The sequence below is a fragment of the Mustela putorius genome, unplaced genomic scaffold (assembly GCF_011764305.1).
Source record: "Mustela putorius furo isolate JIRA1106 unplaced genomic scaffold, ASM1176430v1.1 tig00537248_pilon_pilon_pilon, whole genome shotgun sequence".
NCBI classification, from domain to species: domain Eukaryota; kingdom Metazoa; phylum Chordata; class Mammalia; order Carnivora; family Mustelidae; genus Mustela; species Mustela putorius.
In genome coordinates this window covers 14128878-14361691 of record NW_025422387.1, presented here as the reverse complement: position 1 = coordinate 14361691, position 232814 = coordinate 14128878, and the positions used below count along the sequence as shown (strand labels likewise).

The 232814-nt window shown below is 42.5% G+C and overlaps 3 protein-coding genes and 1 long non-coding RNA gene across 4 annotated transcripts; 1 reads left to right on the top strand and 3 right to left on the bottom strand.

The window, feature by feature from the left end:
• Positions 1-19558: 19558 nt before the first annotated feature.
• On the top strand, positions 19559-165284 carry SPPL3 (signal peptide peptidase like 3). The gene is made up of 11 exons (XM_045073671.1): positions 19559-20085; positions 114089-114166; positions 140431-140519; positions 147246-147365; positions 148103-148181; positions 149566-149678; positions 158679-158785; positions 160577-160740; positions 161505-161704; positions 162649-162758; positions 163434-165284. Exons 1-11 carry the CDS (start codon positions 20063-20065, stop codon positions 163503-163505), a joined length of 1155 nt encoding a protein of 384 aa, XP_044929606.1. The 5' UTR covers positions 19559-20062; the 3' UTR covers positions 163506-165284.
• Positions 165285-165454: 170 nt separating this feature from the next.
• On the bottom strand, positions 165455-204553 carry LOC106005865. Its single transcript, XR_001179564.2, has 3 exons — positions 204031-204553; positions 168510-168705; positions 165455-167318 (listed from the first exon to the last, which is right to left on the bottom strand). It is a non-coding gene; the product is annotated as an uncharacterized LOC106005865 (long non-coding RNA).
• Positions 204554-205140: 587 nt separating this feature from the next.
• ACADS (acyl-CoA dehydrogenase short chain) lies at positions 205141-216070 on the bottom strand. The gene is made up of 10 exons (XM_004753379.3): positions 215933-216070; positions 214610-214773; positions 208096-208245; positions 207762-207873; positions 207199-207350; positions 206705-206875; positions 206497-206634; positions 206256-206351; positions 206010-206066; positions 205141-205874 (listed from the first exon to the last, which is right to left on the bottom strand). The coding sequence occupies exons 1-10, from the start codon at positions 215976-215978 to the stop codon at positions 205722-205724; spliced, it is 1239 nt and encodes a 412-aa protein (XP_004753436.1). The 5' UTR covers positions 215979-216070; the 3' UTR covers positions 205141-205721.
• A 1778-nt stretch (positions 216071-217848) lies between these two features.
• On the bottom strand, positions 217849-229703 carry UNC119B (unc-119 lipid binding chaperone B). The gene is made up of 5 exons (XM_004753378.3): positions 229409-229703; positions 226967-227080; positions 224378-224489; positions 224072-224244; positions 217849-221637 (listed from the first exon to the last, which is right to left on the bottom strand). Exons 1-5 carry the CDS (start codon positions 229650-229652, stop codon positions 221525-221527), a joined length of 756 nt encoding a protein of 251 aa, XP_004753435.1. The 5' UTR covers positions 229653-229703; the 3' UTR covers positions 217849-221524.
• Between the last annotated feature and the right edge of the window lie 3111 nt (positions 229704-232814).

Genomic DNA, 232814 nt, shown 5'->3' with positions numbered 1-232814 from the left:
CTTGAGATTTCTCTGACTTCTGCGACCTCGGTGTAAGGCATGAAGAAAGCCAGTCCACGGGCACCCCGGTGGCTCAGTCGGTTAACCATCTGCCTTCAGCTCGGGTCATGATCCAAGTGGGATCCTTGGATTGAGCCCCAGGTCGGGCACCTGCTCAGCGGGGAGCCTGCTTCTCCCTCTCCTCCTGCTGCTACCCTGCTTGTGCTCTCTTGCTCTATCTGTCAAATAAATAAAGTATTTAAAAGGAAGCATGCAGGCAAGCAAGCCAGGTCCCGAACTACTGGCTGTATGTGAATCTATGAAATCAAGCGAGGAAGAAGCGGTCTAGGTAAGCAAGGCCAGCCGACCACCGAAAAATAGGTATTCCCCTTTCTTGGGCATTTAGGTTGTTTCCCATCGCTTGGTATCATAAACGCTGCAGCAAGGAACACCCTTTACCAAATATTTGTTTAGACTATCCCAGGGTGCCCGGTGGATAACGAGGATAAGGTAGAGGCTGAGACAGACGCGGCTTGTGCCCTTGGAGAACTTAAGATCAAGTGAGGCAGAGATCATTGACAGTCCACAAACAAGTGAAGGACATAAGGGCACAAAGGGAAGAGCTTGGGGAGAGCAGATGGGGTGCCCAGTTACAGGGTCAGTGCCAAAGGGGAGTTGGGGAAGAGCATCGCCTTCTTCTCCATCATTTCCATCAGCAGAAGCAGCGAGGGGACATATCTGGTACTGACATGGACAATTTTTCAACCTCAGGTGAAATGTGATTATCTTAGGCTTAGTCTGACTCCCGTGCACTGAGCCCCAGTGAAAGACTGAGCGAAGCAGGCTAGGGCAGGGGAGGGGCAGGATAAAATCTAGCCTCGGCTGGGAGCTACCTGTAGCTGGGGCAGAGAGGGAGGTGGTCTGGAGTGTTAGTTGCCCCATAGTTTGGCCCCTCACTGAGGCCAGAGGACCTGTCTTCTGTGTCTTTCTATCTGCTGTTGCCTACACACTGCTGGGTGGGGGAGCACTAGAAGCTGTCAGAACCTTCTACCAAGGCAGGACCCCTTAGATGAAAGCAGTTCTCTGGAGAAAGAAGTTGCAACACTCCTGGAGGTTCGACAGTAGATGCTGGGGAAAAAGGATCTGGACAGGGTACCAAGAGCATCTTCTACAGCTCCCTAAACGCAGCTTCAAGACAACCCCCTCAGCCTTCCCTTCTAAACCCCCTCGCCCCACCTGCTCATGGGAAGGTTACAGAAGGCTTCTCTGCAAATATGAATGATTCTCGCTGGAGAGCTGAGGGATAGTGATGAGTTTGCAGACCAGAGGGAGGAAGGAGAAGGAAGAAGGCTCCCAGCAAAGGGCCAGCAATTGCAGAGGCTTGAGCTTGGGAGGGAGCGTAGCTCATGTGAGGAACTGAGACATGGCCAGTGATGGGGAAGGACAGACAACTGTGGCTGACCGAAGGGGCCGCTGGGCTGGAGGCGGGAAAGAGAGCACACTGGGTCTTCAGCTTTGTCTTCAGGATCAGGGGACCCACTGGAAGTTTAAAAGCGAAGGAATGGCACCACCTGACACCCGTTTTCAAAGGGGTCTCTGGCTGAAGTGAGAACAGACCCTTGGGAGCCAAGGGCAGAAGCATGGACTCTGGTGAGGTTACTGGCCTGGTTCAGGCAAGAAGTAATGGTATCCGGGTGCCTGGGGGCTGAGTCAGTTAAGCGTCTAACTCTTGATTTCAGTTCAGGTCATGGTCTCAGGGTGGTAAGATCGGGCTCTGCATGAGAGAGTTCTCCAGAGCTTGCTCCAGAGTATCTCTCTCCCCCTCTCCCTCTGCCCCACCCCTTACCCTCTAATAAATAAATTCATTCATTCATTTAAAAACGTAATGGTGTCCACACAAAAACTATACAAACGTGCATTGTAGCATTGTTCATAAAGGCCTCAAACTGGAAATAACACGAACGTCCATCCCCTGGTGAATGGATAAAGAAATTGTGGTCTCACCATATGATGGCATATTTGGCCATTGAAAACAATGAAGTACTGGGGTGCCTGGGTGGCTCAGTCGGTGAAGCATCTGCCTTTGGCTCTGGTCGTGATCTCAGAGTCCTGGGATTGAGTCCCACCTGGGACTCCCTGCTGAGCAGGGAGCCTGCTTCTCCCTCTGCCCCTCCCCCACCCCTCTTATGCACACAGTCTCAAAAAAATAAACTTTTTTTTAAAAAGGAAAACAATGAAGTACTGATACTTGCTAAGACGTGAATGAACCTTGAAAACATTAAACTAAGTGAGAGAAGCCGGACACGAAAAGACCACGTACTGCATGTTCATGAAATATCCAGAATGGGCAGAGCTTAGATCAGAGATTAACCAGGGCTGGGGCAGGGAGGAACTGGTCGGGGGTGGGAGGGGTCTCACTGCTAATGGATGAGGGGTTCTTTTTGGCGTGACAAGAATAATTTGAATATTAGATTGTGGTGATATGGCACAAGTTGGTGACCATACTGAAATCCACTTTATTTATTTATTTTTTTAAAGATTTTATTTAACAGACAGAGATCACAAGTAGGCGGAGAGGCAGACAGAGAGAGAGAGGAGGAAGCAGGTTCCCTGCTGAGCAGAGAGCCCGATGTGGGGCTCGATCCCAGGACCCTGGGATCATGACCTGAGCCGAAGGCAGAGGCTTTAACCCACTGAGCCACCCAGGCGCCCCTGAAATCCACTTTAAAAAGGTACATTTTTAAAAAAGACTTTATCCATTTATTTGACAGAGCACATAAGCAGGGGGAGCAGCAGGCAGAGGGAGAAACAGACTCCCTGCTGAGTGAGAAGCCAGATGCAGGACTAGATCCCAGGAACTGGGACCATGACCTGAGTTGAAGGCAGATACTTAAACAACAGAGCCACCCAGGGAGCCCTGGGATGTGTTTCCAAGATGGGTCCCTACAGGAGACAGAATGGGGCAGAGAGTGGCTCTGTAGAAGTCCATGATCCCCTTAATGGTAATCCTGGGAGGAAAGCAGCCCACAGCAGGTGTGGCCAGCTTGCCTCCGCTGCATGGCTTCTTGGCTTCCTGTCCCTCTGCAATGAGCTAGCTCTCCTGGGCCCCTGGATGGACTGGGGAGATGAGTCTCTAAGGCTCTGAGCTGCCTTCCCAGCGTTTCTCAGCTCATTGTAATCCAAGTGCATGGTCACAAGCTTGATGCTACACTGACAACTGTCAGAGTCCACCAGCCTCCCTCTCCGCGTGGCTTCAGAGTCCCCAGGTAAAAACCTGAACCCAGCCGGCCAAGCCCAGCTCTTAAACAACAGGGCCCTGCCTTAGAGGAGGGATTTTCCTCCAACACCTCACCTCCATGCCTCTGCTCCCCGAGCCCAGCATTGTCCCCAGTTCACCTCCCAAATCGTTCCAGCCTCTTTTCTCCCCTAAGTTCGCATTCTGCCCCTGCCACCTTCTAGCTCTGACCTTGGGCAAATGACATGCTCCCTGAATCTCAGTGTCTTCATCTGTATAATGAGGATTCAGTGAGATCTTATGGCACATGAAGTGTTCAGCTCAGGACTTGGCACAGAGCAATGCCCAATAATTGTTAAATATGGCTTTTAAATTTTCAAATTTAATTTTAAAATTAAATTTCAAATTTAATTTTAAAAATTAAAATTTTTTAAATTTTTAAATTTTATTAGATAATGTATATACACTGTATAACATATTCATTCCAAAAACATTTATGGAGGGCCTCCTGGGTACCAGGCCCTGTTATGGTTGCTGGGGATATAGTGGGGACTAAAACAGACCCAGGTGCTGCTTTTGTACCTTACAGAAAGAGAAGACACACACACACACACACACACACACACACAAAACCCTGACACTTTTCATCTCTCAGGTGGAAAAAATATAAAGCAAGAAAGAGGCAAGGGAGCACAGAGTAGATACAATTTTGAGTAGTCTAACTATAAAACCTCATTGAGGAGGTAACTTTTGAGCGAAACCCTGAAATATGTTATAAAAGTTAATCACAAAATAAACATTATCTGTGAATTCACTCCCTAATTTATGAGCTATAATATGATCACTCCAGAAGCTATGTTTTTTGTTCTGTTGGTTTTGTTTTAAGATTTTATTTATTTGACAGAGAGAGAGAGTATAAGCGGGGGGAGCAGCAGACAGAAGAAGAGGGAGAAGCAGACTCTCTGCTGTGCAGGGAACCCAATGCAGGGTTTGATCCCCGGGTCCCGGGATCACATGAGCCAAAGACAGATGCTTAATCAACTGAGCCACCCGGGTGCCCCTCTGTGTGTGGCTTGGAGCAAGTCACTGTCCTGTTTGGTGCCTCAGTTTCTCCATTCTGAAAATGAAAGACCAGAGGCTCTTCAAGAGCCTTTCCAGCTTAGATATGAGTCAGACAGTGTGTGTGTGTGTGTGTATGTGTGTGTGTGTTCCCAGAATCAGAACCTTGTACCTGTGTTTGGGGCAGGGGCTGGGGGCGGGGGGTGGTCCACCTTCTGGATCAAATATCAGATTTTGTATGGAATGAAAGTATCAAATATTTGTTCTCACTGAACTGGACCATTTGGCTGGAACCTCTGGAAGCACAGGCTGAGGGTTGCCTACGAGAAGAGATGATGTGGACTTCATCTGGCCCCTAGCGCTCAGTGGTGGTTGCGGGCTATTAGGTGTGGTCTCAGCCATCTACCTCCCCTGGGTTTCTGCCAATTCCCTGCTTCTATTTCCCTAAGCTTCCAGATATCCTTCCAACAAGTTCTTACCTGCCTAAGTTACGCAGAATTGGATTCTATTGTTGGCAGCTGATGAGCTCAGACCTTCAAGTGGTCCTGTGTTACAACCATGTGTCTTCTTCTTCCTTTTTTTTTTTTTCTTTAACTATGTGTTTTTCTTCAAGTGTGGCATGCCTTTTGGATGTATATATCTTATGTCTTCCCTTCCCAGACAGAGGGCTATCTGGAGGACTGGAAGAGTACAAAACTCAAAACAGCTGGTCTATAGACACGGGATCCTTTCCAAGATTGTGGAGCATCTTCCAATTCACAGGGCCAAATTGTCTTCCTGATAACAGCCAGCAAGTGGAAATGCTTTGTTTGTAAATTTCACATAAAAGTTTCCAATTTCCAGATTTTTTTGAAGAATCAGATCTGGCCAAACTGACCTGTAGCATGGGTAACATTTTGTTGGAGATGAGTCACACCTACTGCCTTTAGTTGGGGTGTGGCTTCTCCAGTTATCCACAGTCGTTACCTCTCCCTGTCGTCTTACCCCTGTACTGCTTCACAAATTCATTTAAATGATCTGTTTGGGTCCAGGAGGCACTTGAGTTTGTACCCTTTGTTTAGGTGAGTGGAATGTTGTGATTCATGCCTTGTTTTCCTTGAGCGTGCCTCTTAAGGCCACAGTTGGGGCTAGGACATGGCAGGATGAGATGAGCATGGAATCAGTTGCTAGATATGTAACCCTAGAAAGTCACTCTCAGACCCTCAGTCTCCTCAACTCTGAAATGGAAATCGTGCACAACAATGTAGAAAAAATGAGGTTGAGTGCAGTGGGATCACTAAAAGTTTGTGGAAGAGTTGGTGTATCCTGAGATCTTACATTTGGAAGGGTCCAGCAGGCTGCTTGGCATATAGTGGGTGTTTAGGAAGTGTGCCTTCTCTTTGCCCAGCTTCTTGACTGCTGGGTTCATGGGTAGGGATGTTCTGGCCAAGAGTGAGCAAAACAGTCAGGCCATGGTACCCTCCAGAGGGGCCCCATGGGCTAGAAATAGACTGGGTCCCAAACAGCATGGAGTATGTGATGAGGGATGGGCATGAAACCTCCTGGAATATGGCCAGGTCCCCCCACCCCCACCCCCGTTTTGCACGACACCATGTGCTTCATGGAAAAGGACCAACACCTGACCAGGTGTCTGAACCTGGATTCAGATAGGGTCAGAACAGCCCAACTGTGCTGGCAGGGGGCAGGCATGACACATGGAGCTTGAGAGAGAAAATCGCAGGAGGAAGGCACCAGACTGAGGGGGCCTGACAGAGGGCTAGGCTGCGAGACTGGCAAGATTGGCGGGAACAACTTGGCGAAGGAGACCCACATCCAAGCCAGGACTTCCTGCTGGCCTGGCTCTGGTGGGGGGCAGCAGGTGCTCAGAGCACCAAGGCCATAGGTGGAGGCATGGCTGTGACCGAGGCCTGCCGTATTCATGGCTCACCCGCAGCTCTGCAGCACCTGGGCCGTGCCCAGCTCCATTCCAGGCGGATGTCCGGGGGGGAGCAGCCCTCGGGAGCTTCAGGGCAGCAGGGAGATAAGCAGGTGCAGCGTGTGGGTCAAAGTGAATCCAAGGTGAAGAAGAGAATGCGATGTCCTGGAGTGGCTTGGGCAGGAGCTGAGTGAGGACGGCAGATGTGGTCATTTGTGTCACCATATGATGAGCTCCCAGGTCTTGCCCTGTTGGGGCCCTTGTCCCACCTCAGAAGTTTGGTCCACTGAAGGCTTGCCCAGGAGGGCAGACAGCTCTGTAGCCTCTCAGCAAGCCAACCCCGGAGGTCTCACATGACAATGAGGCCAAGTGGGTGGGTGTCCTCTGAACCACTGGCAGGGTTTGGGACATGCTCCTCCTTGCCGGGGTGCACCCAGAGTCCAGGGCTGGGGCGTCACCTCTGAGTCACCTCAGGTGGGGCTAGGAGCCACCTGCTACACTCCCCCACCCCCACACTGCCCTGGCTCCAGGACTCTGGGAGAGGATCTGACTGGAGAAGCTCACAGAAATTGGGGCTGTTGATCACTGGGGCAGCAAGCAGCCCTACCCCCCAACTCCCACCCCCCCAGCCCCCACCCCACACCCTTGCCCCACAGCGGCCATGATGAAATTTAAGGTTCCTTTCCACCTCTTCCTGTGGGAAAGGGGTATGGTTCTTGAGAACTCGATGTCAGCATTTCTTAGGGGACTGCCTGGGGATTGTGCTGCTGTCTGAAACGGTTGCTCTAAGAGGAGGCCAGCCAGCAGCCGGCCCCACCAACAATCACCAGTCTTCGCTCCTTCTTCCACAGACGTGCCTCCTTCAAAATCCAGCTGGTTTTTCCCTTTGCACCAACATCTCAGTTGAGATCCAGACCTTCCCTTCTGCTTCCTGGGAAGCTGCATTTCCCTGGGTTCAAAGCCCGGCCTCGCTGTCCATTTCTTACGTGTCTGCCCTTTGAGCATTCCTTTACCTTCTCTGCATTTCGGCTTCCTCTGAGGTAGAATTGAGACAGTCTAGCCTCACAGGGTTGTCGTCATATTTTTCATGAATTAAGAGATATAAAGCACTTTGAACAGTACCTGGCACATAGTACCACTCAGTAAATAGTAATTTTCCCATTATCATGATTAAATATTTACCCAGTGTCTGTTCTGCTGGGCATCGGGGTTCTGTGCTGAGGAAAGCAGACACCTTATGTAGATAAAGTACAGTAATGTGCAGTATTGGGATGCCTGGGGAGCTCAGTTGGTTAAGGGTCCGACTCTTGATTTCAGCTCAGGTCATGATCTCAGGGTCGTGGGATCAGCTCCCGTGTCAGACTCTGTGCTCAGAAGCATGGAATCTGCTTGAGGTCCTCTGTCTCCCTCTGCCCCTCCCCCACCTCAAATGAATAAATAGATAAAATCTTAACAACACCAAAAAAAAAAAAAAAAAAAAAGGGCACAGCATCTGGCATATAGAGGATCCCCAGTAAACAGGGCGGTCCTCCTCCCTTCCTTCTTAGGAACCAGCCCTGGGGACCCAGCTGGTCCCCAGTGTTCCCTGAAAACCACAGACCTGACATGCGATGGAGGTTGAAAGGAATGCTTTGGCCGGCAGAAGAGCCCCAGGGGTGTGCCTGGAACTAGTCACCTTGGGGTGTGCCATGTGCCACACAGGAAAGGTTTCTCTGGGGAGGAGCCTTACAGAGATGTTTGCTGGATGGGGCAAGCTTCGGGGCGATGGCTGCGTCCTCTCTCATGACCCCCCCCCACTGCTCAGCCAGTGCCTAGAAATAGGGTGTTAGAAGCTCACCTTCCTCGGAACTTCTTGGTCAGGCCTATGCTCCCCTTTGGACGCTCTGACTCAAGCCTGACTCTCAGGAGCCCAGGTGGTTAGTTTCAGCCATTTAAGTCTGGTTTTGCGATTTTAACCCTCTAGTCTGGTATTTGAGGTTGTCATTCAGGGCTTCGCTGAGGTGTGACCTGTAAGGTCCAGCTCACAGGCAAGCGGGGACACAGCCGGATGCTGAGGGCATTTTAGTCACTTCTAAGAAGTTCTTCAAGGTCTGAGCTCAATTTAAAATGCTTCCTACTCTAAGGCAGGGGGAGCTGGGGTGGGGATGGCTGAGTTGAGAGAACAGAGGTTGTGCTAACTTTTGGGAAGGGGGATTTTATTTTTTTTATTATTATTTTTTAAAGATTTTATTTATTTCCTTGACAGAGATCCCAAGTAGGCAGAGAGGCAGGCAGAGAGAGAGGAGGAAGCAGGCTCCCTGCTGAGCAGAGAGCCCAATGCGGGACTCGATCCCAGGACCCTGGGATCATGACCTGAGCCGAAGGCAGAGGCTTTAACCACTGAGATACCCAGGCACCCCGGGAAGGGGGATTTTAAAAAACCTTAGAGGACGTAGGTGTAGTTTAACTCTAGAAACTGGGTTTAGGTAAGAGACAGAACAGAGTTCATGCAAGCAGAAGAGCTAAGAGAGGATGTGTTCATCGTAATAACAGCTACTATCGATTGAGAGCTTACTTGGTGTTAGGTCCTCTGTGAAATGTTTCGGCCAAATTAGCTCACGTATTCCTTACAACAGCCCCGTGAAGTTTGTGCTTTATATAGATATATTTTAAGATATTTATTTATTTATTTATTTGAGAGCGTGCAAATGAGCAGCGGGGAGGAGCACAGACAGGGAGAGGGACAAGCAGACTCCCCTGCTGAAAGGGGAGCCCAATGCGGTTCTGGATCCCAGGACCCCGGGGATCACAACCTGAACCAATGGCAGATGCTCAACCGACTAAGCCACCCAGGCGCCCCAGAGTTGGTGCTATTGCGATCTGCATTTAAGATCAAAGAAAGCAGGAGGCTCAGAGAGGTGGGGCCACCTGCCCAAGCCTGCACAGGTGACAAGTGACAGAGCGGGGATGGGAATCTAAGCAGGGTCCCCACCTAAGTGAAGCGTGATGGAAAAATAAGAATCCTGAGCTATAGGAGACAGAAGAATACTGGTGGCAGGTACTTTGCCTTTCCCAGATGGGTTTTTAACCCCAACTGGGTATTAGAATCATGAAGAAGCTGTATAAAATGTAAGCTTCAAGTCTCTACTGCTAGTACCTCTCCAGCAGATGGGGTCTACCATCTCTATTGTTCATGGCTTCTCAAATGATTCTGACACTGTGGGTTGAAAACTGCTGCCCCAGCCTGAATAGGGGTTTTCAGGGATCTCACTTCTTTCCATCCTTGAATATTTTCCAATGGGCTCTAGACTGGGATCCAAACCACCTTAAAGACATATAGGAAAGGTTGTGATTTGGAGCAAGGACTGGGTTATGTCATCTGATTTCACTCAAACCTTGGCTGTGCCATGAACTAGCTATGTGACCTTGGGCAACACACTTTACTTTTCAAAGCCTTGCTTTCCTTATTATACTGACCTTGGCGTGGTGCTCTGAGGAATAAAGGGAGGGGGTGGTAATAGCAGATTGGGATTGGGTTGGTCAGAATAACCCTCCCTCATAAAATCTGAACAAAATATATACCAGAAACTTCTGGTTATTTGAAGGCACTGTAGCACATCCCACGGCAGCCAGAAATGTGAGAGAGCCAACAACACATGAAAGATAGAAGCTACAGGTTGAAATTTGTATTGTTGTAGTCTCTCGTCTGAGGCACTCTCTAACCTGTGTGGGAGGTAGGCATGGGTAGAGAGCTGTGGTCTTACTGATTTGAGGTGTCAGGAGTACAGAGTTCCATGCAAAGTGTTGAAAAATCAAGGTGAGTGGAGGGGGGGGATCCCAAAAAAACCTAGACTGTAACGGAGCTGAGTCCCAAACTCTGTCTAAATCCTTGGGTTTCCACTGGACTATCCACATTCCGAAGAGGCTCCAAGGATCTCAGGGAAACCAACAGCCAGAAGCTGAAAGAACTGAGTGGAAAGCTCGGGGACCACCCTCTACATGGATGCAAAATTTGGAGTTTTGAGTCCAGCCAGATGAGTTGCCTGCTAAAACAAAGTTCAACAGTCTTGAGAGGAAGAAGACAGACTCCAAGGTCTCTGCAATGGGTCACTGACAATGGCCAGCACACAAAAACCAAGTAAGCTGTAAGCAGACATATGAAGAAACAGAAAACTGACTTATACCCCAAACTCATCCTCGAAGAGAAAAGTGACAATCCAGATATTGGACTTAACATTGAGGATTTAAAAGCAGCTGATAGGGCACCTGGGTGGCTCAGTGGGTTAAAGCCTCTGCCTTCGGCTCAGGTCATGATCCCAAGGTCCTGGGATGGAGTCCCATATTGGGCTCTCTGCTCAGCAAGGAGCCTGTTTCCCTTCCTCTCTCTCTGCCTGCCTCTCTGCCTACTTGTGATCTCTTTCTGTCAAATAAATAAATAAAATCTTTTTAAAAAATAAAAAAATAAAAGCTGCTGGTAAATATTTTCAAGGTCTTAAAGGAAAATAAAGTCACAGTGAAGAAACAGATGAAGCTCCTCAGCAGAGAAATTGAAACTATGGAAAAGAACCAAATGGAAATCTGAGAACTAAAATGTATGATAACTGATGTGAAAAAATTAACTTGATAGGTTCAATAGCAGCATGAGGATGACAAAAGAGTGAATTTCAAGATCAACAGAAATTACCCATTCTGGGATGCCTGGGTGGCTCAGTTGGTTAAGCATCTGCCTTCCACTCAGTCATGATCCCAGAGTGCTGGAATCGAGTCCCGCATCAGGCTCCTTACTCAGTGGGGAGCCTGCTTCTCCCTCTTTCTCTGCTCACCACTCACCCTGCTTGTGCTCTCTCTCTCTCTCTCTGACAAATAAATAAATAAAATATATTTTTTAAAAGATCTTATTTGCTTATTTGACACACACACACACAGAGATCACAAGTAGAGAGACAGACAGAGAGGGGGAAAACAGGCTCCCTGCTGAGCAGAGAGCTGATGTGGGGCTCGATCCCAGGACCCTGAGATCACGACTTGAGCTGAAGGCAGAGGCTTAACCCACTGAGCCACCCAGGCGCCCCAATAAATAAAATCTTAAACAAAAGAAAGAAAGGAATAAATAAATAAATAAATAAATTACCCATTCTGGAGAAGATATTTGCAAATGACATATCAGATAAAGGACTAGTATCCCAGATCTATAAAGAACTTATCAAACTCAACACCCAAGGAACAAATAATCCAATCAATGGGCAGAAGATATGAACAGGCATTTCTGCAAAGAAGACACCCAGATGGCCAACAGACACATGAAAAAGGGGTCAACATCACTTGGCATCAGGGGAAATACAAATGAAAAACCACAGTGAGATACTACCTCATACCAGTCAGAATGGCTAAAATTATTAGGAAATGACAGATGTTGGTGAGGATGTGGAGTAAGGGGAATCCTCCTACACTGTTGTTGGAAATCAAGCTGGTGTAGCTACTCTGGAAAACAGCGTGGAGTTTCCACAAAAAGTTGAAAATAGAGCTACCCTACAACCCAGCAGTCTCATTACTGGGTATTTACCCTAAAGAGACAAATGTCGTGATCTGAAGGGGCACATGCACCCCAGTGTTTATAGCAGCAATGTCCACAATAGCCAAACTATGGAGGGAACCTAGATGTCCATCAACAGATGAGCAGATGAAAGGGTAAAGACGGCGAGATATATATATATATATATATATACATATATATAACAGAATACTATGCAGCCATCAAAAACGAAATCTTGCCATTTGTAACGACATGGATGGAACTAGAGGGTATTATGCTAAGTGAAATAAGTCAATCAAAGAAAGACAATTATCATATGATCTCCCTGATATGAGGAATTTGAGAAACAGGACAGAGGTCATAGGAAAAGAGAGGAAAAAACAGAACAAGATGAGACTAGGGAGGGAGACAAAGCATAAGAGACTCTTAATCTCAGCAAACAAACTGCAGGTTGCTGGAGGGGAGAAGGGTGGCTGAGTGATGGACATGGGGGAGAGTATGTGCTATGGTGAGCACTGTGAATTGTGTAAGATAGATGAATCACAGAACTGTACCCCTGAAACAAATAACACATTATATGTTAATAATAATAATAATAAAAAGAAATTACCCATTCTGACGACCAGCGAGAAAAAGAAAACTGAAAAAAATTAGACAGTTTCATGAGCCTGTGGGACAACACTGAAAGATCAATTAACCATACATAATTCAGTTTTCAGGAAAAAAGAGGAAGAATGGGGCATAAGAATATTTGAAGAAGTATTTGCTGATGATTTCTCAAAATTTAATCAAGAAAAATTTACAGGTTCAAAAAGCTCAGTGAAGTCCAAACAAGATAAATACAAAGAAAACCATGTGCAGCACAGCATAGGTAAGTCACCAAAACCCCAAGAGAATGTGAACTATCTTGAAAACAGCTAGAGAAAAGTGACACGTCATAAGGGCAGGATCTGTGATACAGATGACAACTGACTTCTCATTGCAAATAATACAGCCTGGAATCTAATGGTCAACACCTTTAAAGTGCTGGGAAACAAAACAAAACAAAGCAAACCCCCTCTCATACCAGAATTTTTGTAAATATTTTATTTATTAGAGAGAGAGAGAGAAAGCACAAATGGGGAGAGAGACAGAGTGATGGGAAGAGAGAGAGACTCTCAAGCAGACTCCACATTGAGTGCAGAGCCCTGAAATCAAAAGTTGGACACTCCATGGACCGAGCTACCCAGGTACCCCAATGCTGTACATTCTTTGTCATACTTCGTCTGCTGTAAGGTGTCTGTTTCCTTCAGCACTGAATCCCCAATGACCATCAGAATAGACGCTAGGATTGTGCCTCTCAAACTTTATTTTATTTTTTAAAAAGATTTTATTTATTTACTTGGCAGAGAGAGTGAGAGCGCGCGTGTGCAAGCAAGGGGAGAGACAGAGGGAGAAGCAGACTCCATGCTGAGCAGGGAGCCTGATGCGGGGCTTGATCAAGGATTCTGGGATCATGACCTGAGCCAAAGGTAGATGCTTAACTGACTGAGCCAACCAGACACCCCCAAGACATATTCCTTTTTTTTTTTTTTTAAGATTATTTATTTATTTATTTTACAGACAGAGATCACAAGTAGGCAGAGAGGCAGGCAGAGAGAAAGAGAGGAGGAAGCAGGCTCTCGGCGGAGCAGACAGCCCGATGCGGGGCTCGATCCCAGGACCCGCCTGGGACCACGACCTGAGCTGAAGGCAGAGGCATAACCCACTGAGCCACCCAGGCGCCCCCCCAAGACATATTCTTTAAAAATAAAGCTACACGTAGGTCGAAAGGTGGGAAAAGATACAAAATAAAAACAGAAATCCTAAGATAGTTTTAATGATTGTATTAATATGAGATAAAGTAGACTTCAAAGCAAAGACTGTAACAGAGATATTTCACAATGATAGAAGAGACACTTCAACAGGAAGATAGGACAACTTTAAGTGTGTGTTAACCTAATCACAGAGATTCAGATATGCAAAGCAGAAATGGATAGGATTAAAGGGAGAAGTAAACAAACTCGTAATTATAATTACAGATTTTATTTTATTTTATTTATTTTTTAAATATATATTTATTTGAGAGAGAGAGAACATGAGCAAGAGGGGCAGAGGGAGCCCAAAACTGAGCCCCAAACTCAATGTGGGGCTCAATCTCACAACCCTGAGATCATGACCTGAGCTGAAACCAAGAGTTGGACGCTTAACTGACTGAGCCACCCAGGCACCCCTTAATCAGAAATTTTAATACTTCTCAAAGATTGATATGAAAAACCAATTACTAGACCAAAAAAAAAAAAAAAAACCTAGTAAGGACATTATCAGCTACCTTGATTTAATTGACACTTACAGGATATTGCACCTCAAATAATAGAATACAAACTCTTTTCAAGTGCACATAGAATATTCATCAAAATAAGCTCTAGCCTGAGTTATAAACAAGTTTTAACCCATTTCAGAAGGTTAAAATCTCATGGAATATATTCGTTGACCACAGTAGAATTAAATTAGAAATCAGCAGCAATAAGATACCTGGGAAAGCCCCCAAATATTTGGAAATTAAACAACACACCTCTAAAAAATTCATGATATTCTGAAATAAGTTGAAAACATATGTCCACACAAAAACTTGCACGCAGATATTTATAACTGCTTTAAGCACACTTGCCCAAACCTGGAAGCATCCAAAATGTCCTTTAGTAGGTGAGTAGATAAACAAACACAGGTACATTGATACAATGGAATATTAGTGATAAAATGAATTTTGAAGGGGCGCCTGGGAGGCTCAGTGGGTTAAGCCTCTGCCTTCAGCTCAGGTCATGATCTCAGGATCCTGGGATCGAGTCCCACATTGGGCTCTCTGCTCGGCAGGGAGCCTGCTTCCCTCTCTCTCTGCCTGCCTCTCTGCCTACTTGTGATCTCTCTTGCTATGTCAAGTAAATAAATAAAATCTTTTTTTTTTAAGATTTTATTTATTTATTCGACAGACAGAGATCACTTGTGATCTCTCTTGCTATGTCAAGTAAATAAATAAAATCTTTTTTTTTTTAAAGATTTTATTTATTTATTCGACAGACAGAGATCACAAGTAGGCAGAGAGGCAGGCAGAGAGAGAGAGGAGGAGGAGGAAGCAGGCTCCCTGCCAAGCAGAGATCCCGATGTGGGGCTCGATCCCAGGACTCTGGGATCATGACCTGAGCCGAAGGCAGAGGCTTTAACCCACTGAGCCACCCAGGCGCCCCAAAATAAATAAAATCTTTAAAAAAAAACTTTGAAGCCTCCAAAAGACATGGAGGAACCTTAAAAGTATATTGCTGAGTGAAAAAAGTCAATCTGAAAAGGCAATATGATGCCAACTATAGGGCCTTCTGGAAAAGGTTAAACTCACAGGGACCGTAAAAAGCTACCAAGGGTTTGGAGGGAGGGAGGGAGGGATGAGTAGGGGAAGCACACCGGATTTTCAGGGCAGGGAAACTATTCTATTCTGTATGACACTATAATTGTGGATATGTATCATTATATCTCTGTCAAAACCCACAGAATTGTACAATACAAAAAGTGAAACCTTGGGGCACCTGGCTGACTCAGAGCATGTAACTCTTGATCTCAGGGTTGTGAGTTTGAGTCCCATGTTGGGTATAGAGATTATTCTTTAAAAAGATTTTAAGAAACTGAAGCCTAATGTGAACTATGGATTTTAGTTAATAATGACATACCATTACTGGCCCATTCACTGTAATAAATGTGCCACACTAATACAAGATATAAATAATGAGGGAAACTGTGTGTTGAGGGGGGAGGGAGTATGTGGGAAGCCTTGTAAATTTTTCTTTAAACCTAAAACTGCTCTAAAAAAATGAAAAAAAATTTAAAAGACCCATGGTCAAAGGAATGTGGCTCACCACATTCCTTTTTTTTTTTTTAATATTTTTTAAGATTTTACTTATTTATTTGATGGACAGAGATCACAAGTAGGCAGAGAGACAGGCAGGGGGTGGGGAAGCAGGCTCCCTGCTGAGCAGAGAGCCGGATGTGGGACTCGATCCCAGGACCCTGTGGAGCTCCATCCCAGGACTCTGGGATCATGACCTGAGCTGAAGGCAGAGGCTTCAACCCACTGAGCCACCCAGGCGCCCCAAGTTCACCACATTCCTAAACCTATACTTCCGATCTTCTGTCTTCTTCCCATTGTGTCTCTAATAGAGATTTATCTGCCTTGAAGGATTCTCATTCTCAGTCAGGAAGTGGGTTTCCGGGGACAGGAGGGTATGCTAAATATGGACGAGATCATGGAGAGAATCATGGGAATATCAGGCGAAACCAGTTGTCCTGTTTCGAAACCGGGTTTGCCCTCTTGCTCACTCCAACATTCATTCATTTCACAGTGTTTGAGCTTCTACTCTGAGCTGACTTCTGTGCTGGGAACTGACGGTGTAACTGGCAAGACGCCATAGCTCCTTCTCTCAAGGCATCCCAATCCAGAGGGAGAGAATGACAAGTAAACAAGCCATGACAGGGAGAGTTTGCTGTGTTAAGTAGTACATGTACATTGCATACATGTACATTCAGGGATCTGGGGGGAATCCTGGGGAAGAGTCTTTAAGGTTGCCTAGGTTTGGTCAAGTTAGACTTCCCTCCTAGAGGAGGTGACATAGAAGCCAAGCCTCAAAATGAGGGGCAGCAGTTAAGAAGGAATGGAAATGCCTCCTGGGCTTGATCAGAGATCTGGAAACAAAAAGGATCAGAGTCCATTGGGAAGCTACAGGCTGGTCACTGTGGAATGTAAATAGACAGTGTGTGTACGTGTGCACACCAGTGTGTGTGGAGGGGAGCAGGGGGGCTGAGAGAAGTGGAGGATAGAGATGAAAATGGGCTGGCGAGGCAGGCAGGGACCAGTCAGACCCAAGCCTTTGGCCCTCTTAGTAGTGCCTACTAAGCCCAGGCAGACCCGAAAAGCCTGCTCCCAAGAGTCTGTGCCCAAGGCAGATGACGCGTCTTGGGGAGACTCACCAAGTCTCTTTTGAACACATTTGGTAGAAGAAGCAATCCTATAATTACTGTGGCCATAATTAGAGGAACTTCCATCGCTTCTTTCAACAAACATTGCATAAAATGTGGCTCTCTCACCTTCAGGGCAGGGGTGGGGTGTGGTGGGGTGGGGAAGAAGTCAGGCATCCCTCATGGGGGAGGCCAACGCCTGCATCTTTCTCCTGCCAAGGACACCTGACTACCCTGCTGCGGCCCAGAGGTGCCATAGATACACCTGGGACAGCTCCAGCTTGGAGCTGAGTGTTGCTGGCCGGGGGACGAGAGTCACTCCCGAGTTCCCCAGGCTGAACAGACTATAACCTTTATTTCAGTCTGGCCTTTAGGCCTGCAGAGAGCCCACCCAGGACCTGGATGTGCCTTCTACATCTTGGCCACTTTAGCCTGAGAAGCTCAAGCCACTAGTCTCTGGGCTCACGTTTCATCTTCCTAGGACCACATACACAGGGTCTCTGTGGCATGGACATGCTCCTAGGCCGTTACATGTTTCTTATACAATCTACATTCACATGTATACCCAAGAGACATCTTGAGGGCCTCTGGTTTAGATGGAGAGAAGAAAACGTTTCTTCTCATTTCTGACCCCATACCTTCACTTCAACCGCTTCTCCCTCCTTTCTTCTACCATATATTTCTCAGTGCAAAGAATGGTCCCATTGCTTCTGGGACGGCCTAGACTTTCTTCCCTCAGTGCCCCGTGGCCCATCCACCCGATACCAACAACTTTTCACTTGGCTTTGCTGTTAGTGACTCACTGGGAGTGAAATCCAAGCGAATTGCCTGAAGGCTCTATGTCTCTTTTTGTCTCATTAGTGACATGTCTGGTCTGTTTTGTTCTTAGCCTTCCAGACAAAAAGCTTCTGCACCTCTCAAAGCCACTTGTACCTATGGTTTCTGACCTTTCCCATGGGGCCTGGAGCCTCACTCATGCTCCTTTGAGACTCAGGATGACTGTGGGTCACATTTAAGGGGATAGCTGCTGTTCTGTAAAAACACCTGGCAAATCTGTAAGAGCTAAACAAACAGCAAGAATTTAGGCTCTCTGCCTTCCTATTTCCCTGTGATATCCCTACATCCAGTGGTGTTTATGGCTGGACAGATATTTGCAGGTTGGTATCTTTCTGCCAATGGTCAGAGGAAGGACCTGGTATTTTCTTGGGACCCTGCCTTCAACCCTCTTTGGGACTTTGATCTTATCAGTTGGGTGTTTCCCAGGCCTCTCTGGTGGAACTTCAGGAAACATGCTGAACCTGACTGGTCCTGGCACCTGGCAGTAGGGGAAGGAGGAAGAAGGAGAGATTCCTCCTGAAGGAAAAGTGTACTTGGCTTTCTCATTAATGGGTTCCCCTTGGGCAACAGGCAAGCAGCAGATGTATGGGCAATGGCCAACTGATCCATTTGGAGATAGATTCAGGGTGTGGTGTTCCCTGTAAGCCTGGGCAGGTCCTGGGAAACAGGAGCAGGGCTAGATCTGCTAGCTGAAATTGGGCCTGAAATTGGGCAAGCAGCGTGGAACTTGAATATGCTGATTTCCCGTGTGCGAGCTCTGCTCCCAGTGGAGACTGGGTCTGGGGAGCTAGTGTGTCTGTTGCTCAAGCATGCTTCTCAAACATGGAGCTGCACTGATCATTTTCACTCATGAACACAGTAGCCAGCAAGGAGGCTTGGCTTGGCCCTTGAGAATCTCACTTCAGAGCAACTTAACAGTCCCTTCTCTCGATACTTGCCAGCACAAACCGTCTATCCCACTCCTGGATCCAAGGTCACTCCAGGCCTTCATATCTTTGGGCCTTGCCTCATGCCATTCTCTCTTCGTAGAATGTCTTTCCTCCTAGGAGACCACTAGAGTGGTCTTGGAGAAGCATCCCCCAATGCCCAGAGGCTCAATACGTCTCTCTCTCCTCTGTTCTCCTATGCCCCAGACTCACTCTGCTGGTCTCCGGTCTAGCCCTATTACGTTTACTTCGTGCCTGCCTCCAGTCATGCCCATGGGTAGTTCCCTGAGCTTTTTGCTCCTGCATGACCGGCTCCTTCTTATCCTTCAGGGTCAGCTCAAATATCATCTCCTCAACTAGGCCTTCCTTGACCATTCATACACATTCTGCCCCATTATCTGGGAGTTATCAACTTCGTGAAACTTAGCATCTGAAATTATCTTCATCTATATGTTGGCCTGGACTATGTCTCTTCCTCTAGAATGTAAGGTCCTGGAGGGCAGAGATACAGCAGAATCAATTGATAAGTGGTTTGTGCCCAATAAATATCTGTTGATTGATTAAATGAAGGCAGGTATGGGGTATTCGAGTTGTCACCCTGAGGCCCTGGCACAGAGCCTGGCGCAATAAAGGTTGGCTGCTTGGAACGTTTGCTAGACGAATGAATGAACCAAGGAACAAACGAACCAAGGGATGCAGCGATCTGATTACTGACTGACAGGTTGACTGACAGTTGGGGGACGCTTGGCCCGCACACTGTTGATTGACGACTGACAGCTGAGTGGCAGCCAGCGGACCCGCATCGGTGCTCCTGATTGGCTGGTTGCTTCAGCCCCTGAAAGGGGAAGGGGAAGGGGAAGGGGCCTCAGGCTACTGCTCGGCGTGCGGAGGAGGCGGCACCAAGCGGCGGAAGGCGGCCCAACCGCCAGAAGCTGTGCGAGCAACAGTCGCCTCGAACCAGCAAACCGACGTCTCGCGCAAGGGCCCGGCGCGAGGGGCGGGGCGAGAGCGTCACGTGAGCGTGTTTTGGGCACGTGACCCGCGCGGGGCCAAAGCTGGCCCCCGCCCCCTCCTCTCCTCCTCTCAGCGGGTGTGAGCCGAGCGGCCTCGCCTCACCGCCTAGCGCCCCCCTCAGCCGCCGCCGCCTCCGCCCGCCGGCCATGTCCCCCGGCCGCCGCCGCCGCCGCTTCAGCGCGGCGCTCCGGTGGCCCAGCGCGCAGTGAGCGCGGGGCCCTCTCGCTGCTCGCCCGCCCCGGGGCCCCCTTGTTCTCAGCGCCGCCGCCGCCGCCGCCATGTTGGGTTTAGAGCCGCAGCGGAGCCGCCGCCGCCGCCGCGGGTGAGGGAGGCCGAGAGCGGAGCCCGCCCCGCCCCGGGGCCCAGGGCGCGGGGCCGCCTCGGAACCCGGCCTCTCCCCGCCAGACGCCTTCCCGGCCCGCCCGCCGTGCAAGCCAGCGACCGAGCGCCGGGCCGCGGCCGCGCCTTCCGCTCCCGGCCGGAGCGAGCCCGCCGCCCGTTCGTTCCCGCGCCGCCGCCGCCGGGCCCGGCCAGAGCCTGCAGCGGAGCCCACGAGAGTCAGCGCCATGGCGGAGCAGACCTACTCGTGGTGAGTGCGGGGCTTGGGAGGCTGGGGCGCGGCGCAGGTGGGGGTCGGGGCGCCGGCACGGCCGGCGGGGGGTGGGGGAGAGGAGGAGGAGGAACAGGTGCGCGTTGGGGGGGCGCGGGTTGGGGGTGCACGCCCCCCTCGTCCCCACCAGAGGGGGCGGCTGGCCCTAGTGGCGGGCGGTCAGCGCCCGGGGACCCAGAGTCCAAGACAGGGGATGCAGGCGGCGGCGGCCGCGGCGGATGTCATCTGGTCATGGGCGGAGCAGGTGATGGAGAAGGGGAGCATGACCCCAAAGGTGGGAAGCCCACGGATGGGAAGTTGAATCCTGTGGGCACCCCGGAACTAACTTGAGGGGGTGGCTTCTGGGCAGGAGGGTTGAAGGGGTGGGTAGAGGCGGGTCGGGACAAGGGTGGGCCACCGGGTTGCGAGGAAGCTGGTGGGGAAAACAGGTGATAAGAGTCTGAACTTGGAAGTTGTGAGGGAGGAGGAGCCGTCTAACTGGGGGCCGCTGCTTATTAGCGCCGGGCTGGCTGAGTGAAGGGAGAGTTGGTAAGGTGGGCAGAAGCTCGGGTGTAACCGAAGGAAAACTGCGGAAGGAGTGTCTTGGGAACCATGGAGGGGAGTCCCTCGTGAAGAGGTTGGAAGGGGATCCTGTTTGGATAACCACGTTCTGGAAAGGAAGTCGTTGGTGGCAGTGAGGCATGAGTAGAATCTTTGTGAGGATTGGTACTCTCTTCTTCAGAATTTAAAGTGGCCTGCTGCCCTGGTTCAAGTATGGAAATGGAAGATCTACTAGTTATGTCCATTTTTATGGGACTTCTAAAGTTATTAAATAGATTGTTAAGGATTGAGAAGTGTATTCTGCGGCTTATGGAGTGAGAGCTTACCTATCCTGAGAAGGGAGTGCAATGTTTGGGGAGAGGGGACTGAGAGGCCTCCCTTTAGCATGTGGAGGTGGAATAATTGCAGGAGGGGTTGAAGGATGATGATAGTTTCCTTGAAGAGTGGAAATCGGACAGTGGGGAGGAAGTAATAACCGGAGGTTAAGGAAAGAAGAAATGGAATGATAAGTGTGGGATGGGAAACCTGGTTGCAATCTAGAGAGATTGTTTGAAGATGGTTTAACTCTTCCAAGCAAACGTGATTTGGGACGGAATTGTACTGCTTTCCCTTGTTAGAAAAAACACAATTGGGAAGAGCATGGCTTTCGGAGTTGGAAGACTTTGTTTGGAAGTCCTGTTCATCACTGACTTGCTTTGTAACTGGGCAGGAGAGTAAGTTCTCTGTTCCCCTTCCCTTACCTATTAGATAGGGAATTGCCTTTTTCATAGGTGGTAAAGATTAAATGAATAACTTTACAAAGCACACGGCAAACTGTAAAGTGTTGTATTTTATTACATTATAGCTAGGGAAACAGCAAAGAAATGGGTAATACATGAAAATGAAGAATGGTTTTAGGTAGAGGGCTTTAACGGAGTAGATGTTTTGTGGTGGTTGAGGTTGTGATAGATAAGTCAGGAACTCATTGTGTCTTCACATAGGGAAAGAGGGTTAGTGATGGAAGATGATAATTCAGAAGGGAATGTCAGTGCTCAAAAAGAAGATAACAGAGTCTGCAAAAAGTAACACTAAAAGAAGAATTAAAACATTGGTGAACAGTTGTGACTGCAAATGTATTTTTAAAAGTGTTAACTAATTGGATAGTTTTGAGCAGCAGTGAGCTGTCTCTCTTTAGCAGGTACTAATGGAACACAAGATCACAGTTTGAGCTTTCTTATGGACCAAATTAAGTCCCATAACTAACTTAACTAACTCATCTTGAGCTCTTAACACTGACTGGCCCAGCTGAGAGTTCTGATGGCTGCCCTTCTGCTTTTATTGTGCCATACAGTGACTGGATGGTTGAAGGGGTAAACACAGGGGCCAAGAAGTGGGGAAAATGAACATGTTTTGCTAGATATTTTGGCCACACACTATATGATGTTGGACAGCTCTACTAGTTAAGGGGAGACTACTTTGTGAAGTTTGGTATTTTATAATATTTATCCTTCTGAAATACTTCAAATCTTAGCTGCTTTTGCTTTATAGGCAAAGAAGCCTCTTGAAATCAGAATGGTTATTAGCCTGCCACCTTTGGCAAGTTTTGAGATGGTGAAAGTTTTTACAGCATCTTGAGAGAGGGAGGTGTTTGAGGAGGGAGGATTGGGAAACCAAAGAGCATTCTAGGTTCTGATAGTTACCATAGGTAATTATCCATGTAAGGTACACGTTTAATTCTCACCAGTCCCTGAGGTAGGTGACCATTCTGTTTTATGGAGGAGGAAGCTTAGGCTGAGGAGACCAAATGGATTTGTCTGAGATACTTCACCTGTGATGCTTTATTTCATTTGACACAAATTCCCACATCATTGTTTTCATTCTCCTTGTAATATAAGTGTGGAAAAGGTATTCCAAAAGTACTTGTGAACTGAGTTTTGGATTATCTCTCGTTTTGCAGTATCTTTGTCACTGTTCCTAGAAGTTGATTTTTTTTTTTAAACAGACTTGTACTTCACTCATTTGTATGTGGCCTTTAGGAAAATCAACCTTGTGGGGGCTATTGTGGTAGTATAGATTTGTCTGAGGATGAAGTCAGTGAAGAATGTAGAAAGTAGATGTTAGAAGAATGAAAATAGGTTCCTTAGGCTTTTCTTTTCTTTTTAAAGATTTTGTTTTTAGAATCTCTACACTTAAATGGGGCTCCAACACAATCCTAAGATCAAGAGTCAAAAGTTCCACTTATTGAGCCAGCCACGTGCCCCAGGATTGTCATATAATGATATGTAAATTATAAAGCAAAATTGGCCATGCGGTGGTGATTGTTGAAGCTTAGTGATGAGTACTTGGAGGTTTATTGCCATGTTTACATTTTTTATAATAAAAAGTTAATTTATGAAAACTAATACATGTTGTTCATGCAGTTTTCTGGTTTCTCGTGCTTGCTTTTTGTGTTGAGAAGCCAGAATGGGTGTGCTGAATTAAGAATATGAAGATTATGACCTGATGAATGAGGGGGCACAAGCCTCTCAGGTAGTTGGCAGGTAGTTTTCTCAGCATCTGAGCTCCCACTTTGGGGAAGGGAAATCCAGGGGGTCATTGCAGTTGTAGATGCAGTTTCAGTACACCCATACAGTGGAAGTACAGTAGCCCCCGTTATCTGTGGGGTTTACATGCCGGGATCCCAGTGGATGCCAGAGGTTGAGGGTAGTATAGAACCCTATATGTACTGTGTTTTCTCTATATGTACATGCCTGTGGTAAAGTTCAAGTTATAATTTAGGCCTTGTAAGAGATTAATAACAAATAATAAAACAACTACAACAATACACTGTGATAAAAGTTATGTGAACGTGGCCTCAAAATACCTTATTGTACTGTATTCACCCTTGTAACATACGACCTGATAAAATGCTTATGTGATGAGATGAAGTGAGATGAATGACATAGGCACTGTGACATAGCATTAGGCTACTATCAACCCAAGGACAATACGTAAGGAGGAGAATCATCTGCTTCTAGACTGGTTGATCCTGGTAACTGAAGTGGTGAGGCTCAGTGAGCCAGGGAAAGGGCAGTCCTCTGTCCCAGGTCACAAACAGGAGATACAGAATAGGGTAGCAAACACCTATTACTTATAAGATGATGGAGGTGGAAGTCAGTAATTGGGGGTCTTACTTCTAGAGGTTATTTTTAAAGGTGCCCTGGGGAAAAGCAAAGCAGAGACTTGTGGGCCTCCTAAACTCAAATCGTTATCTAAATGTCCAGACTCTGGGTGTTATTACAGATAATCATACTGTAAAATGGCTGGGCACCAACTCTGAAAAACAAAATTCTTGTCTTTGAAAGTTGTTTTCCTCATCACGCTTTCTTCCAGCAAATTCTTTCAAAATCCCATTACCCAAGGTTCACCTGAAATTCCACATAGCTGAGAAGTATTTTCTGAACACCCCAACTGAAAGTGATCTCTTTGTTTTGGATACTTGTAGTCTGCATCTTTCCTTCTTTTACTTGTGTGAGTACCTAGCTTCTTCATTAGATTGTAAACTCCTTGAGGGAAAGGACACGGTTATGCTAGCTACCCTTTGTCCTCCCATATACTTAGCACATTGTCTTGCCCGTAGCTTCTACTTAAAACACGCTAACTGAATATGATAGGTTTAGACGGTGGTTCTTCCTTTGTTGAAAGAATATTTTAAGTGTAAGGGAAAAACTACAGATAGATAAGTATTTATTAAAATCCTTGTACTTATAAAAGAGAGCTTTTGGTAACTTAGTTTCCTGGTGTCACAGTGCTGTAAGAATGAGTAATGCCATCCTTAATAAAGTTTTAAATAAAAGCTATTGACAGATGGAATTAAAATAATTGGTAGTAACACCACAGTCTTTATCACCATGTACCCACAAGATTCATCTTGTGTTCTTTTTACTTGTATACTGAGGAAGAAAAAGAACTCATGTGAAAACACAAATAGAAGGTGCAAACTAGATTTTTATTAATTTGAGAAAAACACCTTGCTCAATATATATTTGTGAGCTTTATTTTAGCAAAAGTTCTGTGGAAAACAGGAACTTGTCTCTCTCTCTCTCTTTTTTTTAAAGGAACTTCTCTCTTGATGGAGTCAGTGCAGTACTTCAGTCTTGGTGGTAAAAATGATTTACATTAGGATTAATATTGGTGTGGAAAGAAAAGGAAATAAGTACATGTTAACTTCGTCGAGATGAATTTTGTTACCAGAGTAGTATCATAATATTTTATTGTGTGTTTTCTGAGTGTTAGCTTTAAAGAATTGCTAAGTAAGGAAACTGAGGCTCAAGGAATTTAAGTAACTTGCCAAATAACATGTAAATGGTGAAAGGGCTCAAAGTCAAGACTGTTTAATGTGAAGATTCTGTCACTGAATCTGTCAACTTCATTTCCACAATCACTCCTCTAAGCCAGCCCAACTTTTGCTTGAGTTCCCTGTTAGCCTCCTCTCTGGGTCTCCCTTTCCCCATTCTCCACATGATGGCCATTCTCCTCAGTGGACTTTTTTTTTTTTTTTTTTTTAAGATCTTATTTATTTATTTGAGAGGGAGAGAGAGTGAGAGAGAGCATGAGAGGGGAGAAGGTCAGAGGGAGAAACAGACTCCCCATGGTGCTAGGAGCCCAAAGCAGGACTTGATCCCGGGACTCCAGGATTCTGACCTGAGCCGAAGGCAGTTGCTTAACCAGCGGAGCCACTCAGGCATCTCTGAGTGGTCTTCTGACAGTTTAACTTAGATTGTGCCTGTCCTCTGCTTAAAACTCTTCAGTGTTCATACTTGGAATAAAATCCAGGTTTCTCAGTGTGCTCATCATGGTCTCATCTTGTGTGTCTCTAAGGGTTGACAGACAATAAACAAATTAAAAGTTGCACAGTGACACAGAATCTTTCTATTTGGGTACTCTCTTGAGTGCCTGGCATGTAGTGGGTAGCTGGTAAATATTTATTGAACAAATGAGTGAGAACGCTTCCCCCTGGGCTAAGTATCCTAACATCTACTCTGAGGATTGCATTATATTGAGGTAATATACTGTGATGATAATGGGCTTTACCCTGCTGGGTATTTGCAAATAGTGCTACACCTGAGAATGAGAAATAACACAGATCTCTAGAACTTGATGGAAGTCACTTCCCTGCAATTACTGTTGTGTATTATCATTGTATCTCTTGATGAACATATCTGTTCTTTGTATCTTGTGATCTTTGCATCTTCTGCAAGTTTTTAACCTACTGAGCCACCCAGGGGCCCCCTTATGCAGGTTTTTCAGAGAGAAACTATTTAGTTGAAAATGTGTGTCTTGCTACTGGGTATTTACCCCAAAGATACAGATGTAGTGAAAAGAAGGGCCATGTGTACCCCAATCTTTATAGCAGCAATGGCCATGGTCGCCAAACTGTGGAAAGAACCAAGATGCCCTTCAACGGTTGAATGGATAAGGAAGATGTGGTCCATATACACTATGGAGTATTATGCCTCCATCAGAAAGGACGAATACCCAACTTTTGTAGCAACATGGATGAGATTGGAAGAGATTATGCTAAGTGAAATAAGTCAAGCAGAGAGTCAGTTATCATATGGTTTCACTTATTTGTGGAGCTTCAACAAATAGCATGGAGGACAAGGGGGGATGGAGAGGAGAAGTGAGTTGAGGGAAATTGGAAGCGGAGGTGAACCATGAGAGACTATGGACTCTGAAAAACAATCTGAGGGTTTTGAAGGGGCCGGGGGGTGGGAGGTTGGGGGAACCAGGTGGTGGGTATTAGAGAGGGTACGGATTGCATGGAGCACTGGGTGTGGTGCAAAAACAATCAATACTGTTAATGCTGAAAAGAAATTAAAAAAAAGAAAGAAAGAAAATGTGTGTCTTGGGATGCCTGGGTGGCTCAGTCGGTTAAGCCACTGCCTTCAGTCCGGGTGGTGATCCCAGGGTCCTGGGATCAAGTCCCACATCGGGCTCCTTGCTATGCAGGGAGCCTGCTTCTCTCTCTGCCTCTGCCTGCCACTCTGCCTGCTTGTTCTCTCTCTTCTCTCTCTCTCTGACAAATAAATAAATAAATAAAATCTGTAAAAAAAAGAAAAGAAAATGGGTGTCTAGCATTATAGACTTCAGATTTGCTCACTTTAAAAACATGTTTTGCTTATAGTTAAGGTGGTATAATAATGGTTTGGTGATGCGTGATTCAGACTGAAATTAACCAAAACTAAGACCAGAAATTTGTACTGAAATCATTTCCCTCAGGGTTTCTTATGAAGCCTGGGGATGGGGGAGAGGGAAGCTGGAGAGTCTGTAACCATATCAGCTTTTAATTTCCCAAATGGTGTTATGAGTTAAAATGCCTAATGTCCATGCATTTCTTAGAACAGATTTCTATGTGACCATTTATTTTAGAGATGACAAATGCCACGAATTGAGGCATTAACGGAGCTCTGTGTAACTGTATTTTACTTCAACATTAGTAACTTAGTTTTTATCATTCTCCTGTTTCACCAAATCATCTCTTAGAAAATCAGGGGATGTTCTAAGAGGAGGGTGTCTAACCAAATACTCTTGGCTACATTTGGCATCTGAGCCTTATGTGATTGCTGTCCCCAGCAGTAGAGCCATAAGTATGACTTGATTTGTTAAATTTTAGAATATATTTTCTGGAGTTTAATGGTTGCTTCTTGGGAGTTAAAGGAAATAGTGGTTTTATATGTTGTATGTATAAATCAATAAATTTTTACAACTTCGCAACAAGTTTCTGTAATATTTTCCAATCCTCACTTAAAATGTTAGAGGTAGAATGCTCTTCTTCTGTAATTTTAATCTCTTAGGTGTCTAGATGGGCTTCAGGTACCAAATTCAGTTTTATAGGGAAAATCTACAGTTAGTCCCCAGGATCCTCACAATGAATTCTTACCTCCCAGATTTTATTAATAGGTCTCACTAGGGCCACAGCTTAAAACAGACCCATGCATTAGCTGTGATTAGACTAGATTGAGCACCTTTGAAAAGTTAGGTTAGAAAATATTTTTAAGGTATTAGGCCAATTAATATATATAAGCCTAGTAGAGACCTAATAGAAAATCCCATTTCTTGGTTTTTAGGTGTCACCCTAATTTGGTAAGGAGACTTGAGAATCTCTATTTTGGAGTTCTGGTATGGATAGTGAAGAACCGCTAAGGGATAAAAACCCAGAGTGTGCTAAAGTAGAGATGTGCTCTACTTGGTTTTTCTGTGTTTGTGAATTATATTGAATATAATTGGTTGCTCAAGAAGTATTCAGTTCTGCCAATTCCCCTGGTTAAATTTTTGTTTGAAATCAAAATTCTAAAATACGAGGATCTAATTCCGTTCTGGTTTCTTTGAATTGGGAAATTTTTTCTTTGAGGGTGATTTTTATCTCTGATGAACTGTGATCCTAGTCTTGTCTTTGAGTCACAGTATTGTATTCTGTACAGTGGTTATGCCTGTCCTACTCCGAAGAGTTGTTGCAAGGATTCAGTGAGATAATACATGTGCAAATGCTTTGTAAGTTACTAAGTGAAATATAAAAACAAGGTATTTGTGCTCTACATTGTTAGATCCAGAGAGGTTCCAAGTACAGAATTCCTCACTACAGAAATGATTTTTCTCGTTTCATAATATAACCAGTCTTTAAACTTTGAGATGTCCATTCTGAGAATTCTTTTGAGGATATCCAAATAATGCCATATATAAAAAGAAGGAGAATAGTTTGCATATTGTCATTGATTAATATAGTTGCCTTTGAAATGTGCTATAAGGCCATCTTCTTTTAGTCACATTTCCAAAAAGAAAAAAGAAAAATGGTGAATTGAATAAAACAGAGAAAAATAAGTTTTTTCATGTAAGTTTTATTTTGATCTTAAAGGCAATTTCCTTCATAATATACTCAGATGAGGGAAGAGGACAATGATGTAGATAATCATAGTCTTTCCCTGGTTTTCTTTGGAATGCACAGGATACTTATACCCTAAAATGCCCAAGGACGGGCTCTTAGCAGTCTCTTACCTGTTTCCTTACTCCACACTACTTATTCAAGGCACACCCACTTGCCCCTCATCTGAGGGCCTCAGACTTTGGGACATGTGCAGCAAAGTTTTAATTGTTTGTTCAATTTGGCTATACAGACATTTTGACTGAAGTATAGTGCTTGACTTTGTTGTTTTCTTGTCTTAATTTTTGCCCAAGTTGTCTAGCTTTCCAAACTTGTAAATCTTGGGGCTTTGTCGGACAGCCTTAACTTTTTTAAACCTTTGACTGTATGCTCTGCTGACTTACAAACTCCCCCAATTTACATTTATTTCTCAAAAGTGCTTGCAAAAATACTGTTAGAGGTAAAGGTTAGTTTTAGGCACACTTGGGGTGGCTCAGTCATCAGGGTCCTGGGATGAAGGCCCTGTGTTTGGCTCTCGGCTCAGCAGGGAGTCTGCTTCTTCCTTTCTCTCCCTCTGCATGCTCTCACCCTCTCTCAAATAAAATCTTTAAAAAAATGAGTTTCAGAGATTGAATTCTCTTACCTCTGCATTGATTAGTGCAAGTGCCAGTACCTTAAAAGTATTAAGGTCAGATATCTTAAAAATATTTTCAAATGTAAGTTTTATAAGGACTCAAGTCTAGGCTTTTACAGAAATGCCACCTGGGACCACTGTGAGGCTAGTGAAAGTTAAAGATTTGAGATGGGGTCAGTTAACCAAGACGGAGAGAGTAGTTCTGAGGGCAGAATGGAGGCTTGGAAGTTGAGGCTTGGGAAACCTCACAGTTGAGAAATGGGAGGAAGAAGAGGAGTAAGAGGAAGCTCCATCAGAAGTAGGATAATTCGCAAAGCTCAACAGTGATGAAAGAAAAGGCATGGAGCATTTTGAGGGACAAGAGTGTAAAAGGCTACAGGGTTCAAAGAGAATGAAGAAAAAACAGGCTGTTGAATTTGCAAAGGAAGTCATTAGTGAAAGTGCACTAATAAAGATCAGAGTAGTGAGGGTGAAAGGCAGATTAGGTCAGGGTAATGAAGAAATAAAAGCATCCTTTGGGTATGGGCCATTTGTTGGCAAGATAAGATGAGAAAGACATAAGGAAAGAAGATAGGATGCTTGATATAGAGAGGGCCATAGTCTTGTGGTTTTCTTTTTTTTTCCTTTTCTTTCTTTCTTTTTTTTTTTTTTTTTTTTTTTTTTTTTTTTTTTTTTTTTTTTTTTTTTGGTAAGGGGAGAGAATTGTGCATTTGAAGCTAGAGAGGAGGAGAAACTGATCTTGGAAAGACTTTTCTGTTTTTAACTGTAGTTTAAATTTAGAGATTTTTATTTGTTTATTTTAATCACGGATTTCCATTAGGAGTTTTGAAGGGAACTTAATGGGGAATGTGTATACATTTACTCTTTGCTTCTCTGGTGTTTGTCTTTGTATTGCCACTAGTTCAGCTTATATTGCTTTTGAAGGTCGTTTCCTGTTTTGTGTGTGTGTGTTTAACTGTATCAGTGTAAAATCCAACCTCTTTGGTCTGACTTTCGAAACAGTCTTGCCTTGTAACCCTACTTCCCTGTATTTTCTTTAAAATGAAAATGCTTGTTATTTCTGCCAAACTGGGTTACTCATCATTTCCCCTTTTATTTAAGATGACTCCTATACCTGGTTAGTCTTTCTCCCAAGTCTCTAAATATGTAAGTCCAAAGCATCTTTCAAGGTACTGTTGAAATGCTGTCCTCTTGTTACAGAACCTTCTGATTCGCCCAGGAGAAATATTCTTCTGATGCCTGTAGTTCTTTTTCTGATCCTGTGATGTGGCAGCCCTTTTATGATTTTTCTGACCTTGTATTGAATATATTTATGTGGCTGTCTTCCCACCCTGCATGAATTCTGTAAGCATAGGATTTTAGGTGTAAGGATCTACACATAGTAGAAGCTGTGATTTCCCCCCTTTTTTTTTTTTTTTTTTAGATTTTATTTATTTTGACAGAACGAGACACAGCAAGAGAGGGATCACAAGCAGGGGGAGTGGGAGAATCAGGCTTCCCACCTAGCAGGGAGCTTGAAGTGGAGCTCAAACCCAGGACCGGATCATGACCTGAGCCGAGGGCAGATGACTGAGCCACCTAGGCGCCCCATAGATTTTCCTTTTTTTAAAGATTGGATATTTTGGAGGTGAAATTTACCAGGTGCTGGATTTAGAATAGACAGGACACACAGAAGAGAGAATACTTACCTAACATTTCACAACTCTTGGAAGAAAATACTAAAGTAAAATTGTTACTGTTAAGTTGGGTCAAGGGTTGTGGCTGGATTTTGCCTAACTTACTAATATCCACACAGCACCTTGAGAAGAGAAAGTGGCTCAGCCCCTGAACGGAACACGTGAGGAAGACATTTACAGAGGACCACAGGCTCTTTAGAGTCACCATCTTTACTTATCTCATCTTCTTCAACTTGACCACAGACCAACTGCTACCAACTTAGTAATACTTTTATCTCCCAAACAGGCACTTTGTGACATATATTATTTTTTTTTAAAGGGGAAAAGCTCTGCCTTTTTTGTGCCGGGGGCGGGGGGAGGCTGGATGGTTAGGGAAAAGTTTCAATCTTGTGCTCAAATGAAATATTTTGCAGGAAATTTCCTTTAAGGTATGAGAAGAAATAAGCAATATGGAAAGTAACTTCTGAGCAATTTAACATTTTCTGTCTCTCTTGCTACAATTTCAGAAATTCATACTCCTATATTTAAGCTTTTGTTTTAAGGAGCTAAAAATATTTTAAAAATAGAAACTTATTTTGCCTTCATTTTTCCCCCCATTTCTAAGTCTATTTTCTCTTTTAAATCATTTCTTTTCTCTTGTTTAATAATTATAATTTAGAAAGGGCAATTAAAAAAAAATCTCTTGGCCTAGTGCATGCATATTTTGAATTTCATAGCTGCAGCAGTGCCTCAGTCTTAGTTCAGAATTAAATCAACTGGTCATCTGAATAGACATGAAACAGAAGTTTGGGGGATTAGAAGTTTGTTTTTGTTTTGTATCTTTGCTTGTTGTGCAATGGTGAAAATTGCAGACCTAAAGGTGATATATTAGAGCAGACTTAGAACAAAAGAGAGTAACAGGTAGAAGTGGGAGAGAGCAGTGAATAGCAGAGGTGATTGGACAGTAGAAGCAAGGTTAAGGTTAGAGACTCAGCATCAGGAAGCTCAGATAGTGAGAGCAAATGGAAAAGATAGCCAGCTCCTAGAATAGGAAAGTCAATGAGAGTCATCATGTGGCAGAGATGCAAATGGCCTGCAAATCCAGCTTTGTGCTTCAGGGTAGACTTACCAACTTGCCATATGGAGACCTTGGAGACATTCTTAACCCTCATCAAACAAGTCAGTAAGTCTTGTTGATTTTATACATATAAAATTAAAAAAAATTATTTGTTTCTTTTTGAAGTATTGAGGACATGACTACATTTTGTTTGTGTGTTTATTTTCAGTGATTTGACCCATAGTTTATTTAAATATTATTCCAGGGCACCTGGGTGGCTCAGTCAATCAAGTGACTCTTGATTTTGACTATGGTCGTGGTCTCAGGGTCGGATTCCTCACTGGGCATGGAGCCTGCTTAAGATTCTCTTTCTCTCCCTCTGTCCCTCTTCCCCATCTGAAAAAAAAGTTTTTAAAAAAATTGAAAAGATTTTAAATACCTGATAGAGCATACAAGTGGGGGAAGCGGGAGGGAGAGAAGCAGATGCTGCTGAGCAGGGAGCCAAGTGTGGTGCTCCATCAGTCCCAGGACCCTGAGATCATGACCTGAGCTGAAGACAGGCACTTAACCAACTGAGCCACCCAGGTGCCCGCCCCCAATTTTTTTCAAATAAATAAATATTTTGTATTTGATTTTTTAAAAAATAACCCTTAAAAAAGTAAAATTAGTAAGATGGGAAAGTATGTTGCTCTCAACTTTCAGTTTAAGCAAGGGGACAAGCATCAAATATCATTTGAGGTCAGTAGCTCACTGTTTATGCTAAGTAATTTAAAGTATCATTGTGCAGAATGTTAGGCCAGATCTGCCTTGATCATCACTGTTTAATTTATGGAACCTCTTCAAAATACAGTGGGAGTATTGGTTACTGTATTGGCTAGCTGTTGCTATCTTAATGCTGTATAACAAATTATCCCCACATTTAGTGGCTTAAAATAGCTGTCTGCACGTTGGCTGGTCAACTTCAGATCTGTATGTCAGCTGGGTAGCTCTGTTTCATGTGTATTTATTTTGAGGCCTAGACTGAATGGGCAGCAGCACCTAGGGGAAGTTCTTCTCATGACAGTTGACAGAAGCATAGGAAGGCAGGTGGAAATCTACAAGACTTCTTGAGGCTCACACTCAGAACTGGAATACATGACATTTCTGGGTCTTTCTTTCAACCAAGGCAAGTCATATGGGGGAAACCAAAGACAAGGAGCCACAAAATTAAGCCTTGCCCATTTGTGGGAGTAGCTGCAGAATCACAGGGCTAAGGAGTAGATTGCAGGAGGAGTGAGGAATCAGGGCCAGTAATGCAGTCAACCACAAGTGAAGTTCCCTCTTTGCTTTGGTATGACTAGTTGTCAAATATTTTCATTCAATTCTAAAATGAAGTGTAGTCCGATTTCATATAGGTCCCTTCTGTAGCATTCAGGTTTTGACTTTAATGTTTTATTTTATTTTCCGTTAATGTTTTCTATCTTTAAGAAAGCTTTTTTGAGATATAAGTCACATAACATACAATTCACTCTTTTAAAGTGTATAATTTAGTGGTCTTTGGTACTTTCACAGAGTTATGCAGCCATCGCCACAATCAATTTTAGAATTTTTTTTTTCATCTCAAGTGAAACTCTGTACCTATTAGCAAGTACTCTCTTTCCCCTGTTTCTCTCCAGCCCCTGGTAGCCAGTAATGTACTCTTGGTTTCTATGGATTTGCCTATTTCATATAAATGGAATAATTCGATAAAGAATTATTCGATAATTCGATAAATAATTCGATAAAGAAGTCTTTTGACTTCCTTCACTCAGTCTCCTGTCTTCAAGGTTCATCCATGTGGCATGTATTAGTGCTTCATTCCTTTCCATTGGCAGATATATTCCATTGCATGGATATACCACATTCTACTTATCTGTTCTCAGGTGATGGTTTCCCTTTTTTTTTTTTTTTTGCTATTATGAATAATGTTACTATGAACATTTGTGTTTGTACAGATGTATGTATGTTTACATTTCTCTTGGGTAAATATCTAGGAGTGGAATTGCTGGCTCATAGGGTTTCTCTGTGTTTAACATTTTGAGGAACTGCTGATTGTTGTCCAAAACATCTGTACCATTTTACATTCCTAACTGTAATGTGTGAGGGTTCTAATTTCTCCACCTCCTTACCAACACTTGTCATTGTTCGTGTTTTTTATTATAGCCAGTCTAATGAGTGTGAAGTAGTTTTTACTTCTGTAATGTTTATATTGAAGGGTTTATAGAGGATGAAAGCAATGGTTACAAATTAAATCTGTTTGTAAAATAAGTAAATAAAAAATAAAATGTTAAATCTCTTTGTACTTAACAGTGTGGTACTAAAGTCACGCTTCAGTTTTAGTTACCTAAAAAATCTAGCATTAGGGAAAAAATTTTTTTTGTCTCACACATTTTTCTTCAGACTACTCCTTTATTTTACATGCTAGAATCATTTAGGATGAAATTAACCTCAGATGATTGTTACATGAGTTCTTAATTTTTGGGTAAGTGAATGCCCAGATTACTCTGGCAACCTGCTGCATCCCAGTCGTCTTGGGACTATGACTGGTTTAATGACTGAAGTTGTTGGGTTGTTTTTGAGGAGGGGTGCGGGGAGTCCTCCATATCTATTCTTTGCCAGGAAGATAATCACTAGAGGAGTTAGTTGTAAAATATGACCTTTTGGGGCTTAGCACTGTCTGATAGAAATACAATATAAAGCACCTATGTCATTCATAGTATTCTAGTAGCTTAAAAAGTAAAAGAAACACATGAAATTAATTTTAATAATATAGTTGATTTAATCCAGTGTATCAAATATTTGTATCATTGATTATATGTAATCAATACAAAAATTATTAACAAGATATTTTACATTTTTTAATACAAAGTCTTCTCAGTTCAGGCTAGCTACATTTCACAAGCTCTGTAGCTACATGTGGCTAGCAGCTGCCATATTGAACAGCACCATCCTGGAGGTCTAAGAGCTTATGATCTGAATTTCTTCTCACAAGCATAATGATCCGTATCTTCAGGAAAAACAGATGAGTGCTTGATCAGCCTGTATTTCTGATTCTTCAGTTTTATATTGTTACTGCATTTTCTCTTTTTTTAAAACATGGGAGAGAGTCTTCAGAGGGGTATAGAGACAAGCTCCTTACAGCGCAGATTTTTGGCTGTGAGTAGAGATTTGTTAGCAGGAGGAAGAAAAAAGTGGTCTCCCTCATCATTAAGGATGCACCAGGTTCTATAGTTCTTAGCAAATAAAAGAACTACTGCTATTTGGTTGTTATTCTGATTATTCTTAGATAGTCAGAGTCTCTTTTGGCCTGTTCTTGTACTGTCTGACCACATAGCTCACTTGGTTAGACAAAATAAAGCTGTAGATTTGATCTCTGTAATTAATGACTGACTTTATGCCTGCTGGGGCTTCACTATATTAACTAAGGCAGAATAAACAGGATTCTCTGTTCCATGAGTTTACACTGTTTTTCGAGACTGCTGGCATTTGCTGGATCTAGTGCCAGCAAATGTAATTAAAACTTTAAGAGGAGATTTCAGAATGGGCCATTCATTGTATAGAAGGCATGTCTTAGAGGGACTGAATTTTGTCAGGTGTCTTAATAATTGAGCGCCTTCACCCATAACTTACATTTTCTAGTTTGCCTCAGTGCCTCCCACTTTATGTTGCTGTACCCTGAATCTCTACATCACTAGTTTTATATGATTTACCTAGCCCTTGGAGGCAATTGAGTGGTGACCCCTTGATGTCTGTGACCAGTTCTAGGTCATTGCCACAAAGGTGGGTTAGGGATAAGGAGATAGCTGATCAGTGCTCCAGTGACAGTAGATCAAAAAAAAGTCGTATCTTAAGAGCACATGCAACGTTAGACACAAAAAGTTTCCCCATACTTGACTATTGCATTAAGTATTGCTGACTACTGGATGTCTTAAGGTTCTAACAAATGTTCCATTGGCCATGGTTCTGGTTTTTCTGAGCATTTACATGCAGTTATTCTAAATGGAATTCACTTGCTTTTATATTGTAGTCTGAATGGTTTTCTGATGGAGAGAACAATGTCACTATCTAATTGACATGATATATCCTATTGCATTCATTTTTGAATTCTTTTGAACTCTTTTCTGAACTTTTGAACTCTTGATATTTGTGATCGTGTGGACCCAGGGCCCATTTGTTGGGTTCATGGACTTGAATTTGAATTTTAAGTCCTTATGAGTTGTAGGTCCTCAGTGCACAATTGTGGAATTAAAGAATACCATGAGTGGTACTTTCTTTGGTCAACAGTTTACTGGGTGGCTATGTCAAATTTTTGATACACGTTATGATTTTGATAATCTCCAAATATTTTAGTTTGACACTTGTTTATTCATTTTTGAAATGTGCTTGAAAGCTTTAGCTTTATTAAGAGAAAAGTAATGTTTTTTAGTTTAGAATTTGAAATGCTTTGATTTATTGCTATTATGAAATATTCCTTTAACAGCTATTTTACTTGTTCTTAACTGAGTGCACAGCCTCCAGTGTCTAAGCTCCAAGTCGGTTGGCCCAGTGGGGACAGAATTGGAAGCCTTACTTCTCTGGTTCTGTGTACTAAACAATTCTACTCTTTTGGTGATAAAAGCCAATTTAAAGCTTTTCTGATGGCAAAAAAAAAGACCTGATGTGAAGTTTTTTTTTGTTGTTGTTTTTAAGATTTTATGTTTATTTGACAGAGAGCACAAGCAGGCAGAGCAGAGCAGCAGGCAGAAGGAGAGGGAAAGCAGGCTCCACTGAGTAGTGAGCCCGATGTGGGGCCTGATCTCAGAACCCTGGGATTATGACCTGAGCTGAAGACAGCCACGTAACTGGCCAAGCCACCCAGGTGCCCCATGAAATTCTTTGTATTTATCTGTTTATCCCTCTTAGTGTGACTCTTCACTCTGTGGCAGAAATATTTGTGTTTGATTATGGGACACTGCTTGATATAAGGGTATGTTACATAATCCTAATACATGTTTTTGTGTTGCCTTTCTAAAAGAAAAAAGAAAAAAATCTGATTTCTGAAATGTCTCTGGCTACAAGAGTATCAGATAAGAGATTATAGAACCCTAATACATATATTATTGGTGCAGTTTTGGAAAATGCAGATGAACAGGAGAAGAAAAGAAAACCGCATATTCCTCTTCCATGTCCTCATTAAATTTGTTGCATATTTTTCAGGTCTTTTTTTTTCTTTTAAGATTTCATTTATTTGTCAGAGAATGGGGGAGAGAGCACAAGCAGGGGGAGCGGCAGGCAGAGGGAGAAGCAGGCTCCTCACTGACCAAGGAGCCCAATGCTGAAATCAGTCCCAGAACCCTGGGATCATAACCTGAGCCAAAGGCAGATGCTTAACTGACTGAGCCACCCAGGCATCCATTTTGCAGGTCTTTTAAAAATACATATGCTCGTGACTATTGTTTAATTACACACAAGTTCATAAAAAAATCGGACATCTCAGGTAATAAAAAAAATTGTCATTACCTAAAATTTAACTTACCTAGGAAATTCATGGAAAAATTTCATGCAACTCTTCTGGGTGTTGTAGGAATTATAGATCATTTTTTATACAAAAAGGGGAATCAGTTCATAGTGTATTTTCCTTCTTACATCATATGGGATACCTACTCTGTGTATATAAGTTATGAGACGAAATAAGCATTCATGAACCTCACTAACCACCTAAAGAACTACAGGATTACCAGTACTCTCTTGAAGCTCCTGTATACTCCTTGGTTCCTCCTCCTACCTGTTCTCCCTCTACTGCTGTCATGAATTCTGTATTTAGCATTCCCTTGCTTTTTAAAAAAATGGGTTTTACATTTACTGTTTATTAATGTTTTACTGTGTACAACATGTTTGTTTTTACTTTTTTTTTTTTTACAGTTAAGTGTGGTAAAGATAAAATATGTGGTCTTATACCTTGCTTTTTACAATCAATATTGTTTTCAAGTTGTGTCCTACTTATTGCACTCATTTTCATGAATGTATAATGTTCTACCCTGTGAATTATACCATAATTCATATATTTTCCTGTTATTATGGATATTTAGGTTTCTAGGTTGGAGCTGTTTCAAAGAGTTCTGTGATGTGTTCATGTTTATATATATAGTATATATTCCTGGGGTTTATGTTTTAAGAGTTTTCCTAGGGTTTATACCTGTTGCTAGAATCTCTTTTTGGTGAGTGCTTTTGTGTCATAAGAAATCCTTTTCTGGCCCAAGGTCATATAGGAGAAGGTATTCTCCTATATTATAATTGGAGTGGGTTAGTGTTAACACTTTGCCTTTCATGTACAAGTTTTTAATCTAAAGTCTAGATTAAATTTAGAATTTAGCCTAAATTAACATGAATTTAGGTAAGAATTAAGACATGTGTAATTGTTGGGACGCCTGGGTGGCTCAGTTGGTTGGATGACTGCCTTCGGCTCAGGTCATGATCCCGGAGTCCTGGGATCGCGTCCCGCATCGGGCTCCCAGCTCTGCGGGAAGTTTGCTTCTCTCTCTGACCTTCTCCTCGCTCATGTTCTCTCTCACTGTCTCTCTCTCAAATAAATAAATAAAATCTTTAAAAAAAAAAAAAGACATGTGTAATTCTTAGTTAAACATAGGATAATAGGATTATTGATTATATTATTGTATCCTATTAGTAGAACATAATAGGAATCCAATTGTCCCAGCTCTATTGAACAGTCCCTTCTTTTCTCACTGATCTCTGATGTCATCTCTGAGACTTTTTGGTGTGCTTTGTGTGTTTAAGTAATTTCGTTGGTAAATAATATTTTGTTATTAAATGACAAATGGTATTTTGTTATCCGCCTTTTTTCTGTTTAAAATTCCTTGAACATCTCTTCATACCATTAAATATTATAGATTAGTTTTTAGTGTATGTGCAGTAGACCACTATATTCAACGCCCCCCCCCTTTTTAAAGATTTTATTTATTTATTTGACACACAGAGAGATCACAAGTAGGCAAAGAGGCAGGCAGAGAGAGAGAGAAGGGGAAGCAGGCTCCCTGCTGAGCAGAGAGCCCAATGCGGGGCTCTATCCCAGGACCCTGGTATCATGACCTGAGCCGAAGGCAGAGGCTTTAACCCACTGAGCCACCCAGATGCCCTTATTCAACCCCTTTTTATTTAGTCGTGTTCATTCCTTCTCCTCCAGTCTCCCTCTCCAGTAAAATTTATAATTAGTTTTCTCTCCATTCTTCTAGAAATGTATGCACATGTATAATCCTATGAAATCCTTTTTTAAAAAATTGTGGTAGCATATAGAAAATACAACATTTTCCATTTTAACCATTTCCAGAACTTTTTCATCTTACGAATTGGAAGCTCCATATCCATTAAACACTAATTCATTCTGACTTCTCCCTTTCTTGACAGCCACCATTCTCCTCTCTCAGTGAATTTGACTACTGTAAATATCTCATATAAATAGAATCATACTATTTCTCCTTTTGTGACTGGCTTATTTCACTTAGCATAATATCGTCAAGTTCCATCCAGGTTGTAGCATGAGTCAGAATTTCCTTCCTTTTTGAGGCTAAGTAACACTCAATTCTGTGTATATACCACATTCTTTTTATCCACTCATCTATCAGTTGGCTGTTGTATTATTGAATAATGCTGTTATGAACATGGTTATACAAATACCTCTTCAAGTCCCTGCTTTCAAATCTTTTGAATATATAATTGGAAGTGGGACTGCAGATAATGCAATAATTATTTAATTTTTTGAGGAACCGTCACAGTGTATTCCATGGTAGCTACACCATTTTATATTCTCACCAGCAGGGTTCCAGGCATAGGGTTCCAGTTTCTCCACATCCTCTCTACTACCACTTGTCATTTTCTGTTTTTTTTTGTGTTTGTTTTGTTTTGTTTTGTTTGGATAATTGCAATCATCCTAATGGTGTGGTATCATTGTGCTTTTGATTTATATTTTCCTAATAATGAATGATGTTGAACATCTTTTCATGTATTTTTTGGCTATTTGTATATATTTGAAGAAATGTTTCTTTAAGTCCTTTGCCTATTCTTTATTCAGGTTGTTTGATTTTTGTTGTTGAGTTGTAGGAGTTCTTTATATATTCTGGATGTCTTTATATATTCTGGATGTCTTATTAGTCATATGATTTTTTTTCATTCCCTAGGTTGCCTTTTCATTTTGTTAATAGTTTCCTCTGGTACGCAAAAGTTTTTAATTTTGATGAAGTATCAATTTATTTTTTCTTTCATTGCGTGTGTTTTTGGTGTCATATCCAGGAAATCATGGCCAAATCCCAGGTCATGAAGCTTTTCTTCTGTGTTTTCTTCTTTGAGTTTTATTGTGTTGGCTCTTATGTTTAGGACTTTGATCTATTTGGGATCCATTTTTGTGTATGATAAGCATTTGATTTCATTCTTTTGTTTAATCCCTTTTTAATGAAGTGATGGTGTGTTCTATACACCATGATGCCTGTGTCTTGCCTTTTTCACTTAGTAATGTATCTCAACCCTACTCACTCGTTTCTTTTTTGTTCTGTCTAGTATTGAGTTGAACAGTGTAAGTCAGTATATAGGAGAGCTTCTGGGTATGGCTGCCTTAAGTAACAGTTAAATGAAAAGAAAATCAAATAGGAATGTTAAACCCAGGAATGAAAACTCAAAGGAAAAGACAAAAGCAAGGAAGGGATAAAGAGAGGGAGATAAGGGAATAAGTTCATTAATTTTTACTCTCTGGAAGACAAATTGCAATTTTGTGGAAAGTTATTGGTTTATTTATTCCTAATACTGTGTGTATGTAATTTATCTTTAAATCAGTCCTCTGAAGTATAGGTATTGCTTCCCCCACTACAATTTTACAGTTGAAAAACTGATTACTCACTCAAGATTATATAGTTAATGAATGGCAGAGCTAGAGTTTGAACACAGATAATTTTTAACTCCAAACCCTAGGCTCTTTGCCACTAATGGTTCTCTGAGAATAAAGGGAACCTTTAACCAAGTAAGCTTGAGAAAGGCTGCATGTTAAATCCTTCTCTTGGAAATTCATAGTCTGAACTAGTGTATTTTGAGGTCTGACAAGTCAGGTGGTAATAAAGAAACCTGTTTAATTTTGTTTTAAATATTAAAAGACACTTGCTCAGGGAAAGAGTTTGCTTGGCATCTTAATACCTAGAACAGTTCTCCATTAACACTATTTTGGGAAGTGCTGCTCTCAAGGTTGTGTTTTCTTTCTTGTATCAAATCTCATCAAAGGCTAAGGACAGGAAATTAAATCCTAACTTGGTGAAGAAAAGAAACACCCTATAGAACTATGTAACACAGACAGGCATGTCGTAGTTTGGAGAGTGAGAGTCAGCTTATATCCTAATATCTGTGAGGTGACTCAGATGGACAGCTAGCTGCTTTTCCAGAGGCAAATAACATGTGATTGCAACTTCTAGCTTTATTTCAGTGTGTATGATATAGTAAAATTGTAATACAATAGAAGAATTTAAGACATTTATTTAGAAATATTTAAGAACAGATATTTGACCTGCAGTACTTCTTACATGTGAGATTTCTGTTAAGGATTCTATCTTGGTCATGAATTGTTCATTTTAGCTGTACCACAGAGCTAGGACTTAGGAAATGAAAGATTGTCTCTATTATGAGTGTGCCATTTAAACATTGAACAGAGGGATGCCGGGGTGGCTCAGTTGATTAAGTGTCTGTCTTTGGCTCAGGTCACGATCCCGTGGTCCTGGGATTAGGTCCCATGTCTGGCTCCTTGCTCGGTGGGGAGCCTGCTTCTCCCTCTGCCTGCTCTGCCTGCAGCTCTCCATGCTTCTGCTCTCTCTCTCTGACAAATAAACAAATAAAATCCCCCCCAAAACAAAACAAAACATTGAACAGAAATTAGTGTCAGTGATTGTCAGCAAATGAATGAATCAGCAGCCTATTTGCATTTATTTTGCAAGAGAAAGTCATTTTTTAGTTTCCTTAAGCATTGCTTTAGTATAACATAGGGCTAATCTTATTTTCATGATTTAACAGATGCTCCTTGATTTTTCACTCATTTATTTTTCCAAGTGCTCAGGTTGTACCACATTCTTGTTAGTGTTCTGATTGGAGGTACATTATATTTGTTTATTTTTAACTTGGACAGAATTGTCGTCTTCATGTTATGGTATATGTTCTATAACCAAGTTTTCTCCCTTTAAAGTTTAGTTTTTTTATATGTTCAGGACACCAGTTACTAAGTATTTTATACTTTTTGTTGCTCTTTTAATGGAGAGAGTTCCCCATTCTTTTTCTAGCTGGTTACTGATGCTGTATAGGGTTACATTGATCTTTGCAGACTCACTTTATACCCAACAACTGTAGTAGACAAATTATTCTGCTGATTCTTTGCTTAAATTTTATGCAGACTGAAGTAGTGATACCTATATTTCAGTAATTTTTGTAATTCTTTCGTTTTATTTGTACCTTAAAAAAATACTCTGGAGTAAAAAAAAATTATTCTGGAGTAAAGAATATGTAATATATGCTATTATAAATAACTGAATAAGGCACTTCTTCATCTTTTAAGTGGAAGGCCACTAATGTTTAACCATCAAATTTGTGGTGTGGATTGTTTTAATTATATTGAGTAACAAGTATTTTATTGCTTTTTATAAAAAGGAATGGGATTGAGTTTTATAAAATATGTAGAGTCTATTGCTATCATCACATTTTGCTTAAATGTTTGTACACTATCAATAATTTTACTTACTGGGCGCCTGGGTGGCTTAGTGGGTTAAGCCGCTGCCTTCGGCTCAGTTCATGATCTCAGGGTCCTGAGATTGAGTCCCGCATCCGGCTCTCTGCTTGGCGGGGAGCCTGCTTCCCTCTCTCTCCCTCTCTCTGCTGCCTCTCTGTCTACTTGTGATCTCTCTCTGTCAAATAAATAAATAAAATCTTTAAAAAAAATAATTTTACTTACTTAAAAAAACAGTGTTTGTATTTGTGGGACAAAACCTATTCAGTAGTTTCTAAAATCTCTTGAGGTATTGTTTAATTGCTTGAATTTTATTTCATATTTCTCACATCATTATTCATAAATAAGATTGTCTTGTAGTTTTCTATTTTAATTTTATGTTTTTTTTTGTTTTGTTTTGATTTTTTAATATCTTGTTAGAGAGCAAGCAATTGAGCACAGGGGAGAGCAGCAGGCAGAGGGCGAAGCAGGCTGCCTGCTTAGCAGGGAGCCTGATATGGGACTGGATCCCAGGACCCTGACACCATGACCCGAGCGCAGAGGCTTAACCCTCTGAGCCACCGAGTCGCCCCTTATTCCATGTAATTTTAAAAATTTCTTTCTGAGATATAATTGTCTGCAGTAAAATTCACCTATTTTATGTGTATAATTCTCTGAGTTTATGACCATACTCTTGTTGGATCTCCAGCACAATCAAAATACATTTCTTCCCAGCTCTCCAAGTAATCCTTTATGCCTCTCTCTCATTTCTAGGCCCTTAGCAATCACTGATTTGTTTGTCGTTGTTTTTGTTTTTGCTTGGAATTTCAAATAATGAATCATATAGCATACAGTCAATTCTAGCTTCTTTCACTTAGAAAAATGTTTTTGAGATCACCTGTGTTGTTGGGTGTATCAGAAGTTTTTGTTCTTTTTATTGCTGGACAGTAGTCCTTTGTATAGGTGTATCACCGTTTGTTTACTATTCACCATTTGTTGGGTACTATTTCTTGTTTGGGAGCTATTATAAATAAAACTGCTATGAATACTTAAGTATTTTCACAGTTCATGTTGCAGCTGGTAGTTTTGTCTTCTCATTTCTGCTAGGTTGTATCATTTGTTGGTATAATATTTTCTATTCTGATAATATTCTTATTTTGATAATCTTTCTTAATTTTTAACAATATTCTTTCTGGGGGCACCTGGGTGGCTCAGTGGGTTAAGCCTCTGCCTTCGGCCTAGGTCATGATCTCAGGGTCCTGGGATCAAGCCCCGCATCAGGCTCTCTGCTCAGTGGGGAGAGAGGCAGGCAGAGAGAGGAGGAAGCAGTCACCCTGCTGAGGAGAGAGCCTGACTCGGGGCTCCATCCCAGGACCCTAGGATCATGGCCTGAACCGAAGGCAAAGGCTTAACCCGCTGAGCCACCCAGGTGCCCTTGTTTTTTATATTTAAACTGTTTCTTATAGATAGCATATGGTTGGGGCTTGCTTTTTTATGCAGTTTGACAACATTTGTCTTTTAATTGAAGTAGACTGTTTATATTTTCTTTAATTATATACTTGTATTAAACATAAATTCAAGACCCCAAAATTAGGAGTTGCACGTTCTACTCACTGAGCTAGCCAGGCACCCCCATATTTTCCTTCTTGCTATTTGTTTTCTATTTGTTCCATGTGTTCTTTCTCCTTTCCTATATTTCCTCTTTTTTTTTTTTAAACATTTGAGAATTTTTATGATTCCATTTTAGCTTTTTTTGCTTTACTTGGTTTATGTCTTTGTTTTATATTTTTAGTGGTTGATATAGGGCTTATAGTATACATCTTTAATTTCTTACTAACTGTGTTGCAATAATGTTATACCACTTCACCTATAATTTACAGGATTTACGATGGCATACTTTAATTTTTCCTGTCCCAGTTACTTTCATGGCATAAGAAGTTATCAGTAACTTAGTGCCTAAAAACTATATACACTGTTAATTTTACAAACCTATTCTGATGGTGAGGTATTTGAATGGGGTATAGTGGGGACGATCCAATGATGTGACCTCTGCAGAAGGAGCTCAAAGCTGGGGGACTGGGATTATCTGAAGATTTTGCTCATTCACATGTTGAGTGGTTGAGGCTGGCTGAGACCTTAGCTTATTAGTCTGTTGGCTAGAACTCATATACATGAGCTCTTTATGTGGCCTATTTTTTTTTTAAAGTCTGGTAGTTGGGTTCCAAAGGCAAGTATCCTAACAAAAACCAGACAAATAGAAATTATTTTGCCTTTTATGATCTAGCCTTGATCTTGAGTCATGCAGTGTTTCTCTTGCTGTATTCTCTGGTGGAGGCAGTTACAAAGATTTGCCCAGGTTCAAGGAGAGGGAACATAGATGTCCCCCCAGCCCCCAATCACACATACCCTATCACCATCTTATTGGAGGAATATCAGTGTCACATTGGAAACAGATCATATGGGTTGAGATGGGAGGCGATCTTTGGAAAATGCAGTCCAATATGCTCTCACATATCTCTGTTCCTCTGTTATCGGACATTTTAATTTTTTGTATGTTGTAAACACCACAATGTGTTACTTTGTTTTATTTTATTTATTTATTTATTTTTAAAGATTTTATTTATTTATTTGACAGAGAGAGAGAGCTCACAAGTAGGCAGAGAGGCAGGCAGAGAGAGGAGGAAGCAGTCTCCCTGCCGAGCAGAGAGTCCAATGCAGGCCTTGATCCCAGACCCTGGGATCACGACCTGAGCCAAAGGCAGAGGCTTTAACCCACTGAGCTACCCCAGGTGGCCCTGTTATTTTGTTTTAAACATGCCTTTTATATTTATGCACATACTTACAATTTGTTTCACTCTTTATTCCTTTTTATAGATCCAAATTTATATCTGATAGTATTTTTTTAAATTTTTTTATAAACATATAATATATTTTTATACCCAGAGGTACAGGTCTGTGAATCGCCAGGTTTACACACTTCACAGCACTCACCATAGCACATACCCTCCCCAGTGTCCATACCCCACCCCCATTCTCCCAACCCCCTTTCCCCATATCTGATAGTATTCTAATGTGAAGAACTTCCTTTAACATTTGTTGTAGAAGGGGTCTGCACCTGATGAATCCTCTCAGCTTTTATTTGTCTAAAAGATTTATTTTGTCTTTGTGTTTAAAAACACTTCACTGGGTATAGAATTTTATGTTGACAAAATTTTTTTCTGTAGCGCTTTAGGATCTTACACTTTTTTCTGTCCTTTGTGATTTCTAGTAAGTCTGCTTTCATTTTCATCTGTGCTCTTATTTGAATAGTGTGGCCTTTTCCCCTGGATGCTGCTCAAAGTTTTCCTTATCATTTTTTCTTTTAAGCAGTTTGATGTACTTCAGTGTTTTTTCCCCTTTGTTTCTTCTGTATGAGACTTGGGTTTCTGGCTCTCTTACAGTTTTTACCAAGTGTGTCAGATTTTCAGCTATTACTTCTTCAAGGTTTTTTGTTTGTTTGTTTTTCTGCTCTCCCTTCAGTTTTTCTGGACTCTAGTTATCTGTGTTTGAACACTTGATAGTGCCCAACAGCTTACTGAGGCTCTGTTCTCTTTTTATTTCCCCAATCTTTTTCTCTATGGATAGTCTCTATTTGCTGTCTTCCACTTCACTAATATTATCTTCTGCAGTGTCTCATCTCTTTTCCCAGTCAAGGTAGAGTGTGTGAGGCAGCGCGTATGTGCACACACACACACACACAAGTGGTGCAGGGAGAGGCAGAAGGAGAGAGAGAGAATTTTAAGCAGACTTTGTGCTGAGTGTGGAGCCTGACTCCACGCTCAGTCCCATGACCCTGAGATCATGACTTGAGCCAAAATCAAGAGTTGGCCAGCCGTCCAACCAGTCAAGACACCAAGGTGCCCTGTATTTTTCATTTTAGATAGTATCTTCTTTAAAACCTCTACAAGTTCCATTGGGTCTTTTTTTTTAATCTATTTCTTTTCTTTCCACTTCACATACATCTGAACCAGATTTATAATACAATATCTTTGTATTTTAAATCCATAATGTCCCATTTGTCTTTAATTCCATTTATGGTTCTGTTTCAGTTGATTTTGATTAACTTTCCTGGATGTGGATCATAGTTTTCCTCTTTCCTTTGTATGGCTGAACATTGTGAATTTTACATTTTACATTTCTGGGTACTGAATTTTGCTGTATTCCTTTAAAACATGTCAGACTTTGTTGTATACATAGTTAAGTAATTTTTAGGCCAGTTTGATCTTTGTGAAGCTTTGAAGGCTTATATGGCTGGTCACAGCAGTCTTTCTCCTTAGACTTTAGCCCCATGTTGGAGTGTGATCCTTCTAGTGACTCTGAGTTTCTCCATTTTGACTAATTGGATCACAGATGATTCCCAGCCCTGTGTGAGCTCTGAGAATTGTTGGACTGATTGCTTTTTGGTAATTTGTTCCTTGCTCTTGAGGAGAAGGTTTCTGAGATCAAAAGGAACTCCTTTATAGATCATTAGATCTCTACATGCATGCAGCTAGTTGCTTTTCAGCCCTTCATTCCTCAAATTCTGACTGCAAATTCTCAGCTTCCCCCTACTCTGTTTTTCTCTTCAATACAGTCAGACCTCTGAATCCTATTTCAAATTTCTGTCCCTGCAGTGAAGCCTAGTAATTGCCTCCAGGCAGTAAAGTTTGGTCAGTCATGGACTTTACTTTCTTTGCTTCCTTTTTCTCAAGGATCACAGTCTGTGCTGCTGTTTGTCCAATGTCTAAAAACTGCTATTTCATGTATTTTGTCAGGTTTTCTAGTTGTTTACAAGAGTAGGCCAATTCCTGTAGTAGTTACCACTTCATGTTCAGAATTAGAAGTCTTCCTGTTTAAATTGCATTTGTACTTTCAACGTTTTATCTGTTTCATTGGACAACAAATTTTTTTTTAAGATTTTATTTATTCATTTGAGAGAAAGAGAGCATGAGCAGAGGGAGGATCAGAGGGAGAGAGGGAGAAGCTGGCTCCCCACTGAGCAGGAAGCCCAAGGTAGGGCTTGATCACAACCTGAGCCAAAGGCAGATGCTTAACTGATTGAACCACCCAGGTGCCCCTCATTGGCCAACAAATTCCGTGTCAATTCTACTTTCTAATTTTTCAGCCCCCCCCCATTGCATTGTTAAAATTGGTTTAGATATACAAATACATAAATATATAATAAAATATATTAACTGTATGTAACATAATGTAAATTAAAATGTACCATTTTAACTATAAGTGTACAGTTTGTGGCATTAAGTACATTCACATTGTTGTACAACCATCACATCGTTCATCTCCAGAACTTTTTCATTTTCTCAGACTCAAATTCAGTGCCCATTGAACACTTAACTCCCCATTGCACCCTCTCCCCAGGACTTGGCAACCACCATTTTACTTTCTGACTACTCTTATTTTAAATGGAGTCATACAGTGTTTCTCTGTATGTGACTGACTTATTTTACTTAGCATGGTGTCTTCAAGATTCATCCATGTTGTAGCATGTGTCAGAATTTTCTTCCTTTGTGAGGCTGAACATTTTATTGTATGGCTGTATCACATTTTGCATATCCATTTGTCTGTTGATAGATGTGGGTTATTTCTGCCTTTTGCTAATGCTGCTATGAACATGGCTTTACAGATACCTGTTGGACTCTGGTTTCGGTTGTTTTGGGTATATACCTAGGCCTTACTAATTTTTATGGACACATGCCTGAGAGAGTATTGAGACATTCAGGAACAGTTCCTGGTAGTGAGTAGATTGCTAATCCAGTAAAATCCAGTTTTTAAATATTCCTATTTTTGGATTCTCAGCTGTCTATTTGAAATCACTACATTTGAAATTCTTTTTGTTCCGGAAGATATATGTTTCCATTCTGGTATTTGCATCATGTTTGAGTACATATATATGTGATATGCTTAGATGTAGTATTTGTTTCTGTTTTTATAACTACTTCTATGTGAATCACTAAAGTGAGTTGTAGCTACAGAATAATACTGTGTAGTAGCAAAAATTCTAATTTAAGAAGTAAATAGTAGCATGCCAATGATTTTTAAATACCTAGCCTAGTTACTTAGCTCAGTAGTTCTCAGGTAGGATAGTGCTGTTGGCGGGGTGGGCAGGCATTTTTGGTTGTCACCACACTAGAGGTTGTTGTAGGTGACAGTGAGCTAAGTTTGCTAGATGTCTTACATTGTGCAGGATAGTGCTGTATAGTGAATAACGGTTCTGTCTCTTAGGAGGTTAGAATCTCCTCTGATGACCTCAGTCTAAAATATTCTACATACATATACAAGACATTTTTACGTGATGTTAATATATACTGCAGTCAATGAATGCAGTTGGTATGTACATCAGGGACTGAGTACATAGAGGTTTACAAAGAATTGTTTACCGTTTTGGAAAAATGGTTCACAGTGGTACCTCTTAGAGTATTTTGGTCACCATTTCATATACCTGATTGAGTTAGCATTTGTAGGTGTCAAGTTCATGGTGATTCATAGTATTGATGCAGACATTTTACTAGATCATATCTTCTGGTGTAGTGATGCTCAAGTTTTTACATGTTAGCGTTTTATGAGTCAGTTTCCTTTTCTCTTTCCTTCATATTATAGTTAGGGCATTGTATTTTTTTTTTTTTTTTAAGTTATGTGGCTAGGTAAGTTTTCAATATAATTTCAGGGTTTAGTAAAGGAACTGTTAAAAAGTTCATTGTAAATGGGAGGTTTTGAGTCTGGTAAGCTTGAAGGCCCTGAATTGATTGAATAGCAGAGAGGACTGAGCTGCAGAGTCCCTGTGGCACACACACACACCTTTAAGATTCCTGTAGTATTTCTATGAAAAGTTATCATTAATATTGCCTTACAGATACGTGTGAAAATACTCTTTTATCAGTATTCTTTGGAAGTTACCAATATCTCATGAATGGACATACCATTGGTACTTTGAGAAACAATGCCGTGTATCTTGTCTTTTACATATTGACCTTATTTTTTTCAGTTACTGTTTTTGTTGTAAATTCTTTATATGTAGTTTTTTACTCCAAGCCTCTTTTTGTTTTGTTTTAAATTATATTTACTGAGGCATAACTGACATACAACATAGTAGTTTCAGGTGTACTCCAAGGTGCTTTTTATTGTAGTTCAGTACTAAACTTTACCCTTCAGTCTGTCCTTTTTGAACAATTTGTTATTGAATTTGGGCTTTAATTCATTGCGATGAGACTTTTTATAAGGAAATCTGATCCTTTACATTTATCACTTTAATTTTCCTTTTTTAACTTTAATTTTCTTATATATAAATTATCTGATACTATAAGCCCAACTGTGGAATGAATGTTTTTTAACACTTTTAAACATTTTTGATGTGCCTTTGCAGTCCTTAATGGCGAGTGAAGTTTGCGATTTACTGGTGGATAACTTTGTACTGCAGTTGTCACTGGCTGCTTATATGTCAGTTTAGCCATGTGTAAAGGTGTCTTTTCACTCACTTGCCACCTCAGTTATTTGCACTGGCAACATTACACATGGCTGAATTTTAAGTTAAATTTAGGTTAGAACTTGTGTATTCAACGGGAATGTGATACAAAGATTTTTTTATGTACAGGAAGCAACCTGTACAAGGACAGATGATACAGTTAAAAGAGATAAAGTTGTTAACACATCTTAGAGTTTGAAAGGTAAGGAAGTTGAGTATGACGAAAGGTAAGGAGGTTGAGTGTGACGATTCATGATTTGTGGTGGATTATAACCCGAGTGCTGACATCTTTTATTTTTTTTTTAAGATTTTATTTATTTGACAGAGATCACAAGTAGGCAGAGAAGCAGGCAGAGAGAGAGGAGGAAGCAGCCTCCCTGCTGAGCAGAGAGCCCAAAGTGGGGCTTGATCCCAGAACCCTGGGATCATGACCTGAGCCAAAGGCAGAGGCTTTAACCCACTGAGCCACCCAGGTGCCCCAAGTGCTGACATCTTTAAAAATCCTAATTTTTAAACAGAAATTGCTCAACATCTTGCGGTCTAGTTAAGAAAAAATGAAACAGTATAACCACGTACAAAATTTAGTAGTATACTAAAAAGTATAACCACGTACAAAATTTAGAAGATTCCCTGATATTTCTTTGTTTGCCTCAAAGTTATGTGTTCTGAGGTTGTGAAAGAGAATGCAATTAGTTTTTAAAAAGTGACATGTTAATCTGATAAGACAGGACTGCTGATGGCCAGAAGTTCAGAAAAATTGTTAAATTTTGAATTTGAAGAAAGTTTCAGTTCAAACTTCGATCAGCTTTTGAAGAGGAAAGTCGTATGTAATTGTTTTGAGAAATGTGTTGCCATGATTTCACAGTGGATGGCCCCTTAGAATGGAAGAAATGAGTTATTTCTCCCTTTTAAATCTTTCCTGTTTTCAAACATGCTTTTTTCAAGATAGATTATGCCTTACCATTCAGTTTATTCAGAAACTGACTTTATATTATCAACCTTTTATTTATTTACTTATTTTTAAAAGATTTTATTTATTTTAGAGAGAAAGCGTGCATGTGAGCGGGGAGGGGCAAAGGGAAGGAAGAGGAGAGGGAGAAAAAAACTGAACTAGACTCTTCACTGAGCTTAGAGCCTGATGTGGGGTTTGAGCCCATGACCTCAAGATCCTGACCTGAGCTGATCTCAAGAGTCTCTTGCTCAACTGACTGAACCATCCAGGTGCCCCATGTGTCAGCCTTTTAATAGTTACATTTGTAATTAATTTCATGCTTTTCAGAGAATAAAATATATAAATTGTGTGACTATAGGTAGGATCTAAATTCCTCAATTACAGTGTTTCTTCTAAAGTATGTTTCCTGCCCTCACATGATCATAAGAATCCCTAACATGTTGCTGCATAGGATTCCCAGGCTTCTTCCTTGAAGTTTCTGGTCTACTAAGTCTGTGGTAGAGCCCAGGAATCTAGATTTGTAGGCACCCTAGGTGATTCTTCAGGATAGTTTGGGAACTGCTAGAGAGCCTAGGCTCATTCCTGGGAGTGCTGCCTAATTTTGACTGCTATACAAAATTTTCTTTGCTACAATTTAGGATACATCTGTTCTAGTTAAAGAGATATTTTGACTATTACTGATATTTTGCAAGTACTTCTTTTGTATCAGGCCCCATGCTAAACACTGAATGGGTTGAATCCTCACAACTCTTAGACGTATAGGTACTATTATTCTCATTTTGTAAATAAGGGTAAATAATTTGTATAAGGTCTTTGCTAGTAAGTGATAGACCCAGGATTGGAACCCAGACAAACAGACTTAAAGCCAGTGCTCTTAACCACACTATATTGGCTGTTGCAAGTCAGATGCTGAGCTAAGCTGGTTGTGCAGTACGTTGTAGAATAATGTACAGTTCACTGTGTGTACAAGGTGAAAGACATAGTAGAACATAGGTTGAAAGTCCAGCAGAGTGTTGTCTTCTAAATATGTGAGAGTCCGAGGGGAAAACAGTAACCAAACCTGAAAGATCACAAAAGGATCAGTTAGATAACTATTAATGATAGAGATTAACAGTTTTCAACATGTGGTATCTGTACTCCTGGAAACCCTGAAACCCTTTCATGGGGTCCTCAGGGTCAAACGTTTTATAACATTATTGAGAAATTCTGACTTTTTCTGTGTGCTAGTAACATTTGTACTGCTGGTACAGCTGCACTGGTAGATAAAGTGTTGGTGCCTAAGCACAAAACAGGGCATTGGCACCAGATTGTCTAGTAGCCATTTTACTCTTCACTGCCGTATATTCAATAGTTAAAAAAAAATAAAGGTCCATTTCATTAAGGAATGCCCTTATTGAAGTAAAAAATAGAGTAAAAGAGTATGTGTCCTTTGATTTGTCTGTATAAGGTAATGGGGAGTATATAGATGGCACTTCTGCATATTTATATACCAAGGTGGTTTTAAGGAAAAACACTTGGAGGATTAGAGTTGCATACTGATCTAGCAGATTTCTTCATGGAACACTGTATTTATTTATTTACTTGAGAGAGAGGAGAGCCCGCACACATGTGGGGGAGGGGCAGAGGAAGAGGAACAAATAGACTGGCTGAGTGCAGAACCAACATGGCCAGTCCCACAACCCTCAGTTCATGACCTGAGCTGAAATCAGGAGTCAGTTGCCTAACTAACTGAGCCACCCATTTTTACTTGAAAGATTAATTGAAAGAAAAATTATAGTTATTCTGATTTGGGTATTTAGCAGACATTTTCTCAAAAATGAAAAGTCGGAAGTAGGAGGTTCTGGGTGACTTTGGATGTCATTCATCCTTACCATAGGGACTACTTAGTGCCAGACCTTGCAGATTTGATCTTTTCTCCTTCTGGACCTGAGTCCTCTACTGCAGCCATGTTATGTCAGATCCTAAGGCATCCAAGCTTTTATGTCAGTGGGTTAGGAAGAATAACCCAGAATCCTGGAACAAACTGGATGTTGGTGATTAAAGCAAGTTCTACTCAGTGAATGTTGATTATAGCAAGCTGAAGAAAGGAGTCCAAACTTCTAAATGAAATGTTTCACTATATAAAGCTGCCTTGAATGAAGCCATCTGCACAGTTTTCCACTTATCTAGGAAATATTTCTTCTCTAAATGTGAAATCATGTTGGTGTATTGTGTTGGGGTTTACACGAATTAATAAATCTATGAAACTTGCAGTGGGGGAGTAATGAAAGAACTGAGTGGAGAGGGGTGCGCCTGGGTGGCTCAGTTGGTTGAGCGTCTGACTCTTGATTTTGGCTCAGGTTATGATTTCAGAGTCTTGAGATCAAGCCCCATGTTGGGCTCAGCACTGACTGAGAGTCTGCTTCAGAGTCTCCCTCTGCCCCTTCCCCCCATGCACGTGCATTTTCTCTTTCTAAAATAAATAAAATCTTAAAAAGAAAAAACTGATAGTATTTGTTGCCGATGGTAAAATTTGAGCTTCCCAGTATTTAAAGGCTTTTCTGAAGAGATCGGTGGTAATGTTAAGAAATAAGAATTTTTGATATTGAATAAGGAAATGTGTTAATGTTTTGAAGAGCTCTGTAACTCAGTGAAATAATAATTGCTGACTAAAGATCCAAAGTGCAACGTAGACCGGTAGATTTTAATGTAACATTGATGTGGTTTCAGGTTCCATATTGTGTGTTATCTTTAAGAAACTACCATCTTTTGAGCTTTGTTTCAGTACTGAAGAAGAATATCCATAATTTTCTGAAAAGCTATTTACAAACTCCCTTTTTAAACTACAGATTCGTGTGAGGCTATATTTTTCTTATATATTTCATCCAAAGCAAATTATTGCAACAGATTAATTGCTGAAGTAGATGTGAGAATGCAGCCAACTTCAGACGTTAAAGATATTTGCAAAAATGTAAAAACAGTGCCACTATTCTAACTTAAGAAAAACCTATGTTTCATTAATATGTGATTTATGTGCATATGTATTGGGCTTATTATTGTTTTAAAATATTTTTAATGTTCTCAGTTTTAATTCTAAAATACATATCTGTATATATAATGTACATAACAAAAGCCTTTTGGGTCCCCAGTAGAGTCCTAAAATAAAAAAAGATGGCGAACAGCTTCTATAGACACTGTGGGATTATTTTACAGTACAGTATTTTAATTATTGTTGACTTGTTTATTGTTGTTTTAAAGTCTTAATTCCTTCAAGTGTGTGCCCAAAATTCTAGAATTGAAACCATGTGGAAAACATGAAAATGTCGAGAACCACCACCCAAAGCCATATTCTTAATCCTTTCACAGTTCTCTTTTATCCCAACTCTCTTTTAGGCTTCCTTACCTTCTTTTTAGTATCTCAAACTCTTGGGTATCAAGGATCCAGAGCATATTTTGAAAGGTACTTTCTGCTCTTCCCTTCTTCCCTTCTGCATCTGTTATACTTATTGCTCTTGTAATCTAGTTATTGACCCTCAGTTTGAGAGATTTTTCTTGAGAGATATTAAAGATATCTTTAAAGTTTTATGGCTTTATTTCAGATAGTTGGAAGTCTGAATGCTGGTGGGGTTTTTATTCTTTGTTACATATATTGAGGAAATCTTGGTCTGGTGAGAAAGCCTGAATAATAGGGATCAGGAAATCTGGATTGTGGTCTTGAATCCACTTTTAACCAGTTACGAAATTTCTTGTTCCCTTGGTTTCATCATCTGTGAAAGGCAGATACGAATCACCCCCCCCCCCCACCGTTAGATCTTATTCAGCAAATAGTTGACTTTTTAAAATGTGCTTAGTAGAAGAGATACAAAGAAAAATCAGCATGAATTCTGCTCTCAAGTAACTTAGGGTCTAGTAGGAAAAGTAATGTAATTTTTACCTTGCATTTTGGCTATTTATAGATGCATCTTATTTTAATCATTAGAATATAACTTTTTTTAAAGGCAAACCTATTTTTACACCCTCAGTAATGGATACCACCAACAGAGCTTTGTACCTATTAGGTACAGAAACTATTAGATAACACAAATAATAAGGGACAGGAGAAATCTATTGGGAAATTGGATTGTTTATTATATGTTATGATTTTAAGGATGTGGGTTTTTTGTTTTAATCTACTGGAGATTTGGTTGTATGCTAAGTGTAAAAGCAGACTGTATCCTCCCCTGCCACATAAATCAGGATTCAATCCTTTGCTCTGATGCGTGTAAATGAAGGCATCTTACTTATGTAGTATCACCACAAGACTGTAGTTTACTGTAATAAAGCAAGGATCCACCATAGCCTGGTTAACTAAAAATGTGACTACTGGCATAGCTAAATGAAATCTAGATTACATTGATAACAGTCTCTTCAGGATTGGATTCTAAAATTCTTACTCTTTTCCCCTTCCTGTCTTTGGTAAAACCTTTCCAAGGTTTTTGTCCTTTGAGAGAATTTTATGCTTTGTCTCCTTCTTCCTCCTATTTTTTTTCAATGTTATATAGTACAGGAATCAGTGAATATGGCCTATAGGCCAAATCTGACCCACCAACTGTATGTGTAAATAAAGTTTTATTGTAACACAGCCATACCCCTTTATTTTCATATCATCTATGACTGCTTTCATGCTGTAATGGTAGAGGTTAATCATTGGAGCAGAGACCCTATGGTTTGCAATCTAAAGTATTTACTGTCTAGCCCTTTTAAGGAAAAGCATGTTGGATTCTGCTTCTCGCGCTATTGCTGATAAAGTGCCAGTTTCTCATTCCTCCCTGCCCCCAATTTGTCATGAGCACATATTTTGGTAAAATACACTAAAATAAATTATCAGGAAAAAAAAGTAATAAAAGCTTACAAAATGCGCACCCCCAATTTCATTATTAGAGGGAACAGACATAAAATTACCAAATTCCTTTAAAGGTTTCGAAATAATTTATTCTGTTTTTGTACTTGAAGTAGGTCAGTTACCAGTAGTTTTTGAACCAGCACCAACGCTGAATCACATTTTGAATAGCCCTGTTCTAGGGACACCTGGGTGGCTCAGTTGGTTGAGTGTCTGCCTTCCACTCAGATCATGATCCCAGGGTCTTGGGATTGAGTACCTCATCAAGCACCTTGCTTGGTGGGGAACCTGCTTCTCCCTCTCACCCATGTTCCCCCTACTTGTGCTGTCTCTCTGACAATAAAATCTTAAAAAAAAAAAAAAAATGAATAGCCCTGTTCTAATAATCAGTCTATTATTTAAGGACTTTTGCATTTATATAATTTATTCAGTTTGTTTAATAATTATAAAAGTATTTGTGTAACTTACTTGGCATAGTATGCTAAAGATATATCCGGAAAATGATGTGTTTTCCACAGGTGAGCCAAGTCTTTCCTGGGTAATTTTATGTGTTCTTTTTCTTTTCTTTTCTTTTCTTTTTTTTTTTTAAAGATTTTATTTATTTATTTGACAGAGATCACAAGTAGGCAGAGAGTCAGGTGGGGTGGGGGCAGGGAAGCAGGCTCTTGATGCAGGGCTCAATCCCAGGACCCTGGGATCACGACCTGAGCCGAAGGCAGAGGCTTTAACCCACTGAGCTACCCAGGCACCCCTGTGTATTCTTCATCAGCTTGAAGACTTTGCTTAGTGACTGAGTAGACCCTTTTTTTTTTTTTTAAGATTTTATTCATGCATCTGACAGATACAGCACAAGCAGGCAGAGGGAGAGGGAGAAGCAGGTTCTCCTGTGAGCAAGGAGCCCAACACAGGGCTCGATCCCAGGACCCAGGGATCATGACCCAACCAACTGAGCCACCCAGGCACTGTCTGAGTAGACTTTTTGACTCTGTGTTTTATATTGTATTTGAACTTAGTATAGCTTCCTTATTAATGGGGACAATATGTCTAGAGATATAAGTGTTCAAAAAGAATTTTTTTAAATTAGTGGTTTTTCTTTTCTTTTTCTTTTTAATTTTTTATTTGTCAGGGAAAGAGGGAACAAGTGGAGGGGAGAGGCAGGCAGAGGGAGAAACAGACTTCCTGCCAAGCAATGAGCCTGATATAGCTCTCGATCCCAGGACCCTTAGGATCATGATCTGAGCTGAAGGCAGCCACTTGACTAACTGAGAGACCCAGGCATCCCAAATTAGTAGTTTTTATAGGATTTTTGTTTCAGGTGGTACTTTTTCAGGAGGTCAAAATAAACCATATATACCCAGACACACTACTATATATGGTACACATGTGTGTGTATATATAACACAAATAACTTCAGTTACTGCTTGAAAACATTTGGATTCAGTAACCTTTACCTTATTTAGGAAGAGATGTAAGCACTTAATTTTATATTTTGCTTATAATAAGCACTCTAAGTTTTCTTTATAGATAAAACCTCCCCATTAGAAATTTTTCTTACCGTGCCTCCTAGAAACATGATGAGACTAAAATAAAAAATGAAAGCATAACTTTTTATTTTAAGGACCCTAAATAGAGTGACTAAGTAAAGGAAACCCTAATAGATTATAAAAAGAAACTGGTTCATAAAAAGTTAAGCGATGTACTGTATGACCCTACAGTTTTATTCCCACTAGTTTGGCTGCCTATAAATTCTTGGCTCACATTTGGTTTTTTCTGTTGTCTTCTGCCATATTGTATTACTGTCCAGGACTAAAGATATTCTGATAGTTCTTACAAGTGATTTGGTCTTTTTGCCTGGATGCCAGAGTTTTTGCTGGCTGTTTTTCAAAATCTAGTCATTTACTAGAGTGTCCTAGTAGTGGTCATTAGGGCTTAATAGATTCGATATATAGTTTTTTTTGTTTTGTTTTAAAATTTTATTTATTTATCAGAGAGGGGGGGGGAGAGAGCGAGCACAGGCAGACAGAATGGCAGGCAGAGGCAGAGGGAGAAGCAGGCTCCCCGCTGAGCAAGGAGCCCGATGTGGGACTCGATCCCAGGATGCTGGGATCATGACCTGAGCCGAAGGCAGCTGCTTAACCAACTGAGCCACCCAGGCGTCCCAGTTTGTTTTTTTATTTCATAAAATTTTTCTCAAATTATGTTTCAGTATTTTTTATGTTCCATTCCTTTGCTTTTGTTTTGTTTTTTTTTTCATTATGTTATTATGTCATTTACTTAAAATTTTAAAGCTGATTTTGAAATATTTTGTTAGAATTTTCATAAAAACATGTTTTTCTAGTATGCTTTCATTGCCTTTAAGGATGGTATCTGCCTCCTCCCCCACTCAACCCCTTTAAAAAAGATTTATTTATTTATTTGACAGAGAGAGAGACGGGGGGAGAGGGAATATAAGCAGGGGAAGCAGGAGAGGGAGAAACAGGCCTCCCTCCCACGGAGCAGGGAGCCTGACGAGATGCTGGGCTCCTGACCTGAACAGAAGGCAGACGCTTAATGACTGAGCCACCCAGGTGCCCCACCCTTTTCTTTGAGTAACTTTGAGATACAACCCCTGTGCTTTCCCTTGCTCATTTGTAAGTGAAATTAATTTCCTGAACTATTAGAAAAAATAAAGAGTCATGAAAACTTTTCTAGCTTCATGATTCTAGCTCCCTATTCCGAATTTTCTGGTTGGGGGCACAGAGGTAAGCTTGTACTTGCACAGAGGTAAGCTTGTACTTGTACTTTCCTGGCCCTTACTCCTCCCGTTGTTTATCCTGACCACCTTACTCCTCCCATTGTTTATCCTGGCCACCGTCTTCCTTTCCCTCTCTTGTCTCTTTGATGCTTAACAAGGCTTTGTCCTGAAAGGGAGCTTTAGATGGGCTAGCTTTGAGTTTGTAGGGCCAGAGTACTCCATCCCCTTCAGACCTCCACAGTCTCCTTGAAGCTACCCATAAGTTGGAATGTATAAAATTCCTTTTATTTTCAACTGCTGTTCTCAGTTGTCAGGCTGCACTTTCCATATAGTGCGTGTCATCTCTTTTGGGGTTCTCCTGATTTCAGGTTCGTCAGATATCTTGTTGCTTCCCTCTGCTGCTTCTCAAATGAATGGCAGTTGCACGTGGGTCTTTATCAGGCAGTAGTTGGCCCCTACCTGCTTGTATATTGGGTTTCGTAAGCACACCTTATTTCTTAGTTTTGTTGTAAATGTAGATTTTCAGTTTTGCTAACCAGATTGCTCAGTTTGTTTTTATGGGAGAATTCAGGAGGAGTCAAAAACAACTATGCCCTTGCTGCTGCCATTATTCTAGAATCCTGTCCTGTAATGAAATATTTTTAAAATACTTTTTTGAGCAGAAGGGTAGCAAAATTGAAAATGATAGTATTTTGGTTTTGCTTTTTATGTCAGATATGCGTGTCTTTTAACACAATATAGCGGGGAAAAGCTCTGGTGTGATATGCTATCTTGATTCATTAGGAGTACCAAACAGATTTAAATTATTTCACTTTGGAAGCATGATTTAATCTGTTTATATGATTAGCAGAATTCATGTTTAAGGGACTGTTCTTTGGTTTGAGAACGGTTAGGTAACTTAAGTACTGTGTATTTTGTAATTCATACAAAGCAGTAGAGAGAGAGAGATACATGGAGGAGAAATTAAGTTAGAAAAATACTCTGTTTTTACCAATACCTTAATAATTATACCTTAAATTCATCATTGGATGGTAGTGTACAGGTGGTTAGTTTACTGTTGACCATATTTGTTTGTTTCTTCATAGTCTGTCCTTAATACATGTTAACAAAATGATTTTTAGCAAAGTACTTATGACCCATTATTTAGGATATAATTGTTTGGAGGTGCAAATTTGGAATTGACATCAATGTCTGATCATTATATATTTTTTCACTGCTGTATGGAGAGAGACAGTTTACTTCCTCCACTTTTTCATTCTTTTATGAATTGCTGTATCTTCAGTATCATTAACAATAGTCCTGACCTAACTGACATAACAAAAACTTACTGAATTCATATTGTCAGGATTTTTTATCTGTTGTGCTTATTGCAATATCTCTAGTCAGTACTTAGGAAATATCTGAATAAATGAAAATATCTAAAATACCTAAGTAAATAGATGAAAATATTATCTCCATAATAGAGGTTGGGCAGCTCAGTGATAGTACCAGGGGCCCATATTCTTTCCATTCTTCTGCTCTCCTCTCCAGTGTATCTGCCTTATCTGTAGGCTTGCTGCTCTCCTGTTTGCAAGATGGCTGCAACATTTCCTAGACATCACTTCCTCGAGACCACATCTAGTGGCAGAAGAATCTTTTCTCCCTGTGTATGGGGGCGGAAGGTGTTTGGATTTTGCTTTGTTTTGTTTTAGATCAGGGAAGACCTTTTCCTCTGATCTCATTGGCCAGAATTGTATCATAAGCCTAAGCCAGATCACTGTCAAGGGGACTGGAATCTCCAGAATTTGCTTAGACCTGTGCTGTCCAATAAAGTAGACTCTAGCCACATGTGGTTATTTAAATTTAAATTCACTAAAATTAAGTAGAATTATAGATTCAGTGGCACTCACCGTGTTTCACTTATTGGCCAGGGCAGATACAGAATGTTTCATCATCACAGAAAGTTCTGTTGGACCGCGTGGGCTTAGGTTAACATGATTTATCCTCTGGGCCTTTTAGAATTACATTCACTCTTAAAACTGGAATTCTCTCTGTGACCTTCCAGCCTTCCAGGGACATCTGCATAATGAATATGTACAGTATCTGACAGTGATTCCACCCTGGTGTGGCTCTTGGGCTACAGGTACACCTCTACTCCCTTTGCAGGGTGATGTATTTCCTCCGTGTGTGAAAAAGAGTAAGATTTTTCTGCCTGAAAGAGAACCTCACACATTTTTTGAAGCAAATGTTGTTTCCACTCGAGACCAGTAACTTTATTTGAAAATAAAGCTTGGAGTCAAAATGCTGAGTAGCAGAGAGCTATGATTTACTGGACAAAAACTGATTTTTATACATTTGTCGATTTTTTTTAAAAATAAAGATTTTATTTATTTATTCCAGACACAGTGAGAGAGGGAACACAAGCAGGGGGAATGGGAGAGGGAGAAGTAGGCTGCCTGCTGAGTTATTTATAGATTTGGGATAGGAGCACTTTATCTGATATGTCATTTGCAAATATCTTCTCCACTCTTCTCCATTTTCTTTTGGTTTTGTCGACTGTTATCTTGATGAAGTCCTAGTAGTTCATTTTTGCTTTAGTTTCCCTTACGTTTGAAGACGTGTCTAGGAAGAAGTTGCTGCAGCCAAGGTAGAAGAGGTAGTACTATGCTGAATAGCAGTGACGAGAGTGGAACATCCCTGGTGTATTTTGACCTTAGGGAAAAAGCTCTCAGTTTTTCTCCATTGAGAATGATATTTGCCTATGGGCTTTTCATAGATGGTTTTTATGATATTGAGATATGTTCCCTCTACACTGTGAAGAGTTTTAATCAAGAAGGGGTGCTGAAAAGCATTCCTTTTTTTAATCAAAAAGGAATGCAAGAAAAATGTGTTTTCTGCATCAGTTGAGAGTATCATATGGTTCTTGTCCTTTCTTTTATTAATGTGGCTTGTCATATTGATTGATTAGAGGATGTTGAAACGCCCTTGCAGCCCAGGAATAAATCCGACTTGGTCGGGGTGAATAGTCCTCTTAATGTACTATTGGATCCTGTTGACTAGTATGTTGGTGAGAATTTTGGCATCCATGTTCATCAGAGATGTTGGTCTGTAATTCTCCTTTTTTGTGGGATCTTTGGTTTGGGGATCAAGGTAATGTTGATCTCATAGAGTTTCCTTTCCTTCCATTTCTAGTTTTTGAAACAGCTTCAGAAGTATAGGTATTAATCTTCAAATGTTTGGTAGAATTCCCCTGCCTTGCCCCCACCTGTGTTCACTCCCTCTCTCTCTCTCAAATAAATAAATACAGTTTTAAAAAAATAAAATGAAAAAGAGTAAAGGAAATTTAGTTTTTCATTATTGATAAACTTTGCAAAGTTCTGTAATTTAATGATACTTAGACTTTGGGGCATTCACGCTGACTTATTTTTTTTAAGAGGAGGGAGGGGCATAGAAGAAATCTTTTTTTTTTTTTAATTTTTTCAATTTATTTATTTTCAGAAAAACAGTATTCATTATTTTTTCACCACACCCAGTGCTCCATGCAATCCGTGCCCTCTACAATACCCACCACCTGGTACCCCAACCTCCCACACCCCCGCCACTTCAAACCCCTCAGATTGTTTTTCAGAGTCCATAGTCTCTCATGATTAACCTCCCCTTCCAATTTACCCAACTCCCTTCTCCTCTCTAACACCCCTTGTCCTCCATGATATTTGTTATGCTCCACAAATAAGTGAAACCATATGATAATTGACCCTCTCTGCTTGACTTATTTCACTCAGCATACTCTCTTCCAGTCCCATCCATGTTGCTACAAAAGTTGGGTATTCGTCCTTTCTGATGGAGGCATAATACTCCATAGTGTATATGCACCACATCTTCCTTATTTATTTGTCCGTTGAAGGGCATCTTGGTTCTTTCCATAGTTTGGCGACCGGGGCCATTGCTGCTATAAACATTGGAGTACAGATGGCCCTTCTTTTCACGACATCTGTATCTTTGGGGTAAATACCCAGGAGTGCAATTGCAGGGTCATAGGGAAGCTCCATTTTTAATTTCTTGAGGAATCTCCACACTGTTCTCCAAAGAGGCTGCACCAACTTGCATTCCCACCAGCAGTGTAATAGGGTTCCCCTTTCTCCACATCCTCTCCAACACATGTTGTTTCCTGTCTTGCTAATTTTGGCCATTCTAACTGGTGTAAGGTGATATCTCAATGTGGTTTTAATTTGAATCTCCCTGAGGGCTAATGATGATGAACATCTTTTCATGTGTCTGATAGCCATTTGTATGTCTTGATTGGAGAAGTGTCTGTTCATATCTTCTTCCCATTTTTTGATATATTTGCCTGTTTCGTGTGCGTTGAGTTTGAGGAGTTCATTATAGATCCTGGATATCAACCTTTTGTCTGTACTGTCATTTGCACATATCTTCTCCCATTCCGTGGGTTGCCTCTTTGTTGTTTTTTTTTTTTTTTTAAGATTTTATTTATTTATTTGACAGAGAGATCACAAGTAGGCAGAGAGGCAGGCAGAGAGAGAGAGGAGGAAGCAGGCTTCCTGCTGAGCAGAGAGGCCTCTTTGTTTTTTTGACTGTTTCCTTTGCTGCGCAGAAGCTTTTGATTTTGTTGAAGTCCCAAAAGTCATAGAAAAAATCTTAAGCAGGTTCCAAGCCCAGTGCAGAGCCAGGTGCGGGGCTTGATCTCACAATCCTGAGATTATGACCTGTGCCAAAATCCAGAGTCTAGATGCTTAACTAACTGAGCCGCCAGGGCACCCCCAGGCTGACTAATTTTACTTTATTTTTAAAGATTTTATTTATTTGAGAGAGAGAACAGGAGTGGGAAGAGGAGCATAGGGAGAGGGAGACTGCTGGGCATTTGAACTCCCTCCTGGAGCCAGATGCAGGGGCTCAATTACAGGACCCTGGAATCATGACCAAAGGCAGACACTTAACTGAGTCATTCAGGCGTCCCCAGGCTAACTAATTTTAGACTGAACCAGTTAACTGCCTTTCTGTTTGTTTGTTTAGTATTGGGATGCTTTCTTGCCTTAATAAAATATGCTAACACAATTTGACATTTAGTTGATTAAGGATTTGATAACACCTCTTACTCCTGTTTGTCATTTACTGTTTTACTGATTTTAAATGTTGGTGTTGTAAAAGACAGGTGAGCAACACAGCACATCTCCCCTTGATTAACAAACAAAACCAAACCAAAAAAACCTGCTGCCTCCTTGCATACTTCTCCATTTTATGTCCGCAGGACTAGATTTACTTCTATCTATTCGAGTGTAATTTAACAAACACCACCAAAACCTACTTGTTTCTTCATTCTGAAGCAGTTGAGGGATGAACAAATATTCTGAAGTCTTTACAAATGTAATAACCTCCCATTGGATGTGGAAAATTATTCTCATGCTTGATGGTGAACCCTGGGGCTTTTCTGAGCTTTCGTTTCCTCTGCCCGCCGCCCGGCTGGCTACTGCGTGTATGTATTGTCTCACTGCGCAGAGCAGTCAGTAAAGGGTAAATTGATAACTTGCACAGACCATGAGGAGCTCAATTTGAGTTGGCTCAGTTTTCTTGTTTGGGAAAGTACTGACTGTCACTGTGTTTTGTTTCCCCCTGGGTGTTTTTGTTGTTGTTTGTGGTGGGTTTTTGTGGTTATTTTGCAGTTTCAAATGTAGTTTTGTTTCCTCACCAGCTTTCATAATTACTAGCTTTTCTGGTGCCATGAATATCTGAATTTTATCTAAAACAGCATTTCTTTTAAAGTATGGTCCTTGTACTAGCAGCATCTGCATCACCAGGGAACTTTTTAAAAATGTAAATTCTTGACTCTGCCCCAGGTCTACTGAACCAGAAACTTGGGGGAGTGAGGCCCAATTGTCTGTGTTTTAATAAATCTTTCAGGTGGTTTTAATGTACCCTCAGGTTTGAGATCTCTCTCTGATCTAGAAGATCCATGGATTTGCATCATTTGGATCAAGCTCTGAAACTTTCTCTCCATGTGCTTTGATCTGCTTCTCTTCCTAACAGTCTTAAAATGATACCACAAAAATAAGGAAATAAGATAATTTATGTTGAGAGTTTTTTACTTTACTAATATTGTGTACATTTTTTAAAGATTTTACTTTACTAATATTGTGTACATTTTTTAAAGATTTTATTTATTTATTTGACAGAGAGAGATCACAAGTAGGCAGAGAGAGGGGGAAGCAGGCTCCCTGCTGAGCAGAGAGCCCAATGTGGGGCTCGATCCGAGGACCCTAAGACCATGACCTGAGCTGAAGGCAGAGGCTTTAACCCACTGAGCCACCCAGGCACCCCTATTGTGTACATTTTTAAAGTTTGTGAATTTTTGACGTTTGGTATCAGGTGTTCTTGTGATATCTTAATGAGTAAGTAAATTCATTTGGGCAGATAAAAATGTTAGTGGATCTTACTTGTCTTAACACAGAAGTTCTCTGCTTTTAGATGCAGCATACTCCTGGAGAATTATAAATAAAAGTCCTTACTATATACAGATACTTTCTTTGAGCTGCTCGCGTGTTCTCTCAGGAGAATATGATGAGCAGATATGGTGGTGATAAGGAATGTATTTTTAGTAGAAAATGTCAAATGGGATGCCTGGTGACTCAGTTGGTTAGGCAACTAACCTAACCTTCGGCTCAGGTCATGATCTCCTGGGATTGATCCTTGCATGGAGCTCCCTGCTCAGCAGGGAGTCTGCTTCTCCCTCTGACTCTCCCCCACTTGTGCTCTCTCTCTCTCTCTCAAAATCTTAAAAAAAATAAAGAAGAAAATGTCAAATTGGCATGCCAGTATGTATAGTAACAGACAGGGAGCTCTCTATATTGTCTTAGCCCATTATCCAGAAATACAGCTATCATTTTTCATACCAAATAGCATATCCCCATAGGTCCAAATAATTTACCTGTATGCTGTGGCGTGCCTCAGCAAAATCATATGGGCATCACAGGATATTTTTAATTTTCCAGGAAACACAGTAACATCTGTCAGACATCATGCAAATTGCTGGTGTAATGTAGTTCGCAATTCAACATTAAATCACTGCATTCCTTTATATAGGATGTTGTATTTTTGCAAAACTGGGATTTTGACCATTGCTGTAACCAAGCAAGTACTGTATTATGAAAATCAGTGTGAAGCAGGAAATAAGGGAGGCAATTTCCAATCTGATTCTAAGACTCAGAACTTGAGAAGTTGAGAGTACCCGAAAGGTGCTAAGTTGTTAGGACATACTTAGTATACTTGGAGCTAACAGAACTATTTGGCATTTCTTTTGGCCCAGTGGACACCATAAGATAATGACCAAGGTTATAAGGGAACAATGACCTGAAGAAGTGAGGGAACATCTGGTGTGAATTAAGTTTTCTTTGATAAATTGCTGTTTGGACTTCAGGTATGGTAAAAAGTTGTACAAGAAAACAAGAGGAAGAAAGTGAGATGATTGTAAACAGCACAGTCTAGGAGAAGGCAGTATGTGGTGATGTGTGTGGTCTTCAGGACCATATACTCTTGTTTTCAGTCCTGGTTTTTTGGCTAACTATATGACTGAGTGAGAAATTGACTTTTCTAGACCTGCCTTAATATTCATAAAATAGGAATGATTAACATCGCATAAGATTTAAGTGAGACATTCTAGGTTAAGTATGCTTTATAGAACTTAAAATCTCTAGACAGGTTGAGGGTAGGCTCAGTAATGTTTCCTCAGAGATGTCCATATTCTAATTCCTGTTACCCTAAATATGGTAAAATAGACTTTGCAGATGTAATTAAGTTAAGGATCTTGAGAGGGGGAAGTTATCCTGGATTATCCAGGTGGGTCCTTAAAAGAAGGCAGGAGATCCAAGTGAATAGTAGTAGAGTTGATGGTAGAAGCAAGAGGAGGGGGTGATGTAATTAAGGGGGCATGAGCCAGAGTACAGGAGGGCCTCTAGAAGCTGAAAAAGGCAAGGAGACTAATTACCCCTCAGAGCCTCCAGAAGGAACCAGCCCTGCCAACATCTTAATTTTTAGTCCTGTGGGACTCACTGCAGATTTATGACCTCCAGAATGATAATAAATTTGTGTTGTTTTAAGTCACTGAGTTTGTGGTAATTTGTTATAGGAACAATAGAAAATGAATACAGGGTGTTACTGAACAGGGGACAGTTTCTTTAAGAAACCATTAGACCAGTATCAGAAGACTCATTTTTTATCATACCATGAAGTCTGGAATAGCAGCATGTGGCTTCTCTACACTGTGACATAAACTTCCACCATGTGTATATGTTGAGATTTCCTTTGGCCTTAACACTCAGATGGCTCTAGAGACTAAGAAATTAGATTTGATAGGGATGGTGGGGAGGATTTCTAAACCTCTGGAACATCTAAAATAAGAGCATCTCCAGAAGACTTAATGCAATGGAAAGGGTTCCAGGAACGGGAGCTTCCTTGGCAGCTGTCTGTCCTTTACTGATCATCCATCCTGATGAGTTTGGTGCAGCAAGTTATTTTAGAGAAGTTTCTCCAAGCCTAATGGTAATTTAAGTTTGCACACTGGCGGGTAGTATTTCAGAGCCTCTCTAAAGTGCAAAGTTGGGGTTTTTCATAACCCACTGATTGAGCTCTGAGGGAAGCATCTGACCGGTGTCTGCTTGTATGTATCTGTTACACTGTTAAGAATGGTTATTTTCACTGAGTTTTTGTCAACAACTTTTCAGTCATAGATTTTTAGATAAAATTTGTTCACACTAGATATGGATTTATAAAGCAGTAGCTGTCATAAAGAAGTGGTACGTTTTGAGGACATGAAAACTTTAAGGGGATGGTATGTGTGAGAAAATTTAGAGCCTATAACCCAGAGTTGTTTTCAGGAGTCTAAGCTAACTAGGGTTTTCCTAGTCCCAAAAGGTATAGACCTTATGTATCATTTGCTAGTCAAGCTAGTTCACAGCTTAACTAGAATGCCTGTACAAGCCAGACATTTTCTTGGACATAGTCTCAGTGCCATATGGAAATATCATACAGAATATGTTAGTCTCTGGTTTTTGACCAGTTTTTGGATTTTTAAAGTGAAAGTCATAATTTTACTTGTATTTGCTACATATTGGTAATTTAACTGCCTTAAATCTTTTTTCTTTTTTTTCAAGCTCTATTTATTTTAGAGAGCATGTGCATGAGGGGGAGGGATATAGGGAGGGGGAAACTCAACCAGACTCCCTGCTGAGCGGGGAGCCTGACATAGGACTTGATCCCACTACCCTGAGATCATGACCTGAGCCAAAATCAAGACCTATAACTGACTGAACCATCCAGGTGCACACTGGCCCCAGATCTTTTAAGCAGTTGCTAGGGTAAACAGATCACCCATTTCCACTGAGTCTGTGGTGGCTCACTAATCATTAGTAGCTACCTAAACAGTAGCTTAGGAAACTGCCCTGCCAATTGGATATAGCTTTGTAGAAGTTGGTACTAATTACATGAAACTATTTTTTACCTTAGAAGACTGGCTTAGATGGTTTGATACACCGTAAAGCTTTTTAGAGTTATGATCCCATTTCTGGTAACTTTGTTGGAGGGAAGTGAGTATGAGAGATACAGGGTTTTTTTTTGGGGGGGGTTGTTTGTTTGTTTGTTTTTAAGATTTTATTTATTTATTTGACAGGTAGAGATCACAGGTAGGCAGAGAAGCAGGCTCTCTGCTGAGCCCGATGTGGGGCTCGATCCCAGGACCCTGGGATCATGACCCGAACGAAGGCAGAGGCTTTAGCCCAAGGAGCCACCCAGGTACCCCGTATGAGAGGTATATATGTAAGTTTAGCTTTAGTTTTACTTTATTGATGTAAAAATGTTTACACGGTAACCAAGTTCGTATTATGCCCTGAGCCCCAGAAGGTGGTTAAAAAAATAGGATGTCATACAAATCATCTATAGCTTGCTCATTTTTTGATTACTGGTGTTATTTATCATATAGAGGTAATAAAGAGTAGTTTCTGCACCAGTTTGTTTAGAATTTTATCCTTACTGTTTGCTTACTTTCTTTACTATTCCTTATACTTTAGATGTAATTAGATATGTTAGAAGAACAGTAATTTTAAAGCACGTGTAAGAAATCTAGCGTTTAAAAAAAAAAGAAATCTAGCCTTTTCCTTTGGAATCTTCTTAGTATGACTTTGGAAATGAAACAATCAGAAAGTAGTTATGAAAGCTATACATTTGTCTTCCTTTAATCTTAAATATATAGATTAATTTTACAAGTCCATGCAAAATATGTTGGATGATTAAAGTAATAAACAATTCTGATACTTGTAAAGGAGGCTTACTTGGTGGGGTAGGGAGACAAGTAAATTAGTTAAAATAAACTCTTGCCATTCTCTTAATGGTACCAATGTTCTAAGTCATTGAGACTGGACGAGAAATAGTGCTGGTGTGTCACCTGCCTTGGGCGAAGCTTCCCATGTTGAAGGACTTTAATTTGAGCTTAGTTCTGTGATTTTGAGAATCATTATAGACCCACACACATCCCTGTAGTCTTCAACTTCATTCTAAGACTTTAAGATCTAGAGCTGATCCTAAATGGCTGTGGTTTGGCCTGCTTTCTCAGACCTTTTCCTTGAGATTTATATCTTGATCCTGGTATATTAGAAAGTAGCCTCTGGAGAAAACAAGGTTAGACACTGCAAGTACAACTTTGTTTACGGTGCCAAGTAGAGCAGGCTTGAGATTCTCTATCAAGGCCTTGCTAGTAATGTTCTTTTACCAGGTTCTTGCTGCTCTATTCATCAAGAGGTGGTAGATAGTCTAGGTCTGAAGCTACTCTTGGACACATGTAAAAACACCTTCTAACTCACTCCAGTGTTCATGGGTAAGACTAGTTTTGAAGTTTCTCGTGGTTCCCCCCTACACCGTGTTTGGGATGGGGGGCATGCATAATGCTTTCTCTTTTCTGTCATCAGACATTCAGCAGTCTATAAAAAATCACTCTCAGGCGCCTGGGTGGCTCAGTTGGTTAAGCGTCTGCCTTTGGCTTAGGTCATGATCCCAAGCCCCCTGTTGGGCTCTCCCTCAGTGGGAAGTCTGCTTCTCCCTCTGTCTCTCTCTGTTGTCCTACTCTCCATTCTCTGTCTTTCTCTCTCTCAAATAAATAAAGCCTTAAAAAAATATATATATCACTCTCTATCAAACCAGAGCTATCCCCTTTATCTCAACAGTTAAAAGGAATACATTTTGTGTTTACTGTGGCAATTTCAAAGCAAGGGCACACACCCAAGGTTTATGGTATGTAGTTACAGGAGAAGAGGAAGACCAGTGCCCTGCTGTGGAACATGAGTTATGAATATCAGCACTACTTTTTTGTTAGATTAAAAGCCGATTCAAATGGCTGCCTTAAAAAATAAACCTAATGGATATTTCTGTTAGGCTAACTAAATTTGTCTTTTTCTTTCTTTATTTCCTTTCTCTCTAGTTAGCATGGAAATCAGTGTTATATCTTCTTTTGGTTTCTTTTGTTTCTGGAGTCTCCCTTTCTCCTTTTTTCCATCTGTTTGCTTCTGTGCATAGTGAAGCTCAGGGCTCTCTGTGCAGGCATTGAGTAGCTTAAGTTATGAGTAACTTACGTTACTTATTTGTGTCAGAATCCTATTTCACTTCTTCCTGAGCCTGAAGAGAAATCTTAGAAAAGTCCATTGAGATTTAAGTTTTAAACACACTAAATTACTCCACAAGCTTAACCACAGAGTTTGCTTTCACAATATAAACACCCAGAAGAGGGCCTGAAGGAAGCCTCCACACTTCTACCCTTGTGAACTCCCTTGGATTTTCTGTCCTGCCCTCTATCTGGCAAACAAAAGTATGGAATCCATTCCAAGAGCTACTGTAGAACTGGCTTAGAAACTTTATAAATGGCTCAATGAAATGCTCAAAACTCTACTAATTCTATTCCGTTTTACCAGCTTTCCCCAAACCATTTTTTAACTTAAAAAAAAAAGGTTATTTTTCTTGAAAACTTTGTGATTGTATTCTTAAGACATTCTGTTTGCCTTCCTGCCAAGTTTTTAAAACTCCTAATTTTAAGACTTCTCTTTCTCATCTTAAATTATATATACTAAATAAGCAAAAAACATCTCTGACTCACTATTTTACTCTCCAGAGTCTTTATAGGATAAAACATGTTCGGGCTTTTAAATTCTAAGGCAACTATTTTAAATTGAAAGAGCAGCTATACACCAGAGACTGTGGGTTGTTTCATCAGTTTAAAATAGTAACATTTCATTGCCTTCAATACAATTAAAAATCTACTTGAAGAGCTCAACATAATATCTTCAAAAAAAATCAAATGACATACTAAACAAATGTGTCATACTATGTATGTGTTTGAAATGAATTTGTGAAATGAGATTATTTTATCAGTCCTCTCATAGTGTTCCTACTTTCCAATTATTCAGTCATTTGAAATATTTACTGTGCTCTATTTATGTCAGGCACTGTTTTAGGTGCTGGGGGTTTACTAGAACAAGGTGTCAAGCCCCTGCTCTAGTCTAGCTGTAGGGAGCAGTAAACAAGGAAGATACCAATAATGAATTCTAAGCACAGAATTAATATAGAATGATACAGTGATGGGATGACTGAAATTGGGTAGGCAGGAAATAACTGCCTGAGAAGGTGACATTTAAGCTGATGTCTGAATAGTAAGAGTCAGCTATGCAAAGATCAGAGGAAACATATTCTAAGCAGAAGGATTAGTCCTAAAGTGGACATGAGTTGAGTATTCAGAAACAGAAAGGTGGCCAGTGAGGCTGAATCGTAGTGTTTGTATTGGTAAGGCATGGGGTGTGGGGCACTGAGTTGGGGTGATTCAGGAAAAAGAATAAGATTTTGGTCAGATGGGTATATAGGAGCTTGGATTTTATCCCTGTGGTGAATGCCACTGGGGGATTTTTAAACACAGGCGCAACAGTACTGTTTAGACATGAAGAGAGAGAGAGAGAGAGTGTGTGTGTGTGTGTTGGGGGGGGGGGGAAGAGATGGAAGTAAGGAAGACCAGTTAAGACTGTTGCTGTGGTTCAGGGTAGAAATTGAGTTGAGCCAGAATGCTTATAATGGAGATGGAGGTGAAAGGATTTGGGGATATGTTTCGGGGGTATGATTGATTTACTTGTGTTGTAGATTTTAACTTGAGTACCCAGAGGGTGATGCCTTTACTGATGTAGTAAAAACTGGGGAAGAGAAGCTTTTTGAGAAAAGCCAAGAGTTTCTGTTTTGTCCATTTAAGATTTTTTAAAAAGATTTTATTTATTTATTTGACAGAGATCACAAGTAGGCAGAGAGGCAGGCGCAGAGAGAGGAGGAAGCAGGCTCCCTGCTGAGCAGAGAGCCCGATGCGGCGCTCGATCCCAGGACCCTGGGATCATGACCTGAGCCGAAGGCAGAGGCTTAACCCACTGAGCCACCCAGGCGCCCCGTCCATTTAAGATTTTTTTAAAAGACTTTATTTTATTCATTTGAGAAACAGAAAGCATGAGTTGGGGGAGGGGCAGAGAGAAAAGGACAAGCAGACTCTCCTCTGAATGTGGCTGGATCCTACCACCCTGAATTCATGAGTCAGTTGCTTAACCGACTGAGCCACCCAGGTGCCTCTTGTTCATTTGAAGTTTAAGATACCTGTTATTAGCCAACTGGAGATCTTAAATTAGCAACTGAATAAATGACTCTGGAGTTGCAGGACACGGACAAATGGAGAGGTATTAAGTAGTAGAGAGCAGGTGTTTCAAACCACCGGACTTGTAAAATGGAGGAAATTGTGTAGATTGAGAAGAAGAGGAGAGCTAGTACCCTGGGGACCCCAGAAGAAAGCCAGCAAAAGTGACTGAGGAGGAACAACCACTGTGGTGGAGGGAAACCAGTGATTTGTGGCAACAAAACTGAAAGTTGAAAGTTTCAAGAAGGAGGAGTAGAAACTGCCAAACACTCCTGAGGGTCAAGTTATATAAGAACTACAGGGATGCTGGCTTTGAGAGCCATCCATGATCTTCATCAGAACATTCTCAGTGGAGTTGATACGAATGAATGTCAGGGGAGAATAGAAGCAAGGAAGGAGACAGTTATTGACAACTTTCAGATTACAAAGGATTATGTCAAGAATAGATAGAACAGGAAATAATGTTTTGTAAGAGTGAACTGGGATAACAGACATATTTTGTTCCTAATGCAAATCTACAGAAATGTCACTATATAATTTATAGGTACCTCTCTCCCCGTGGACCCAGACATGCATTAGTAGAACTGTAATCCATCACCATAAGAACGCTATTGAATGTGGCATAGACCATGTTGAGAACCTTACTTACTAGTTTGAGGATGTAATTCAATATATTTCAAGTTAGGAACAGTGCGTAGTGCATAGTTGATTGGTATGTGGATGTGTGTGTATGTTGTATTGCCTCCTCCAGCTTCCAAATCACTGGTCAGCAAGCTCTTCTGTATTTAAAACAAAAACTAAAGCAAACAAACAAAAAACCTCCTTGGTGTTTTTTTTCCAGTAACTGAATGTTTGCTAGAACTCTCTCTTCAGCACTATATTTTCCCCTTTCACTATTTTTGAAAAATAATTTGTTCAGGAACATTTTTATAGGAACATTTTATAAGCTATTGGTAAGGTTCCTTTCTCCCTTCCCCCACCATCTGTAGCTTCTTGGGGGTGTATTTTAATGTTCTGCCACTATCCTAGCCTGAGGAACACGAGTTTCTGACATTTTGTTTGTACATGTGTATAACTTTTTTATGGTGCCTGTTGGCATTATTATTTGTATCAGTCAACTAGATCATTGGGATCTTTATGACTTATTTCTCTCTTCTTACTCTACCTAAAAAGTACTAGCTTCCTGTCTGTGAGTGTGACCCATCATTTCAAAAATTGAGCTCTTCATTTCATCACAGGTGGTAGCTGTGCTTTATTTTTTGTTTGTACTGTAATAGTCCAGCAGAAGAGACCTAGACAGTATGTGTTGGTGACCAGAATTAATTGAACCTGCAGATCCTTAGAGTTACTATTTCATATGATAAGATAATATTGGGGCATGATAGAAGCTTAGGACATAAAACAGTTAACTCATATTTTGCCATAAATGTCTAATAGTACTGTGCACATTTCAACGTACAAACCAATAGTTATATGACTCAGGTTCTTGATTAGTAGTAAAAATAGAAAGGTAGATATATTTTAAGATTTTACTGATTTGAGAGAGAGATCACGAGCAAGAGAGTACAAGCAGTGGGAGCAGCAGAGGGAGAGGGAGAAGCAGACTTTTCCACTGAGCAGGGAGCCTGATGTAGGGCTCCATCTCAGGACCCTGAGATCATGACCAAAGGCAGCCACTTAACCGACTGAGTCACCCAGACACCTGGTGAAAGCAGAAAACAGAAAGGTATTTACGTTGATGCTTATTTTGCTTTGAAGAAAGAAGTTGTATTGCTGGGTATTGCTGGGTAGTCAAATACTGAGACTCTCTGACTAAAGGACAGTTCGGTTATCACTCCCTGTCTGACCTTTCACTTTTCAGACTCAGAAGCTGAATAGATTTGGACAACAAGGGATACTTGTTTTGTAACATTGGGCTAATTGTATAAAGCAGAGGCTGGGACTTACCCAATTAACACATTTTGTTTCATATTCCAGAACTTCTGACTTACACAGTCAAGTAATTTAACTTAATTCACATGAATGTGCAAGCTAGGCGGTGTCTCTTTTTTACTCTTTTAAGGAAAGTATGTAACTTGGCTCTTTATTTCTCATCCTTTTACAACACGAATGTCTCAGGAATCTGTAACAACGTAAACTGAGTTGGAGGAAGGAGACACCCTCCTGTATAAGTAATAAGTAATCTGTTCTCTTCACTTGAAAATGCATAGCAGAGGGGCACCTGGCTGGTTTAGTGGGTTAAAGCCTCTGCCTTAGGCTCAGGTCATGATCCCAGGGTCCTGGGATCGAGCACCCCATTGGGCTCTCTGCTCAGCAGGGAGCCTGCTTGCTCCTCTCTCTCTGCCTGCCTACTTGTGATCTCTGTCAAATAAATAAATAAAATCTTTTAAAAAAAAATGCATAGCAGAGAAAATCAATGAATAATAAAGATTTGAACAGTTCAAAGCTTTTATTCTTTTTTAATACCAATTTTATTGAGATATAATTCACATACTGTAAAATTCAACCTTTCCTATCTACTTCACTGTTTTTAGTTGCATAGCCATCATCATCTCATTTTCATTCCCCCCATGAGAGATCCATGGGTCCTAGCTGTCACTTTCCATTTCCTTATCCCCTACCCCAACCTTAAGCCACTAACCTGCTTTTTACTGATTCATCTCTTCTGCTGTGTCATAAGGCGACTCCTACAAAATGTGGCCTGTGTGTCTGACTTTTCTCCCTTAGCATAATGTTTTCAAGGTTCATCCATGTTGTAGCGCATATCAGTGCTTCATTTCCTTTTTATGGCCCCAAATAGTCCTTTGCATGGATTATACCAGTTTGTTTATCCATTCCTCAGGGGTGAATATTGAATTGTTTCCACTTTTGAGTTATTATGAATAATGCTGATATAGGAGTATCTGTGTACATGTTTGTGTGTGTGAACATGTTTTCAGTTTTCTTGAGTATGTACCAAAGAATGGAATTTCTCCATTTTGCAGTCTATTTTATTGTTTCTTAAATAATTGTTATTTACAGTTGTTTCTTAAATAACAATCACTGTTGACTAGCCCAGTGAATGGAATGTGATAGATGTACTTACATACTGAAAAAATAATTTATCCACTGAGCTAAGCATATTCTTATGCTGTTTTCCACCTTTGGTTATTTAAAGACAAAGACTCCTTCATTTATTATGAGTTGAGGAAAATTGATTGGGTTTTTTGAGTCTGCCTTTCTTGGAATGATGGCTATGCACTTTGGTAATACCTTTAATTCTAATTTCACATTTGCTTCCTGATTACTCTAAAAATTTTTGCTAGTTGAATATTTGGTTAACTAGGAATGAGGCTTCTTTAGTGCAGTGACTGAAAAGTCCAGGTAGTCCTGCCTTGGGGCCTTCCACTCTTAAGATGAGTTCCCTGATGGCTTTAACAGAAGTCCCAGTTGAATAGTATGTCCATGATTGATCTGCCTTGGGTAGTGTGCTCTTCTTTGGTCAGGATTTGGGTTAAACTAGAACTGGGAATGAGTACACTCCAGGTTAGGGTTCTGTTAGGGAAAGAAGAATGTGTGTTTGAGATGTACCCAACAAGGGCCCATTACACAGTCACATTTCTCTTTCTGTAGAGCAGATAAGGGAAAAATAAATTCACATCTCACTGCCGTTGAGCCTGAACCTGATAACCTACCAAATTCAGGAAACCCATCTTTCCTCAAGAGATCAACAACCCTTTTCTAGACTTTCCTGGAGATCTGTGATGTCTGAACCTCTTTATTCTTGAGTATTTGTTTTGATAAAGCGTTTTATAACTTGTTAGATAAAAATGGTTCCTTCTCTTTTAAGTAGTATGTGTGGGCTTTATTCATAAATCACTGGGTCTGAGTTTTAATACTAAAGAGACACCTGCCATGGTGAAGAATGTTTTATTTTTGCTCAGTGATAGTCTTGCTTAGTATTAAGAGTTGGGTTTTTAGTGACCAGTGCAACTTGAATTTAAACAGCATCCCTATATGACTCTTCCAGCTCATTCTTTTTTTTTTTTTTTTAATTTTTATTTATTCATTTGAGAGACAAACAGAGGTACAGACAGAGAGAGCCAAGCTGAGGGAGAGGGAGAGAGAGAAGCAGACTCCTTGCTGTGCTGGGAGTCCTCCCAGGAACTGGAGATCATGACCTGAGCTGAAGGCAGATGCTTAACCATCTGAGCTACCCAAGTGCCCCTAGCTTATTCTAATAACTAACAGGGCAAGGCAGTATATGGGGTGGCTTAAATATTCTTTTCTGGGCATCAGTGACAAGAATGCAGATAAGCATTCTGTGTATAATACAAATTTTATTCAGTTTAATAACTTTCCTTGTATAGCTTTTTTTTCTTTTTTCTTTTTTTTTGGATGCTGCATAACCCCAAAATCTCAGTGAATTACAGCCAACATTTATTTTTGTTCATATGGGTTTTTGAGTTGGTGCATTTCCTCTATAGGCTTTGCTTATCTAGGCCAGGCTCAGTTTCTATTTCACAAGTTTTTGAAAATAGTTTGAAAAAACTATTTCACAAGTTTTTGTTCTGGGGCCTGGGCTGAGAGGCATTGGCTATCTGGGTACAGGGCTACATGTTTTTGTCATATAGGCTCACAGGAATATGAGAAGGGTGAGTAGAAACATGCAGTGTCTCTTAAGGCTTTATCTGGGAATTAGCACACTGATACTTCCTCCCAGTTTTATTAGCCAAAGTAAATTATATGGCCAAGCCCAAAATTAATGGGGTCAGGAAATACGCAGCTCCCACAGTGGGAGGCATTGTAAAGTCACGCAGCAGGGAACATGGGTGTATAATTCTAACCAGGGGTTGAATAAAGTATTGGGAATGATAATCTACTTAGCTATAGGTATTATCCCAGAAATAATGGTGCATGAAACTACCTGACAAAAGCAGACTTCTTAGAGTGAGTAAATTCAGATTATGTAAGAGTATAATTGGGTACATTTTAATCTGATTAAAACCATAAATGTTCTAACTAAAATTAATGATATTTTATTTACTGCTACCTCTCAGAAAGCAACCTTGGTTGGTACTATGCTCAATCCTCATCTCAGGGTCTGAAGACACTTGCTAAATTGCTTAATGATTGTTAGTACTGGCCTTTTGTATTAATAGTAAGAAGGGTTGAAATCCTTGTTTGTGGTCAGTCTTAAATTACTAACCAACTCTTATTATTCCCATACTTTAGAATTTAGCAAACTACTAATCAGTCAATTTATATATCAGCTGTTGCAAGGATCTCATAACAGCTAGAACATAGAATTAGTGAAAAGGTGAGGCATCTAAAATTATATTTAGAGGGACACCTGGGTGGCTCAGTTGGTTAAGCACTTGCCTCTGGGTCAGGTCATGATCCCAGAATCCTAGGATTGAGTCCCCAAATCAGGCTTCCTGCTTGGCGGGGAGCCTGGTTCTCCCTCTCTTTGCCTGCCGCTCTGCCTACTTGTGTTCTTGCTCTGTCAAAATAAATAGATAGATAAATAAAAATAATCAAAAACAAAAAAATAAAATAAAGTTACATTTAGAAACATTTAGGTCATCTAAGGAACATTTCAGGAACACTGTATACATTCTCCTAGACAGAATTGTTGGTTTGTGTTTGTCATTTTGAAAGTTTCCAATGCTGGTAGAAAAGTGATTTTGTAGACTTTGAGCAATGTAGGTTTTAATGGGTAGGATGGTGTTTTTCCTACTCGTTTATATACGGAACTCTTTCACAAAAAAAGGATATTTTCAAAAACTAAGATTCCTGAGGGGTATGTTTTGGAAAACACTGTTATAGTCTTTATTTATTAGCTGAGATTAATTTAACTATATGTTATTTAAAAACTCAAGATAATGGCGGCTTATACGTGAACTGTAGAAAGCAAAATTATTTTGTGTTTCGAAATGTAGTTAAATATATATTTGGACTTTAAAAGAGCTCAGATTTTAATGTAATGTGTTTCAGCTCATCTGAGACTGTGGATTTAAAATGGACCATTATTGGGGCATATGGATGGCTCTTTCAGCTAAGCGTCTACCTTTGGCTCAGATCATGATACAGGGGTCCCGTTGTCTGTTCTCTGCTCAGTGGGAAGTCTGCTTCTCTCTCTCCCTCTGTCCATCACCCCAACTCGTGCTCTCTCTCTCTCAGGCTTTCTCGCTCTCAATTAATAAATAAAATCTTAAAAATGAACCATATGTTTGCACTACTAAAGAAAAAAATGCTGTCAACTGTAAAATAACAGTCCAATTTCAGAGATGTTAAGACATGGAAAAGGGTGCTTGTTAACAGTATTAACCTTTTTCATGTTTGGTTTTCTCTCCCCGCCCCCCCCCCCCCATTTCTAACTAGCCTGTTGAAGGAATAACTGTTGCATGCAGTTGAGAAATGTTTGGTCAGATGCAGATGAAATTAGGCAAAAATAATGCACCATACTAATAATAGTACTTGTTAGCATCAGTTATATATCCAGTTACTGTTTTCTTATAAAACTAAGCTAACAAGTTACATTAAAATATTACCACTCTGTATCAGTTATTTTTTGCTATGTACTTAAATATTTTTAGTTGACATTTTTATTGAGGTAATTGGATTCCTATGCAGTTGTAAAAAAAAAAAAAATGCAGAGAGATCCCATGTATCCTTTGCCTATTTTTCCCCAGTGGTAAATTTTGCAAAACTTTAGTATTACTGCCAGGATTCTGGCATTGATCTAACCCACTGATCTTATTCGGATTTCACCAGTTTTACTTGCGTGTATGTGTGTGTGTGTGTTAGGTCTGAACAATTTTAACATTTGTGTATGTTTGTATATCCACCAGAGTCAAGGTGCTGAGTAGGACTAACACTAAAAGTACCCTTCATATTGCTCTTTTGTAACCATACCCACCTCCCTCTCAGTGCTGACATGCCACTCTCACTTCCATCCCTAACCCCTGGTAATTACTGTCTTTTAATTTTGTCTTTTCAGAAATATTTGCTCATGATTGCATGGATCTGCCTTTGGAGCAGGGTTCAGTTGGGATGGTTTGTCTTTGCTCCACAGAGTATCCACTGGACTCTACTAGCACTGAAGAATCCAAGATGGTCTTGGTCACTTGCCTGCAGTCTTGATACTGGCTTTCAGTTTGGGTATCTAAGTGTTTCTCATGACCTTTCTCATGTAGCCTTCTCTCCTACGGGCCCTTTTCCCACATGGCTCCTTGTTTCTAGCAGTAGAGTTGGGACTTCCTTACATGTGAGCTCAGGGCTCTAAGAAAGCAAAAATTGGAAGCTGCGAGGTCTCTCTCAGTCTAAGTCCATAACTGGCACAACTTCACTTCTATAAGCAGCCTGTTGGTTGGAGCAATCACGAGGATAGCCCAGGTTCAAGGGGAGGGGAAACAGGTGCTGTCTTTTGGTGGGAGGAGCAGCAGGTGTGTGCAGGGATTGTTGCTCAGCTTTGCATATAGTCTCTCATTTTAAAACTTGAATTCCATAAAAAGTACAAAGAATATAAAATTCGTAGTTTTCTGCTGTTAATGCCTGTTTCAAATAGAACAGTTCCTTTGGAGGGCAAGTTGCCAGAGTTCAAGTTATCTACCAAATCTAAGGATTCCCAAGGGGCCTGTGGTATTTACAGAACAAGTGGTTGCTTGAAGTGGCTGTTAAGGTGTTAGAAATGGTTCACCTCTCTTTTATTTTCCCAGGCTAGCTGTTTTCTTGGAATCTTAGAATAGCAGGGGCTTATATACATACTTCAGATTTCTGCAATGCTAACTTTGAGAGACCGTACAGATATCTTTCTTTTTATTAAACTTTTTAGGTAAGGCATAACGGTATTTTTTTTAAGATACTTTGACTTAATAGAAAAGGTCTTTTAAATAGGGAATAAAGTTGTAGAAGGAGACACTCATTTCAGCCAAGAATTTCATTTTCTCAAGATTTTTTGGACTGTGAAATGTTACTTACTCTGAGAGGGTTCATTTTGCTGTGAGAGTGGCAGTAGAGTGGGTCAAGGGTTAGGTCCTGGACTTGGTTGGAAGAATCATTGTTTATTTATTACACTGTAAGGAATAAGTATTCTTAGAATTTCTAGAATAACCGGTAACTAAAGAGCTGTTGCCCAGTGAGGGCCACATGCTTAGAAAGTCTTTAGTGAATCATGAGGGTGTATAGTTGTGATTTCAAATATAGAAATGAATTTTTCAACTCTGAGTTGTAGACCAGTGTGTTATTTGATTGTTTCCTTTCTGATTTCTTTTGAGTGATAACTGACTCTACAGACATTTACTATACACTCTATATTGGGGCACTTTGTTAGACATCATTAAAGGAAAGTTGGAACAGGGCAAATAAGATGCACACAAATATCTGATATATAATACCAAGGTGATAACATAGAAGTTCAAAACAAGTAGAGAACATTACCGGCAACAGGCTGAGCTGCCGGAATTTTCACCCCTGTGAAACCAATTACTCTTTGAGTAATCTAAAGTATTATAATTCTGAAATGTCTGCCTTAATGATTAGTTAGTGGTTTATCGTTTCTTTCTTTTTTTAAAAAAGATTTTCTTTAGAGAGAGAGAGAGACAGACAGATATGTGCATTTATGAATAGGGGGAGCGGCAGGAAAGGGAGAGGGAAAATCCCAAGCAGACTCTTCATGGAGCTCAGAGCCTTGATGCTGGGCCCAATCTTGTGACTGAACTGAAACCAAGTCAGCCACTCAACCAACTGAGCCACTCAGACACCCCAAGTTTATACTTTCTTATAAGATGTATCAGATTCCATGTGATGTTCTGATGTTCTGAAAGATTTATTGTAATTTTGGCATGTTTTACCCACTGTGCGTACGCAGTTATGGACACCAGTTTTAATATTTGTTGATAAAACAACAAATTACATTCATTAATGAAATACAGAAAAGGAAACAAAAGTTTTTTTTATTTTTGGTTAAACTAGAATAGTTTAAGACTTTCATTTAGTGCTTCTCAGATACTAGGGGTGAGAATGGCATAGCTGATTCCTGTTTACTCTGCTAGAAAAGGAGAATGAATTAAAAATTACAGAAGGTAGTTTTACCTAGACAGTGAGAAGGAAAGGCCTTCCTTTGTTTTAGTAGACATTGCTAACTTCTTTGGTGACATCCATGTCCTCTTTTGCTTCCTACCTCCTGAATGTTAGTTAGGTGTTGACATGGAAGCTGCTCATGGTCCATCTGTCTGTCTTCCCAGCAGTCTCTCAAAGAGTACTTCAGAGGGCAGAATCACTGTCCCCACCCCCCCCAACCCCTTTCAGAGACAGCCATGCAGCCTTCATGGACCATTGAGCCCTCTCCTCACCCTGCTGTCCCCTGTTAACCATGGCACAGTTGGTTTCAGACTGTGTAGCATACATGATTGGGCTGAAGAGATCAGGGAGCTACGAGGAGTAAGAATGAACTGAATGATTGTCATACTGGCTTGGTTGTCTGTTAAGAACTGAAGACTTTTGAAACATTACCTGTGGGATATTTCCTTTGTTTCTGCTTTACAGATTGTGGTTAAAACCAGTTCTAACTGAAGTTATTAGCTAGGCAGCATTTATAGGCCAAATATTATCGTTTCAGGAAATGGTGATAAGTAATCATGTGAGATAAATGCTGTCTATTTTATTAGGATTAAAGGAGAATGTAAGTGAAAGTGTCTAATCCTTGACATATGTTTATTTTGAGTCTTCAAAGAGTCAACACTATGCAAATTTACCAGCAGTTGGGGGTGGGGGGCGGGTGTGGGGGGGGTGTGGGTGTTAGGGTGAAATCTCAATCCTGAGTGCTAACCCCACATTTGGAGCTCACTGCAGTTACGTAAAATACAAGTGGATCTCACCATTGAAATGTTCCTCTATCACTTGAAACTCAGTGTATAAAAAATAGCACTCGGGGCGCCTGGGAGGCTCAGTGGGTTAAGCCGCTGTCTTCGGCTCAGGTCACGATCCCAGGGTCCTGGGATCGAGTTCCGCGTCGGGCTCTCTGCTCAGTGGGGAGCCTGCTTCCCTATCTCTCTCTCTCTGTCTGCCTCTCCATCTACTTGTAATTTGTCTCTGTCAAATTAATAAATAAAATCTTAAAAAAAAAAAAAACAGCACTCCTTTCCCTGTCCCTACTCACATGCATCTGTTTCTCCTCCTTTGCTGCATATTTTTATCACTGTATTACCATCCTCTCATTTACCCAGCCTCATTCGCATTTCACTGTTGTTTCACCATACCATGTCAGCTGCCAGACCCTGCTGTCTGTTTTACCTTTTAAAATGTTTTCTGGTGTCAGCCTTGATTCAGGTGTTCTCCTAGAATATTAAAATCACTCTTCCTCTATGCTCTCTGCTGCTGTCACAGCCCAACTTAACCTGTCTGGCCAATCTTATTTTCTAAGGTTTCCTCTCAGGGCCCCATGCTCCATGTGAAGTACTGAACACCCCCCACACTTCCATCCCATCCACACTTCCTTGTCATCATGTCATTATTCTTGTTGTACCCTTTGCTTCTGAATGTTCTTCTCTCTGCTGGATTCCACATATCCAGATCCTACTTATCCTTTAAGAACATTTCAAATATTACCTCTTCAGAAGAGGATAATTTGATGTCTGTATTTGGAAGTAGTTTCTTTCTTGTCTCCGGTAGCTATCTTTTCCTTTTTTTGTTATTTAATTATCCCTGGCTTATTTAGAGTTATTTGTGTGCATTTTTATCTCCCCACTTAGATTGTAATCTGGAGGTCAGGAGCCGTGAGTTATCACCATATTCCTATAGTGCTGATGTGGTGCCTAAAGTAATCTCTCATACTTTGGAAGGGCTCCGTAAAACATCTGTCCAATACACTATTTTAAAATAGTGTCTTCCTGTGCATTTAGATATCTGATACTAAACTACAGTGTAAAACAAGGTGCCTGTATAGTGTAGGGAGCTCTCAATTGCTGTGAGGACAACCTCGAGTTCCCTCGAGGATTATTACAAGGATTTCCAAGCAAAATAAAAAGTATTTTCATTTCCATAAATGTGATATTTTCAAATAACCTGTTTTCTTTAAGAGCAGGCACACCTGTATTTTTCTTCCTCCTCCTCCTCTTCTTCTTCTTCTTCTTTTTTTTTTTAATGTCAAAGCCAGAAAATAACAGTATAAGGCAAAAACCACTTTTTCTAATCCTTTGGGGACTAATTAAATGTCATACTCTTTAGTATAATGCCAAAATATTGGTCATTCAAACCAAATTTTAGGTACTTGGTGCTTGCTTACTTCTAAGGTTAACATATATCTTTGTTTTTATAAATGTTACCTTGAATACGAACTTTACATGAATAAAATAGGAGTAAAGATAATGGTAACTTTGTCACAGGGTTATTTTGAGTATTAAATGGGCTAATTTATTTAAAGCACTTAGCACAGCACCCCACGCATATTAAATTGTCAGTAAACCCAAGCAGCTGTAATTACCATCAGGAATTTACAATTTGAGATTTTGCTTGGTAATGGTGTAAAGGCAAGTGCTGCTGCTGGTTTTTATGTTTTGAACTCTGTGGAGTAGTTTCCTAGTAATTAGATTAGCTCTAAATGTTATGTCAGCTGAGAATTTTGGTTTCTAGGTGACAGTAGTGTAGTAGGAAACAGGACTGGCTCTCCCTTCAGAGAAAAAAACTTTCATTGGGAATCCGTGGTGGCTTTTTTTGTTTTGTTATCAGGTTCTTTCTTCCCACCTTTCAGATTAAAATGATAGTCAGTGAGGGGCACCTGGGTGGGTCAGTCAGGTTAAGCATCTGACTCTTGATTTTGTTGAGGTCATGGTTTCTGGATGGTGAGTTGGGCCCCATATAGGACTCTATGTTCAGCAGGGAGTCTGCTTGAAATTCTCACTCCATCTCCCTCTTCCTGTACTCCCCCCCCCCCCGCCCCGTAAATAAATCTTAAAAATTAAAATGATAGTGTAAAGGAGAGAATAGGGAGCCTCTGAAAGGATCAGGACCTACAGAACTTTAGAGGAACTGACTCACTGAAGAGATGGGAGAAACAAGAAGCAGTTTTTTCTTTGTTTTTGTGTTTCAAGCATACCGTTTACTAGTGGAAATGTTGAACTCTATAATAGGAAGAGAATGCTGTATCAGAGATACAGGTGATTCTGACATGAATCCCCAAAGTATCCAACCTCTCCCTTGCATAAACAGTGGGGCAAACAGTGGGCATAATAATTGAAGTATAGAAATAGTGATGTGGGGGTGCCTGGGTGGCTCAGTATGTTAAGCCGCTGCCTTCGGCTCGGGTCATGATCTCAGGGTCCTGGGATCGAGCCCCACATCAGGCTCTCTGCTCAGCAGGGAGCCAGCTTCCTCCTCTCTCTGCCTGCCTCTCTGCCTGCTTGTCATCTCTCTCTGTCAAATAAATAAATAAATAAATAAATAAATAAATAAATCTTTAAAAAAAGAAAGAAAGAAATAGTGACATGAGAGAATTTCTGTTAGAGGGTTTGTGAGACCTGAGTAAATAGGAGCCATGGACAGTGGACACATTTTTGCCTTTGATTTAAGAAGAGTATGCTTCGCTTGGAAATGATTGCTGGTAGTACCATTAAGCTACCATGAGCAGAATATATGATGACTAGGCTTCCTTCTAAGGTCACAACCAAGTCTACATGGTAGGACTTCGGACTGAAATGGAGGAATACAGGGGCATATACAAAAAACACATAAACATGTTTGTTACCCATGAGATGGGTAACATTATCTGTCTTTGATAGCAGACTGGAGCTTAGAAGTGAACTCCTGATCAAACTCCATCCCTCCTCCCCCCACCCTTGTTCCCATTGTAGTCATCCAGTGTCAGTTGATGGTGGCTTCATGTTTCCAGTTGCTCGGGCCAACCATGGTAGACATCCTTGGTTTCTGATTCTCTTCATGCTCCATTTTCAGTCTGTCAGGAAATCCTATAGACTTTTCTTCAAAATAAAACTAGATAAGATCACTTCTTACACTACCATGACTTTCATTTGGTGCCAGCCACTGTCTATTGTTGTTTGCCTGGATTAACACAGTAGTCTATTTTCTCTCCTCCTACCTTAACCCATAATATCTGTTCTTACTATTATCAGCCAGTCATTCCCTTTTTTGTCCAATTTTTTAAAAAGTCACATTTCTTAAGATATACTTTACAAACAGTAAAAATTAACTTTTTTAAGCATAGAGTTTATGAATTTTGATACCACAGAATCTTGTACCAGCCACCATAATCAAATAGAGGGAACACAAGTTAGATTTCTACCTCAGTCTGTGCCTTCCAAATTTCTAATTGCTCAAATAAATGCCTGTTTGCAGAAGGAAAGAAAAGAGGGAGGAGGGAAAGAGAACATTTCCATTGCCCCAGAAAGTTCCCTCATGCTCTTTTGTAATCATTGTCATTAGTCCCCTCATCTGATCCCTGGTCCCTGGCAACAGGTCTCTTTCCTCTCTTTTTAGTTTTATGTTTTTCTGGAATGTCTTATAAATAAGATGAGGTTTTGCAGTCTTTTGAGTCTGGCTTCCTTGCCTTAGCATAAGGAGATTCATCCACATGTATCTATTAGTAGTCTGTATCTTTTTATTTCTAAGTAGTACTCTGCTATGTAAAAGTTCCGTAATTTTCTCTTCCCTAGTTGATGGACATTTAGATTATTTCCAGGTTTGGCAGTTCTGGGTAAAGCTGCTGAAAAGATTCATTCACATTGAAGATTTTCTGTGGATATATGTTTTCATTTCTCTTGAGTCCTAGGGTAACTTGTTTCATTTTATATGAAGCCCAAACTGTTGCTAAAATGACTGCTATTTTGCATCCCCACTGGCATTGTTTACAGTTTCCAGTAGTAGCTCAGCTTCCTTCTCAAAAGTTACAGTCACTTTTTGTTTTTTAATTTGAACCATTCTGATAGGTACCTAGTTGTATCTTTTTTTTTTTTTTTTTTTTAATTTGACAGAGAGAGAGAGATCACAAGTAGGCAGAGAGGCAGGCGGGGCCGGGGCAGGGGGCAGTGAAGCAGGCTCCCCGCTGAGCGGACAGCCCAACCCAGGGCTAGATCCCAGGACCCTGAGATCATGACCCTAGCCGAAGGCAGAGGCTCAATCCACTGAGCGACCCAGGTGCCCCAACATAGTTGTATCTTGATATAAGTTTTAATTTTCATTTCCGTAACGATTAGTGGTGGTTGAGCATCTCTTTATGTATTTATTTGCCAACTGTATCTCTTATTGGTGAATTATCTGTTCAGATCTTTTACTTATTTTTTATACTGGGCTATCTGTTTTCTTACCGAGTTGGGAATGTCATTTGTGTATTTGGTTAGCAGTTCTTTATCTGATAACTATTTGCGAATTTTCTCCCATAGCTTGTCTTTTTATCTTCTCCACAGTGTCTTTTGAAGAGCAGAAGTTTTTATTTTATTTTATTTTTTTGGTAAAGATTTTATGTATTTATTTGAGAGAGAGAACAGGCAGGGGGAATGGCAGAGGCGAAGGGAGAAATAGGCTCCCTCGATCCCAGGACTCTAGGATCACCATCTGAGCCACCCAGGTGCCCCCAGAAATTTTTTATTTTTATAAAGTCCAATTTACCCATTTTTCTTTTATGATTAGTGTGTTTTATGTCTTAAGAAGCCTTTACCTAACCCAGTGTCACAAAGGTTTTTCTCCTCTCTTTTCGTCTAGAAGCTTTGTGGATTTCAATTTTACATTTAAGTTTATGGCTCATTTTGAGGTAATTTTTGAATCTAATATGAGGTTTTTGTCAGTTTGCATTTGAATGTCCAGTTGTTCAAACACTGTTGAAAAAGACTATTCCTTCCCACTTGGCATCTGTGTCAAAAATCAGTTATGTGACCATAACTTTTTGGATTTCTGGAATCTCTCTGTTTTGTTCCATAGAACAGTATATATATTCTTCATCAGTTATCATGGTATGAATACTGTAGTTTTGTAGTAAGTCTTGAAATCAGTTCATGTTAGTCTTCCAACTTTTTCCCCCCAAATTGTTTTGGCTGTTCTAATTCCTTTGCCTCCCTAAAAATTGGAATTAGCTTATTGATATCTATAGAAATCTTCTGGTTTTCAATTTCATTGATTTCTGCTCCATACTATTTCTTCTTCTACTTGCTTTGAGTTTAATTTGCCTTTTTTTTTTTTCCTGGTTTCCTAAGGTAGAAGCTAGATCATTGTTCTTTCCTAAGGTAGAAGTTAGATCACTGATTTTTAAACATTTTTTCTTTTCCTGTATAATGATTTAATGCTGTAGATTTCCCTCTGTGAGCTGCCTTAGCTGCGTTTCACATAGTTTAGTATGTTTTGTTTTCATCTTCCATCAGTTCAAGATATTTTCTAATATCCCATGTGATCTCTTATTTTGATCTATGGATTCTTTAAAAGTGTGTTGTTTAATTTCCAGATATTTGGGGATTTCACAGATTTTCTGTGGGTGATTTCTAATTTAATCCCATTGTAGTTAGAGAATATACCGTGTATGATCTCAGTTCTTTTAAATGTTTCTTTTTTTTTTTAATTTATTTATTTGACAGAGAGAGAGATCACAGGTAGACAGACAGGCAGTCAGAGAGAGAGGAGGGAAGCAGGCTCCCCGCTGAGCAGAGAGCCCTATGTGGGGCTCGATCCCAGGACCCTGGGATCATGACCCGAGCTGAAGGCAGAGGCTTTAACCTGCTCAGCCACCCAGGTGCCCCCTTTTAAATGTTTTTATGGCCTAGCATGTAGCTTATCCTTGAAAATAGTCCATGTGTGCTGTGTTTATTGTTAGCACTTAAAAGGTGTGTTTTGATCCATCGTACACAATTTAATGATCTGGGCTGTGGTTGGGGAATAAGCAAAGTTGGGGAGGAAGATTCTGCAGTGGTTTAGAGCATGACCTCTGAATCTAGAGTCAGATTGCCTGGGTTGGCTTGCTAGCTCTTCTCCCTCTTTAGGGGTAAGGTAGTTCATCTCTCTGCACTTCCCATCCCTTCATCTCTAGAGCTGGTAATCTAATTGTCTTCTTCAGAGGGATGTAGTACAGGTAAAATGAGTTGGATGTTAACAGCTTGTACAATGTCTTACAATATAAGACACCCCCCCCAAATAGTAGCTCTTGGAATTGTTACTATTATTATGTGATAGCATTGTAATTTCTTGGTCTCACAGAACTTTTTTTTTTTTTTTAAGATTTTATTTATTTGTGAGAGAGAACAAGCGAGTGTGCAAATGAGAGGAGAGAGGTCAGCAGGAGAAGCAGACTCCCTGCAGAGCAGGGAGCCCGATGCAGGACTCATCCTGGGACTCCAGGATCATGACCTGAGCTGAAGGCAGTCGCTTAACCAACTGAGCCACCTCACAGGACTTTCAGATAGGGCCTGGTTTGGTTGCTTGGATACTTTTTAAAGAATTACTACTCCCCTTTTAAAGGTTCTTCTCGTGTTAATTATTTATGGGAAGACAGATAACACTTGTTTGGGGGTTTGTGTCATGTATGCAGAAAATGGAAAGTTTGGAAAATCTATATAACCCAACCTTTTAAAACATCACAATTGAAACAAGAATGTGACTCTTAGTCAACAGTTGCCTCTGAAAATATCCTCATACGTAGCAGAAATCTCCAATTACAGAATTGAGTCCCATTATCATTATAGCTACCAACTAAAAATAGTCTTTTCTCAGTGTGACTTTTAAATATTGACATTTGTCTTATGAATATCTCATTTTTGTTTAAGATTAATCAGAAAATTCATAAGTAAAATCACCTATGGCTTCTTGTTCTTGTTTCTGTTTCTAATAGTATATTTTTATTGCGTCTCCTACCCCACCCTGCTCCCTGGAGTCCTGGACAGTAGTTAATTGATCTGAATCTTTTTAGAGTAGTGAAAGTGGATTAATTCCAGCTAAAGACTTCAGTCACTGATATTTTGCATGTATCTCTGAAAAAAGCAGGGAATTAAATATTCTTGTTATTGCTAAGGACAGAAGAGTCCTCTCTAGACAATAGAGTGTCTGCTTTTTGCATTTACTTAGCACAGAGTATGTTAGAGCTCTGGGCTCAAATAGCCTGGATTTGAATCCAGACTGTGTCACCGACTAATTTTGTACCATTGAACAAGTTCTTTTTTTTTTTTTTTAAAGACTATTTATTTAGGGGTGCCTGGGTGGCTCAGTGGGTTAAGCCTCTGCCTTTGGCTCAGGTCATAATCTCAGGGTCCTAGGATCGAGCCCCACATCAGGCTCTCTGCTCAACAGGGAGCCTGCTTTCCCCTCTCTCTCTGCCTGCCTCTCTGCCTACTTGTGATCTCTCTCTCTCTCTGTCAAATAAATAAATAAAATCTTAAAATTTAAAAAAAAAAAAGATTTATTTATTTATTTTAGAGATCCCATGAGTAGGGGGAGGAGCAGGGGGAGAGAAACCTCAAGCTGACTTCCTGCTGACCAGGGAAGACCATCAGTGAGGCTGGATCTCATGATCCTCAAATCATGATCTGAATGGAAACCAAGAGTTGGACACTTAACCAACTGAGCCACCCAGATGCCCCAAACAAGTTCTTGAACACCTTTCTGGTCAGTAGTGTCATCATCTTAAATTAAGGATAATGAAAGTTACCTGTTTTATAGGGTGGTAATGAGAAATAATTTAAAGGGGCGCCTGTGTGGCTCAGTGGGTTAAGCCTCTGCCTTCGGCTCAGGTCATGATCTCAGGCAGGGTCTTGGGATCAAGTGTGGCATTGGGCTCTCTGCTCAGCAGGAAGCCTGCTTCGCCTCTTTCTCTCTGCCTGTCTCTCAGCCTACTTGTGTTCGATCTCATTCTGTCAAATAAAATCTTTAAAAATTTTTTAAAAAATAATAATGAAATTAAAGTACTGAAGGATGGATACTTGGCATATAATAAATGCTTAACAAATATTATTTGCTATTATGATTGTGGTTGTTATTTGTGTTTAGTTTGTCCCATCCAAGTACTAACTAGGCCTGACCCTGCTTAGCTTCCGAGATCTGAAGAAATCAGGCGCGTTTGGAGCCGTACACTTGTGTTTAGTTTCTGAATGAAGAGTTAGAGACCAAGTTTTTACCTGACTTTGTGTTGGCAAAAAGACTCCTTTTAGAGCAGAGCTTCTCCAGGAATGCACTGTAGAGTATAAAACTTCCTCTAAGGAAAAAAGGGGGAGAAGTATAAGTTCTGTGGAAAAATAATATGATGAGGGCACCTTGGTGGTTCAGATGGTTTAGCATCAGCCTTCAGCTCAAGTCATGATCTTAGGGACCTGGGATCCAGTGCCGCTTGGGGCTGCCAGCTCCTGCTTCTCCCTTTGCCTCTGTCTCTTGTGAATAAAATAAATTCTTAAAAAGAAAAAAACATACATGATGAGCAGCAGGAAGTTCTCTACTTAAAAACAACAACAACAGCCCATAGTGGTATAGCTCAGCATTTAACAAGCCTGCTTGTCCATTACTGGTTTTAGTCATGCAAATCAAATAAATTGCCTAAGAAGCTTTTGTCAGCATAGATTCTGGGAAACACTATTTATTAGGTTTGTTGTTGTTCTTGTTTAGTGATAACGAAGTGTGCCAGATGTTTTCCTCTTATCACCCTTGTATTTGTTGTAAGGCATTAGTTCAGCTCTGACCAATTTTATCAAGGTTCTTACTTACCATTTCTGTTTCTTCTGAATCACTGAATTCTGGGTATAAACAGGGCAGTGGTGAAATAGACAACTGCATTTCTCTTTCTGCATGGGCCTATGCTGTGCAAGCTCAGGAGTATAAGTTGGGCTGCTGTCCAAATAAGGGTGATATGGGGCTTCAGGGAGCTTGGAATTCAAGTATGACCTTACAGTAAACATGTGTTTATAATATTGGGAAAGCAGCAACAAAGCTTTTTTAATTGGTTTTGGAAAATTTGTGTGTTACATGAATGTTGCACAGTGAGTTGCCTTTTACACTGAGTTGATAAATGTTGGCCTTTTTAACATGCTGTAAGTAAAATATTCAGGTTATAGATTCCTTATAAAATATATTAGAAATAGAATAAAAGGTAATGTTAAAACTTTCAGAATGCTATAAGCTATTACTTTTAAATATATTATTGGAAACCTTATACTTTATTACTGATTTGGAGGCAAATTGCTGAATGACCTCCAGTTTAGTTGAAACACAAATTATTTATGTTTTCTGTTGTGGACCTTCATCTGTGGCCAGTTCTGGCACCTGATACATTAAGGGTAGGTATGCCTTTTCCTCATACTCCAGAGTAATATCTAATTCAGGTAGAATCCAGCTGAATAAATTGGGTGAGTTCAAGATGAAGTAAAACATTAGCACTTGAAAATGTGGTAGTACAACTAGAAGTGGAAAAGGATGGAGGGACTAAGTAGTCAAATGGGAGTATATATTCCTAGTGGGAGATACAGAAGAGTTTAACCTCAACGGGGTTAATAACATTTCTTCCACCCACCTCCCTACTGCAAGCAGCCCTAAGTCACTGCAGTAATTCAGCATAGCTTTGGGTCTCTGGAAAAAACCAGGCCCTGGCGCTGATCTTGATTTGTTGCTGGAAAATGACAAATAATCGTATCTGCAGACAGTCCTTGATTATTTTCACTAACAAAGGGAAGCCTTTACTTGGGAAATACAAATGGCAGCTATTCAGAGTAAACAGAGTACTTTAAAGTTTCTGTACCCCAACTGTCTGGATTTGAATCCAGACTCTTGTCACTTAATACTTTGTAACCTAAGCAAGATAGTTCACCTCCGTATTCCTTAGTTTCCCTCTATGTAAATTAGGGATAATAAAAGATACTTCCTGTAGTGGTAATGAGGATTAAATAACAGAATTATTCAGAATGAGCCAGATCTTTTTCTTAAAAAAGATTTTATTTATTCATTTGACAGATCACAGGTAGGCAAAGCAGCAGGTGGGGGCAGGGGGGAGCAGGAAACAGGCTCCCCACTCCGCAGAGAGCCCAATGTGAGGCTCAATCCCAGGACCCTGAGAACTGACCTCAGCTAAAGGCAGAGGTTTAACCCACTGAGCCACCCATGTGCCACCAAAATGAGCCACATCTTTAGTAGAGATTAGCTCTTACCCTCTATAGAATCATTAAAATAAATTTCTCTACTTTTCTCTTTTCATAATCACTTAGCTGAAGAATATGTGATTCCCATGAACAGTAAACTTATAACTCCATCTCCCAGGTAACTTTGAGAGTAATGGTGTTATTATCATCCTCATTTTACAGGTGACAACACTGAAGAGTAGAGAGGTGAAGTAACTTGCCCAAAGTCTTAGTTGGCAAAGGACAGAGTTAGGATTTGAACCCAGGACATCTGACTATAGAACCTGCTGTCTTACCTGTACTATCTCATAAGGCACTTCTGTCCACTCCACGTGTTTCATTGACCCAGTTCTCATATTTTCATTAGGTATTTATCCTCCTCAAGTCAAATCAGTTGTGCATTTCCATCTCCTTACCATTTTATGAGTCATTTCTTCTGCTTAAAATACCTCCCTTTTTCAACCAGTCTTCTGGGACACCTTGCACACTGTTCACCTCACCCAACACTTGATGTCTTTCTTTGGCATCTTTACCTGGCTGATTTCTGTAGTGCTTAGATACTCATTATTCTTTGAAGGGAATTCAAGTGTCCCTTTTTATCTATTAATTCAGTGTGAAGATTTTCTAACATGAATCTTATAAAAGTACATGATTAATTTATCTTATGAAACCAAGCTGTGAATTTAAGGAAATTTCTTTCTTTCTTTCTTTTAAGATTTTATTTATTTATTTGACAGAGAGAGAGATCACAAGGGGGGGGGGGAAGCAGGCTCCCTGCTGAACAGAGAGCCCAATGCAGGGCTTGATCCCAGGACCCTAAGATCATGACCTGAGCCAAAAGCAGAGGCTTAACCCACTGAGCCACCCAGGCGCCCCTCAAGGAAATTTCTGCTTACAGTACTTTCAAACATGCTCTTTTCTTTGAACTTGTACCATCTTTACTTCATACTGAACAACTAACTCTGCATCCTACTTTATGGAGAAGATTGAGATCTTCTGGCATGAGTACTTTCATAAAACCTCATCTGTACTTCAGCCCATTATTGCTTATCTGACCTTTCTGGTCTTGGTAGAGAAGGTGTTTTTTTCACTCCTGTCTAAAGTTAACCCTTTCTTTCCTATTTTCTGTGGAATCTTGTCCACATAGTCATTTCTCTCCTCTGGTGCCCTTAATCTCTCTTTCTCTAAGAATTTCTGGTTTTGCTTCATTCCAAGTGGCATAGGTCTCCCATCTTTAAAAGTGTATCAGTAAATAAAGTCACCCTACTTACCTTTTACATTACCATTCAGTTGCATTCCAGTCTTCTAGTCGTGGACCTCCGCCAGCAGTGAAGGGACTTAGCACTTCACAGTCTATCTGCCATTCATGGAAACTGCTCTAGAAAATAACCTATAATCTCTTTTAAACCAAATGACCTATTCTCAACACTCATGCTCTTCTTTTTTTTTTTTTTGAGAGATAATATGGAGTATTGGTTAGAAGTGTGGGCCTTTGGAGCCATACTATGTTCACATACTGTTTCTGATGCTTTCTGTATAACTTGGGGCAAATACCTTATCATCGGCCTGTCTCACTGCCCCAGCTTGCTCAGTACATATGCCCAGAATTTTTAACTCTTCTTTGTTCTAAATCCAAATGACGTTTTTTTCCCCCCTCGACTTTCAACTCTCTCTGTTGTAATTCCTAATTTCCATTGTGCCATTGTTCAAGATAATTGAAACCAAAGATTAAATGCTGGTTTAAAATGTCAGAGTCATTTTGCTGTCGGAGAGTGAACCCAGTCCAGCGGAGTCTAGGCTCAAGAAGATGAGATTTAAAGAAGAGGAAGTGGATTAAGGCTTTTGCTGTCAAAAGATAGCAGAGTATCTTAGTTCCTTATTAGGAAGGTGGAGTGTGGGGGGGGGGGGTTGCAGGTTGCCCGCACTTGTTGATTAAGGAAGCATTGGGCCGGGAGGAGATGGTCTATCTAGAGGATTTTTCTGTCTTGGTTTGTGATTTTCCAGCTGCCTCTTCTACCAATATGAGGTACCTGGACCTGGATTCTGGTGTCCAGTCAGGTGTCCCCACCATCAGGCTAAGTGGCCCAATCACTGTTTGTCATACTGCAGAAATTTTCACTCTCGGCTCTTCTTCATTCCCTTTGCCCAGTGTTGTCACCAGGCCTCTTTGGTATTTCTTTCAAAATATAGTTTGTAGGGGCGCATGGGTGGCTCAGTCGGTTGGGTGTCTGTCTTCAGCTCGGGTCATGGTCCCGCGGTCCTGGGATTGAGCCCTGCATTGGCTCCCTGCTTGGTGGGGAGCCTGCTTCTCCCTCTCCCACTCCCCCTGCTTGTGTTCCTTCTCTCACTGTCTTTCTCTCTCTCTCTCTCTCTCTCTGTTAATAAAATCTCTAAAAAAAAATTATGTAGAGAGAGAGAAACTGTATTAGCTCTTCTGTTTCCACTTCTTTTTCTTTTTTCTTTTTTTTATTTTTTTAAAGATTTTATTTATTTATTTGACAGAGAGAGATCACAAGTAGGCAGAGAGCTAGGCAGAGAGAGAAGGGGAAGCAGGCTCCCCGCTGAGCAGAGAGCCCGATGTGGGGCTCAATCCCAGGACACTGAGATCATGACCTGAGCCAAAGGCAGCGGCTTAATCCACTGAGCCACCCAGGCGCCCCCTGTTTCCACTTCTTATTAATCAGGCTTTCTCACTTAAGGCCTGGATTGCATAAGAATTTTAGTTACTCTCCTTCATTCCAGTCTCATTTCTTCTGTCCCTTCCTTCTACATTGGATATTTCTACCTGACTGATTTTCCAGAATATTATTGTATCATTTTTATGATTTATTCTATTGACAAAAGTAGTATTTCTAGGTGAGATCAAAACTCCAGCAGATAAAATCCTACTGACAAACCCAGAACCCTAGTACACCATATTTTAACCTGCTCACTTAAATAGAAGCTAAACTTTCAGTTAGTCTCTCTGGAATTCCACTCTTCTGTGAGACAAGAGAAACTTGCTCCTATTGATGTATTCTCCTTATGTACCTATATCCTCTTCCCAGAGTTTAAGACTTTAATAATAAAGATGTCCATTTGTGCTACTAAATATAATGACTGTCCAATAGATTTAAGGTAAAGTCACGTAGGGGAGGGCATACTATGGGAAAGAGACTGAGGGGTCTGTCTACTCTTTAATGTTTGCTCAGCCCCATCTGCAAATAACCTTTCTAAAAATGTTCTTAAAAATCTGTTACACGGGCTTCTGGGTGGCTCAGTGGGTTGAGTGTCCAAATCTTGGTTTTGGCTTAGGTCATGGTCTCGGGATCATGAAATTGAGCTCCATTATGGGTCTGTGTTGGCACTCAGCTGGCAGTCTGCTTTAGATTCTCTCTCCCTCTGCCTTTCCACCCACTTACATGCTCTCACTCACTCAGTAAAGAAATAAAATCTTTTTTAAAAATCTGATATATGGGCTCCATCTTGTGCTCAGGTCCTCAAGTCATGATCTCCAGGTCCTGGGATGGAGCCTCGTATTGGGCTCCCTGCTCAACAGGGAGTCGTCTTCTCCCTCTCCCTCTCCCTCTGACTCTTCCCTCAGCTGTTTCTCTCTCTCTCTCTCTGTCTCTCTCAAGTGAATAAATCTTTTTAAAAATCTGTTACAGTAGCTGCTTAAATATTTTTAAGCTGCCTTTTCAAATAAATTAGAGTATGAGAGTATGTTGCCATTTCCTGTGTGAAAAGAGGGGTCAGTAACTAGAAAAATAACATTTACCTGCAAGTAGCATTTAGTGCTGAATCAAGATCTCAATTGATGTGACTGTATGACTAAATAAATCTTAAAATACGAATGTAATCGTAATGTTGGTGCTTTTAAAGTTTAAGAAAACCTTTATCTTTAAAATTGGCTTTTTAAAAATAAATTCTATAGATGGGATGTTACGTTTAACTGTAAAACATAAGCTTTTAGCATTTGGTTAAAAATAAATGAAAAATATAGCCAAATCAGAAATCATAAGCACTTCTTTTTCTTAACATGTCTTCTAAGATCCTAGACACAGTTTTTTAAAAATTTAAATGTTTGTGTTACTTTAAAAATGCACATAATATAAAAATGTGAAATAGTACATCCCATTTTTTTTAAAAAGATTTTATTTATTTATTTGACAGAGATCACAAGTAGGCAGAGAGGCAGGTAGAGAGAGAGGAGGAAGCAGGCTCCCCACTGAGCAGAGAGCCTGATGCGGGGCTCCATCACAGGACCCTGGGATCATGACCTGAGCCGAAGGCAGAGGCTTTAACCCACTGAGCCACTCAGGCGCCCCAGTACATCCCATTTTTAATAAAAGTAGGATTATGTGGTATATTGGTCTTTAGCCTGCTTCTTCCTATAATAGTTTCTATGGTCTCCTTTTAAAATTTCTTCATCGTGAGTGAATTATACAAAGTTGAAAGAGAAAGGTTGATTAAAAGAGAAAGAGAAAGGTTGATTTCTACAAAGTAGAAAGAGAAAGGTTGATTAACCTCACTATGTTTCAGTTTCTTCAGTCGCTTGATGCAGTGCTCAGTGGAAGATTGTTATTGCTTTAGAGGAGGGAGTCATCAGCCTGTAAAGATGGTAGCTGAACACACAACAGTGGACAGTGTCACCCAAAGACAATGTGTAAGATAAGAAGGGAAGAGAACTGATGACAGAACCCTGATGGGCTGAGGAAAAGGAGACCAAGTAGGAGCCAGAGGGATAGGAAGACATCCAAAAGAAAACTATGGAAGCTGGAACAAAATTGTTTCAGGAAAAGGAGGCAGTCACTGTTGCCTAGATCCTGCAAGGGGCCAGAGGGAGCATGTCAAGTAAGATACTGACTGAAGTTTAATAGATGAAATAAAATTGTTGCTGATCTTGGGGAGGGGAAGAAGAGCATGTTGCATGGAGTACTGAAGGCAGAAGACAGATTGTGTCAGAAAGACACTAGTAGCGTTGGCAATCCAGCCTGAATCCCTCAAAGACTGGACCTGGCCTATTTAACTTTTCTGGCCGTTTGTCTTTTCACTACATCACCACACACCCTCCCCCTTCCCTAACCGGTATAAACCCCAACAGATACTTTTGTGGGAGTACATTCTTTTGTTTTTTTTTTTTTTAATATTTTATTTATTTATTTGAGAGAGAGACAGTGAGAGAGAGCATGAGCGAGGAGAAGGTCAGAGAGCGAAGCAGACTCCCCATGGAGCTGGGAGCCTGATGCGGGACTCGATCCCGGGACTCCGGGATCATGACCTGAGCTGAAGGCAGTCGTCCAACCAACTGAGCCACCCAGGCGTCCCAATGTGGGAGTACATTCTTGCTCTATCTTTCCAATCCATTCTTGCTGCCTCACATCTCTTGGTTCTCTTGCTCAGTCTTCTCTAGCTCAGCTGAACTACTGAACTATTTGTAACCTCCCAGCGGACCAGAGTCTCCCATAGGCCTCCAAGCTGAACCTTTACACATATCCACTCAACTTGATAGCATGTTTATTTCTCTTTTTCCTTAGTGGGTGATAGGGGGCTGGGTCTTTATCTTGGAGTGCCAGCACTTACCAGAGTACTAATTTCAATAGTCATGCATGCAGTGATGCATTGGATAGGATGGGATAGTGACAAGCAGTTATTACTGTTGGAGCGCATATAACAGACGTTAGATTTTGCAAGGTGATGGGGAGATTTGTTTGGTTTTAGATGTGTTGAATTTGAGGTGACCGCAGTCTATGGAGGTGGAACTGCCTTCATGGGCATTGGAGATTTTTTACTGAAATTCAGACTGTCTTAGAAATTCCCCTTGTTCTGGGACATTTCCTTTTAACTCTGGTTTATCTTGACAGAAGTAATGGAGGCACCGTGACTTAAATTGTCAGGCACCTTTTTGCTTGTCTACAGAAATAGATTCATCACTAGGAGAGGTTAGCTACCAGGAGATGACTAAATGTCAACCTGTAGCATTCACTTTTTTTTTTTTTTAGATTTATTTATTTACTTTAGAAAGCACACATTCACCCACAAGGGGGAAGAGGGTGAGAATCTCAAGCAGACACCCTGCGGAGCACGGAGCCTGAAGCAGAACTTGATCCAGGACCCTGAGATCATGACCCGAGCCAAAATCAAGAGTCAGGGGGCGCCTGGGTGGCTCAGTGGGTTAGGGCCTTTGCCTTCGTCCAGCTCAGGTCATGATCCCAGGGTCCTGGGATCAAGCCCCGAATCTCCTGAATCTAGCTCTCTGCTCCGCAGGGAGCCTGCTTCCTCCTCTCTCTCTGCCTGCGTCTCTGCCTAGTTGTGATTTCTCTCTGTCAAATAAATAAAATATTTTTAAAAAATCAAGAGTCAGATGCTTAACTGACTGAGTCACAAGGCACCCCTGCAGCACTGACTTTTACAAGGCATTGCAGAATTTCTTCTTAAAGTCCAGATTTTGGAATTGTGTGCATGCTTTCAAGACTTTGTTTACAGAATAATACGTAAAATTATTATATTATCAGCATTAAATGGCAGAGAATAATCTTGCAATGACACTCACGAAGTGAAAATCAGTTTGCTGCATGTTTTTAAGAGCAATGTTAAAAACTAATTCCTTTCTTGTTAAAAAAAAAAAATGTGATGGGGCGCCTGGGTGGCTTAGTGGGTTAAGCCCCACCTTCATTCGGCTCAGGTCTTGAGGTTGAGCCCGGAATCAGGCTCTCTGCTTGGCAGTGGGCCTGCTTCCCCCCACCCTCTGCCTGCTCCTCTCCCTACTTGTGATCTCTCTCTCTCTCTGTCAAATAAAAAAAAAAAAAAAAAAAAAATTAATGTGATAAATACAGAAGTTACCAGTTGAGTCATTTGTAAGTGGCATTAAATCCATTCACTTAGGTTGTTGTGCAGCTGTCACCACTATCCATTTTCAGAGCCTTTTCATCATCTCAAACAGAATTCTGTACCCATTGAATAATAATTCCCAGTTCTGGCTACCTCTACTCTACTTCCTCTATGAATTTTTTTTTAATTTTTTAAAAAAGATTTTATTTATTTGTCAGAGAGAGAGCATGCCCACAAGCAGGCAGAGAGACAGGCAGAGGAGGAGAGAGAAGCAGGCTCCCTGCAGAGGAAGGAGCCTAATGTGGGACTTAATCCCAGGACCCTGGGATCACGACCTGAGCCAAAGGCAGTGGCTTAATTGACTGAACCCCCAGGTGTCCCTCTCTCTATGAATTTAGCTCTTCTAGACCCCTCGTATAAGTGGAATCAAACACTATTTGTCCTTTTGTGTCTTGCTTATTTCACTTTGCATGTTTTCAGAGCTCATCTGTGTTGTAGCATGTATCGAAGTTGACTTTTTTAAGCCTGCATAATATTCATTTGGATATATATACATTCCACATTTGCTTTATCCATTCATTTGTTGTTGGATAGTTTGGTTGCTTCCACCTTTAGGCTGTTGTCAATAATGTTGCTATGAACATGTATTCAAGTATTTGTTGAGTCCCTGCTTTCAGTTGTTTTGGGTATACATAGGCCTTACTAAGTTTTATGGGCATATATCATGAGAAAGTGTATAGACATCCAGGTGTAGTTCCTTCATGAAATATTAATCTTGGCCAGCATGTTAACACAAATTTTTGTAAATTTGTAAGGATATTTATTTAGTTCAAGTTCTCAAGCAGTCTTGGATAGTGATACAAAAATGTCTTTGAAAGCTGCATTATAAGTTTCGTTTCCAAAAATGAATTCCTTGGTCAAATGAAAATATACAAACCACTTTACTCCAGCCTGTACCTGTCTACCTTGAGAAAACCAATTGCCTAGGTTTTTCCCTTGCCTTAAAAATACATCTGTTACAGCTAATACAGGTCTATTTCTGGCTGCTGGTGTATTAACACAGAGGTCACAATTAAGTTGCTGGGTGTATGCTCAAATCACAAAAAAATGCACATGCTTTTGAAATTGTAATATGAGGGCATATCTAAAAGAGTAATTAATAGGAAAAAATGAAAGCATAGTGCCATGGAATCCTTCAGTATTGGGTCTTCTTATTTCACAGGAGCATTGTATACCCTTTCTTATCTCTCCTATGCAGTAAAATCCATCTGAAAACAAAATGACTACAACTCATCTTTACTGCCATGGAGAGTAATACCTTTCTTTCATAGGAATTTGCTCAGTCCACAGGTTGTGCATTTCTTTTTTTTTTTTTTTAAGATTTTATTTATTATTTATTTGATAGAGATCACAAGTAGGGAGAGAAGCAGGCAGAGAGAGAGAGGAGGAAGCAGGCTCCCCGCTGAGCAGAGACCCCCCGATGCGGGACTCGATCCCAGGACCCTGAGATCTCATGACCTGAGCCGAAGGCAGCGGCCTAACCCACTGAGCCACCCAGGCGCCCAGATTTTGCATTTCTGATGGAAATGATTTTCTACTGTACTGTTTGGGTAAAATGTGAAATATTAACATATGGTACATCTCATATATGTTCTTTCCATAAAGTATTTGGTGCTAGTGAAGGGATATGAACGAATGAAAATTCTTCTTTTCTGATCCAAAAATACTTTGATATTGGAAATCCACCCATCTTCATGTTGTGACTCAGAGATGTTCGTGACTCTTGATAGCCTACATACATACACCTCTTTGGCAAAGCAGGAAATAGTGCCTCCATGACTGAGTGGACTCAGGCTCATAAATAATCACCTTTGTGAAATGAAAAGATGCCACTCCTACCAGGTAGTTGCATCCATCCACTAGGAGACAAGGTCATGCTTATCAAGCTTTGTACCGAATGTCAAGCTGCATCCTCTGGGAGGAAAGGACATGTTGTATTTTGACATTTTCTCTCCCTAGTAGCCAGGTGGCCTTGTACAGTAACAACAGTAATATAAGAGTGAGCAGACTGTTTCCATGTAGGACTAGATAGTAAATATTTTGGGCCTTGTGAGCCATGTGCAGATTGTCACAACTTTACAACTCTGCCAGTGAGGCACTTAGACAGCAATAAACAATAATTTAATGGATGAGCTTAACTAATGTTTACTGAATAGCAGTAGGCCGTAATTTGCCCACTCTTAGTATGTAGCAACCCATAGCACCTCCCATAACACTTTGTTAAAACATTGCATTCTGGGGCACCGGGGTGACTCCGTCAGTTAAGCTGCTGCCTTCGGCTCAGGTCATGTTTCCAGGGTCCTGGGATCAAGTCCTGCATTGGGCTCCTTGCTCAGTGGGAAACCTACTTCTCTCTCTGCCTCTGCCTGCCACTCTGCCTGCTTGTGCTCTCTCTTTCTCTGACAAATAAATCAATAAATAAAATCTTTTTAAAAAAAAGGAATTGCATATAAAAAATGCTAGCAGTCTGTATAGCCAGGGCTGTGGGTAAATGTGTAAGGCAGCAGTTCTCAAAGTGTGAACTTTGAATCTCTCAGGGTTCCTCAGACCCTTTCAGGGGGCTTTAGGGTCAAACTGTATAACGCCATTAAATTTTTTGTCTTTTTCATTTTGAAGTGGTTTTTTTTTTTTTTTCCTTATGGTAAGTGGTGATCGGTAAAACCACTGCTGGACTGTTACAGGAATCAAGGTAGTGTCATCAAAACTATGGTAGTTGGGGCACCTGGGTGGCTCAGTGGGTTAAGCCAATGCCTTCGGCTCAGGTCATGATCTCGGAGTCCTGGGATCTAGCCCCAAATCGGGCTCTCTGCTCAGTGGGGAGCCTGCTTCCCTCTCTCTCTCTCTCTCTGCCTGCCTCTCTGCCTACTTGTGATCTCTCTCTGTCAAATAAATAAATAAAATCTTAAAAAAAAAAAAACTATGGTAGTAACCACTGTATTCTTCACCATCATGCACACATTGTTTAAAAAAGACAACAAGGGCAGTTTCACTGAGGGTGAAACTGTGAAAATTACTTTTATTAAATCTAAACCCTTGAGAACACATTTTTTATTATTTTTTAAAGATTTTATATATTTATTTGACAGAGAGAGATCACAAGTAGGCAGCGAGGCATGCAGAGAGGAGGAAGCAGGCTCCCTGCTGAACAGAGAGCCCATTGCGGGACTCGATCCCAGGACCCTGAGATCATGACCTGAGCCAAAGGCAGAGGCTTAATGCACTGAGCAACCCAGGCGCCCCAAGAACACATTTTTTAATAATAAAATGGAAAGTTCTCATTAAGCACTTTGCTATATACTAAAGTACCATGGGTTTTCTTGAAAAAACACTTATGCAGTCAAGTGAGATGCTTGCCAAACTGGCTACTTTTTTCTTAGAACACTATTTTTACTTAAAGAATGACTAGTGGACAAACTAGAGTTACTCACACTTTGATGTTTGACAGTTTATGCAAAATGAATAAAAGTAAGCCTGTCACTTAAAACACATACACACACAGTACTTTCGCCACTGATAAAATTTGAAGTTTTTAGTGAAAATTAGAATTTTGGAAAATTTATATGTTATCATTAGCCTGAGGAATGATACTAACAAATGTGGTTTTCAGATACTGTATAATGAAATGTGACAACATGTGGAATAGCTACATAACTCAATGAACCAGTATTTTCCAGATGATCAATACGTAGATGTTACAAAAATTATCCATAGGTAGAGGATCCGTTCAAAGTATAGCATAATCCACTGGATTTTAACATATGATCCATTGGATTTTAACATAATAACAAAAAAATTCACTGATATGGTGTCAGATTTCACTTTGAAACTAACCTTTAAGAAATTACCACTTGCTGAAGTTCAGTGTAGTATCAAAGAAGAGTATCCTCATTTATCTAAAAATGTTATTATAATACCCCTCCCTTTTCCTACTACCCATCTGTGTAATGCCAGATTTCCTTCTCTGAAGCATTCAACTAAAGCAATGTATGGCAACAGAATGAATGCAGAGGCAGTTAAGGAAGAGTCTGGCTGTCTTCCTTTTAAGCCAGCCATTAAAGAGGTACGCAGAAATGTAAGAGAATGCCATCCCCTTGTCTCACTAAATTCTTTTTTGTTTTGGAAAATAGTTCTTTTTCTTTTAAAAAATTTGTGCTCAGGACACTTGGGTGGTGCAGTTGGTTGAGCTTCTAAGTCTTGGTTTTAGCTCAGGTCATGATCTCTGGGTCGTGAGTTAAAACCCCATGTTGAGCCCTGAGCTCACTGCCAACTCAAGGCAAAGTCTGCTTGAGACTCTCTCTCTCTCTCTCTCTCTCTCTCTCTCTGCCCCTACCCCCTGTTCTCTCTTTCTCTAAAGTAAATAAATTTTTTAAAAAATTATGCTCCTATGTAATGGTTTGTTATATTTAAATGAGTTAGTAAATGTTTTTAATTTTTCTCAGTTTTAATTTCTGTTATTACCCACAGGAACAAAAACACTAAAGGGTCTTCACTTCAAGAGTATAAATAGTTTCAAGATGAGAAAGTTTGTAGAGTGCTAGTGTAGGGCACTGTCTGTGCCGGGTTGGAATATTAGTTGCTTGGTTTGTTGGATGGATAAGAATGCTTTCATTGTATAGCTGGAAGGCTGACACATAGAACACATTATAGAACAGTACTTTCTGTTTCTCAGTTTGGCATGTGTTATAAGAACTTGCTGGTAAAACATCTAGAAATAGATGTTTGATTGTAGAACAATTACTAAGTAAAATCCAGCATGGTTCTAAAAATCTTTGGGTGTAGAATATAATCTTACTGTATATGAGAGAACTTTCTAGTAGCTTTTTGTCTTTGTCTATTAAGGTTGGGGGAATGTAGTAAAGGAATTAGGAGTTTTCATAGTGACCATATAAAATAGCTCAATAGCTAACCTGTACTAATACCTTACTTGGCACAATCTCCCAAGTCTGTCTGTGGTACATTTGGCTAACCTGATTTTGGCATGTCTAAAATACATGTATTTAGTTTCTTTTTGCATTTCAGTAGGAATTCCTTTGTTTCAGGGTGTAGAGTATGTTCCTGTCTTTAATGTGCATCAAGTCTCTGGAAGAAACACCTCACTAGGAGGTCTTGAGAGATGACACATTTCTGCTGATGGCTTTGGCAGAGTTTGAAGTATGGGATAGGAAGAGGTTATAAAATAAAGAAGATCACAGGGCTTTGATTTCCTAGATTTGATTTCCAAGAATTGGCCAGACTACCATTTTCTTGGGAATGTCTTTCCCTCTCTGCCTACTGTACTCTGGTTGTACCCCCAAAGCCCAGACCCCAATTCTGTTGTAAAGTTCTAGGATCTCTGCATACTTCTGAAGTGGTGGCAATTCTTTCTTCACTGCTTTTTGTGGACCAAGAGAAGAGAAGAAAGAGGTATGGACCCGACACTCTTCTCCCATCATTATCAGCAGTGAAAACCTTTATCGAACAATCTGTTTGACAAAGGAACAAAAGAGCCGTGGGTTAGACCCTAGAGCTGGCCAGTTTTTTTAGAAAGTGACTCAGAAGGATTTTCCCTGGGTTGATTAAACCAACCAGTTATGGAATTAATAAGTCACAGAAATAAAAGGCACAGCACAAGAAATATAAGCAATGATATTATAATAGTTGTATGTAACAATTGTATGGTAGCTTGTGGTGAACATAGCATAATGTGTAAACTTGGCGAATCACTATGTTGTATGCCTGAAACTAATTTAATATTGTGTCAACCATACTAAAAATAAATATCAATTTTCAGTTGCCTGAAAACAGTACTGATTTACCTATAACATGCCAGCGATCAGCCAAACATAAATGGATATTTTTGGAAGGACTTAAAATTTTTTTTTTTTTTAAAGATTTTATTTATTTATTTGACAGAGAGAAATCACAAGTAGGTGGAGAGGCAGGCAGAGAGAGAGAGAGAAGCAGGCTCTCTGCTGAGCAGAGAGCCCGATGCGGGACTCGATCCCAGGACCCTGAGATCATGACCCGAGCCGAAGGCAGGGGCTTAACCCACTGAGCCACCCAGGCGCCCAGGACTTAAAATTTTTGGAAGAAAAACACAATATAAAAACCTGGAATCTTTTTTTTTTTTTTTTAAGATTTTATTTACATATTTGACAGACAAGTAGGCAGAGAAACAGGCAGAGACAGAGAGAGGAGGAAGCAGGCTCCCCGCTGAGCAGAGAGCCAGATGCGGGGCTCAATCCCAGGACCCTGGGATCGTGACCTGAGCTGAAGGCAGAGGCTTTAACCCACTGGGCCACCCAGGCACCCCTAAAAACCTAGAATCTTAAAAATAAAAACTAGTTGGGCCTTCAAGTTTATTGAGGACAAAGGAGGATTTTATAGAGACCAGGAAGATGTAAAGCCTTGCCCAGGAAAGATCACATGGCTAGTTACAGTGTAATTAAAAATAGAAAGAAACTGGAGCTTCCTGACTCCCAACGTTGTCATCAGATGATCAAGTCAGTTTGGGAGAGTCTGGAGTAAGGCTGCATGTGTTCAGAACTGCACCTGGCTCCTCACCTCAAAATGGTGATCATCACACAGGTCCACAATTCCCAAACCCCAAGTTCTGAAAACCCAGAGTTTTTCTGTAATTCTTTTGGAAGCAAAACCTGACCTAAGCTGATATGAAGCAGTTTCTAATCTTCATTTATCTTACTTTGGTTATTCATGTTTCACTACAGAAACATTAATATTTGATTATGAGGTACTGTACTAGACCCAAGTGAGGGTGTTTTCTGTGGAAGATCCAAAAAATTTGAATTCTGCAGCACATCTGTTCACAAAGTATTGTTTTGGCTAAGGAGTTGTGGACACGTAGGACCTAACCTCACAGAATGGTTGTGAGAATTAAGCACTCAGTAAAATGTCAGATGTTGCTCTTAACCACCAAGAAAGCGCCAGAAGCCCAGTTTTGAAGTAAAATATGGGCCTCTTCCTATACAAGTGTATGTCAGGGCAGTCATGAGAGCTTTCTCCTTTGGTGGAAATGTTACCTGGCCATTCAGTACAGTAGCCACCAGCTATTGGACACTTGAAATTCAACTAGTATAACCGATGAGCCAAATTTTTAATTAAATTTAAATAACCACATGTGTCTAGTGGCCGTTTTAGTGCCAGTGGCTGCTATATTGGACAGTGCAGTTTGGTATTTGAGTTCATGTTCCATTCAGTCTTTACATTTGCTATTTTTGTCATTACTTCTTTGTATTGATTAAGATACAACATGACCCAGCAGACTGTTTGGTAAGACAGCTGGTGTGAGGGGGAGAACTTATGTTTCTAACTACATTCTAGGCTTATCATCAGCTGAATAGTTATTTTGTCCTCAGGGATTTTTAAAGACTTAATAGTAAAGTGTACATATTGCTACTTAAACTTGACATGGGCAATCTCTAGTGAAATAAATGTAAGTGATTCATAAAACATAATGCATCTATGCGAAGAAGTCCCTAAACGTAGAGAATGTAAGTGGCAGAAGGTTTTCTGGTAAATGTGAAAAGAGAAAAACTTCATCGTGAAGTTTTTAGAATAGCAGAATGTGCTAACATGTTCAATGTCCGTGACGAAGTGTGCTAGCATGTTCACATTTCATAAGCAGATGTTATTGTCCAAAAATACACATTTGAAATGTAATATTATGTATAATATCAATGTTTTCAATAACCTCTAGGCTGGCAGGAGTCATTAGAGTGCATCTATCAAAGCACAAGATACAGTGTTTCCTCCTGTTTTCCACAGGAGATTTGACTCTTCGGTGTCAGGACATGGATGTTATCTTTAACTGTTTGCCTTTCCATGGTTTTTGCCTTTGAAAAAAGGACAATAGAAACGTTCCTGTCTTCACTAAATCTTAAATTGACAAAAAAGAGCAACACAGGCACAGGCATCCATTTGTTTTTGTTGAGGTTAGAAACAACAGTCTACCCTCCTAATATAGAAAGTCAAGTGAGATGAAAAAGTGTGAAGCATTGGGAGATCCTGCCATTGTTAATACCTCAGAAATAAGAATGTTTAGATGGTGTGTATGTGGTTAAAAGCTGTGAAGGAAAAGGAAAAGAAGAATGCTTTCTAAATTGTCAGGTTTTCCATGTCTTAATTTTATACCCAAAGACCAATAAGGTAAGGCAGTAGAAAAGAACAGTTCCTGGTACATAGTTGAGTTTTCAGAAAAAGTAGGTTGTAGAAGAATGTGTGTGTGTCCCGATTTTATGGCTGTGTATATATTTTGCAATTTATGGAGAAGGATGCACACACCAGATTGTAAACAGTGTCTGCTCATAGGGAATGGGAGTGCAAAGGAGGAGGAGGGTGGAGACGGTTGTATTTTTGCTTCTTAACTTATTTGTTACAATGAACATGAATTGTTTTTGTAATTTTTTAAAAATATATTTTTGCTTATTTATCTGAGTGTGCAGCTTGAACAGGGGAAGGAGCAGAGGGAGAGGGACAGACTCTGACCTCAGCATAGAACTGTCTCAATGGGGCTGTCTCAATGACCCCGAGATCACGACTGAGCTGAAATAAAGTTTCGGAATCTCAGCTGACTGAGCCACCCAGATGTGCCCCATTTTGGCAATTTTTTAAAAAGAAAATCACTACTGTTTTTAAAATGCAATTTGGCCAAAAATAATTTTAAACTGTACTCTGTATAAGTTCTTTGTGTTAAAAAGCTTTTGTAAAACTTCCATAATGGTAGAGTTGAAAATATATGACATTTCAAATAACCCCATGAAATAATTTATAACTTCTAATTATGTGATAATTGGTACAGTTTGCAGTGTGATAACTTTTTTAAGTGTTATTATAAATTACAAAATACCATGGATATATCAGGAGCCAGCTTTCACCAGATTTTCTTGTATAGATTGGAAAAATAAAACTGTTCAGTCTAGACAAAGCCATTTTCTGAAGCTGTGCATTTAGTTCTACAGTGGGTAACGTGCTTATTGGCTGGTAGCCCTGGTCAGCCTCTTTAGAAGGCATTTTGCACATGGTCAGACCTTTGCCTTGAAAAAGACTGAAGAACGTTGGTGACTACAAGATGGTCAGCCACAAAGACAAGAGCATAGTCCAAAGGATCTGTGGAAGATAAAGAGCTGGTTTAGTAACAGTTCATCCCCAAACTTTTAGAAATCTTAACTGATGAGTCTTTGGAGAGTCTCCACTGATTGGAGAGATGTAGCAAAAGGAATAAACAATGGTATGAGATCTTAAGATACTGAGTTTGAGGGGTGCCTCGGTGCTCAGTGGGTAAGCCTCTGCCTTCAGCTCAGATCATGATCTCAGGGTCCTGGGATCGAGCCCCACATCGGGCTCTCTGCTCAGCAGGGAGTCTACTCTCCCCCCACCCCCCTCTTGCCTATCTGCCTACTGTGATCTCTCTCTCTCTGTCAAGTAAATAAGTAAAAATCTTAAGAAAAAAAAAAGATGCTGAGTTTGGGAAGTTTAGACTTTAATATACCTTTTTGGTGATGAGGCTTCAGAATACAAAGGGTATAAAAAAACCAAGGCATCCAATCCAAGTAAAACACCAGCAAAAAAGGGGGTGCCTGGGTGGCTCAGTGGGTTAAAGCCTCTTCCTTGATGATCCCAGGGTCCTGGGATGAAGCCCCACAATGGGCTCTCTGCTCATCAGGGAACCTGCTTCCCCCCTCCCCTCTCTCCGCCTGCCTCTCTGCCTACTTGTGATCTCTGTCAAATAAATAAATAAAAGCTTTAAAAAAGAAAAAAAAACAGCAAAAGAAAGGATCCTTTAAAAAAAAGTATGCCTTAAATAAATAAATAAATAAATAAATAAAAATTTAAAAAAGTATGCCTTTGTTTTTTATAGCCTTGGAATCTGGAAAAATTTTTAAATTAAAAAAATGCCTACTAGCCTTTAATCATGTGAAAAGCTGCTTAAGCTCACTTTTAATCAATTTTTAAAATTTTAATTACATCAGGAAATTAATGCAAATAAAAGCCATATTGAGATACCAATTTTCATGTTTCAGATTGGTAAAAATTCTGAAATTAGAGACACCATTGACAAGGCTTTGGAAAGAAGAACTCTAATCTGTTGCTGGTGAGAATGCAAAATGATGCAATGTCTCTGGAGGGCAGTTTGGCAGTATCTATCAAATTGCATGTGTATTTCCTCTGTGATAGGCAGTCTCACTTTTAAAACCTTTGTTCTAAACAGATGTGTCATTTCATGTGTGCATTGCAGATATAATTTACTCCGCCGTTTTTTTGGGGGGGGGTAGAAGTGTGGTTAACAGAATTTTTGGAAACAACCAGTGTCTATCTAAAAGGGATTTGTTTAAAAACAAACAAACAAAAAACTGTGTTTCAGTGTATCCACACAATAGAATACTATGCAGCTTAAAGAAAACAAAAAAGAGAAAATCCGCACATACTAACATATAGGAAGATCTGTACGTTATATTGTAAAAGGAGGATGGGGAAGTACAGAGTCTTGGCTTTTGTGTAAGAAATGGTGAGAAATAATGTGTTTATATTATATATTCTAGAAGGCTCTACAAGAAACTAAAGTGGTTATCCAAAGAGGAGCTGGGGGAAACTAGATGGGAATGGGACTTACTGGTGTGTCCCTTTTGATATATGTAGTTTTGATTTTTGTACCATATGATTACATGATGTTTTCCAAAAATTTGTTAATTTTAAGAAAATATTCCTTCTAGGGGCGCCTGGGTGGCTCAGTGGGTTAAGCCCTCTGCCTTTGGCTTAGGTCATAATCTCAGGGTCCTGGGATCAAGCCCCACATCAGGCTCTCTGCTCAGCGGGGAGCCTGCTTTACCCCCTCTCTCTGCCTGCCTCTCTGCTTACTTGTGATCCCTCTCTGTCAAATAAATAAATAAAATCTTAAAAAAGAAAAAAGAAAGAAAGAAAATGTTCCTTCTAAACAGAGGTCATTTGTTTTCAGAATTTTAAGAGATGTACAAAAGCGATTATGTCAAAGCAAGAAACTCAATTCTAAAATAAAGGGACATTGATTGAATTTGTTTTCCTAATATATGAAATGTAGTCTTGTGGTGGGTAAGCCCTGTCTATGTTGTCTGGTTGTCTGCCTGAAAGAGGACACATTGGCCAGTCAGAGCTGCATGGCTGAACACAGGCTGGCAGAGCAGCTAGGGTGGCTGTCCTGTCGCCTGCATCTCCAATTCCTCTGCTGACTGAAATTTTAGGAAGGGGTGATTGCCTGCTGTGGGGTGCTGTGGTTCAGAACTCATGATCCAGAACAGATGTTCCTGTATCCATTTGCCTCTCACACTTTTAACTGTCTCACCAATTTTCATGTTGCTGTGAAAAAAAGATGTTTTTTTTTCCTTTTTTAACTTTTTATTGTGGAAGTTTTCAAAATACACAAAAGTAGAGGGAAGAGTATAATTGACTCTTGAATAACATGGGTTTGAACTGCATAGGTCCACTTATACATGGATTTTTTTTTCCAGTAAATACACTACAGGACTGTAAATGCACTTTTCTTACGATTTTCTTAACATTTCTCTAACTTTATTATAAGAATACAACATGTAATATAACATAAAAAATATCAGTCAACTGTTGATGTTATTGGTTAACAGTAGTTTAGAAACAGTTAAATATCTGGGGAGTCAGAAGTTGTATGATTTTCAACTGTGAAGGGGGTTCAGCATCCCTAACCCCTAGGTTGCTCAAGGGTCAGCTTTATAATGAATTCCCATCTACCTATCATTCTAGCATCAATAACTAAAAATTTTGCCTTAAAAAAAACTATCCCTACCCCCCCACCCCCGGACATTTTAAAGCAAACCTTAAATCATTTCACCCAGAGTCACTGCAGTATGTGCCTCTAAAAACTGAAGATCAAAAAAAAAATGACACTACCATTGAATTTCACTGTGTGTCCTATTTTTTACAAAGGTTAAAACTCCTCTGTATTCACCAGTTTTTCTCTTCTCACTGGGATAATTTCCAGTCAGCCTACACAAAATGTTGAGTATCTCCTATCTTTAAAAAAAAAAAAAATCAGACCTGGGGACCCTGGGTGGCACAGTCGGTTAAGTGTCATACTGGTTTTGGTTCAGGTTGTGATCTCAGGCAGTTGTGGGATCGAGCCCCCTCCTCGAAGAGTCTGCTTGTCTGCTTAAGACTCTCCCTCTTGGGGCGCCTGGGTGGCTCAGTGGGTTAAGCCGCTGCCTTCGCCTTCGGCTCGGGTCATGATCTCAGAGTCCTGCATCGGGCTCTCTGCTCAGCAGGGAGCCTGCTTCCTCCTCTCTCTCTCTGCCTGCCTCTCTGCCTGCTTGTGATCTCTCTCTGTCAAATAAATAAATAAAATCTTAAAAAAAAAAAAAAAAAGACTCTCCCTCTTTCCCTCCCACCCCCTGCACATGCATGGGGTATCTCTCTCTCAAATAAGTAAATCTTTAAAACAAATTTTTTCCAGGCCTCCCTAATCCTTACCTTCCCCTCCTACTGCTGTTCCCTTCTTTGTGCCTTTCAAAAAAGATGTCCATTTGCTTGATTATCATTCTCAGCCAGTTCCAACCTGACTCCATCACTGCCATGCCTTAAAATGTTCTTGTTTGGTTTATTTTTTTTAAGATTTTATTTATTTAGTTGACAGACAGAGATCACAAGTAGGCGGAGCAGCAGGCAGAGGGGGGTGGGCGGGAAGCAGGCTCCCTGACGTGGGGCCTCCATCCAAGGACCCCAGGTTCATGATCTGAGCCGAAGGCAGAGGTTTTAACCCACTGAGCCACCCAGGCACTCCATAAAGTGTTCTTGTTAAGGTCATAGGTGACTTAGATGGTAAATAAATCCAGTGGATACCAGTTTTTATCTTACTTGCTATCTCCTCAGCCTTCAGCACAGGTGACCTCTCCCTCCTAACACTAACAGTGATTGTTAGTTCAGCTGTTCAGCTCTTCGTAGGAATTGTCTCAAGGGGGAGCGGCAGAAGGAGAAGCAGGTTAGATGTGAGCCTGATGTGAGGCTTGATTCCAGGACTCAAGGATCAGAACCTGAGCCATAGGCAAATACTTAACCAGCTGAGCCATGCAGTGTCCCTCATTTGATTGTTTAATATCTATTTAAGGTAGGTGCCATTATTTGCGTTTTATAGGTGAAGAGGCTGAACGTAGGTTGAGTAACTACTGGTAAGTGGTAAAGCAAGGGTTTAAATTCAGGCACCATCCGATCCTGCTGCCTCTGTGAAACACTCTCATCACGTTGTGCTATCCTGGGTTTTCTGGGTTTTCTTCTTTTTTCTCGTTCATTTTGGGAGGTATTTCTTTGTGTTTTCCAGCTTCTCCTTTTTGACCTTTATATTTTATAGAAGTTTCTCAGGCTTTCCTCCTGGGTCCTCTTACTGCTGCTGCGCAGTCTCATGCACACCTATGGTTTCAATTAACATGTTGAAGGTGATGAGCTCCCAATATATATCTTTGTCCTAAAGCTGCTTCTGAGCTCTAGACCCACATACCCACCTGTCGACTCAACGATCCAAAACCCAACATACAAGGAATTTGCTTCTGTATGTTGCCTTTTTTGCTTAATGGTACAGCCATTCAGCATCTGCTCCCCAGAAAGATGGGAATGCTCTTAACTCTTAAAAACAATTACCAAGTCCATTACTGTGTCTTTTATCTCATTGTTCATCTGTTACCCTAAGGAAAGTCCCTCACCCCCGTTTTTTCAGTAGGACCCACCTATTATATATTCTCAGAGGACCTTGTACTTGTCTCTCTCCCCTTTACAACATTTTTTATGATGATATTTACTTGTTTTAAACTTTTTGTTTTCATTCCTTTGGAGAGAACGGAGTTTAATTTTTTCATTCCTTTAGAACATTCAGTATGGGACCGAGACAGTCTTGTTTGTTACTGTGTCCCCAGTCAATAGCAGAGTACCAGCATAGAGGCATCATCAAATATTTGGTGAATGAAAAAAAAATGAGAAATTTGTTTTAGGAAAATCGTGAACAAAAATGATTAGTGTGAAGGGTTAACTCCTGGAGACAGGCTTATACACAAGAATTTTGTTGGTCAAGCCCTAGAAGAGAGCTGAAGAATTGGCCAGTAGGATTTAGAGAAGTGGGATGGTTGGGGATGTGGCAGTTGCAAGATTTGCTGATGTTGTTAATGTGTAAAGAGAATGGGGTGTCAAGAATGCAGCCAACTTCTAGCTTTGAACTGAGGGAATTGTAATTCCATTCCTTAAGAGGATCAAGTATGAAGGGAAGTATACTGACTTTAATTTTGGACCTTGTTGTCTGGGAAGAACGCCTGTAGGACACCTGGATGGGGAGAACCCAGTGGGCAATTAAAAAATGGAAATAGAAGAGATACAGGCTTCACCTCATCACTGAGGGAAAGCAGTAAAATACTATTAACAGTTCAAGTGTAAACTGTTAACAGTTTAATCACTGAGACTTTTTATCTTTGGCACAGTGATGGTATATATTTTGGTACTTCTTAAATTGGGAGTGGATGTTGTAGGCATATGTGGTATACAGAGGTGGGATTTTTACATTATATCATTTAACATCCTGAGAGTGTTAACTAATGATAGCTGCGAATCTACACATGTATTCTTTATATTAAACTAGCAGACCTCATTTTAATTATGCTGTTTGTTCATGCTAATTTACATTTTATTTTTTTATTTTATTTTATTTACATTTTATTTTATTTTTTAACTTAAAGACAATAATGAAGCTTAGTGGGATCCAACTCCACCAGACTGTAAACTCCATGAGGGCTTGTAGCATGTGATCTAATTTTTTTTCCCTCTTTATTTCTCTAGGGCCTATTCCCTGGTGGATTCCAGTCAAGTGTCTACATTTCTGATTTCAATTCTGCTTATAGTCTATGGTAGTTTCAGGTGAGTTGCTCTCAATATGTATGGATTTCAGTTGGAGCTAGAAGAAGCCTTGCTTTGAAAGTGTGAAAACTTACTGCTCTGTGAATAGAAACATGACTAACAAGAATTGAGTTAGAGTGGGAGAATTCTGATATTTATTCTTTGGTTGGCTGCTGTTAAAATATTTTAATCCAAACATGTAAAAATTGCTTAAAAATTAAAATTTAAAATTGCTTTAATTCTGGTTCTAGAAATAATGACTCACATAAATGTATTCATTGAAAAGATCAATGAGAGAATCCTTGGTAGTGATTCTACAGAGTTTGAAAGGGGGCAGAAAGTTTTCCTTAATATAGAGGGATTGACATTGGTTGAGCCATATGCAGTTACTGATGGTCTATTCTTTTGACCTGCAGAAATTATTTCATACGGTTTAACCTATTATTTTTAGGATTGTGCCAAGATCCTTCACCAAGTATTCTGCTAATCTTGGCAGTGCTGAGACTGGATCCTCTTGAAATCCCTGTCCTACCAGACAGCCCTAGGAATGGAATACTAAGGGAAATCCAGAAGCTGGAGGCTTCTTCTTCTCCCTCCTTACTTGAGAGAGAGGAAATTAGTGGTTGTATAACTCAGGTGTTTTATGGATTATATATTTACAAATGAAGGCTGCCTGAGAAGTTTTAAAGAGAGAACTTGGAATGGGTTGACAGTGACAAATGAAATAATCAGGTGTGAGGATTTTTTTTTTTAATGACTTTATTTATGTATTTGACAGACAGAGATCACAAGTAGGCAGAGAGAGAGAGGAGAAAGCAGACTCCCCGCTGAGCAGAGAGCCCGATGCGGGGCTCGATCCCAGGACCCTGAAATCATGACCTGAGCCAAAGACAGAGGCTCAACCCACTGAGCCACCCAGGTGCCCCAGGTGTGAGGATTTTGAACTGCCCAGTATTATAGCTGTATTTGAATGACCACTCGATAAAATCAGACTTCTAGGCTTAATCTCAAAAACTGGGTAGAATGGTAAAATAGTATTGATAATTCCAGTATCAGCTGGTGAAAGTTTGAATGATTAAGATTTCTACTGAGAGCCCTAGAATCATAACCACTCTTAGGAAGCATTAATCAAGCTAGAGTAATTTAGAACCTTATCAACATAATCTTGATATTTTGTATCATACTTGGGATGTGTTTCTGTTTTTTTCTCTTTGAGTATATAATATATTAACATTACAAAATCTACTTTGCCATTAAAAACAAGATCTTGGGCGCCTGGGTGGCTCAGTGGGTTAAGCAGGGAGCCTGCTTCCTCCTCTCTCTCTCTGCCTACTTGTGATCTCTCTCTGTCAAATAAATAAAATCATTGAAAAAAAGAAAAACAACAAGATCTTGTAGATTCAAAATTCTGATACTACTTTCATTAGTAGAAATGACTTTGGTGTATAATTTATATACAATGTACATTTTCATCTTTAAATCATTTACTTTCTGATTATTTTTACCTAACAAAAAATATTTTCCATAATCTTCATACTAAGTTTTAGTAAGTTGATATTTCTTTGTGTTAGTGTCTTATTTCACTATTGTTGGGCATGTGGATTGTTAAAGTGACCATCTTTTTATGTGCTCTTTGACTGGTTGAATTATTTTCTTAAGACAAATATCCAGAAGTTGAAAAACTTTGCCAGAGAGTGTGAACTGGCTCTTACTACATACATATTGCCATATTGTTTTCCCGAAAGGTAATACCAATTATACGACTGGGCAGATTTTAAACAAAATTGATGTAATGGGTGTACCATAAAATTATATAGATGGAAAGGATTCTCTGCTCAACTCTTTTATTTTACAAATGAAGGAACTGAAGCCCAACAAGATGGAGTAACTTGACAAAGATTACACAACCAATTGGTAACAAACTCCGGACTAGAACCCAGTTCTTAATACTTCTGGTCCAGTACCTTATATCTTTTATACTTTAAGGAATTTAAATTGACCTCACTAAATAAGTCTGGAAGTGTTTTCTTCTGTTTCCTGGAAAAGATTATGCAAAATTGTTACTTCTTTTTTATGTATATGCTAGAACTCACCAGTAATACCATCTAAAGCCTGGCTTTTCTCTTTGTGGGAAGATGATTTTTGTTTTCTCCTACTTTGTTCACTACTTTTTCTTTCTCTCTCTCTTTAAGTATTAGGACTGTAAAAAATTTTTTATTGTGATAAAATATAATGTAAAATTTACTATTTTTAACCATTTTTAATTATACAGTTCAGTAGCCAGTTTGAGCCTTTTTTAGCACACGTTACTGTTCTTTTATTCTAGCCATTTTAGTACTAGGATGTGAAGTGATAACTCATTTTGGCTTTGGTTGCATTTCCCTAATAATTCAGATTAGAATGTTGAAAAGTTGTTGAGCATCTTTTCATGTGCTCTCTTGGCCATATGCTTTTCTTCTTTGGTGAAATGTCTATTCAGATCTTTGGCCATTTTTAAATTGGGTTGTTTTTGTTATATTGAGTTGTAACATTTCTTTAAATAGTCTGGATACAAGTTCTCTCTCAGTCCTAGGATTTGCAGATGTCTTCTCCCAATCTCTGCCTTTCATCATCTTGATACTGTCTTTCATAGTGTGTAAGCATCTTTAATTTTAATAAAGTCCATCTTACCAACTTTTTGTTTCATGGATCGTGTTTTTGGTGAAAAGTTGTTTCCTAATCCATGGGCACAAAGAGTTTCTCATGTTTTCTTTAAAAAATTTTTCTAGTTTTACTGCTTTCATTTAAGTCCATAATTCATTGTGAGTTAATTTTTCTGTGTGGCATGAAGTAAAATGTAAATTTATTTTATGAATGTGGCTGTCCAGTTGTTGTGGCACCAGTTATTGAAAAGTCTGTCTGTTTCCCCATCAAATTGCATCAGTGCCACTGTGAAAACACAGTTGACTGTAAATGTGGATACCGATTTCTGTTCTTTGGTCCATATATGTCTCCTTAGGCCAGTACCACAGTGTCTTTCTTGATTGCTGTAGCTTTTATAATTGTTGAATTCGATCGTGCTTGTCTTAACAACTTAGTACTTTTTAAGAATTTTTGCTATTCTAGATCTTCTGTATTTCCATGTAAATTTATATTTAGCTGGTGATTTTCTACCAAAAAAAGTATACTGAGATTTTGAAGGTATTGTGGATATGCAGATCACTTCAGGGAGTGGCTCTCCTAAAACTGAGTCTTCAGTTCAGAGACCTCAACTATCTCTCCATTTACTTAGAGCTTTACTTTTTCTTAGTCATGCTTTGTAATTTTCTGTGTACAAGGCTTGTACTTCTGTTAAGTATGTCATTCTTTTAGATATTCCTAAGAATTTCGTTCTCTTTGGATATAGTATTTGATGAAATTTTCTTCTTGGTTTCATTTTTGGGTTTTTCATTGGTGAGTATGTAGAACCATGCTTGATTTTGTATGTTGATCTGGTATCCTTTGGCCTTGATGAATTCATTTATTGTGCTGATAGTTTTTTGTATACAGACTCCTTAGGTTTTTCTACACACAGGATAATGTGGTCTGCAAATAAAGACAATTTTGTTTCTTCTTTTCAAATCTGAATGCCTTTAATTTTTCCTCCTCCTCCTTTTCCCACCCTTATTGCATAGGATAGAGCCTTCAGTACAGTGTTGAATAGAAAGTGAGAAGAGCACACTTCCATCCTTCTTTGCTTTGTTCCTCATCTTAAGGCGAAAGCATTTCATTGTTCACCAGTAAGTGCAGTGTTACCCGTATGTTTTTCATAAATGCCTTTATCTATCAGTGAGGAAATTTCTTCCTTTGTCTAGTTTGTGGAGAGTTCTTATCATGAATGGGTTTTGTCATGTATTTTCATGCTTTTACTGAGATAGTCATGTGGCTTTTATGCATTGTTCTATTAATACAGTATATTAATTTTTTAATGTTGAACCAACTTTGTATTCCTGGGGTAAATCTCAGCTTATGATTATATACCCTTTTAAACGTTGCTCATATTTTGTTAAAGACTTTTGTGTCTATATTCATGAGGGATATTGGTCTGTTCTGTTCTTGTTATCCATCTTCTTATGATTTTGGTACCTAGATAATACTGACTTCATTGAATGAGTTGGGAAGTGTTTCCTCTTTTATTTTCCTGAAAAGATTGTGTTAGAATTGTATTATTTCTGGGGCGCCTGGGTGGCTCGGTGGGTTAAGCCTCTACCTTCAGCTCGGGTCATGATCCCAGGGGCCTGGGATCGAGTCCCGCATGGGGCTCTCTGCTCAGCAGGGAGCCTGCTTCTCCTCATCTCTCTCTCTCTGTCTGTCTCTCTCCCTATTTGTGATCTCTCTCTCTGTCAAATAAATAAATAAAATCTTTTATTAAAAAAAAAAAGAATTGTATTATTTCTTCTTTAAATATTTGTTAGAGTTTACCTAAGGCCGGGCTTTCGTTTGTGGGAACCTTTTTTTGGTTTTGTTTTTTTCCTACTTGGTTCACTACTTTATTCCTTTTTCTTTTTTTTAAGTATTAGTAGGGTTTTTTGTGTTTTTTTTTTTTTTTTTAAGATTTTATTTACTTATTTGACAGACAGAGATCACAGGTAGGCTGAGAGGCAGGCAGAGAGAGAGAGAGGAGAAAGCAGTTTCCCTGCAGAGCAGAGAGCCTGATGTGGGGCTCGATTCCAAGACCCTGGGATCATGACCTGAGCCAAAGGCAGAGGCTTAACCCACTGAGCCACCCAGGTGTCCCTAGTAGGATGTTTTTTTAAATAGCTTTATGCATATCTATACATAGATAAAATTCTCCTATGTAAAGTGTGCAATTTTAGTATTTACAATTTTAGTATTTACAAAATTGTGCAACTGTTACCAATTGTAGAACAATTTTATCATCCCAGAGGAAGCCTTGTATCCATTAGCAGTCATTCCCCTTTGCCTTATCCCTTGTTCTAGGCAACCACTAATCTGTTTTTTGTCTCTATATAGATTTGCCTATTCTGGAAATTTACATTTAAGTAGAATCTGCAATACATGGCCTTTTGTGCCTGGCTCTTTCACTTAATGTTCTTAAAGTTTATTCATGTTGTAGCATGTGTCAGTACTTCATTCCTTTTTATTGCCCAGTATCTTGTTTAACCATGCATCAGTTGATAGATATTTAGGTTGTTTCTACATTTGGGCAGCTGTGAACATTCGTGTATAAGTTTGTGTGGGGACATAAGTTTTCATTTCTTTTGAGTAGATACCTAGGACTGGAATTGCTTGGTCATATTGGCAACTTTTAACATTTTGAGAAACTGCCACTGTTTTTCAAAGCAGCTGCCATCATTTTACATTCCTACTGGCAATGTATGAGGATTCTGATTTCTGTTATTATCTGTCTTTTGATTATAGATACTGTATTCTGTTTTGGTGAATAGGAGGTGGTATCTCACTGTGGTTTTGATTTGCATTTCCTTAGGGACTAATGATGTGTTGACCTTCTTTTCATGTGCTTATTTACCATATGTGTGTCTTCTTTAGTGAAGTGTCTATTCATATCTTTTATCCATTTTAAAATTGTATCACCTTCTTATTATTGTTCTGAGAATTCTTTTTATATATTATGGGTCCAAGTCCTTTATCAGATAAATGCTTGCAGAGAGTTTCTCCTACCGATGGCTTTGTCTTTTCACTTTCTGTTTGTTTATGATTTTTATATTTTCCTAATAGATTGAGATAAAATGTCACTTTTTAGAAATAATTTTTGTCATGAAAGTCCTATATTATCTGATGTTAGTATAACCACTCCAGTTCTCTTATGGTTGAATGTGGAAAGATTTTTAATTACCAATTTTATTTCTTCTTCTAAGTCTACTTAGATTTTCTGTTTCTTTTTGAGTTGGTTTTGGTAATTTGTGTCTTTCTAGGATTTGTGCATCTTTTCTAAATGATTTCATTTGTTGACATCAATTTGTTCATATTGTTCATGTATAATTCATTTAATTTTTATTGATCAGTAGTGAGTGATGTTCTTTTAATTTTTTATCGTAGTCATTTGTATCTTTAGTCTTTTTTTTTCCTTGATCACTCTAGCTAAAGGCTTATCAATTTTGTTGATCTTATCAAAGAAACAGGTTTTGGTTTCATTATTTTTTCTTCTTTTTTTTTTTTCTATTTTCTGATTTAATTGATCTCCACTTTAATTTTTATTATTCCTTCCATCAGCTTGCTGTGGCTTTAGTTTGTGCTGCTTTTCCTAGTTCCTTAAAGAAGCTGAAGTTACTGATTTGAAACCTTTCTTCTTTTTCACATAGGCAATTAGAGCTGCAGATTTCTCTCTAAACATTGCTTTAACTGCATCCCAGACATTTTTTTATGTTGTGTTTTGTTTCATTCCATTCAAGATACTTTCTAACTTCCCTGGTGATTTTTTCTTCTCGGGTGATTTATAAGTGTGTTGCTTACTTTCCTACTATTTGGAAATATTTCAGAATTCTCTCTGAAAGGAATTTTAAGAGCCTAATTCAATTCCACTGTGGCCAGAGACATTATGATTTCAGTCTTTTTAAATTTATTGAGGCTCATTTTATAGCCTAACATATGATCTGTCCTAGAAAATGTTCCATGTGCAGTTGGAAAAATTGGCCTACAACAGAGGGTTGAGAGCAGGAAGTGACATAATCTGGTTTGTGTTTTAGAAAGATTGTTGTGGGTTCTGTATGAGAAATAGCTTTTTGGATAAGAGGGAAACATGAAATAAGGGAAACTGGGAGTGTGTTGCCCTCGTACAGGCAAGAAATCATGATGGCTTTAACTGGGTTAATAGTAGTAGAGTGAAATGTCAGTGGATTTGGGACAAGACGGCTGATAGAATGGATAGTATGTGTGAGAGAGGAGTCAAGGAAGACTCCAAGGTTTATGGCCGAAACAACTGGATCCAGTAATGATGCCATTTCTGAGATGGAAAGCTCTATAAAAAAAAAGCAGACTTTTCGTGGAAACACAAATATTACAAAGCAGATACGATTTATCAAGAGACTGATGTCGGTTCTGTTCTCTTCCTTCTCTTTAATTTAGGACAAGAAATTTAACCTCTGTAGACCCCTATCTGGACGGTTGTTAATTTGATTAATTAATGAGTATTACTATGATTTATAATAATAGTAGTGTCATTTATTCTGACTTAATAACGGTATCTCTCTTTACGGTTTCCAGAGGAAGTTGGAAGTATGTTTTAGTAGTACTTTACCAAATTTAGTAGTGCTTTCACATCTTTTTCTTTCTGAAAGAAAGTAAACAAGGGATACTGCAATTACTGTTTTGGTAGGTCAAAACTTGTCAAATATTGGCAGTTTTATGTAGTTCAACCTGATAGATTCTTTTTACTCATTGACTAGGATCATGTAGGGTTTTATGTATTTCTTTTCTCAAAAATACCTCTTTGTGATAACAGAAGTGAAAATTGAAGTCATCATTGAGGTAAAACTAGTAGCAAAGTAATTTCCTTAATTCTTGCTTTCACATAAACGTCGGATAGCTGGATGAAGAACTGGCCTGTGACTTCTTTGTACATAGATTCCTTGATGAAAATATTTACAGAGAGTTCATTGAGGCAAAGCCTGTGTGTACCCTGCTTCCCAGTCTACATGCTGTCTGATTCCTACTGTTTGGGTTTTCTGCAGTTGAGATGCTTTATAATTGTTGTGAGTTGACTTTTGTTACTTACTGTGAGGAGGTTGGGTGGAGATGTATGATTTTTGTTGGCTCTCATAATCTTTTTACTGTGATATTAACTGAATTTTAAAATGTGACAAAGATGAAGAAAACAGCTAATAGTTTGCTCAGCATTTATGTGACAGGTATGGTGCTAAGTGCTTTACATAAAGTCTCATTTAATCCTTATATTAATTCAATAAAATACATATTGTTATTCCCATTTTACAGGTGAGGACACTGGGCCCAGAAATGTTTAAGTGGTCAAGTGTAATAAGTGACGAAGCTGGGATTTAAGTACTTTACTACTGCCAACTATTGAGAATAGTAACAATTTCAAATCTGAACCAAATAAATTGATCTGGTAGTAAACTCAGAAGGAATGAGAAGCTTTCTTATAAACCTCTTTTTTGTGATTTTTTTTTTCCTTCAGCTGTGGTCTTCAGGCCTTATTGTGCATAAAAATCACCAGGGAAAGATTGCTTCACTAGGCTTTGGATGGGAACCTAACACCCGAGCCTGTTCAAGTGGCCTGTGTGACACACTTTGTGCAGACTCTTTCCTGACTTTCTAAGTTGTTAGTTCTTAATTGCTGGTAGCATTTTCAGGGCCCATTTGTTGATATGTTGTTTATCCTTTACAGATCTATTTGAAACTCTCCTGAAGTTCTCAAAGTTTTTCTCTTTTGCTAAAAAGAAAAAAAATTCCCCTCCAGTCTTTTTTTTTTTTTTTTTTAAGATTTTATTTGAGAGAGAGCATGCTAAAGAGAGAGAGAGAGTACACAAACAGAAGCAGTGGAGAGGGGGAGAGGGAGAGGGAGAAGCAGAATCCCGCAGAGCAGGGAGCCCAATGCAAGGCTCTGTGGGGTCATGACCTGAGCCAAAGGCAGATGATTGACCAACTGAGCCACCCCGGTGCCCCCCAGTCTTTATTCTTGGTTTACCACCACCTGCTACTGAAATTTTCTCCATTAGTTTCATGATTCACTTTTCATGCTATCCTCCATGCACAAAAAACATTCCTGAATTTGAATAGAACAGTTTGTATTATTCCCCTTCCCCCACTACCCAACCAGATATGTTCATATCTCCTCTGAGACCATAAGACTATATTATTTACTCATTCAAATGATCACATTTTTACTCAGAGCTGTGAAGACATGGGGAATATCATAAAATATAGGATAAAAGATTTGTGAATTGTATGGGTTATTTCTTACCAGGCTTTCATGTTTTTAAGTACAGAAGGAAAAACTATTCTGTGTAAAACTAGATTCTAAAAGCCAAAGCCAATCCTCAGTTTAGGAACCCTTATGTTTGCCATCCCTTGGCTGAGCTTTGCTAGATTTCCTGTATTACTTAAACTGACACCTGTATCTCCTTAGTCTTTCCACTTGCTCAGGAAAAAATATATCATAATTACTCATTTAATCAGTATGTCCCTGAAGAGTTTGACAAACTATGACAAACTACAGAAGAGCACTAACAGAGAAACAGAATAAACTTCCAACCACAGCTCATTAGTGGCAAGATATTTAAGTTCTGTTTCATCAGGAATCACAGCCACAGAAATAACAGGTTTGAAATAGATCTAAAAGAAAATCCAAAGGAAGACATATTTTATATCCTATCTCTCTAGGAAGATAATTATTTAATATATATTTATCTATAATCCCTATATAAAGTTACTGTATGAAGGAAGAACAGAACTTCTGTAACTGTAGGGTAATTACTACCTTTTTCCTAGGACAAGCACTTACCTGTGCTTTCTTTAATGGCAAAGGCAATTTATTTTCTTATACCCAGACCTACTCTAGGAAGACAATGTTGTCAAGTTAGTGAGACTGCAAAGAGTATTAAGAAAAACACTTTCTGGGGGCGCCTGTGTGGCGCAGTGGGTTAAAGCCTCTGCCTTCGGCTCAGGTCATGATTCCATGATTCTGGAATCGAGCCCCACATCGGGCTCTCTGCTCAGCAGAGAGCCTGCTTCCCCCCCTCTCTCTACCTGCCTCTCTGCCTTCTTGTGATCTCTGTCTCTCAAATAAATAAAAATCTTTAAAAAAAGAAAAGAAAAAAAAGAAAAGCACTTTCTATGATTGTGTTGGCCTTCACACTAAATGTGTATCACTGTAGAGTCAGACCGGGTTAATAGAAACAAATTCCATTGTGGTCCACAGTGTCATGACAGGTGTTGATCACACAGTGCTGTGGCATTTGATGTGTTACCTTTTGAACTGCTCTTATTGCCACCTCATAATCTCTCCGACCTTCAGAAAACATCATATACTGGGGCACCTGGGTGGCTCAGTTTGTTAAGCATCTGCCTTCAGCTCTGGTCATGATCCCAAGATCCTGGGATTGAGCCGCACATCAGGCTCCCTGCTTGGCAGGAAACCTACTTTTCCCTCTCCCATTCCCCCTTCTTATATTCCCTCTCTCACTGTCTTTCTCTCTGGCAAATAAATAAATAAAATCTTTTTGAAAATCATATACAGAAATCTGAATTTATTAGGGAATGATTATGTACATTGTAATGTCTATGGACAAGTTCCTTGATATACTTAAGTTTCATCAGCCCTTTTTAAAATGTTCCATTTATTTAAAAAAAACACTTGAGTTTTCTAGAAACACACATCAAGCTTAAGTCCAACTCAGCCATGTAGTTTTCTCTGACCAACTGAATTCCTCTCTTCATTGCACCTGCTTCTGATAGTAGAATGATTAAAAAACATGTTATTATTAAAATATTAAGATAAAAAATCCCAATTTGCCTGTCTTCTCCAGTACTCACAGTGTACTCTGTTTTCAAAATTCAAATGAAATGAACAAGTATAACTCAGCAAATACGTTCTCAGCTCCATTTTGCTTCCTGCAATTGTTTATTTTTGCTCTGCCCTGTTCAAAAGGCTTTCAGGCCATTTGCTAGAGTTTTCCAACTTTTGATGAGATAAGGTAAATTAAAAAGGGGCCAAAGAAAAGAAAAAGCATGGGTGGAGACAGAGAGCCAAAAATAATTCTAAAAATGCAAACCATACTGGCCAACACCTTTATTACTGGTGGTCCACAAATAGCACAGTAAGCCTTCTAGCAGCCAACTTTAAGAAGAAAAGAAAACCTTTACACTGCTGTTGAATAAAAAGAACCTAGTTGTTCAGGTGAATTACAACTGTTGTTGGTCTTAAGATCAGACAGACATTTATCCTGAAGATCCTCAGAAAGAGGAGAAACTTTGAATTTCATAGCAGTTCAAAATAAGCATTCAGATGTTTGTTGAATGAATTACAGTGCCCTTCAAAATCAGCTAGAAGGTCGTTTCATGAAAGTACATATCAGCAAAAGTAATTTTGCTAAAATTAGAGGCACACAGCCAGCAGCAGAAAGTTGTGGTTCAGATTGCTAGCTTATTCTGGTCTAACATTATATTTTAGAATATCTAGGGAAATGAATGGGTTGTTCGTTCTTCAAATGATTATTCCTGAATATTGATCTCTTGATAAATGTTGGCAGCAGTCCAGACATGTACTCTCTGTTGCCAGGCGAATACAGACCTCTTTGTCTTAACAGTGCTCAGAGCACATTTGTATTTTCATCAGAACTAAGGAACCTAAAAAGGCCTAATGATAAGCCCATATTTCCTCTTATTCTAGGCAAGCAGTGGAAATTCCCACGGGCCTAGGACTTTCTTTAGAAAATCCTTTATAATCCAGTCCAGTATATAAAGACATGAGTAGTTGATTTCCTAAAGTTCTGTTACTTGCATCTGAATTAGTTTTAGTCTGAAAAATTTAGAGCAAATACGACCAGATTTCCAGCTCAGCCAAAATAAAATCTTATTAAAGCACTCAGAGAACATTAAACCACTTCCTCGTGTAGTTAGTGTCTGTGATATATTACTTGTGACATGTACGTCAAAGTGACCCCAAAAAGGCACACTTAAGATTTTTACTTATTCACAAATTTAAATTTGAAGAACATTGATCATTTGGTTCTTTCTGACACTAATTAGCCGGCAGGCTCAGTTATCAGTTGAACCCTTCCCAGTTCAGTATAAAACCATATCATCTTATTATAAAAGGGTGCTTGTGTAATAAGGTAGGATATATGTAGTTCATCCAAAAATGGTATCAGGTTAAGTTAACTCAAGGAGAAATACTGTGTAGTTTGTTTCTTATGGGTTGTTGTTGTTGTTGTTGTTGTTTTAATGAGAAAAAAACTAATATGTATTGATGTAAAAAGACATCCTTGTCTTTTGGAATAGTCTTCAACTATTCCAAATATTAATTTGTGAAATAATACTGAATTGATCCTCATTTTTAAAAAAGATTTACCTGCATTCTTAGTAGTAGATTCTTCATATAGGTTCTTTGCTATCGTCAATAATTAGAAATTTGTATGCCTCCTACAGCTTGACCCATAACTATTTTCTATTCAGTCATAGTTGATGACAAGGCAACTAAAAATAGCAAATGATATGCTATAATTTAGATGGCTTTTTCTGCAGTGGTAGGTGGTTGTGATGAAATAGCCACAGCTCAGATCTTTCTGTGAGTGTTTGAACATTGATTTCAGTAACCCAGATTTGCTGTTAAGCAAATAGCCAAGATACAATTTGGCTGGAATGTCTACTGATAACACTGATGAATTAATGTGTGTTATTGTGTAGTAATAACAGTGAGGTTGTGATGGCAGAGAATGAGGGGGTGGAGTTAAAGATAGTCTTTTATGAAGATGGAACAAATGCTTCTAGGTCCATACAAGCAATTTCATGTCTGTAGAGTTAATAAAGATCACCAAGTAAGGCGGGATAAAGGCTCATCATTCCACTCAGGAAGCAGCCAAGACTTTATTTAAACAGCTGAAGTTGGCTGTCACTTGCTCAGTGTGGGTAACTGTTGCTGGACCCCAGTAACAGTGGCCTGGAATCTGCTAAACCTAGGTTGTCCATTGATCTTGTTTTGTAAAGCTTACAATACATGAATCTTCCTGTTTGAGCAAATACATGGGGCCCCACAACCTCATTTAACCAGATTTCTGTTTTGTAGAGTAGTGACCCATGGTCTGTTTATCAAGCAGTGCTTGATTTTAGCTAAGCTTAGTTGTGGCAGTAAGAAACCCAAAGTAAGCTTCAAACCATATACATGCTTGCTTACCCCACACCCCTACCTTGTACCTCATTAGGCTATCTAAAACTTTCAGGTTTCAGGTTTTCTGCAACGGTTCTTACCAGACTAGGGTCTAAGAAAATGTTACAGCTAAAACTGGTTTTAAGTTAATCCCAACCTACTAGTAATTGGAAAGAAGGGGAATTCTTGCCTTAAAACAGCCAGGTAGTCTTAAATAGTCCTTAGTTAATAACAAATTGAACTGTAGTTAGTTATCACCACTAAGCCTATCTGACAGTACTCAGCAGCCAGTCTCATTTACCCAACGTTAAGACAGAAGCTTTGTACTAGCTGTGCCGAGGGTCAAACCAGAAAGATGACTGGAACTTTCCAGTCCAGACATCATTATAATGGCCAGGAGAAAGCATAGGAAAAACTAACAATTTGTAATAGCCAGCCCCAGTGGTTGAGATGCGGGTTAACAATTTCTGTACATGTATCATGCTGTCTTCAAGATTCTAAGCAGAATAGGCATAACAAATGTTGTTGTGATTTCCACTCGTAAGTGAACTTGAAAAATGCAATTTAAATTAATACAGGTCTTCACCAAAGCATCCCCACAGGGAAGAAGTGGTCTTCATATTCCCATGGTTCCAGATAGGTCCTCATGAATTATATCACCCATTTTAGAGTTTAACTCTCTTAGCTTTTCCACAAGAAACATGGATTAAAGTTTAAAAACCCAGAAACTGAAAACTAGGACCAATGGCTTAGCAGGAGAAATATTTGCAAAACATTGTGTCTAGTTAGTTGTGGAACTAATCAAAGTTGACTGGGTAGAGTTTGTCCCTGGAGCCAGTGGCTGTAGCAGTAACTAGGGCTGACTGAGGTGCGAACAGCTTGTATACTTCTTAATTGCTGTTAAAGTGTCTTCTTCTCATTGCTGGAGGAATAGAAATCCCTAATACTAGATATGAATACTAGATATGAATGTTCTAAAATAGAGGGCTGCTTTTTTTTTTTTTTTTTGTAATTATAAACTCCCAGGAAGGCCAATGCATCAGAGTCCTGACCGTATTCAGAAGAGCAGTGTTACTATCCATGTTTTAAAGTGTGTTGCCGTTTGCAACCACATGGATGGAACCAGAGGGTATTATGCTAAGCAAAATAAGTCAGTCAGAGAAAGACAATGATCATATGATCTGCAGACACCGGAGGGTTAGGGGTAAGGGAACAGATTGTTCAAAGGGTACAAACCTTCAGGTACAAGATGAATAAGTTCTGGAGACCTACTGTACATTGTGGTGACTATAGTTAATGTACTTCTGTACTTAAAACTTGCTTAGAGAATAGATTTCTGGTGTCTGACCATGAGAAAAAGAGATAATTGTGGGAAGCAGTGGATATGTTAATTAGTTTTATTGTGGTAATCATTTCACAGTGTATACATGTATCCAAACATCATGTTGTATACCATAAATAGTACAGTTTTTACAAGTCAAAAATAAATTTAAGGGGCGCCTGGGTGGCTCATTCGTTAAACGTCTGCCTTCAACTCAGGTCATGGTCCCAGGGTCCTGGGATCAAGCCCCATGTCGGGCTCCCTACTCAGTGGAGCTTGCTTCTCCTTTCCTACTCCCTCTGCTCGTGTTCCCTCTCTTGCTGTCTCTCTCTCTCTCTCTGTCAAAGAAATAAATAAGTAAATAAATAAATAGATATAAAATAAATTTAAGAAAAAGGGAAAACATTAAAGACAATTCCTAGGTAATGGTGTAGGGAGAGACATCCCTTTCCTCAAAAAGACAGCTGAGAGTCGAGGAAACATAAGGCAGCCAGAGTTAATAGGACAGAGTATGAAAGACAAAAGTGTTTAAAGCCAGAAATCCCCAGAGATCTGCAGGTGCACCGTTTGAGAAGTCATGGGAGTATTGATCACTGCATGCTTGTGAGGACGTTACCTGAAGCTAAGGAAAGAATAATGTGGAAAGAGTAGAAGAAGAGTGCCTACTCCCTCAGCTGGTTGGAAAACCTTATGATTCATGTGGCATTGGATAGAGTACTTCAGTTGGTAGAGAGTAATTACCCTAAATTGAGCACTGCCTAATAAATTACAACAGCAATACCTGAATACACACTACGTCTGAGTAACTAACAGCATTCCAGAAACAAAGCTCAAGAAGATTTGTGGGAATATAAAAATATCAGATAGTCAGCAGGAATATAAAAATATTCAGACAAAGTAAAACTCATAATGTCTGGCATACAAGCAGAGGTGACCAGGCAGCAAAGAAGAAGGAAAACATGACCAGTGATGAATCTTCAGTCAAAACCAACCCAGAACTGACACATATGTTGGAATTACTAAAGAAGTACATTAAACTGATACTATAAATTACATTCAATCTGTACAAAAAGTTAGAGAGATACATGGATAAATAAAATAATACCCAAAGTCAAGCCTCTGGAAGTGAAAAACAGCAACATCTGAGATTTAAAAAAATATATATGCGGAATGGGAACTCAGTGGCAGCCACTGCTCAGACCAGACACTGCTTGCTCATGCACCTCACTCTGCTTCCTCTGTAACCATGTCTCACAAACCTGATATGGTTGAGATTGGGAAATTCAGTAAGTCAAAATTGAAGAAGATAAAAATGGAAGAGAAAAATTACCTACCCTCAAACAACAGAAGGAGCAAGCAGGAAAATTCTAATAGGGCATGTACTGCCAATATTCACTATACTCCAGGAGCATTGTGTATTTTACTGCTTCTAGCTGTTTATAAGATACAAAGAGTTTGGGTCAAGTTAATGACTGCTGCCCCTTTTCACATCAAAGAATCGAAGACTATGGACAACAAAGGTCACATACTTCTCTCATCTGCCTGTCTGGCTGGCAGGAAAGGAAAACTTGGATGCTACTGAGAGAAGCTGGGTGGGACAACAGTGAAATCTAAAGGAAAATCAAGCTGTCCTAAGGGGTCTCGTAGGCTGCAAAATGCTGTTTAATCGTGGGGGGGGGGGTTGTTCAAATGATTTTAATTATTGGACTGCACACATTTTTAAATATGTAAGTAAGTTTTAAAACCTGAACAAAATACACTGGGAGGGATTAATGGCAATTAGACATTACAGAAGAAAGGATTAGGAACTTGAAGGCACAGTGACAGAAAATATCCAAAACAAAATACAGAAAAGAGGGAAAAAAATGTTCTTAATGGAAAGGGTGCCTTTGACCTATGGCCATCACAGAACAACCCCCAGGGGGGGCTAATATATGGGCAATCAGAATCTGCAAGAGAGAAGAAAGGGAAGGAGAGAAAAATCCTTGAAGAATTAATGGCCAAAATTTTTCCAAACTTGAAGAAAACTATCACCCACAGATCTAAGAAACTTAAACTCATAGTACACAAAAACATGAAGAAAACTACTCCAGGGCATAGCATAATCAAGTCACTCAAAAGCAGTCATAATAGAAAAAAATCTAAAAAGGAGCCAGGGGTGAGTGGGGGTGGGCAGAAGAACATGTTACATAGAGAGGAACAAAGATCAGAATAAACACCAGATTTCTCAGTGAAAATAATGTAAGTGAGAAGACAGTGGAACAACAGCCTTAAAGCACAGAAAGGAAAAGCCATCAACATAAAATTCTGTGTTGGCAAATTCTGTTGGCAAAAAAATCTTTCAAAAATGAAGGCAAAATACAGATGTTTGCAGATAACACAAAACCACTTTGCCCTATAAGAAATGTGAAGGGAATTACTTCATGCAGATTAAAAATGGTACTGCTAGAGATCTGGATCTACATAAAGGAATAAAGATCACCAGAAATGGTAACAATGTTGATAAATATAAAAGGACTATTTTCTTAATATTTAAAGTTTTTTAGAATATATTTATGTAAAAAAAATAATTATGTAAACAAAACTAACAGTATATTGTACAGTTTATAGCATAACATGTAAAAGTAAAATGCATGGAAATAGTACAAAGGTTCAGGGTAACAAATGTAAACTTGTCAGGTTTTTATACTACACATGAAGTACCATAATATAACTTGAAGGTACACTGTATGGGTTAAAGATGTTTTAATATAAATTCTCAGTGACCACTAAAATAACAAGTTACAGATAGTAAGACAACAAAAGAGATAAAAAGAGAATCATTTAAATGCTCTTAATCCAGGCGCCTGGGTGGCTCAGTGGGTTAAGCCGCTGCCTTTGGCTCAGGTCATGATCTCAGGGTCCTGGGATGAGTTCCACATCCGGCTCTCTGCTCAGCAGGGAGCCTGCTTCCTTCTCTCTCTCTCTCTGCCTGCCTCTGCCTGCTTGTGATCTCTCTCTGTCAAATAAATAAATAAAATCTTTAAAAAAAAAAAAGAAAAGGTGACCAACTTATGAAACCCTTTTGAGTCTTAATTTTAGTCCACGGTTAGTGGGGTCCACCGGCAGTGGCTCCCATTTCTGGGGGGTGTCCTTGTTTTCGGCTCATTTGACGTGACACGCATGAATCCAAGCCCTGATGCCTTCTACTTTTACTGCTGTGGGGGTGGTCAGGATGACCATGAATGGTCCCTTCCAGCAGGGCTCCAAGTTTTCCACTCGGTGATGGCATATCCAAACCAAGTCTCCGGGTTGGTAAGGATGTGGTTCTACCTCCGTCTCCGTCTCAGTGTAGGCAGCTCGATGCCCTGCGTGGGCTCTTTTTAAGACAGACTGTAATGCCTGCAGTGACTCGAGTATAGACTGATTGGTCATTTCTGCTAGGGCAACCTTTTGTAGCCATGGGCAGAGTGGAGGGGGTCGCCCAAACGTTATTTTAAATGGGGTAACCTTGTTTAAGTAGGGTATACATCATGCCCTAAGAAGGGCAAAGGGAAGAAGATCCACCCATCCACCGCCAGTGTTCAGAATTAACTTTGTTAAGGTCTCTTTCAGAGTCCGGTTCATTCTCTCTACTTGTCCAGAGCTCTGGGGCCGGTAGGCACAGTGTAGTTTCCAATTAGTGCCCATGGCATTGGCCAGTGCCTTTGAGACTGAACTCACAAATGGAGGGCCATTGTCTGACCCGATCGCGAGAGGCAACCCAAACCTAGGAATTATTTTTTCTAATAGTTTTTTTGGCTACCATTCCTGCCGTTTCATGTTTGGTGGAAAAAGCCTCTACCCAGCCTGAAAGGGTATCCACAAAAACTAACATATACTTGTTTCCCTGTTTCATCTCTGTAAAATCTACTTCCCAATTAATTCCTGGTTCCCTTCCTCTTACTCTTTTTCCTCTTCCCATCCTGGTTTCTCCCGCATTTACTGCCTGACATCGAACGCATCTATCAACCACATCCTGAGCCATACACCCTAATTTAGAAACCTGGAACTGTTGACCCATGAGCTCCTTAAGCTTGCGTGTCCCTAAATGAGTGCCCTGATGTATTTGGCTTACTAATTTTTTTTTCCTAGTCTTCAAGGAAGAATTAACTTTCCTGCCCTAGTCTTAGCCCAATCCCCTTCATAGTCTAATTTAGTCAATTTTTGTAAATATTTTAAACCTGCCACTGAATAATCTGTTTTTTTCTGGTAGGGCTGGAGCCGGGAGTATAACCAGTTCTTGACCCAGTTTCCCTGGCTGCTTGCTTTGCTGTTTGATCTGCTTATTGGTTTCCTTTTGAAATCAGATTAGTCCCCTTTTGGTGCCCCAGGAAATGCATAACGGCCACCTCTTTTGGGTCCCAAATAGCTTGGAGGAGAGCCAGGATTTCTTTTCTGTTTTTAATTTATTTTCCTTCTGCTGTTAATAGGCCCCTTTCTTTATAAATAGTCCCATGTATATGGAGAGTAGCAAAGGCATACCTGCTGTCCATATAGATGTTCGCGGGCTTACCCTTGGCCATCTGCAGTGCCTTGGTGAGTGCAATCAGCTCCGCTTTTTGTGCAGAGGTTCCGTGTGGCAGGGCCACCTTTCAGAGTTCTGTTCAGGAGAAACCACCGCAGGCCCCGCATACCTCTTTCCATCGGCCATGAGGCTACTCCCATCTGTGAACAGACAGAGTCATCTCTGCATCTGGGAGGGGAGTGTCTCTGAGGTCAGGCCTTATTTCTATGATCTGGGTTAGGACCTCCCCACAGTCCTGTGGGTTATCAGCTAGCTTTTCTGGCAGCAACGTGGCTGGATTTAGCACCGCAGGGGGCCTGAAAATCACTTTCGGTTCGTTGAAGAGGAGGGCTTGATACCTGTCGCTCGGGCGTTTGTCATCCATTGGTCTGGTGGGGTCCAGAGGAGGCCTTCGATAATGTGAGGAGTGGTCAAGATGAAATTTTGATCCAAAGTTAATTTACTTGAATCCTTGACCAGGAGGGCCGTGACAGCAATTATGCAGAGGCAAGGGGGAAACCTGGCCGCTACTGGATCTAGGTTTTTTTTGCTAAGATAGGCTACTGGCTTTTGCTAAGGCCCCAGAGTCTAAGTCAAAACCCCTTTGGCCACCCCTGCCTTCTCCATGAAAAGTGGAAGGGCTTGGTAACATCTGGGATGGTCAGCACTGGGGCACTCAGTAAGGCTGTTTGTAATTTTCGAAATGCTCCTTTTGCCTCAGCTGTCCACTCTACCGTAGTGAGTCCTCCCTTAATCAGTTCGTAGGGGGGTTGGGCAATTTCCGCTAACCGCGGTATCCACAGTCTGCAGTAGCCCACCGTCCCAAGAAACTCCCTCATTTGTTGGGGCGTGGTGGGGCGGCAGTATCGGGTGATTGCCTGTTTCCTGAACTCAGACAGTGAGCGCACTCCCTCGTGGAGATCAAAGCCTAAATAAGTGGCGTGGCTCTGACAAAGCTGTGCTTTCTTTGCTGACACCAGATACCTTTTTTTTTCTGCAGTCTGTAAGAGTTTTCGTCCCCCCTCAAGCATGACTCATAGTCCCCAGTGGCTATTAGCAAGTCATCAACATACTGTAACAGAGTGACTCCCAGGTTGGTGATTCTGTACTCCCACAAATCCTCGTGTAGGGTCTCGTCAAAGATGGTGGGTGAATTTTTGAATCCTTGGGGAAGTCTTGTCCAGGTGTGCTGGCCCTGGAACCCTTCCTGTGGGTCAGACTACTCAGAAGCAAAGAGGGGTTGAGACTCCCTTGCTAAAGGTATACAGAAAAATGCATCCTTGAGATCTAAGACCTTATACACAGTTCTTTTGGGGCCTAGGAGGGAGAGTAGGGTATAGGGGTTGGGCACCGTCATGTGGGTCTCTTCAACCCATTTGTTAGCTTCCCGCAAGTCCTGAACGGGTCGGTACTCCCCAGTTTCAGACTTTTTGACGTTCAGTAAAGGTGTGTTCCATGGAGACTTGCAAGGAACTAGGATCCCGTCTCCTCGGAGGTGGTTAATGTGTTTTCTGATCCCTTCCTTTGCTTCCCAGGGGAGGGAGTACTGCCGGACTCGAACGGCTGTAGCTGTTGCTTTTAACTGTACCACTACTGGAGGCCGTCCCTTGGCCAGGCCAGGAGGCCTCCCTTCTGCTCAGACTTTGGGAAATTCAACCTGTAGGTTTGGAGAAGGCTTCCCTCCCTTATCTCCTCTGGTTTTGAGACTAGCTTGTAAAGGAGATGTTCATCTGCTGCTGCCCCAAGCATCTGCACAGTGGGTTGTCCCAAAGTCACAGTCATGTCTCCTTCCAAGAACTGAATGCCAGCCCGTAGTTTGTGGAGGAGATGGCTTCCCATCAGGTTATACGGGGCATTAGGGAGGACCAAGAATTGATGTTTGACTACTCCCGAGGCCAAATTTAAAGTCCTTTCTGTTGTCCATTTCTGTCTTTCTGTGCCATTTGCCCCTTGTACCCAGACTCCTCTCTAGATAGTTTTCCCATAGGCTTTAGTAATGATGAAAATTGGGCTCCTTTGTCCACCAAAAAATCAATTGATTTCCCCTCCACCTCAATTTTAACCAGAGGTTCAGGGAGGGGCTCTGAACCACGGCCCCTTCAGTCTTTGGTGGCCAGTATTGCACTTTCTTCTTAGGGCACTCGCCGGCCCAGTGTCCTTTTTTCCTTGCAGTAAGCACACTGATCTGAATCTAAGCCTTCCCACCTGCTTTCTCTGTGTTTAGGCTTTTTTTTTCCATTGACCATCTCCTACCTGCCTTTTTCTTTTCCACTGACTTTTATTTCCTGTCTCCTTCCCGCCTCATGTAATGTCAAAACTTTAACTATTTTTTTTAGCCTGTTTTTCATCTTCTTGTGTATCCCTGTTGTTAAACACCTTTTCTGCTATTGCCACTAACTCAGATTCTTCCCTTCAAATCCTTTAATTTTCTGAAGTTTCTTCCTTATATCTGGGGCTGACTGACTGGCAAAGGCAAGATTTACTGCCCTCTAATTTTAACATTTACTTGAATTGATCACCAATATAGACTTGCCATGACACAGGGCTTTAGTCTTCCTTCCTTAAATACTATGTCTCATTTGAACAGAAACATTTTATAGGAAAAAATTTATTAGTCTTTTTTCACCTCTTGTGAATAAATCATCAAAACTGATCTAAGATGGTCAGATTTTTAACATATTTCATTGTTTCCTTTCAAACCTATAAACCAAGGCAAAAGTCACTTACTTTCCCCAAGCCTTCTACGACTTACTATATATCCTCAAGTTTAGTTTTTATTATCTCCTTTCATGTTCTGGTGCAACCAGATATTTTTACTTTAAGACAAAACTATTTACTCTCTTAGGCCCTCTTTTTTGTGTGTAGAGTTTTTTTTTAAACTTACTATCAGTCAACTGCCTTTCCTCTGGTTTTTCAGACATTACAACTTTTAATAAAAATCCTTAGGGCGTTTTTCTTTTGGTAGTCCATCCTGACCATACCTAAATTTATTTTTCTTTTTTTTTTTTTAATTTCCCTTCACAAACCTTTTACAACTTTCTTTTGTATCCAGGTTTTGTCCCAGGCCATTTCCTTTTAAACAACCATCTCATTTAGGACAAAATTACCTTTTTTTAAACAAAATATATTCCCATTCCTTATCTTTCTTATGTATCTCCTACTTTTTTACATATAGGGTTATTTCCCTTACTTCCATCAGTCTTAGTTACAGTTAGCAGAATTTTCTATTCTTAGAAACATTTCGGTTTCTAGTGATGGTTAAGTATTAACCAATTGTGAACAGTTACAACAGAAGTCTGTAGATGGCAAATTTTATGAATCAGTTAAGCACAAAACATGTTTACCAACAGATTTAAATATTCTTCGTTTCTTTGCAGTAAGAAGTCAAAAGCACAAACCTATATCAAGTACTCAATGCTTTAGCATTTTATCCCATTTGGTTAAGACCTAGGTGTCCAACAAATTTAATTCCAGTTGTCATCCAACCAAAACTTTGAAGTTTCAGGTTACCAAAGACTTTGAAAGTTACCTTAACAATTACCCATTAAAACTTTGAGACAGACAATTAACCATCAGTTCAGTTATTTCTTTGCTAACAGATTTTATCAAAGAGCATGAGCTTATTTGACCTTCAGGGAACTTTGATTGAAGTTTCATATTTACTGCTATAACTTTAAAGACATGTCTATCTTAATTAAACCAACAAACTTAACTTAGTTCAAATACTGATTTACGTTTCATCTGGACCCACTCCATTTTTAATGTTTACCTGAGACACGGATGGGAAGATCTGGAGTGGGGGGTGTTAGGTCCAGGAGCAGCTCTTCTTGCTCCTTGACAGTGAAGAGGGAAGGAGCCATGGTGCAGGAAGCACCGAGGATGGTCTAGAGGCCAGTTATGCAGGCCACACCCAAGTTGGTGCAGAAACAGAAGGGGGAGTGCTGCCAGAAGGCAGAGAAAGGATTCCCAGTTCTATAGAGAGTTTTCCTGGGTAAACCTTGTCACCCAACTGGGTAGTTTTACCTTGAAAATCCTTGAAATGCTGGAGAACAAGACTTAGGGGTGTCATAGGCCCCTTACTTTCTGCTTGCCCCATTTCTTCAAACACAACAAACAATACAACAGACAACAAAAAGACAAGACAAAGACATCTGCAGACCAGGCCCAGCAGCCCTTCCTCAACCAGATAACAAGTCTAAGGGTGTGCAAGATATACAACCTGCTGCTGGTGGGGATTTTCTCAGTCCCCTGACCGCCTAGGGGGACTCGAACCCCCTGGCAGTCTCCCAGTGGCAGGATGGGGCGTCCCCACATCCACTCCAGCCCTGGGGAGCAATGCTGTGTCCAGCTTCTCCCCAATGGGCTATACCCTGGAGCTCCGCAACCAGACAGACCAGATCCTGCAGGATAAAATCTCGAGATCTTACCTCCAGAGGCTTACCAGAAATTCTGATGCTGAGTCAGTTCTCGTCCTTTAATCCCGGACGAGCCCCCAGAATGTTGGGGTCCATTATCAAAGGAACGCAACTGAGACAAAGTGAAAGTTACGCAGAGCCTTATTCTATGCCAAGCATTAGAAATTAGACTGACTGGCCAGGGCCATCTCCGAAGAAAGCGACCCCCTCCCGATCTCACAGGCTGGTTTTATAGGACATAACCACAGACCCAAGGTACGCGGCTTCTATTGTTAAGGCATTTACTCCCAGAATCGATTCCCGGAACCATACCAGGAACTAGGGGGGCATTTATTCCTGGAATGAAGTCCATGGATGTAAACAACAGTATGGCTACCTAGGCAATATGGAGTTGCTCTGGCTAAGCAGGCCCTAATAGTTAAACAGGTTTTAACATTAAATTGGCCCTAACACCTAACAGCTCACAGTTGAATCAAATTAGGGATCAATAACAGAAAGAGGTCTAAAAAATTCCCAAATATTTGGAAACAAAAATAACACTTCCATGCATCAAAAAAGAAGGAAAATACATTGAATTAAAGTGAAAACACACTAAATTTATGGGTCGCTGCAAAAGCAGTACTTAGGGAGGAATTATACCTCTAAATGCATAGGTTAGAATAGAAGAAAAAGGTATCAGTGATCTAAACTTTAACCTTAATAAACTAGGCAAGAAGAGAGTAAATTAAACCCAACTTAGCAGTAGGCAAACGGTAAGAATAAAGATCAAAGCCAAAATAAGTGAAATATTTTCTCTAGGGGTAGAGAAAAATCCGTGAAACCACAAGCTGATTTTTAAAGACCAATAAAAGTGGTAATCTCTGGCCTGACTAATCAGGAAGAAGAGAAGCCATAAAACCAGTATCAGGAGTAATAGAGGGGTTATTACTAGAGCCTCCGGTATTAAAACAATAATAAGGGACCACTGTCAACAACTTTATGCCAGTAAATTTGATGACTTAGATGAAATGGACCAATTCTTTGAGAGAGACAATCTGCTAAAGCTCACTCAAGGAGAAATCAATAACCTGAATAGCCCTATATTTATTAAAGAAATTGAAAATGTCAGACTGTTTTCCAGAGTGTCTGCACCAATTTAAATTCTTACTAGCAATGTCCTTGCTGACATTTGGTTATTATCTGATTTTTCTGGTTGTACCATCCTGGTGGGTATGAAGTGCTATCTCATTCTGTTTGGCTGTGTATTTCCCTGACATTTAATGATGTGAAAAATCTTTTCGTGTGCTTACTGGCAGTCATTTGCGTATCTTCTTCGGGGAAGTATTTATTCAGATCCTTTGCTTATTGTTTAATGGGTTGTTTTTTTATTATTGAATTGCAGGAGTTCTTACATGTTCTGAATACAAGGCCCTTATCAGACATATGATAGCAGGTATCCTATCCTCTGTGTTGGGACCTTTTTGATTGTGACCTTTGAAGCATAAGATTTTTATGATGATTAAGTCCATTTTATCAGTTTTTGGCTGGGTCTTTGGCATCATGTATAAGAATTCCCTGACAGGGCACCTGGTTGGCTCAGTGGGTTAAAGCCTCTGCCTTCAGCTCAGGTCATGATCCCAGGGTGCTAGGATTGAGCCCCACATCAGGCTCTCTGCTCAGCAGGGAGCCTGCCCCCTCTCTTTCTCTGCCTGCCTCTCTGCCTACTTGTGATCTCTGTCTGTCAAATAAATAAAATCTTAAAAAAAAAAAAAATCCACTGACAAATCCAAAGATCATGAAGATTTATCCCTACGTTTCATCTAAGAATTTTATAGTTACAGCTCCCATATTATTTAAATTAATTTTGCCCTCCCACATATTAAGTGCTCGTGTGGCTGATGTCTCCCCAGTGCAGATAAAGAATGCTTCCATCATTGCAGAAAGTTCTTTTAAGATTTTATTTATTTGAGAGAGAACAAGTGAGAGAGAGCATGAGCAAGTGAGAGGGGCAAAGGGAGAAATAGACTTCCCACCAAGCAGGGAGCCCGATGTGGGGCTCTGTCCCAGGACCCCGGGATCATAACCTGAGCTGAAAACAGCTGCTCGACTCACTGAGCCACCCAGACACCCCTGCAGGAAGTTCTTTAGGACATAAACACTTTAACATAGATGAAGATGAGCTAAGGACTTGAACAGTTAGTTAACCAAAAAATGAGTGAACTCATGTACACTAAACTGTTCAGTAGTTAAAGAATGCAATATTAGAACAGAGATTGCATTGTTAGTTCCCCAGATGGACAGTGACTACTTCCTTCAGGTCTTGACTTAAAAATCACATCAGTGAGAGGCCTTCCCAATCCACCCTATTTAAAATTTCAAACTTAGTCTTTTCATTTCCTGCATTTTCTCATTAGCTGTTACCATATATATATTGAACTTATTTTCTTGTTTATTGTCAGTGTCCCCCCCCCAACTTTGAATGTAGAATCCATGAAAGCCTGTTTTATGCACTATTTATTGTTCCTCCAATTTGTAAAACAGTTCTATGTATAGAAATACAGGGGCACCTGGGTGGCTCAGGGAGTTAAAGCCTCTGCTTTCAGCTCAGGTCATGATCCTAGGGTCCTGGGATCAAACCCCGCATCTCGGCAGGGAGCCTGCTTCCCTTCCCCCTCTCTGCCTGCCTCTCTGCCTACTCGTGATCTCTGTCGGTCAAATAAATAAATAAAATCTTTTTTTTAAAAAGCATATTAAAAAAAAGAAACTCAAATACATGTTGTTAAATGAAAGCTGACAAGGTGTAGAGAAAACAATGTTCTCATATACTGCTATCAAAGAGTAAATTTGGTACAACCTTGTTGGTGGTAGTTGTGTAGTATGTTAAAGTCTCAAAATTGCGCTTGCCCTTTGACCTAACTTTTCTCTTTCTAGGTATTTATCATAAGGAAATAATTAAGGATGTGCACAGAGATATGGCTGGAAGATTTGGCCACAATGGAATGCTTTTATCTGCAGTCTGAACTCTTGAACTGACATACCAGAAGGAATGTAGATTGTTTTCAAAATGTGATGACAAGAACTGTTTTTGCAGAGTTGTTCAAAGGAGCCTTTCCTGTCTTCCATAATGCCTTAGCGTATTAAAATATTGTCTCATTACTGACTTGTGGACCTACTTTCTTTCTTAAGCAAAATTAAAACTTGTCTATGTAATTTTTTCCACAGGTCCCTTAATATGGACTTTGAAAATCAAGATAAAGAGAAAGACAATAGCAGTTCTTCTGGGTCTTTCAATGGCAACAGCACCAATAATAGTAAGGCATTTTTATGTCAATTAACTTTAATACATATAGTGGTCTTAATTAGATTCTTCCTATAACCCCAGTTAATTTACCGGGTTTAAGGATTTATGTTTAATTATAATAATAAAATCTAATCTGTATTGGTATAATTTGTAAAAATTCCTATGTTCTGAATCTAAACCAATGATTTCTCATTAGTGCTTTTAACTCATGCCTAAAAGCTTGCTGCTGAGATTATTTTCTTAAAAACAAGTAGGATAGTAAAGATTTTGTAAGAATGTTGAGTTATAAGAAATAGAAGTGTGCTAGATAGCAAATGTTTGGCAGCATTGTTTATAATGGCCAAAAAGTAGAAACATGACTCAGAGACCAATAAACTCATTGATGGATAAACAAAATATGGCCTATCCGTGCAATGGAATACTATTCAGCATTAAAGAGAATGAAGTACTGACAGAAGTACTGATACCGATACATGATATGAACCTCAAAACATTATGTTAAGAAGTCAGAAAAGAGTATATATTGTGTGAGTCCACTTAAATGAAATTTCCAAAAAGGCAAATATGGAGAAACTGAAAGTGCATTTGTAGTTTCCTGGCAAGTATTGGACACTAAAGATGGGTGAATTTTGCCATATGTAAATTGTGCCTCAGTAGAGTTATAGAAAATTGGTGATGTTTATTATAAGGGGAATTTAATTATAAATAAGGAGACTTAATTTGATCATCAAGAGCTTGATACTGGGTTCCTACCATGCAGTTTATTAGATATATATTTTTAAGATATTCTATTAGATATTTTGAAAGCTGCCAAAGCACAAGAGCCTGGTACCCAAGCTGTCACTAGGCACTGTGGCCAAAACACTTTGTGAGGCATTAATAAAGTGCTGAGACAGAGATAGTAAATACCACTTCCTGTCCCTAGAACAGGAACATTCTCTCACAGACCCTTACCGTAGCCTCAGAGTACTTCTAACAAGCATCTGCTATCAGTAGATCAGAGTAAGCCCTAGAGATGAACTCATTTGACATCCATGTACAGAGAGAGCAAAGAGAAAGGCAAGTCAGGGTAAGCCACATGGGTCAATTTAATAAGGGATTCCCGTGCCAGAGAAGGTGAGTTTGATCTGAAATTTGAAATGGTGTACTTGGAGTGCTGGAGAAGTCATTCTGGATGGGAAGAGCATGTGATTAACAGGCACAGAGGAGAGAATGAGCGTGACTTACAGAACAGCCTCAAGTCACCACCTAACAGGGAGGAAATATTGAGGATCCAGGATAAAGGTAGAATACTGATAGAGAATTTTAGAACTTAAATGTAAAGAGATCACTTATTTTCTCTAGTTACTGCCCCGCCCACCAAATTATACTTGCCTAGCTTTTACCCAGTTAAATGTGTTCATTGTACCCAGGAATGTAAAGTGGGCATTGCAAATACAGTAAGTAGAATTATTTAAATATAATGAGTCTATTCTTAAACTTAAGACACAGATTCTTTTTTTTTTTTAAAGATTGTATTTATTTATTTGACAGAGAGAGATCACAAGTAGGCAGAGAGGCAGGCAGAGTGAGAGGGAGAAGCAGGCTCCCTGCTGAGCAGAGAGCCCGATGTGGGACTCGATCCCAGGACCCTGAGATCATGACCTGAGCCGAAGGCAGCGGCTTAACCCACTGAGCCACCCAGGTGCCCAAGACACAGATTCTTGTATGAGGTAAAATACCATATCAGTAACTTACAGGGAAACCAGGTAAAACCCAGTATCAATACCCGATTTTCAGGTTAAATGATTACATAGCGTTTATCGTCTGTCAACATTTTAAGCCAAATCAGTTTTACAACTGAAACTCCTTTGCAAGTCCTGTGTTATGTAGCATATATGCGTATGATGTGTTTTAACCAGACTATAAAGCCATTGTACATTGAATCACAGAAACCTAAGAGAAATGGACACTGTGTGTCTTAAGTACTATTTTATCCTCAAATAATTGATTAGGTCAGTCCATACAGTAGAAGGAAGTTACCTAGTGACATGAGTCTTCATTTCTCACTGCTGATGTCTAAAGAGTAGTAAATGCTTGTTGAAGTGGTCATTTTCTTTTTTTTTTTTTTTTTAAGATTTTATTTATTTATTTGACAGAGATCACAAGTAGGCAGAGAGGCAGGCAGAGAAAGATGAGGAAGCAGGCTCCCTGCTGAGCAGAGAGCCCAATGCGGGACTCAATCCCAGGACCCGGAGATCATGACCTGAGCCGAAGGCAGCTGCTTAACCCACTGAGCCACCCAGGCGCCCGAAGTGGTCATTTTCTTAAATCTACCTCCTGTGTTGTGCTAAATGATCCTCACAAATGTATTTCCTCATCTGGGAAATACAGATGAGTGCCTCATCTGGGCCATGGATACCAGAAGAGATAGATTAGGAGAGAATGCAGTCCTCTTCCACAAAATCAGGAAAAACACAATGAAAGAAATGACTGTTGCAGCAGGGAAGGCCAGTATTTGATCATGGGGCATGACACCATTCCAGATTGAAGGGACAGCATGGAACATGGGGTACATTTATCAAAATCAAAGAAATAATAACCGCCAAAAGGATGAACAGAGAAACAAGAAATTGTGTGGGTGATGAAGAGATTGAAGTCCTGAATGATAACCAATGTAGAAGAATTACAGGGTTGTTCTCAGGAAAGGAAGGTATGAGTTTAGTATTCAGATTTTGGCAAGAGTCTTGATTGAAGGAGAAAGTGTAAAAAGGTAGAAGTTGTTGTTAAAGGTTGCAATATTAAAAAGAAAAAAAAAGGTTGCAGTTGCCTAATCCCAAAATAAATAAGAATCAAGGAATTTGTGAAAAAGACAACAAAAATGAGTGACGTACGGTTTCCTAGACAGCATGGATGCTGATAACAGTATTGAACAAAAGGAAGCCAGACACACAAAAACACATGCTACGTATCAGTGTATGCAATAAGCTCAAAAAATAAGCAAAATAAATACTAGTATTTTAGAATGTGCAGTTGAGTAGAAAACATATAAAACAGAGCAAAGAAGAAAGTGTCATAAAGGCCAAGGTAGTAGTTCCTTTTGGGGAAAAGAATGGGGACTTAGGAGGGGCACAGGAAAGACTTCTGGGCTTGGCAGGGTTGTTCCCTGACCTGGGTGGTATTTGCTGATTGATTGAACTCGACATCTTTGTTTTATGTACTTTGTTTTATGCCTGTTGTGTTTTTAAGATTTTTATTTATTTATTTGACAGAGACCGTCAGCGAGAGAGGGAACACAAATAGGAGGAGTAGGAGAGGGAGGAGAAGCAGGCTTCCCACTGAGCAGGGATGGCGGGGCTTGATCCCAGGACCCTGGGACCATGACGTGAGCAGAAGGCAGCAGCTTAACAACTCAGCCACCCAGTTTCCCCCGTATGCTGTTGTGTTCTACAATAAAAAGGGTTAGAAAGAAAGCGGGGAAGGGGAGTGCCCTCCAGGTTCTGTCTGATTTTCCTGAACCTGGTTCTAAAGCTGTCTCATCCCTATATCTGCCCCAAGAAACCTATATATTTTTCCTTCTGGCACATCAACCCTTCATTTAATCAGTATTAAGTGAGTTTAAAAAAGGACAGCTCCCACCCTTGGCCCCATTATCTGACATTTTGAAGTCCTTACCAGGCTTCCCATGTAATTTATCCGAACTCTGAAGACTGTACAGCTTTTCAAAGCCCTCATGTTACCTACTGTGTAATAGGTGCTTAGTAAATAGTGAAAAGCATACTTCTTTCATGGAGGTACAAAATCAGTAACTTTCTTAGTGATTATCAATAATATGCTGGTGTATATTATTGTTCAGTATCTATTTCATGACCATGTATTTAGCCTGTAGCCTTGTTCAGTAAATGCTAAAAATAATTTCTCTACATAATTTTTTCCATCACCCTGCCTATTTTTTCTTCCTTTTTTTTTTTTTTTTTAAACGACTGCCCTCCATCTCTGTGCTCCAGCAGTTTCTTGCCACTGTCCTAAAAGTACTTTATCTCTAGGGTCCACCTTGAAGAAAAAAACCGTGCCTATTTCTTACGTTAATTTTGGCTTTAAAGGTAATGCCAACTGCTTTTGAGTAACTCCTCCTAATTATGACAACTCTGTTTTGCTTTGGTCTGTTTTGTTTTGAAGTCACTGAAGTTTGCCCAAAATTTCTATTAGCTCCATCCCTTTCAGGACCATTATCTTCAGACCTTTAGGAAGTACAGTATTAACGTTGTGTACATTTTTTTAGGTAGCATATTGTCAGCAACTAAAGGAACTCTACTTGCCCTGTCACATTGCCGTTTGGTAAACTCCCTTGGGCATTCTTCTATAAAACTAATGGAAGCAGTGCCTCATACCTCCTGGTTTAAAATCTGTGCTTTTAAAAAACAAAAATCTGTGCATTCTCTCTAACACTCTAGAAAGGCTCTTTGTATTCAGTTTTGCATTTTTTTTTTAAGATTTTATTTTATTTGACAGAGATCACAAGTAGGCAGAGAAGGCAGGCAGAGAGAGAGGGGGAAGCAGGCTCCCCACTGAGCAGAGAGCCTGATGTGGGGCTTGATCCCAGGATCCTGAGACTAGGACCCAAGCCAAAGGCAGAGGCCTCCAGTTTTGCATTTTAATTGCAGACTGAACTTCTAAAATTTAGTTTTTTTATAAACAAATACTTATCATATACCTGACTCACTAAAGTCTTTATTCTAGCCAGCCATTTAAGTTTTCTGTTCATGTTTTAAACCAATTAATCTGTAGACTATATGATGTTTTGTTTTACAAAAGAGGGGGGTGTGGATGTATATTTTAAGACTTACAGTTTTTTAAAGATTTGTTTCTCTTAAAAGATTTGTTTCTCTTCATATAGCAATTACTTATTTGTGAAACTATTATTTTCTGTTGTGAAAGGCACCTAAAATCTTTAGTTTCCTCTAGTAGTTCTTTGACATAGTATAGAGTACTTAGACCAACTAGGTGAAATTCAGTTAGAAATTTCATGGAGTTGTGTCTCATAAACGTCCGTAAGACACTTCACTTTAAGTAAGGTACCACCCCTAACTAATCCCACCCCCCCCCCCACCCACTCCCATATACACACACAGATGATCCAGGCCAAGTGAAGGAGTTTGACTGCAGTTCTGGTCAGCAGCCATCTTCCTTTTTTTTTTTTTTTTTTTTTTTTTAATTTGAGAGAGAATGAGTGAGAGAGAGCATGAGAGAGGAGAAGGTCAGAGGGAGAAGCAGACTCCCCCAAGGAGCTGGGAGCCCGAGGCAGGACTCAATGTGGGACTCAATCCTGAAAGTCCGGGATCATGACCTGAGCCAAAGGCAGTCGCTCAACCAACTGAGCCACCCAGGTGCCCAGCAGCCATCTTCTTAAGAGCATCTCTGTCTTGACACATAGCTCACTCCTCCTCAATTGAAATGCCCTATTCCTACGTGAATTGACTCCTCCACCTAGCCAGTAAGAAACAATTCTGTTTTGTAGAAATATTTAATATTTTATTTAACTAAAATGCCTAAGTAGCCTTCTTGGGACAGATAAACTTAAATACCAAAGAGCAGTTTTTAAGCATTGGTTGATGATTGCAACCCTTCGTGCATAATTATGTTCTTCCTGGTCACATTATATCTTATTCATAGCCTTAATTTAATGAAGAGAGACTTCTGGTATTTCTTTATAATAGTTTCATATGAATATTTTTTCTTTGATTCCTCTCAAGAACTTTATATCTCTGCAGGGTTAATTTGGAAGTAGATCACACACAAGATTAATAATTTTTTCTTTTAATAAAGTGGTTATCAGATATAGCCATGTTTTCTCTACCAAATATTTTTTTAATGCTATTCAACTCTGTATGCAAAATAAAATTTTCTGGGAGTTTTTAGTTGGGCCTATTAACCCCTAGAGATTTCAGTTTCATTGGTCTGGGGTTGGGCCTGGGCACTGTAATTGTTACAGCTCTGCAGGTGATTCTAATGAGTAACCAAGAACTGAAAACCACTGTGCTAAATCCTGTACCCCAAGTAATTGTTTTCTCCCATTTATCCTTTAAGTGTTCCCATAAAATTTTTCTGATTTTCGGTTTTCAGATGTCTTATTCCCTCCACTCCCCAACTCTACTCAGCAACAGTGGGGAAGAATGAATATGAATAAACCCGTAGATGATGAGAAATGATTTTAGTCATTGGATTTAAACCATCTCTTTTACCAGACCTGCACATGAGACCACGAATGTACTCAAATTGACTAATCTGATTTTTTTTCCCTAAGATTTTATTTATTTGAAAAAGAGCTCAAGCCAGGGGAACCACAGGTGGAGGGAGGGAAAGGGAAAAGCAGGCTCCCTGCCAGGCGAGAAGCCTGATGCAGGGGTTTGATACCAGGACCCTGGGGCCATGACTTGAGCCAGAGGTAGACACTTAACTGAGACACCCAAGTGTTAATACAAATTTTTACTACCTGTTGATGTTCTTGGTTTTTCGTTTTTGTTTGTTTGAGGGTTTTTTTGGTGCCCTGTCAACCAGATTGTTAGCACCAGGAGGTAGATAATGAAGGCACCATGAGGAGAGCAAGGAGTTCATGATCTCAGTGGGAAGGAAAGAATCAGAGGTCCCAGATAAACTGTATCTTACATACTAACCCCTGGAACTTTTAAAGTGTCTGGAGTACATGGGCACAGTGCCTGTTACTTAAGTCATTAATCTGTCCCTTTTTCTCTTTCAGGTATCCAAACTATTGACTCTACCCAGGCCCTGTTCCTTCCAATTGGAGCATCTGTCTCTCTCCTAGTAATGTTCTTCTTCTTTGACTCAGTTCAAGTAGTTTTTACAATATGTACAGCAGGTAAATGAGTTTCTTCTCTATTCTCAAACTTTAACCTAGAAGGAATTATTTTCACCTCTTTAATCATCATTCAAAACTTAAGATTTATACACCATGCCATGCAAGTTTTTCTTCTTAAGTCTGTTTTTTCTCCCCATACTTCTCCTTGAACCACTGGATACACATAACATCAGTTTGGGACTGCCAGTACAGCATGAACAAAAGACCAGGGGGTTTGAAAACTTGCAGACTTTATGATATTAGAATAGGACCTTTTTTGACTGTGGCTTCTTGTCTGGGGGGTTACTAGAAGATCCAGTGTGACAAAGTGGTCATTGGCAACCCCCACTGATGTTTCTGTAGTAGACAGACACAGTGATAACTAATCAAAGTAATTTGACTGTCAGCCTCTGATCAGTTTTTAAGCAGAGAGGTGATGTAAGTGTATATAACATCAGCAAAATGCTGGACATGTCAGATCATCCCCTGGCCCGCTGTTTCTCTTTTCATATTAAGATAGAAGAGAATGAGAAACCTAGATGTCTCTGCCTCCCCTACTTCAAATCAGGTACTTCTTTCTTCTCAAGACTTTATCTGTATGGTGCTAATGGAAGACATTTTTTATCTCTAGTTAGTTAATTGTATCTACTTATTGAGAAAAGTTTTCTGGGCAGTCAGTGTTTCCATAAGTCATGCCATTTTTCTTACGGTTATTGAAAATAAACAACAAAACCTAACCATACATTTTCTTTCTCTAGTTCTTGCAACAATAGCTTTTGCTTTCCTCCTCCTCCCGATGTGCCAGTATTTAACAAGACCCTGTTCACCTCAGAATAAGTAAGGACTTGGGATTTTCTTCTAAATTATGAATTTGTATATGTTTTTATCTTAGACTTGATAGCATTGTTGGGAGTCTCAATTTCTGGTATTGACCAGAGGACACAAATGCCAGAAGACTGGGAAGGGAGATATTTGATCTTTTTTTTTTTTTTTTAAAGATTTTATTTATTTATTTGACAGAGAGAGATTACAAGTAGACAGAGAGGCAGGCAGAGAGAGAGAGAGAGAGAGAGAGAGGCAAGCAGGCTCCGTGCTGAGCAGAGAACCCGATGCGGGACTCGATCCCAGGACGCTGAGATCATGACCTGAGCCGAAGGCAGCGGCTTAACCCACTGAGCCACCCAGGTGCCCGAGATGTTTGATCTTTAAGACTAGAAAACAGTACTTCCTTTTGTACCTTTCCATAGCAGAGGAAATGTAAACAAATCTTACAAAGTCTGAGTCGTTGAAATATGCTTCCTGCTTAGATTACTGAAAGATGAGCAGTTTTATTTTGAAGCAATATTCTTATTCCTTTACTAGGGAGTTAACGGGATGTGAAAATAGTGGTTGACTCAAACATTTTTTGCCTTTCATCTTTGGTGGCCTAAAATATACACTAGCCACTTAGGTTCAAACCCCATGTGCATACCTTTCACTCCTTAACTCCCAAAGCCGTTGCTCCATAGAAACAAAATGCTGTGCTAACAGAAATGCTGTATGCACTTAGGAAACCCATCACTTGGGGCAACTGATTTTCCCAGGAATTAGTGATAGCCAAAGAGAGTTACTGCAGATTTTTTTAAATATGTATTCATCGTTCATTGCCCAGTGGATTGAAGGTCAGTACTTTTTCATTTTGTTTTCCTCATAAGAACAGAATTTCCCCTATAATTTATTTAATTCTCCAAAGATTGGTGTTGTCACTTAAAATTTCTAAACACCCATGCTGGTAATTGCGGATAAAAAGTACAATCAGATGGGTGCAGAAGTATAATTAATTACTCTTTTTTTTTTAGCTTTTTTTTTTTATGATTTTATTTATTTATTGACAGAGAGATCACAAGTAGGCAGAAAGGCAGACGGAGAGAGACGGGGAAGCAGGCTCCCTGCTGAGCAGAGAGCCCAATGCAGGGCTCGATCCCAGGACCCTAGGATCATGACCCAGCCGAAGGCAGAGGCTTTTACCCACTGAGCCACTCAGCTGCCCCTAATTAATTCCTCTTTGTTTCTGTAGCTTACTCCAAGGAGGTTTGGGTATTTTCGAATTCCAGGTGTCTGGGTATTGCCTACTGTTCTTATCTGGCCATATGAGCTCTGATCATAAAGGACCAAGGTAGAGTTTGGTTATTGAAATATAATGTATTGCCTATTAGTCCAATAAATGGTGTGTGTTTTCCAGGATTTCCTTTGGTTGCTGTGGGCGTTTCACTGCTGCTGAACTACTATCATTCTCTCTGTCTGTCATGCTCGTCCTTATCTGGGTTCTCACTGGCCATTGGCTTCTTATGGATGGTGAGTAACATGTGAAAATTTGAAGTTTTAATGTAGTTTATACAGTTATATTTGTCCTCCCTTCCTCTACTGTGTTTAGTAATATTTCCCCCATTTACTGTGAACATTAGGTGTCCTTAGGCGGTGCTACCCATTGTTGAGTTTTACCCACATTCCTTTTTTTTTTTTTTTTTAAGATTTTATTTATTTATTTATTTTTTAAAGATTTTATTTATTTATTTGACAGAGAGAGATCACAAGTAGACAGAGAGGCAGGCAGAGAGAGAGAGGGAAGCAGGCTCCCTGCTGACCAGAGAGCCCGATGTGGGACTTGATCCCAGGACCCTGAGATCATGACCTGAGCTGAAAGCAGCAGCTTAACCCACTGAGCCACCCAGGTGCCCCAAGATTTTATTTATTTATTTGGCAGACAGAGATCACAAGTAGGCGAGGAGGCAGTCAGTGGGGGGAAAGCAGGCTCCCTGCTGAGCAGAGAGCCCAATTCAGGGCTCGATTCCGGGACTCTGGGATCATGACCTGAGCCGAAGGCAGAGGCTTTAACCCAGTGAGCCACCCAGGTGCCCCTTTTTACCCACATTCTTAAGATATTTTTGAATAACAGCTTTTTGAGGTATAATGTCCAAGTGTATAAAAGTACAATTCATTGGTTTTTAGTATATTCAGAGAGTTGTGCAACCATCACTCCAGTCAATATTGAAGCATTTTCATCACCCACCCTCCAAACCCCATACCCAGCAGTCACTCCCACTGGCCCACCCAAGCCCCAGGCATCCACTAATCTACTTCTCTATGGATCTGCCTCTTCTGAACATTGCACATAAATAAAATCATACATTATATGACCTGTGTGTCTGCCTTCTTTCACTTAGCATGATGTTTTCTAGATTCATTCATGCCATAATCTGAACCCGTACTTCATTTCTTTCTCTGGCCAATACTACTCATTGCATAGCTATGCCAGTCTTATTTATCCATTCATCAGTTTTTTCCACTTTTTTGCTTTTATGAATAATGCTGCTGTGAACATGTTTTTGTTTTTGTGGAGACTCTAGTACATAAATGGAGTAATACTGTAATATATATAAATACATATGTGGAATATATGTTATATATGTGTTATATACCACAGACTTTTTATGTAATGATATAAATACATGTCTGTATCATTACATAAAGGTAGCATATCCTTCTTAATAATTCAGGAGTATTCGGTTGTATGTTACTTCACTATTGCTGGACCCTTAGATTGCTCTTAATCATCTCTTATAAACAACCTGAGGTAAACATTGTTCTACTTGTGGATATACATGACAGATTACTTAAAACAGTTATTTCTGTGGATGAGTTCCTAGATATGAAATTCCTAGATGAGAGGATTTTTGTATTAAAATTTTTTTTCTCTGTTACCGTAATGCCTTTCAGAAAAGCAGTAGCACATTATACTCCTACCTGTAGCGCATGAGACTCCCTCTTTGTTGATGATAATTAGGATGAACTAAAAATGTCATGAGGAGCTAACATTTGTTGAGTGCTATGCATTGGCCACTTTCCTGGATGTTTACATGGAGTATCTCATTTAATCCTGAAAAGTCTTTGAAGTAGATACTTCCGTTCCCACTTGACAGAAGAGGAAACAGGTTCAGAGAAGTCCCTTATCCAGTCACAGAACTGGATATTTCATGTATATTTCATACTTCTCATCAGAATATCTTGAAGGGACATTTCCAGAAATCCCTCTTTATTCTTTTCTCTCCCTTAAGACTTTTTTTTTTAAAAAAGATTTTATTTATTTGACAGACAGAGATCACAAGGAGGCAGAGAGGCAGGCAGAAAGAGAGGGGGAAGCAGGCTCCCATTGAGCAGAGAGCCAGATGCGGGACTCGATCCCAGGACCCTGAGATCATGACCCGAGCCAAAGGCAGAGACCCCAACCCACTGAGACCACATAAGCATTTCCACCTCCTTTTTCATTCAGTCCTTAATTTCACACTTCACGTTCTTGATCTCAAGAAGCTTTATCTAACTGCTTTTGCCCCACAAGGTCTGTTATCTTTTTCCTTTCTTCTGGTGTTTCAGAAGAGGAGGAAGTTAAAATACAAAAGACAGTTTTATGTAATTTGTAATACTATCTAAGGAATATTTAAGGGAGGATTTTGAAAATCAGAGATGATGGGTACAGATCACACTTATTCCTGTTATCCATTTCAAGCAAACACAAGGCTAATCAAGACTTTGGAAACAGGGCTCTTTGGAGGCTCCTGTCCTCCAAGACTCTCCTCACAGCTCTGAGAATGGCTCAGCTATTGTAGACTCATGGTCATCTAAGCACAGAGCCACCCAAGCGTGGTGCTCCCTATCCATGTAAGGAGTAGGAAACATTTGTGTCACAATGTTCTGCTCATGGTCAAATCAGATAGAATTTGACAAAAAGGATTTTAAACTGCATGTGTGTGTAAGTGTGCAATCTAAACCTTGACAAGGAAGTAATCTTAAATCTTGAGGAAAACTAAAAACATATTTTTGTTTCAAGGGATTTTTTTTTCCTCATAATTTACTTGGACTAGTTTAGGGATTTGAAATTTATGTGTGTGAAGTTAACTGGCGAAACAATATTATGAGGGAACAGGCTGTCAAGTGGTTTGAGAGCTCTGTAAAGCTATATTAAAATGGCACATCATTTTAACTCAAGGTGATAATTATGGAGAAAGGATTTTTCAAATTGTAAACCATACAAATATCTGATACACTTCTTCAGAAAGTATTTTTTAAAATAATAAGGGGACGCCTGGGTGGCTCAGTTGGTTAAGCAGCTGCCTTCGGCTCAGGTCATGATCCCAGCGTCCTGGGATCGAGTCCCACATCGGGCTCCTTGCTCAGCGGGGAGCCTGCTTCTCCCTCTGCCTCTGCCTGCCATTCTGTGGGCCTGTGCTCGCTCTCTCCCTCTCTCTCTCTGACAAATAAATAAAATCTTTAAAAAAAAAAAAAAAAGAATTACGGTGATGGAGAAACAGGTGAGTGGTTGCCAGTGTTTATATAATAATCATAATTTTATAAATATATAATTTGTATATTGTCATAGTTCCTTGTTCCAACAGTTGTCACTATTCCATTGTTCCTTGCTTTTTTGAGTGCCTACCATATACCAACCTGTTGATACTCAAAAGTAGTTCCTTGAGGTTGCAGATCAAGTTACCTCTTTGATTTATATAGAGACCTTTAATGAATTGGAATGGAAGGCAGAGTCAGAATCACTAGTGTCTGACCATGCAGTAATTGACATTTGCTGATTTCTGACAGGTTTGGTCTCTCGTTTTAGCTTCTTAAGTTGCTTTGTAAAAAACATTTCTGTGGTCATTTGCTTTGGAATGTGTATAAACATCCTGAAGTTTGCAGTGTTTAGGATTTTTAAATGGTTACCAGAACTACTCAGTTTCCCAAGTCAAGTATCAGTGCTTTCAGTATTCCTACGGATTGGTGTTTGATACATCAGTGCTTGTGGAGATTGATAAAGAGTTAAGTTTGAGGGAACGAAATTACATCTAAAGTCATATAAGTTGCTGGCCTGGTAGAAGAGTGAATGCCAGTTTTTATATACTAGGCATTGAGTATTGAGAAATACCAGGTATGTACATTTGACTTTTCCTAAGATTAACTCTTGATATCTGCAGAATGATTTAACCTAAAAGCAGTAGGTGATTTTGAAAGACTTTAATAGAGCATAATCTCTTTTTAAATCTGTGTTATAGAAAATTAAGGAGTCTTAGTCATGATGATTGGAGTAAGGATAGTAACTGATTAGTCCAAATCAGTCTCATAGCTGCTTTTATGATTATATCCTTTAATCTCACCTAAACCAGTGCTTCCTGATGAGGAAACAAGCAGTTTAGATATTTCTCCTCTACTACTTCTGAACAAATATATTTAGAAATGCTGGTTGGTTGGTTAATATCTAAATCAGATTACTTCAGTCTGTTTAAAATCACTGGATGACTGTTAGCTATATACTCTTAAGAGAAACTGGTCTGTGTTGACGTCCTTAAATGAAAGAGTCCACTCCCATAAATATTACACATAAATGATCTCCCTATACAAATACTGTGTTAAATGAGATGACAGGAGCTTCAAGTGCCACTGTTTTAACTAGAGTAATAGCAGACAGTCATCACCTAACCAGACTGATTAGTTTCAAAGCCGACACACTCAAAGTCCAGATGGTGCTTAAGCTACATTGAAGTCTCTCAGCTTCCTCTGAGGTTCTTTGTAATCCCACTGACTTCTGGTGACTCTGTACTTTCGTGGAACTCTTTATTCATGTGTCCAGACACACATGTTACTATCTGTAGGCTTTGCTAAGGGTTTTAGTTTACCAAGCTGCTGACCCGCAACGATTAGATACCTCTCAAAGCAGCAAGCAGTGTGTTTATACTCTCATCTCTGCTCTTCCCAAGCATTGCAGAGAACAGAGAAATACATATTTTCTAGTAGTATATAACTAAAAGAGAAAAGGTTGGCATTGGAAGGTGACATTCTTTTCAAGATCCACTGATTTACACAGCCATCTGAAGTACATACTTGAGAAAGATAAGCAGAATTTTCCTCATTGTAACTCTGCAGGCAGGGCTAGGGACAGGCTTACTAGACTCACTAAAAGAAGAAACGGATAAGCAGATCTCTGTAAGATAGAATGCAGAGTCCATTGCACTACAGGATTTCCTGTAGACTGTAGAGTTCCTGAGAGCTGCCCATACAATACAACTTTCTTTTCCCAGTGACCACTGTCGGAAATACATTTCCATTCTCAAATTCACCTGATAGCTTAAATTCTTTGAGGGTTCAGTGAGGTTCCCCAAACCCCACTTAACCCGAATGTGTGGATGTTTTTATCACCTTTTGTCATTATTGCTGGTCCCCAAAATTTACTTGTCTAGGAGTCTCTTCTCCCCACCAGTTCGCACTGGTTAAACGGCCTTTGTAACCAAAAATAGAGTTCTCTCCCTACCTGGTCCCCCGAAAAGGGGAACCTTTGAGCTTTTTAAAATTGTTTCTCAGACTCTAGTGTTCAGTGTGTGTGTGTGACTTGTTTTCTGCTGTTAAGAAGAATCTGGAACTGGTTCTTTTCTGACATGGAAATTATCTTTGTAGATGTCTCTGCAGAATCAGAATCATCATAGGGAGTGATAATTTGGTAGTAGAATTTTTTAAAAAATGAATGTTTCTCAATGAACGCCTGTTTCTTGAAGTTAGAGTGAAAACAGAATGATAAATGTGGTTGTTTTAGGGCAAGGCATGAAGTATATTTTCAGGCTTATATACTAAAAAGCATTAGTAAGAGACTTAAGCATGTTCTTGAACTAAACCTAGAGTATTTTATCTACTTTCACCTTCATCTGGCAAATTAACCTTTTAAATTTGGGAAGCCTTGAAAGAATTTGACCAATGGGTGGTGTGGTACATTAGCTAAAAGTTGATGAATCTTGTGCACACACATTTACTGTTCAAAGATTATTACACCAGGTCCATAGTGTATGTCCACTAACCAGTTCAGGGACTAGAAGTCTTGAATAGATGTCTAGTCCAGCCACCTCATTTAATATGCTTGTTACTAATCTATGATTAGAAAATGTACAATGCCAAAAATCTAGTAATTGGTTTGTTTTAAAATGCTAGACTCGGGCAATTAGTCCACATAAGGCTAAGATAAAGATTCTACAGTTCTACAGAACAGAGTACTGCCTAAGATCTTACTACAGGTTACATGTTTCTCTTCAAGAACATTTTGGCTCGGTTCGGTGTTGTTGTCTTTGTCCCTGGCCCTACTGGTCATGGAAGGCAAAGTGACACAAAGATTATATCAATAATACGTTGAAAGTAATTCTAGATAGCTGGCTAAGAATAATAATTTAATTAACAATTTTGGTTATTTTACATTTAACCAAAAGTTAAGGTTGGTCTTGAGTTTCTCAAAAAGTCAAGTCTTAGGCACCTGGGTGGCTCAGTGGGTTAAAACCTCTGCCTTCGGCTCAGGTCATGATCTCAGGGTCCTGGGATCAAGTCCTGCATCGGGCTCTCTGCTCAGCAGGGAGCCTGCTTCCTCCTCTCTCTCTGCCTGCCTCTCTGCCTACTTGTGATCTCTCTCTGTCAAAGAAAGAAATAAAATCTTAAAAAAAAAAAAAAAAAAAGTCAAGTCTTCAGTTTCTCAACCAGCATGGAATGAGGGAAAGCTACCACCCCTTTTCATTTTGGCTTGGAAAAGCCCTAAGGAGGAGGTGAGACTTTGAAGGGTTATTTAATTGAAAGCATGAAGAAAAAGAGAGGCAAACTAGGCAAACACCTGTGTTTCAGGGATGTGACAGATTGTGGCAATATTTGTTTGGGGGTAGGAGTGATACTGTGAGAGTCAGGAGGGATGCATTTTGCCTCTTCAAATGTGGAGCTCACAGCACAGTGGGGATGGTTGGTCGGAGTGACTGGCAGAGGGTACGCTCAGCTTAGCTGGAGACGAAACAGTAGCTGAGGAATGGGAGCAAAGGAAGGCAGACTCTGAAACCTCACTGTGAGTTGTGCCCAAGGCCATGGGACTTATAATTAGACTAGACCCATCACAGAGTAGGGAACCTAGTACCATATGCAGGAAACACACAGTGATTGTTTCCAGTGGCAGGGAAGAATTAAGTGGGAGAGAAGCCAGAGTGGGAAAGGATGCATGTCAAACTAGGGAGGTGTAGGGAAGCGTGAACAAGTGTACTGTGGCCACAAAGGGTGGCACCCAGAATGCCTGCAGCGTGAGTGTACATGATGAGAGACTGTGGAAAACTGAAAACAGACCGAGTTTCTAGTTTGGAAGATAAGAAACTGAATGGCATTGTCTGGAATCATGGAAAATCCTGTCACTAAGCAGTTCTATCTTGTCCGTGGGTGGTTTCCTCTCTGGTGGGGTAGGATTAGTGTAAGAGGATTGGCAAAGCAACAAGTGGATGCTTAGACCATATGGCCAGAAAGGCTTCTCCAATTTAGGATTAAGTAACTGTATGGCAAGTTGAAAAGTTCTAGAACAGACCAGTCACCTGCATGTGTCACAGAGGCATATACATTTAACTTGGGAACCTGCCATTTTGCTTGTCTGTCCCTTTTGTTAGCATAATACCTCTTTTTCAGGTGTCATCAGTCCACTGACCTCCACTGGCCACATGCCTGTCCCTTGTATGTCCATCTCAGACCTTCATTTCTCTTTCTTCCCTTGATATGCTTCGCACTCCACATATGCACTTGTCTAAGTTTCTGAACAGATCACTTCTTGTTCCCCTACCCCTGCATCACCCCTGCATCTGCCCCCAGGGCTTCCCACCCTCCACTGACCACTGTTGTTCCTCAAGTCAGCTGAGCTTATCCCTGCCCGTGTCCTGAGTATTGATTCACAGCATAGCCTACTCTTTTTTCCGAAGATCATTATAATGGAAAATATCATTATTAAAAAACAGGTATGAGTTGATTATATCAGGGTCCTTCATTGTTTTTATGAATTTATTAAAAATTAAAGGGGACCCTAGTAAAATGAGCACATCCTAGATTATTGTAAAATCAGAAATTATGTTTGACCACCTCTCTCCAAAACATACACACAGTGCACACCATGGAGATTAGTGAATACTTCATAACAATAATGACAGGGGAAATTGAGATAGTTTGCTCTTCTTCCCAGTTTTAGTGTTGTCTTCCAGGGATGGGAGTGGTTGTTCTCATTTGTTTGTGCAACACCATTCCCATGGTAGGAACTCACCAAATACTAGTTGAATTGTTGCGTCTAGGGTCCACCGAACTGCTGTATTTGCCCACTTAGTTACATGTATTGACAATTTACCACCAATTCTATTAAAATGATATCCATATGTTAATACAGTCTTGCTTTTCTTACCTTCCTTAGAATTAATTTGAAATTTAAAGTAGACAGCAGAATTTTTCATTCATTCAGCAAATATTTGTTGAGTGACTACTCTGTTAAGTGCTGGGGCTTCACAGAAAGAATAAGCCATGGTTTCTGTCTACCAGGAGCACTGAGTTTAGGGAACAAATTCACTTGTATATAAATTAATCACACTGTTACAGAATGGATGAACGTGTTGAGAGAGAGAGTTCTGTAGCATCACAAGAGGTGTTTCCTTAATCTGATTGGATCAGGAAAGACTTCCCTGAAGAGGGCTTTTTGTGAACAAGAAGGAACATAGTTGAGAGGTGTGATCATATTTAGGTGACTAGAGAACAGAGCCAGAGCACTGCCTGCTGAGGGCAGGGGACTTGGGCAGTGGAGAGCGCCCTCCCTTACATCCCTGTCAGTGCCCATCCAAGTTTTCTGACCTTTGTTCCACTGTGAGAACCCACAGGAAGTACAGAAGCAGCTGAAGTGGTCTGATCAGACCTGTGTTTCAGAAGAATGGAGGAGAGCTGAAGGCAGGGAGAGACCATTCATCTGCGTGACCTGTTCTGGTCTCCCGGGATGCAGCAGGGAACCATGCCCTCAAGGACCTGGTATTTTAGTTGAGAGAGAATTTAAACACATATATATAGTGTATGTCAGATTTTGAGAGGTGTGAGGAAAAAAAATAAGGCCAGAATAGGAGAATGAATTGCTGAGTAAATAAAAGGGGATGTGATCCAGACCACGTAAAGTCAGGAGCAAGGGGAAGGCCAGAAGCAGAGCCAAGAAGTCTTAAACTGGGCCTGGCCAAGAGCTTTATCATTCAGAACAGAATCTCCTGGGTCTTACACAGTTAGCACTATCCAAGAACATGAAAAAAAGGATGTTCCCAAAGACCAAGCAGGTCAGAATTGGCTCAAGTGGGCTATCTGCACAAGTAGAGTATAAATGTCTTAAACTGGAGCTTAAACTGAGCTGCTTGGTTTTTGAGGGGACTTATAAACTGTTAGGTGTATAAGCAAAATAGCTTGTGGAAAGAGGATGAGCCCATACTCCACACTGACCAATGTCTGTGGTCTCCTCCCCAGCCCTGGCCATGGGTCTCTGTGTAGCCATGATCGCCTTTGTCCGCCTGCCCAGCCTCAAGGTGTCCTGCCTGCTCCTCTCAGGGCTTCTAATCTACGATGTCTTTTGGGTAAGTGTCTGTTTCCCCGAAGCCACCGCTCTCTCTTGTGTTTAATTGGAGTGTTGATTCCTGAAAGTTCTTAACTTTAAGTATCCAAATGCTGTCTGGCTGGAGTACCTCCTGCCTAAGATCACTCCATCCAGTCCTGATGTACATCCTAAGGGGGGGCAGGCATCTGTCCCCACCTGTTTGTTGAGATGTGTTAAACAGATAATGCATCTGTGTCTCTTGGGGTGAGGGAGAGACCAGGCAGACAAGATTCTCTGCCACGGGAACAAATATTTTTTTCTTCTCCGAGCATGCAGTCAAAGAAGCCTGATGTTAGCCCAGAAATAGACCCTCAACTCTGTGGTCAACTAATCTTCAACAAAGCAGGAAAGAATGTCCAAAGGAAAAAAGTCTCTTCAACAAATGGTGTTGGGAAAGTTGGACAGCCACATGCAGAAAAAATGAAACTGGATCATTTCCTTACACCACACACAAAAGTAGACTCAAAATGGATGAAGGACCTCAATGTGAGAAAGGAATCCATCAAAATCCTTGAGGGAGAACACGGGCAGCAACCTCTTCGACCTCAGCCGCAGCAACTTCTTCCTAGGAACATCACCAAAGGCAAGGGAAACAAGGGCAAAAATGAACTATTGGGACTTCATCAAGATAAAAGCTTTTGCACAGCAAAGGAAACAGTCAACAAAACCAAAAGACAACGGACAGAGTGGGAGAAGATATTTGCAAACAACAGATCAGATAAAGGGCTAGTATCCATAATCTAGAAAGAACTTGTCAAACTCAACACCCAAAGAACAAATGATCCAATCAAGAAATAGGCAGAGGACATGAACAGACATTTCTGCAAAGAAGACATCCAGATGGCCAGTAGACCCATGAAAGAGTGTTCCACATCACTCGGCATCAGGGAACTACCAATTAAAACCACAATGAGATACTACCTCACACCAGTCAGAATGGCTAAAATTAACAAGTCAGGAAATGACAGATGCTGGCCAGGATGCGGAGAAAGGAGAACCCTTCTACACTGTTGATGGGAATGCAAGCTGGTGCAGCCACTCTGGAAAAGAGCATGGAGGTTCCTCAAAAAGTTGAAAATAGAGCTACCCTATGACCCAGCAGTCACACTACTGGATATTTACCATAAAGATACAAATGTAGTGATCCAAAGGGGCACATGCACCCAGATGTTTATAGCAGCAATGTCTGCAATAGCCAAACTATGGAAAGAACCTAGATGTCCATCAACAGGTGAATGGATAAAGAAGATGTGGTATACATATACAGTGGAATACTACACAGCCATCAAAAGAAATGAAATCTTGCTATTTGCAGTGACGTGGATGGAACTAGAGGGTATTATGCTGAGCAAAATAAGTCAATTGGAGAAAGATAATTATATGATCTCCCTGATAGAAGAATTTGAGTAGCAGCGCTGGGGGTTGGGGGTAGGGAAGGAAAAAAGGAAACAGGATGGCATCAGGAGGGAGACAAACCATAAGAGACTCTTAATCTCACAAAACAAACAGGGTTGCTGGTTGGGGGGGAAGAGGTGGTGGGGTTATGGACATTGGGGAGGGTATGTGCTATGGTGAGTGCTGAAGTGTGTAAACCTGGCAATTCACAGACCTGTACCCCTGGGGCTAATAATCTATGTTAATTGAAAAACTCTTGACATTGCATTATTCTGAGACCTTGCTCTTAAGAACAAGGAGGGTTGATGCTGAAATCAAGGTGCTTGATTTAACAGCTTCCTCTGTTAAACACATCTCTCCATTTGGCTTTCGGCAGGTGTTTTTTTCTGCCTACATCTTCAATAGCAATGTCATGGTGAAGGTGGCCACGCAACCGGCTGACAATCCCCTTGACGTTCTATCCCGGAAGCTCCACCTGGGGCCCAATGTTGGGCGTGATGTTCCTCGCCTGTCTCTGCCTGGAAAACTGGTCTTCCCAAGGTAGGACTGGCATGTCAGGCCTCACGTTGTGATAGTGAACACTGTCTTCCTGTTCCTCTGTGTTCCTTGATTAGGAACACAGAGGAACAGGAAGACAGTGTTCATCAACATTCTTATCCTAGACGGGAAAAGAGATGTGAGTCATCCTCTCTGTTTTACGAATGAGGAAGAGAATACTGATTTGAGTATTTATCATTAAATGATACAGGTGCTGCTTTTTATTATTGATTAATGTTATCAAAAAGCCGTATGCTACTATTGTTAGTATATTTTAGAGTTGCTGGAGGAAATCAACAGGAGACTCTGAATCTTTTTTATTTCTAAAGCATTTGTAAAAATATGTCCGAATGCTAAAATTATGCAGTTGCTGATGATACAATCTTAGGAAAAATTATGTTGCTTTAATATCCATGTCTGTGAGTAGTCAGGTGCTTGTTTAAAGTCACAGCAGTGAATGTGTGACAAAATATGGAATTGCTTGACATTTCTGGAAGACGCATTACTTAAACAGATGAATTCAGCAGTCACTTTAGAGGTACTCTCCCTGAAGCAGTGAGGGGCCTGGTTGAAGACATCTGTTGCCAGTAATCTTATGGCTTGTGATCTCTAAAAACTCTTAAAAACTATTGTTCCACCTCTAGAGATTTCCATCTCCCATTCAGGTAAGTCCAACTTCTTAAAAAGCTGACAGACGACTCTGCACAGGAGGAGGAGAAATAGGATTGTTGAGGGTAGCATCCCTGACCTATGACACTGCATTCCAGCTCCACTGGCAGTCACTTCTCTATGTTGGGCATTGGGGACATCGTGATGCCTGGACTCCTGTTGTGCTTTGTCCTTCGTTATGACAACTACAAAAAACAAGCCAACGGCGACTCCTGCGGTGCCTCTGGACCTGCCAATATCTCTGGACGCATGCAGAAGGTCTCCTACTTTCACTGCACTCTCATTGGATACTTTGTAGGTAAGAGAGCTGGAGAGCCTGCATGGGATCCCCTGACTGTCCTCCAGGCCCTGGAGTTAAATCAGGTCTTCTAGCTGCAGACACTAGGTGGAAGGAGAGCAATACTCTGGTTGCTGTTCTCGACAGCCACAGAGAAAGAAATACGTGGCCCATGACATGACAGATGCTGTCTCTACTGGCCAGCCCAGTTCCCTATCCACCAATCTGAAGACCATTGTGGAAAGACTGATCAGGCCTCAGAGTTAGAAACATCTACCACTCAATGATCGTGGATCATTCTGTGTGCTGAATTAAATCTTCAGCTTGAGGTTAATCAATGTCATGTTTATTTCCCGCCTCATGAAACAGGTATTTCCCTTTATTTGTTCTGACTTGTCTGTCACTTCTAACTTTAGACTCTTCCTGGGCCAGTTCTTCTCTAGCTGGCTCACTTACACACAGACAGGGAAGACCCACATAATGGGGCTGTAGGAATGGTGGGAACCTGTCTGCTGCTCCAGTGGCTGGCTACAGCAGGGTGCATCATTTCAGCACTGAGGCTCAGAGAGTTGAAACGCCATGACCCCAGGTGACAACGCTTGCAGAAGGAGCAGAGTCAGAACTTGAACCCACCTCTTTGCCTCTGAGTTTGGCATCACCTACCACACGAGACTGGAGGACCAGGCACATTCAGGGCAGAAGTAAGGGCTTAGACTAGGAAGCTAAGCACTGAGGGGCACCTGAGCCGCTGACGGGTCCTTGGAATTGTAGGACTTTAAAAGCTGTGCTGCTCCACCCTGGGCAGAGATCACAAGCAGGGCCTCTCCCTGGGCATCCCTCTAGACAGCACACTTCTCAGGAGAGCTGTCCGATCAAGACCCTGGCAGGTTATCAGCCAGGTAGCAGGCCTTCCTCACTGAGGGTTGACCCCTCAGTGTTGTATATGAATGTTTCTCCCTTCATAGGTCTGCTCACTGCAACCGTGGCGTCCCGCATTCACCGAGCGGCCCAGCCCGCCCTTCTCTATTTGGTGCCGTTCACCTTATTGCCGCTCCTCACAATGGCCTATTTAAAGGTGAGAGAAGCAGTTAGAAACCTGTGAAAGCAGTACTTGGCATTGACTCAGCACTTGGGTATGTATTCTCCTTGCCAGAGGTGGGTCTCCTTAAGCCCCACAGCTCTTGACCTTGATGGTGGGTTGGTGGGTCTTTGTTCACCTGGTATGAGCAGCCTCTTCCAGCCTGTTGCAGACACTGGCACAAAATGCTAGTGAATTAGACTACTATGCCTCTCCGTCATGAGCGAACTTATTGAAGTCCCTAGAGCCCAGCTGCAGAGACTTCCCTTAAAAGCAGCATCATATTGCTACCTAATAGCTTTTTACTACTTTGCATTAAAATTTTGAGATAGTTAAGAAATGTATGATTACAGCTAGACTTGGAACATTACCTGATACATAAGATTTGTATTATCCTCATTTTACAGAGGGGGAAACAGAGGTAAAACTAGCTTGGCTTTAGCATCTCTCTCTTAAATGATAGAACTTATACCCTTCTTTACTAGAGGGGCCTAAGAGCTCTTCTAGAGAGTTCTTCAAAGAATGATAGGTTACTTTTCATTGAATAAAATTTGCATGTTCTTTGATTCTTCACAGAAGCCGGCTGATCTGAGATCAAGAATCAGAAAGGACTTATAGATGTGTGTGGCTCATGTTTAAATCTATAACTTAGTAAAGTTCCTTCTTCCCCAGGGTGACCTTCGGCGGATGTGGTCTGAGCCATTCCACTCCAAGTCCAGCAGTTCCCGATTCCTGGAAGTATGATGGATCCCAGACAGTGACCAGAATGGCCATCTGAGTCCTTTTCTGTCAACGCGTGGTTTTGTTTCCTCTTAGAGCTGGCCTGGTACTTGGAGATGTACCTGTATAAGGAACTGATGTGTGACTGGAATTTGCGTTTGCAGGGAGCTTGTGTGCAGGAGCGAGGTGCTGGAGCCCTGCTTCGTTTTTTCTCTTCCTGCCGTTGTAGAGGCGGAGCCCTTCCTGAAGTGACAGGCCCTCCCCAGCGCTCCTTCCTCCCCCGTTTTTATGAATCTGCACCAGACTGTTACCTGTGGGGGATGGAGATATGACTGCTTAAAACTGACCACGGCAAGGAGTCGATCTATACCTTTTGAACACTAAAAAGGATGAAAAATATTAGCAAACCGAAGTTTCTTCAGTGAACCCTCAAGAACTTTGGAACCAGTTTCCTATGGGGGACTCCGTTTCAGAGAACTGAGACAGAAGCTCTTCTGTCATTATATTCTTTCCTTTTTCTGGATTTATTAAATATTTTCTGTGGTGTGAAGTGACTTATTAAAAATCCACAGACATTGAGTGACTTCTTAAAACATACAAATAAGAATTTGTTGTAATGAGTTCATGTCCACCCAGATGTTGTGTCGGCAGTGAACGAGGGCACGGTTTTATACATACACACACGCACACACCGATACATATGAATAAACAGAATTAAAACCTGCTAAGATCATGCTGTGTAGCAGACAGGGACTTGCTGTAATTTTTAGCATGTAGAGCAGTTTATTCCGGCTTCCTTGTATATGGATACGCTGCTGTCTCTCCCCTCCACAACTGAACATGCAGTTAAAAAACCAGTATAGTATTCGTACTGATATACTCATGGACTTTCGGGGGCTCTTGTTTGGTTTTGATCAGTGTAGCCAATTAGGGATGAAAAGTTCAAACTTTTTGGCCCTTTTTTTGTTTTGTTTTTACAGGCTTCTCCCTTACAGGGTTTTTAGTAGTTTCTTCTTGAACCAATGCATGTAATATAGCAGCAGGTGTCTTTGTGCTTTCTGATCATAGTAATGTACTACTTGTAAATACATTTTTCTATTTTCTATTGTTTTTGTATTTTCTTTCTTTTTTTTCTGGGTTTTTTTTTTGTTTTGTTTTGTTTTGTTTTTTGGCATTTTGTTTCATTGGTGTGCTGTATTTCCCATGCCCTCACTCCTTGAAGAAAAAAAGGAAAAAAGCAACATGATCCTGTCCTTACTGTTGTGATTATAGTCTCGGTTTACCTGTGGTGACAACTGGGTATTGGGGACAAATGTCAGTTTCCCCTCTGAGCTGGGCCCTACATTGCAGGCATGGCAGACGGAGCAGGCTGCTCTGTCCCCTTAGAATCTGACCGTGTGCTGTGTGGTCTCTGCTGGAGAGCCATGGTATTCTGGTAGTAACTACTGTGATCATGTCAGCTCGCTTTTGTCTTGGCAACCCCAGCCTGATAAGAAATGGCCCACTATAGAGGCAGAAGCCTGGCTACCTGACAGCAGAAGTGGGAGAAGGGCCCACATGTACCCCTCTCCCCCTTCAGTAGGTAACCTGCCACCGCTTTGACCTGTGCAATGAACTGGTGTGCTGTGCCTCCCCGCGGACAGAGCTCATAGGCAGTGCGTGTCGCGTGGTCATGGGGACGTAAAGCGATTAAGACTATGCGTTCACCTGTTGTGTCTTCAAATCCTGCTGAGGGCCGTTTCGTTTTTTGTTGTTTTGTTGGTTTTGTTCTGTTTTTGTTTTTTAATAAATGACTCCTTTCTAGCCTTTGTCACCTCATCTTCACTTTTGGTTGCTGGTACCACACAGAGCCTTTCGTCACCTCCCACCCGCTGTGCCTGTTCCAGAAGACTGACGGGAAGACCTTGTTTTCAGACAAGGTTACCTATAGCTCTGGTTGATTTCAGTCCTAGAGATGTCAAAGAACTGAAGCTTCCGTTGTCCACAGAACTCAAAACAGCCTCTGGAGTTAGTGAAGACCAAAGGTACACTGGTGTGCTTGCTGCTTATCAGCTGTTCTTCCTTAGCCCTCCCTGATGCTAGTGACTAATTAAACGGGGCAGGAGTCGGGGGACTCTACCAAAATTACTCCGATTAAGGGTAAGTGCCAATAATAGTTAAAAGTAGTATCCTGGCAGTTGGTCATTTTGATTTTTCTATCTTTTCGTAAAAAAACTAAATTCCAGACAGAAGGAATATAATTTTTTGTCATCCTTACTTCTGTGCAGGTTTAGGGGGAAAAATACCCACTTGGGTCTCCTGGATGTAATCTGGATCCCAGCTGGTAGTTCTCAAAGCCCTTAAAACTTTGGCAGAGGAACCACAAATAACTCCTTTTGTTTTAACACAGAAGACACATTAGAACTTCCCTGGTTCTGGAAGTAGTGCTGTTGTGGAGGGGTGGGAGGTGCTGCAGTTACAGCACACGATTTTTGTCTTTCCTTATCCAGTCTTCTCCCCTGCCCTGCCTGATGCAGATTTATGTCCTCAGCTTTTTTTCTTTTTTTCTCTTCTGGTTTCTCAGATGGTCTGAGTTCTGTGGTCTTCTAAGAAGTCTTTGCATTAGGCAAGGCATGTTGACAAAGTTCTAGCACAGACCACCTTTCTTCCTCACTGGTCTGAGTTTCTTCCTCCTCCAAAGAGACTGCATGCTGGGACTCCTCATTTACATAGTAACTTTATTCTAATCTGAGCTAATGAAGATAGTTTATGCAAAGCCTAGTATATTCCATTACTGTTACTACAGCTTCTGCTTTTCTGAATAAGATAGCTGCACAACTCGCTGTGTAGGGGAGTTCAAACCAGCACTGGAGGGTGTGGGGGTAGGCTACTATCTAAATTTCCTTTGTAGCATGCCAGCACAAACCTTGGTTAAACAGGTAAGTTATGGCACCCATAAGAAAAAAGACTAGTTCTCTGTGAGGGTGGAGGGAAGGGAGTTCTGTTTTGTCAATAAAATGTCAAAAATAGAATCTGCCGTGTCTGCATAGCAGCTCTCACATTACTGCTAACCAGATCCAGTGTTGTATGTCGACATTTGTGTTTGGTAAAGGCCAACATTTACGTCAGAGCCTTGGAATGTAGCCGTTTTGTATATACATGAAGCGTACTCTTCAAGAATGTCCACTGCAATTCTCCTTCCCCGTAGAAGCAGGGCAGACAGTACAGGCTCCGAAGGAAAGCTACCTGTCCTACTTCTGATCTTCCAGTGCATACTGGCCTGGACAGACTCAGTCACATTGCCTTTGCAATTTCCAACAATGAAATCACTTCAAGAACAATGGCTCTTACACAGGTGGCAGCCTTGCCCCAGAGTCTGTATGAAGTCCTGCAGATCTCCCTGTAGTGCTCAGCCCTCTTTCCTCTTTTGGGAGTGATAAGCCAGGTAAGAGGTTTTTTATCCAGAAATTATTTCTATTCCTGTGCAATTTATATACTGCTGTTTGCAGGACTGAATGAACACTTCTTCAGATTCGGACTTTTAACTTCTCACATGTATGGAGCCTCTCCCCAGAACAGTTCATTGATGACTCCTCCTCGTGGCTGTCAGCCATAATTTGTTTCCTCCTCATTTCCCCTGGAATTCAAAACCCTTTCCTGCCCACTGGTGGTCATTTCAGAGTTGTTTCAACTTAAGCTGTGTCAGGCACTGGGTGCTCCGGGGAACAAAACCGAACAGCTGATCCCTAGTGCCCCACGGCAGGGGTGCCTTACCAGGCTGGGCACGTGGGGAACGTGGTCTCCATAGATGAGGTCACTCAGCAATGTAGCATTGAGTTCGAGAGAGAGTGTGTCAACCTGAAATCGTTAGGAAGCAATAATTAAGTACAGCTATTTGGGATATACAGATTTGGGTAGCAATCCAAATAGTGTCCCACTAGGGAGCAAAAACCAGAGTTAGTTTTGTTTTTTGTTTAACAGGGCATTGATATTATTTACAAAGACTTCTGATTGGTGGTGGCAGAAGACTAATCTTGGCTGAACATAATTGGTTGCTAAGGCTGTCCCCGAAAGCAAAAATCTGTTCCTGTACGAAGTTGCAGATATGTACAGAGTCCTTCAGAGGATCTGTGATTTAGCCCAGTCCAGAAGTTCATGGTTCCATCCGGTGAGGATGTGCATAAGGCCCACCTCCTTAACGGCCTCCTGGCTCCTTTTAAAACTCCTTGACAGAAGTGATCTTATTTCACCTTTGACAAGTAGAATCTAGAGCTTTTGGTCCATGACTCTGGACTTTCCTGTAAATAGCAAAGGCATAGCTGGGAATGCAGGACTGGATCCTGCAGCTAACAAAGGGAAAGCAGGGCTATAAATGCTCCTTTTCCCTGCACCATGGTGCTCCTGGACAAATACATAAAACTGCTGCAGACAGGAGCTCTGAGCACGTGATCTCTGTGCAGCATGGTTTAGGAATCTTAACTAAAGCCAGCAGTTCTAACTTTATGCAGTACTTTCTCGTAGTGATCACTTTGGTGTGCTATACAGAGCTTTTAGGTATTTGAGTTATTAAAAATTCATGTGGCTGACTCAGGCTTAGTTTATGGCTCCTCTGATTACAATGCTGCCTAGTCAATTGTTGAAGTTCCAGGAAGTCTAGCCCCTGTCAAGGAGAAACTGTATCACTTGCCACTGGTTTGCAAGTGAACAGTGTTCCTGAGAGGAATCCATGGGCTTGCTCCAGCCCCCACAGAGTCCTGGGATTCTCACTAGATCTCAAGAAGACAGAGGAATGGGAATCAGTTGGGGAGAGGAAACAAGGCTTGAGACTGGGAGCTGGGAAGTTTGCCAAGCAATGGGCTTTTGCCTTGTGAGGAATGAAAGACAGGAAGTGGGTGTCCAGAGGACAAAGAGATGGAGAGGGGGCAGCAAGGTGGCCGCGTGCCAGCATTCCGGCCGGGATTCTGAATGCCACTTCTCTGCCTTCCCAAACACTCTGGCTCCAGGCAAGTTACCTCTCCACCCTCTAATGAGACGGTTCACTCAACCCACCTGGACTTGGAGATGCAGGTAGCACATGTAGCTAACTTTTGGCCTGTGTGGTTGAACCTTTCCATCGGAGACCATGGATTCCCTCCCTCTTCCAGTTGGTGGTGCAGCTTGTTTGGGATATTTTCTGTGGGTATATAATAGCACATCCTGGAGCAGCTGTGCCCGGCTTTACAGGCTTCCTGGCGAGGGCAGACACCTAATTTCAAAAAGAGGTTAAGGACTTGCTTTTATGAGAAGGAGCACTCCTGGCCTCCTCTAAGGATAAGTCACGGTCTTGCTAGCTTGACAGTGGGGGAAAAAGTGCCACCCACCCCAAGGCTGGTGGCAGGTTTGGCCAGGTCTGAAGGAACACCTCATGCTGGCCAAGAGCCCCAGGCTCCCCGGAAGCCTGGGGAATGAAGAAACACCTTTCCCCCCACAATGCCCCACTCCTTTCAACAACTACAGGTGTAATCAGGGCCTGTGCCACTGGAGGTCATCCAGTGGGTCTTCCTGCTGCCATTCTGTCCGGCTTTCACCATCGTCTTCAAGGAGCTGTTCTGTCAGCAGGCCTCCCTGCATGCAGAGCACAGGGACTGGAAGGTGACACCACAGCTTTTGACCTGAACACTTAATTGCCAAAACTGAGAGAAAGGAAAGACAGAGGAGGAGTTCTGGTTCAGTCAGTAAAGCAGCTAGAGAACTGGAGTGTCTTAAATATAGAAATATACATTCCCCAAGGCTTTAAATACCAAGATGATCTCAATAGTGAGAGGAAGGAAAATGACTCCCAAGTCAGCATTTAGCCTCACACAACCACATGTGGCCTGGGGTTAGTGATAAAGCCCCTCTGGGCCCTGGCGATAAAGGTGCGTTATTTCAAGTACCAAATGAATACTAGGCACTTCTCTGGTCTGTTGAGTTTTCATGTACTCTACACAATTTACCAGTCTCTGTGGAGTTAGAATGCAATTAAAATTATCAGATTTAAACAAATAGACATGCTTTGATTATCAAAGCAAGCACAGCTTCTGTAAGTGCTTCCAGTTCATCACTGAGGAAACTGGTTGGCTGGCACTTGAATTTGAATCCTAGTCTGGGTGTTCAAAACAGAGCAGATTCTTTATAGAGAATAGGATCTTTGCCATAAAACTAGGCCAGCCCAGGATCTTGACATTTTCCGGTGTGCACTGTAGGACTTGGTACAAAGCAGGATGCTGCTGAGCGTGTCTAACAGTTCCCACATGTGTGAGTCCTGCAATGTCTGGGCAGGGCCCAACAGTGAGCCTCACCCTGGTTAAGTTTAAGGAGTGGCCTCCCAGAGCCTTTAGGGCCTTCCTTGAGCCATTCTCTGAGGTCAGTTTACGCCTTAATTGTTTGCAGCCTGGACTTAGCAAAATGCTCACAACAGAAACATGATATGTCCTCAGCAGTGAACATAGAGGCCCTTACAAGAAGCCACTTGTTCTCTGCAATAACTCAAATGCGACAGGTTCTGTGTAATAGGTCCTTAACATTTTGGCTGCCTAAGGCCAAGGGCATCAACCTCTAATCAGATTCTGCAAACCAGTGGTGATGTTTTTGTTTTTCGGAATAAACACTACCTGTGCCCTTTCTCACTTCATGTACTTTAGAGTCCTGCTACTTATTTTGAGGGAAAAGTTAATCACTGCATTGTGAAGCTCCCCATCAGTCATTGTGAGCTTGTATTAGTTCCCAAATCTGCAGGCTTTTCTTGAACAGCCTTGGAACAAAAGATTCAATGGGCTAAACTCCCAGTCTATTTTAAAATAAAGAGCAGTGTCATTCTAAGCCACTTGGCTGAAGTCAGTCCACAAGATAGAAGAGGGACAGAAGCCAGAGTCAGTAGAAAGCAAGAGTAGATTCAGCAAAGCATTTAGAAAATTATCCTCAGGGACAAGGTGGGGAAGTCAAGGCTGAGGTATCATTGATAAAATAGGTTAATAACTTGTTAAATGACTCTGTTCCAAATAAGCAAAGGAAGGGCCTGGCAGTAACTCAGAGCAGCAGCCCTGGCCTTTGTTTTCAGCCCCACCCAGTAGTTTCCCTGACTGTGTGGCTGAGGCAATGCCTGCCAGGCTTAGCAAATTGGAGGAGGACCTGAAGCGAGGAGCCACAACCATGATCCAAAGAGAACGTAGAGGGCTAGAAGTAGTTAATCCTACATGGAATTTTGATGGTGAGGGCCACTACCATCACCAGTTTTACAGAGGAACTCAACGAGGCTTCCAAGATCACTACCTGATAGCTCCAAACACTGGCCTGTGCCCTTAACCCCTGTACTTGCTCTCCAGCACACTGTTACAGATAGTCCCCACCCTCCGAAAATACAGTCATTAGACTCTCTGTGGTAGCTGACTGGCTTAGTAGCCCCAAAACATTTTAAATCTAACCATTGCCCAAAATGAATGATGATTGTTGCAACCACCTCTGCCCTGGTCTTCTCAAATCCAGTCCATATTCCACGTTTGTAAACCAAAATGGTAAACACCTCATATTTTTAATAAAACCTCATGATACAGACAAAGAAGATTTTATTACCCATTTTATATACCAAAAAAACTTTCAAGGTCAGTTTGCCTCAGGTGTTCCTACCGTCTTTGTCCAGCTTATCAGAAGGTAATCACATCCCGGTGTTGTAGATGTGACTTGTGTGGCTTAAACAAAAGGGGGATAGGGGTGTCTATAAACAGAGGACTGTGCAAACAACATTCTGTTGGAGGAGGTGAGGGACCACCAACCCTATTAGGCAAAGAAGGGCTGGAGTTTGGGCTGCCTGGGCCCTTCTGACTCAGCTGCTGTCCAGAGATGTATGCAGATGTATGCAGAGACTTCATTCCCAGCCGTGTTGTGGACTACTACTACTACAAGAGTACGGTCTTGTATAAATCAGGAGTCCCTAGGAAGGAAGGGCCAGGACCAAACACCTCTTTGAGGCATCTGAAGCAACCAGATTTCAGTGTTAAAATTTTGAATCCCCATTGCTGTCAACAAACCATGAAAATAACTGCCAGCCACTGTTTCAATCTCCAGCAATGGTGAGCTGTAAATTAAACAATCCTTCTGCTAAAAATAACTTTAAACTATAGAAAATGTCTTTTACAAAGCAGTGAAGAAGGTTCTGCTTCTGCTAATGGTGGAAGAGCTTCTACTCGTCCAACCCTCCCACAAATGACAACTATAGATTCTCAACAAAATGAAGAAAACAAGTACCTTAAGGCAGTGAAGACCAACCAACCAAATGGGAGTTGCCCTTTGGAAGGAAATGCCACTGAGTGCCCATTTTTATGGCTTTTTGCCTGAGGACAGTCCCCAGTTGCCACCATAAGGTAGTTAAAAATTGGATAGAAACCTGCAATCTCTCTGGAAAACAGCATGGAGTTTCCTCAAAAAGTTGAAAATAGAGCTATCCTACGACCCAGCAATTGCACTACTGGGTATTTACCCTAAAGATACAAATGTAGTGATCCAAAGGGGCACGTGCACTGGAATGTTTATAGCAGCAATGTCCACAATAGCCAAACTATGGAAAGAACGTAGATGTCCATCAACAGATGAATGGATAAAGATGATGTGGTGTGTGTATACACACACACACACACAATGGAATACTACACAGCCATGAAAAGAAATGAAATCTTGCCATTCGTGACAACATGGATAGAACTAGAGGGTATTATGCTGAGTGAAATAAGTCCATCGGAGAAAGACAATTATACAATCTCCCTGATATGAGGAAGTGGAGATGCAATGTGGGGGGGTTGGGGAGTAGGAAAAGAATAAATGAAACAAGATGGGATTGGGAAGGAGACAAACCGTAAGAGACTCTTAATCTCACAAAACAAACTGAGGGTTGCCGGGGGTAGGGGGGTAGGGAGAGGGTGGTGGGGTTATAGACATTGGAGAAAGTATGTGCTATGAAGCGTATAAACCTGGTGATTCACAGACCTATACCCCTGGGGCTAATAATACATTATATGTTAATTAATTATTAAAAATAAATAAAAAGAAACCTGCAATCTTAGCTTCAGTCACCAAAGGAAATGGTTTGGAATCACCCCAGTACCTTAAAAGTGAGGGAGTCAATCTCTGAAAGAGTGAGTGAGTACCCATGGTCTGTGTATAAACTCTGCCTAAATCTTTAATCTCTAAATATAGTAGACTCCAAGCAGCCCACTGAAAGAGCTGAAAAGAAAGACCAACTGCTGCCCACCACAGGGGAATCCAAGTTTTAAGTCTGAGTTCAGCCAAGTGCCTGTTTTTAAAATATTCTTCAGAACTTCTTCACTGTATTATCACACTATCTAGGAAATAATTTGAAATTACTACAGAAGAAAATGTGATCCATACCAAAGAGAGAAGGTAATTAACGTAAACTGACTTGGAGATGACCCAGATGTTATTAACACTCAAGATTTTTAAATCAACTATTACAATGATGCCAAAGAAGGTAAGGGAAAATAAGCTTATAATGGATGCACACATAGGAATTGTCAGCAGACAAAAAGTAATGAACCCAATAAAATTCTAAACAAATATACAGTACCATAACTAAATTCAATAAGTGGGATTAATAGCACATTGAAGATGACATGTTGAAGGATCATTAAGCTTGAAGGAAAAAAAAAAGCAGGGGCTACGAAACATTTTCTGCAAAGGATCATAGTACTTGTGGCTTTGAGGGTCAAAAGTTTCCATTACAACTACTCGTCTCTGCCACTGCAGTGTGAAAGCAGCTAAGTAAATGAATAGGGATAAACAAATTTGGCCTAGATGGATCAAGTTTCTTAACTCTGAAAAAGAGTGATAGACATCCAATCTAAAGAACAGAGGAAAAATAGCTATTCTTCTGAAGCTGTTTCAAAAATCAAAATGGAAGGAAAACTTCAAAACTCTATGAGGTCAGCATTACCTTGATCCCAAAACCAGACAAAGACCCCACCAAAAAATTACAGGCCAACATTCCTGATGAACATGGATGCAAAAATTCTCACCAAAATACTAACTAATAGGAGCCAGCAGTACATGAAAAGGATTATTCATCACAACCAAGAGGGATTTATTCCTGGGCTGTGAGTTTGGTTCAGCATCTGCAAATCAAGGTGATATGCATACATTAATAAAGAACAAGAACCATAGGATGCTCTCAGTAGATTCAGAAAAAGCATTCAACAAAGTACAGCATCCTTTCTTGATCAAAACTCTTCAGTGTTGGGACACAGAGTACATACCTCTGTATATATCATAAAAGCCATCTGTGAAAAACCTACAGCGAATATCATTCTCAATGGAGAAAAACTGAGAACTTTTCCCCTAAGGTCAGGAACACGGCAAGGATGTCCACTATCATCACTGCTAGTCAACATAGTACTAGAAGTCCTAGCCTCAGCAATCAGACAACAAAAAGAAATAAAAGACATCTGATTTGGCAAAGAAGTCAAACTCTTACTCTTTGCAGATGATATGATACTGTGTGTGGAAAACCCAAAAGGACTTCACCCCCAAATTACTAGGTCTCATACAGGAATTCAGCAAAGTGGCAGGATATAAAATCAATGCACAGAAATCAGTTGCATTTCTACATACCAATGAGACAGAAGAAAGAGAAATTAAGGAGTTGATCCCATTTACAACTGCACCCAAAACCATAAGATACCTAGGAATAAACCTAACCAAAGAGACAAAGGATCTATACTCCAAAAACTATAGAACACTCATGAAAAAAATTGAGGAAGACACAAAAAAATGGAGAAACATTCCATGCTCATGGATTGGAAGAAAAATATTGTTAAAATGTCTATGCTAGGGGCACCTGGGTGGCTCAGTGGGTTAGGGCCTCTGCCTTCGGCTCAGGTCATGATCCCAGGGTCCTGGGATCAAGTCCCGCATCGGGCTCTCTGCTCAGCAGGGAGCCTGCTTCCTCCTCTCTCTCTGCCTACTTGTGATCTCTTTCTGTCAAATAAAGAAATAAAATTTTTTTTAAAAATGTCTATGCTACTAGAGCAACCTACACATTTAATGCAATCCCTATCAAAATACCATCAACCTTTTTTGCAAAACTACAACAAATAATCCTTAAATTTATATGGAACCAGAAAAGATCCTGAATAGCCAGAGGAACACTGAAATAGAAAACCAAAACTGGCGGCCTCATAATCCCAGACTTCAAGCCTTATTACAAAGCTGTAATCATCAAGACGGTATGATTCTGACACAAAAACAGACACATAGATCAACGGAACAGATTAGAGAGCCCAGAAATGGACCCTCAACTCTATGGTCCACTAATCATTGACAAAGACAGGAAAGACTATGCAATAGAAAAAAGTCTCTTCAACAAATGGTGCTGGCAAAACTGGACAGCCAAATGCAGAAGAATGAAACTGGACCATTTCTTTACATCATACACAAAAATGAACTCAAAATGGATGAAAGACCTAAATGTGAGACAGGAATCCACCCAAAATCCTAGAGGAGAATACAGTCAGCAACCTCTTCAATGTTGGCCACAGCAACTTCTTGCTAGACATGTCTCCAAAGGTAAGGGAAACAAAGGCAAAAATGAACTATTGGAACTTCATCAATATCAAAAGCTTTTACACAGCAAAGGAAACAGTCAACAGAACAAAAATTTGAGGGGCGCCTGGGTGACTCAGTTGGTTAAGAGACTGCCTTCAGCTCAGGTCATGATCCCAGAGTCCTGGGATCAAGTCCCTCATCGGGCTCCCAGCTCCATGAGGAGTCTGCTTCTCCCTCTGACCTAATCCCCTCTCATGCTCTCTCACTCTCTCTCTCAAATAAATAAATCTTGGGACGCCTGGGTGGCTCGTTGGTTAAGCAGCTGCCTTCGGCTCAGGTCATGATCCCAGCGTCCTGGGATCGAGTCCCACATCGGGCTCCTTGCTTCACAGGGAGCCTGCCTCTCCCTCTGACTCTGCCTGCCACTCTGCCTGTGCTCGCTCGCTCTCTCTCTGACAAATAAATAAATAAATAAATCTTACAAAAAAATTTGGATAAATGACAATGGGAGAAGATATTTGTGAATGACAGATAAAGGGCTAGTATCCAAAAACTATAAAGGACTTATCAAACTCGACACCCAAGAAACAATCCAGTCAAGAAATGGACAGAAGACTCTACATCACTCAGCATCAGGGGAACAAATGAAAACCACAATGAGATACCATCTCATCCCAGTGAGAATGGCTAAAATTAACAAGTTAGATGATAACAGATATTGGCAAGTATGCAGAAAAGGGGAACCCTCACACACTGCTGGTGGAAATGCAAGCTGGTGTACCAGCGTGAAAAACTCAAAAAGTTGAAAACAGAGCTACCCTATGACCCAGCAATTGCACTATTGGGTATTTACCCAAAGACAGAAATGTAGTGATCTGAAGGGACATGTGCACCCCAATGTTTATAGCCCAATGTCCATAATAGCCTAACTTTGGAAAGAGCCAGATGTCCATCAACAGATGAATGGATAAAGATGATGTGATACGTGTACACACACACACACACACACACAAACACACACACAATGGAATATTATACAGCTATCAAAAAATGAAATCTTGCCATTAGCAAGACATGGATGGAACTAGAGGGTATTATGCTAAGCAAAGTCAGTCAGTCAGAGAAAGACAATTATCAGATGATCTCATTGATAAGTCGAATTTAAGAAACAAGGCAGAGGATCACTGGGGAAGAGAGGGGAAAAATGGAACAAGATGAAAGCAGAGAGGGAGACAAACCATAAGAGAATCTAACAAACAGCATTTCTGGAGGGGAAGGTGGGGAAGGGATGGAGTAACTGGGTGATGGACACTGGAGAGGGTATGTGTTGTAATGAGCACTGGCTATTACATAAGACTGATGAATCACAGGCCTGTACCCCTGAACAAATAATACATTATATGTTCATTTAAATTAAAAAAAAATTTTTTTAAACGTGAAAAAAAAATGGTCAGAGCATCTTGGGACATCAAACAGTCTAGCATACTTATAAATAATTGGGATCCCAGAAGGAGAAGAAGGAAGGCATTAGGCAGAAACGGGGTGGTTTTTTGCTTTTAAGTAGGCTCCATGCCCAACTTGGGGCATGAACTCACGACCCTGAGATCAAGAGTCACATGCTCTACTGAGCTAGCCCAGGGCCCCAGAGATTTTTTTAATAATGGCCAAAATTTTCCAAATTTGGAGAAAGTTCTAGAATCATAACAAACCCCTAATGGAATAAATACAAAGAGAGCTGTACCCAAGGACTTCATTGTCAAGTTGCTGGAAACTAAAAATAGAAAATTTTGAAGGCAACAAAAATGACACACTTAAAAAACCACATTTCAATTATATACTGCAATATTCTGCAGTATATTGCAATACTGCAAGCTTCTCATCAGAAGTCACGGTCATTAAAAGACAATGGGATAACCTCTTTAAAGGTATGAAAGTAAAACATGTCAACCCAGAATTCTATTACCAAGTGAGAATATTCTTGAAAATGCAGGTGAAATATAGACATTTTCAGATAAAAGGAAGAGTCAGCAAGCAGCAGAGCTGCATTACAGGAATTACTAAAAAGTTCTTCAGGGGCATCTGGATGGCTCCGTTGGTTAAGCAGCTGCCTTTTGCTCAGGTCATGGTCCCAGGGTTGTGGGATTGAGCCCTACATTGGGCTCCTTGCTCAGCAAGAAGCTTGCTTCTCCCTTGCCTGCCATTCCCCTTGCTTCTCCCTTGCCTGCCATTCCCCCACTGCTTATAGCTTGCATGCTCTGTGTCAAAAAAAAAAAAAAAATCATTAAAAAAAATTTTCTTTCAGGTCAAGGGAAAAGAGACCAGTTGGGAATTGAGGTTTACAGAAATTAAGCCAGTCGGCCTAGTAATTTCAAAATGATCTCAGTAATCCTTTCTCTCTGTTATTTATCTCTTCTATATAGTTCCCTCCCACACCATCAGGACTGGTCTGTTTGACCACCAGAATATGAAGTGAGAGTGTAAGATGTCCAAAGTGAGGTCATTAAAGACATTGACATAGGCATAAATCTTCATGACCTTGGATTAAGCATGAATTTTTGAGAAATAACTAAAACACATACAATCAAGGAAATAATAGATAATTGGACTAAAATAATTTAAAATAAAAATTTAAAACATTTGTGCTTTAAAGACACAACCAAGAATGTAAAAAACAAAAAATAGTCCAAGGAATTGGATAAATTATTTGTAAATCACAGATAAAGTCTTAGTATCCAGAACATTTAAAGAACACTTACAACTCAACCTTTTTTTTTTTTTTTTTTACAACTCAACCATTTAAAAAATCCAATTATTATGTGGGCAAAAGAACTTGAATAGACATTTCTCCAAAGAAGATATATAAATGGCCAATAAGATCATGAAAAGTTGCTCAACACCATTAATCATTAGGGAAATACAAATCAGTCATGAGATACCACTTCACATCTACTAGGATGACAATAATAATAATAATAAACCAGACAATAACAATGCTAGCCAGGATGTAGAGAAACCAGAACTCTCCTACATTGCTAGTGGGACTATAAAATGGTGCCGCTGTTTTGGAAAACAGTTTGGCAGTTCCACAAAAAGTAAAACATGGAGTTACCACATGATCTAACAATTCCACTAGTGGCTATATACACAAGAGAATTTAAAAAATATATATCCACACAAAAACCTGTACACAAAGGTTCACAGTAGCATTATTCATAATAGCCAAAAAGGGGAGATGACCCAAATGTTCAACTGACATATGGATAGACATGTATCCATACAATGGAGTGTTATTTAGTAATAAAAAAGAATAAAGCATAAACATACACTGGTAGATAATACAACATGGATAAGCCTTGGAAACATTATGCTAAGAAGCCAGACACAAAAGGCCACATAAAATACTGTTTCACCTATATCAAATGTCAAAAACGGGCAAATCCTTAGGGACAGAAAGGAGATTAGTGGTTGCCAGGTGAAATGGTAATAACAGTTAACAGGTGGAGGGTTTCCTATTAGGGTGATGAAAATATTCTGGAATTAAACCACAGTGGTGATTCCATAGCTTTGTGAATACACTAAATATCCACTGAATTATACACTTTAAAAGTGTGACTTTTAGGGGCGCTTGGGTGGCTCAGTGGGTTAAGCCTCTGCCTTCAGCTCAGGTCATAATCTCAGGGTTCTGGGATCGAGTCCCGCATCGGGCTCTCTGCTCGGCAGGGAGCCTGCTTCCTCCTCTCTCTCTCTCTGCCTGCCTCTCTACCTATTTGTGATCTCTGTCTGTCAAATAAATAAAATTTTTTTTAAAAAAGTGTGACTTTTAGGGACACCTGAGGGGCTCACTCAGTTAAATGTCTGCCTTAAGCTTGGGTCATGATCTCAGGGTCCTGAAATCAAGTCCCACATCGGGCTCCTTGCTCAGTGGGGAGCCTGCTTCTCCCTCTGCCTGCTGCTCCCCCTGCTTGTGCTCTCTGGCAAATAATTTTTTTTTAAAGTGTGAGTTTTACAGTATGAGAATTATATCTCAATTTACAGTAACACTAAACAAACCTCCCACTTCCATCTTTCTCAGAACATTCACATTGGGAGAAGCCAGATGTCATGTCATGACAGCACTCAATCAGCTTTATGGGGAGGCCCATATGGCAAGAAACGTAATCAGTATGCTGTGAGGTAAGAACTTGGAAGCAGATCCTCTAGCTCGAGTCAACCCTGTAAATGACTGCAGCTCTGACCAGTATTTTGACTGTAATCTCCTAAGAAGGTACAAGCCAGAATCATCTAGCAAAGCCAATTCTGATTCCTGCCTCACAGAAACTGTGGAATAAATGCTTATTATTATAAGTCACTAAGATAGGAGGTAACTTGCTATGCAGTAATAGATAACTAATACAATTGTCAATTGATTAAAAGATTTTTCTCTAAATTTCATTAATATACCTGTAACTGAGTGGAAAACTCAACATTGTATAGTGGGGTTTCTGATATATGAAGATCTAATACCTATAACAACTATTGCATAAAATACGGGTGATGGGTAAATGGACCTCTATGGTTGCAATATTTTTATATTTTTTGTGAACTAACAAAATATTAATAACTCTAGGTAGATTGTGAAAAGTTTTTCATGTATATTGTAATCCTTAAAGCAAATACTTAGTAAAGTGCAAAAAGTATAACTAAAAAAGTCTAATATGAGGAATTAAAATGGAATATTAAAAACTAAAGAAATCAGGAAAACAGAAAATTAAGATGGACAAATAGGAAAATAGCAAAAGAACCAACCTAAATATGACCGTATCAATAATTACATTAAACATTAATAGGCTAAAAGAATATTAATGGGCTGATAACCCAATTCTGACTAAAGGAATAAAAAGGAGTTTAACCCTCCCACCTTAAACAACTAAAACGTGAAATATATGAAACAACAGGTCTCAGACAGACAACAGGCAGTACAGGACAGAGATCTCTGACAGAAGGAAAACTAATGACATAAACCCTACAACTGCCCCAAAATACAATGTGTAGAGCATTTCCAAACCATGGATCAGAGAGAACATAACAAAACAGAACCCAGAAGTTTCCTTGGAATGCCTAGAATCGTGGGACAAGGTAAAAGAATTTCAGAGGGAAAGAAATCACTGAAAATCTGCAAAGGTTCACCTTGATTTTAGTACATCTGTATGAGAAACTATCGAGGCCAGAAAAGGAACTGGAAGAAAGGAGCAGGGCTCCACAGAGCTCACACATAGCCAGGAATATTTCACACTCTCAACACCAGAATAGAAAGACTAACACATGAGGCATCAATGAGTGTTCTCAAAAAGGTGTTGTCTCAATGCGGTAAATTAGCCACAGATGAAAGGACATGCTGGACCCATCTAATAAAACATAAAAGTATTTCCAAGTAACTGTCACAGGACAAAGCTCAAGAACATTTAAAGGAACACAAATGATACAAAACATCCAACAGTGTAAAATACACAGTGTCTGGAACCCAATAAAAATTACGAGGCATATGAAGGAGCAGGAAAGTAAGACCCATATAGGAGAGAAAAATCCACCAACAGGAATAGACCCAAGAGTTATTTAGATGATAGAATTAGTAGATTAGAATATTTAAAAAGTGGTTATACACTGTATATCCAAAAAAGTAAAGGAGACCATGAACAGGCTGAGAGAAAAAATGTAAGATATAAAGAAGACCTAAGTCAAAATTACAGAAATGAAAACTACAGTGTCCGAGATACAAAATATACTGGTTGGGAAGAACAGAACATTGGATACTGCAGAAGAAAAGATTTGTAGCCTTGAATACCTCAAAGAAACTATCAACAAAAAACATAAAAAGACTGGGGAAAACAGCATCAGTGAATTATAAGACAACATTAAGCAGCTCCACATATGTGTAATTAGAGTGTCAATAGAGGGCGCCTGGATGGCTCAGTTGTGAACTGTCCACCTTTGGCTCACGCCATGATCACAGGGTCCAGAATCGAGCCCCACATTGGGCTTCCTGCTCTGCAAGGAGCCTGCTTCTCCCTCTCCCACTCCCCCTGCTTCTGTTCCCTCTCTTGCTGTCTCTCTCTCCCTGTCAAATAAATAATAAAATCCCTTAAAAAAGAGAAGTGTCAAGAGAAAGATGTAAAACAGAAAAAGATGGTAAGAAAATAATGGCCAAATTATTCTCTGGATTTGTTTTGTTTTGTTTTGTTTTTCTATTTTGGAGAAAACTGTAAACCCCAAAATCCAAGAAGTTCAATTAACCCCAAGTAGAATAAACAGGAAAACCACACCAAGGTATTCATAATCAAATGCTGAAAATACATGATAAAATAATTGTAAGTAGGGGCACCTGGGTAGCTCAGTCAGTTAAGTGTCTGACTCTTGATTTATGCTCAGGCCATGATCTCAGTCATGAGATTGGGCCCCATGTTGGCTCCCATGTCAGGTTCCACACTCAGCACAGTCAGCTTGAGATTCTCTCTCTCTCTCCCCCGACTCACCTGCTCTTTAAAATAAATTAATAAAACCTTTTTTTAAAGTAATTGTAAGTAGCCATGTGGTGGGTGAAGGGGGCAGGATGAAAATACGGAGCAAAGGTGAGAATGACAGAAGAGTTCTCATCAGAAACAATTCAAGCGAGAGGAGACAGGAGAGCAACATTTTTAAAGGACTGAAAGAAAACAAGTCCCCAGCCAGAATTACGAAGAATTCTAAATTTTCTCAGAATTTTAAAAGAATGTTTTTCAGAAATGAAGATGCAACTCATAAAAACTTAAGGGATGCAACAAAAGCAGTACTCAAGGAAACTTTATCACTGTGAAGAAAGTCAGGGCACCTGGGTGGCTCAGTGGGTTAAGCCGCTGCCTTCGGCTCAGGTCATGATCTCAGGGTCCTGGGATCGAGTCCCGCATCGGGCTCTCCGCTCAGCGGGGAGCCTGCTTCCCTCTCTCTCTCTCTGCCTACTTGTGATCTTTCTCTGTCAAATAAATAAATAAAATCTTTTAAAAAAAAATGAAGAAAGTCTTGGGGTGCCTGGTTAGCTCAGTCAGTTAAGCATCAGACTCGATCTCAGCTCAGGTCTTAGTCTCAGGGTTGCGAGTTTGAGCTCCTTGTTGGGCTCCACACTGGGCACAGAGCTTACTTGAAAATAAATGAAGAAAGATCTCAAGTCAATAATAACTTACACCTTAAGAAACTACAAAAAGAAGAGCAAGCTAAACACAAATCTAGCATAATGAAGAAAATAATAAAAATTAGAGAGAAGACAAAGTAGGAAATGGAAAAATAAAAAATCAATAAAACCAAAAGCTGGTTTTTTGAAAAGATGAGCAAAAGTGACAAAACCTTAGACTGACAAAGAGACAAATAATTAAATTGAAAATGAAAGTAAAGACATTCAATAATGACTTTACAGAAATAAAAAGGATTACAAGTGAATACTGTGAAGAACTCTATGTCAACAAATTCTATAATCTGGAAAAAAATAGACAAATTCCTTAAAAGATACAAATTACTTAAACTGGTTCAAGAAATAGAAAATCTCAACAGATCTCTAACAAGTAAAAAGATTAAATAAGTAATGATAAAGCTCCCAAAAAAGAAAAATTCTGTACCAGATGGCTTCCCCAATGAATTCTACTAAACAAAGAATTAACACCAATCCTCAAATTTTTCCAGAAACTGAAAAGAAAGGAACACATCATATCTCATTCTATGAGGCAACCATTAATCTGATACCAAAGCCAGTTAAAGACATCACAAGTAAAGAAATTTGCAGACCAATATTGCTTATGAATATAGATGCAAAAATTCTCAATACTAACAGATCTTTCCCAACAGCACATTAAAACATTCACCATGACCAAATGGGACTCATACCAGGGACACAACATAAAGAAAGTTCAACATAAGAAAATCTTAGTTCAACATAAGAAAATCAGTAAATGTTAATACATCACATTACCAGAACAAAAGGGGGAAAAAAACCCAGATGAACATCTCCATTAGTGCAGAAAAGGCATTTGATAACCCAACACCCTTTTATGATAAAAACTCACAGAAAACTAGAAATAGGGAGAAAATTTCTCAGCATGAGAAATGGTACTTAGGAAAATCCCACAGTTAACCTCATCTGCAATGATCAAAGCCTGAAAGCTTTAGGATGAGGAAAGAGACAAAGATGCCCACTTTCACTGCTGCTATTCAACTTTGTACTGGTAGTTCTAGCCAGACCTAGGAGACAAGAAGTAAAAGGTATCCAAATCAGAAAGGAACAGATAAAACTATCTCTATTCACAGAAGACATGATCCTATATAAAGAAAATGTCAAGAAAGTCCACAAGAAAGCTATTACAGTTAATGAATTAATTCAACAACAAAATAAATTAATTCAACCAAGTTGCAGGGCATAAGATCAACACATAAAAATCAATTGTATTGGGGCGCCTGGGTGGCTCAGTGGGTTAAGCCTCTGCCCTTCGGCTCAGGTAATGATCTCAGGGTCCTGGGATCGAGCCCCGCATCGGGCTCTCTCCTTGGTGGGGAGCCTGCTCCCTCCTCTCTCCCTCTCTGCCTGCCTCTCTGCCTACTTGTGATCTCTCTCTGTCAAATAAGTAAATAAAATCTTAAAAAAAAAAATCAGTTGTATTGCTATACACCAGCAATGAAAAATCTGCAAAGCTAATTAGGAAAGCCATTCCATTTACAATAGCATTAAAAAGAATAAAATAATTATTTAACCAAAGAGATGAAATATGTACACTGAAACTATAAAATATTGCTGAGAGAAATTAAAAACAAATAAATAGACATCCTGTGTTCAAGGATAACAATACTTAATATTGTTGGGGCACCTGGGTGGCTCAGTCCGTTGAGCATCCAACTCTTGATGTGGGCTCCGGTCATGACCTCAGAGTTGTGAGATCAAGCCCCATGTCATGGTGCCTGCTTAAGATTCTCTCTCTCTCTCTCTCTCTCTTTCTCTCTCTCCCTCTCTCTCCCCCTTCCTCCATCCCTGCTCACACTCTTAAAAAAAAAAAAAAAAAAAAAAAAAAAAAAAAAAACTTAAATCGTTAAACGTCAACACTACCCAAAGCAATCTATAGATTCAATGCAATCCCTATCAAAATTTAAGTAGTCTTTGCAGAAATGGAAAAACCAGTTCCCAAATTCATATGGAATGGCAAGGGGACTCAAGTAACCAAAACAATCTTGAAAAAGAAGAAAGTTGGAGGAGTCACACTAACCAACTTTGAAAATTTACTACAAGCTACAGTAGTTATAACAGTATGATAATGGCATCAGGACAGACATATAGACCAATGTTATTGTATAGAGAGTCCAGGAATAAAATTTTACACATACAGTAAATTTATTTTCAACAAGAGTACCAAGACCATTCAATAGGAAAAGGACAGTTTTCAACAAATCATGGTGGGAAAACTAAATATCCACATGCAAAAGAATGAAGTTGGACCATTGCCTTACGCCATTTACAAAATTAGCTGAAAATGGATCAAAATCCTAAACTTAAGAACTGAAACTATAAAACTCTTAGAAGAAAACACTGAAGAAAATCTTCATGACATTGGATTTGGCAGCAATTTCATAGATATGACATGGAAAACAGACAGCAATAGAAAGAAGAAAGATAAATTAGATTTCATCAAAATTAAGACTGCATCAAAGGATACTATCAAAAAATTGAAGTATGGGGCACCTGGGTGGCTCAGTGGGTTAAGCCTCTGCCTTCGGCTCAGGTCATGATGCCAGGGTCCTGTGATCAAGCCCCACATCGGGCTCTCTGCTCAGCGGGGAGCCTGCTTCCCCTCTCTCTGCCTGCCTCTCTGCCTACTTGTGATCTCTCTCTCTCTCTGTCAAATAAATAAGTAAAATCTTTAAAAAAAATTGAAGTCAACTTACTGAATGGCAGAAAATATCTGATAAGAGGTTAATATCCAGAACTTATGAAGAACTCCTCCAATGACAAGCCAATCTAAAAACTTTGTAAAGGATTTGAATTGATATTTCTCCAAAGAAGATGTATAAATGGCCAATAAACACATGAAAGTATGCTCAATCTCACTAGTCATTAGAGAAACCATACATCAAAAGGATAATGAGATACCATTTCACATCCCCTCATTAGGATGGCTATTATATTAAAACACACACAGCTAAAAACAAGTGCTGGTGAGGATGTGGACAAAATGGAACCCTCGTGCATCACTGATGGGAGTATAAAATGGTAAAGCCACTGTGGAAAACACTTTGGAAGTTTCTCAGAAGGTTAAACCCAGAACAGCCATATGATCCAGCCACACAACCCCTAGGTATAAATCCATAAGAACTGAAGGCTTGGACTGATATTTGTACACCCATGTTCATAGCACTGTTATTCACAATAGTCAAAAGGTGAAACCAACCCAAGTGTCCATCATATTAAAATGAGGATAACTAAATTGTGGTATATACATACAATGGAATACCATTTAGCCAGAAAAGGGAATGAAATTTTGATATTGCTACAACATGGACAGAACTTGAAAACATTATGCTAAAAGAAGTAAGCCAGACACACAAAAGGAGAAATGGTATATGAATCCTTTTATGTGAGGTACCTCAAATAGGCCAATTCACTGAGATGGAATGGAGGTTATGAGAGGCTGGAGAAAGGGGAGGAGAGTTATTGTTCAGTGAGTATGGAGTTTTTGTTGGAGATGATGAGAAACTTTTGGGTATAATGAGTGGTGATGGTTATACAACACTGAATGTATTTAACACCACCTAATTGTACACTTATGTGACAGATTTTTTAAACAATTTTTTTAAAGATTTTATTTATTTCTTTGGCAGAGACAGATCACAAGTAGGCAGAGAGGCAGGCAGAGAGAGAGGAGGAAGCAGGCTCCCTGCCGAGCAGAGAGCCCGATGCGGGGCTTGATCCCAGGACCCTGAGATCATGACCTGAGCCGAAGGGCAGAGGCTTAACCCACTGAGCCACCCAGGGTCCCAAGTATGACAGATTTTTTTAAAACGTTTTATTATTTGAGATGGGGAGATCACAAGCAGGGGGAGGGGCAGAGGGAGAGAAAGAAGCAGACACCCCACTGAGCAAGGAGCCAGACTTGGGGCTCGATCCCACGACCCTGAGATCATGAGCTGAGCTGAAGTCCGACACTTAACCAACTGAGCCACCCAGGTGCCCCTAATTATAATAAATATTTTGTATATTCGACATACACAAATAAAACATTTTTTAATTGAAAGTGAAATAAAGACTTTTTCAGTTCAGGCCTATAAAAACAAAAAGAATTCATCATTATCAGACAGTAATGCAAGAAATGTTAAAAGAATTTCTTCAGGCAGCACAATGCTACCATATGGAAACTGTATCTACACCAAAGAATGATGAGCACTAGGAACAGAAAATATGTGGATAAATATAAAAGACTTGCATTTTCAATCTCATTAAAAGATAATGGACTGGTTGGAACAAAAGAAGAAAGATATGTTGTGGGTTCATAAATATAAAGCTAAAACGTATGGCAGTAATCCACAAAAGTTGGAAGGGAAATGGAAACACACTATTTTAACATTCTTCTATGTCAGGTGGTATAATATTATTTGAACATAAGCTGAGATAAGGTATACTGTAAATCACAGAATAACACTAAAATAAAATAAGCCAAAGAATGAGATAAAATGGAATCATAAAATAATCTAAAATAAGGGAGGAAACAAGAAAGAGAGGAGACATCTTTATCCATTCATCACTTGAGGAAGGTATCAGCTCTTTCCCTAATTTGGCTGTTGTTGATAATGCGGGCCTAAGTGTCCGGATGCATGCATCCCTGGGAGTCAGTATGTTTGTATCCTTTGGGTAATACCCAGTAGGACAACTGCTAGATCATAGGGTAGCTCTACTTTTAACTTTTTGAGGACTCTCTGCATTACTTCAGAGTGGCTGCGCCAGTCCGCATGCCCACGGACAGTGTAAGAGCGGTTCCCTTTCGCCGCGGCCTGGCCAATAGCTGTTGTTTTTTGCGTTGTTAATCTTAGCCATTCTGACTGGGGTGAGGTGGTAGCTCACTGTAGCTTTGATTTACACTTCCCTGATGATGAATGATGTTGAGCACATTTTCATGTGTCTGTTGGCCATCTGGATGTCTTCTGTGTAAAAATATCTACTTGTGTCTTCTGCCCATTTCTTAACTGGATTATTTGGTTTTTTGGGTGTTGAGTTTGGTAAATTCTTTATGGATTTTGGATAATAATCCTTTATCAGATATGTCATTTGCAAATATTTTCTCCCACTCCACAGGCCACCACCTTTTAGTTTTGTTGATTGTTTCCTTCACTCTGTGGCAAGAGAGATGAACAGGGAGGGCAGGTGGAAAGTGGGGTTGGGGGAGCGGAGCAGGGAGGCAACCCGTAAGAGACTCTAACTACAGACAATAAACTTAGCGCTGGTGGAGGGGTGGTGGGTGGAGGGATGAGCTAAATGGGTGATGGATACTAAGGAGGTCACTTTCTGTGATGAGCACTGGGTATTACATGTTAGTGATGAATCACTAAATTCTACTCCGGAAACCAATAATACCCTATATGTTAATAAATAGAATTTAAATAAAAGTGTGAAAAAAAGAAAAATGGAAAATATATATCATGCTAACACAAATCATAAGAAAACTGAGTGTCTGGGGTGCCTGGGTGGCTCAGTGGGTTAAGCCGCTGCCTTCGGCTCAGATCATGATCTCAGGGTCCTGGGATCGAGCCCCGCATCGGGCTCTCTGCTCAGCGGGGAGCCTGCTTCCTCCTCTCTCTCTGCCTGCCTCTCTGCCTGCTTGTGATCTCCGTCTGTCAAATAAATAAATAAAAAATCTTTAAAAAAAGAAAACTGAGTGTCTACATTAATATCAAAATAGTTTTCAGAACAAGCAGCATTACCAAGAATAAAGCAAACCATTCCACAATAATAAGATGATTAATTTATCAGAAGCACATATTTCTAAATGTTTATGCAGCTAATAATATAATTTCAAAACGCATGAAGCAAAAATTGATAGAAATATAAGTAGTCTCATCTACAACTGTAGTTAAGATTTCAATATCCCTCTCACTAATTCATAGAGCAAGTAAACAGAAAATGAGTGAGGGGGCGCCTGGTGGCTCAGTCGTTAAGCCTCTGCCTTCAGCTCAGGTCGTGATCCCAGGGTCCTGGAATCAAGCCTCACATCAGGTCTCCCTGCTCAGCGGGAAGCCTGCTTCTCCCTTTGTCCCTCCCCCTCCTCCCCCTGCTTGCTCTCTCTCTCAAACACATAAATAAAGTCTTTAAGAAAAAAAATGAGAACATAGAAGATTTAAACAACACAATCAACCACTGTAACCTGATTAATATTTATAGAACACTGCACCCAACAACAGAATATATATTCCTCTCAAGTGCAGAAAATACATATACAAAGATAGACCATATTCTGAGCTGTAAGATAAGTTAATAAATGAAAAAGGAGTGAAATCATGCAAAGGCTGTCCTCTACCACAAAAAAATTAAAAATCATTAACAAAGATCTTAAAAATCCTCAAATACATGAAAACTTAAGTAGCTCACTTCTAAACAACCCATGGATCAAAAGAAGGTAAGAAGACAATCACAGGAAAATGTAGGGGGAAAAATACATTTAGAATGGAAAGAAAATGAAAATACTACATGTCAAATTTGTGGGGTATAGCCAAAGCAGCGCTTAGAGGGAATTTATGGCATTAAATGTTCATATTTGAAATGAGGAAAAGTCTCCAATACATTACCTAAGCTTGTGCCTTAATAAACTAGAGTGGGAAAACCAAATCAAACCTCAAGCGAACACAAGAAGAAATAATAAAGATAAAAGCAGAAATATCAGAAAATACAGGAAAAAAAAGAGAAAAATTAAGCCAAAAGCTGATACTTTGAGAAGATCAATGAAATTCATAAATATTTAACCACACTAATGAGGGGGAGCACAAATTACCAATATCAAGAACAAGAGTAGAAACATTTCCAGAGTTGGTAGCTATGGAAATGATATTAATAAATTTTATGAACTGGGCGCCTGGGTGGCTCAGTGGGTTAAAGCCTCTGCCTTCGGCTCAAGTCATGATCCCAGGGTCCTGGGATCGAGCCCCGCATCGGGCTCTCTGCTCAGTGCAGAGCCTGCTTCTCTCTCTCTCTCTCTCTCTCTCTCTCTCTCTCTGCCTGCCTCTCTGCCTACTTGTATTCTCTGTCAAATAAATAAAATCTTAAAAAAAAAAAAAAGAACAAGACAGACCCACCTCCTCCTCTTTCCCATGAAAATAAGATCATAAAATGGATGTCGCTTGTCATCACTCCTAAAGTAGAGGATACATGATGCAGTAATAAGCTATGGGGACAAAAACTCAGAGATTCACCCACAAATGTGTGAGGTGAAGGGCAGAGGAAAAAGCAGAAATGCCTGGTTATTTCTTCTTCTAGGAGAAGTCAGTATCCTGACCCATTTCTGAAAATGAAAAACTGGAAATACAGACCTAAATATATTATTTAAAGTTAAAGATAATAACTAGGAGAACTAAAAATGTCAATTTTCCAAATTACGCAGGGAAAGACATTGCAGCAAAGGATGAAAAGCAAAGCAAACAACAAGCATGCAAAGAAAAGGTGATAGTGTGAAAAAGGTGAAAGCTAAGATCAAGAATCTGGTACTAACTTAAGGTGGATAAAGTCACTTGTTAGAAGAAAAAAATTCGTATCAGACCGGAAAGATAAATCCACCCACTGAGAAATGACTCAAAATTTTGTTCCAAAGTAAAAGTTCGAGCAAAGATGTACCAAGCAAATACATGTGAGAAGAAGGGACATGATACTCAGATCCAGCAAAGCTGAATTTGGGTGAAAAGCATTAAGTACACATTTCATAATGGTGCGGACCCTCATCCACACTGAGTATTTCATTATCCACCCCAAGCTGTAAGCCAAGTTTTCCTTTCAGAGAGCGGAAGGCGGGGGGGGGAGGGGGGCATAAATAGGGACTATCCACAATTTTGAGTGCTTCGTGGCCATGTTTTCATTGTTATTATTTCAATAATTAATTTTTTTAAATGAAGATTTATTTGTCAAAGAGAAAGAGCACAAGCAGGGGGAGCAGTAAGCAGAGGGAAAAGCAGGCTCCCCACTGAACAGAGAGTCCAATGCAGAACTCAGTCCCAAGACCCTGGGATCAAGACCTGAGCTGAAGGCTGACCCTTAACCAACTGAGTCACCCAGGCGTCCCAAAAATAAAAATCTTAAAATCTGACACTGTTAGGAACTTTTACTGCCAAACATATCAAACTATATAAGCCAAAATGCAACACAAGAAATTGATAAAAATGTGCACAGAAAGGTTCACCATGTCTGGGACAAATCTTGTGCTCTCCCCAATATCACTGCTAAGAGTGATGCCCCTTTTCTGCATGGAAGACCCCACCATCCTGCCAGCTGGACACGTTCCTCCGCTCCCATGACCAGTCATTCTCTCACTGGCTCCTGTCCGTTTACCTTCCTAAATGTCCCTGGGACCCATCCATTTGTCTCCATCTCCTCTGTCTTCACCGTGGTCCAAGATGCTACTACTGTCAGACCCCTAGATTATTTTAAGATTTTATTTATTTGACAGAAAGAAACAGAGATCACAAGAAGGCAGAGAGGCAGGCAGAGAGAGAGGGGGAAGCAGGCTCCCCGCTGAGCAGCGAGCCCCATGCGGGGGCTCGATCCCAGGACCCTGAGATCATGACCTGAGCTGAAGGCAGACGCTTAACCCACTGAGCCACCCAGGCGCCCCTTACCCCTAGATTATTACAGGAGCCTTCTCTCTGACCAACCCCTCTTCTGTCTCCCATCACCTGCTCTATACACCACACCCAGAGTGATCTTTCCAAAATGGAAATATTCTCATACCACCCCTCTGAGTCAAGTGGGCCAAGGGCTTCCTGTTGCTCTCAAGGTAAGGCAGAAATCTCTCATGTGATCCATAGGGCCAGGGCCACATGGTCCTCCCTGCATCTCTAGGCTCCTTTCACACCATGCTCCTCTCCCCCCACAGGGCATTTGCACAAGCCATACCCTAGACCTGGACTGTTCACCTCTAGGCTCTCTGTCTCATTAATGCCAATTCACGGGTCACCTTGTCAGGAAGCCTTCTGTGACCTGCCATTCTAGCTCAGATTCCTCTATGTTATGCTCTCACAGAACTCTGTTCCTTTCTTGTGTTTTATTTATCCCATTTGGGCTATTACTCGATTGCCTGCCCTGCCGCCCACCATCATCGTCATTATTCTAGAAGGACAGTTTTTTTCCTGTTTTCCCCAATGGCTTGCACAGGATCTCAAATGTACTAGGTGCTATATGAAAACAAATCTGAATCAAATTATTAACATTTATTGGATCTTATTAATACCTACTTATTGTCATAGAAATCATAACCTTTTAGTTCTTATGAAATATTGAAGAAAACTGCCTCCTCATCTGAAAAGTAGAGACAGCTGACCACTTTCTCCGACTACTGCACAGAAGTGCATATGAGAAAAAGCGAAACCCAGCGAGGGCTCTGTCTTGCTCACTGCTGTGTCTCCGGCACCTGTCGCAGGTGCTCGGTGCACATGTGTCGAACAAGTACGAACGGAAAGATGAAAGTGAAGACCCTCAAGATATAGGACAAAGAGACAAAGAAGGGTAAAAGAAAAGGAAATCAGAGATTCAGTCAAAAAGAGCCAACATCAGATTCATGGGAATTTCAGAAAGAAAACAAAAAAGAGAGAATAAAATGACCAAAGAATATACTATTTCCAAGAAGCTCAGAACATGAATCTCCAGGCTGAGAGCAGCAGCCAAGCACTCAGCTCACTGGGTGAAAACTGAGCTACATCAAGGCATGTTGCTTTAACATCTCAGGACACGGGACACAGGGAGAGGATGCTACAGATGCTCAGATGCACAGTTCACTGGGTGAAAACTGAGCTACATCAAGGCATGTTGCTTTAACATCTCAGGACACGGGACACAGGGAGAGGATGCTACAGATGCTCAGATGCACAGTTCACCTACAAAGGTTCAAGAACAGAACAGCTCTGGTCTTCTAAATGGTAACATTAGAAGCTAAAAGACAATGCCTTCAAAATTCTGTGAATTTTGAAACTAGAATTCTATACCCTAACTACCAAGGATTAAATAAAGAATGGATTAAAAATATCCAGGCCATGTGCGGCACCTGGGTGGCTCAGTTGGTTAAGCATCTGACTTTGGCTCAGGTCACGGTCTCGGGGTCCTGGCATCGAGTCCTGAGTCTGGCTCCCCGGTTGACAGGAAATCTGCTTTTCCCTCTCCCTTTGCTCCTCCCCCATCTCATGTGCTCACTTGCTTGCTCTCTAATGAATGAATAAAAGTCTTTAAAATATTTAAGATATTCACCATTTTTTAAAAATTGCCTCCATTCATCTTTTCTCTGGAAGCTACGGAAGGAACTATTCCACCAACACTAGGTAATAAAACAAAAAAGAGCCAGGATCCAAGAAACAAGGAACATGGCAAGGAATGTTCCAGAATGATACTGTGGGTAGTGGGTTCAGATTAACCAAAGGAGAAGGTTCGGGGCCATGAAAATGCACCTGTCAGAACACAACTGACCGAGGGCCTCAGCTGCTCGCCTTTAAAGTCCGTGCTGCTGTTTGCCCCAAGGCTACCTCCCACAGGTCGCTCCCAGACAGAGACTGAGTACCACAGGGATTCTAAGGCAGATCCATTCCAGGGAGACAGGGGACTCCTCCAGTGGCTCCGTTTGGCTAGAAAACGCCCTGAAGGCTGTGCTGAACTTTCCCAACACTGCACTAAAGCCTAAGATGCTTCTACCCAAACTTCTCTCCTTCACTTGGGGCCGGATGGCTCACCCAGCCTTCTCCGACTCCCCCGCCAACATGTTCCATCAGAGGGGCATCCCTCCTAATAAATTCTCCCGTTTAGTCCCACCATGCTGTCTGCTTCTGCGAGGACTCAGCCGATCACAAGCGAAACCAAGAGTGCGCTAAGAGAACAGGCAGTAAGACCGGGGGTTTGAAGCCGTCTCACCAGCAGCAGCAAGGGAAGAGGACATGGTCCCAGCTGGCAGACGGCATGGACAGATCCTGTCCCCAGTGATGGCTGACCTAGGAAAGCTCTCACCCGCGGTGACCGGGGGCATGTTGTGGTTGGGGAGGAGGGATGCTGTGGCAGCTGTGGTGACGCAGGCATGGGAAAACTATCCAGGGCACGAGTGTGGGGGACAGAAACAGCAGAGTGGCCGTCCGTATTATTGACTGTCTGGATGCCCTGTAGATGCTAGTGAGAAACTGAGTGCTGTTACCAGTGAGAGGGCCTTGAACCTGAACAGCGTATAAGGAGGCTCCTTCTCTTCAGTTACTGAGATACGGTTAACACAGAACGTTGTGTAAGTTTAAGGGACACAACACACCGATTCGATACGTTCACAGATGGCAGCGATTACCACCCAGCGCCCGCTAACACCCGGCACTTGCGGTTCTCTCTAAAGAGGCTCCTACCACCGGCCGCAGAAGGGCAGACGCGGCTGAGTGACAAGACCGGACCTCAGCGTCAGAGCTCGAGACCCGATGCTCAGCCAAGGCAGGTCTGCTCTGCCAAGGTGAGGGGCGTGGTGGGGAACACCTGGCGCCATTGGGTCGGGAGCCCCACCGGTGAGATTCTCCCCGCTCCAGCCCAGACTCTCTGGGCTCGCAGAGGGAGCGCTGCCGCGGCGCTGCCTCTCGCCATCTCAGGTGCCCCCTCAGAAGCCGCCCCCGCCCCTCCTGGCAGCCAAGGCACTACATGTGGTTAAGCCCTAGCATAACCCAATGCAGGATATGCTGGTCCTGCCCAGGGAGCTGAGAGACTCACGTTCTACTGCAGCAAACAAAACTACCCGGGTCTCAGTGGCTTTCAAAGTGCCTCAGTGGCTCAGTCGGTTAAGTGTCCGACTCTTGATTTCAGTTCAGGTCATGTTCTCAGGATCGTGAAATTGAGTCCCACATCAGTCTCCATGCCCAGTCTCTCTCCTGGGGTGCCTGGGTAGCACAGTCAGTTGAGCATCAGACTCTTGGTTTTGGCTCAGGTTGTGATCAAGTCCTGCATCAGACTCCACGTTCAGGGGGGAGTCAGCTTGGAGAGTCTCTCCCTCTGACCCTTCCCCCACTCACACACATTCCAAGATAAATCTTTTTTTTTTTTTTAAAGATTTTATTTATTTATTTGACAGAAAGAGAGACACAGCGAGAGAGGGAACAGAAGCACAGAGAGAGGGAGAAGCAGGTTTCCCGCAAGCAGGGAGCCTGATGTGAGGCTCGATCCCAGGACTCTGGGATCATGACCTGAGCCGAAGACAGATGCTTAACGACTGAGCCACCCAGGCACCCCAAGATAAATCTTAAAACAAAAAATGTTGGGGCGCCTGGGTGACTCAGTGGGTTAAAGCCTCAGCCTTTGGCTCAGGTCATGATCCCAGGGTCCTGGGATCAAGCCCCCCATTGGGCTCTCTGCTCACCAGGGAGCCTGCTTCCTCCTCTCTCTCTGCCTGCCTCTCTGCCTACTTGTGATCTCTGTCAAATAAATAAATAAAATCTTTTAAAAAAGAAGAAGAAGAAGAAGAGTGAACACTTATTTAAAAAAAAAAATAACGTTTCTCTCCCCCTCACCCTCTGGCTCTCCCACCCACCCCCCAAAAAACAAACAAAACAAAACACAGTGCCCATTTATTATCAGTCAGTGCCCATAGTTTAGGAATCTGGGCACAGCTTAGCTAGATCCTCCGCTCGGGGCCTCACAGAGCTGTGGTCAAGATGGAAGCTGGGCCTGCATCTCATCTGAGACTCAGGGCTGTCTCCCAAGCCCGTATGCTTGTCAGAATTCAGTTCCTGGTGGCTATAAGACAGTTATAAGACAGTTGTCCCTGACAACTGGAGTTCCCCTCAGCTCTTAGGGGCCGGGCAGTTCTGGACATACTTCCCTCACACGGGCCTTCCTCTCACATGGCAGCATGCTTCCTCAAAGCCAGCAACAAAGCATCTGTGAACTATAACTTTCAGTTTAAAAGCTCACCTGAGTAGGTATGGCCCACCCAGGATCAATTCCCTTTTGATTAATTCATAATAAAATGATCTGGGATCCTAACTGCAGTGGTACAAACTTCTCAAGAACTTTGCTAGTCACCTATGTATGTCACAAGGATTCACATCAGTGGACAAGAGGCTCATCCACAGATCGTTCCTACATAATCACATCTCTATTTCTGGTTTCTGCTGAGGTGACTCCAGGGATCTGAGTCACACACGTTATCTCTTCTGAGAAATCTGTCTGGGACCCGCTGACTGAAAAAGTGCCCAGGTTCTTAGGAGGGAGGACACCTGAGCCACACACCACAGATCCCGTAACATCACAGCAAGCACGTAACCCATGAGCATCCCCCCCACAGTCATCCCCCAAAGGAAGTGTGGTTATTGACTTGCGTGACTGTACACTGGGAGGAAAGGGGCCCACCAGATACTAAAGGACTACTAGACACAGGCTCTGAGTTGACACTGATGTCCAGAGGCCCAGAGTTTCATCACAGTGCCCCCTCCTTAGAGTGGGGGCTCACGGGGTCAGGTCCCAGACAGACTCCTAGCTGAAGTCCCACTCACGGTGGGTGCCGCAGGTCTGCAGAGTCCAGAGTCCACAGTCATCGCTCTGGTCCCCGCATGTGTAATTGGCATTGGTAAACTTGGCCATTGAAGCGATGCGTGTATTAGGTCCCTGGGTGTGGAGGAAGGGCTGTCACAGGAGGGAGGCCCAGCGGAAACCTCTGAAACTCAGATATATACACACATCTCAGCTCCCCATCAGGCAGAGGCACCGAACAACCAAGCAGGCAAAATGACTCCGTGAGTCGACATCAGCCAGCGTTCACCACCAGCCACCCCAACGCCAGCACAACAGGTGCCCCCAACAGCATGGCCTGTCACTTATCGAAACTGATCTAGCTGCTCTTGCCGCAGAAGGCCCAGCAGGTCGGCACCAGAGACCAGCACTGCGCTCGCATTATGGCGCTGCGCCTTCAGAAGACCACGTGGTAGCAAGTCAACATGGATCCCTCTCCCTCCTGGAAGGGCTGGTGGCTCGTCCTCACAGGGACAGATGGCTACAGAGTCGCCGCCGTGCCCGTCCCCAGGGCTGGACGGCATGCCCGATGCCCGGGCCGGGAGATCCCACACAGCAAGCCCGGCGCACAGCCGTGAAGCAGGTGCAGGAGGGCGCCCACCATCCTGTGAGCCCCTGGGAGGGGTCACATTCCAGAAGCAGACTCACAGAAAACTCCAGGGGCCTGAAGGCACAGCTCAAAGGCAAGCTTAGCAAACATTCTCAAAGGACAGGTGCTACCTGTCAGGACACTGGGTTTCTAGTACATCAGGCATGGCTGTCTAGGTCTGAGTCTGCGCAGGAAGGACACATGGTTCTCAGAACGAAGACTGGGAGCAGGAGTTGCCCCACGTGCCATTTTGTGCTTCTCACCCCACAACTCTGGGCTCTGAGGGGTTGGAAGTCACGGTCACCAAAGGGGTGACCACTGTCATACTACCATTCCAGCAGCTGCTGGGCAGGTGGATGTCTGAAGGAACGCAGCAGGAGGAAAAGAGGATCCCGCGCAGGTACAGGTAACACCAGCAGGAGGAGGCTGTTTTCACACGAGGAAGACGGGAAACAAGGTGCATGGAATCCAGGTGACCCTCCTGGACCCCTCCTGGCATTCTGCCCTGCGCCAGCCCGGAACAGACCTGGGCCAAGCAGGCTCCGCCCACCAGGAAGTGCTCAGACCCTTCGGAGATGAAGGTCGGGACTCCTCCACCAGGCAGAACCGCCAGCACATGCCAAGGTGACCACAGCGGGTGAGAGGCACGGGGAACGGACCGTGGAGGAGAACGAGGAGGAACGCAATTGCAAACTCAAAGTCAGCGCAGCGAAGGGAGCTGCAGTTCACCTCACGGACTTCCTCCTTCTGAATTTCCCCAGAGGAAGGAAGGCCCCCGAACCGCAGAAGTGCTGCCCCGCACACCTCCGGAGAGAAGCAGGACCGAGACACGCCTCACAGGCCTCCAGCACCAGGGAGCCGAGCTGACCAGCAGCGCCAGCTGCTAAGTTTCGAACCGCACCCTCTGGTTTCCGGGGAGGCTTTGCCGGCCATGAACCCCTCCCAGTCCAGGACACAGGACAGCCGGGCTACTGAGGCAGAGGACCCAGGACTCCTGTAACCGTTGATTTTAGCTTCAGGATTCCCTAACAGCTTTGCAGAGACTTCCTGCAGGTGCACAGCAATCCAGGTTGCTTCCGCTCAGCCTTCTCTTCTGCTCTCCCCCACTTGGTGTGGTTACAGCTCAGCCTGGTGGTCAAAATCAAGAGTTGGAGGCGTACCCAACTGAGCCCTCCCAGTGCCCCTCAAAACACATTTGAAAAATTTGCAACCCAGGTGCACCAGGCTCAGGTCATGATCTCAGGGTCCTGGGATTGAGTCCCGCATTGGGCTCTGTGCTCAACAGGGAGCCTGCTTCCTCCTCTCTCTCCCTCTCTGCCTGCCTCTCTGCCTACTTGTGATCTCTGTCTCTGTCAAATAAATAATCTTTTTAAAAAATTTGCAACCCATTCTTCATTAAAAAGAAAAACCTCTTCCTAAACTAGAAACACATGGAAATGTTCTTCGCTCACTAAAGGTTCTACCCAGAAATGTCCGACAAAGAGATGTGAGACCTAACGGCGACGCATCTGAGGCCTTCCCAGTAAAGCAGGGGCGGCCATGCAGCGTCAGTGCAACGTGCCAAGAAAAAGAAAAGAGGGATGTCACATAGAAAGGATCACTGGCAGTGATGACTTAGCTTTTCTGAGTAGGCAATCTATTCAAAGAGCTGACAAGAAAGCTCTTCAGCATAACCAGATAAACACACAGAAATACAAGAACGTCAACGACATCAGCCATCGAGGATTTCTGAAAAAAAAAAAAATAATGGAGGGCTTCTGGTTTCGACAAGCGGGAGAACTGGGGAAGGCTGCCGGCCCCGCCTCAGCCGGGCTCAGAATGCTCTCGAGGTGAAAGGCGCGCACGCGGCATTAAGGAACTCCAGTGTGAAGAGCACCAGAAAATTCCTGGGAGCAAGGGTAGTTGACACCAGGGATAGAAAGAACCACAGCAGCCCAGAGAAGAGTCAGGGGACACCCGTGGCAGGGGTCCTGTGACCAATCCTCAACTCTGGTGACCCACTAGAAGGCCTGGGCGGACCTGGTACCAAGTTACCTCACGGCTAAGGTTTGTTGTTGTTTTTTTTAAGAATTTTTTTTTTAATTTATTTGACAGAGATCACAAGTAGGCAGAGAGGCAGGCAGAGAGAGAGGAGGAAGCAGCCTCCCTGCTGAGCAGAGAGCCCGATGCGGGGCTCAATCCCAGGACCCTGAGATCATGACCTGAGCCGAAGGCAGAGGATTTAACCTGCTGAGCCACCCAGGCACCCACAGCTAAGGTATCCTAAGCAAAGGATATAACACAGAAGCAGCAAGAGAACGATATGCACAGGTAAGGCCCTGAGAGGTCAGAAGCAGACCTTCTGTAAGTGTTGCACAGATTTTTTTAAATTTTATTTTTTAATTTTATTTGAGAGAGAGAGAGAGAGCCCAAGCGGGGAGGGGAGGGGCAGAAGAAGAGGGAGAAGCAGACTCCCCCCTGAGCAGGGAACCCACGTGGGGCTCCATGCCAGGACTCTGGGATCGTGACCTGAGCTGAAGGCAGATGCTTAACCAACAGACTGAACCAACCAGGCGCCCCCCAGATTTTTTTTTTAGATGAAGTGCTTATTTTTAGACCAAATATATTTCATAAAAAAACCCTTTAAGGGGTGCCTGGATGGCTCAGTGGATTAAAGCCTCTTCCTTCGGCTCAGGTCGTGATCCCGGGGTCTTGGGATCGAGCCCCACATCGGGCTCTCTACTAGGCGGGGAGCTGGCTTCCCCCCCCCTCTCTCTGCCTGCCTCTCTGCCTACTTGTGATCTCTGTCTGTCAAATAAATAAATCAAATCTTAAAAAAAAAAAATCCTTTAATATGCAAACCATAATCACAATAGCATTCCTAGAGCCGGAAGGGAATAGGGAATGGGGAATGGCAGAGAGTACGGCGGGGGAGGGAAGGTTTTCAGGGTCCCTTCTGCTTCCGTAGCCTGTGAGATTAGGAGGCCTTAGCGGAGAGCAGATCGAGGCAGCCAGAGGCCGGGGGTCCTGACACCATCACTGAGAAAGAGTGAGCAGAGTCAAGCCCCTCCAATGTGCCATCTCCCCACTGTGGCTGCCTCCCGGGACAGCCAGATTCAGCTAGGAGGTAAGGGGGGTGGCTGTGATGGACAGCAGAGTCAACGGTCATTCCTCAGCATCCCACAGAATGTACCCTGGGAACAGAGTCTTTCAGGCACCCTCAGTGCAGCACAGAGAAGCAGCAGGTGCCCAGGGAAAGCCACTCAGGTCTTGGAACCCAGAGCTCTGGTAAGACGTGGACATGGCACCTTCCTGCTACATGAGTAGCAGTGGTAAGTGAGACTTGGGACTCCCAAACAGATACCAGCCGTGCGACACAAGCCCTAAGAGTTATGTTAAATATCCTAACATCTGATCATTGCAGGGCCTAGGGATTGTGGAGTACACAGTTTACTCTGCCATGATGCTATACCCAAGAATGTCGCAGAGTTAAAGACAGACAAGGACAAAGGCTCAGTGAGTGTTATACAAACCAAATGATAAAAATCCCACCTCCAAGGGTGCCCAGGCAGCTCAGTGAAGCCTCCAGACTCTTGATCTCAGCTCAGGTCTTGATCTCAGTATCGTGAGATCAGGCCCCACCTCCTATCACCAAGCACTTTATGGTTTAACTTAAGAACCTCAAAAAGAAAAAGAAAAACAATGGAAGGACTTCTAGAGATAAAAAGCAGATAATTTATAACAGAAAAGGAAAAAAATAGGGCCAGAAGCAAGAAGACAAAGATATTCTGAGATTTCAGAAAAGTTTCTATACAAAGGAGCTCAGTAAATCAATCTTGGATAAAGTCCTTCAGTAAGAATATAAATAAGTCCACAAGAATGTGGAGATGCATGAAAATAAGAGAAACCGCCTTGATCATTCACAGTGACTGGGAAGGAGGGAAGGGGAGGTAGAGTCTTGAACAACCCTGAACCAATACACCAGAAGTGAATGGTGGGGTGGGGGGGATTGGTAGAAGAGAAAGGAGAGACCAGACAATGAGAGAATGCTCCAAGTTCTTTACCTGTCTTAAGAAAGGATGTAGATAGAAGTTAAATAAGTTGATAGGAAAAATTAAAAATAATTACTGATCTAAGTTACCTTAACCAGCAGAAGAATAAAACTAGAATGCATGCATTTTAAAAATAAGAAAATTCAATGTATTCAATAAAAGACAGAAAGGGAAAAAAATGAAAACAAAATAAAATGGAAAGGGGAAAATATAAAATGGCAGAAATAGGTCCAAATATGAAACAATTACAACAGATATAAATGGGTTAAACTTGCCAAGCAGAATGGGGACCCAGATTTGGGTAAAGTTGGGGTGGGGGGGAGATCCAATAAAAGGTTTTCCAGGGAGACGTGCTTACAATAACAACGTAAGGCTGAAAACAAAAGCAAAAACAAAAAGAAATTTTATATATTGGGAAAATACGAACCAAAAAACGCAAGGGTTCCTCAAGAAGATAAACATAGTTACTATATGACCCAGCACTCTGGGGTACACAGAACTGAAAACATAGGTTCACACAAAAACCTGTACACAAATGTCCACAGCTACATTATTTGTAAGAACCAAAACAAAAAAGAAACAACCCGGGGCGCCTGATTGGCTCAGTGGGTTAAGCCGCTGTCTTCGGCTCAGGTCATGATCTCAGGGTCCTGGGATCGAGTCCCATATCGGGCTCTCTGCTCAGCGGGGAGCCTGCTTCCTCCTCTCTCTCTCTCTCTCTGCCTGCCTCTCTGCCTGCTGTGATCTCTCTCTGTCAAATAAATAAATAAAATCTTTAAAAAAGAAACAACCCAAACGGATAAATAGGAGAGATTATTTGGCCATAAAAAGGAATTAAATGCTGACAAATGATATAACATAAATGGTCATAAAAGGCCATGCGGGGCCTGATCCCAGGACCCTGGGATCATGACCTGAGCCAAAGGCAGAGGCTTTAACCCACTGAGCCCCCCAGGCGCCCCCAAAACCATTTTTTAAAGTATTTATTTATTTATTTAGAGTAGCTTGGGGGAGGGGCAGAGGGAGAGGCCCTCACACAGACTCTCTGGCAAGGGCAGACTGGATCCCACGGCCCTGAGATCATGACCTGTGCCAAAATCAAGAGTCGGACACTTAACTGACTGAGCCACCCAGGTGCTCCTGCAAAAGCATTTTAAAAAGTGGAAGCCACACACTATAGGAGCCTTTGTGCAACTAGACAGCTGACAAATGATTAGCGTCTGAAATACAAGCCATGAGACAATTCCGAATCAACCAGGGAAGGAGCAAAGGATGGGAACGCCCTTTCCCAGCAGAAACCACAATGGCCAATAAACATGTGAAAAACAAGTGCAAGAACAACCAAGGAAATGCAAGTTAAAATCAGTCAGGTGGAAGCAGCAGCGTGAAGTCAGTGATACTGAGTGAGGGTTGCACTCCAGCGCGGCTGGAAGGGGCGAGCTGACCCATCTGCTGCGGAAGGCAGCTTGGCGATATCTGGTGAAGCTGAAGAAATAAACAGCCCAAAGATCAAAGACCACTTCTACTTACATACTCAAAAGTTGTCTCCTGTGACCAAGGAGACACATTCCAGAATGTTCTCTGCACCACGGTTTGTGTCAGTGAAAAGCTGGAAATTTTCTAAGTATATTTATACAATGCAGCAATCAAAATAAACAAACTAATGTATCAAAGTGGAAAAAAGAATTTTTTTTTCCTGAAAATAGAAGCTTTTTTTTTTAGTATTGAGTTTTTTGTTTTTGCTTTTTATTTAAATTCAATTAGCCAACGTATAGTACATCATTGGGTTTTGGCGTAGTGTTCAATGGTTCATTAGTTGCATATAACACTCTGTGCTCATCACGTCAAAAAGAATCTCTTAAACAATACTTGGTTTTTTACCAAAAAAAGTGACTTAGGGACCCTGAAGTAAATCTCGATACATTTCAAATAATTTAGATAATCGGGAAATGTTCTAAGACCACAATGCACTTAAGGTAAAAATCATTAAGAATGGGTACGGAGTTTTCTTCTGGGGTGACAAAAGTGTTCTGGAATGAGATAGTGTGGAAGATTACACACACTATACATGTGCTAAATGCCACTGAATTGTACATTTTTGAAGAAAAATGGTGAATTTTACATTATGTGTGTTTTACCACAATTTAAAAAAAAAATCAGTAACAAAAAATACCAAGGAAAATCCCATGTTAATACTCCTCCTCTCAGTAACTGATAAGTCAAAGGAGAAGAATACCGAAAGAATGAAAATACAATATATCAAGGTTTGGGAAGTTAAGCTAAAGCCATGCCTAGAGAGAAATGTAGGACTTTAAATTCATTTATTAGAAAAAAGACTGGAAAAATCCATGAACATTCAGCCCAGAAAGCTGGAAAAAGCACAACATATGAAACCCAAAAATAGAAGGAAACAAAGCGTCAAACGAGATAAAACTTAGAACCACAATACCCAAAGTCAGTAAAGCCAAAAGCCGTTTCTTTAGAGACACTGCGAACACTGCGAAACCTCGCCTTTATTCGGAAAAGGGTAACGGAACTAACAATGGAAGTCAGCAGTGAAACCGGACTCCCCCACGTTCTCACCGCCAAAAACACGACCACGAAGCCATAGCCAGTCCTGGAGAAACCACCAGAACGAGGCGCAGCCTGGGACCCAACCGGCCCGGCCACTTCCAACACGCCCGTGTCTGACCCACAGATGCAGTCTGGGAACCTGTCCTGGACTGAAGGGGACAAGAGACCTCTCGCTGCAACAATGGACCCCCCGACCCTGAAAAACAAAACCGAGAAAGACCTAGTGACAACGTACAAGTGTGCAGGCGTCAGCAGCTGGACCCCCCTGGGGGGGAACGGCCCGGCGTGGTGAAAGCGAACGTCCCGGGCCTTAGGAAACACGCACGGGAGACTGGGCACAAAGGGACCGGAGGTCCGAGACCTGCTGCAGCGGTTCAGCCGCAGACGGACCCAGGGGCGGAGGTCAGCCTTTGGTCCTACGCTGAGGGGCTTCCACGAACGGAGGCCGCTCCTCGTCAAAGCCAAGACTCTGGGAGTCGGCGTCCCCGCCCCGCGACAGCTCCTGGAGGCACCAGAGTGCGGGCTGGACGCTGGCTCGGCGCCCGGGGACCAGCGCCGGGCAGGACACTCCAGGGGAGCAGATCCCCAGCGGCGACTTGGAAGGCAAGCCGGTCCCTTCGCGCGCAGCCCTTCGCCTTGGCGGGGGCAGGGTTCGTAGGCGGGGCGGGTGGGCCTGAAGCCTGAGCGGGAGGGCTGGCTTTCCAGCTCGGCTACCTGGCTCGGGGTGCGCTCCCTCTGCTCGCCTCTGAGCCGCCACATCACCCGCGCCCCACCCCCACCCGGACGGACGGCCCAGGCCCCACGAACCACTGCCTGGGAGCCCGTGCTACCTGGAGGAAGGGGTCACAGAGCCACCCGAACGCCCCCGCCCGGCAGCCCGTGGGGGTCAGTGGCTCAGGGACTGGGTGTCCATCTGCCTCCCAAGTGGCGTAGGTCAAACTTGGTCGCTCCTGGGGAGAAGCCCCGAATCGCACCCCGCACCTTCGGCTTGCACCTGAGCCCAGGGCGGCGACCGCGGCGGGTGCCCGCGGAGGGTGTGAGCTGGGAGCCCCTCGGGGCGCTCACCTGTTGCAGGAAGAGGCTTAGATCACCCGGACATCCGCGGGCCGGCCTGAGCTGGAGCGCGCGCACGGAAGCCGCGAGCCGCCGCGGGTGCGTCTTGTTGGCGGGACGCCGCACCTGCTGCGGGGCGGGGCGGGCCGCACGAGGGCACCGCCCAGCCGCGCAGGGGAGACCCCACCTCCAAGCCTCGCGCCACGCGCCTCTGGGCGTCCGGGCCCGGGTCAAAGGCAGGGCCCCAGGGGAGGCGCGCGGCTCCCCGCGACGTCGTCCGCCAAGACCGTCGAGGATGTTCGGCGCTCACGTGATGGGGGCTCCAAATGGGTCACGTCTCTGTCCCCAAGTCTCTGAGACCTCACCGCGATGACAGGCCCGCTTCCCCGCCCTGCGGAGGGCTGACCCCAGCTCCCTTGAAGTCTCTCTTGCTAGGTTTCTCTTCCGGCTGCCTCACCGCATTAGGTGGCAGTCGTTAAGAGTTGGGCTCCGGGGGGACGCCTGGGTGGCTCAGTGGGTTAAGCCGCTGCCTTCGGCTCAGGTCATGATCTCAGGGTTCTGGGATCGAGTCCCGCATCGGGCTCTCTGCTCAGCAGGGAGCTTGCTTCCCTCTCTTTCTCTCTACCTGCCTCTCCATCTACTTGTGATCTCTCTCTGTCAAATAAATAAATAAAATCTTTAAAAAAAAAAAAAGAGTTGGGCTCCGGCTCTAGGGGCATCAGGTCCCTGTCATCAGCGAAGGCTGTGGAGGCCCCATGTCCACCTTTCCGCAGCCGGGCTTGCAGGCCTGTACGGCTTTTCCCAGTCCCCTAGAGCCTTCTGCAGCTGTGACGCACCCTCCCTCCCTGCTGCTCAGGGGTTGGATCCACCCGCCCTCCCTGTGCAGTAGTCACTGTCCTAGACCCTCACCCCTGCCGGAGGACCCAGCTCTGTACCTTCCTGCAGGAAGGTACTGGTGCTGAAGCTCTCCCTCCAGAGGGATGCCCCTGCAGTCAGCCATGCTTGCGCGGGCGCGCTCGGACACACACACACACACACACACAGACACAGGTGGCAGCGGTCTGAGAACACACTATGAGACCACGTCCCCTCCCCAGCAGTGCCCAGGGAAGGAGACAAGGACCAGGGCACAGGTACATTTTATTACTTAGTTTCCACAATCGATTGTCCTCAAGAAATTCAGACCCCTTCTACTCATTGATAATTTATGAAGAACCAGCTAATGGGTTCCAGGTGCTTCGGCCGGGACCACCAGCCTTCCCTAAACACCCGGGCATTCTGTCCCCCACCCCCAACATTCCTCCTCCTGACCCCTAAGCTCAGGGAAAGAACAAGGGCAGCCAAGAGGCTGTCCCACCTGGGTCTCCTTCTGAGAAAGGAAATGGGGGTCCTTCCCAAGGCCCCGCCTCCAGAGGCCAGGTCCACTTGAAGACAACAAGGCACAGGTGTGAAGAGGAAGCAATGTCAAAAACCTGAGCTGAAAATGGGGCCCCTCACCTTTCCTTTCTCACAGACTCAGCCCCAGGCGGTTAGGTCTGGGGTCGGGGGGGAAGGTGAGGAGCCGGGTGGTCCTAGCAAGAAGAGGCACAGAGGGTCCCGGACCGAGCATCAGGGTTAAGGCCTCGTGGCTCCTGCCTCCTTTGCGGTGGTCCACAGGCTGGTCTGGCCCCCTAGTGGGGTATCCCTGGGCCCTGCATCTCGGCTCAGCTCCGGTAGGCTCTGAGCAGGTGCCCGGCAATCACCAGCCTCTGGATCTCGCTGGTGCCTTCGTAAATCTCGGTGATGCGTGCGTCGCGGTAGTGGCGCTCGGCTGGCATCTCTGTCACGTAGCCCATGCCTCCCAGGATCTGGATGGCCTACCGGGGACAGTGGGGTGTCAGGGGCAAGATCGGCCACACGGGGGACCAGCAGGGGAGGGGCCGCTGGCCCACTTCTTACCACTCAACCTTGGGGGCCCCCTTCATGCCCCCTTCGTGCACCAGGACGCTCACCTGGTGGCTGATGGCGGTTGCGGCCTCCGATGCAGCCAGCTTGGCCATGGCCGCTTCCTAAGCACAGGGGACGGTGGGGTCAGACACATCACTTTGGGGAGGAGCTGCCAGCACATGGCCCTACTGCAGGGCCTCCCCCTGCGGCAATAAACCCACAGGCCCAAGGAACTGGAACCCCAGCCACACTTCCCCCTCCGCACACCAAAGCTCCCGGCCGCACCTGAGGAGACCCTTCCCCACAGGCACCTTGGTGAAAGGCTTCTTATTATCCTTCAGCATTGCAGCACGCCAGGTCAGCAGCCGGGCACTCTCCAGGGCCAGGGCCATGTCCGCCAACTTGAACTGCAATGCCCCAAACCCCCGTGGAAGTCAGTGGCTGTCCCTCCCTCCCAGGAGAGGAGGGAAGAGGATGGAGAACCCAGGAGACCCAGAGAGGAAAGGGCGAGCTGCCCCCTTTCCAGCATCCATGCGAGGCTCCCCTTGTTACCTGGATGCCTTGGAGCTTGGTGAGGGGCGCCCCAAAGGCCCTGCGGTTCTCAGCGTAGTTCACGGCACAATCGAGGGCAGCCTGGGCGATGCCCAGGGCCTGGGAGGCGATGCCAATGCGCCCCATGTCCAGGGTTTGCTGTGCAGAAGGCCCCGGTCAGTGGCTGGCCAGCTGGGCCCCAGGGCCCGGGCCCCACTGCCAGGCTCACCATGGCTATCTTGAAGCCCATCCCAGGCTCGCCCAGCAGGCTGTCCTTGGGGATGCGACAGTCCTCAAAGATGAGGTTGGCCGTGGATGAGGCCCGGATGCCCAGCTTGTCCTCCTTCTTCCCCAGTGTGAGCCCAGGTGTCGGCATGGGAACCAGAAAGGCACTGATGCCCTAAAAGGCCCAGACATGGGCAGTGACGTTATCAGAGACCAGCCTCGGTCACGCCCCTTACTCAAGGGCACCAGACCCAAACTAGACCCTTCCCGCCACCTCCCTCAAACCTCAGCCCTCAGCCCAGGGTATCCTCTGCTGGCTGCCCCGGGGGAAGGTACAGATGGGCCTCAGGCCACCAGCAGGCTAGAGAGGGAAAGGGGCAGCCCCAAGGGGTGTGAGGGCAGGAACAGCTCCCCTGAGCCACGGTGGGATTCACATAGAGAGGCTTCAAAACGTCTACAGCCCAGAAGTCTCACCGACCCTCTCCCCAGGGACCCCACCTTGTTCTGCAAGGATCTGTCTGTGCTGGCGAAGACCACGGCGGCGGAGGCCTCCCAGGAATTGGTGATCCAGGCCTTGGTGCCGTTCAGGACCCACGAGTCCCCGTCTGCTCGGGCGGTGGTGGAGGCAGCTCCCGCGTCGCTGCCGTTCCCTGCCCCACACCCAGATTCAGAATCCACTGCTTCTGCTCCCAAAGGGCGCTGCCGCCCGCGAGCAGAGGACCATCCTTCGCCCCCAACTACAGCACAAAGACCTTCTGACCTGGCCTCCAAGCAATGTGGCTCCCAAGAGTGAGCTCCTGGGCCACACCAGCTGCCAGAGCTCTCAGAGACTAGTCCAATGGCAGGGTGTGGGGGGGCAATATACCACAGCGGGGCATCTTCACACCCAAGGGATCCCAGAGTCTGGAGCAGACCATGTGATCCTGGGCACCACCACCCCCATCGAGGGCCTGTGCCCTCATGTCACATGGCCTGGCTCCTGCCTCTGCCCCAGCTCCAGCCCAGTCTGTCACTTTGATTCTGTGCCGGGGACCGGGGCCAACCACGGTTCCACGTGGTACCTGGTTCACTCAGTGCAAAGCAGCCAATTTTGTCGCCACCGGTAAAAGGGGTGATCCACTGTTGCTTCTGCTCCTTGGAGCCAAACTTCAGGATAGGCCCCAAGTAGAGGGACTGTGGAGGTGGGAGAAGGGGTAGGTGGCTGTTCAGAGAGGGCCTGCGGACCCCACTCCAAGACCTGTTCTCTCCAGGGCCCGACCTGAAAGAACTGAGCCCAGAGAGGTAGGGGGCTAGGTGCCGTGCCTGGAACGCCAGGACACATGGCCTGAGTGCCCATCTGTCCCTGGGAGCCTCCCTGCCACCTGTGAGTCCCGGGACCCAGGAGTGGGGACTCACGTTGTTGACGCTCATGATGACTCCTGTCGAGGCACAGCCCCGGCTGATCTCCTCCATGGCAATGGCATAGGCCAGGTAATCGAGGCCGGCACCACTGAACTCCTCAGGCACATCCATGGCCAGAAGCCCCAGCTCACCCATCTTCTTCACCTGGCCACAAGGACATCATGGCAAGGGTAGTTGGGGGCCAGTGTCCAGCCCTCCCAAGTCCAAACCCTCCTGTTCCTGAGCCAGTGCCTGCAGAAACTCAGGCCATGTGGCCCCATCCACCCATACCCTGAACCTCACGCAGATGCTGAAGCCCAGCCTCAGCTCAGGTCTGCATGATGCAGTGGGTATCTAAGCTGTTCTGGCACCACACTCCACACTGGCTCACCTCTGTGTCCACAGCCACAGCCAGCAAGCAGGCAGAAGTCACAGGAAAACTTCAGGGGCCCCCAGGGTAAGGAGCAGGACAGCACAACGTCATATACACCTTCTCTCAGCTCTACACACATACTCCTGCCTCCCCACCACAGGGCCTTTACACGAGCCATTTCCTGTCAGTAATGCCCTTTATCAGCTAGTTGTTGTGGTCTCCTTCCCTCCAGATCTCAGCTCAAGCCTCATTTCTTGCAGCTGCTGTGTCCCCTAACCAGGCGTTCTCCCAGAACCTGTGCCTTTCCAGCGCGGGGCTTATGCGACTGGAAGTTCACACCTGTCACCCTGCTGGGTTTGGTTAAGATTCTCCCCCCTGACCATGAGGGCAGAGACTGGTTTTTTCTTGCTGCGATACTTGCAGTGCCCATGACTAAGTGAACGAATGCTAAATGCTTGGAGTCTCTGATGTGGAACCACAGTAATAGTAACGGCCAGCCAGCAAGTGCCTACTGTGCACCCAGCTCTGCATCTGAGTCTCTCCAGAGCCCAGACACATGGAGCAACCTGCTTGGGGCCAGAGCCTGAGAATAACGCTACCAGACCGCAGCCCAGGCGGTGACTCTGGGGTCGCAACCAGCTCCATCCCTCCGACCTGGGACAGCCTGCTTTCTGGGGGCCTGACACGGACCACCCAGAACATCCTAAGCTTCACAAAGAAGCAACTAAAACCAGCTGCCTGTGGGGAGCAGCAGAGGGCAGGGGAAGAAGGATGCCACAGCTCTCCGTGAGCCCCTCGCTGTCACTGGATTGCTGTCACTGTGTTTTTTGTTTTTTTTTTTTTAGATTTTATTTATTTATTTGACAGAGAGAGAAAGAGATCACAAGTAGGCAGAGAGGTGGGCAGAGGGAGAGGAGGAAGCAGGCTCCCCACTGAGCAGAGAGCCCGATGCGGGGCTCGATCCCAGGACCCCAGGATCATGACTAGAGCCAAGGCAGAGGCTTAACCCACTGAGCCACCCAGGTGCCCCCTGGAACCGTGTTCTTACACAAGTTGACTTAAAAGAAACTAACATAAGAATGTTCACAATATTTTCTCAGTTTTCTTTAATTAATAGGACTTCCATGATTACAGGTGTCGCACCCCCTCGGCAGAGCAGCTGTGACAGGGAACTGCTTGCTGAAGGACGGAGAAAATACGTGCAGTGCAGAGCCTTGATGCCAGCGCAGTTGGGGTGAGTCGCTCACAGTCAGGAAGCGGCTGAGCAGGGCTCACTGGGAAGACACTGACCGCGACAAGGAGCATGTCCATCATGATGTGCAGGCCCCTCTATGAAATTCTTACCCTTAGCATGGGGGGGGGGGGGGGACAGTGGGCAGGCAGGGTGCAGCCGCCCACCCGCCAAGCAGGCAAGTGCCATGGCACCCTGCGGCCACAAGAGGGCAGATCCGGGTGCCTCTGCTGGGGATATTAAGTTAAAGATCTTGGATTACCCAGGGGGACCCAGGGTCATCTCAAGGATCCTTATGAGGGGAAGAGGGAGACAAGAGGAATGAGAGGTGACAATGGAAGCAGGGCTCAGAGCGACCAGAGTGCTGGCTGGAGGGGGGTCACGGGCGGGTAGCCCCGCAGGCCTCCACATGCTGGAAGGGGGAAGGCCCTTCTCCAGGGCCGCCAGCACGCTAATTTCGGTCCATCAAGACCCACTCTGGATTTCCAACCTCCAGGAAGTGTTGGATAATACGCTCATGTTTTAAGCCACTAGTCTCTCGTCTGTGGTCGTCTGTCACAACAGCAAGAGGAAACTGACAGAAATCGGCTGAGGTGGGACACCCGAGTGACTCAGTTAGTGAAGCGTCAGACTCTTGGTTTCAGCTCAGGTCACGATCTCAGGGTCATGGGATCAAGCCCTGAGTTGGGCCCCATGCTGGGCAAGGAACCTGCTTAAGAGAGAGAGTGAGTCGGGGGACTCAGAGGTACCCCAGATGTGTCATTCTGAGGATCTCTAAAAAGCCAAATACTCCGTGGTGACCACAGCTGCAGCCGGAGAGGGTGGGCCTGCTCAGAGACATGGCAGCCCATGGGCAGAAAGCACCCCAGCCTGCAGGGGAGCCGAAATTCGAGAGGTCTACACAGCACCTTATCTCAGTCCACGCAGGGGTGCTCACGGGGCCTGGTGCCAGCAGGAACATGGCCTCAAACCAGAACGGTCAGACCCACCCTTCAAGGCAGCCCACAAATGCAGGCCAGGGAGACACAGCGTCTCCTCGGGGAAGGAGCTGCGGGGTCAGGAACCTGGGCCACACTGCACCTGGCGCTGGAAGCACACGCCGGCCTCGCCAGGCACCTCGCTGGAAGGCTGTCTCTGGCCTCCTGGCCAAACTGTTCCACGCTACTGGTGCCACCGAAGCTCCTCTTCATCCCAAAGCCCTCTGGGTACAGCCCTGGAGTAAAGGACGGACTCATTCCACACCCCACAACTCCACTTTCCCCCAAGAAACAAAAAGGGAACTGAAATCCACAGGTGGGGTGCAGGGAGCTCCCACAGAGGTGACACCTCCAGGACACAAGGAAGCCAGAGCTCGGGGCCCTCTCACCTCCGGGACACAAGGAAGCCAGAGCTCGGGGCCCTCTCCCCTTGACCATGCCCTACCCCCCCGCCCAGGCTCTCCTGACAGATCACAGCAGGAGCTCACTGCACCACGACCAGTCACACCCCTCAAGGGTCACCCAGGTCCGTTCTGCCCCTGCTATATGCCACCAGGGTTTGCCTGAAAAGACTCCAGCGCCAGCTTGCTGGAGGGCGGGAGCCGGCCCCCCCACCCCGCCCAGGCCTGGCGCCTGGTTGCAATCAGCTCACACAGTTTCATCAGTGATGCCTGGCTCTGCTCTTCCAACCTTTCTACTCAGAAAGCCCAGGGGCGCCTGGGTGGCTTGGTCTGTTAGGCATCCAGCTCTTAATTTCAGCTCAGATCATGATCTCAGGGAAGAGACGACAGTATTGAAAACATTAAGAGACCAGGGACTAGATGTAAAGCAGCAGAAACAGAAAGAACATGCGTGTCCCTCCCGTCGGGAGAATGTTGAGCAGGCACTTCCCAAAGAAATGCGTCTGTAAGGCACTTCTAGCGCTCACACCTTCAGAAAATCAAATTTATCCAGAGTTTGCGTAAGCTCAGCAGAGACAAAACTGATTCCCTTCAGAGATTCCAGTGCCCTCACTTACGGGAAACTTGCCTCTTATTCAAGGGAAAGAAGCCCCATCTGCAGCTGCCTCCAGTGTCCGCTGGTGGCAAGTGCTACGTGTTGGGCCAGACCCGCCACGCAGGGCCACCTCGCCCCCCTGTTCAGTCAGCAACCCGCTGCTGACTGTTGGGCCACTTCCCAAGGGCACTGTATGTGCAGACAGGGACATGCGGCAGGAACAGGAAGCTGAGTGCCAGTAACAGCACACAGCGACCTGCTGGGCACATAGCCACTGGGTCGTGGGTGAGGAACGGGCTGCTCCCGGGGCACACACAGATGAATTCGCTTGGGACAAATGGAAGGTGGCCTTCGGACACATTTCCAGGGAGTAGTTAACAAGATTCAGCGGGTAGGAAGAAGAAAATGGGGTATGGTTCTAGAAGTTCCTAAGCGGCTAACTGGATCAGGGAAGCACCATCACCGGAGAGAGGACATCAGGAGGAAGAGCAGGTCTTGCACCTGGTCTAGGAAAGCTATTCAATAAATAGTCACTGAATGAAGAAGAAACGTGGCTCAGTGTTTTATTTTGTTTCATTTTTAAAGTAGGCTCCACACCCAGGATGGGGCTCGAACTCATGACCCTGAGATCAAGAGTCGCATGCTCTACTAACTACTAACTGAGCCAGCCCCTCGTGGGGCTCAGTTTTATACAATAAATATACAGCCCCCACGTACTGAAGGCTGGTGAGTACAAGCTCAGCTGAAACACCATTTTATTTCTTATTTCCCTTTATAATAAAAAAATTTTATAAATTTTCCATAGTTTCCTTTCTTCTTTTTTTTCTTTTTTCTTTCTTTCTTTCTTTCTTTCTTTTTTTTTTTTTGTTTGAATACAGAAAAACTGAAGCTCGACTGAGGTCTCCAAACCAGCAAAGCAAGCAGAAATTGGTACTAGCCTTCCACCTAATTCTTGGCCTGCCTCCCTCAATTCTTCTCCCCTTGAATATTCCCCCATAAACCCACTTTTTCTGGGAGGAAGGGGTAGATAAAAAATTCTTCAGGGACGGGGCGCCTGGGTGACTCAGTGGATTAAGCCTCTTCCTTCAGCTCAGGTCATGATCTCAGGATCCTGGGATCGAGCCCATCGGGCTCTCTGCTCAGCGGGGAGCCTGCTTCCCTCTCTCTCTGTCTCTGCCTGCCTCTCTGTCTACTTGTGATCTCTGTCAAATAAATAAATAAAATCTAAAAAAAAAAAAAAAAATTCTTCAGGGAAAACTACTAGAAATCACTAACCAAGCACCTACTCTAGCCCAGGCAGGCCACCTAGATGGCTACTGCACAAGAAACTTAACCTCTAGCTTCAGTTTCTTCATCTGAACACAGGAGATACTCTAACCTCCCCAAAGTATGGTGCTAAAGACGGGATATTCGAGCACCCAGAATACAGCAGCCCCCAAATGACAGCTAGTCCTGTTCTTACTACCGCTGCACTGGGAAACTTAGGTGGTCTATTATCGAGTTTGGCGACCTGCCACATTAGCTGGTGTCGAGTTCTCTGACCCCTCTGCCAGCCGGAGCCCTGGACTCCCTTCTGAGCCTGGGCGCTCAGCTGCTCCAAAGGAGGAACGGAGGCCAGGGTAAAAGCACAAACCCAGGTTTCAGTCTGCTGGAAGGGACGAGGATTAACCTCTGGATCCCATCAGCCACTGAGACAAGAGTCCGGGGGTGGTGACAGGGGTGGTGACAAGCTCAGAAGATGAGGCACGACTTCTCCCTAGGTCTACAGCCCAGGCAATTCAAACAGGAGCCGCCTAAGGAAATGGAAAAGCAAAGCCAGAGGAGCAATCCCAACCCACGGGAAGGGGGGGGGGGCTGTCGCCACAGCCTTCGCCCTCCACACCTGTGTCTGCCATGGCTCCGAGGGGTAGCCTGCAAGTTCCCAAGCCCCAGGAAGCCCGAAGGAGAATATAAAGCCAAAGGACCAGTTCAAAGGAGCTTGGAGGAAGAATCTGTTTCTACTGCCAGCGTTCCTGTCCAGAGCAAATCTATGTCTGTCATCTGAGTAAGAATTTCAGGAATAGCACAGGAAAAGTAAGTCAAGCCATCTGTCTTTTGGTCGGAGAAGCCCCAACACACAGCCATGTCTCAGGCAACTGCTCCAGGGGCAACGTCTCGAAACTCATCCTGCTTTTCCATGGCTGCTCTGCTTAATCCCATCCTCTGCTCACAAAGAGACCGAGTTTGGTCACATCTCCCTTAACGCACTGAACGATGATGGGAACGTGCCAGGTGGGGTCACGGAGGGCAGAAGGGCAGTTTAAGCCCTTGACCGGAAAATTCCCAACTAGAAGAGGCCTTCCCTGCCCACCAGCCGGGCTACTGAACCAACCACGTGGAGAGTGGATGGAGAAGATGGTTCTGGAACCAGCCAGGCTTGGGATGTGCATGGGAATCAGATGTGCAGGTGAGGGTGTCCTCAGGACCAGCCGGGATGATGCATGGGGATAAGTGCTCCACACCCGGAAGGTACCAGCCGGTGTCAGTGCCCAGAGCGCCACCTGCCCACCTCACTCTGAGCTCCCCGCGCATCACCACACTCCCGGCACAGTCCCCAAGACGCTGTGAAACAACGCAGTATTTTCTAAGCTGGAAAAGGGGTCCCAGAGCCCAGGAGACATGAAATGGCAACCAGAAAACTCTGGAACTCCTTAGAAGGCAAGCAACTTGTAAGCTTAACCATGGCCACCAGCATGATGCCCAGCCACCCTTATTATTGTTATCGTGGAAATTAAAGCCTGGGCTATGGGCCTCGTGCAGGATGAAGGAAACCTCCAGAGCATCTTCTGGGTTCCAGGACCCGCCTTAGGATTCCTGGCTGGGAGTCTCTGGGCATCTAGCGGTGACTGTCACCGCTAATCCAGCAGCAGCAGGCAGACCACCCTAGGGGGCTGCTGCGGTTGGAACTCTCACCTGGGCCGTTGGGAAGCGATGCTCCTTGTCCACCTGGGCCGCAATGGGAACCAGCTCCTTCTCAGCAAATTCCCGGCAGGTCTGACGCAGCATCTGGTGCGTCTCAGGCAGCTCCACCGACTGGTAGATGGTATGTAACTGACGGCAGGCCCGAGGACGCAGAGCTGCCCGCAAGAAGAGCAGGTAGTAGTGAGAGGGGGACACTGGAGGCCCTGCTGCATGATCAACATAATGGCCATCCTGTGACTCGGTGGGCCTCCCCCAGGGATGCTTTTGCCCCCCCCCCCACTAGCCCCCACCCCCAGGACATCTGGCAGTGTCTGGAAACATTTCTTGTAGTTGCAGCTGAAGGGTGGAATGCTGCTACTGTGGAGAGGGTAGAGGACAGGGATATTGCCTAACACCCTACAATGTACAGGGCAGACCCCACAACGAAGAATTACCGGTCCAAAATGTCAAGCACGCTATTTAGAAACCCACACCAGCTGAATGCTTCCTCGAATTGCAACACGCTTGCTCCACAACTCACCCACCCCATCTTCACACCCATTGTACTAAGACCACAGCTTTGCTACTTAGGCAAAGATCTTAACTTCACTGAGCCTCTGTGCCTAGAAAACCTGGCCGCCAGCAGTACTGAGCTCCTGGGGGTGGGTGGGTGGGAGAGATGCTGACCGAGGTACTCAGCACGGGGCCTGGCAGAGACAGCTCTCCGTGGGGGTCCCCTTACTGTTGTCCTGCAGGCAAAGGAAGCCCTGGCCACGTGTGTCACTGCTGCTACAGCGGGAGAGAAATAAACCGGGAAGGGTGCGACGGGAAATAACCAACGAGCCTTCACAGTTCTGAGCGCCATCTGACAGGCGCTGTGCTGAGTGTTTTACACAGCCTGGTCCTTGTAACAAGTCCACGAGAAGAGTGACACATACTGGGACCATTTTACACACGGGCCAAATGAGGCGGACGGGCCGAGCGTCTCGCCCAAGGTCACAGACACCGAGTCTGGGTTCAGTCCCAGGCCTGGCTCAGGAGGAGGGGCGCCCCTGAGCCCTCAAGGGCCGGGAACTTGCAGGGGTGGGGTGTGAGGGGGCAGTGTGGATGCCTAGGCGAGAGCGGGGCGGTGGGCGCGAGTGGAGCGGGAGCCGGGGCCGCGCAAGCGCCAGCAGCGGCCCAAGTGGGGCAAAGGCCGCGCGTGCTCCAGGAAGGGGTGCCGCCCTGCCGCCGCTGCCGCCGCAGGGGAGAACCCGGCCGCCGGGACTCGCTCCCGCTCGGCCAGCCCGGGCCACCCTCGCCCCCCCAACCCCGGCTCCGCAGGAGCGCACTCACCTCCGCGGCTAGGGCCGCAGGCCCGGGCGAGCAGCGCGGCGGCCATGGACGCGGACACGGCGCGGGGATTCTGCTCGCCGACCTCCCGCGGGAGCGCACCGGTTCCGGCCCGCGGGGGCGGGGCGGGGGCGGGCCGTCACGCCCCCTAGCCCCGGGGGCGGGGCCCACCGCCGCTCCTCCCGGCCCTGCCTCCTTTCCCGGAGCGCAAACCGCGTTCTCCCAGTTCGCTAGGTCTCCGCGGTCCGCCTTCATCCTTTCTCAAAACCCGCGGACGGTGGCCCATCTCTCCTAAAATCCAATTCCGCGACCTAAAATAGGATCATATGACCAACCCGCACCTACCTCTCTTGCCCCGAGCCCACCGTCCCCTCGCTTTGCTCCAGCTGCAGAAGGCAGCTCCAACACCCTGGCTTGTTCCTGCCTCCGCGTCCGCGCAATCCCTGTTCTTCTACCTGGAAAGCTCCTTCCTTCCATCGAGGTCTCACTCACTCTCGCTGAGGCCTGCCCTGACCACACATTCTCCATCCCAGCGTCTTACTTGTTCCAGCGTCTGACATCTTCTCGACTGCTCCCTGTAGTCTGTGAGCTCCGAGAAGTACAAGGTCTGCCCTGATGCGCACTCTTCATGCCCAGGGAACTGGGTTGCCTGGGATGGGATATCTCTCTTCTCCAGAAGTTGTGCAGGTGGGGTGGAAGTGTCACCCTCATTCCACTGGCGTCCCATCTGTCCCCCCACCTGTGGGGTAGAGCCCATTTGGAAGCACCAGGCACTGCCCCCAAGCATTTGGTCTTTGGCATCCTTGTCAAGACCGCTTCACCCTCCCCAGGAAACTGGAAACTCCGGTGCCCTGACAAGGGTCTTCCCTCAGCACAAGCCTGAGTCAGACTTCCCCACCCTAACAGGCATCCCTCTATCTCTGTCTTTATGCCTCTGTAGCTCAGCAAGGCTCCCGTCCCCAGCACTGACGCCCACGCCAAAATTTGTCTTCCAAGACCTTGCTCTCCTCCCCGAGATCAATAAAAAGATGCAGCAAAGCCCTTTATATGTTACCTCTCATTTTAAAAGCAAGCCTCTAAATCCACAGTACTTAAGACCCAAACAGATGGCTGTGGTTGGCTAATGCTCCAAGGCTTTACTTACCTCTCTGCTGCCCTGCCCCAAGGCCTACAAGAAGGAAAAGGCAGAAGGGGAAATCAGGGAAAGGACACCAGCCAATGACTGCTTCTGCTGCCACAGACCATCCAAACCAGACTTACTTTAACAGTGTATTGTCACCCTACACAACAGTGTTAGTTTTATATTACAAGTATGCCAATTTCCCTGTAGAGACAGAAACCAGATAATGGTTTCACGGGAACTGGCCTTTGAGGGAACTTTGTGGGGGGGTGAAACAGCAGCCCTGGATCATGACCGTGATGGGGTAATAAAGCTGCATGTTCGTCCCGATGTAGCTTAAACCAGGGGAGTTCTACCAGTAAATGGACACCTCAATAACCCTAACGTTAAAATTACATATTTCTCAAAGCCCCCCCCCAGCAAAACAAAGCAAAAAGGGGCACCTGGGTGGCTCAGTTGGTTAAGTGTCTGCCTTTGGCTCAGGTCATGGTCTCAGAGTCCTGGGATGGAGCCCCACGTTGGGTTCCCTGCTTGGAGTAGGTCTGCTTCTCCCTCTCCCTCTCCCTCTGCCTGCTGCTCCCCTTGCTTGTGCTTACTTTCTCTCTGTCAAATAAATTAAAAAAAAAAAAAAAGCAACAATATTAAACCTAGAGCCCAATACTGTTCCTTGATGATTCTACAAATCAGCTATACTCCTGATTTACAGAAAGGTCGTGTAAAGAAACTCAAAGCCCACCTCCACCCCACACCTGCTCCCTCCAGCAACCCACAGGACCCAGATGACAAGAGAAGAGGCACGTACTGTGAAAATCTTTTATTACTGTCTCTTGTGGCAAAATAACATTTTGTACAAATAAGTCACCTAGTTTACTCTGGACACAAAGACAATACAAACTGGAATGAAGATCTTAGGTGAAGGGGAAAGAGGAGGGAGGACAGATCTGGTCATTGACATTTCTTATATTCTGTGAAAAATAGATTTACGGGGAAAAAAATAGACTTTCACAACTTCAATGACTTTACATGATCCTTTGTAAAACAAGGGGTTAAATCCGCCTCCACCAGAACCTTCTTGGGGCACAGATGTTCTGTGACATGGAATGTGAAGAAACGATGAGCGAGACGAGCAGGCACTCAGCAGGGACCGCAGCAGCCTCTGCATCCGGAATGCTTGGGCCCCGGCAAGGAATCCGTGCTGTGGTTCTGGGGACAGACTGTCTCCAGTCCCCAGACCTCACTGCCATCATGGTGACAAGAGCCACCAAAAGAAAGTGACTTGACAAGAGAAAAAAAAAAAGAGTACCCTGGCAGCCTCTTGGGGATGGCAGGACACACTAAGGCAAGACTCCCCTCCCCCAACTTGTCTGTTACACACCACCTATTAAATCCAGCCCAGAAACCAATTCCACTTCAACTGGAAAAGCTGACGATTTCCCGTCACTGCCATTTCAAGAATCACTAGTCTACAGTTAGCCCCACCTTCCCTAAATCACTGCCCCTGCTGGAGAACCAGACAGCCCAAAGGCTGGAGGTGTCTTTCTGGAGTTCTGCAGGCCCCCAATGCTGCTTTCTCTCAAGGTACCACTGAGCTAACACATAAGGACAGGACGGCCTACTTTAGCCCACAACTACTTTTACTGGTTATTTCTTCTGTCAGCTCTTTAAGGACAAAATGAGATCAACAGGGATCTTCTTTGGAGAAGCAAGAAGGGCATCACAGCCCAAAGGCTCCAAGGAAAAGAGAGATGTTCTTCCTGGAGATTCCAAGGCAGAGGGACAGGAGCAGGACTGCGGAAGAAAAGGTGCAGGCACCCGGCCCCGTGGCACCGGGAGGGCCTGCCAGGCTGCTGGAACATATCCCTCCAGGAGCTGCCACTCAGATGCCAGCTCCGAACAGGAGACACGGTCTCCCATGCAGGTCACTTTTCCCCTTCCCCCTGTAGCATCCCCAGACAACTACTCTCAACAGGCCCAATTCCTTACTAACATGGCCTCCGGATTCAACTTCTGACTGCTTCAGCTACTTTCAGAGAAAGGAGGACTTCCAAGTCTCTCCCCAGGTCAGGTCCAAAAGCTTGAATTCCAAACTCACCCTGGTTAACACCCCAGAGCAGTGATGCTTCTCGAGATTTCTTCAATACTGAGACACAAGAACCCAGACTACCAGGTACAGAACACCAGACAGACCTCCTGGACCCGAAGGCATATCCCTGTCCTCCTGGGCAGAGAGGGAGCACAAGGCCTCAAGATGGTCTCCAGGGAGACCAAGGCAAGCTAATGGGGAAGAGGATAGAGCACTGCTCAAGCCAGAATGCCTGGCTCCCCTGCCCTCCCCATAGCAATGGCGAACACTGCATGTAAGAGATGGCCCACTAGTCCACAAGACCGTGGTCTGCCCTGGGACACATTTCCAAGACACACGCTATTGAGCGGAGCTCTGGACAGCTCCGGAAACCACATCCTAGATAATTAAATGTCAAAGAGTAGCAAATCTCCCAATGAGGCTACTGTCCCACAGAGAGGGGGTGACTCTGAAGCTCAGTAAGCACAGACAAATCAGCTAGAGGAGCCACAGGGAGATCCAGGGAAGGAGGCAATACTGATGTCCATCCATAGACGGGGAGGGAGGGAGGACAATGCAGCTCTTCCCAGCAGCAAGTGGGGCAGAGCCACAGTAAGGCACCTGGATTTGTAGTTGACTCCAGTTCTGAGAGTCACCTGGTCTGGCGATGAGGAAAGCGTGCACAGGGTGCCTGGTCTCTTCCCTCCCTCAGTGGCTGGATCCAGTGCCAGCACACAGGGGGAAGGGTTTTCCCAGCGAGAGAGCCGCCAGCACCTGGCACAGCCCAGACTCTGGCTGGGACACAGCACTGGGCCCAGGTTCAAGGCCACTCACACTCTAGAATCCAAAGAGGGAGCAACACTGGTTAGTGAATGCACGGGAGGCTTCTGCGGCCGAGCGCCGGCCCTTCTATCCTGGGCCCCGTGTGGCCTTTGTCCCCAGCACCTTGGGAGACTGCTCCCCTTCGGCTACTCTGATGCTTCACAGGGACTAGGACCACACACACGGGCCCCTCCTATCAATGTGAAGCCCCGGCCACAGCAACAATCTTATCAGAGGGTCAGCCCCCCAGTCAGACAACCAGGAGGTGCGGAGGTGGTAAGAAGCCATCCAGGAAGGGTATGAGGACAAAAGCAGCCCACGAGGAAGTGCGAGGAAGGTTTTCTGAGAACTCCTTCTGAGAGCCACCTTTGGCTACTTCGTCCACCCTTTCCAAACACCCGAAAGCATTCCCAGCTAGCAGTAGGAAGGATCAGAATATGCGTTACTGAGATCTGACCTGTCAGGATGGTCCCAGAAATTACTTCAGGAGAATGGCAGACAGGAAAATCCTCCTAAATAAGAAATCTACAGAGTTTCAGAGGCAAGTCCGCATCGAAAGCCAATCCTGCAGGCTCTCCCGTGTAGAGAAAATCAAATCCCTTCTTTAAGCAGCTGCTGGTCTGTAACTATCCCGGGCCCCAACATGAGCCAGATTAGCCCCAGGTGCCTCTTTAATACTATCAGAAGTCTAACCACACATCACATATGCTGGGAACACCATGGTCCTCTTATAAAACCTCCCCAAAAGAAGATTGGGGAACAAAACGAAACACAAAATACAAGGCCTGCTGCGGCCTCAAGAGATCCTACTGTTCTAAGAGCACAAAACCGATGGTCTATTTCAGGAGATACTCGGAAGTAAGAGCCAGGACAAGCAGAGCAAACTCATCTGTCCTCCAAGATGGGCAACAGGAAGGCACGGCCAGGCTGAAACCTCAGCGTGTACCTAGGAGGGCTGGTAGAGGATCCTAGAAGTCCGACAGAGAAGCAGGCCTCGCCACGACACAGACCTTTCAGTTTGGCAGCCCTAGCGGCCCCCAGCGCCCCCACTCTTGGTGCCTCTCCACCACCCTCTTTCCAGTTGCTGTAGAACTACACACAAGCTGAGGTCAGACTATGCTGACAGCAGCACTGTGAGAGGAGGAAGCGCCTAGAAGAGGCCCGGTTTCAGTTTCTCGCTGAGCCCAGGATCCTACAGAGAAGCCCCTGAGCCAGGAGGCGGCCAGAGCCTCCTCACCCTGACGCAGCTACACCACAGAGACCCAGGCTCACCAGCACAACCAGCAGGCAACTAGAACTAGGACAACAGGAAAACAAACTTGCTTTCTTCTCTGGACTCCAGGAGACTGACCCTAATTCTTTACTCTAGTACCTCTGTGACCTACAGGGCAGGGAAAAGGGAAGAAAAAATACTGGGGAAGAAAACACAGCACTGCTTGGCACCTCTCTTGAGCGCAGGAAACTACCACCCCAGTCCTGGCTTCCTGGGACCAGGCTCCAGACATGTGCTGAGGAACAGCAGGTTCAATTGCCTCTGTGTGCCAGGACCTTGGGCCACAGCAAAGCACCTCCCCGTCTGTTCCTGCAGCGGTCACTGGCCTCCGTTATAGGCATAGTCGGCCTTGTTGTGCATTATCAGCTTGTTGTCGACAAAGTAGAAGCTGTCAGAGCGGGTCTCATAGGGGTTTTCAATCATCAGACGAACTGCAAGTCAAAGAAAGGGAAACAGCAAGAACACATGTGTGAGTCCGCCCCCTGGGCTAGGTGGGAAAAACCACAATAATAATTCATAAGCCCACCCTGGACAGCTGCAGAGAGCCACAGAGGCCCCCAAATGAAACACGATACCCACCTCAACGTAAGGATGCAAGCAACCCTGATGTGGCACTCCCGGGGCATCTCCAGCCCTTCGTCAGAACCCCAGGGAAACAGGATCGTCCTTTTGCCAACATGCACCATCAAAGACTGTTTACTCAGTACTTTGGTCTGTCCCCCACCTCTAGACATTCTGGTCCAAATTCCACAAGCTGTGCCTCATGGGGCCCCCTTCCTGGGGCTCTGCTGACAACCAAAGGAAGCCTAGGTGTGCATGAGTGCGGGGGGACCACAGGTGAGGAGCCTTTAACAGGCATGGCTCGGCGTACTAAATCGCAAATGATCCCTCGAAAGACCTGCTATCTTGGGATCCAGATTTAAATCTTCTGTTTGCTCAGGCAACTGCCCAGACGTCTTCAGGCATAACAGAGAGTCAAGACAATGAACAGTCACTACCTCTGATCGTTCTGAGTTAATGATCACGTGCTATTCTGGTTCCTCTGGAGGAAACATGCTTGTTTACCACAATTCTCAAAAGATGAAACAGATTGTTTAAAGTCCTTTGAACCCACTCAGGCTGAAGTTATTTGGTTTATATCCAGATTATTGACCTCCACACTTTTTCAGCATATTTGGTTTCAAGAAGAAAAGTCCTACTGCCTTGGATAAAAACTGGAAAAAATATACACGATCCTTTCTTGCAAGCTGTCTACAGCTCCTGGCCCAGTGTGGGGAGCAGGGTCAGCTGCAGTCATAAACAGCTGGCCCCACGTCGGCAATCCTTGTTTTATCTGGAAACAGCACCATCAGTGTGAGTGAAGAATATTCTGGTTCTCGGAATGTAACCGTTTTAAGGATCTGGGATTCTGAGAAAACCAGTCAGTGTGTGTAGATCCTTCCCTACAATTCAGCCAAACTCCCCCTATCACAGGATCCTGCTCACAGTCTCATTGTTCTGCAGCCATTTTCGCTAGTTACCAACGAGAACGCTGAGCGCGCTCCACCAGTCACAGGAATGATAAAGCCTGATCTTTCTCTCCATGAGTCCACCTCTTCCCTTTCTTCAGCTTCTCACTCTGGTGCCTCCCCAGTTTTTCCTCCCCAGAACTACAGGATTAACTCTTCCTAAGACACTGCTTCCATCCGGCCACTCCTGCTGCTCCAAACTCCATAATAATTCCCCATTTCCTGCAGGTCTATTCTGACAGCAGAGGATGAGGAAGCCCTCTGATTCTAGTTAGTGCCCAGCTTCACTTCTCCCCCTGACGAAGGAGGAAGGGGAGGGCAAACAAAGAGTGCCAGGCAGGAGCGAATGACCAGAACACAGTGAAAAACCAGAGGCTTGGAGAGGTGCTCCAGCTAACACTAGGCCCAGGGATGGTCAGGGGCCTCCCCTCCTCTCCCTCAGTCATCCCTTTCCTCCAGCAGGCACCTAAAGCAAACAGCCTCCATTATTTTTTTTTTTTTTTCCACAGTGAATAATGTTTTCCCCTTTGGGGGCACGTGTAAATGGATTTCCAACTGTTTTTTTTTTTTAATTTTTTTTTTTTTTAAAGATTTTATTTATTTATTTGACAGACAGAGATCACAAGTAGGCAGAGAGGCAGGCAGAGAGAGAGAGAGAGGGAAGCAGGCTTCCTGTGGAGCAGGGAGCCCGATGCGGGGCTCGATCCCAGGACCCTGAGATCATGACCCGAGCCGAAGGCAGCAGCCCAAACCACTGAGCCACCCAGGCGCCCCTTTTTTAAATTTTTTTTAACATGTACTCTATTATTAGCCCCAGAGGTACAGGTCTGTGAATCGTCAGGCGTACACACTTCACAGCACTCACGATAGCACATACCCACCCCATTTCCACAACCCAACCGCCCTCTCCCTACCTGCCTCCCCTGGAAACCCTCGGTTTGTTTTGTGAGATTAAGAGTCTCTTATGGTTTGTCTCCCTCCCGATCCCATCCTGTTTCATTTCTTCCTTCCCACCCCCCACATTGCCTTTCCAATTCCTCATATCAGGAAGATCATATGATAACTGTCTTTCTCTCATTGACTTATTTCGCTCGGCACAATACCCTCTAGTTCCATCCACATCATTGCAAATGACAGCCTGCATTATTAAAACCTTCGATGCTCCCATACAGGCAGAGTTTGAAACCCTAGACAAGAGTGCTAGGGAATGAGAAGCCTGAGGTCAAATGCCTAGAAAGGCATCTTGTCACCGCCTCCCTGCTCTGCCAAATGAGGACATTGGACCAGATAGGACTCCAAGGTTTGTTCCTTCCAGCCCTAAGACTCTAGAATGGTACAGAAATCAAGCGATACATACTGACATCCTCTGAAAGCTGGGGAAACTCATAGATATGTTCACAAGTGTTCCTACTGCTGGGGATGCAGAAGCCGAAATCGAAGTCAAAGTTTTTCAGCAAGTGTTCCCGGAAATAGTGCCGCTCGATCATCCGAAAGTTCGACACAGGTTTGTCTCCCACTGTGAACTCCACTCTGCAAAATAAAAATTTGTGAGCCCCGCTTGGCCTCCTCCCTCCTCCCTTCTCTAAAGCCAATCCAGAACCCAACAGAGAACATTCTTTGTGGACAAGCAAGTGTTCTCCCCTCCAGAAATACTGGTACTCACGTCGCCCCGACTGTCCGGAGGCGGAGAAAGGCTGGTGTGAACTGATAGCGGACAAAACGTCCTGCGCTGATATCCACGTCTCCACCTTCGTCGTCTTCCTCCTCCTCTTGGTCTGAAAGAGAACACAACGACTTGAGTGTACGGTCTCGGCGCCACTGGTCCCAACAGCACAACCAATGGACGGTACTAACACCCACAGCAGGACGGCCAATATCGACTGCGCCTTTGATACAGACCAGGCCTTGTGCTGATCACTTCCCAGGGTCCTCAGAACAACCCTGTGGGGTGTCATCATCATCTCCATGTTACAGATCAGGATGCAGAAGCTCAGAGACGTTAAGTCATACATCCACAGTCTCCCAAATAGTAAATGGAGGAAGCAGGGATTTGAACCCAGGGACTCGAAGCTTGTTCTCAAACACTAAACTATTTACCTTTTATGTAGCTTAGGGGTCTGGGCCATATCCTAAGGCAGCCAGCCTGGAATACAAGCCAGGAGCTAGGCCCCTGGCATGGTGGACAGCATACAGATAGGTCTGCTGGTGATGAGGGGCACTGCTAGCTGCCAACCAGAAGAATAAGACTATAAAGGTTGAAACTCGTCAAAAGGCCAATTCAAAGAATGCAAAAATTTCTGACAGGCAGCAAAGACAACCCCTAGAAATACTCTTGTTATTTAAGTGCAAGAAACAGGCCTCCAGACTTGGGATATTGTAAAGCCTGCTACAGGCCACGCCAGGTCTAACACCAACTACCTGGGAAACAGCGAGGCTGATGGGCAATGGACCGAAATGCGGGACCTGAATGAGGGTGACTCTAGCCCATTCCGGAACCCAGAAACTGGAAGTTCTGTAAAATGAGCCAGAGAACCATTCTAATGTGAAAAACAAGTAGTAGCCATCCAGTATCCAGCAAAAGTATTTTCTCCAGGTATAGACTGAATGTGGGTGCAACTTATCTTTTAGTCCCAAACATCTCCACCTATGACAACCCCAAGAGCATATGGGCAACACTGAGCAGGGGTTCAGAGCCAGCCCCTGGAGCATCCTCGTTCCAACAATGTGATTCGGAGAAAATCAGACCAAATCTTCTCAGGGATTCAAACTCCTCAGAATGAGTGCAGCAGGAGGTTACAATTTGGTGGGAGCATACTCTAAGTGAATCAAGTTCTTAAAGGTAAAGACTGGAAAAGTTGAAAATCAGGGGCGCCTGGGTGGCTCAGTGGGTTAAGCCGCTGCCTTCGGCTCAGGTCATGATCTCAGAGTCCTGGGATCGAGTCCCGCATCGGGCTCTCTGCTCAGCAGAGAGCCTGCTTCCCTCTCTCTCTCTGCCTGCCTCTCCATCTACTTGTGATTTCTCTCTGTCAAATAAATAAATAAAATCTTTAAAAAAAGAAAAAAAAGAAAAGTTGAAAATCAAGGATCTGCAGCTGACTGTCTTGAGACAGTTCAATTTTATACTGAAATGACTACTACGGGCCCCGTCTAATCCGAGTCTACACACCTGAAGCGGCCCTGGGGTCCTTGAAACGTCCAAAGTGCTGGGACGTGTCACCCAGAGATGTGAACGCCACATCACCAGAAAGAAGCTGGCTGGCCCTGATCCTCCCAACTCCAGCTAAGTCCCCACCAGCTGGAGTCGTGGGGTGCTTTAGATTATGAGAGCATAAAGGATGCCGGATGGGGCTGGAGCTGCAGCCTTGGCTGTACAACGAACCTGAGCTGAGACCTTCTCAGGAAAGCCTTTTGACCCACGCAGGATACTAATACCTGCTTCACCAAATTTACAGGCTCTTTCTGAGCAGCAAATCAGATGAGAAGAGCTTTGCAAAAAAAATTATGAATACAGACTTCAGTGAATACTCTGGAGTCATCTGTGCTGGAGTTCTAACAACGAACACCAGAGGGTGCTCCGTCTCTGGTGATGAGCTCCAAGACAGACAGGAGGTCCCTTGGCCAGGAATGAGTCACCCTGGGGCTACATCACAAGCACCGGAAGCATCTATTCAAAGCTAATTTAAGGAATCCCAAGTAGTTCATAGGTCTGGGCTTTCTAGTCACCAGAAAATGGTGAAGATTAAAACCCAAACTATACTTACAGGGAAATAGGAGGAAAGCGATGGAGAAGATGGGGAGCCTGGCCTGGGACTCTCAACATCATCCTTCCAGCATCCCCAGGAACCAAGGTTCAGGGGAATCTTTCCTCATTCTACTTTAATTCCAATGTTTCCTTTGCTAAGTGGAGGCAACATGGTAAGATGAACAAGCACAGGACCTTAGGAAAGTCACTTGGAAATTCTGGGCCTCAGTTTCCTTACCTGTAAAATGGGAAAAATAGCTCCTCCCAGAAATGGGAGGATTAGAGAGCCCGATGCAAACAGAAACACGTGTACAACCAGCAGAGGGTACATACTCAACAAATACCAGCCTCTCAGTGCTTCTGATCAGCAGGGCGGACAGGCCAGGCTTCAGGAGGAGGCCTGGCAGCAGACATGCTGGAGTCCAAGCCGGTGGACGCAATGGCTCTCACAGATGGAAGCCAAGAGCCTCGGAGACATTCTCAAGGAGGGGCGACCATACTGAGGCCTACCTGAAACACAGGGTTTGGCGATCTCAAAGAGCACTGTCCCTGTCTCCAAGTCTCGAATTTTGAAACGAGTGAAATCAATACTGTAGATGTTATCCTCAGGTTTACATAAATAATCTGAAAATAAGAGACAAACGCTGTTAAATAGCCCTCCAAAACTACCATTTCCTTCTTTCTTAAGTTTTGAAGCAAACTCAGGGTTTTTCTTCTTACACAATTCACTTAAAATACACCCCAAAACTTCCTCTTATGTTATTAGCAAAAGTTGTGTGACAAGAGTAAGGGGACTGAAGAAAGAAAAAAAGAGCATGGATTTGGATGGGATGAAATAATATCATAACACTTTTAGAGACAGGGAAGCTCAAGGGGGCTTCCTTTGGAAACACCCCCAAAAATGGCCTACAAAGCTTCCATGATCTATTAACTTTTTTTTTAAGGACAGAATTTTTTTACAAATCCATTTGAAAACTTTATGCCGATCTAATGGCCAATATAGTGCCTGTCTGCCAGCCATATCGCACAGCAAAAAGCAGTTGCAGACAACATGCAAATATAAATGAGTATGGCTGTAGTCCAATAAAACTATTTACAGAAGCTGAAATATAAATTGCATATAACCACGTGTGCTGAGATCTTTTTTCCCCCTCTACTATTTAAAAATGTAAAAACCATTCTTAGCTTGTGGACTGCACAAAATCAGGCGGTGGGCCATACCTACACGGGTGACAGGGCAGATCTGCTGGAAGGACACTGGACCAAAGTGCAGTGGAGTCCGTGACTACCTGAGCAGCTTATCAATATGATACCCATCATAGAAAACTTCCCTGATTTCTTTCTAAGACAACTCCTGATAGCATCTTCTCCACAACTCATTTGAGCACTTTTTCTTACATTGTTCGCTTGTGTTAGCTGTTCCACATTTTACAAGCTGTCTTTCCAGTAATATGGCAAACTTTAAAGCCGCTGATGATCTGTAAATCCTAAAAAGACTGAGATGGGTTCTGCACCTTTCGAGGGTATTCAATAAATAACTTGTTGAATGGAACAGACATGAACAAAATCCAGAGGTCACCGACTCTGACCTGTGGCTCTCTCCAGTAGGCTTCTGGGGTGAGTCTGAGCACAAGTACCAACCCCAAGCTCCTACACCTGAGTGTCCACTGAGAATGCCACGTAGGGCCAGGCATTAGAATGGCCCGATTCACCCTTGGTATCAGGAGAAAGCAGGAGGCTAGAATGCTGAGGTGCTGAGCACTTCCGGACCTTCAGAGCCCCAAATGAAAATGGGGACAGAACAGAAGTAGCGTTTTCACAATGTTTCAGTAAACTGATTAGCAAGACCTTCTAAAGATATACTCAGGCATGCAAAGGACAGGCCAAATCACAGGAACTGCCACCAGCTACCTGAGGTACACTTGAGCAGCAGCGTTCATCATCACCATCATCATCACCATCACCACCACCACCACCACCCCGCCCCCAGCCCCAACAGCTAAAGCAAGCTGGGTTTAACCAGGGAGGGGGGAAATGGCAGCAAGGAAAAGGGCGGCAAGTCAGGGTTGGCTTGGGAGAGAACACGAACAGGGAGGAGAGCCAAGACAGGGGGTGGGCAATGTATTTCTTCCCAGCCTTCCTTATTATCAATGAAACCCTGTGCGATGGTTGCATTTCGGGCAAGAAATGCATTTCTTAAACCCTGAAACGTTCTTAATTTACTAGAACAGGTGTCAAAAGCCGGAGTCACATTTTGGACTGGGTACATAAACTGAAACTTCATTACATATTTTCTAACGTGGGAGTTTTCACTTTGCATGAAATGCCATGGCAATATGTTTGAGGAAGGAAAGGGCCCCCCACCCCTGCACACAAAGGGGCAAGGCTTGGGACCAAAGGAGTAAGGGGGCCAAGGAAGGCTGGAGAGGGGCCTGTCAGGGGACGGGGTGGAGGGAAAGGCAGAGAAAGCAGGTAGAGGTCTGGGCCGGCAGAGGCTGCACAGGCTGGGAGTGGGCAGGCTGAGGGAGCCTGGCTGAGCAGGAAGTTCACTGGTACCTGTGGGTCTCCCAGGACGAGGGGGCAACGGTCCCACTTAACCAGGTTCAGGAGGCTCCCCTTAAGCTAAGGGGGCTCCCTACCCAAAGGGATCCAGCTTAGGAGGAGAACGGCCCGGCCTGGAGGCCCAGCTGGGGCCCGCCCCTGAGGAGCCTGGCGTGGCCGGACACAGGAGAGCGCGGTCAAGCTCAAGGCGAACCCCTTTCCAACCAGGTCTGGGTAAGAGTGGGGAGCACCGAGCTGGCCCGTCTAAGAGCCGGGCGACGCGGCCTGGCCGGCTGAGGGGGCCTGGGTGGTCCCCCGGGCCGGTCAGGTGGCGAGCGGCCGGCTCCGCTGAAAACGACAAGGGGCCCGGGGCCCGGTGCGAGGGTAGGGCGCGGTCGGGCCGGCACTCACTCTCGGTGACCCGGCTGAGGCGAAGGACGTGCTCGGGCCGGATGGTGTCGAGAGCCAACAGCTCCTGCTCCGTGACCGCCGCCCCGATGCCGTCCTCTGCCGCGTGGTGGGGCGCCTGCCGCCGCGCCTTGAGTCGGTTCAGGACGCCGCCGCCAGTCTTCTTCTTCTCTTCCTTGCCGGTCACCAGCCCCCCAGACCCAGCCGCCGACCCCGCGGCCGCAGCCTTAGGGTTCGACCCGCTCATCTCTCCGCCGCCAAGATGGCCGCCGCCTCCGCAGCGCCGTAACTATGGAGAGCGGGGGCGGGGCCCCGAGGGGCACCCGGGGGCGGGGCGGGGCGGGATGGGGGCGGGGGCGGGGCCTGCGGGCAGGGGCCAGCCGCCTGCTCTACCCACTCGGTCCCCGCCAGGTGTGAGCCCTAGTGGCCGCGGGTGCCAACCCATCAGACTCCATCAGAACCCCCAAGATCACCCCAAATGTCTTTAAAATATTTCATATAGTCAAATGACTTTGTCATGTAAACTAGACAAGGCATCTTGAGGAAATGTTTTCTGATCTTTAGCACAAAAGTTAAAACAAGTGCTTGCTATGCAACAGCGGCTTCCCAATTAGATTACCATTTCTAAACCTTACTGTGTCAGGCTTTGAGCTAGACATCAGGTTAGACTACAAGAAATATGAGAATATGAACCAGGGCTGGGATTAGGTCCACCTTATTCACTATTGTAGTCTGGCCGTAGAGTTCATGTCTGACACAGTTGGTGCTCAATAGGACTGCATGAGTGAGTGAAGGAATGCCCTGCTATGAAGGAGCACCCCTTTGTTGGGGAAGACTGTGAAGTACAGATTTCATTATGTGGACACTCCTCTTGACCAGCCCAGCATGAATGAACTAGAAGATGAACCAGACTGCTAACTAATTGCTCTAACAGAGGTACAGCAATGGTGCAACACACAGGAGTGGTCTGACCCAATGGAAGAGGCTTCACAGAGGTAACATCTGCACAGAACCCTGGAAGTTAATCACAATTTCACTAAGTGGAGTAGGTGGACCAGGGGGTTGGGCAGGCAGATGGAGGGTCGTTCAGGCTGCCCTCTCACACCCCAAGTGGCTCCTTCTCTAGACATTCTGGGCCAACAATCTTCTGTGTTAAAGACCTGGGTCCAAATGTTGTACTGCATCTGCTAGGTCAGGTATCACCTCTCAGCCAGACTGATCAGAGTGAAACTCCACCCCTTTCCCCTGAGACCAGCTTCAAGACTTGGTTTTTGCCAGGCCTGGCTGAGTCCCTCTCACTTTATGTAAGGGGCTTGGGAGGGGCTGACAGGCCTAGCCCAGTTCCTGGACAAAATCCAAACCTGACTCCACCCAGGGAGGCCCAGCCTAGTGGAACAGTGTAAGGCCAAGTTCCTATCTAAATGTCACCCTATCTTAGAGAGATTACCACTGGGTGGCATTTACCAAACCATTCAGGGAAATTTTATTTATTTATTTATAAAGATTTTATTTATTTGAGAGAATGAGAGATCACGAGCAGGGGGAGAGGTAGAGGGAGGAGCAGACTCTCCGCTGAGCAGGGAGACCCCATGCGGACTCAATCCCAGGACCCTGTGATCATGACCAGAGCCAAAGGCAGACCCTTAACTGACTGAGCCACCCGGGAGCCCAGTTCAGGAAAATTTTAATAGATGTGTACAAAGAATTAAAGTCCTTCCCTTTGCAAACAATTCTTTTTAAACCACGAATCAGTGAATGGTTACTGAAGAATTTCCAGAACTTTTAATATGCTATTTAATTGTGAATCACTAGGAGAGAGGCTCAGCTTGCAGCCATTTCCCACACTCACTTGCTCACTAAAACTTTGTTCTCAGAACACTACGACTAGTTACCTGGATCCCCGCTTTCATTTCTAGGGATGATAACAAATGTATTACCCCCCTCCTTACCTGCAACTTCAGATCCTTTAGCACAAAGATGTTTACCACAAGCCACATGTAACACTGAAAAATTACAATAAATTATAGTTGCATCCATTCATGTTATGCAGCTGTTAAAAAGAATGAGATCCATCTATGCCAGTATAGAGAGCTTAAAGATATATTAAGTGATGGGGGGGAACAAGGCACAGAATCCCACTTGTTTAAAAATAAAAAGGACATGGATATACAGATTTATATTTGTAACTGCAAAGGAAAAATTCTGGAAATTCACTAAAGTGTTAACTCCTCTGAAGAGGAGAGCATTAGAAGGAACTCAAATGGAAATGTGGGGTGCCTGGGTGGCTCAGAGGGTTAAGCCTCTGCCTTCGGCTCAGGTCATGGTCCCAGGGTCCTTGGATTGAGCCCCACATCGGGCTCTCTGCTCAGTGGGGAGCCTGCTTCTCCCTCCCTCTCTACCTGCTGCTCTACTTGTGATCTCCCTCTCTGTCAAATAAATACAATCTTTAAAAAAAATAAAAAATAAAAAAATAAAATGGGAATGTATTCACTTTTGACACGAGAGCTACTTATGTTCTGTTTTATCACAGCAGGCATAAGATCATGGGTTGCTCGTATATTAAAAAAATATCTTAGGATCTCTGGAAGAAAATGCTAAGCCAAAGTAGCCTTAGCTTCTCTTAAAATTTAAAAGCAACTTAACACTTGATCACTTCTTTTCAAAAGAAAGTTAAATAAAAAGTGTCATATAGGGGCGCCTGGTGGCTCAGTCATTAGGCGTCTGCCTTCGGCTCAGGTCATGGCCAGAGTCATGGGATCAAGCCCCGATCTCGGGCTCCCTGCTCAGCGGGAAGCCTGCTTTTCCCTCTCCTGCTCCCCCTGCTTGTGTTCCCTCTCTGACTGTATCTCTCTCTGTGAAATAAATATTAAAATCTTTAAAAAAAAAAAAAAACCTGCCATATAAGGGAGTTAGGGCCTGTACTCTCTCCAGATGCCACCTATGAACTGTGATTAAAAGGCTAAAAAAAAGGAAAAGGCTGTCTTCAGAAAAGACACACAAAAATAATACATATATAATATAGTACATGTATTATATATAATATATAATATATATAATAATATAGTGTTATGTATTTTATATATTATACATATACAGAAGGAGCAGGAAAAACAAGGGCTATAAACTCCAATCTACCTCTGCTTCTCTTCACCAAATCTTCCTGCGGTCTATCAAAAGGCTCTTTTAACAAAATTTTGGGAAGTACATAAACTAAAGCTGTATTTGGGGGAGAGAGGACAACCGAGACCTACTGCATTAAATAGTAACCCCAAGGTTTCCCTGGGCTAGACAGGTGAAGACTGGAGTGGAAAGAATGGCCTTCCTTTCACCGCAGCTCTGCAAGTCCCTCTCCTTCAGCTGGCTATCTTCCTCACTATAAGAAGTGTGACAGGGGCTGTTTTCCAGGGCA

Bases quoted from the DNA above. Each gene is read 5' to 3' on its own strand.
- SPPL3 (XM_045073671.1), top strand. From the start codon at position 20,063: ATGGCGGAGCAGACCTACTCGTG. The intron at 149,679-158,678 runs GTGAGTAACATG...TCTCCTCCCCAG, and splicing joins CCATTGGCTTCTTATGGATG to CCCTGGCCATGGGTCTCTGT. The intron at 162,759-163,433 runs GTGAGAGAAGCA...CTTCTTCCCCAG, and splicing joins TCACAATGGCCTATTTAAAG to GGTGACCTTCGGCGGATGTG.
- ACADS (XM_004753379.3), bottom strand. From the start codon at position 215,978: ATGGCCGCCGCGCTGCTCGCCCGGGCCTGCGGCCCTAGCCGCGGAG. The intron at 207,874-208,095 runs GTGAGTCCCCAC...CCACCTCCACAG, and splicing joins TCATCATGAGCGTCAACAAC to TCCCTCTACTTGGGGCCTAT. The intron at 206,067-206,255 runs GTGCCTGTGGGG...CCCTGTGCTTAG, and splicing joins ATAAGAAGCCTTTCACCAAG to GAAGCGGCCATGGCCAAGCT.
- UNC119B (XM_004753378.3), bottom strand. From the start codon at position 229,652: ATGAGCGGGTCGAACCCTAAGGCTGCGGCCGCGGGGTCGGCGGCTGGG. The intron at 224,490-226,966 runs GTAGGCCTCAGT...GTTCTCTTTCAG, and splicing joins CGCCAAACCCTGTGTTTCAG to ACCAAGAGGAGGAGGAAGAC. The intron at 224,245-224,377 runs GTGAGTACCAGT...TTTATTTTGCAG, and splicing joins CTCCGGACAGTCGGGGCGAC to AGTGGAGTTCACAGTGGGAG.